General features: G+C 39.4%; 6 protein-coding genes and 1 long non-coding RNA gene across 18 annotated transcripts; 5 read left to right on the top strand and 2 right to left on the bottom strand.

Annotated features, from left to right (window-relative positions):
- The first annotated feature begins 10,124 nt into the window (after positions 1–10,124).
- wdr36 (WD repeat domain 36) lies at positions 10,125–34,834 on the top strand. The gene is made up of 23 exons (XM_035392119.1): positions 10,125–10,551; positions 11,894–11,921; positions 12,549–12,649; positions 14,122–14,239; positions 14,884–15,016; positions 16,051–16,105; positions 17,256–17,388; positions 18,236–18,411; positions 19,180–19,300; positions 19,865–19,930; positions 22,334–22,417; positions 22,601–22,755; positions 22,980–23,094; positions 23,390–23,555; positions 24,155–24,263; positions 24,355–24,434; positions 24,997–25,104; positions 26,554–26,651; positions 28,641–28,783; positions 29,439–29,558; positions 29,804–29,885; positions 30,612–30,799; positions 34,384–34,834. Exons 1-23 carry the CDS (start codon positions 10,396–10,398, stop codon positions 34,531–34,533), a joined length of 2,685 nt encoding a protein of 894 aa, XP_035248010.1. The 5' UTR covers positions 10,125–10,395; the 3' UTR covers positions 34,534–34,834.
- Positions 34,835–37,836: 3,002 nt separating this feature from the next.
- Positions 37,837–100,839, top strand: camk4 (calcium/calmodulin-dependent protein kinase IV). The gene is made up of 11 exons (XM_035391928.1): positions 37,837–38,292; positions 59,001–59,079; positions 70,029–70,091; positions 71,200–71,282; positions 73,250–73,322; positions 81,720–81,810; positions 82,667–82,741; positions 83,700–83,775; positions 96,553–96,679; positions 97,901–98,057; positions 98,712–100,839. The coding sequence occupies exons 1-11, from the start codon at positions 38,177–38,179 to the stop codon at positions 98,870–98,872; spliced, it is 1,101 nt and encodes a 366-aa protein (XP_035247819.1). The 5' UTR covers positions 37,837–38,176; the 3' UTR covers positions 98,873–100,839.
- Positions 100,840–102,866: 2,027 nt separating this feature from the next.
- On the bottom strand, positions 102,867–106,872 carry stard4 (StAR-related lipid transfer (START) domain containing 4). The gene is made up of 6 exons (XM_035389993.1): positions 106,734–106,872; positions 105,536–105,646; positions 104,749–104,798; positions 104,414–104,540; positions 103,993–104,110; positions 102,867–103,299 (listed from the first exon to the last, which is right to left on the bottom strand). The coding sequence occupies exons 2-6, from the start codon at positions 105,638–105,640 to the stop codon at positions 103,076–103,078; spliced, it is 624 nt and encodes a 207-aa protein (XP_035245884.1). The 5' UTR covers positions 105,641–105,646; positions 106,734–106,872; the 3' UTR covers positions 102,867–103,075.
- A 17,385-nt stretch (positions 106,873–124,257) lies between these two features.
- On the top strand, positions 124,258–131,771 carry LOC118213015. The gene is made up of 4 exons (XR_004762335.1): positions 124,258–124,597; positions 125,754–125,819; positions 128,112–128,168; positions 129,549–131,771. It is a non-coding gene; the product is annotated as an uncharacterized LOC118213015 (long non-coding RNA).
- A 12,218-nt stretch (positions 131,772–143,989) lies between these two features.
- On the bottom strand, positions 143,990–218,889 carry epb41l4a (erythrocyte membrane protein band 4.1 like 4A). Of its 4 annotated transcripts, none has more exons than XM_035391893.1 (24): positions 218,287–218,889; positions 217,732–218,048; positions 192,580–192,684; positions 178,449–178,500; positions 175,593–175,668; positions 174,940–175,037; positions 174,331–174,451; positions 167,465–167,552; positions 167,114–167,202; positions 166,774–166,837; positions 163,713–163,804; positions 162,631–162,708; positions 159,686–159,801; positions 157,666–157,756; positions 157,280–157,372; positions 153,807–153,920; positions 151,962–152,009; positions 150,112–150,189; positions 148,859–148,978; positions 146,870–146,917; positions 146,710–146,778; positions 145,929–146,039; positions 145,454–145,535; positions 143,990–144,892 (listed from the first exon to the last, which is right to left on the bottom strand). In XM_035391893.1, the coding sequence occupies exons 2-24, from the start codon at positions 217,828–217,830 to the stop codon at positions 144,788–144,790; spliced, it is 2,037 nt and encodes a 678-aa protein (XP_035247784.1). In that variant the 5' UTR covers positions 217,831–218,048; positions 218,287–218,889; the 3' UTR covers positions 143,990–144,787. The 4 variants fall into 4 exon arrangements, with proteins under 4 accessions (XP_035247784.1, XP_035247782.1, XP_035247783.1 ...); XM_035391891.1 differs by having other exon boundaries at positions 175,593–175,671; positions 218,287–218,887; XM_035391892.1 differs by having other exon boundaries at positions 175,593–175,671; positions 218,474–218,887.
- Positions 218,890–219,043: 154 nt separating this feature from the next.
- On the top strand, positions 219,044–260,814 carry apc (APC regulator of WNT signaling pathway). Of its 8 annotated transcripts, none has more exons than XM_035391885.1 (16): positions 219,044–219,068; positions 233,376–233,528; positions 243,724–243,808; positions 244,481–244,679; positions 246,543–246,651; positions 247,698–247,811; positions 248,618–248,701; positions 249,870–249,977; positions 250,728–250,850; positions 251,171–251,549; positions 251,727–251,822; positions 252,143–252,282; positions 252,373–252,450; positions 252,583–252,699; positions 252,860–253,074; positions 253,316–260,814. In XM_035391885.1, exons 2-16 carry the CDS (start codon positions 233,394–233,396, stop codon positions 259,725–259,727), a joined length of 8,394 nt encoding a protein of 2,797 aa, XP_035247776.1. In that variant the 5' UTR covers positions 219,044–219,068; positions 233,376–233,393; the 3' UTR covers positions 259,728–260,814. The 8 variants fall into 8 exon arrangements, with proteins under 8 accessions (XP_035247776.1, XP_035247778.1, XP_035247773.1 ...); XM_035391887.1 differs by lacking the exon at positions 219,044–219,068 and adding an exon at positions 221,224–222,094 and having other exon boundaries at positions 249,873–249,977; XM_035391882.1 differs by lacking the exon at positions 219,044–219,068 and adding an exon at positions 221,226–222,094.
- A 2,714-nt stretch (positions 260,815–263,528) lies between these two features.
- Positions 263,529–268,576, top strand: LOC118213442 (C3a anaphylatoxin chemotactic receptor). 2 transcript variants are annotated; one of them, XM_035392424.1, is made up of 2 exons: positions 263,529–264,143; positions 264,984–268,576. In XM_035392424.1, the coding sequence occupies exon 2, from the start codon at positions 264,988–264,990 to the stop codon at positions 266,026–266,028; it is 1,041 nt and encodes a 346-aa protein (XP_035248315.1). In that variant the 5' UTR covers positions 263,529–264,143; positions 264,984–264,987; the 3' UTR covers positions 266,029–268,576. The 2 variants fall into 2 exon arrangements, with proteins under 2 accessions (XP_035248315.1, XP_035248313.1); XM_035392422.1 differs by having other exon boundaries at positions 263,544–264,143; positions 264,943–268,576.
- Positions 268,577–275,645: the final 7,069 nt, after the last annotated feature.

The following is a 275,645-nucleotide window of genomic DNA, read 5'->3' as shown; positions in this document are numbered from 1 at the left end:
CCCCCCCCCCCCACACCAGACCAACTGCCCAGAAACCGCAGGACACCTCACACTCCACAGAGCTCCAACGAACAATGCCAACGAACATAGCTAAAATTAGACATTTCCTGTCAGTCGAGGATGCTGAAAAATTGATCCATGCATTTGTTACGTCTAGGTTAGACTACTGTAACGCCCTGCTTTCTGGCTGCCCTAATAACTCGTTAAAGAGTCTCCAGCTTGTGCAGAATGCAGCTGCTCGTATCCTGAGCAGAACTAAGAAGTATGAGCACATTACACCAGTACTAGCGTCGCTTCACTGGCTACCCATTAAGTATAGGATAGACTTCAAGGTTTTGCTCCTGACTTTTAAAGCTCTGCATGGACGTGCACCTGTGTACATATCGAACCTGCTCCTACCTTATAAGCCCACAAGGTCACTCCGATCTCAAGACGCAGGCTACTTGGTAGTCCCAAGAATTTCCAAGAACCTAAAGGGTGGTAGGGCTTTCTCCTACAGGTCCCCACTACTGTGGAACCAGCTTCCATTATTTATAAAGGAGTCAGACACAGTCTCAATATTTAAATCTAGATTAAAAACGCACCTCTATGCTCAAGCTTACAATCAGTTATAGTCTGGAGACAGGGTGCGAGAAGCCTGTAGTCATAGAGCTTTCTAGGTGGCAATCCTTTCCTTACTGTCACCTGTCAATCAGCTGTGACCCGACTTTACATGGGCTGGCTCTTGATAGGCGGGTATGGTTGTCTACCCCTCATGACTGCATGGGCTCTCCATCCCTGTCCTAGTAGATATGCAGCCATATTCTACTCCTGGCGGCGTCCCACAATACATAGCACTGGCACTTACTCACTGTCTGGTATATTGCAAATCCCTTAACTGCTGTTTCCACCCTCTTCCCCATGCTGCCGGCGGGGCTCTTGCCCCAACCCTCGAGAGTGCTTCGAGAGTCGTCTGGTCTCCCCCACCTCTGCGGTCCAGCCCCTCCTTCGTCATTGCCTCCACCCTGCCCACATCTGCCGCCACCTGCTGTTCCCCATCACCGCCACCTGGCCCCACCCATCATCTGAGCCACATCACTTATCATATCTTCTGCATAAACTGGCTGACATGCTGGTCACCAGTCGGCACCCTGAGCCGACCAGAGGAGGATGGGTTTCCCCCTTGAGCCTGGTTCCTTCCAAGGTTTCTCCCCATCTGCCACAGGGAGTTTTTCCTTGCCACTGTTGCCTTAGGCTTGCTCCTGTGGGGGTTTAGGCTAGGGCTGTCTGTAAAGCGTATTGTGACAACTGTTGTAAAATACGCTATATAAATAAAATTTGATTGATTGATTGATTGATCAGGCCAAACCATACATACATCATGCGTTTATAGTATTACTAAAACAGATTCTGCATTGTTGAATACATGGGTATAAATATAATCCAGATTTATTTAATGGACATGCACCTATATGTTTAAGCTCTTTCATAGACACTCGGGTAACACCCATCCCTCCCCTGTGTTTATTGTCTCTCATGCTCTTGAATATCTTAATTCTCTTCTCATGTCTCTGACAGCAGTGCCTTCCATAATGTAATAGTTTTTAAAAAGAGAGTTGAATTTATTTAATCTCGTTGCGTTTTTGTTTTTGGTCTTAAGACACTGTTTATCCACTTGTCTATGTGACTGTTCACTTGAAATTTCTGTAATGCGGCTACTCTTCAGGAAATAGTGCTGACCCACATCATTTATTCATTTGTTTGTTTGTTTGCTTATTTGTTTGTTTTAGATCACATTTTATATTAATATCCAATACTTTTAAAACCACTGTTCACATATTATTAGGAGATTGCTTGAATTTCTGTCCAGGATGAGGCATGCAGTATAACAATGCCATGTTTGTTCAGTTCAGTTCTAACACTGGGAATTTGTTTATGGATCAGTAGAAAGTGGGAGTTCAAACTTGTAAATTCTTTTTAAATATGATTCAGTCGTATGCTTTCCAGGGTGAGTCAGTTTGTGCTTGTTTATTGAAAGATAGTTGTTACACTCTATTCATTCATATATATTATATAGGCCTATATATAGTATCAAGAAGTGTAACCACAATGTCAGATGGCGTAAATGTTAGGGCTAATTAAGTAATTAAGGCCTGAATTTGACATGAAAGTCAGAAAGAGATATGGCCTTCGTTAACAATATAATGACTCAATAGTCAATGACTATTACCGCATCTACACATTAGACGATTTGTATCAATTCTGGAGTGTGGCCAAGGCTATTCCAAGAACGTCGTGGGTTGTCTTTAGCCACGCCTTAATAGCGTGTGGGCGATTGAAAGGTTATCAATGAATGGGTATAAAGCATGTCCACCCGCCGAACTGTTTGCAGGTTTAGTAAAGATGGGCAAGACAAATTTCATAGGTAATAAATTATCATTCATGTCCCTGAGTAGTCAGTATATTGTAAAATTCGTTCTAATTGATTTGGTAACGTTCTCGTCAAATGATGATGCTTTAAAAATGTTGATTTTTTTCAAGGTTATTTATCCTTCTTCCTCTGGATACACCTGGCCATTTGTTCTGACCAGAAATCTTATGTGGAAAAGAGATGGGCACAGTGCCTACAGGGAATCCAAACTAATTCTCATGTCATAAAAACCGAAGTTGCTGTAAGTTTAGTATGCATTCTTTCATCCATTTTAATTATCATTGTTTGTAAAACGCACAACATATATACATACATAATTTTTGGTGACAGCGAATATGGTGAACTTGTAATGACATTGACCTGAACACACAAGTAATTAGATATTGAAAGAATTATTGACCGCTATGTCTTTCCCCTCTCACTTTGACAGCACCTGAAGGGAACATGCGATGACCATGACGAGGTAACTATCACATTTTTATTGCACTTAAATCTCAATTAAGCAATTACATCTGCATAATTCACGTATTTTTATGTCTCCCCTTCTCTCCACGAGCAGAAAATAAAGGCTCGCTGCATTATTGAGTGGGCTTATTGCCCGGAGGAAAAAGAAGGCGGCGATAATGAACTTCGTAAGGTGATGTGCCTATTAAACGATGCGTTCTCACTGGTGAGTCTAATTTTCTGAACACGCGCTTATGCTGTGCTTTGATTTGCTTGTAGGCTACTTTTTCTCATTCTTAGTATTTCTCAATGCTATTCTAATAAAAAAAAATATATCACATACCATTCACATTCATAAAACGATTAGCTATAGGCTTATTAGACGATGTGCCTCTTCAACAAAACATTTAATTTCAAATTAAGTTAACCCGATACGATAATATGAAAAGGGTGGGCCTACATACTGAATTTCAATTTAAAGAAAATATTCTGTCATGTATCAAGACTCTTTTCTCTACAATCCACAAAATGCACAGGACTGTTTGGACAGCCCGAGAAGAATCGAACGACTGAGAAGGACCGTAGATAAAAAGACTAAGGATGCCTTTTTCAAATGCTGGTGTTTCTTTATCTCTAAAAGAATTGTTTTAAAACAAAAAAGGTCTGACCTTCAACGCAACACTGATCTTAACTAAGCAGTTTAGATAATGGATGGATTGGTGGATGGACGTCTGTCTCTTGAAAGTCTTTAAAAGTAATTGTATGAATGCTCCTGCAGTTATGCGAATTTTTCCATTTGAATGTCAGATTATTTGTTATCATGTAGGCTACCAACATCACTTGTGTGTGCGAATTCAATTTAACTGATTTTAACGTGGCGTTTATGTATGCTACCAATTAATGTCTTTAATGCAGTATTTTTGTATGTATGCACTATATTTATGTGTAAATTCAAATCGATGTTTTCACGGAGCCATTGAGTCTTGATCAGGCTACATGATATTATATTTAAAAAGTATGGTCTCTGAAATACTGGAAAATTCAATGTTATTTAAATTTAGGCTATTGAAATTTTTTTATTATTCATATATAATCACATTTCTGTGCATTTTAGATGGTGTCTGTGTATTTATTTATTATTTTCCCCTCTATCAGCAATCAGTGTCTGCGAATCTCATCACCTTTTCATGGTTACGTCAAAGTGCATCGACGTGTGGGAGACATGGTCGTGTTCAGTGGGCAGTAGCCTAACATAGCACATGCAGTGGTTAGAGTATGGCACCAGAGGGAAGCGTTCAAAACTCATGTCGCACACATATTGTACTCTAAATAAAGGTACTCTACCTCAGTTGCTCAAGTAATACTCAGGACGTTACAGATTAAAGTTTTCGTAAATGTGTATGTTTTCATATGTGTGTCTGACTATTTACATTAAAAAATAATTGGTTGATTCTATTCTGTGTTGTTTCTGCATTTCTGTTCACATTTTAAAGACAAATCTGTCCATTTCACTTAATATTTATTTGGGCTCAGAATTTTCTGTTGGAATTCATCGTGGTTTAAAGAGATATTACTTTCAATAGGTCAAAATTATTTCTTTATTTATTGAGTGTTTGACTGGCCCAGACAATTTTATGTACAGTGAATGATATTTTATAAACGTACAGAAGTTATAGGACATGCAGGCTTTGTTGGGTATCAAGGCATTTGGGGGTTCATGGTCTAAAATAGGGGTAGGCAACCCTGGTCCTGGGGTGCCAGAGATGTTCCTAGTTTTTGGTCCATCCAAACTCATAACTATAAAACATAATCATATTAATGATCAGGTTTAATTAACTCTGGTGCCCATGACTGGAGAAACTCACAATCAAATATAAATAAATAAATAAATAAATACACAGTGCAACTATTTAATAAAATTATGGATAGTGGATTGACTGAATATTAAGTATTTACTGTATGACCACAGCTGGGGTGGCATGGTGGTGCAGTGGGTAGCACTGTCACCTCACAGCAAGAGGGTCGTAGGTTGGAATCCTTTCTGTGTGGAGTTTGCATGTTCTCCCCGTGTCTGCGTGGGTTTCCTCAGAGTATTCCAGTTTCAAAATCCAGGCATGCAGGTAGGCTAATTGGAGACTGTAAATTGCCCATAGGTATACGTGTGTGAGTGAATGGTGAGTTAATGGTATGTGTGCCCTGTGATTGGTGGCCTATCCAGGGTGTATTTCTGCCTCTCGCCCAATGCAAGCTGGGATACTCTCCAGCATCCCCCTGCCCAGGATAAGCGGGGATAGATAATGGATGGATGACCTCAGCTGATTCAGTACTTGTCAACAGATTAAGATACTGTAACTAAACTCAAAGTAAACTCTTTTATGTTAGTGTAACACAAGGTGATTTAGTAAATTACACTCCACTTAAAAAAGAATGCAGGCTATTTAAATGTAGAATCACTTTATTTTCAAATGAAAACAGCCTGCACAAGCAAACTTGTAGTCATCCTGCTAGTGGAGAACTGCCTCTTCATCAGTAAGGACAGGGAGAAAGGGGGAGGGCCTTGAAGATAAATATTTAATATCATTTAAGATGTCGATACATAACTAGAACAAATCACCAACAGCAACTAAAATTATCATAATTCAGGGGAAGGTGGTTTTTTTTATAATTTGTGATCATAAAATCTGGATAGTTACAGAATGTGATGCAAAGTATGAATTTAGCAGTTGGTTTTAGTTTAGTTTTATTTTTTTTTCACAATTTAAAAAATACACAAAAATGACAAAGATAACAAATAATATACAGTGCAGGGAGAGGCAGAAAACCCAGTGGGCTTATTTGAAGCCTCCACCTAAATAATGTTAAAATTTCACAATTTTATAAAGAACATACACTTCACATATAGAAAATAATGTAACTACATAAAAGTGATGGCAAACTAATAGTAACAAATATAAATAACAACAACAATAATAATATAAAAGTAAAAGCAGAAAATGTGAGTGTGTGCTGTGTATGAGTATGTGTGTGTGTGTGTGTGTGTGTGTATGCTTGTGTGTGTGTATATGTGTGTGTGTAAGTGCGTATGTATGTGTGCGCGTGTGTGTACTTGTGCGTGCGTGTGTGTTAAATGATCAGTGGTTGTTATATTGACCTAATTTGCAGGTGAGCCACCTCTATTAAGCAACTGGAGAGACAACCATTGGTGACAATTGTGTGTTGCTAGGGAGGGAGGGAGGGAGGGAGGGAGGCAGAGAGAGAGAGAAAGAGAGCAGCACCAGGAGCAGCAGAGCTATGCTGCAGCGCTGAAAGGACCAGCCAGCAACTGTAATGCAGAAAGAAATCCAACACCCGCTCAGCCTCATCTGCACACATTTCATGAGCTGTTCAGGTAACTTAAAAATATAATAATGATAATAACAATAATAATAATAATAATAATAATAATAACAATAATGATGATGATGATGATGATGATGAATGAAGGGAGCGTTATTCCCCTTTTCTATACAGTAATTATTAAAAGTTATTTTAAATACAATTTCTTTATTTGCAAAGCCCATGATCATATGTTAAATGACCATTACAACCACATTACCCCAGCTGCTGTTCTGATTACTTTTCATGCATATGTTAATCTCATTTTAAAAACAACTATAAATTTGTAGAATTTGTAGACATCATCATCCTTCAGGAAACCTGGTGTAGAAATTCAGGTATTTGGCTCAAAATTCAGAAAGGGTTAACTGACACTGCAAAAGACATCTTCCTGTGTACAGTCTACATTCCTCCCAGTGAATCCTCATATTATGATGAGGATATCTCTAGACTTCACAGAAAAATCATCTATTTCCAGGCCCTGGGGAACATGCTGATCTGTAAGATCGGAATGCTCGGGCAGGCTCATTACCTGATTTCATCAACAAAAAAAGGGAACGTTCATATATTTGGTCAAAACTGTCTACAAAATATGACTAACCACCCAAAAACAAGCTCTGATTTACAGGTCAACAAAAACGGTAAGGACCACTTGCAGCTCTGCTGAAGCGTGGATCTGTACATCATCAACGGGGAGGATACGATGGGACTCTCTAGGGTCACCCACTGAACAGGGGTTGCAGCAGAGCCTGGACCTGTTGGAACAATATTGCCTGTCCTTGGCCTTGACAATTAAAGGTCAAGAAAAATGAAAAGCCAGTGCCGAAATATAGCAACTTGTTAGAAACTTACTTTTTAAAAGCACAGAACTGTTTTGAAATTCACGATTGAGATATTAATGGGTGTAATTTATCTCGTATAACAAAACATAAAACTTCCTTAGGCTTATATTAACCACAGACATTATTTTCTGCAGAAAACAAAATCCCTATGGGAAAAGCATTGAATATCTGCAGAGGGAAACCATGCAGAAGAAACTTCTGAGTTGACCTACAAAAAGACATCATCGCTGTTACACTCTATTGCAGGCAGGGATGTCATTTTTTAGACATCCTCATACTGGCAAAGAAATCCCAATAAAAAGGTACAATGACATGCTCGTAAAAGGGGTAATCTGTTTGATTATGTGTCCTTGCTCGAAATCTTATGTAGGTAAAAAATCATGTGAGCTAAAAGTGAGGATAGCTAAGCACTGTACCACAAACAGATATGAAAACCTCACCTACCCAGTGGCACCCCACTTTGTACATGCTAACCACCCTGTCTCTTCCCTTCACCATATTGGCATTGAGAAAGATAATCCATCCAGGAGAGGAGGTGACTTTGAAAATCTACTGTTAAAACGTGAGGCATTTTGAATACATTTTCTTAAGACATTGGCCCCAAAAGGTCTGAACTTGGACTTTGAATTTGACCTTAGTCTTTGTTTATAGATATTGATTCAATTGATTTTCACAATAGTTTAGATGAATAATACCCTTAAGGTTTAATTTTCTCAATACATTTTTCAATATATTTTGTGTTTCTTAATTACTATGAATTACTAAGTGATGTTCAAAATCTAGTTAGATAGCCCTGCATTCAAAAGTAATTTAAAAAGTTTCAAAAAAATTAAAATAAAATAAAACAAGTTGTCAAGTAGTGTTTTTTAATAAGATGATCTTTTCTAATTGAACATGTAAAGACTCTTGTCTGATATAATCTAATTCTGTCCTTTTGTGGTTTACTAAATTGTGGTAGCCTACAGTACCTGCTGTTACTAAGGTGTATGCACAGAATATATACTGCTTCTGAATGAATTCTCATTGAATAGATTCCAGAAATATTGGTAATCTATTTTCCTGTAGTGTAATTTAAGTTAATTGTTTCTGTTCTTTTTCTAAATTCTTTGAGTATATTTAGGTTTGTATGTCTCATGATCTTGATTGTCGGTGGCTCACAGGTGAATTCAATTATAGTAATCTATAAGTATGTGTGAGATAACACTTTGACGACAGTGAGTTAGGCTAGACAAACAGTTAAATCAAGTTTCAAACATAGGCAAATGTTTTTATAAATCAAAATGTAGTTGCTCATCCTTACTCTGAGCTGCAGAGTACAAACTGCACAAACTTAACTGCACGACAGTGAGTTAGGCTAGACGAACAGTTAAATCAAGTTTCAAACATAGGCAAATGTTTTTATAAATCAAAATGTAGTTGCTGCTTCCAGCTCATGTGCAGGAGCTTGTCTTCTCAAAATACAACAAGAAATTTTTGAGCTGCAGAGTACAAACTGCACAAACTTCACCGCCACCCCAACTTGAAGGACACTGAAGTCAATTTCAAACTGAAAAAAATATTTTATAATTCAAAAAATAGTTCTTCATCTTCATTATGAACTGCTGCATGCTATGAACTCCTAATGAAACTAAAGAATGTAAGGCTAGCGTTTTGTTGTTTTTTGTGTGTTAATACTTTTTGTCGCCTTTTTGTTGAAGCCCCACTTTACTTGTATGCTTGATTTGCATAAGCTTGGAAAGCTTCCCTGGGTGTAATACATCTTCAGCTATTATGCTCTTACTCACATTTCTTGTTGTATTTTGAGAAGACAAGCTCCTGCACATGAGCTGGAAGCAGCGTCAGACATATTCAGAATTACAGCATCGATGTATGCACAAGTAACAACATAATTTCATAAAGATTATGAAATCCTATATTGCAAATAACGTACAGTAAAGGACACAACGCAATAGAGTTGCAAAACCTACTGTGGACCTACATACTTTCTAGACTAGTCTGAAATAAAAAGTTGAAAAATATTAATTATAGCGGTTTTGTGATATAGGCTATGGGAAAATGTATTGAAGCATATTAGGCTACAGAAACACTGAGAAAAGTGCTAGAATTTGCATGACAAAGCACAGAATAGAAATGGAATGGAAAGTAGTCAAATAAATACAAAGCGCAATATTTAAAAAAATAAATAAAAATATTTGGTTGTAAGGAATTCAACAAATTTCTCCCTCCCTTTTCCTTAGAGTGTACTTTTACATAGCCGACTCAACTTCATCCTCCTTTTATAAATTCCACAGATAACGCACAGCTTTGGTGGTTTTCTGGGACCGCCCACACACAAATCAGTTACATTTCATGCAGTTGTCATGTAGCTGCCCTATTCAGTTTATTCAAAGTTTCAGTTTCAGAGAAAACCTGAAAATTATGTTGACAACGTTATTTCTGCAGAATTCTAAGCACGTCATTTCTATAATTACAGCGTCCACAATTATTCATCCCCACCCTACAGACTTTAATTCATAAGGTGATTGCAGCGAATGGATTTTGTGTGATTATATGTGCGAAGAAAGTTTTGAAAACATTCGGGGAGAACGCATTATTCAATTGTTGTCGGATATGGTATTTGTATTCGGCACCATCTCCAGTATTTAGAACGTTTGCTCGCTGGCACTTGGTCGCGGGGATGTAGGGCCACTGAGCAAATACTGTAATTCATAAAACTCTTGGTGCTGTTTAGGTATTTGGCATGCCGTCCCGCCAAGGCGTAAATTGGCAAAATGGTATTTCTGCCATAATGTGGCTTAGGATAAATCATCCTTCAATTAGAAATAATGAAAAACGACTGGTGTCTATAACAAACAGGGGCTCATTACCATAGGCTACAACACTTGTTACTACGGTTGGAACAGGGGCATACACAGTGGGTCAGAAACAGGAACTCCTATGGAAACCGAGTTTCCTTAGGAAGAATTACTAAGTAACACGCGCTTACTGCGAAAGCTCAGGATACTAATCAGTCCTCGGTTGCAGACCTAAGATCAGTTTAGCATCTACAATCCTGACCTTGGCCATTGAAAGTACAATTGTAATTCTGATCCAGGATCAGATGCTAAGGCGGGCAAACTCCTACGGCGACAACCAATTGACAGGAAGCAACACGACTCGTGCAGTTGTCTCGCTGAACTGTATTGAGTTGACCAGTTGGCTAGGTAGTTAGCAAAACTAATATCTTCATAAATCGTAACGATTTAACACATTACATTCTTAAAACTATTCGAGCCAGTAGTTAGCTACGTATCTAATTTGCATAGAAAACTACACAGACATACGATGTCTGCTGGTTATAAGAAAGGTAGTGCTATATTTTCTGGATTCAGGGCTCTAGGACTTTATTCAAACCATCTTTCACACGTGGTACGATACCATAAGAAACATCAAGAGTTCTACGTTGTAACGGCAGTGGGGAAATGCTTCCATACATACAATGTAAGTGCGTCACTTTAAAGAAAACATTGCAAAATGTATGCTAAATATATATTTGTTGAGCGTTAGCATGCATTGTTGGTATAGCGAACATGCTAGTCTGACTGATGTCCGTCTGGCAAGCCAGTTGGGTAAATTTGAGTTAGTTAGCTAGAATAGTCTGATTTGAAAATGGCCAATTCGCAAAGTTAGCTAGTAAAGCAGCGATGGACGATGTCAAACTAGCAACCAGTGTAGTCGTATTTTGCTTTTCAGCTAATTTACTTAGCTAACTAGGGTTGTCTATTAACAGTCCTCCTTAGTGTAGGTATAACGTTATGCATTATACCAAGTTAGATTAACTACCTAATTGGCTATCTAACTTGATACGAGATCATGACAGTCAGTCAGTTAATCTAGCTAGTTGTGTTAGCACACTTGCTGAAAAATCGTTGATGCCATTTATCTAATGCGAACTCATTTGTATTCATATATTCAACGTCATAGGATGGCGCCCATGTAGTTTTGCGGGTCTCTCCGTCCAAGTCAAGTCATTCAAATTTATATAGCACTTTTTCTGACCGAGTCAGCATTAACAGACATTGAGATGTACACACAGGTAGAGAAATACCCATGTGTACATATGAGTATAGTAAAAGAAAAAACAGTTTATTGTGGTTTAAAATAAGTAATTTAGAAACATAAAAAGCAATTTATTGTGGTTTAAAATAAGTAATTAAGTAAAAGAGACATAGAGATAAATAATAATAATAATAATAATAATAATAATACAAATAAATTAAAACAAGAATGGAGTTTCCCTACAGTTGTGTTTATATTCATGCACAACTTTATTGACTGTATACCACAACAATATTAGCACGGTGCATAGGCAAAATATCCTTATTTGTTTGATTACAATTGTAGCACCTGGTGCCTTGTGTGAATTTCATGATAACATCCTGGGAGTCATTTTGTGGGTATCTTTTGGCCTCTGCTCATTCTTGTCATTTGGCAGAGCTTTATACAAAATTATGTGCTGGACTGGAAGAATGAAACATTTTAACGTTTTGGAGGCATTGTGGTATTCAGTGGTCACATTTGTAAACTGACTAAGTCATAGGACGTTTGAAAACGGTTGATAACAGGCATGGTGGCTGTATGTTTGAAGGGCTAAAAAATTGACATAAAAATCAGATCATATTTTATCTTCGTCAGAATGTGTGATTAATAATTTTTGTGTTAATGAGTACTGTTTTCTTTCCTGTTTATTTAATTTTGTATGATGGCCTGTTTAATGTCAAAATAAAATGTCCATGGTTGATCTGAAAATGTGATGGCCTACTTTTTCTTTATCGTGTTGCAGGTCAAGAAACTTGGGATTGTGGCTGTCAGTAAGTGGCAATCAATGTTACATTACATTCATTAAACAGGAGCTCTTTTTCAGAGAAACCTACAATTAAGTGAATATAAGTGCATCCATCTGAATTATGTGAGCAGCAGTATCAGATGTGGCCAGTTCCAGAACAGCAGTGTTTTATGCAACATATGAGTACTGAATGGAAGCAACGCCAGCGAAGAACCATAATAGGAAGCATAGATTCATACAGCTACTGTTTATATTTGCTGATGAAGCATTTTCAGTGATTTGTTATGGCTCAAGAAATATAACAAAATGTATCCTTTTTAATTGAACTGAGGGGCCTATGTCAGACGTAGGTGAAACCACAGTGACAAGTGTTTAATTGCACTTGGCCTTTTACTTGCTCTGGTAACCCGTGTAGTTTGTTGTGATTTCACTGACCTATTGTTTTAGCTTGATCTAACCAGTGGATCTATTCACCTTATCTGGTCGTCCTATTGCCAACATTGCACAATTTAATACTTATAGCACCCTACTATATAAAAAGTGTGATTTTGTTATTATTATTATTATTATTTATTTATTTGTTGTGTATTTTTTGACATGCATAGATCAAAATAAATATTTGCTGATGCCAAAAATACTTTTTTGTTTTTAGGCAATGCGCTTCCTGAAGACATTGCTTACTTGGCTGCAGATCGAATGCTGGTCTTTGTTGCACATGGAGCTAGGGTAACTGCATTTGCAAAGAATAAAGAGGTAAATCCAAAGATACTTTTATAAGGATGTGGCACATACACATTTTGTGAACAGTATTTTATTTTATTCAGCAATTATCATAGTCTCCAAATGTACATAATCATGGGTCATAGTTTGCATAAATGTGCGCATGTTTTGATGATAAATGTAACATCACTGCTATTTTATCTTCCAAAATAAAATAATTATTTAAATTCTGAGTTGCATGTAACATTGATTCGGGTACACGCAATCTTATTTGGGCTTTGGTCTTGTCTTGGATATAGCCTACTCATGGCATTAGAAAAACCCAAAGGATCGTGCCTCTTCAAACCCTGTAACAAGTCTGACTTTGATTGCCCTTGTCTTTTCCATCCTGTTCCGTAGCTAACATAACAGATAGCATTACCTTTATATTTGGTATACACTTCTGCATATCCTGGCTGGGTCTGACTTCCTTCCATTAAAATTATAGGCAAAAATGAATAAAAGTTCAGAAAACATGGAGGGATTCAAGTGACACAGGTTTCTGCCTCTGTTAGGAAAGCTGACATGTGATGGCTGTTGGGATCTCTAATTATGAGTGGTTCAGGAATGGATCAACACTTGCCATTATTCATCTTGAACAAAACAAAAAGTATCTGAAATGCTTACAGTTAGCAGCCCCACTGAGTGGAATTGATTATAAAAAAGTAATGTTACTAGAAATTCTACAGAGATCCGTATTGAATTCATTGGAAAATATTTCATGCACCCACCAAATTTTTCATAACACATAAAAATAAATAAATAATTTGGTAAAATTAAATATTTATATGACTTTATTTGGCATAAATGTTTTTGGTTCTTGCTGAACTTTCTGCAGCATGCAAGTAGTTTTTTGCCCTCAGCGATGTTTGGTGAAACTTAATCCATAATGGATGAAGCATAATCCATTGCAACCAGTTACTTCCTCAGTGTCAATTACACATTATATTTTGCTAAACATCCATGTTAAAAGTTAAGTAGTTTCAGAATCCCCATTCATTGCAAATGGAAATAAGGTGCCCAATGTGTACTGCTAGTAAACTTCCCTTTGTAGAACTTCATTTATAAATCATGTTCTGTATGGCTTACATTTTCTATTCATTTGGCTTGCCATTGGGTGAGATTATTTCTGGGTATGTCTGGGTAAAGGAATATAACATCCTTTTGCTTAACTGAACTTTTGTGTTCCCCCTAGTCTTATTTTCAGTGGTCTTGATGCTTGAAGCGCGATGACGAAGATTTGGTTGGAACTGAAACATTTGTGTCATATCAAGTCGTATACATATTTTATATCATTGAGTGTGTACTGTATTTATATTTTGATTCTTTGTTAAGTCAACCCATGAAACAAATAACGTGGAACAATTTTGTTGTCAGTAGTATGAAGGGTTTTTCTTAATAAAGAGTGCTGAGCAAGGCAGCACCTATGAAGTGCAATGTGTAACGTGTCCCTGTTTAATCTTCAGGCTGTGCACACGTACGTTGGTCATGAAGCAGACGTTCATCTGTTGCTGCCATTTGGGGATCATGTGATCTCAGTGGACCGGGACAACACAGTCATCATTTGGGATGTTGACTCTGAAGGTTAGAGAGACTTGTTGCAGTGTTTGATTTGATAACATGCATGAGCCTACACAGGTGTAGTTATTTTCTCACTGCCAATGGTGTTTTGCAATTGCAATTTAAAACTGAAGTAAAAGTTAAAAAAAAACATTGGCTATCATAATAAAATAGCAATGACAGCTAGCTTGACCTACGGTGGTCCCTGTTCAGAACAGTGATAGACATGGAATTGTTTTCCCCCTTGCTGGTTCTGCCTACTTGCCTATGATGTTTTACTGCCTGTCTCTGTGCCAGTACCTGGCTGTAGTCCAAGCCCATCGCACTAGGATGTCCAAGCTTATCACCAGCTCTGTCTGATGGACTATTTAAATCATTGCGTTTTCTCAGAAAGAAAAACAACATATTTTTTCCGAAGAGGAAAACGTTAGCTGATCCAAAATATGATGAATCACTTTGATAATTAAGCTTGGTTGACGTGAATGTGTAATGAAGAATAATCGATCATCGATTCATCGTTAACATCCTTATTTGGTCGGTTAAAATATTGCTGTGCATGTTATTGAACAGTTTGTCCATTCATTTAACTGGGTCACACCTGCTTTTAAATGCTGATAAGCTTCTTCTCACTTCCATCTTAATCAAATTGGAAATATCTTTCTTCACAGAGGAATACCTGCAGATTACATTTGACAAAACAACATTTGAAGTGTCTGCCATAATGCACCCAAGCACCTACCTCAACAAAATCCTCCTGGGTAGCAGCCAAGGAGGGCTTCAGCTGTGGAACATCAAGTCAAAGTAAGATATTCCGTCATTTTGTTTCGTTGTGTGTAATGGCGTGGTTCATGCTCGACAGCTTTTCATTCTGCAAACTTATTAATTTGTTTTTCAACATGACTATAACAAGTTTGGAGCTGTTATTTGTACACACACATACACAGACGCATTGTTTTTTTGGGGGTAATGTTAAAATTCCATGACGTAGCACACAGGCACTTACTTAGCGAAAGCAATAAAGGGTGTGACTTACCTCAGCTGTGGACAGCAAGTGTTAGGAAGTGGAAAGGAAGATCTTGGGTAGGGATAGGTGTCATTTAGATTTTAACGATACTGATGCTAAAACGATATTTTTAAAACTGTACCAGTGCCTAAAAGATGCCTCAATGAACTTCTTTATAATAGAGCCAACAACAACATTGAATGTCCTTTTTGTTACAAAGGCAAATAAATTGATAAATGTAATTGTTTAAATGATGCTTTATACTTATAATTTGTCTTATAATAAGTTTCGCTTTTGGCATTTACCGAGTTTAACATTCGCTAGCTTGCTAACAGTACCTGCCATCACTGACCGAGTTGACAGAGTGAGTGTAACGTTAGCTCATGAAGGCGCGTGGCATCGAAAAGAGACCTAAATGTGTTGTGATTCTGTCCGGTAGGTACTGGTCGTATGGGGACTGGCACCATAGTGGAAATGGGTTTCGGTACCCAACCCTAATCTTGGGTGATGGTAGTGGTTGCCATTTTTAAAACAAAGTTTCCACGCCGCGTTCTGGTATCGTGTATGGGCCATCCCAGTGCCGACTCTCCGACGTCCCCGGAGGGCAATGCGCAGTGGGCTCTAGCTGTAGATAGGATGGTATACAGCTTATGTATTTTGTTAAAAAAGAAAAAAAAGTACAGCACTCGTATATTGTTCTTTACTTTCTGTTACTGATGTGCTTATGCAGTGTTTTAGGCTTTTTAAAGAATTGGACAGTTAAGGAATGTATTTTTTAATGTGATACAATAATTTCCTATGCGGTACTTTATTATTTTTTTTTTATTTTCAGTAAACTCTTATACAGCTTCAGTGGATGGGGATCTGGTGTAACTGCACTGCAACAGGTAAGGAAGGTTACTCTTAAAAAGAAATAAAGGTGACTAAAGCAGTAAAATCTAAACCTTTTCTTTTTACTTCTTTTCTTTGTCTGTGTTTGTACCACACTTGTGTGAAATATGTACTTGGAAATACTTTATCCTTTTAGGTTGTGTTTACACCGCCTGGTAAAAGAGGTATCAGATATGGGTCACGTTTAAAAGTAGAAAAAATAAAATAGGACATCGGCAAAAAATTGGAACGGGGCATCAAGACCTGAGGTGTAAACGTAGCCTTAGAAACCAGTAAAACAGATGCATATTGCAGAAAAATGTCATAAAAGTAAAACAAAAAAAAACTTATATGATATAACTTTTTGGCAGGTAATGTGTTTCTTTGATCCTTATCAAAGAACTGCTGGAGAGATTCTGCTAGCATCTAATGAATGAATGTGTATATTATAGGGGTCTGTTTGACATGTATAAATATGTGGGCTGTGATTTGACAGCTATGGTAGTAAAACCCACAGGATCCAAATTACAGGTGAAGTATTTCATCACCATGAAGTTGAGGTAATTCAGTTTTTGGCATTAGACAAGAATAGGCTCTGTAGGCTACTTCACTCTAAATAAACATTATTCTGTATTGGCATTTGAAAGCACTTTGGTGTGAGCCTGAAGAAAGAGGAAGGGAGTGTCTTGTTTCATAACGAGAATTAATCATATCCAGGTTGTGAAAGCTAAGTAGTGCCTTAGTCTGTAAAGGTCATGTTATTTGAAGTTTCCCACATTCATACTTGAGGTTTGACCACCTTATCCATTATCAGCTCTCTTTTCTATGACATACTTAGGAGTTGTCCATTTGGCAAACTTCCCAATCTTCCCAATCCCAGTCAGTTTACAGAGCAGTATACTTCGTTTATTTAATGATGGCGTCAATCGCTATGTCGCTATGTCCAGAAATGCAGCGACCTTTAGTGTTACGTTGCTGGTGGGAAGGTCAGACAGCTAGCATTACTAGAGTGCAGGGGTGTAAGGATGCATGAGTAGTATAGATTAACATTTTATATGTTTACAATATCTACCTCCTTTATATCTGTTTTATATGTTTACAATATCTACCTCCTTTATATCTGTTTTATATGTTTACAATATCTACCTCCTTTGTGTGGATTTTTAGACCCCAGCTGTGGATGTGGTTGGCGTGGGATTGACATCTGGTCACATCATCATACACAATATCAAGTATGATGAGTCACTGATGAAATTCCAGCAAGACTGGGGGCCCGTCACTGCTATATCTTTCCGAACAGGTGAATCCACATTTCTATGGCTACGTGGGTGTAGGGCTGGGCAATATATCAATATTATATCGATATCGTGATATGAGACTACATATCGTCTGAGATTTTGTATATCGTAATATCGCATAAGTGTTGTCTTTTCCTGGTTTTAAAGGCAGCATTACAGTAAAGTGATGTAATTTTCTGAACTTACCTGACTGTTGTTCTAGCTAGCTGTATTATTTGCCTTTACCCACTTAGTTATTACATAGGCATTACTGATGATTATTTATCAAAAATCTCATTGTGTAATTTTGTGAAAGTACCAATAGTCATCCCCACAATATTATCACAATATCGATATCGAGGTATTTGGTCAAAAATATTATGATATTTGATTTTGTCCATATCGCCCAGCCCTTCGTGGGTTTATGATATTTATCTGAAGAGGCTATATGGAATTTTGTTGTGCAACTAAGTTGTAGCTCCGTCTACCATTGTCTCTAAAGTGAATGTGCAGTCCTGCTGAGAACCATGTTTAATTACAGGTAAAACATGCGGCAATGCATTTTTGAGTATCTAAAAAAAAAAAAAATAATAAGTTAGATAGGTTTCTGTGTGGTGGACATTTGTGGCAGTCTTAAAATTCCTTACCTTGTTCTAACATTGCAGTTTTCACCATTTCTATACCTGTTCTCTGGAACAGGTAAAGGTTGGCCAGTATGTGTTTTTGGCATGTTCAACAATCACAAGTCAGAAGAACTCTGGCGAGGACTCTGTTTCTGCTTTTGGCAGCTGTAGACTATATAGTGGCTGTGGAATCATCACTGTCATAACCAGAACATTGTGTAATGTCTGTGTGTTATTACTCTACAAGACGGACATCCGATTATGGCTGTCGGCAGCCCTCTTGGGCACATTGGACTGTGGGACCTGGAAGACAAGAAGCTGATTGGTCAGATGAGAGATGCCCACAGCACAGCCATTGCTGGTCTGACTTTCTTACACTCCGAGCCTCTCCTCATCACCAATGGGGCTGACAACGCCATTCGGGTTTGTGTCCAACAGCATCTCAAGCTGATGTCGTTCTCCATCTAGATAAGGGTTCCAGCTCATTCTCCTTTTTTGATATGATTATTGTTTATGTCAGTCTGGTGTTTGTCCTGGCAACACCACATTAGAAATGCTTTTATTTTGTAGTAATGAAGCGGTACTTATTGGGCTCTCAGATGTTTAGTTGGAAAAGTGTTTGCTGTTGGTGTTAGAGCCTAATGGAGCCTAATATTAGAGATTAAAGTTAGCCACCCAAGGCAGGGTGGCCCGATATCTCTGTTTACTGCAGAATTACTGGTTCAACAATGGGGCAGGTTTCTGTAGACTGCAAGTTGTCTTCAGTGGGAGTCTTTCATCCCGTCTGTAATGCTGTGTCGACTTCTGTATGGAAAGTGGCTCGTGAGTGAGTGCATTCAACAGCTGTGCAATTTGTGTGGGTACAGCACAGCAGTGACTAGATGAAGAACTCTCAATTACAAATTAGGCATTTGAAAAACATCTTAAAAGATTGATTTAAAAAAAAATCATAAATTATTTATTGATGCAGCAGATGATGTTTTTATCACAGTGTAGCAATAGGATGGGCACAAACTGAACACAGGTGCCGAGAATACACAGGCTTGTAGAGTTAGCCATGGATTTCATCCTTTTGATATGTGAACAGTGTATTCATGAACAACTGTAATGCGGTGCAGCATGGCTTACCTCTAAGAACAGTGTATGATGTAATGATAAGCCTTAAGTCTGTTGTTATCATGGTTGAAACAGGTGTGGATATTCGATGCTCCAGGCGGTGGTGGGCGTTTGCTTCGGTGCCGAATGGGACATAGTGCCCCACCCACAAAAATTCAACACCACGGACAGAACGGACAGCAGATTCTCAGTGCAGGTGGGTGGCTGGAGATTTTTCCACTGTGTCCTAGTGGGAAAGAGTCACATTAAACCCCCCGGTCATCCAAAATGATAAGCCAATTACCTCAAGTTCTAACACTGTCACCTGCTGTATTCAATGTGGTTATTCGGACCATGGACATGTGGCAGTAGAATATAGTGATGTGCTTTATCATTGTTTTTGTCTTTGGAAAGTAGCCTTCAAGCCTGAAAAGTGCTGTTGTATCACCTGCACAAAAATGATAAATAATAAAATGGTGTGCAGCAGGGTTAGGCTAATAAAATGGATTGAAACCGATTATGTGAAAATGGGTTTGAACTTTTAATTGTGATCAATTTGTTATAACAGTATCCTTTGTCATTTGCTTAATGATGCTTGGTGTAACCTTGTCGAGCTGTATGCATAAATCCATAGATTTTTTTTAATCATCACACAAGCACTTTAAAATGAAAGGTGCAGTTGATGGAACAAATCTGACAAAGCAATTCAGTATTTGCCTTATTGCCATTGTCTCTCAACTTGGATGTGGTGTTTGTGCTTCTTTTTTCTACCCTCACATAGGCCAAGATGGAACATTACAGTCTTTCTCCACTGTTCATGAGAGGTTCAATAAGAGCTTGGGACACGGTGAGTTTCTTGTGTAAATCACTGGAGCATTCAAGCTTTCATGCAGAAATAATCTATTTAGGCTGAACTATTTGTGAGTGGCATAAGTGACTATAGGGGACAAGAGCCCATTAAAATGGAATAAAGTCTGCACAACTTAATCTTGGTTGCTGACAGAAGTGCACAGTCATTCATATTAGTGGGATTTAGTCATGCAAACCATGCCAAAAAAAGAAAATCACTGCAGTGAAGTGAGAAAAACTTAATATACGCACGTCCCACTGGCATGGCCAGAATGAGACAGTAAAAAAATATGTAGAATACCCACGCACTAGCAAAGCTCTATGTGGTTTATTCAAGATGCAGCGTTTCGACCAACTGGGTCTCAGGCTTTGGTTGAAATGTTGCTCCCTTGTAGTTTATTCAAGATGCATTTGCTAGTGCGGGTATTCTATGTATTTTTACACTGTAGTACAGTGCCTAGCCCTCCAAATCAGAGGCACTAATACTGTCATTTGTCTGGCTTAAGATTGGAGTGTTTGTTGATTTTTAAAGCAGTATAGAAATTATAGACGAATTACAGAAGTAACGGTAAGCCAAGGTCCACAAATACAATTCTGGAGTTGTATTTTCCAGTTGTTATTGAGTTGGGGCTTGGCTGCATTGTCTGCCACTGCTGGGTCAAACTGGAGAAAGAGTTAAGATGAACCGACCCCAGGAAAGTAAAATCCCAGCGTAGCTGGTGATTTCTGGAAGAGAGTGAAGGATGAGCCTTGGCTTATCTGCAGTGCAGGTTTCCAGGTTTCACACTGAGAGGCCATCTGGCCCAGCTGGGGCTGAACTAGAAGCCATGTATACATCGCTCATTATCATGTCTTGTCTTGCAAAGCCTTATATATCAAAAGAGGTCGAATAGTTGAATAGTTCTGAGATGAAAGTGGTGTAATCACCCATCGTAAAGGCTTTTTGACCGAACAATTTTTTTTCCACTTCTTGAAAATTCTAGCATTCATTTAGTTGTTCAAACAATGGAGTGAAATGCTGTATATTTACAGTTATGCCTCATGATTGACCGCATACAGCAGGTCACTCTTTCTTCTTACTCAGTTTATTGTTTGTGTATGCATTTGTTTAAATACACTGCCTTATTTGAATACTTATCTGCATGAAGCAGTCGGTGGTGTTCCCACCATGAGTGTGGCTCTGTTGTGCACAGCACCTGTTGCCATAACAGAATGTCCACTGACAGCCATATTTCAGGGCAGGAGCCGTGTAACTACAGTGGTTCTCAGCTGGGAATGTGCGCTATGAACGCGAAAGGCAAAAATACACCAATTCAAAAATTCCAAGCAGATTAGAGAAAAGAAATGGGCACTTATCAGTGAAAATTAACAGTGATGGTTACATCACAGCTTCCATGGCTTGGACAGACTTACTGGGTATCTGTCTAGCTAGCTGAGTAAATAGAATCAGAGGCTAACTCATATTCAGAAGGAAAGATCTACAAAGTTATGGGAAATCGAATAATGATTGAGCTCTAACTGAAACAAAATCATGTGTAGATCACATATCACGTGTAAATTACTACAAATGATGACCTCCATCTGTACATTAATGACAAGGTCTTGCTCCACAATGGAAAACGTGAAACTAAATCATCAACCTGTGCGGGAAATGCCAAAGCCATTTTTGAATTCTTATTTTTTTATTACTTTTAGGAAAGATGGTCATGCAATGTTTAATTTGCTTGTTTGAAGATTTTCATTTCAGTAAACGTATCCAAAAGGATGTGTATATTATTTGGTTCCAATTCAATGATTTGTGTTATATGTATTGTGTGCTGCTATGCATGTTAAATTATTGTCTGTTTGTACTTTAAAAAAACTCTGAAATGTGGATTTTTTGGGCCCTGTAAACCCTCCCTGCTGGCTTCATGCCAGTCTTTGATTTTTGGGGAATTGATGCTTCCGAGAATTCTCCGTGACATTAATATGAGGGAAAACTTAGATCCAGTTATGCAAAATGCATAATGCAGCTGGAATTTTGTCCTTCATGTTTTCGTGTTTTGCATCCTGTGCTAAATCTTACCGATAACAATCAACAGAGCTGTATGGCACATCACTGTTATCTCAAGTGTGAATCACATTCATAGGAAATCCCATCGCATTTCTGAGGTTTTATTGCTTTAGAATATTTCCATTCTGTTTGGTTGTTAGTTTTTACATATTACAGTTTCAAGTAAATCCTAATTGGCTGCTGCAACATAATTTAGCCATGTTTATGTTTTGTGAACTGGAAGATGAAATTGTGTTGAAAGAATTTTTATTTATTTTTGAATAGTATTATGAACAGGGAGGCATGGCAAGGTTATATCGACATGGAAGGAAGGTGTTGCTAATGTATGTTGAATATTTTTGTGAACAGGTTCAATAAACAAGAAGAAGTCCAAAAAGAAGGGGTTAAAGTACGATGCATTGAAACTTCCTGCTATTACCACCTTTGCATCAGGTAGGAGTGTGAGTTTATCTGCAGTACTGGTGTCAGAGAAAACACTGATTTGTGAAACATGATATTCATATTGCCAAAAAGCAAAACCTACGATACAAAGTATGTAGAAAGGAGATTGTTTATAAGTTTTTCTCTTGTTTTATGTGTGTGAATAAAAAAATAACCGTACATGATTTCATGTAGAAACTGCCCGTCAGAGTGACTGGGATGGCATCGTTGCCTGTCACCGTGGTTACGTCACTGCCACCTCTTGGAACTATCAGAAGACCTCCATGGGTGCCCACAAGCTGGAGCCAGAACGATTTGGAAAGAACCGTGCACTCAACGTCCACGCAACGGTCAGTGTGCTGGACCAAAGTCTCAGTTTCTGCTTTGTTGGGCAAAATAGGAACTGGTAAAATGTATGAATGGATTTTTAACATACATACAAAAACATGACTGGCATGTCGTGTATGTTACTTCGGCTTTTAAGATACATTCTGCTGTTTATGCTGGGTGTCGGCTGTTTTGAACACTGTTCCATTTCTTATATCAAGTATAATGAGAGCAGTTTTCTCCTCAGGCTGTGGATATCACATCGTGTGGGAATTTCGTGGTGGTTGCGCTCTCATCTGGACACATTGATGTGTACAACATGCAGTCTGGCTTCCACAGAGGTCACTATGGTCAGGACAAAGGTGAGTTCCTTTAAAGCTAGAGGGGCGATGAATACCCTAGTCCAGTAGCTATAATTATTTTCTCTCATTTCTTGCAGTGCTGCTATCTGTTAACGCCTGGTCTTCACTCATACAGATGCTAAATGGGAATAGCCTGCTTAATTGAAGTTTGAATGGCGTGTTGGCTCGTGGCTAGTAAAAACAATGTTACATTAGAGCATGAGTGAACTGAATGGCTGTCCATACAATATGCACCTCTCCCCGCAAACCTAAAGAAGGGTTTGTCCCCATCCCTGACCTTACCCCTGTCTCGCAGCCCACGACGGGCCAGTGCGTGGTGTAGCCGTGGACGGACTCAACCAGCTGACTGTAAGCGTTGGCGCCGACAAGCTGCTGAAGGTGTGGAAGTTTAAATCCAAGGAGCTGGTTCACTCGGCTGTTCTGAGCGCCTCTCCCGCAGCCAGCCTCCTGCATCGGGACAGGTGAGTGAACGTAGGAGTCTGGAAAAAAGCGACTGGGATTGGGGGGCTAAGTCACAGAAAGCCAAAGCTATCTCAACTTTCTTGGACCTCAATTTTTTAAATGTATTTTAAAGTGAAAACAAAAAAAGCAACAGACCCTGCTGTCCTTCATGAGCATCATTGGCCACCAGACCTGGGTCAAATACGTATTTGATTTTGATTCAGATACTTTTCTGTGCTTTATTGAGCTTGCCTGGTGTAATCGTGCCTGCCAATATGACCAGAAGGTGAGGTTTGCTCTTTTTGAGAGTATTTAATTGGTTACAATATCAGATCAGTAAAGCGTAGAAAAGTGTTTGAATCCAGAACAAATACGTATTTGACCCAGGTCTGTTGGCCACCCCTAGTCTGGGATTTATATTCAAGACGTATTTTCCATTTGTAACTTTTCATGTATGCTAACTTATAAAAATTTTATTTGTCATTATTTTGCCTTTAAGGGACTTTGTGATGCCCATGTATATGAAATGTGCTACAATAATAACAATAATAATAACATAAAGCAATGGTATAGCATTGATCTTTCTTATGTAAATGGTAATATGCTGTACTCCTTACAGTGGTATGCTGGCCATCTCTTTGGATGACTTTACGATCAACATCTTGGACATGGAGACGAGGAGGGTTGTTCGAAAGTTTTGTGGTCACCGGGGCCAGATCAATGACATGGTGAGGATTGAGTCAGGCCGGGCTTATCGGTATATATTCATGCAGATTCATAGTCCATTATTATTTCTGGTTTTTCCTCTTTTTTGTAAAGACTTTCAGCCCTGATGGCCGCTGGTTGATAACTGCCGCTATGGACTGCACCATTAGGACTTGGGACCTCCCCACTGGCTGGTAAGAACTAATATGTACTTTCTGTGGAACAAGTTCAACCCCTTAGAGAATCCCCTTTCGGTCAGTGTAGTTGCATGGGGAGGTTTGTCAACAGGAAAAACTGTTTGCTCTCCGGGTCAAAGTCCGAGTCTTTGAAGAGTCATGGGTGTGTGCTGCATTCGAGAGATCCCCTAAACAGAGTTATGCATGTATGAGGCCACAGACCCTATGCAGATAACGCCCTTCTGTCCTCATCACTAGATAGCCGTGCGAGACAAGGAAGTGGCCGAGATGTGATAAGTTCAGAACATGACCTGATAAGAACGCCACAATTATTCCCACATTGACTGCATTCTGACTTTTACCAGAATGATTTTTTTGATTTTTGATGATGACGTTTGTGTAGAGATTAAAACTTCATTTCAGACGTCAAGGGAAGGTCAAGCGTAGTTTGACTATACTAGTTAAATTTGTCATTCTTTAATTTGGAAAAAGACGCTTGGCCTTCGACGGAATCCCCCCCATGCATCTGCTGCGAGACGGCCCTCTCTTTCCCCTCAATCTGCCCTCAATCTCGTTTCAGCCTGGTGGACTGCTTCTTGGTAGATGCTGCAGTCATCAGTGTCACCATGTCTCCCACTGGGGATTTTCTGGCCTCCTCGCATGTAGACAGTCTCGGAATATACTTATGGTAAGAGTCACGCTACCGTCAATATCCAGGATAGCTTATGACACTGTAATGAGTGAGTCTGTGCCCGGGAGCGTCTGTATCCTTAAATGCCATTAAGGGTCCATTCGCTAACGCTCCCTGTTGGACCCCCTCCTTCATTACTGTTGGTTTTCAGGACGCTGTGTGTGCATGTGCACGAGAGAGAGAGAGACAAAGGGAGAGAGAATTTGCTGTGAAATGAGAGGTTCTGTTTGGCCCTTCTGAAATCTGTAATATTGGATGACCTTTGTAGATGGAAAAATGAGAAATGAATCTCTGCACAGTACAGCTGTTGAAATTGGGTTCAGGAAGTCCAGCACTGAATAATTTATAAACTGTGGCCAAGTGAATGCATTGCTGTAAAACAAAATATTGCTTGCACTTTACTAGGCTAGTTAAACTAATAAATAAAGCATATGTGTGTGCATATTTTTCTGAGCCCATTAATTCTTTATTATGTAAAGGCAGATGAATTGGATGGAAAAGTTCATTGAGGCAGATTTGTCTACACTAAGCATAAAGGACATTGTGCAACTCAGTAGGACAGAAGATTTTATTTTTGCACTTTATTTATTGTTTTGTTATTTTTTTTCCCATCATAAGCTTGTGTTTATTGTCTCATGCATGTACAAAGTGCCATAGTTTCTGTTAACAGTTGTCATTGTAGGTTTATTTATGAATTATTTACTGTTACTATTTGCATTTTTGTTTCTATTCTTGTTAATTTGAATTTCTTCACAGATTTCACCACAAAGCCAAGTACAGAAAAGACTTAACAATAAAAATGAATTGGAGGATAGGTCTTCATGGCCATGGAGGTCACAACCTGAAACACAGGCAGCTCTCAAACAGAGATACTGAAGTTCCTGTCTCCTTTTTTGATGGCTTTTGTCTTTGGCTTTCCTGGCAGGATTTTTATTGGGGAAGTGATGACTTCCATATAGCGTACACTCATATAGCGTACACTCTCCACACTCATAAGGCTTTGCACAACTTTATTAGCACGTGCACACTGCCTGCATCAGTCATGCAGTCCTGCATAACCCTCTGAGGGAATAACCCCTATGAGCAGCTTGTGACGTGCTCAGAACACACTGGAAGCACACATGCTAGTGGAAAGTTGTGGCAATGTATCTGGAAAATGTTTATGCAGCCAGTCAGTCCGGTCAGGTCTAGCATACCTGAAATATGGATGCTGGACCTCAGTTAGATGTATATTTGAAATGTGCTGCTTCCTGACAATTTAAAACTAGGCATGTTACGTACTGTAAATCACACGAAAGATGTGTTCTATATATCGGTCACAGTAAAATGGTTGAAGTATTTTAAACATTTCAGCCAGGTTTGATTAAGGCTGAGGATGTTTGGCCACGTCCTGGTGTCTGTTAAGAATGTTCAGTCACTGCGATGCATTTTTCCACTGTGTTGCAGGTCCAACAACACGCTGTGCTCCATGGTGTCTCTCCGGCCCCTGCCATCTGACTACGAGCCCACGGTGGTTACGCTGCCAGGTTCCTGCCCTGTAGAAGGTACCACCAGCCACTGCTGTCATAACTGCTCATGCCAGTGCTTGCCAATCGCATATGCACATGCACTGGCATTCTTAACAGTCTTACTTAACAGTGGCAATACTGCGTGTTAAAAGTGTTTGAGTGTTTGTTGCAATCTCAACACTTTAGTCTCTGGATCACTTAGAAGGCAGGGTGTGGGTGGGTCCAAATGCTTAGGTAAGAATGAATGAATACATTTTTTAATGAATGTTTTATTTCTGTACATTAACATAACTTGTCCTCTTCGTCAGTGCCCACATAACAGCCCATCTATATGTGGTTTAATATACCAGATGTAGTCCACGTGTGCACGTACGGCCAAATTAGTTTTAGTCTTTTGTAGCTAGTTTTGGGTGCAGATATAATACATTCTGCCCCAGAAACATGTTATTTATGTATCAAACAGGACCTTGACACACAGTATGCATGTCATCTACATAAGTCATCACAAGATCCACTTCTCTCCTATGCATTTAAGGGAGGATCACACAAACAACTGGAGGAGATATTATAATGTGGCTGATTATGTATTCTGTTGAATTTACTAAAGGTCACGCAATTATACAAGGGTTGTTTTTTTGCTGAGATCTGGCGTAAATTAAGGCGCAAGCAAGATGGAGACAGGTATAGGCATTGAAGATGCAATGAGAAAACCTTTACAGGAATCACACTATTTTAACTACCCAAGCAAGAAATCATGAAACAGTATAGATTAAGCGGCCACACAATAGTTAAGACTGGGTGTTTGTCACAGAAATATTGGCTGAAGTCACAGAACAGTCATCACAAATTTGTTAAAAATCACAAAAAACTAATAAAAGTGGCAGATAAAAGAGGCCATAGTGTAAAATAAAATTTTTATTTATTAAATTAAACCAATAGATCTCACGCACAGCAGTGGGAAATGATTGAATTAACCGGTGGAACTGTTGCAACAGTAACAAGAGCTTGAAGTTTCAAAAAATCAGTGGGCGTTTAGCTGTAATAAATAAAATATGAGTAAATGCATTGATAGGATGCTGCATTAAATTGCTTTTGTCTATTACAGAAAGAGCATGCTTTTGCCTTTAACAAAACATTTTTAGAAACAGAGCATGCTCAAATTGCATTACTTAAATAATAAAAGTTAGATTTGGTACGTATTAGTAGCCTACATTGCGAGGTCTGAGTCCTTGATGGAGAGCCTTTTGTCACTGACCTCAGCAACTGACTGCAGACTGCGTTATAATTACCATCCAAAACTTCTGAAAAATCATTAAAAGCACCAAAGATGAGGAAAGAGACGGAACTGCCAAAAAAAGAGACAAAAAGCATGGAATCAGTGACAACTGTGTCTTCTGCAGGAAAACGCCTGGCCATAGAATTAATTACTCTTCTGGGAGAAATAAACGATGATGTTTTGTCCTGCACTGACCGTAGTGCTGGATACGCTCTTATGTTGCACCAGAGGATACTTCAATTTCCCCACGTCCAGTAAAGATATTGAATTCGCTGAACAGTTTTTGGAACTGCACATTTTAAGCTCTGCTACTCTGATTGCACAATCAGCTGTGGCCTCACTAAATAAGGTGGTAATTGGCCCATCAGGCCACATTTTACACTGTAAGTTATGTCCTTTTTTTCAAGTTATTTATCACCATCGTTTTCATTTCACAAGAAAGTGTGAAGTTGTGGTTTACCCCAAATATCTACGGCCCATTTTTGTGATGTCTTGTATCAAGCTAATATTCACTGTTTTGGAAGTACATCTGTTTTAAGTTCCAATGCACTAAAGAAAGCGATTCCTGAAATCCAGCCTGTTCCGCTTAGGCTGCTCAATCATCCCCTTCACATCCCCCAAACTGTTGTTCTATGTAGCGATGATATGGAAAAGCTGTGGCTGTTTGTTTCTGTGGAGTATATTAAAAAAGAAGTGCTGCACTGTTGCCATGCGCAGAGATAAGTGAAGACTCTGGTGTTTGTGTGCAGATGATGAAGATGATGAGGAGGACTCGCCCAGCGAAGAGATGATCGAATACGTATCTCCAGAACAGCTTGATGAACGTTTGGTGACACTGTCTCTACTGCCTGACTCCAGATGGAAGAACCTGCTCCACCTGGACATCATCAAGGTGTGTGACTGAGTGAGAATCAGTACAACTGTAATTTTCTAGTATGTCCACCAATTGTAGACAAATAAATAACGGACTCCTTTCAAAATAGTGTAAATGGTGCCATCCTGTGGACATTTGAGATATTGTGCCCTCATCTTACACTAAATGCATGTTCAGGAGGAAACACTTTAGCATGATATGACAATTGCTCATTTCTATCCAGTCCATAATTGCAGTAAATTTTGTGATTTTATTGCAGTTTTCTTTTTTTGAATCAAAGCCATCTGAGCTCAAATCATAGGTGTAGGTTCGGTGTCTGCCATCCTGCCACAAATCGACATGCTGTATCAGACAGCTTTTACATGCCAATTAATTCCAGTATTGTTTAGATTCAGAAAACTGAGGAGCTTGATTTGTCATTTTCGTACACACGGTTTACTTACTAAATTGACGCCGGAATGGAACACTTTCCCTCAGGCACATCTTCAAGTACTTACTGCGATTTACCAATAATTCTCATTTTGAAAAGTCTAAAATATGTTAACATAAAATTCTGTGATTCACTAGTAATATTCCAGCTAAAAACACTGGTTTCATTTCACAGGCACTTTGTACTAAACAAGCATTGTTTCAGTATGTTCCTTTGCAGTGAGCAGTTGTGTTGTTTCCATAGAAACGCAATAAGCCGAAGCAGCCCCCCAAAGTGGCCAAGGCCGCCCCCTTTTTCATCCCCACAGTGGCCGGTCTGGTGCCACAGTTTGCCGTCTCCGAGGGTAACAGTGCGGAAGACCAGGTGAGAACTCTCAGTTTGACTCGGCATCAGTTTGTTTGGTGAGACCAAGGCCCTGCTTGGAACAGTCTGCATGTGGCACTTTGAAGGTCACCAGACATTCAAGAGGTATCATTTTTATCGGACCCCATGATTTCCAGCTCTAACATAATGCAAGATCTACTGTAAATAACGCAGAGTATTTATTGACATACCTAAGGCGCATTTGTGTGGATGAAAAAGTCATTGATTTCTCTTTCACTTTGTAGTCGAAAGTTGTGAATTTTGGAGTGCTGGCACAAAAATCAAGTTTCTATGTCAAGCTTGAGGAGGCGTGTATCAGCAACGACTGTAAGTAACTGGTATTTTACTGCATTTATTTGATGCACCCGATTTACTACATTTATTTGATTATAAAAATGTAAATGTGTTTGTGACACTCAGTCACATAATTGCTGAGGGGGTGTCTTCATTTTGTAGGCAGTGTTAGGAGCTGTTAGGGGACATGTGCAGCTGAAGCACTGCTTCTCTGTGAGGCGATGCGCTCTATGGACCAAAATCAAATTCTGACCTTGTCAGTGCCTACTGGCTGAGAGTCTAGAGTAGCACTGCAGGATTGGCCATAGTGTCCCTGGGAAGAGTGTGCTTTATTCTGCAGGGAATTCTGTGCCTCATTGGGCAACAGCGACCCCTCTGGTTTATCTGGAACGTGCTGTCTTAAGACCTCCAATCCTGCAGAATAGTGGCTGCATGGGTCAGCTGGGGGACCGCGGGGTGAAAACAAGCAGTGGCTGGTTACCAGTGTTTTGGAGTAGCGTGATGTGCTAGCAGGTGTCAGTCATTGTCCATTTCATGCCGAATCAAAATTTGTGATGAAAGAAAAGTGTTAAATCATATCACTTACACATCATTAATGAGGTTTCCATAGGACAGCGTTTTTCTGTTTTACTCCTTCCACCCTGAGGTGCGTGATTTCAGTTTCTGTTCTATTCGAGCTGTTAATTGTGTTCTGCAGAGCTGTTTGCTGAGTATGCATCTCTATTAGACAGCCCCTGATGGTTGCCTTCTTTGTTTCAGACGCAGCCCCCGTGCAGCTGCTGAAGGGGATGGGCCCCTCGGCCATTGACTCAGAGCTGCGGGGCCTGGCTCCTGATGTGGGCGGGGCTGTGGAAGTAATGCAGAGCTTCCTGAGGATGGTGGGCAGCATGCTGGACTCTAAGCGGGACTTTGATCTGGCGCAGGCCTACCTGGCTCTCTTCCTCAAGGTACTGACTTGTGAATTCAGTATGGAAATGTTAGCAAGTGAGGAATTATGCCTTCCAGCTGGAGCTGTCCATAGAGTTTATTAGGGGCCACTTTTGTATTTGTAAATTTTTTTTTTTCCACTGTTATTATTTTTCCACCATTGGAGTCTATGGCAGCCCCTAGAACCTATTGGTGGTTTTTTGTGAAATTTGGCACATAGATAGAGGACAGTCCAAGGTATCACCTCACTATATTTAGGGTGGTCAGTTCATTGGCTCCTCTAGTGCCACTAACAGGCCAGAGTTGGACTTAAACTTTTGGCTGCTACTTTTCAACCATTTGGCCTCGAGCCATCAGTTCGACGCAGCCACCCCTGTCAATTTCTGCCATATTGGATTTTTCGCCATTTTTTAAAATGGAAAACACATTTTAAACAACTCCTCCTAGACTGTTGACCAGATCCCCACACAATTTGGCTGTACCTTAAGAGTTTTACAGCTCATCTGGTAGTGCTCTATAGTGCCACACGTGCGCTTTTCAAATGGCCAAATCTCTTATCCTGTTTTGCTTGCATAGATAAAACATGGCTTGTTTTCTTCCTCTTGGGGAAAAAAAAAACTTTCCCTTGGCAGCATTCTGGTGAATAATCACAAACGGGTAGTGAGGTGTAATTCCTGCACGCTTGTTAGTATCACAGTGAAATTTCAAATATATCTTTGGCTAGGCCCTTGGTGCACAGACAGAACTGGGCAAACTCAGTAGTGCCATCTAGTTGCTAAAACCCAATTAGCCGTATGTCTGGCTCCATCGATCCTGCATCAGTGAAACATGAAAAAAATGAGCATGTCAGAGCCTGGATAGCAAAAGTATGTTGAAGGCGTCATTATACCCAGTGAGTATACGTTTTGGCCGTCATAGTTCTTGGCCCTTTCATTGCTGTTTACTGCTATATTTTATTTTTCTGGCATGTTATGTTCTTTGTACGTCGGTAAACCCTTGATAAAATTCACCACAGTGAATTCACAGAAGTAACCAGGAGGTGGCAGTGGAACAAAAGTGTACTGTTGGCCTTGTAGTTGCCATCAGATTTGTTAGTATTCAGTGCTTTGCGTAAGGATACAGCATAAAGGTTTCAGAGTTAGGCATGTTTTGCACGTTTATGCATCAAAAACGGTTATTACTGGCAGTTTTAGGAAAGCCTTTTCTGTTAGGCATTGGATTCAAATGTCCTGCTGGAACTAAGAATGCAACACAACAAAGAAATAGCTTTTCTTTTAAACTGAATGAGCTCATAAAACTCATTTCAATCTAAGAATGGAAAAATAAATTTTAATTAAGGACCTGTGGGGTTTCTGGAATCCATGCCATCTTTACCATTATCATTGTTTTTATGGAGGCAAATGAAGTGGCTAAATGCGGTCTATGCGGTGAGCACACTCCAGTGCGACTGCAAGGGGAGATTGATGTGGGATGCTATAGTAAGTCAGCAGAAGGTGGGGCCTACTTAATCCTGATGTGGGTAGAAAGCACAGGATATCGGTTATTGCTCAGGTCCTGAAAGATTGTTAATGGCTCTGGTGTGCACATTCGTTTCAATAAAATGGGAAGGCTAAGGTATTCAGCTATGAACAGGTGGGAGGAGTCAATATATGCATAGTAAATGTATGAGGCAGAGAGGCACACGCCAGGGAGAGACCGCTTGATTACACGAGAAAGGAAGAACTGGGCACAGATCCGTCCTTCTGTTGAAGAGCTTGGCTTCACTCGAGAGCCCATCCTACTCCTGCCGCCAGCTCCTCCCCCTGGAATATTCCTGCGCTTCTGTCGTGTCTCCCTGCCCTCGTTGGACCCCTCATCCTTTCAAATACTATGCCGCGGGGCATGTTCTCTCTCCCACGAGCGAAGCGCTGCCTGAATCGCCTCAGTAAAACATCCATGTTTTAGAAATATACCGAATTAAAAAGAAAAAATGTATTCTGTGTGAATCGCTCTGGATAAGAGTGTCTGTTAAATATCAAAATGAAATATGTGGAGCGCTCACGTTCACTTTGCACATACACATTTCCTTCACTGGTTCCCAGGCGGAGCCAGTGCGCGCTTAAGAAGTCCAAAGCTATTCCACATCTGTCTCCAGTTCATCGTGTCCTCAGCGCGAGCCGTCCTTATCCTTTTACGTCATCATGCGGTACCTCCCATTTCTGACCCTGTGCCTTACATTCCAACTGTTAATGAGTATTCAGCTGGAGGCTCATTTGCAGGTTGTGCTGTGGCTCACAGTTCTGACATGCTGCTCTGCTCTAAGGATGTCTGCAGTGCCTGTAATTAATTAATCAGCTGCTGTGTAACCATGAAAGTGGGCAAGGTGTGGCTGACATTATAAATAATGAACTTACGCTGCCAAAATCTCTCCCCGAATTAATTTGAAAATGATACCGTTGCAATTGATTTGCGTCAGTTCATTTCATATTCATTTCCCCCTCCAATCTCAGAATGCTGAGGCAGCACCTGCTTACACTACGAAAAGCTGTGATAGGTCTGATAAAGTTAATGTGGTATAATTACCATTTATTTGCCGGATTAATTAACAGTACTGATTACCAAATAAAACATTCTAAATTAATGCCAACTGAAATATTGTAGTTGATCTTCACACTCTTCACGTAGTCTTTACTTTTTCTCTTGACTTTTTATTTTATGGCCCAACCAGGATTTTTACAGCACATGTCCTAAGGAAAGGATTCAATACATACATTTTGATGGCTTTATTTGTAAAATTGCAGCACTTTTAAAATGTTCACTTAAAATGTTTCAAGAGAACATTTTTATCTGCCATTGTTCAGTATCAATATTTTATTGCACTCAAAATAAAAACAGGCTTGTCATGTTGCATCGTTGCTCTATGTTGGTGAAGTTTAATTCCTACAAATGTTGTGACAGCATGAAGTACACTGACTGAAATAACAATTGTTTTAAGATCAAAGATCTCACAAATAGAATTCATTTGAATATATTTTTAGGTAGTCACTCAGAACCGCATAGCTGTATTCCACACACATCTGGTACAGTAAACATTGTGGAGAAGCATCATACTGAAAGCTAATTAGTTCAGTGTTAGAACCACTGTTGGGGAAAGGAAGGAACTGCTGTGTTTACCAAAGATATGACCATGGGAAAGTCTGTGTATATAAAATAACACTAATTATTACACTGTAGTAAAGCAAAATTTCCTTCAGAGGACCTTTTCTGTTTTTAATGGCCCCAGTAAACAGATTTTAATTTACAAGACCAGTTTTCATGCTGGGGCTGGTCTGTCTGTGCAGTTCAATGTTGAAGCCTCAGGAAAGCTTGCCTTAAAAGCTCTACTTGCGTGCAACCTTAGTTTAATGTCGCCAGAAATAACAGACCAAGCTTTTCTGCCATTCGCTTACAGCCAGCACTGCTTAATAGGCATACAGAAGCTGCACTCTTGTAAAGTGAACATAAGCGATTCAAGGGCTCAAACCCTAGCATGACCGCACCAGACCTTCACCGTCCATATGAAAACATGCTGTCAGCACTATGTGCTTCCTTTGTTCTGAGATGTTGCCTTTTTCTCTCTGTACAGCTGCACCTGCGGATGATCTCACAGGAACCAGAGCTCATGGGAGAGGCGTGGAAAGTGTCTGAGAGGCTGAAGGAGACGTGGACCAACATGCAGACGATGTTCAATCAGAGCTTGTGCTTGCTGGCGTACACAAAAAGTGCATTATTATGATATATTCCTTTTTCATGTGCTGTGTTATTATCACAAAGTATGCTATGATAAGTAGGGCAAGCCACCAAGTTGGATGGTTTTACATGACATTTTTATGTTTGCGCACACACACAGCAAATAATTTGAATAAGGAATGCTTGTGGCCAGGCTGTCATTGATGAACATACTTCATCTCTATGATTGTGGGTTTAAACTTTTCTAGATTATGATTGTTTCTATTGTGTTGTCATCGTTCTCTGTAACGGTTGTCAATGATCTGTGTGGCATTTGTTCATTTTATGAAAAACTTAATCTCAAATGAGTTACATCTCAACTGTTTTTTGTTTGTCACACTGTACACAGCTCGTCCTCCCAATGACATTCGCGGCTTTCTTCTCTGTTGAGCTTCGCAGCAGTTATCAGTTATCGGACTGCAGTTCAAGTTTTGCCTTCAACCCAGACAGCTTGGTTGACAGGATTCTTAAGTAGACATCACCGCGATTGTTCTCATCCCTCTCACTTGTAATGATGGTTTCCGTTTGCTGTCTTTGTGCGCCCGTCTGTCTGTCTTGCTGGCATGAGTGGGTGAGATTTCCGTAACAGTAGGGGGCAAGGAAAATGGACAGAACCAAGTTTGGCAGTTTTCAAACCAGGCTTTACAGCAACATGTCCTCCCAATAGTAGAAATATAACAACAGCAAACACAGGGTGCCGTTTAATTCAGCTTGGTAAAGCCGTGTGTCTGGTCTCCACACTTGATATGTGAAGGTAAACGGCGTAAAATGCACTGCTGGGGAAAGAAACACTCTTCTTGATACGCTATTTTTGATACTTGCTTTTTGAATTGCACCCTTTAAAAGATCAGGTCCTAGACAGGTTCACACAAGGATACGATTCTGTTCCCGCTCTGACACCTCTGTGCCTTACACGTATTCTTCTCAACAAAGAATGCAGTCAAACAACAGTGTTGAAATTTTAAAAAGTATCATTTCTGTGAGTCATAATTTATATCACAGATCTTAATGTGTATTTGAAAAACAGACATATTGTGATGGTAGGTGTACAGCAGACTTCCATTTGTTGACCTTGAGAAGCTTCACGCAGTGCTGAGAAACAGATTATTTAATACTGTTGCATTCATCAGAAGATTCAGAAATGTACAATTTTGAGATAAATTCTTGTTACATTATTGTTGCATATTTGTTGTGACTAATGTCTTGACGGGGCATCGAGATAGAGAGGCAATGGAGTGAAAGGCTAACGTGCCAATATACAGGGGACATGACATGTTGCGGATGTATTTGGCCTAGTTCCCTGGCACAGTGCTGTTTTTTGGCTCCTGGTGGGCTGTGAGCTAACGTCCTCAAGCCCACCTTTGCTCAGACGCTTTTCTGTCGTTGGTAGTATCTTTGAAAAGCTTATCTTGATAAAAATATGAAAAAATAAGGACCTTTACTCACTATTTGGAATACTGTATATGCTATGCAAAACTCACCTTATCCTTTCAATCTAATCTGATCAGATGATGATGGTGTAGTTGTAATTGTGTGTTGTGTGAGTACATGATCATCTCCCACGCTATACCTTGGACCAGAGGAATATCAAACAAACCTGCTCAGAATTGAAGGCAATTTCCATTGTTCCCATCTCTAAAAGTATTCCTCAAAAAACAAAATTTTTATGTCAGCATGTTTAAATGGTCTATACACAGAAGTTCATATTTTAATATCCAGAAGTAAATGGTGAACACTTTTGATATAAAAGGAGGGGATCTTCAGCAGTGGATTGGGTTCCAGGAGGGAAGCCATGTCAGGGCAAACAAAGAGAATGCTTCAGCTGCTAGCTGCTTTCTTGCAGCATCTGCTCTCCCTCCTGAAGACTGTGAGCCACTGCTTGAGAGAGCCATCATTGTGTAATCCCTGAAAGGATTCTCAAGACTGTCTCCCATTTGTTTCTCTGAAAACAGTTCATGGGTGGTGCAGTCTATTTATAATCTTCATACGAGAGACTTGTAAAAGCTGTAAACAAAGCTGTGGAAACAGGCCTGACATTAGAAGGTGCAAATGCTGGTAAATTAATGTGAATATTATTTATGAGGATTATTTTAAGCACCACTGGAAAAATTGTCTTACTATGGGCTCACTTTTTCTTCGCTGTTCAATGTCATATTTTCACTGGGGCCCAGTACAGGAAGGCTTACCGGACAAGTATTGAGCAGATGGGTTCTCTGTTCACATGCAGTGCGGGAATTGCCAGTCATGCAGTGCACAGGTCTGATAGATTCCTGTTCATGAGGGGTATTGTTGAAACCATCTTGATTGAATTTATCAACTTGAAATAGCCAATAAATGTATATTTTTTTGTTCACTCTTTCAAATAACTGTGCCTGAACTGTTCTGCAGAAAGTGGGCATATTAAGTGCCTACTCTGTTTTCTGGTGGGACAATACTGTACCTTGAAGGCAGTATAAATACTGAAACCTTACACTCACACTCCATGTCAACTAGGAATACACAATTTTAAGGGAATAATTTCTCATTTATTTGAGTTGTTGGTTAGAAGGGGGTCACGGGATCTTGAGGGGACTGAATATCCCAAGTCTCGTACATACACCTTGGTGTTCAGCCATATAGTTTACGCAATCCTTAAACTCTCCGAAGATGGCATTGGACAAAGTGTATTATGAATTTATAAGTGGTAAGTTTCCTTTTTTAGCTGGAAAAAAAAGCCTTTCTTCTGCATTACATTTTGCAGTTAAGGAGCACTAGAAAATCAGCTTTAATGTGCCCTGGAAATATAGGCTTTACCGTTTCAGAATGTATTATCCGTTCACTGCGTTCTGGTCACAAGGTCATGATGCATTTCTGTCCGTTGTATGCATAGGCTGTTGAGTCTGCTGCTTATGTAACAAAGGAAATAGAACTGACAACTGGCAAAAGAGAGATCATCTCTGTGGCCAACAGGGTCACTGGCCGTTTAAGGTAGCTTTGTAATGACATTGCAGTCGAACTAGTCTCTATGAAAATAGTCTCTGTCCATTACATCATTTGAATGCCATTTGTGAACGACTCCTAATACAACATATATTCAATATCCACAAAGGGGGTTGGGGGAGACTATATTAAATATTATATGCTATTTTTAAATAGGTAATTAAATTCAAGGTGGCTGGACAAGTATTGCATGCCCGATAATTATTGTATCGTTGCAGGTGATAATTTAAATTAGACTTCATTAATTGCCGCGGTTATCCTTGTTATTGTGGTTACATGGCCGGTAGTAGGACCCAGTAGACGTCATGTTCGAACGCACCCTGGCTGCCCTTCCTCCACACACTGCTAGCTTCTGCTGTTGAGAGTGCTGCAAGTGCAAAGTAGCGGTGCAGACGTTAGATAGACTGACAACCTTTGAAGTCCCCGCTTGTTTTCAGTGCTCCCGTGTTAACTTTAATTCGATTGTACTTTCTGATCCGAATACCATTTTAATGTTACGTGTCTTACTGGTAACGGCTTTTGGTAATTCGACAATCGCTGCACAAGTCATCCTTCACATACGTTTCAGGTAGCAATTTTCTACATCCCCGTGTTTGAGTAAAATAGCGTGAATCGCCGCTGGGAATAGCCTACAGCTCGCGGGCTACTGTTATCCATCTGAAGACTCGGGGATGCTGAAAGTCACCATGCCCTCGCCCAGACCAGGGGCTGCTTCGGAATACTGGATAGACGGCTCAAAAAAGGAGACATTGGCGGACTACTATGAGCTGGAGTCTGAACTGGGACGGTGAGTGCGGCTGTTATGAATTCTATACAACGCTGTCTGTAGGCATGTCCTCCCATGCATTATGAAGAACTCCTCCATTTTAATTATAAACAAACTCGGTTTGATTATTATTTTTTCGTCATGCAGTATCCAAATACATACAGTGTTGCTACTCTATATGCTTGATTCTACTGTAGTTACTGTAGACTATAATGACAATGTAGTCTATATTGAAACAGTTGAAGTGTATTTTTCTCAGTAATGCATAGTAGTCATTTTGGTGTGACTTACATCAGTTATTATTTTTATCTTCTCTCTCTCTCTCTCTCTCTCTCTCTCTCTCTCACTCACTCACTCTCTCTCTCTCAAACACACACACACACACACACTCACACATTCATACACACCATTGTGTGTGACACAATGCTTGCAGGTTGCATGCTACCACAATTTCCTGAGTACAACTGCCTGATGTTATGCGCCTGATGTTACTTGTTATAGTTACAAAAACAGCTTTTCAAACGATAAACTACATTTGAAGGAAGGATGTATATGATTTCATACAGCCCCCCCCCCCCCCCTTATATGTTATTCAGCCTAAATCATTTCCTTTGTTTGAGCTCTGTCTTTCAACCACATCCGTAAATGGTTCAGTCTAAAAGAGATACAGCTTTAAAGACAAAAATGTGTGTGCTTTAATTGTTGTAGGGCCTACTTTTTGCATCTTGGTTTGATTTATGACAACATATGGGCTCTGTATTTAAAACTTTAATATTCTGATGACAATATTGAGGCTGCTGATGCTGGTGATGATTCTCATCACATTCATGTAGACTGTGATATAGATCTCATCACTGGTGCCTCAAAAAGCTTCATGATTTTATATCAGGGACGTCAGTCAACATCATCTGTTTAAATGTCAACATAGTTTGAGTCAGTTCCATATACTGAAGATTGAATAGAATATATGTTTTATAATTGGATATACCTGATGCCATCTCATTTGGCACAGTATGTTTGATGCAATAGTATGATGGTGCTCAGGCAAAAGGGCCATTATTACATGTCATCTAGTATCCTTTTTATTTTTCAGAATGCCTGAATGTAAAACTGAAATAGAAAGTACAAATGTCAGGATGGTATTAGTGAATGTTTCTGTCGTGTACAGGCTTTGTATCCTTGTAATTTCCTACCTTTTTAGCTGTACCTATCTAAAAACAGAGAAGCTGTCTGTGTGATTACATGCTGTTCTGTAACCTTGACAATGGGCCCTGATACCATTCAAGCTGGTTTAAATCTCCACATTCATGCTGTCTGCTGTGCACCTGGCCTCTTTAACTGAGATGTAGACAGAACATTGCAGATATTGCATAGCCATGGAGTTTACAGAGGCAATTGAAACTTTGGTGCATGAAGCAAGAGTAGAATATGCTTTGCCTGCTTGTTTGGCCTTCCTGCTCAATCTCTTTATACTGTTAGAATGAGTGGATGTTAAAGTGTATATACTATACACTTGGAAATGGCAATGCTTTCCTCTAATTCACTGTATATAGCCTATATACAGTGAGCTCCATGACGTTTTGGACAAAGACATATTTTTTATTGACTTGGTTCTGTACTCCACAATTTTAGATTCATAATAAAGCAATTTGAATGTGGTTAAAGTTCAGATTCTCAGCTTTTATGAAAGGATATTTTATACACTAGTATATTAGATAATTTAATATATATCATATTTAGTTTACTTACACCATAGAGGAATTACAGCACTTTTTATATAGTCCCCTTTTTATGTTTGGGACAATGGCATCACAGGTATTTCAGTATCTAGTCTTGATTCTAGACTTTTGATTGCCTTTGGAGTCTGTTATTGGCATTTGTCAACACAAGGACCAGAGTTGTGCCAATGAAAGTCAAGGAAGCCATTATGAGGCTACAAAATGAGAAAAAACATGAGGAAACTTAGGCCAAATCTTAGGCTTACCCAAATCAACTGTTTGGAACATCCTTAAGAAGAAAGAGAGCACTGTTGAGCTTGGTAATTCCAAAGAGTCTGGTAGGCCAAGGAAGACCTCCACAGTTTATGACCGAAGAATTTTCACAACAATGAAGAAAAATGCCCAAACACCTGTCCAACAGACCAAAACACTCTTCAGGAGGCAGTCATGGATGTGTCAGTGACTACTGTCCGCAGAAGACTTCACAAACAGAGCTAAAGGGGCTACACTGCAAGATGCAAACCACGAGTTAGTTACAAATACAGGATGGCCAGGTTACAGTTTGCTAAGATGTACCTAAAATATCCTGCATAATTTTGGCTATTTTTGGTACATCTTAGCACCCCTGTCTTATGTGAAACATGGTGGTGGCTGTGTTATGGATCGGGGTTTGGGCATGTAAGGCAACCGCAAGTACTGCCTCACCTGTCTTTATTAATGATGTCACTGCTGCTGATAGCAGTAGCAGAATGAATTCTGCAGTGCACAGATGCATCTTAACTGCTCATTTTCAAGCAAATGTCTCCACACTCATTGGACAGCACTTCATCCTACAGGAAGACAATGATACCAAACATACTTCTAAAGCATCTAAATCCAGTTGGACATGAGTTTCATTTGCTGAAGAGAAAAGCCCCAGAAATTATCAGGAGCTGAAGATGGCTACTGTGCAGGCCTGGCAGAGCCATACCAGAGAAGATACTCAGCATCTGGTGATGTTGAATATGCGACAAAGTACTAAACATGCCTACTTTCATTTTCATAACATTCATATGTCCCAAGCATTATGGGGGGGTGGGTGGGTGGGGGGGGGGGGGGGGGGTGTGAAAAGTGCTGTAATTTCTACATGGTCAAACCAAAGTGTTTAAAAATAACCTTAAATAAAAGCTGCAAATGTGCACTTTAACCATTCCACTTTAACAATGTGAATTGTTTGATCACAAATCTGAAATTGTGGAGTTCAGAGGCAAATAAAGAAGAAAATGTCGGTGTTACAAACATTATGGAGTTCACTATGTAAAAAGAAGAGTGGTCATGTTTCAGGTGGTGTCATAAGCAAATGCTATTGCTATCTGAAGGTACATTACACATTCATATTTTATTTCAAGGGAGCTTTATGGACAGTCCATCATAGCTTGTTGAATATTTTTCATGGCTTTATTTCCATGAGCAAATTATTGACATCTTTCTTTATCTGTTTCTATGGAGATAGTGAACAGCAGTAGAAAATGGATGATGATATACATTTATAACATAATTCGTTTATGATTCAGTATTTAAAAAAATGTATTTCCTGTTTTGCTGATGCAAATTCAACAAAGCACTATTTCCTGTTGATCATTCTGAAAAGGGGAGAATAAAAGTAAATAGCCTATATACAGTGCCCTCAAGAAGTGCCCTTAAAGATGAGCAAAAAAAGATATACAAAATGAAAAACGCAGGTAATGTGTTTTAGGGTCACCAGTTTCCAAAGCAGTTTTCTCACCTGCATTCCAGTAATCCCTCAGCATGAGGCCAGGAGGGGCTTCTGTGATGCAAGTTTTTGACAATTACCACATAAAACCTCACCAGTCATCGACTGAGTTGGTTGGAACAGACAGGTATGATTTTTGGAAAGATTTGGAAAGATTTTCTTGCCTCTGTCCCTGAACTCCCGCAATGCCATTGAAGTGCTGTTTTCTTGTGATAATAATTTGAAATTGTTGACAGTTCTTGTCTAATCCTGGAATTGAGTCTAGAGGGAGTTTTGTCAAGTGTACGGACCTGGGGGTAAAAAAAAAACCCTAACAGCCTCAAGTAGCCTAATTTGTGTGCTATGTTGTTGAACTAAATACATTTTATTTTGGAGTGCATTTGGGTTGTTACATGTTGTCAGTTTATCTGCATCTTCTCTGCATATTTCAACACATTTGGTTCTTTATTGTATTGACTGTACTCTGTTCGCTTTTTTTTTTTTTTCAAACCTATTGTATGTTTCATGGATTCTGATTTGTCGACTCTCAATCCAGTCAGTTCAATGAGGCTTTTGTCATGTTCTACAATCAGTGTGAGCGGTGGCCCTAAATGTCTGTGGCACAACAACTAACTCCCTGAGCTGTGCTAACACAGCAGTATTTGCTGAGAAATATCAGGGTCCACAAATCCCAAATAGTAGGCTAATAGAGGCAGTGGGAATGGTACAGCACAGCAGAATGCCAACTGCCCCCTCTCGTTTTGCATGGCTCACGTGGGTGTTGAACTTGCGTCAGTATTCAGTTCCTTAGAAGCAGGGAGTAGTGCAGCTTACCGCTTGGAGAATGCTTCAAAAACATTTTTAACAGCTTCCACTGGTTTCACTTTCGCGGAAATGTGCCATGTATCGACATGGCTGTGGCCACAGACATGCTGTCATCTGAGTTTCTAAGACCTGTATACTTACTTGTAATGTGCCTCGAGCAGCCCGTGACACATACTTAAGTCTAGGATGTTTTGCAAAGGGGACTGCCCTGCCGTTGATTACATTCTTATTTAGGAATGTAATCCAGTTTCTTATACTGGAATGGTTTCATTCATGAGTCATCAGTCAAATCCAGAGGTGACATCTGTCCACCATTCAAAGCTCGCTAGGCTCCCTGCTGACAGGTGATTCCCTCTTGCTGTTGGTCTCCAGCTTTTAAAAATTTTTATTGTAAATGTTGATCTACTGTTGTTTTTTGCACATGTAATGATGAATTTCAAACCGTGCAGTGTGTATTGAATCCGTCAGGGTGCAGTGTACCAGGCGGATGCTGATACACTCTCGGTAGCTTAAATAGTTTTTTGTTTGACATTCCTTGCATGTTTACTTTCCTTATTCTCCATGTGAAAGGAAACCTAGGAGGGACGTTTAGGAGAGTCACAATTGACCAATATTTGTATGATTAGTCATGTGATTGCGCTAACCCAGTGCTCATGGAGACCATATGCAATGCAAGTTTAAAACCCTGTGAGCCACATGGTTTAGAAAAAATTGTGACCTTACTATTTACACATGTTGTTTATTGTTTATTTTAATTTATAGTCTCTTTTGTTTATCTTTATCAAGCATGCCGATACCTTTGGAGGGTAATGGTCATAGTTAGATCAAACTTGGCTGACTACATTTCAGTGCCTATGCATAAACATAAGGAGTAATGTAAAGTAGTCATTCTTGTTGTTCAGGAGTATTCTCTGAGCAACGTTTGAGTTTTGTGTCATAAAGAAACGCTGAAGAGGTAGGAAACGATTAGCCCTTGAGGAGTGATTCTTTGGAGATTTACCTTTTCCCATCTAGTTCCTATTCAGTGTATTCATGCAAAAGTGTTGACTGTACATCATTACGCCAGTATTACAAATACTTGGCAGGAAGGGTTGCTGGTGGAAGATCCACAAGTTCAGTTGAGGTTGGGGTTGGGAAAAATAAGATTAAAAATCAGCGATAAAAATATAAAAATGAAAAAGTAAGCACCAAAGGAACCAAGACCACCCAGATACTGTTGACTAATCAAGAAGAGGTAGGCTAATTCACACATGACTGATGATCATCATACAGCCCTTGTAGGAACTGTTGATTCAGTTCCATACTTACTGTAAGAAGGAGACCCACAGCCCACCAGGCAGGCTCCTTATACAGGGTCTCCAGGGTCTCATAATGCTGGTACAGCTGTGTGAATAGAGATTCTGAACCTGTGCTGACCTGGAGTCTACATCATTCCTTCAGTCTGGATTCCTGGACCATTTCCCCTTCAGTTCATTATGCATGCAAAATAGAAAGAGGGAAAAGAAGACCTTGACCATCAACCAAACGGATGACACCCGGTCTAATAATTGTAATGAATTAAAAAATATTAATGTTCAGTAAATTCATATTAATTCCAATCATTGGAATTCAGGTTCTGCGATGCAGAAATTTCTGTTTGCAGTGTCAGCCCATCATATTTAATGGAAGGGGATGCAAAGTTATGTATTTTATTCTTCAATAAATTAAAATGCAGTCGTCATATGGTAATTTCTTGATATTGAAAATTAACCTGCACTTAATGTAAACCTACTTTTGTTAGACCGTGATTTTAAAAGCAGAATAATTCCATGTTACATTGGTTTTAGGTGGCTTTTCTTAAATGCCCTGACTCATCTCATTTATTTTTTCTGTAGGCTGTTGTTGTTTCTTTGTAGCGCACTGAAGGACATATGTCCATTAGCCCACACATGTTGCAACAGTTACAGGCACTCCGAGGGATGCAGGAAGGAAACAAAACAATACAGCTTTCTTATTATTACTTCTTGGTAATATTTGCATTTTGATAGAGTAAAACATGATCACAGATCTCAGATGTCAGGCTTCAGCACAGATCATATGACCTTGTTTGATTAAAGCATGGTGTACCTTGACTGATAGCCTAATTGTTGTACAGCTACCTTGGTGATATGACCAGCATGTCACTATGCTGGAGAATTGAAACAATAGTTATTGTTTATTGTTGAATGGACAAGTACTTGTATTTGTACAGTTCTTTATAGTACACAAGGGTACTGATTTTAAAGCAGCAGCCACATGGAGTGTAGATGGTTTTTAGCACATACCATAATTTCAGGATGTTGTTGTTTGTTTGTGAAGGCCTCTCAAGGCTGAGGTTTGGAATTGTGTGCAGTACAAAGAGACTCAATGTTTACCTCATTGTCAATACTGCATGATGTCTGTTGGGAACATTAATACCATCTTGGAAAATTAGTTATTTTTCTCTCATCTCTGACAGGATATTAAACATAAAACAAGGTCAGGACTCAAATTCTGTCACATTGTTTTCCCTTGGTAATGGAAAATATAAACAAAATACTAGAAAAAAGCAATGTGTGCCAATATATATATAAATAATAAAAGCTACTGTTTCTTAAAATATTAATTGTATGTATGATGTTGGATATGATGCATGTGTTTCATAAGTCTGTGTGTGTAGTTTCATACAATTTCATGCAGTGACTCATCTACTCTTCTATATTGTGTCTTTGAAGCCTTTCTTGCTGAGAGATTATATTGAAAACACAGTATCTGAGATGCAGGTCATAATGCAAATACAATGATAAATACAATGAGATCAATGAGATTAAGGATCCCCCTTTTCTCAAACATTGGACAGGGCATTTTGCTTCAGTAATAATGTGCATTGTAGACTTTGCTGTCACCTTCCTTAGATTGGTTATACTGGATTGAAATAGTGCAGGCATGTAGCCTATTTCATCTATAGGTATTATATACATCGCTCCAGAGCATGCGTTTCTACTGCTCCAGAGCCCAGTGGCAGTGTGCTGTATATTGTATATTGACTCCAATTTATCTATTTCAGCTTTATTTTTTTCTTCTTCTTCAAATAATACGTTGTGCATTTCAGCATTAATTTCTTTATTGAAAAATCAGAAGGACCAATTCATATTTATGTTTAATTCTTTGTCTAGGTATGGCTTGTTTTAGTAATCTGTTTTATTGTGATATAAAATGTTATCTTCTCTTTCACCACACAATAGATTAGAATTCCACCCCTTTTTTACTGTATACAATCCCCTTTAGAATCAGTTCCTTTTCTGGGTTAGGTGATTTCTTTGTGTGCCACAGTGCAATATTCCATAGCCTCCATGAGGCTGTGGCTTATAATCTGTTTATAGAGCAGATGATGGCTGCGCAAGCAAGCAGTTCAGTAATGATATGCTTATTTTCATAATTTTATCAAGCTTAATCACTGACAGACCACATGGGTTCTAGGTCACACCGTACATCAAACAACTCCAGTTTGATGTGAAGGGAGAAATCAAAATCTGCGATGAGAGGTATTGCATAGTATGTGTCACGCATTTGCGTAAGTGATTGGGAATTTATTCAGATGCTCATTGAGCTCCCGTTGGCACCTCTTGTGGCCACAGCATGGGAAAATGACACAAATAAATATACCATTTTACCCTTTGCTATTCGAGCAGACATTGTCTATGAAAACAGTTCTTTCCTATTCTTTGAGGCAATGTTTCAAATTTCAGGCCCAGGGTGTAATTTCAGAACATTGTGTCTTGTGTAAAATCACGATTAGCAGGCAAGGAGTTCCAATGATGTTCTTGTTGTTTTGCCCGTGAAGTTATGCATAGATCTGCCTCCTTAATGCCTTCTTAATGGACTGCTGTTGACTCAGTTGCAACTGAAATTAATTTGAAAATTAATACCAAAAACTGTACGCATGTTACTCATCTCCACGCCTATGTTGTACAGTTGGAAAGTGCAGGACTGAGGATTCTCAAGAATACCTGTCAGTTTTTCTTAACCTGCCATATTAGCATTTTTGTTTTTATTTTTATTTCACTAGCAATAGTAAAAAGTACTGTCATTGCAAGTTTAAAAAACAACACTTTATGGTAAGTACTGCTAGACAGGACAAGGCACTGTACTGTTTGTACTGTGTCTTGTTGAAGTAGTCATTAGTTCTTTAATTGAATCTTGTGACAAGGTTCCCAGAAACTGGAGTCATTAGCATGCCAGATCTTTTACAATTTTGCTTTTTTAAATTAGTGCAGGCATCCGTATAATGTGATTAATGGGAGAGCTGATTCCTTTATCTGCTTAATATTAGGGATGTGCATTTCAAATGATTAGACATGTTAATATTCTGTGGCTGACCTGGCTTGATATTCAAATAGCTGTGTCTTGTTTTCCTTGAACACGGCTTGAACCTCCTGCCGTCTCTGTCTAAATAATGACTTCCTGCTGACAGATCTGTATTTACTTGAACTTTAAAGCAGGAAAGAGATAACATTAATGAAATATTAGCTTATTATGCAGGTTATTATGCTCTCCTACAAAGTTATTTATTACACAGGAAAAAATGATCAATAAGCAATCCTGGTTTGTGTAGCCTAATTGATAATGTGTGCTTGTGGAATATTTGGTTGGTCAATTATTGTGTTACATTTTTTATTAAAACTGTGTAGTTACATTGATATTCTTCACTTAAGTGAAAATATGGAGACAATGCAGAACTACGGGGATAAATAAATGCAAAATTATGCAATAGTGAACATTATTTGGGAGCTGGCTTTATGGATCACTGCCTGTTATGCTAAAATCGCTGTTATTTTCTTTCATAGGGTTTTTCCAACTCTACATTATTAATTTGGTTTATATGCTGTTTTAGTTTGAGGTAGTTCATTGAGGTATGGATTTTATCAAGTGAAGAAAGATGCCAGAACAAATAACCAGGACACAATAAATTTTCTTACATTTATTCACCTTTATTTCTACTTCCCCTCCAACTGTTTATGGATGGCACTATTTGTCAGTGACCAAATTAGCATTTTATCTGAAAACTCAGAGATCACAAACTGATTACTTTTATAAGAATTGTTACTTTACCAAGAATAATGAAACACCAAATAATAAATAAAATATTTCATAATAATTTAAGTATTTATTGAATTAGTGTGCTAAAAATGCAGAAGAGCTGTTTCTCTTTAGTGCTGAGAGACCTGTATTAAAATATTTTATTGACCATATTAATTTTCGTTCATGAACTGGTTATCCTTTGCATATCCTTACACATAAATAATTCCCACACTGATTGTGAAAATAAGACAAAGGGGTTCAGATATTCAACTCTGGGGCTATGCCATATTCCAATATCGAATTAGTCTAAAAGCACATAAAAGCTTTATTCCTTCTCATTTTTCCCTCTTGATTGTCAATAATCCCTACGATGTCAATACTGCCCCATTTACAGTAGCAATAGATTTGTCTGCACGCTGCCAAGATTGTCCTGTGAAGCTAGCAACAGGGACCGGAATGAATCCTTGGCTTGACCATCTAACGTTTGTCTTGATAACGCAGGCAGAATTAAACGGGTGACATTCGGCTGCATTAGGGTGCGCCGTGTCATAAGAAATTACAAGAGCAATAAATCAGGATTGCCACAATCCAAGATCCTCTCTTGCCGTCTGGAATTCCTGACAAGCAGAATGCTGGCAAAGTGTTTACAGGAGGAACCTAGCGTGCGGAAGGTGGTACAGTACAAGATGACTTTGATACATTTTTGTGCTTTACAAAGCAAAGTCCTCACGCCATCCTTATTTCCTATATGTGTCTCTCACCCAGCTCCACTGCAGTTTTTTAGGAAATATATGGGATAGAACTGTGTCGGATTCTGAGTGCTTTCATCTTGGAGGGAAGTACCTATTAATTATTTATGTTTCTCCCCCTTGCATAATAATGTGGTTGAAAATTCACACACTGCAAACGTGGCTGTCATGAATTCCAGTCAAATGATAATACTTTATGCAGAACCGGGCTTCAGTGAAGTATGATGTTAAAACTTCATTACAATTAATACAGTACAGCCCTTTTTGTATATCAGGAAAGCTTTCCCAAAGGAAACATGACTGTGAAGGTAACATCTCAGAATTTTTACAAGTTCATTTTTGCATTTGTATTATTTTCATAGGGGCTCTGCTTCTCAGAATGCGTGTCGCATTTTGTGCAAAAATAACCTTTTGACAGATGGGCAAGTCGAACACGGTAAACTGATCAGAGTATTTCTAAATGGATTGCCTGCAAAGCACATGGAAATTGTCTGTGCTCTGGGTGGAGTGTATTGCTGTAACATGATATACAGTCTGTCATGAACTGACAGGGCTTTCATCTCACTTGTAGTTGGATATGTGGTTTTGATTATCAATTGTTTAAAAAAATAAAATAAAATAAATAAAAACAGATGGAAGTGCGAACACTAAGAAGACAGTATACATTAAGGGCGTATTGTGCAAGTCCAGTGAGATGTTCTCAGATTTTGCTATCTCTACTGAACATTCTTCCAGGGTGGGAGACAGATAATGAAATAATTTCACATTCTGCCAGTGAACTACTGTATAAAATTTGACACTTTCTGTGTGGGTGTGTCTATTTCAATGATTCGGACAGACATTTTTTTTTTTGATTTGGCTGTGTACTCCACAATTTTAGATTTTTAATCAAACCTGCGAATTGTTTGATTACAAATCTAAAATTATGGAGTAGAGAGGCAAATCAAATCTTTGTCCCAAACATTATGGAGCTCACTGTACATTAATGTAAATTTGCTGGCGATCCACCCATTCCCTTTATCACAGAATAAAGATTTGGTTATCTTGAGAACTGTAAAGCAAGCCCAGACATACAGAAAGAGTCTTATATCTTCTAAAGCCATTATACGGTCTTTGACCACAGCTCCCTAACTCTACAGGGGTTGAATGCGCAGGAAATTAGAAATGGTGGTGATTTCCCGATTTGGGCCACAGTTCAATCTCTTGAAAACGGGTCACTTGCAATTTATTATCTTCTCTTGTGATCTACAGAGCTTAGGTTTCAGTAATATTACATGAATCTCCAATCTTAGCCTATCAGCTCCATAGCACATAGTATTTTTGCTCCATTAGATTTCATAACCTTTGTCTGTGAACACATTTATGTATGTTTGTTTACTGAATGAATTGCTATAGAGCATTCTGAAGCAACTGAAAAAGAACAAACAAGATGGCACTCCATTCAGAAGAACTTATGAATTTGGACAGTGCAACATGATCATGCAAATCCCTGAGAAACGTATTATGTATTGCTCTATTCCGACAAAGCAAGTGTTACGGTATGGTTGATCATATACAGGTAGCTGTATTGCGAGCATGTCAAAATTACATTTAGCTTTTTTCCACAACAGTCAAAAATGTAGGGGATAGCGGGGCAAAATCTATCAAAGGGTAAAATGTAACACAGACTTTTTAGGTAGATGCATCGAGCTTGAACAACATATTTCATGTTAAACACACAGAATTACCATCTCTTTGTCTCTAACGAACGGCGGGGGAGTAATAAATATTTCAGGAGGTATTGCCAAAAGGCTGTTTTGGCTATATGCAAGTGAATTTTTTTAGCGCAAGAGTTTTTCAGCTAGTGTACTGTGTGTGTATATCATGGAATCCAAATGTATGTAATTGTAAACAGTCTTTTAGTGAATAACAGGTAGCATAGTTTTGATACAGCATGCTAGCTTGTTGGGATTGCTAGCCAGGCAAAAGTGCAGACACTCCCCCTGTGGGGTTAAACCGAACAAGGCTGATAACCTCTTGTCAGTAGACTATTAATTAACTAGTTGATTGGTTTCGTTCAACTCAGACCGGATCTTCATAAATATATTTAACTCAACTTTAGGCTACGTACATTATTCTCTGATTCCCGTCTAATGTCTGTTCGATCATATGTATCAGTCGATGTCACATATTTGGCACTACCCTACCAGAGAAACCAAGCAACAAGTGGAAGCTGGGGTGGAAGACAGGGTTGTCAGAATAAGTATGATGTGTTTAACTGCTACATGGGTACATTTTATTATGTTGCCACTTATAACTATTGCAGTTTATCGGTATTTGGTTGCAGATGACTGGAATTATAGACAGCCGTGATGTCCTTTTTTTGCATGGAATTCCTGCCTTCAACTAATTGGTACATGTCTGGTTTGTAGTTCCAACTGGACAACATAATGTCAGTCAGAGTAATTGATGAGAGAATTTTACCTGTAGTTTCTAATGGATTTGTGTGCCAGTGACTCGGTTGGGTATTCGTTGTTGAGTGTGCGGGGTTGAGATCGGAGGAGGAGGCTTCTTTGTTTGTAAACAGGACCACAGCAAGGCTAAAAAAATCCTGCATAGTATGCCTTTAAAAGACGGTACTTCTAACCTGTTATGTATTTTTTGGAAACACAATAATCCTTATCAAAAATGTCATAAAAGCAAATGCATTATTTTCAGAAAATGTTTCGCTTACAGACTACAGACTGGGGGACAGTCTCTAGAAGAAGAAAATTCTCAGAAATTGGTGTGTGCATTATCTTTTCAGCTGGCGGTCTGTCGCTGCTGTCACAGTACTTAGCTGGTGAGGGCAGATCACACACACATGCATCTGTGTCCGTCTGTCCATCTGTCTGTATACAGTAGGGCTTGTGGTGCACTCAGGAATGATCAATAAAAATACTCTAAATAATGGAGGGCGTAGGCTACTTCAAAGTGGCATGTGATGTAAAATGAATCAGCACAGCTCTAAAGAGAAAGCTGAGATTGCAAAGGATTCATTAGTTTCTTGGCGGAGCTGTTTTTGTGCGGCATTGTGGAGAGTGATTGTTTTCAGCATTGTGAAAGGAAACAGGCACGGTCCAGAGAAGCACTAGTGGGTTGAAATGTAGCACACTCACCCTTAGTCAGATGCCTTGTGAGAATAATGAGGAATGGAAGGCAGAGTAGCTTCTGGAAAGCTTGATTAAATGCTTACCATTCCAGAGGTGAGGCTCCTGACAAATCAGTACCCTGCTGAATTTGGATCTGCTTTTCGGTGTATTTTATCATTTAGTTTTACTATGGCTTTAAAATGTTAGTAGCGTCTTTTCCAATATTGGCAAACACTTGCTGGCGTGTTTGTAAAGATCTTAATTTTGCTTCCGAGTGGTTGGATCTCACTGTGTACCTGTATGGGTTTGACCTCCATGCTGCCTTTTGAAGCTGGTATTCTTCTCTACTCAACAGGAACATAGATTACATGAGCCAGAGAAAGGGGGTGGGTGGGGGGGGGGGGGGGGGGGGGGGGTAGATGCTTTCACCCAGCCAGTGATTTGAAAAGGTTCAGAGCGTCACGTCCTGACACATGGTGTTTGGGGCACTGCTTCACACCAGCTGAATTCTGTGTGCTCTAATTGAGAGGCCAGTAATGCATCCCGGTCCACAGGACACTGCAGAGAGAGACAGAGCTGAATTCATAATTCAGCCTCCCATTTCCCTTGGAAAAAAAACATCCAGTTCTCATGCTGGATTCTATTATGTAACATCATGAAAATTAAAACCTGTTTTCTGATATTTGTCCACGGACAGGTAAATAAATCATTTCATTTCTAAGAAATGAGTGATTCATAACAATGGATTCATTAATCGATTGAAAAAAATAATACATTTTCAATAATCAAAGACCTGGGATCCATGTCACTTTGGATGCCATTTTCAGCAAGCACATCATAATACATACACAATTTTAATCATGTATTGTGGGCCGGTGCTGCAGGATTTTCCAAAATGTGTTTTGTTTTTTTTTCTCCAGTTAAATTATGTAATAAGCGCAGAACAGAAAACAAGGTTACTTCCCACATGAATCTGAGCAGCTGTCCTGCTCTGCACACTGCTCTCATGCAGTGCTCTGTGCTAATGAATAGGGAAGCAGGCCTCCCTCAGTACTGCAGCACCCAGGCATTCAGAGACAAAGACTGCAGTAATTTTGGACGCTAACGATTAGCTTCCCTACCTTGTCATTTGTAAATGAATTACCACTCGGTTGCTAAGTGCTCCCTGTATGCACATTCCTGCATCCACAGAGGTCTATCACCCTTAATGGATTCAGTCACACTCATTCTGAATTACTGTTCACTTGCAACAGTTTTATCATCAGTTTTATCTTCTTCTTCTTCTTCTTTTTCTTATATGATTATTCTTTTGTAGATTTTTGCTCTTCTGGTAAAACTGCCTATTCAGTTTTAACCAAACTTTGCAAATTAATAGAGTGGTACACCCAACAATGATTGAGAGATTTTGGCCTTTATTGGTCACTTGGTGGCACTATAGCAAACGGTTGAAAATGTAACATTGAGAGGCCTGATCCCTTGGACCTAGAATCAAAAATATTTTCCCTAGATTCTTCTCCTCTCATAGGACAAATTCATCTCTACCACAAAAAAATGTGTTACATGTTCCACCATTTAGAATTTTTGAAATACCCGCTGCCTCCTTCTAGATGCTGTGACCAATTTGCACGAAACTTGGAATATAGCATCGACCTGTGAACTTTTGAAATCCCAGCGTGAACAACAGCTGCTATTCTTAAAAACGTGCCTGCAGTAAGCCTCCTGAGGACAGTCCTGAAGAATTGGCCCAATTAAACCACGAGGTGGCACTACAGATCTCAACGATTAAAAAAAAATTAAAAATTCACTAAAAAATCACAATTTTTATGTAGATATTTGACACTTGTTACTCTAACTAATACACTGACTATGGTTTTGGTTGTTGCCATCTTGAGTTGGCTGCTATTTTGCACCATTTTTCCAGTTTTATTGAAATGTAAGTAGTTCATGTCCAGTGAATGACCTGAAATGGTACACAGGTAAGTGATAAACTGGTTTAAAAAAAGAGTTTAGGTTTAGGTTACCAAAAACTGAAAAATAATGTAAATTTCAGAATGATAAAAAAGGCCTTTTTCAGGGAACAAGTAATGGGTTAACAACTTACAGCTTTTCTGAGGCAATGGAAGTAAATTAAGCCTTGAAAGTTGATGCAAACAATTCCTACAGGTGTCCCGATTACTTACTTACAAACCCTCTAGCTGTATAAAATCAGTGTTGGAACAGACTGTATTACTACACCCTCCGAAGCATTATTTGGACAATATTGCACTGCAGGAAGTAGTATATTGCTATCATAATGACGAGAAAAAGGCAATTAACAAAGGAAGATAGACAGACCATTATAACCATTAAAATAGTAGGTCTTTCCTTTGCAAAGAAATTGCAAATCAAGCCAAGGTGCCAGTGAGTACAGTTTCCTACACCATCGAATGGCACTTGGAAACTTGAGGAAACTCTGACAGGAAAAGGTCCGACAGACCCAAAGCCACAACAGAATCAGAAGATAAGTTTCTGAGAGTCAACAGCTTCCGTGATAGGCGGCTCACAGGACAACAGCTTCAAGCACAACTTAACAGTGGTCGAAGTAAAGACTCAGTTTCAACTGTGAAGAGAAGTCTTCCAGGTGCAGGCTTGACAGGTCTAGTGGCAGTACGAAAGCCATTGCTAAAATGGCAAAATAAGAAAAGGAGGCTTGCCTGGACCATGAAGCACCGGCAGTGGACTACTGAAGACTGGAAGAAGGTCCGATTAATCAAAATTTTAAATCTTCGGTTCATCACGCAGCGTTTTTGTATGCCGTCGAGCAGATGAAAGGATGGTTCCTGAGTGTGTGACACAAACTGTCAAACATGGAGGAGGAAGCGTGAATGCCTGGGGCTTTTTTGCTGGATCCAGAGTTGGCGACTTGCACAGAGTGACTGGCACCCTGAACCAAAAGGGCTACCACAGCATTTTGCAGCACCATGCAATACCCTCTAGTCAATGCCTAGTTGGTCTGGGGTTCAACCTACAGCAAGATAATGACCCAGAACATACCTCCAGGCTATGTCAGAACTACCTTAGAAGAAAAGAACAAGACGGTAGGCTTCAAATAATGGAATAGTCAGCACAGTCTCTGGACTTAAACCCCATCGAGCTGGTTTGGGTTTAACTGGACAGAATGATGAAAGCAAAGCATCCTACAAGTGCAACACATTTGTGGGAACCTCTGCAACAGTGTTGGAGAGGTTCCCACAAATACATAAAATTTCATTCTGAAGGTGAAACAAAAAAGCAAGACGTGTGCACTCCCACATTCCAGCGCTAGTTTATAATCCATTAAAATAGTACAAATAAACAACTTTTTGTTTTTGTCTCCTTAGCCTTTCAAGCTGTTTTTAACTGAATAAATGTTGATAACATTCATATAATTGACATATCACAAATTTGCAAACAAAAAAGGAATTACTTTCAACCAAACTGCATGCGCTCAAAGCTGTCAGAAGACTATTATGGACATCTGCGTGTATATTACCATGCATACTGCTGCATATTCTGTATGGAACAAAAATTGATAAATGAAAAATATGAAAGCCAGTGGGTGTGAAATTGGAATTGTGCAAGTGTGAACATGTCTGTACCAAGCTTGGAGTTGCTATGTCAACTGATACTCTCATGAAACAGTCCTTTGTTTCTGTTTTATTGCAAGCCACTGTCCACAGGTTTTAATTGCTGGTTGTGACACGGTATCCAAGGGACAGTGTTTATTTTTAAAGTGTTATTAAGCTGTTTCCAAGATATGAACAAATGCGACTGTAAATAGCAGAGTTTCAGAGCAACAGCACACTTTTATATTCCAGTATGAATTCACTCATTCATTCATTCATTCATTCATCTATTCGCTCATTTGTTCATTCGTAATGCCAGGCACTCATGTTTATGTAAGCAGTGAAACAGATACAAAGATAAATGCACAGGCTTGATGTCCTTCAGTGCTTAGTCCTTGTCTGTTTATTCATTTCAATGTAATTTATGCACAGTGGAAAGGCTGTTTTTAAAGACGTGTAAGGCATGTTAAGGAACTTTTCCTCTTTACAGTGAATAATATACTTTTTAAGATGCCATTATGACAATGGCACTGCATAATATTAATTTATTGAATGTGTTTATTTAGCAGACTGAATCTCTCCTATTTAGAAATGTGTAAGTGAACACATGGATAGGCTGGCTGTTATAGTAAGTGCATCATGTTCTGGACCAGTCCCAAAGCTCTGCTTAATCCCCTGTGAATCCTATGGAGATGCTGGTATGGACAGCTCTCTTTCATGTGCTGAGGAGCTGAGCTGTGACTTCGGTCTTGATGAGATGGCATCTGTTGTGTGTAGAGCTTAGTACCTGATAGGCTTTGCCTGTTCAGAACAGGGCTTTGACAAAGATACTGTGCAAAATATGAATGTGTGTTTTAACTATACTGTATGTCCAAATGCAAAATGAGCTGGAAGAAAGGCAAAGTGATCAGTCTCTATAGTGATGAACATTCTTTCATTTGAGCGTGGTGATCTCTTGGCTGCCTGTTTGTTCTACTGCCTATTTATGATTTATGCAATATAATCAGGTTCAAATTAAACAAATAAATAAGATTGCATTGGGTAAAGTGAACAAAATGATTCCTTGCAAAACCAATTAATATGTCATTTTATTTACTGTGGGGGTCAACCTGGCACAGTTCCTTGCAATTTTGAGGATGCACACTGAAATAAACAGGATTTACCTTTTGTCTGTTGACCACTCGAGGTGCTCTCAAAACATTTATTTTCTGATATATTTACTGCAAATTGTTGTGCAAACTGAAACATCTCATAATCTCAAATACATCTCAAATATCTTTTTTTTTTTTTACTGTTACTTGTGTCTAAAGTAGGAAACATGGCATGACGAACTATAACTGCTGCAAATCCATTATTCACTTCCTCCTACTTATCAGAAATGGGTGTGAAATTTAACAAATCAGCATTCACACCCTACAAACAGTGTGCATTCTGCTAACGATCCCATAGCATTGTTTCTGCGCTGCCTTCTCATGATCTCATGATTAAATGCAACCATTACGCGTTCTCTCGTACATCACACAGAGAGTCAAGGACTCATTAATACGAATCCTACTGCCCAGCCAACTATTAAATTTTAATGATTTAATGAAATGATGCATTGTACGACTCTGATGATAGGGGAAGCGTCCAGGGGACTCGATGACGGCAAGGTCTCCATGTTTCTAAGAATAGATAGATTCTGCCCGACATTTGCGTATTTCTAAAATATTCTTTCGGAAATCTCTGAATGTGCTTATTCCCATAATAATTCCAGAAAACCTGTGGAAATTCTCATTTTTATAGACCAGCTTGGCTGATTTCAAGCATTCATTTATGCTGTGGTTATCTGTGAAGTGGGTTGAGATCATGACACGCACTCATATAAATCCAATCCATTATTACCATTACAATTACAGGGTTAAACCATATTCTGTATACCTTAAATCAGCCAGTCAAACCTTTTAAGCCTTTAATTGATAATTCATGGGTGCAAATTACTTATTTTAATTAAACAGAAATACACTGAGGATAACTGAATGTTCCTAATTACTTGGTAAATACCATGTTTATACATATAATTACTTTAAAATGAAATGGTCTTCATCAGTGTCTCTGCTTCCAAAAAGGGAACTGTATTTTAGCTTGCTGTGAATTATCTCCAATAAATCTGCACTGTTATTTGATGCATCATTATTTATTAAGGCTTATTACATTTTGTAGAATTTTATATTTTGAAAAATAAATGAATTTGTTTCTTATATGCCCAGTAAATATTGCAGTTGTTTCTAGGACTTATTTTAATGGTGATTGCAAAGCACAATGTTAGTCCAGGTAATAGGCTGTTTGAGGCAGCTGCTATTTTTGCGTTTCCAGCTAGTAGTATCTTGTGTTTTTCTCAGCTGGTGTAACAAATCTTGGACATTATGTTTCATTTCCATACGTATGAGTCACCATGGAGATGGTAGTCCAGTTCCTCTCCATCCATAAATGCACAGAAGGAAATGACAGTAATCATGAATTCAAGGGACTGCGAACATTAGTTTATTCTGCCCGATATCTTTTCACTGTTGGGTTGTAACATTTGCTGTTACAAGGCTGTTACTTTCGCCTGATTGGAAGTGTGAGCTTGCTGCCATGGCATACTGTATGTTGTACAGCTTCTATTGTGCACAGACATTTCCGACATATTTTTAAGGTGTTTGGCTTTTGCATTTTAAATTTTGTATTGTGAGCTGGGTAAAAACAAAATATACTCTTTTTAATATCTTGATATCAGCTATTATAGTATTTTTTAAAAAGTGATTTCCTTCTTGAAAAGTACAAATAAATTAAGCCACTTCTGTTAAGGACTGCCTTAAGGACTATCATTTTTTTTAAAAGGTATGATTTGCGGTATCAAAAAATACCCAATTTTTCTGCAAGATTTTTGGCACCGCTGACCTGCCTATGCACATAAAGCTCCAGCAGTGATTGAGTCTGATGTCACAACTTAGAAGTAACATTACATCTGGCTCAAAAGTGGCATTGCTTCCCTCATTTTTAGTTGCCTAATAATTCCAAATGGGCTCAAGAAGTAACTACTGCAAAAGGCAAATCTTCATTTTGGGCTACATTTCCTCTTGGAAACATTGCACTAATTGAACAGGTTTTGCAGAGTTCAAAAAGCACTTATTCACACTGTGCTAAAATTGAAAGTGTGAGTATCACTTTGGTGTATGTGAAAGAAATGCTTGTTTGAGATGAAGAGCACCCTACAATGAGATGCTCTCGTTTATGTTACTCCATTACATTTCCAGTGTGTGACAATGCAATCGACCAGGATATCTCTTATGTTTGAATATTGCATGTCTTGTAACTTGAGAATTTCCAGTATTAAGAATCCACATTTACAGATAAATGTAAATATTTTATAAACTCAGGAATATTTCCATTCCAGTGTTGCATTCATCATATTGATAATTTCGATCCATTTGTTATTTGTTCAAGATTCCCTGTCCATTGGAATCAACCTCTTTGTAAGTGGTGCTATGCAAATTAAAGATTAATAGGTAGATAGATTGTTTTGTGTTTCTCTATGTTTCATTATTTTTTTTTAATGTGTAAGATTTTCTAAGTCTTTGCGTGTCTTGTCCTGAGGCTTTCCTGCTGTCCTCAGAGACAGAGCGTGAATATAAGAAGGTTTGGTGACAAAAACAGACTGTTCAGCACATCTAGGTTCACCATTTCCGCCCAGCTGAACAGGCCTTACTCCCTATTTAAAAGTGTTCATCCAGCTGTGTCGAAGGCCCCGGGTCTCTGGTAGGAGAGTCTGATAGCTCAGGGAGAGTGGTTGTGCTGTTGTGGCCTTGGTGTAACGTGTGGCGTATGAATGAGCCTCCTTATGTCAATAATTCACTCTGGGTGTTTATATCTCTAAAACCTTCAGTGTTTTTTTTTTCTCTCTCGTGCAGGGGAGCCACGTCCGTGGTCTTCCGATGCCGGCAGAAAGGAACGCAGAAGCCGTATGCAGTTAAATCGCTGAAGAAGACAGTAAGTCATGGCTTTTTTTCCAGAACACTCCGTTCAGCTTTCACTTAATATGAAAGCGTCATCTGCTAATTGAATTCTTTCATTTAAAATTTGAAGTACCTTCCTGCTGGGAATGATTATTGAGCTCAAAGGAAATGTGAGTTACTGTGACTAATGCCTGTGTTCTTGTTTACACGTTGTATGTATTTTCCCTAATATTACAGAATGTGTAAATAAAGTATGTGCATTTTCACAGTAAAATTGAGTAATAAATATATACAGTTTTTGCATATTGGAAATTTTCAGGTCAAATACATTTGAATTTGGGTAAAATATAAATGCTACAGATGTCCATGTTTCATAATTCAAAATTCCTTAGCATTTATGGCATCATATATTTAATCAGTATGCAGACAGTTTTTCTTGTTCCTGAAAATGCTACTACTCCAGCAATTTTCATGTTTATCATGTATGACACCAAATACAAATACTTCAGCAAAATGCAGTTCTTTTGACAAAAGTAATTTAGGAGATGCACTAATCTATGAAGTTTGGCTAGAGTGCAGATAGAACTGCAGGTTGTCATGGACCGAGGACATCTGTACATTCCTGCATTCGAGCAGGAACAGGTGGCATTCTCTGCTGGGGCGTGATGACGTGTCTTTGTCTCTCCTGCGTTTTTCTGTCGCATTCACAGCACTACCTGGTGCCTGAATGTCTGCAAAACTCAGGCACATTGCCTATTGTTATCTTGTTAGAGCCATGCAGTGCACTTCAAGTCATACGCCTGTGATAATAATAACATTTCCTGTGTTAACCAGCATAGTCGTTGAAATAATCTTCCTTACCATCTCAAATGTTAAGCATTGTCTGATATTAATCTTCAGCAGTTTGATGATTGAGAGCATTTGAGTTTAATTCTTACATATAATTTCCGTTGAATCTCTGCTTAAGTGCTGGTTCTCGTTACATTGTGCTCTGGTCTGCAGTCAAATGCATGCAGATCGGTGGCCAATCGGTGATGTGAATTTGAGCATAGTTTCACCCCGGGGAGGGAGGGTTTCAGTGAGCAGAGTCAGGGGATTTTGGTGGCCCTAAACAAGTCTGTGGGCTGCATTCAAGTGGGGGGGGGGGGGGGGTTGTGGTTGTTAAAATCCTTCTTACATTACATTGTTATGGAATGTTCTGTTGCCATTCCATTTAGAACTTATACTGCTAGTTCCGCGGTAGGGGATGAATAACGTAATTACGAAAATAACGTTATTTACCTTAGATGAACATTGGATCGTGTGGCCCCCCCCTAGCAGTTGTGGCCCTAAACAACCGCATAGAGCGTTTATGCCACGGGCTGGCCCTGAGCAGAGTGTTTCAATGCTCATCGCACTTGGTGTACTCCTGTGGCCAGGGGCCTGTGTGCAGTCCGTGCATGCCAGCTCTGAGTTGTACAGTGCTTGGGCGCAGGGGCTGCACAGTTTAGGTTGTGGACTGCACAGGGAAGATGGTTGGCAGCTGGTTACTGAAGTTTTGGAGAGCACGTGTACTAGTCCACAATTTCCAGAATTGGCAGTGGTTGTCAGAGTGCGGACAGGATTGTAGGTGTTTTTTTCCAGACTGGGGGGGGGGGGGGGGGGAGGACAGCACTGAAATAAATGATTAGTTTTGGGGTAACTTGCTTTCTATATCATACATTTTAAAACGTGTATTAATCGATACACACATTTGGATTGCTCTCAGCGGTTTGAGTAATGTGATCGTACAAGCATACATGCTTCGTAACAAAACCTTTATCTGAAATAACATTTCCCTGATTATGTGCGGTGCCCTCAACTGGCAAATATGCATAATTAAATTTTCCCCAAGAATTTGATAAGCTCTGCAATTGTAGTATGTGTAGATAGATTGTGCTGTGCAAGCAAAGTTGGATTTATATTATATACTACATACTACACAAATTTTAATGTTTTAATGTTTTTTACACCTCAACATGACGCTTTTATTATCAATCAGTCATGGCTTTGTTATTTGTAACTTTTTTTCTTCTTAAGCAAAACACTAGTGATTTCACTGGCTTAGTGTCGGTTACCTTATTTAGGTAACAGTGGGAAATATAAATTTATTGGCACATTCCTAGTGAGCCAAGCGTTTAATGATATTTCTAGACTATAATATGGCAACATATTTATTAAAAGATTTCCTGTGTTAATTGGTTTGAACTAAGATGAAATCACACTTGCTGTAACCTTTTCTAAGGTACCATAGCCCTGTGTGGTGTCTCATTCGGGCTAGCCTATATTCTTTGAAGACCATGGAATAAATCTATCACTCATTACTGATGAGGAACTTCCTCCAAGTTCTCTCTCTTTTTGCTTTTTGTTCATCTCTCTATTGTTCTATTTATTTTTTGCATGAAGTGCATGTACTTGTTTGCATATTTATTTTATTTCTGAGAGGTACAGAACAAGGATACATTCTTACATTCTTATTAATTCATTTTTGTGTATTTTCTTAGCAATTTTCTGTGCTGTCTCGAGAGTAATAACAACAATATCAGCATCCTATAACATGCCATGGCTTCTTGGTATTAAAATAGTATTAAAATGGAATTATTTGTGTTTGTTACATTGTTGCTATTTCAACCTTTACATTAAGTGTCTTTACATGGCATTTTTTCTGCCTTTCCCATCGATTCCTAATGGCCTTTTGCTCTAACTGTGTGACATTTGAGGTTAGCTTGGCTTCTGTCACTGGATGCATGGAGGTATAATATCTTTTCAGTGAAATAGGTCGACAAAGTAGACATTTTCCTTTGGTTCCTATTGTAAGATAAGGCAGTGGATTGTCACTAGGTGGTAGTACTCTAAATAAATCAATAGGTGCTGCTCTTTGATTTATGTTTCACTGAGATCACATCTGTAGAGATTTGGGTAAAAAGGATCACCATTCATCACCCACTCATGCAGCTCCAAAGGGTGCTTATTAGTATAAATTGCCTAAGCTTAGTCTAAAGAGAAACAGGATGTAGGCTGTTTTGACCCATTTGCAGCATATGCTATACACTTCATATATAAAGCACTTCATAAGACGTAACAACTTCCTAATATTTTTCTGATATTCGCAGGCCCTGCTGTATGTGTAGCATTTAAACAGCAACTGTATGTAATGTTAATTACTTCACAGGTTACTACTTCATTAGCAGAGCTCGTTAGTCATGTTGACCAACAGTTTAAGGAGTTTTACAGCACATTCATATAGCTGTATATTTTACTGAAGAAATTCAATCCGAGTCCTTTGCTCAAGGGCTCAATGGCAGTGGGATTTGAATGGCATGTTGTGAGTTACAAGCCCAGTTCCTTAATTCAGCAGACTGCTAATGGTACTTTACAGTGTTAATTCTCACACTGCATTTTAACGGAGTAACTGAGGTTCATGGTGCTCAAAGAATCCATCTGGAATGAGCCACAGGAAATGTGTGTGCACAAACATGAACATGATATTAAGTATGGGACATGTTTAACTTGTGCTGATCTGTATGGTTATACTGATGGCTTATAAGATTTTTTAAGGGAGTCTGTTCTGATCACTTACCTAAGACTCCTGTCTCTTCTTGAGGGGTTCATCCTGAGGTGTTTATGAAGGTGACGTCTGTCTCATTCATCCTTGAACCCTCACCACTGGCCTGATTTCATTCAGTGGAGATTTTCAGGACAGAACCAATTTACACTGCACTGATATCAAAATCCCTCTTGAAACACTTCAGAAGGCCGCAAGCTATGTCATTCATGATTTATATTCAAGTTCTTATTTTCATTGGTTCAAGTGATGCATTGCAGTCAAGGAGGGTCTGGGTGTCGAAGAGGGGCTTGTTCTAAACAGACAGCTTATGTTTGAGATGCAGATAAACGGGAGACATATGAATGTCATAGCGTCTCTATTGGCTGGCTTTCCTAGTGCACGAATTACTCGTATGTTGTTTTCTGCCTCCTTGGTGTTATCTAAGTGTGACCCTTGTACAATGTGGAATGCTGATTAATTTCTAGGAATGCATAAACCTCTTACTGTTGTGATCCCATATTAATTGTTCAGAAATATCCTAAAGTTCCTGATTTCCGCAATTTTTCTGTTTTCCACTGCTCATCCTGAAGCCAAAACATCATTCACGTACAGACAATGCAATTTATGAGGCGAGAAAAGAAAGGTGGTGTTGCAAGTCTCAAAGGGTGGAGCAAAGCCTGGAGTTGTATCTGGGGAAGAGTACATTTAGAATGACTTACGCACATTTACATTTTTACAGTATGCATTTATACAGCTGGATGTATGCTGAACCATTATACTATACTTCTACTATACTATATCTCTTATATTTTGCAACATTCATAATTCATAATTCTTTCTGGACCAAGAGGGGAAACAAACTGTTTGGAAGCTGGCAAAGATGGCAGGAAATGAAAATCCTATAAATAATAGAAAAATAATTAGTTTTTAATGTATGTAGCCTATATGCATTGTTCACTTCCTTCCACATGTCCAGTGAATTAATAATGATAAACCATTTATGGAGATAAAATGGCATCTGCTTAATGCTAGAAACTAGTTGGCCTTGAATGATAATGATTCTGTGGGAAGCAAAGGAACCAAGAGTTTAGGCAAACCCCATTCATAGTCCTTAGTTAAAAGAACTGAAAATAAGATTTTTAATCTGTTAATTAGAAATTTAGGATACTGTTGAAAACTCAGTTGTTTGCTTTTGTGCTACATATAAAATAGATCTATAAAAGGGGCAACAGATAGGGTAAATATGAATAGCCAAATTCTTGAAGCCCAAGGATTTAACTTGAATTGGATGGTAAATGGAAAAAGGTGATAAGTGGATGTATTAAGAGGAATTAAAATTGACCTTAACTCATTCATTTTGCAAGAGAAATCACCACAGTTATTAAATAATATATCTGCATGAGGATCTGGCTTGTGGACATCAGATAGATAAATAAAGATTTTTCTTGCATGAAACACCACATGATTAACAGAAAATCCTATTTAAAACAGACTGATTTGCCAACCTTTATCTAACAGCCTGTGGGACAAAAGAGCAAGTAGAATTGGACAAATTTGGGAATTCTTTCCATGGTGACCGTGTACAGAGAATTTAATTTATACATTCTCTGTGTTATGTTATTAGATTTAGACCGACTGTCTATTACTGTAATCTGTATTTCTCTCATCTTAATTAAAATAAAAATCTGAAAACTGTCAACCTTGCCATGTACATTCTTATAGCAGGCTCTTGTTAATTTAATTTAGGCCAGAAATTAAGCCCGTTTTGATTATTTCCCCAAAACATGTAAATGCTGTTGTATTTCTCAGAGCTCTGTTTTTTGTATTTGTGTGAGTAAGAGTATTATTATGGGATAGCAAGCATTGTAGTTAACTCTGTCAGGGGAATAGACAGCACTGCTACCCTATGCATTCTATGATCAGTTAAATACAGTAGCTTCATTTCTGTTTTTACACGTCAGTTGATGTTAAATACGGTGCTGCTCAAGGGTAGACCACCTTGTTGCTTATTGGATTTTAACTCTAAATCTCAAGCCAGGCCTGCAATACAATACATGAGCTGTTTGACTGGAAGTGACGCATTTGTGGCTTGTGAGATCCGTAAAGGGAAATCCGATCCAGGGAAAAAGATTGAACGAACTTTGGAGCAGGATGAAGAAATGATGCCCCGCAGGCAGCAGCCTGGCTTTCCTGTGATTTTTTTTTTTTTTTTTTTTGGTGGGTGACTCACTGCGTTGGGGGGGTGTGTGTGTGCGCTGCTGTGCTCTGAAGACAGCTCCATGCTAGTGAGAGTGGAATCACAATGAATAATGGCTCTAGTGCAGTCATCTAAAGAGCGGGGAAGGTTCTCTTGAGCGAAGCTCATGCACTGCGCTGTGATGTCAAGAGTCAAGTGCTTATGGAAAGCTGGCCTCCTTTTAAGCAGAGAGTGATTTCGGCGTAATGATATCAGGTTTTTTTTCCCTTTTTTTGGGTGGGGGCCGGATAAACTGCACTCGCAGAGCTTTTTCTTCCTTAGCAACCGGCTATGTTGCCACGTGTCCAATTTCCCTTTTTACTTTCTCCCATAGAGAGGCTAAGTGCTTTTGCCACGTGTGACATTATTGGAAAGATCAAAGCTTATATTTCTTTTGATAAGGTTGACATTTGTAGATTTAAAAAATATACACAAATATTATATATTAGACCTTTATTTAACCAGGATGGTCAGTTGAGAACATATTCTCTTTTACAATGACGACCTGCCATTGAGAAAACAACAACAATCAGAACAACAACAACAACAACAAAACAAAAACAATAATAAATTCAAAGACAATATTAGTTACATGAAATGCGCTACAGTTATAGACCCAGTGTTAATGAGACATTCGGTACAGGATAATTTAGCAGATAAAGTGCAGGGTAAGCAGGTAGCATAATGCTCATTATAAAATACATTTGCAAACCTCAGTTAAAATGAACTTTACAGGCTCAGGTATGGAGATGAGTGCATCCAGTTGTAAATGTTCTTGTAATTTATTCCAGTAGCTGTAGAGTACTTGAGCGAGAAGCTGCCTTTGTTTGAGAGAACTTGAGGAGGTATAACTCTGAGGGAGGTGGGGGATCTGAGATTATGCTGGGCGGTTGTTTGATGTAGGAGATCTGTCACATAGGGTGGGGTGAGACCTAGGATGGTTTTGTAAATGAATGTGTACCAGTCTGATAATTGTCTGTCATGAAGGGAGGGCAGACCTGACCTGGCATAAAGTTTGCAATGGTGTGTGTGAAAAGGGGATCCTAGGGCAGAACGGTAGCATAATGAGTTTGGATAGCATGGTTTTATTTGAATGTCTATAAAGGATGTCACCCTAATAAAAAATTGGCAGGATGGTGCTCTGACCTACATTACATTACATTTATTTGGAAGATGCTTTTATCCAATGTGACATTAAGTGCATACCGAAGGTCACTGGAACAACTACAAAACACAGGTTCCAAAAGGTACAATACTCACTATGTAACTGTTATCCATAGCCATGAACAGATTAAGTCCAGTTCACACAGTAAGCATAGGCTAGGTCAAAAAGATATGATAAGTGAAACTAGGAGGCATGACGACAACATCAAGATAATGATACAATGCAGTATACGTGCTGGATGGAGATACAATTGTAACATGAAAGTGCTAGAGGAACAAGATGGAAGGATACAAGTGATAAGAGCGATCCTAGATTGGGAGTGCCCTGCAGATTGGTGATCTTTGTTGGAGGTGATTACGTTGTCATAAAATAGAGAAATGGGTAGATGTGAAGAATTAACTTTATTCTCCACGTGTTTTACTGGGTTCCAGAATTTCTTAGGGCCTGAAATAGAAAGCTGGAACTGTTGGTGGTAATATGTAACTTTGGCCGATCTTATTGCGAGGGCACATTTGTTTCTTATTTTTCTGAAGTTCAACTAGATCCTGATTTTCAATTTTCCAAATCTGTATGAATGCCCAGCCTGTAATGTTGTTTATGGATTTCTACATATTTCCTTGCTAAGAACTTGTTAACATCCCTGCAAGACCAACCTATGAACTCCCCTACTCCCCCCCACCCCCCCATCCTCCCAAAAGTTGAATGCGCTATGCCAGCCTGAGATGGAATCACAATGAGGCAATCAAGGCTATCATAAATGATTTGTAGCAGGCAGCCTTTGGTGAGGGGTTGAGAGAGGCACTTTGATTTATCCCTTCACTGCCTGCTTTATTGAGATCAGTCACCAGTCTCATTTGTGAAATCCAAAGGCAAGGAAATGGCCGGTCTTTCAGAGACAGGTGATTCTCATAACATACACAACCACATTATTTTAGGACACTGACAATAGATGGAATGGCATATTGATTTCTGTAGTAATTAATGGTCTATTGATGCGGTTTGCATATTTTCATGTTTGTAACAAGTATTTTTGTGTGATGTACTCACAGGCCAATAATGTCCTCTTGCAATTGTTTATAAAACCAAAGAGGCTTTTACATTTTTTGCAACTCAATCACTGATTAGATATGTGACAGGTGAATGTCATTCCCTAATTAAATCAAAACTGAATTAGGAATTTATAGAACATAATTGATTTCACACTTGCAATGAGTGGGTGAGCTGGATGCAAAATGAAGATGAAATGAAAAAAATATTGCTAAGAGGAGCCAATATGGCAACAGAACATAGATACCCTAGACAAAGAAAAACAATACCACAGCACAGCAATACATGGGAATACACAGAGCATTCAAGACTTGTAATCTGCATATTTAAAAAATTACTTTCTGCTGACACAGTGTTTATAGAGTTAATATCAGCTGGGAATATGAGGATGCCTGATAGTTTGCGTACTAGTCTAATACACATGCACACACATGCACATACACACACATGCATATGCGCACACACACAATGACATCCTCTGTCAGTAAAGGATATGAAGCTGTTGCAAGTATGTACAATTCACCATAGCCACCTTACAATTCACGGCACAAAATTAAATTTCATGGGGATCAATTATGTGTACGATAGGTCAGACAAGTTAACAACAGTGAATTCAACAATATACATCATTATGTAGAGGCAAAAGTGGATACTGTAGTACGACACACACACACACACACACACACACACACACACACACACACACGTAGTTCCTTGCAAAAACATTCACATATTTGTACACTTTTACCATTTTGTTGCCACCTCAGGTTGCAGTGATGTATATGAAATGATTTTATGTTTACAGCTGGTACAGTCCTCTTTTGTGAAAGATGATTATGATATTTAGCAGATAAACAAGATTGTCAAGGACAATTTGAGTATTTCCAGTTGCACAGGTATTCCACCCTGTTGCTATGGCAACACACATACAGTTCAGGTATAATTTTGGGTACAAAAGATCACAAAATTGTGTTATGGTGTCTGTGTGTTTAACTTGACTGAACAGTTCATGCATCTGTATAAATTTAAAAAATGGAAACAAATCAAGCATGAAGTATTAGATCAGGATAAGGTTACAAGAAACTTTCACTCATTGATTCATAGTTCGAATATGGAAAAGCATATAATTAGAAATGGAATGTGCTCGGATGATATTCCCAGTTCAGTGAGACAATGACTCAGAGCACTAGGCCAGTCAACACTGGAATGATTTAAAAAGAAACTGAATCACCCAATCAAAATTCAGACTTGATTGTAATAGAAACCGTACCGTAAGTCTTCAAATGTGCATTATAACAATAAACAGCATCTCCGAACTTCAAAATCTCTGCATCCCGACCAACCACAGGTCAGCTGGGTGGTTCATCCTGTTAAGACACTGTTCCACAATAAATAATTAATTAAATAAATAAATAAATAAAAGACTCTATTCCACAGTTGGGTATCCAGTTCTGGAATCCAGAATGCGTCTGCGGCCCGGTCTGCTGTTAGTGTCACTACCCGTGCCCACCCCCTTCCCCCCAGGGAAGACTCTGTTGGGATAAACTTACCTTGTGTTATCCCAGCTCCTCTGGAAAAATAAAAAGTTATTGTGAAATTATTCATAGGTGTATTGCGGCAGGCATATGTTTACTAAAGGCATTATGGGTTATAAGGCCCTCAGAAATAAAGATCTGTCATAATATGGGTATGACAGAGTGTTTGTCGTTTCAGCACTTTTAAATAGTTTTTTGCATTCGTTTGCACTTACAGTACACTAGTAGTCTTCTCAAACTTCTGTTTTTACTCATAAACACACATGATTCATAGAAGTTACTCCTGTTCTTTTCCACCAAAGAGATAACATGTAGCCTAGTCGCATGGTAGTGCTTTTCCAAGATTATTCTATAATTTAAATCTGCATTCTTTTCTTGATTTAATAAGAGCTGGGTAATCAACTGGAACTACTTTCTCCGGAGTACTCCAGGCCCAGAGTGGTGACCTGGGACTTAACTCCAGCAAAAGTGAATGTAAACAACAGGTGATCAAACAAAATCAACACTTTCCCACTGAATTTACGGCTTTGCGGTGGGGCGAACGACACCTAGATGGAACCCTCTCGCTCCCGTGGTGAGCCGCGAACCGTGAACGTGGTCGGATTATCAGCAGGCCAGAGCAAACATCGAGCCGTGCGTCAGTGCCCCCGTTTCTTTGTGGGTGTGAGGGAGAGTCTGAACAGGCACAACACGCTACAGGGCCTCTTATCTCACCCACAGCCTATTACCTCTTTGTGCGCTTTCAGCCTCCTGCGTTACGAAACGCAAGAAAAAGTGGAGTGAATTTAGGTTGCATCTGAGAGCCCCCCCACCCCGACAGCTGCTATGCCTCGCTGTTTACCTGAAATAGCACACTCTTGTTTTGTCAGTAATGTGGATACCCTGCCTGCCATGCCACCATTGAAAGAAATACATTTACAAGAAATGCATCAGGATTATTTTGCTGCAAGAATTGAATAGGTCGTTCATAATACACATACCGAGCAGAGTAATTCTTTCAACTCGCTGCCACTTACAAGATGACTGCTCTGACAATTTGTTTTATTAATTTTCTGTGCCTGTTTCAGTAAGGAGGCTGAGGCCTTCACAGATAGTCTGGTCTCTCAATGTTCTGACCAATCCATACACATTGAATTAATGTGTCAGCACTTGAATTATATACTGTTGGATACTCTAATCTTAATCAACCATACACTTTCTATGGGGTATTTTTTCTGTGGGGCTTTTCTGCAACTGCTATTAGTTTTTATCCATTTCAGTTCAGAGACGGAGTTGGAGTACATCATATGTACGTTATGAATAATCTAATTATATAGTATTATTGAATTTGCCATTTGTCAATAGTTTCCAATTCTCAGAGAGTATAATTTAATATACTATTGTATTGTCCAATATGCTGGAATATCTATGACCAGGTTTTTTTCCCTTTTGTCAGGTTGACAAGAAGATTGTGCGAACAGAGATAGGAGTTTTACTTCGACTTTCCCATCCAAACATCGTAAGTACTTCACATACTTATACTTTCACTCTGCTAATTTATATATCTATACCTCCCACTGCAACCATGTACTTCATCAGTATTTCTTGTGACTGTGAGTTTGCATGTATTACTCCTTTCCTGTCAATGTTCCTCAATGGTTGTGATTGATTTCTCATTCAATGTTAGATACTGTAAGTCTATATGGTGGTAGCCACAAAGAGAATGACACATATTTCACAAATTATTCTGTAATTTTAAAGGGAATTCACAGACAACTCTATAGTAGTTAAGCAATGTTGATAAGAGATGCTGTTCAAATGAAATCTTACTGATTAATACGCTTGCTTTAGAGCAGAACCAGACCTCGCTGATGTTTCCACTGGTTGTTTACAGCAGACAGCTGAAGCATTTTATAACAAGGATGGGCCATCTATCCTAATTGAATGGCCTTGATTAATGAGTGGCTTTGTAATCTAAATTGGTAACCTCTTCTCTCTAAAAGCCACCATGAGGCCTGTGCAGCTGGAAGGATGTAAATAAGGAAGGAGAGAACCTCTTTTGCTCTCATTGTGACATTTAAAACTGGATCCCATAGTCCAGAGGGCAGATCCATGCTGTAAATTTCATTATATAGCATAATTAACATGTAAAGTGGTATACAGAAGTTTGGGCACCCTGGTCATAGTGCATATTTTGTTGAATTTCTAAGTAAAATGATGCTAACACAGCCTATGCAGGGAATAAACCTAAACATGACATATTCTAATTTTAATGCACAATTATAAGATATGTTTCTGCAAATTTGAATGTACAATTATATTTACTCTTCCAGCGAATACATTGTAATTTGCTGAAATATTTCATGCCTACGTTTGTACTTGTCTTAACTTTGCCCTTAGTGATTCAACAAAAATTAAATTTGTTCAAGGAGTGCCCAGACATTTTCATCATGCTGAATATACCAAAATGGATTGGAAACTAGTCGGATAATGGAAGGATAATTGTCAAGGATCTGCATTAATTCATTAAGTCTTTTATTTATTCAATCATTCATTCACAAAGTGTTTGGTCAAAAGCCAAGATGAATAACAACAGTGCTGGTCCTCTTCTTTTCTTGCTCTGGCAGATTAAATTGAAAGAGATCTTTGAGACCCCAGCTGAAATCAGTCTGGTTTTGGAGCTGGTCACTGGAGGAGAGTTATTTGACAGGTTAGTCTGCTCTACCCTTTCAGGGGAAAATTCTACCCGAATTTCCATTTCAGTCACCCACCATCCAGAATGCTCCTCCACATCACGGAACTTACGAAACTAGCATTAGACATCTACAGAAGGGTACAGTGACTGACAAAAGCAAGTGAATATTTTAAACACTAATGAATTCTCCTGGGATTGAAGAAGGGAAGAAAGGAATGCTTTTGATGTGCAATATGATGTGAAAAAAGGTGACTGCTTTCTCTGTCTTTAGATTATTTTTAAATGCAAATTTCTGTCAGAAAGTGTGATGTTTTATTTGTAGCAGGTGCTTGTATAATCTAAGTTTCATAACTGCATCCTGTAAATAAAGAAACTGACCGTTCACATCCAGCTGATTATGCAAGCTGTCTACCGCCAGCCAACTTTTCATTGGGAATTGAGAAATACAAAACCCTTGGGAGAGTAATCTGCTTTTACTTGGATTACTCACAAAAGTCTTGTTCTTGATTTTTCTTGTGAAAAGTAGTGGAAAATGTTTTGTAGACTTCTGCTGTTTCTCTCAGTGGAAAGTTTGAATACTGGAACTTGCCCTGATATTAACCGGTTTCCCGGCTTTCCTGAGTTATTGTCCCCATGCAATGCCATCATAGTCCCCTAGGGGTTTGTAAACCCTTGACATGAGTGTTTACTTTTTTCATCTGTTAGTCTCTGTTTATATACAGTGCTTAAGGATTTCTTCATAGAATCCCCTAGTTAATTTTCTGTAGTTAATTCTTGTGGTTGGCTGCAAAAGTGCACTTTTCTCAAGGACACATTTTAGGCAGTTGATTGGCCAACTTAAATATTCATGGATTACAGGATGGTGAATTTCTTGTCCATCGTACAGGCAGCAGGAAATTTAAGGAGATAAAGCTGCTTGTAGTAATTCAGTGTTAGGAAGTTAAAAAATGATTTTGCCGATATATGGATGCACACTTTTAATGAGATGTGGCATTAAAAGTGTTCATCCATATTCATGTATAGTGGCCCTGGGACTCAAAGAACTGTAATAGATTTGCTGAAGAAAATGAATTGTAAATGTGTATTCCAGTCCTGCTGAGATAATCTTAGCTGCATTGCAGTCTGACAGGCCTGTCAGTAGCCCTAACAGTATGTGCAAAGAGGAAAGAGAACTTGAAAGATGTACTGCATACGTGCCTGTGTATAGTGATGCACACTTTCCTTGGTGGCTTCGAGATAGTTTCTTAGATAATTTCTATTGTTGTTGAAATAATGACTGTTGTGTGAACTTAAATTTTGACTGTATTACTGAAAAATGATTAAGATTTAGTGCTATTATAGTAATGAGCGTATAATATTTAACTGTTGGATGAATACATTGATCATTTCAAGATATTTCTGGGCAGAAATATGCGTGATGGTCTACGCTACTTAATAATAAAAAGCAATGACTAAGGACTGAAATTTTGATTGGTTGCCATTACAATACATTGGTTTCTCCTTTTATCCGACTTGGAAGGCAAAGAATATTTTTTGAAAAATGAATGTAAAAAATGCTAAAGATACAAGAATGACCTTATGAGGCACATTTGACTGTGGGAAGGTCAAGGTGATGAATCATTTGCAAAACAGGTTGTTTGAATTTGCAGGTGTGCACATTTCTTTCAGCCCTTCTGCTTCATTATACATGACTGATTCAATTGTGTTTCTTCAAATACAGTATGTTTTCACTTGATTCAATGAGTGGAAGTTCTCAAGTGGAGTAATGTTATGTTACTTATAAAGACCATAGTGTATTCAGAGTGAGGAAATGTTTTATTGGTAATATTACACACAAGACCATTTTTGTAGTGGATGTCTGAGAGGTCAAATTGGACTATTTGAAAAACTTGGAGAACAAAATGGTTGTTATATTTAAACTTGCCAATATTGTGGTCTAAGATTAGGTCCATTTGCCCCCATCTTTTATTGTTGTCATTCAGGATTGTGGAGAAGGGTTATTACAGTGAACGTGATGCTGCAGATGCTGTCAAACAAATACTGGAAGCAGTGGCGGTGAGTCAACATTTCTGTTATTCCTTAAGTACTTTACTGAAAGGTGTTCCTTATTCTATACTTAAGAATTCACTCTTTTTGCTATTATTTCTGTCTTTCTATCTAGTAGCATTCACCTTTTTTGTTTTACTGTATTAACACCCAAGCAATGAGTAACCAGTATTGTGACTTAAGAGGTAATAAGTTACTAGTACAGTGTAATGCATTTCATTAAAGTCAAGACTTATTCTTTATTCTGTTACCAATTGTATTAATTGGAAAAAAAAAAAAACATATAAAGCTGGTCTATACCCTTCTCATTGCTCATGGCATATTCATTTCAGTGCCACTGTATGCACTGCCATGGTAGTCTTGTTCTCAAGTGCCCTCTGCTGAGGCAGATCTGAGGAGGAGCTCAGCTGCCTTCTGTGCACTTGACTCAGCTGGGCTCCCATGCTTCTGATGAACACACACAGACGTGTCATCCTGAAAATACTGTGTTGCCTGAGCAAATATTTCTCCCAAGCTGAACATGTTGTTGATTGAGGTCAAAATAGGGTTAGGTCAAGAAGGTAAAATTTAGGTGCTTGTAGAGATGGATTAGGCACTCTATTTCTTTCTCTTGATAGTACACATGTCAAACTTTTTGTTACAACACTAAGGAGGTTGTATCTTGATATTTATGGTGAAGTGAGTTGTTGATTTACTATACATGCTGTCCTTACAGAATACATTGCAAATAACAGATTTGTAGATGCTTATTAAATATAATTGGTGCTATATTGTTTGTTCAATGATATTTCCTCAAATGAGGTCTTGCATAATGCTAATATTTATTTTTTTATTCTATTTTTTTAAACTTTTGAACAGATAATTGCTGTATCATTGCATTATTAAATAACTAAATATTAGATATTAAGCCATTGTAGTAACAATAATTGTGCATTAGACTGGCACCTAATTATAGCTCATCCAGAATGTATGCATGTTCCTGGAATTATACCACTGGAGGCAAGCAGTTTAATTCTGCACAGAATGGAATAGAAATGGAAATAACGGGTCAGAAAGAGGTGACATTGTAGAACAACCTTTCCTGACATTGATGAAGATTGACAGAGTGAAATCGGGCAAAGGTCAATGGGGACCATTTAGACAGCTTGTCTCAGATAACAGCTTCTTCATTGGAAACCCCAGTGTTAGCCTTAGACATTGATCTTACAGTGACGGAGGGTGTGGGGCAGGAAAGGTGTTGAGCCTTCAGAGTCTAATAGAGGATAATCATTTGAATTAAAATATGTACACATTTCATTACATTTCATCACAAGGCTCCTGATACTTTATTGCTGTATCAGTTTATTGAAATATGAAATGTGTTACTTCATAAACTCTGAAGTCTTGTTTTTCCTTGTCTGCAAACATTGGAATAGTGTGATGGTTTATTTTACTGGCAATGATTGCTGCATCATTTAGTCTGAAATAATCCATGAAAACCTATATATAGTGTCCTATCAAATATTAACAGTGCATTCGTTCGGCCTGGCAATATGAATGACCTTTAAAGAGGTCAATGTGCTGAGAAAAGACTGTTCGCATGAACGGGGTGGGTAATGATGCTGCTCTTTCATGATACTTCACCATTTTTATGATACTTGTACATCATGGTGATATACAGTAAAATAAATTCAAGATTATCAATCGCCAGTGCTCTAATTACATGTACTGTCAAATTATCAAAACCATTCAAATTGTTTGGTGCAGTAAAGGTCTACAGCCAAATGCAAAAGTGTTGGGACAGTGACAATTTTTGTTGTTTTGCTTCTGTAATTCAGCACATTGGGTTTTAAATAAAACAATGGAAATGAGGTTAAATGCATACTTTCAGCTTTAATTTCAGGGTACAGGCATCCATATCAGATGATCTGTGTAGGAATTATAGTCATTAGAAGGAATAAAGAGTAAGAGAAAAAGAAGCAACACTGCAGGTCAGGGGTGTCCAATCTTATACAAAAATAGCCAGGTTGGGTGCAGATTTTCGCTTTAGCCCAGCACCATGACACCTCATTGAACTGATTAACTAATCACAGTCTTCAATCAAGGCCTTGGCTGTTTCAAATGGAATACTTGTGCACTACATACTTCTGTATTTTTAAGAACAAACTTCCAGGTGAACTAAAAAGTCTATACTACTTAGAATGCAAGAATGCAAATCTGTTAATTTGAGATATACTTGTACTATAACATAATGACTTTTCTGACCTTAGTAAGAAATACACCCGGTGCAGGTTAGACTAGCAGCAGCGACTGACATCTGAAGTTACAGCTAGTTAGCTTGTTCGTCTGTCAGTTACCTAGCCAGCAGGCTAGTTAGCTAACTTGTCATAAAAATAACAGTAAATCGCTAGCCAGCTACGATTACATGTTTTACACATTTACATTTTTTTACATGAAAAATTTCAACTAATTACATTAAACTATAAAAATCCAAAATTAAATACATGTACACTTGTACACAAACTCCTTCCATTTTTTGCCCTCCTTTCTTGCGGCTGAGTATATATAAAGTTCCAATTGTTCTTCACTTTCAGCTCGGAATTTGCAATGACTACTGGGAACGGAAAATGTGCTCGGATGCACACTTTGTTTTACCTGGTTGCACACTTGGGTTTGAGACGCCGTTGATCATATTACCATTTACTTCTGTAATTGATATATATTCACCAATTAGTCCACAATTATTCAATTTGAGACACTGGCCTTGATAAATTAAATCAGGTATGTTAGTCTTGTGCTAAAACAAAAACTTGCACCCACACAAGTGCTGTAGGTTTACTTTACTGTCACAGACACTATGAAGAGCTAGTAATATGGTGTGAAGACGATCAGTATGTCATTGTTCTAAAAGTGCTTGGAACGTGCCTCAGGTTGGGAGGTGTTCAGCGACACTCTGGTGAATGCTACTGCTGGATTGTGACATTCACTGTTTGATACTGAGCGCACAGCAAGCGAGGTGGAGTTTGGTTCTGTTTTTCAGCAGAAGCCACCAATATCAGCATACTATATTTAGAGGTAAGAAAGCTATGCAGTTATAGACAAGAGGAGGGGTGGAACAGACTATTAGTGAGATGCTGTGGCCAGGGATTCCTTGCTCAGGGCAACAGGGCTCTGCTATTGTGATTTCACTAACAGACATTTCACTACAATGCCCTCAACAGTCTGTCAGTTTCCCTTCCATTTGCCCTTGCGAATTGGCTACATATTTACAAAATGGAAGGGTGAAGTGGTGACAATTTCTTTTTGACCTATTTTTTTCTTCTATTATCGAGCACTATCTATTATTTATCTTTGATCTTTCTGTGTGGCCTGTCTCGTGTCAGTTGAGAAATGGCACATTCTTTGTTTCCTAGGGTGTGGCATTGTTGATTGGTGTTAACCAGCTAGAAGGGACACAAATAAGAAATTGCAGCTCATGTTCATGGGAAAGGAACAAATGAGCGATTCTGCGTCATCGATCAGCACCTACACCAGCCCCCACCCCACACCCTCTGCCCCCGCCCCCACACCTCAGCCATTTGAAGGGAGGAAACATCTGCTGTCTTCTATTTCTCAACCTCTCCACAGGCTTGGGTCTCAGACATCATAATTCACGCACAGGCTTGCTAATAAAGCTCCTCCAGCTCGTGATCACCACACTGAGATGTCTGCAGCCAAAGAGATGCACTAGGAAGACAGAAGAGGAATTCTTAATCAAGGAATGTGCGCACAGAATACTGCCCTAGATAACATTGCAGACCGTGTTTCCCCAAGAGATGTGTAGGAACCAAAAACCAATGATTTTTAAAAATAAGTTTCTGGAATGTACTGTTCTTTTTGAGCCTCTGCTGCTGTTGAAATAGCCTTGTTGCCGTGTTTTTAAATAGAGAGATCCGGAGGCATGGCAACTCTCACAACTGCAGATTTGGCAGCCGCGGCTGGTACGACACAGGCCATCTGGTTTTTTACTCATCTCTGCAGACCTGCATGGTCACCTAACAGGCTGCCAGTACAATTTGGGCTGTCTTTATTGAGCTTAGTGCTGATATAAGGGAAATCAATACCGCTTTATGGGAATAATCTTCTTTGCTGCAGCCAGTTGTTCTAAACAGCTCTTAAGAAAGCAGTCCACTCCAGGAAGAGCTAGGGAGGCCAAGACCATGCTTTAACTGTACTTTAAATTCCATTCTCAACGTTCAAATGCATTTGGTAGAATGTAATAAAGATGACTTTCATTAGTCCAAGATGTAGTTGTTGTAGCATTCCGTTGTATTATTGTACACATCAGAAACATGATTCAGTGGGCAGTGAATTTGAAAATGACTTTAACTTGCCATTTGGAATCAGGTAGGGACATTGGGGAACAACATTTTAAGAAGTGATGAAGAAATTTGCAGAAAAGATACAATATGCTTTAACCTCTATTTCATTTTGAGTATTACTTTAATGAATTAAGGCTGCACATAAGGCTTCAATAGCATTTCTGCAGAGTATTTTTTCAGTTTGGTTAAGATAGCTAAGAGACACTTGGGGTAGAAACATGGTGCTATAAAAGCCAGCATAATTTCCAGTGATATATGTTGTGGAGCCACATCCATCAGTATAATAAAGCAGTTTGTCATGCAAGAAAGTGTCATCTCTTGGACTCAAGAAAAAGTAGTAAGAAGATTTAATCATGAATCCATTGCACTGCATATGCTGGCTATGCTCTTTTGCAAGCAACCTTGTCTCACAACCCATTTGTATCTATTCAACAAATTTCCAGCACCCTAAAATTTGTACTTATACAATGAATTAGACACCTCACATCACGTGACTTGACAAGGTTCTCTGAATCAATCTGAACCAGAACGAGAATCCTCCTTTTTTTCTTTCCTCAGTGAAGCAATAAAGGTAAGCTAACAACATTGCATTTCCACATACATTTATAGAAAATAATTTCTTATTTTATGATTACATTGTCAAGTCATGTGATGTGAAGAGTCCTTCATTTGTATGATTAGTACACATTTTAGGGTGCTGGAAATAGATACAAATGGGCTGTGAGGCCAGGTTGTCTTTTGAGAAGCCAACCTCCATTTTACAATGCATATACTAAAGATGTTTCCAAAGATTTTTCTTTATCACGGTTATGCAATTCTTTTAATTGAGGTTCAGTGACACATTATTATCCATAAGACATTACTGTCTTTGGATTAATAGAGGCAATATTAGGAAAATTCCAAGAAAGGAGGTATAATTTCCTTTGGAGAACAGAGGGCACTGTTGGTGTCCTCTCTTAGTGTGAAGTGTTTATTAAACACATAAACTAGGTAAGTAAAACTGGGTTATTTTGCAGAAATGAGTCTTTCCCTGTGGTCCTTGGCAGCAGTGAGAAGCTTCAGAGGAGCCTCACAGGAATTGTAGTTCTGTACTCATCTGAGGAGATAGGACACCTTATCTGTGTCAGCTCCTCAGAGTTTCTCAGAACTGGAAGTATTCCCCTCTGACATCACTAAAATATTACAAAGCCATGCAATAATTGTGAAGGGAACATGGTGCCTTTAAAACAGGCTCACATTTTCTTTGTCAAGAAAATACTGAGAAGAATCTACAAGAACCTTGAATTTTAACTACAAAAAACTATTTTTACTACATGCTTGGTTTTTCTACATTAAATGCATAAATAATGAAATCCTTAAAACCAAGGCCTCCCTGTTGGCAGGACTAATAAACTATTAGACATTTATAAGGACGAATCTCTCTTGTACAAAGCTCATTCTCAGTAAAATATCTGCGTGATATTTTACTGAGAATGAAAGATATGCTGTTTTGGATGTGGTACGGTACACAAACCCTGATTAGGCCTGATGGTCGACGTGGTTGGTCCGTAGAGCCGTAATCAGGGACTGTGTAGCATCCCCTTCAGAGTTAAAGATAGCCTCTCCCCTCTCCCTGTCTATACAGTATCTCTTGCTCTGTCCTTTGTGTCTGCACCTGTTTGCACTGCATTCCAGCAGGCGGTCTTTTTCGGAATAAATATGCAGTAATAAATCTGCTCTCCCTGGTTTTCCGAGTAGAGAATGACATCAGGCTTTTGCCACCACAAGCCCTCTGCACTATATAATCTGTGGTGATCGTGCCTGAACTTGCCAAATGATAACTTGAATCTGAAGCAATTGCTCACTCTAGACATTTTTCATTACCATGTGTGATGAGGGAGGCTCCCGTTTTCCAGGGCCATTGTCCAACTTTATTTTTTCTTGGTCTCTGACTAAGGTGCATGGCTCTCTGCTGCAAATACTTTTGTTTTGTTGCCATGGAGGAATACGATGTCTGTACACACATCTGAAATCAGCTGAGCCTGCAGCCAGCTAGAGCTGATGAGGTTTCTATGGCGGAGTATTTACTGGATTAAATATGACCTCATGGGCTATGATTGAATTATGGAAACTCTCTCCACTGTGGTTTTTTAGATTTATGTTGTAAACACATTCAGCAGCAAAGTCATAGTGAGGAATGATGGTTAAGCTTCCTTAAATCACTTGCTGTCAAACAGATGCCATAAATGTGACCTGCTGATTCTCATCTGAAATACACAGAAAAAAATTTTGTCCCAGAGGTTTAGGTCCCTGTGTCCAAAGTCCAAAGGGAAACTGCCCATTTTAATCATTTTTGGATCATGTTACTTTTGGTTATGAGTTATATATGACATGAACATGATTTATTTCAGATATTCAAAAAACCGTGTACATTTCATCCTAACCATCTTAACTCTTTGTAATAGTTTTTTTAATTTTTTTAATTACAGCTTTATCTTTACCATTTTTTTTTTTTTTTTTTTGCTGTTACCGGGCGGCTTTACACTGCTCTTCCGGCACAGTTTTTCATTAGTTACCATTGCGTGACTCTTCCTCCCACATCTGAATGCATCCATCCACTATTGAAACCAAAATGCTACTTCTCCCTGATGATGTCGTCTCTGTCACTGTCACCAGATGCCATGCGCTGGAGGTAGCACCCGGATAATTTAGAACATATAAATTAGTACGGCGGTGTACAGGCATGTCCTCCTAATGGAGGCTGTCCCAGTTTTCCACATCTTTCATATTATTGGCATCCAGCACTAGAGAAATTTCCTTTGTGTGTTTGTCAGTGGATTGGATGACTTGTAAGTTTGTTACAGTTGCTGCACTGTAGTTAGGATAATAAAATTGGTATGTTTGACATAACGCAGATGATTTCATCAAGCAGGAATTATAATTGTGCTTTTCTGTCTGTGTTGTGATCTTGAGAGTAATAATCTGCTGGATTGCTCTCAGTTTTTTTGTTGTTATTGTTGACAGAAACTAAAGTTAGACTGGTGGTTATACATATTTTAACGATATTTTATAAAGATAAGTGTCTTGAGATCTGCATACATATATTCAGTCACTCTAAATGTCTGTAAAGCTGTTGATAAAATTAGCAGTCTTGAGCAGTTATATACACAGGCCAATACACAGGCTATTAAAGTCAATTTTAAAAGACAACTCATACATTCAGGCATTTCCTTAACCTATAGTTTGTTATCTATTAAAAAAGGTAATGACAAATAAGCTGCTCATGGCTGGGTGTGTTCCACCATGCCTCTCGATGACTGTTATGAAACTGTGCAGTTTGAGGTCAGATTTGCCTGGTGTGGAGAGCGTTGGAAATGAGGGCAGAAAGATGTTCAGATCACTGCCCTTTGAGTAGTGAGCATTGCGGAGATCAATGGAAAGTGGAGTGCCATGCCAGTGCACCCTTGATCTGCAGAAAGGGGAAGTGACCGCCTGTTCCGACAGGTAATTAAAGGTTCCTGGAGGTGCCCCGAGCACATATTGGCAAGGCATTAACAGGCCTGCGAAAAGCGGTGTGATCTTTTAATAATTGACAGACCCTTTTTTCATTTCGGAATGGTAATTGGAAAGTCACACCTGGTGCACTGAAGTGCCACGCAGGGGATATTGGTTTTGAGGGATTTCTCACATTGAAATTAAGCTGATACTATAATTAATTGCCCTCAATCTCGTCCACTTTACATAACTTAATTGTCTGGGAGCATTAGAATATGTTTTATTTCATAAGCTTCAACTTCTCGGATTTAGGGGTAAGGAGTCGAATGTACGCAATAAAATGTCTAGTTGATTGAATTTTGTATTCGTGTGAAGTATAAAGTGAAGACCCTCCAGCTAGTGATCCATCCATCTCTTTTCTGTGGAAAAATGTGTAATACCTTGTATTTACCCCCTAAGCACCGATATAAATGATGGCTTAAATTCAGCATTGTGGCATAATTCGTTTGTCTGGCCTGGAGGCCTGACATCATTAAAACACCAAAGGAAGTAGCTGCCCTCCCCCTAAATATTTTCTCTCTCCTACCTGCAGTACCTGCATGAACACGGCGTGGTGCACCGTGACCTGAAGCCTGAGAACCTCCTGTATGCCACTCCCGCACCCGACGCCCCTCTCAAAATCGGTAGGTCACACGCTCCACGGAGGGTGTTAGATAGACAGATACTTTATTGTCCTCCTACAAGGACATCCTTTCCAAGGATGGTTCAGGTGACTTTGCCAACACGTATTCATAGAACGTCAACAAGTGCCCACAAATGACCATCTGATTTACAACAAATGGTATACTGACAAGTGCAGTATGTGAATTAGTTTCATTTACTGTGTATAATGCTTATGGCAAATGGCTCAGAATCTCTATTTAAATATGCCATTTTTGGAACACATGAGCCCATAGAAATGTCCAGAGGGCACTTCAGTAATTTAATGAGTGATCTGGGTCAAAAGCTATGGTTCTAGCCTTTTACTATGCTGTTCAGTGACCCTCTGGGGAGAGAGAAAAATTACATTCCATAATCAGGAGCAGGTGGAATGTCTATGCCACTAATAGCCAGCATTGCTGAGACCAGATAAAATTTCTTAGGAATATGTATGGTCATTGATTAACCTCTTTGAAGACTCCCCCTTAGGGATCATTAATGGCTTCAGGCTTTGGCTGTCATTCACTTGCATCTGTTCTCCCAAATGACTAGCCTGCTGAAAACACTTCCTTTACATTCCATTTTATTAAATTAGTTTCATGTCCACTGGTAAAGATGACATAATGACAAATCGGTCGGTCAATGTTGGGATGCACAAAAGACTGTTGCCACTGTTACATAATGTTTATTATGTATATATAGATATATATTACGTTGCATTCAAGCATGATTACACATTTGAATGAATACATTTGTATTTAAATGAATGTCTATTCAAAAATGTAAATCAAATTTGATTGATAAAAAAGTCTTGTATCATTTTGTATCTTTTCATTTAAGCTGATTTTGGCCTGTCAAAAATTGTGGATGACCAGGTCACAATGAAGACCGTGTGTGGGACTCCAGGGTACTGTGGTGAGTTGACTATTTCCCCTCTTTCTTACGGACTGATGTTTAATTTTCTCTGAACCCAATACCTCTGTGGTGTGGTGGATTAAGTACTTGACATTTTGGTAATCCTTTCTAAATCTGTTTTATATTACTATGATGATGTTGAGTTCATTGTCCAGACTGTTAGGAGGGTGAGTAATGATAATCCACAAGCACTGTGTCAAACAGACATGTTTGCATACTACTTGAACAGCACATGATATTTGGCAAGTCCAAAATGTGGCTATCAGAACAAGGTGGGGTGGGGGGCAGGGCAATCTACATCAACAAAACTGCCTCTATCCCCTATGCAGCAGTATATATATATATATATATATATATATATATATATATATATATAACATTATGATTTGATAATATGATACAGTATGATATGATATGACTGTTTGTACAGTATAGGAGCAGGTGTTTTATTTTTCATATCCTCATTTTTTTTAAATTTTTTTTTTAAAGCCTTCAGTAATATAAATATACTTGAATAATGCCAGTTAGCTGTTTGGCTGGTTGAGAGAATCTTATATCCATAGCAACAACACTGACCTGCGAACTGGTGACATGTTTTATTTATCCCACGTATGGCACTGTAGCGCTTACCAAAGCAGTGTTCGCTGCTATGCATTCACTGAAACTTGATCAAGTAAAAACTGGCTTTTCAACTTTTTTTTGGGTCACTAAAAATATATTTCAGTTATGTTATGGTTCAGTTATGATTGGTTTTATATCCCTTTCTGGATGGCATGAGATCTGTTAGTAAAAGTAACTCTTAAGTTGTCAGAAGCAAGCTGAGCACCATGATATTATCATCAAAAGATTTGCTGTTCTCCCATATGGTAATCTCTCTCTCTCTCTCTCTCCCCCCCCCCTCTCTCTCTCTCTCTCTCTCTCTCTCTCTCTCTCTCTCTCTCTCCTCCTACCTTTGCAGCTCCTGAGATTTTGCGGGGATGTGCTTATGGGCCTGAAGTGGACATGTGGTCTGTGGGAGTCATTACGTACATCTTGTAAGTTACGTCTGTTGCCGAAAAAAAAATTGTGCCTGTGGTCCCTGCGAGATTATATTCATTTGCAGTCCCTTGTCACTAAAACACTGCTGTGTAAACTCCATAGCAGTTAAGGCCTCAAATATATTTTTTAGCATTTGTACTATGGAATTCACAGTCTTGACTTAGTTTTTCCACAATTTTAAATGAGTAATCACATGTTTTCAAAAGTTCCTGTGGCTTCAATTACGTTTTAGGGCTCAACTTAGGGTTAGGGTTAGGAAAACGATAAGTCTGAGGGTCGAGGCAAGTTTACGGCTGTGTTCAGCAGGTTAAAGAAAGGTTGGGATATTGGTTCTTTTTTGATTTTGGACGAGCCAAAAATTTTGTATATACTAGTATAGTACCTATGACCATAACAAGATATGGAATATATACATATTTTTTCAGGGAAAACATTTTTTTTTTTAAGGCCTCAAATATATTTTTTAGCATTTGTACTATGGAATTCACAGTCTTGACTTAGTTTTTCCACAATTTTAAATGAGTAATCACGTGTTTTCAAAAGTTCCTGTGGCTTCAATTACGTTTTAGGGCTCAACTTAGGGTTAGGGTTAGGAAAACGATAAGTCTGAGGGTCGAGGCAAGTTTACGGCTGTGTTCAGCAGGTTAAAGAAAGGTTGGGATATTGGTTCTTTTTTGATTTTGGACGAGCCAAAAATTTTGTATATACTAGTATAGGTACCTATGACCATAACAAGCTATGGAATATATACATATTTTTTCAGGGAAAACATTTTTTTTTAAGGCCTCAAATATATTTTTTAGCATTTGTACTATGGAATTCACAGTCTTGACTTAGTTTTTCCACAATTTTAAATGAGTAATCACATGTTTTCAGAAGTTCCTATGGCTTCAATTACGTTTCAGGGCTCAACTTAGGGTTAGGGTTATGAAAACGATAAGTCTGAGGGTCGAGGCAAGTTTACGGCTGTGTTCAGCAGGTTAAAGAAAGGTTGGGACATTGGTTCTTTTTCGATTTTGGACGAGCCAAAAATTTTGTATATACTAGTATAGGTGTCTATGACCATAACAAGCTATGGAATATATACATATTTTTTCAGGGAAAACATTTTTTTTAAGGCCTCAAATATATTTTTTAGCATTTGTACTATGGAATTCACAGTCTTGACTTAGTTTTTCCACAATTTTAAATGAGTAATCACATGTTTTCAGAAGTTCCTGTGGCTTCAATTACGTTTTAGGGCTCAACTTAGGGTTAGGGTTATGAAAACGATAAGTCTGAGGGTCGAGGCAAGTTCACGGCTGTGTTCAGCAGGTTAAAGAAAGGTTGGGACATTGGTTCTTTTTCGATTTTGGACGAGCCAAAAATTTTGTATATACTAGTATAGGTACCTTTGACCATAACAAGCTATGGAATATATACATATTTTTTCAGGGAAAACATTTTTTTTTAAGGCCTCAAATATATTTTTTAGCATTTGTACTATGGAATTCACAGTCTTGACTTCGTTTTTCCACAATTTTAAATGAGTAATCACATGTTTTCAGAAGTTCCTATGGCTTCAATTACGTTTTAGGGCTCAACTTAGGGTTAGGGTTATGAAAACGATAAGTCTGAGGGTCGAGGCAAGTTCACGGCTGTGTTCAGCAGGTTAAAGAAAGGTTGGGACATTGGTTCTTTTTCGATTTTGGACGAGCCAAAAATTTTGTATATACTAGTATAGGTGTCTATGACCATAACAAGCTATGGAATATATACATATTTTTTCAGGGAAAACATTTTTTTTTAAGGCCTCAAATATATTTTTTAGCATTTGTACTATGGAATTCACAGTCTTGACTTAGTTTTTCCACAATTTTAAATGAGTAATCACATGTTTTCAGAAGTTCCTATGGCTTCAATTACGTTTTAGGGCTCAACTTAGGGTTAGGGTTATGAAAACGATAAGTCTGAGGGTCGAGGCAAGTTTACGGCTGTGTTCAGCAGGTTAAAGAAAGGTTGGGACATTGGTTCTTTTTCGATTTTGGACGAGCCAAAAATTTTGTATATACTAGTATAGGTGTCTATGACCATAACATGCTATGGAATATATACATATTTTTTCAGGGAAAACATTTTTTTTTAAGGCCTCAAATATATTTTTTAGCATTTGTACTATGGAATTCACAGTCTTGACTTAGTTTTTCCACAATTTTAAATGAGTAATCACATGTTTTCAGAAGTTCCTATGGCTTCAATTACGTTTCAGGGATCAACTTAGGGTTAGGGTTATGAAAACGATAAGTCTGAGGGTCGAGGCAAGTTTACGGCTGTGTTCAGCAGGTTAAAGAAAGGTTGGGACATTGGTTCTTTTTCGATTTTGGACGAGCCAAAAATTTTGTATATACTAGTATAGTACCTATGACCATAACAAGCTATGGAATATATACATATTTTTTCAGGGAAAACATTTTTTTTTAAGGCCTCAAATATATTTTTTAGCATTTGTACTATGGAATTCACAGTCTTGACTTAGTTTTTCCACAATTTTAAATGAGTAATCACATGTTTTCAGAAGTTCCTGTGGCTTCAATTACGTTTTAGGGCTCAACTTAGGGTTAGGGTTATGAAAACGATAAGTCTGAGGGTCGAGGCAAGTTCACGGCTGTGTTCAGCAGGTTAAAGAAAGGTTGGGACATTGGTTCTTTTTCGATTTTGGACGAGCCAAAAATTTTGTATATACTAGTATAGGTACCTTTGACCATAACAAGCTATGGAATATATACATATTTTTTCAGGGAAAACATTTTTTTTTAAGGCCTCAAATATATTTTTTAGCATTTGTACTATGGAATTCACAGTCTTGACTTAGTTTTTCCACAATTTTAAATGAGTAATCACATGTTTTCAGAAGTTCCTGTGGCTTCAATTACGTTTTAGGGCTCAACTTAGGGTTAGGGTTATGAAAACGATAAGTCTGAGGGTCGAGGCAAGTTCACGGCTGTGTTCAGCAGGTTAAAGAAAGGTTGGGACATTGGTTCTTTTTCGATTTTGGACGAGCCAAAAATTTTGTATATACTAGTATAGGTGTCTATGACCATAACAAGCTATGGAATATATACATATTTTTTCAGGGAAAACATTTTTTTTTAAGGCCTCAAATATATTTTTTAGCATTTGTACTATGGAATTCACAGTCTTGACTTAGTTTTTCCACAATTTTAAATGAGTAATCACATGTTTTCAGAAGTTCCTATGGCTTCAATTACGTTTTAGGGCTCAACTTAGGGTTAGGGTTATGAAAACGATAAGTCTGAGGGTCGAGGCAAGTTCACGGCTGTGTTCAGCAGGTTAAAGAAAGGTTGGGACATTGGTTCTTTTTCGATTTTGGACGAGCCAAAAATTTTGTATATACTAGTATAGGTGTCTATGACCATAACATGCTATGGAATATATACATATTTTTTCAGGGAAAACATTTTTTTTTAAGGCCTCAAATATATTTTTTAGCATTTGTACTATGGAATTCACAGTCTTGACTTAGTTTTTCCACAATTTTAAATGAGTAATCACATGTTTTCAGAAGTTCCTGTGGCTTCAATTACGTTTTAGGGCTCAACTTAGGGTTAGGGTTATGAAAACGATAAGTCTGAGGGTCGAGGCAAGTTTACGGCTGTGTTCAGCAGGTTAAAGAAAGGTTGGGACATTGGTTCTTTTTCGATTTTGGACGAGCCAAAAATTTTGTATATACTAGTATAGGTACCTATGACCATAACAAGCTATGGAATATATACATATTTTTTCAGGGAAAACATTTTTTTTTAAGGCCTCAAATATATTTTTTAGCATTTGTACTATGGAATTCACAGTCTTGACTTAGTTTTTCCACAATTTTAAATGAGTAATCACATGTTTTCAGAAGTTCCTATGGCTTCAATTACGTTTTAGGGCTCAACTTAGGGTTAGGGTTAGGAAAACGATAAGTCTGAGGGTCGAGGCAAGTTCACGGCTGTGTTCAGCAGGTTAAAGAAAGGTTGGGACATTGGTTCTTTTTCGATTTTGGACTAGCCAAAAATTTTGTATATACTAGTATAGGTACCTTTGACCATAACAAGCTATGGAATATATACATATTTTTTCAGGGAAAACATTTTTTTTTAAGGCCTCAAATATATTTTTTAGCATTTGTACTATGGTATTCACAGTCTTGACTTAGTTTTTCCACAATTTTAAATGAGTAATCACATGTTTTCAGAAGTTCCTGTGGCTTCAATTACGTTTTAGGGCTCAACTTAGGGTTAGGGTTATGAAAACGATAAGTCTGAGGGTCGAGGCAAGTTCACGGCTGTGTTCAGCAGGTTAAAGAAAGGTTGGGACATTGGTTCTTTTTCGATTTTGGACGAGCCAAAAATTTTGTATATACTAGTATAGGTACCTTTGACCATAACAAGCTATGGAATATATACATATTTTTTCAGGGAAAACATTTTTTTTTAAGGCCTCAAATATATTTTTTAGCATTTGTACTATGGAATTCACAGTCTTGACTTAGTTTTTCCACAATTTTAAATGAGTAATCACATGTTTTCAGAAGTTCCTGTGGCTTCAATTACGTTTTAGGGCTCAACTTAGGGTTAGGGTTATGAAAACGATAAGTCTGAGGGTCGAGGCAAGTTCACGGCTGTGTTCAGCAGGTTAAAGAAAGGTTGGGACATTGGTTCTTTTTCGATTTTGGACGAGCCAAAAATTTTGTATATACTAGTATAGGTACCTTTGACCATAACAAGCTATGGAATATATACATATTTTTTCAGGGAAAACATTTTTTTTTAAGGCCTCAAATATATTTTTTAGCATTTGTACTATGGAATTCACAGTCTTGACTTAGTTTTTCCACAATTTTAAATGAGTAATCACATGTTTTCAGAAGTTCCTATGGCTTCAATTACGTTTTAGGGCTCAACTTAGGGTTAGGGTTATGAAAACGATAAGTCTGAGGGTCGAGGCAAGTTTACGGCTGTGTTCAGCAGGTTAAAGAAAGGTTGGGACATTGGTTCTTTTTCGATTTTGGACGAGCCAAAACTTTTGTATATACTAGTATAGGTGTCTATGACCATAACAAGCTATGGAATATATACATATTTTTTCAGGGAAAACATTTTTTTTTAAGGCCTCAAATATATTTTTTAGCATTTGTACTATGGAATTCACAGTCTTGACTTAGTTTTTCCACAATTTTAAATGAGTAATCACATGTTTTCAGAAGTTCCTATGGCTTCAATTACGTTTTAGGGCTCAACTTAGGGTTAGGGTTATGAAAACGATAAGTCTGAGGGTCGAGGCAAGTTCACGGCTGTGTTCAGCAGGTTAAAGAAAGGTTGGGACATTGGTTCTTTTTCGATTTTGGACGAGCCAAAAATTTTGTATATACTAGTATAGGTACCTTTGACCATAACAAGCTATGGAATATATACATATTTTTTCAGGGAAAACATTTTTTTTTAAGGCCTCAAATATATTTTTTAGCATTTGTACTATGGAATTCACAGTCTTGACTTAGTTTTTCCACAATTTTAAATGAGTAATCACATGTTTTCAGAAGTTCCTGTGGCTTCAATTACGTTTTAGGGCTAAACTTAGGGTTAGGGTTATGAAAACGATAAGTCTGAGGGTCGAGGCAAGTTCACGGCTGTGTTCAGCAGGTTAAAGAAAGGTTGGGACATTGGTTCTTTTTCGATTTTGGACGAGCCAAAAATTTTGTATATACTAGTATAGGTACCTTTGACCATAACAAGCTATGGAATATAAACATATTTTTTCAGGGAAAACATTTTTTTTTAAGGCCTCAAATATATTTTTTAGCATTTGTACTATGGAATTCACAGTCTTGACTTAGTTTTTCCACAATTTTAAATGAGTAATCACATGTTTTCAGAAGTTCCTATGGCTTCAATTATGTTTTAGGGCTCAACTTAGGGTTAGGGTTATGAAAACGATAAGTCTGAGGGTCGAGGCAAGTTTACGGCTGTGTTCAGCAGGTTAAAGAAAGGTTGGGACATTGGTTCTTTTTCGATTTTGGACGAGCCAAAAATTTTGTATATACTAGTATAGGTACCTATGACCATAACAAGCTATGGAATATATACATATTTTTTCAGGGAAAACATTTTTTTTTTTAAGGCCTCAAATATATTTTTTAGCATTTGTACTATGGAATTCGCGGTCTTGACTTAGTCTTTCCACAATTTTAAATGAGTAATCACATGTTTTCAGAAGTTCCTATGGCTTCAATTATGTTTTAGGGCTCAACTTAGGGTTAGGGTTATGAAAACGATAAGTCTGAGGGTCGAGGCAAGTTTACGGCTGTGTTCAGCAGGTTAAAGAAAGGTTGGGACATTGGTTCTTTTTCGATTTTGGACGAGCCAAAAATTTTGTATATACTAGTATAGGTGTCTATGACCATAACATGCTATGGAATATATACATATTTTTTCAGGGAAAACATTTTTTTTTAAGGCCTCAAATATATTTTTTAGCATTTGTACTATGGAATTCACAGTCTTGACTTAGTTTTTCCACAATTTTAAATGAGTAATCACATGTTTTCAGAAGTTCCTATGGCTTCAATTACGTTTTAGGGCTCAACTTAGGGTTAGGGTTAGGAAAACGATAAGTCTGAGGGTCGAGGCAAGTTCACGGCTGTGTTCAGCAGGTTAAAGAAAGGTTGGGACATTGGTTCTTTTTCGATTTTGGACGAGCCAAAAATTTTGTATATACTAGTATAGGTACCTTTGACCATAACAAGCTATGGAATATATACATATTTTTTCAGGGAAAACATTTTTTTTTAAGGCCTCAAATATATTTTTTAGCATTTGTACTATGGAATTCACAGTCTTGACTTAGTTTTTCCACAATTTTAAATGAGTAATCACATGTTTTCAGAAGTTCCTGTGGCTTCAATTACGTTTTAGGGCTCAACTTAGGGTTAGGGTTATGAAAACGATAAGTCTGAGGGTCGAGGCAAGTTTACGGCTGTGTTCAGCAGGTTAAAGAAAGGTTGGGACATTGGTTCTTTTTCGATTTTGGACGAGCCAAAAATTTTGTATATACTAGTATAGGTACCTATGACCATAACATGCTATGGAATATATACATATTTTTTCAGGGAAAACATTTTTTTTTAAGGCCTCAAATATATTTTTTAGCATTTGTACTATGGAATTCACAGTCTTGACTTAGTTTTTCCACAATTTTAAATGAGTAATCACATGTTTTCAGAAGTTCCTATGGCTTCAATTATGTTTTAGGGCTCAACTTAGGGTTAGGGTTATGAAAACGATAAGTCTGAGGGTCGAGGCACGTTTACGGCTGTGTTCAGCAGGTTAAAGAAAGGTTGGGACATTGGTTCTTTTTCGATTTTGGACGAGCCAAAAATTTTGTATATACTAGTATAGGTACCTATGACCATAACAAGCTATGGAATATATACATATTTTTTCAGGGAAAACATTTTTTTTTTTAAGGCCTCAAATATATTTTTTAGCATTTGTACTATGGAATTCGCGGTCTTGACTTAGTCTTTCCACAATTTTAAATGAGTAATCACATGTTTTCAGAAGTTCCTATGGCTTCAATTATGTTTTAGGGCTCAACTTAGGGTTAGGGTTATGAAAACGATAAGTCTGAGGGTCGAGGCAAGTTTACGGCTGTGTTCAGCAGGTTAAAGAAAGGTTGGGACATTGGTTCTTTTTCGATTTTGGACGAGCCAAAAATTTTGTATATACTAGTATAGGTACCTATGACCATAACAAGCTATGGAATATATACATATTTTTTCAGGGAAAACATTTTTTTTTTAAGGCCTCAAATATATTTTTTAGCATTTGTACTATGGAATTCGCAGTCTTGACTTAGTCTTTCCACAATTTTAAATGAGTAATCACATGTTTTCAGAAGTTCCTATGGCTTCAATTATGTTTTAGGGCTCAACTTAGGGTTAGGTTTATGAAAACGATAAGTCTGAGGGTCGAGGCAAGTTTACGGCTGTGTTCAGCAGGTTAAAGAAAGGTTAGGACATTGGTTCTTTTTTGATTTTGGACGAGCCAAAACTTTTGTATATACTAGTATAGGTGTCTATGACCATAACAAGCTATGGAATATATACATATTTTTTCAGGGAAAACATTTTTTTTTAAGGCCTCAAATATATTTTTTAGCATTTGTACTATGGAATTCACAGTCTTGACTTAGTTTTTTCACAATTTTAAATGAGTAATCACATGTTTTCAGAAGTTCCTATGGCTTCAATTACGTTTTAGGGCTCAACTTAGGGTTAGGGTTAGGAAAACGATAAGTCTGAGGGTCAGGCAAGTTCACGGCTGTGTTCAGCAGGTTAAAGAAAGGTTGGGACATTGGTTCTTTTTCGATTTTGGACGAGCCAAAAATTTTGTATATACTAGTATAGGTACCTTTGACCATAACAAGCTATGGAATATATACATATTTTTTCAGGGAAAACATTTTTTTTTAAGGCCTCAAATATATTTTTTAGCATTTGTACTATGGTATTCACAGTCTTGACTTAGTTTTTCCACAATTTTAAATGAGTAATCACATGTTTTCAGAAGTTCCTGTGGCTTCAATTACGTTTTAGGGCTCAACTTAGGGTTAGGGTTATGAAAACAATACCTATGGTACCTATGACCATAACAAGCTATGGAATATATACATATTTTTTTAGGGAAAACATTTTTTTTTTTTAACCCTCTGGGCTCGAGAGCTCCGCCGGCGAAGCTCGACAAGATGAAATTAACTTTCTTTTCTATTTGGATGATTAACTTCATGTGCTGTTATCATACACAGACGCAACAAAAACATCGACAGAAACCTTAGAATCGCGACTTTTCAATGCGCCCATTGGCAAAAAATATAAATTGTTTTAAATGTTCCAAATTTGATTAAATAGATCATGTATGCTTCGCTAAACTTTACTCATTACTATGTGAATTTCGCTCAGCAGGAAGTCCGCCCAAATCGCATTCACATGTTAACAACATTATAATTACTCTCCATAGAAGGAGACTAAAGGAGGGGCGATGCGAGATCCATGTGAGAAATGCCAAGTCTGAGAAAGCGGGATAGAGTGTCACAGAGTGTCGCCTAATTCACTTCTTTTGAGGTGAACATTTAATTTAATTTTGGGAAATGGTCCGTCCAGAAGCCGACACTGATGAAGAGCGGTGTCATTTCGAACAGCGAACTGATCCAGCTGAGGATCAACTTCATGCGTAAGTATATTTCTTATGGTCATATTGGTAAATATGTGTACTGTATTGCAACATATCTGTGTGTTTGTAGGAATATCCAGCAATGTGCGCGTTTGTAAATTCCCACACTACGAAAGATTCGAACTATTGCATCTCAAAATTATAGGCTAGGCTCTCTGCGTCTGGTTGTGTTAGAAGTATCAGGTAGACTGTATGTTTTTCGATCATATTCGTAATAAATAGCTCATGCCTGGCGTGTAGTGGCGTGGCTAGGATTCTAAAACTGATGTCCTTGCACAATCGATATTAGCATACTCTAAGTAAGTTCGGGAAATTGCAATAAAATAACCACTTAGCTAAACAGACCTAGCCTAGTTCAGATTGAGGCATTGTTAGTGATGAGTTGCGTGTAGTTTAGTTGGAATATCAGTGTTTATTTAGTTGAGCTAATGTTTTTTTATTGATAGCTTGCATTATTTGTAAATGTGTGCTGTATTACATTCTCTGTGTGTTTGTAGGAATATTCACTAATATGCGCGCTTGTAAATTCCCACACTACGAATGATTCTAACCATTGCTTCACAAAATTATAGGCTACCTCTCTGCGTCTGGTTGTGTTTGTTTGGTTCTTTGTTTGTATATGATGTCACATTTCATAAATTTTGTTTTCATTAGTTAGTGGTTTGTCCCTTTTTTGTAAAGCACATTTAATTTTCACCTGTTGAAGGAAATGTGCAAAATAAATAAAGTTTGATTTGATTTCACATTTCCTGACAATTTTCTTTTTATTATATTTGCAGAGATGTTGATCAGGAAACATGGCCTAGTTCACCACTAGCTAAGAGGCCAGGCAGACGTTGCAAGAGTACACCAGTCTCATCTCATCTTCCATGCAGTTTACTTCAATAAATGTTCTAAAATCAAAAGTTGTCTTTGTTTCTGTCTTCTAAATGGCTCACTGAGTCTTTGTCTTAGTGGTGGGGAGGCATGCGTCCAGCTGTGAATAGCCTACTTAGCTGGCAGGTATTCCTACCCAATGCATATTCATTACAGAAAGGCCATTTGCCCTCCCATTCTCACCTGATGTTGAAAAATAGTAGTCACAACACTAACTTTTAGCAATTTATTTTATATTTCTCATTGGATTTGCTAAAATATTTTGTCATCTTTTGATACCCAAGACCTTGAAGAACACATTTCAGTGACCAAAAGTCTTATTCACAATTGTTTAGTGTGTTTTATTACAACATTCCTGTGCATGTTCAAAACTTCTGTTTACAGTTTGTGTGTTTTTAGAGCAGTTTACAATCCACACATTATTATGACCTACGTACTGCTGCCATATTGTTGTAGCTGAGTTTGTGCTAAAAACAAAGATATGAAACACTTTGGAATCACTGTATATAGAGTTGATGAAATTTACACAAATGTCAGAGCATCGCACAATCACCAGTGTGCCTCATTTTACCCTTAGACCCCAGAGAGTTAATGAAGATTTTCTGAGTGAGACAGCTTGTGGGAGCAGCCTACTTGATTGCTGAGGAGCATGTCCATGTCCCTGCTGTGGCTAAATTTAAGAAGTTCAGTTACTGTTGTTGGTTTCTGGTTAAGGATCAAGGCTGGAAATTTAAATGAGAAATCTCCAATATTGTATTCATTATTCTTCACAAATAAACGGCCGAAGGCAGTAAAAATGTATAAAACACAATTTCCATGATTTTATGTATAGTTAAATAAACATTATGGGTGTGAACCCCACCCCACCCCTGAAATGCATAGCCCAAATGTCTGCAGATGCTTACGGGTCCACAATCATTCTTCACCTCCCCACTCAACAATCTCGATTCGACAGTTTGCAAAATTCGTTGGTTCAGTTCAGAATTTCTAACCACCCCCCGTGCTTTTCTGCTTGATCCTATGCTAATGTGTTTGCATGGATAATCACTGAGAATTTCACTGCCTTCAAAAGCCAACACTATGCAGTAGTGTTGTGCATAGTTGACAGCCAGGTGATTGGTGCACATCTATTAGGGAAAGGTTGTAGATCCTACCTGAGGCATCTCTTACCTGAGTCATGAATAGCTGGGAGCAGTAAAAGACACACACGGTGTGCAAAACACAATATTTGCTCCCTCGAGCAGACATGTTGGCACATGTCACTTGACACAGAGTCATGACGTCCGTGTCGGGGGAAAGCGCGTTGGATTGGGAGTGAGCCACTTCACGGGGAAAGCTGATAGCCAATTACAGCTGACATGTAACACTAGCCAGCACATAAAGGAGGGTAGCGTCCAGGTGTCCTTGGAACTGAGGCTATCTTAGCACTTTCCTGGGGAGCTCCGGCCCTTATTGCTACCTCAGAGTAAGGCAGGAGGTTGTGACAGTGATGAATTGATGTCAACTCTTGTCTGTGTCACTCTGGATGAGAAAGTCTGCCAAATGCCTGTATGTAAATGCAAATGTGGCGTCTGTGTGTACATCATAGCATTTAAATATTTGACATGCAAAGGTTTTCAGTTTATCTTATTTGCTTCTCTTCCTATAGTTTGATGTGTTGTAGAATTTATGAAAGTGCTAATTAACCAGATCAAGCAATTGTACGGGTCAATTATGAAAGCAGTTTCAAAATTTGACCTTTTACTTTGACATAAAGATGTTTTTTGTTTATTTGTAAACAAAGTTTGGTGAGACTTTGCTGGCTGCTGAAACTGCCAATGTGTTTTTGTCAGGAAAAACATTGACACCTACTGTACATTCATCTACAGGTCAGCCTTAGGGATGAACATTGACTGAATCTAGCACAGTGTGTTCAAGCTCCATCTGGAGAGCAGTTCTGTCTAATTGAAATATATTTAATTTCATTATGTGATGTTTGTTTCCAAGTCCGCCCTTTTTTTCCCCACACCAGTGTGGAAGTGCGTCGGATCGGTTTCACGCATGGCAGGATAGAATGTGCTCTCTCCTGGCTCAGAGTGCACACTGGGCACCATGTTGGCTCTGCTCAGATACCCTGCTCATGGCCTTATTGTCTTGCCATATAATCCTCAGATACATGTGTGGGTCTCTGAAGCTCAACGAAGCGTGAACATCCTTGGTACAGCCCCTGCCAAATTCAGCTGCGGATGAAAGTTGCAAGCTTGTTTTCGTGCATTAGCATTAGGCTAACGTGTGCGTGCATGCAGCACGTACGCATAACAGCACAGCATGTGTTCATTTTGTTTAGCTGCACAGCAGTAGAAAATATAAATCGCATTGGTGTGTTTGCTGTATGCATCCAAGTCTGCGGAGTGACCCGCTGGGCGAAGTCTGCAGAATTACAGATGGCCAATCAGTGAAAGTGTACTGCCAAGCCTGACAGGAAATCATAGCCTTCAACTCACTGCTCATGTCAACAGCTCAGGAAGACACCTGCTGTATGACACACATACATACGCAGCAGGGTGGATTGCAGTTTGTGTTACTGTAATAGCCATGTGGGTGATAGGTGTCTCAGTCTTACCGTGTTGTGCGCTCCTGCCCTGACAGATTGTGCGGCTTCGAGCCCTTCTTTGACGACAGGGGAGACCAGTACATGTTCAAGAGGATTCTGAATTGTGACTATGAGTTTGTCTCCCCCTGGTGGGATGATGTATCTCTTAATGCCAAGGATCTGGTGAGTACCTGGTGGATGAGGTTTGGCTTTTAAATTGTAACAAATCTCAATAACAAATTTAATATATATATATTTAATATATATATTTATGTCTATATATTTGATGAGTGAACTGATACCTTGAGTGTTTGCCCTCAGTCAAAGTTGAATGTTATGCTGAGTGGACACAGTATATTATATGCTGATATATTATATCAATTGTGTTAATTAGTCACAGAAATGTAAAACTATAATAAGGAAGCTGTAAGCACTGTTCCTGTAATGAATCCTGGATCAAGTAATAAAGTTCACATTTCCATCCCCTTATAGATTTACATATTGCTGTAGTATTGTAAATTCAAAATGTACAGCTGATGTCAGAGAAGGTTTTGAATCACAGAAGACCAGTCTGTTGTCCCCATATGACATATTTTTATTGAACTATTTAATCTATTTGGGAATTTACCTATGATTTAGCTTTTAAGCTTTGATATGTGAAATCAAAGCCTTTATTTATTCGGGTGTACTGTCCAGACTTTGAGACTTCTGTCGAGTCTATTACTAGTGTACAGTAGCTCAGAGTTACAGCGTTATCGCACATTGAATGATCTGAAGATTTAACTGTAGGGTGGTAATGTCTAGCTTATGTTGCTTTCTTTTGTGTTGTCTGGTAGTGTAATGTTACTACACAGGGCAACCTGCTCTAACCTAGCGACAAGGAATGGTTTACTGAATATTGCTGAGCACAGAATACACGCCACTTCTGGGGGATATAAGCACAATTTAAATCCAGTTTCCTAGACTTTTAATATGCTTTAAACCAGTTTGACGAATTACGTGCAAATACAACTTTTTCATAACCTCGGGCTGCCTCCCAGATCTCTTCCTGATTTTACACAGAATGACTTACAGTATTGCGCAGTTGTTTAATTGCATGTATCACACACTAACACACCCTCACTGAGATTCTAAATACAGTAGCAGCCTGCTATTCTGACACCCACCCTCTGTATGGTTTGTGGCAATAATTGGCCATAGCATCATCCACGGAGGGAGGATTTTTTTCAGCAGGGTCGTACAAGAGATACTTGTCTCAGTCCCAGTTCCCTGAATTTTAAGTTATTTAAGTTCACCCGTACACAGTGTACAGAAAGGCTAATGAGTAAATTCTAAGTATATGATTCAATTTAACACCAGATTATTTTCAATACATTTCTTATGTCTAATACATGTGCCCCTTAGGTGAAGAAGCTGATTGTTCAGGATCCAAAGAAGCGTCTGACAACCCTGCAGGCACTGGAGCACCCCTGGGTGACTGGGAAGGCAGTTAATTTTGCCCATATGGACACCGCCCAGAAGAAGCTCCAGGAGTTCAATGCTCGCCGCAAGCTCAAGGCAGGTCTACTGTCATAAGCTTGGCTGCTTTGTGAATATGAAGCACCAGTGCTCTTAGAGAGATGGCTTGTTTATTTGTTACTCTGTACATTGAAATATTTGCTTTTTGCTGTTGCCGTATGCTACGGTTGTTGCTGTAGCTAGACTGCGGACTTTCAATGAGCTCAATTATGAATCGAGAGGAATAACCAAGAGAAGCCAAGGAGGGTGCTTTTGAATTGCCCTGGGATGCTCGAATGAGTATTACTGAGCAAAACTTAATTTTCATGAACTGCCTCTGATGAGACTGCAACTACTGTGCCGCTGGCTGGCTGCTCTGAAATTGTAGAGTCCTGTGGGGCAGGGGTGAAGGGTCTGCACTTTATTATTAAGTCAGATTTCGTGGAGGAGGGGGTCTTTGATGAACGTGGGCGATTTGTTTCATGGACCGCAAACTGACTGAAACTAGATGCTGGAGTTGGGTGGGAGGGCAAAACTACTATGACCTATGAGTAGAAGAGACAAAGTGGCTGGCTGGTAGTTGCCACCTAACATGAGGAACCGACGTAGCCAGTTAGGCAGCCCATGAAAATGTATTCATTTTGTTTGGTAATGCTAATTCGAGCATCCTGGGGAATTAAAATCTCTTGTAAATATTTTGCATGCTTTTGGCAGGCAGCCGTGAAGGCCGTGGTAGCCTCCACCAGGCTGGGCAGTGCCGGCAGTCACGGCAGCAGTGACAGCAGCAAGAACAGCTGTAGCCACTCTCCCATCCAGGAGGGGGCACCTGAGGGCCGTCCGCAGGAAGACCAGCAGCAGACCCATGAGGAGAACTCCTAGGCCTCTCCTCGGTCCTCCTCCACGCCCAAGGCCAGAAGCCCTTGCACTGGAGGCACCCTCATCCCATGGGACAGCTGAACGGTGGACTCTACCGGTGCAAAAATAACTGCTGTGTCACATTTCTTGGACTGGGAGCAGTGATGGCCTCTCACAGATTTTATTGCATGTGACTGTTTATCAATTATGAAATGCTACCCGCACGAGACTGCGCAACGTGACTCGGCACAGTGTCATTACATGCCAACAAGTATTTGAAAACTGCGTGAAGCTGAAACTTCCCCCTGAAAAAGCCTGTTTCCTAGGCTACAGTGAGGAGCTTCATTGACATAGATGTCTCTTCTTTCAGCTTTTTGTGATGATTGCATTTTAGTAGAGTTTACAGTAGTTTACATTATTTTTTATTTAGCTAATTATGACATCATATCTTCTTATGTACAACAAAACATTCTAGGACAGAAGCTGATTGTTCATTATGAATACCATACCATTTTGCTTTGGTAGAACCAAGATACTTTAAATGTTTACAGAACTTCTTTAGATTTATATGCAAAGTACATTCCATTAGAATAACAGATGGAAGACAATTTCCGAAATGGCCATAAATTGTAACTTTACCAGATCTTGTAAAGAGAATGCCTTATTGTATCTTATTCACTGGTTTATACAATTTATGAGAGACAAGTGTTTCCTATCTTGTTGACTATTAGACTATAAAAGCATGGGGAAAATACATGCTTTGCACAAGTATGAGGAGCCATCCATGTACAATGCAGAATATCATCCAAGTTCATAAAAATATCTGCAAGTTTTGGCATAAAGGACAGTTTACTTTTCTATACCAAAACACCCAGTTTACAATTTAGAAGTACTGGTCCCCAGTTTCTACTGGGGAACAGATAAGTATGTCAACCGAATAATCAGCATTAGTGCCAAATACACTTGCTCTTAAAGACTGTATTGCTTTTTTAAAAATTTGGTTCAATGGAAATGTACCTCCCCTACCCATATGTTAATATAACTATACATAGAGTTTGTTAATGTGTGAAAATATTTAATTAAATATTTAGTTTATTAATATCTATTACTGGCTATTGGGCTGAATCTATCATAACAGGCAGCTTTCGAAAAAGAAATGTATGTTTATAGCATATTTGTAAAAGAAAAAAGAAATTGCTGTTTTTTGACCTGAGCAATGTACTCATCAGCATGTTTGTTTGTTTTTAATTCTAGCATCAGGGAATGTCATGGAACAGGTGTTTTTGGTTCCTTTTTCCCCTCTCAGTTAGTGGCTAGTTAAAGCCAGGGGATAAAAGAAGAGAAGGCAAGATGGCTGTTTTGCATGTGGGAATGTTAAACTGCTGCAGTAGTCTTTCAATAATGCACTATATTTTATGGATGTACATGTATGAGAAAGTCTTTGTTAAACACTGTACAGTGTTGGCGGCCACCTGTAGGCCATATAATATATTATAGGGTCAGTTTTGTATATTTAAAAGGGACATCCTGACACTTTAAACAGGTTTGACATCAGAGAATATAATGTTTAAAAGACAATTATTTTAGATGGCTTATAAAGGAGGATACCCTCAGATTACACACTAGTTGTTGAGCAGAGAAGATTTTACTGGGGTCGTGTAATGCAGATGGATCTAGAGGCTGAGGTTTGGCAAGACCATGCCCACTTTAACCGGACTCGTGAAGAGTTTGTCACAGTGTTTATAGATGGTAAGTACACAAATGTATCACCTCAAAATAGTTAAGGTTAATGTCCTTTTTATTACATAACCTAGTTTAAAATGGCTGGATTTCCCTTTTGTATATCGGTTTGTATATCAGTATGTTTCTGTATTCAAGGGAACATTTGAAAATGCGTGTAAAAACACAAATGGTAATTTGAAATGGTATTTAATAGGATTGGTTTGGTCTGTATTCAATCATTAAAAAATAAACAAGTAAATAAACAAAAAACATTTTTTTTTTTTGGCATGAACTCTAGAAAATAATTCTTATGGTCCTGTGTAGCTGTTGTTTCAAAACTAGAATGGAACTATTTTGGTTAAAATAAGAGCTGAATGCATAAATATGAAGCACAGCTCTACATACTGAAAAAAATAAATTAAACTCAATTATGTTCCTTTGGCAATATACAGGGGGGGGGGCTTATTTTGGTGCATTTAGCAGCCATTAGTAAGTGGTGTAACATGCAGCAGAGTGGATGCACTCCATATCAGGGAGTGGCCTCCAGAGGAACACTACAGACTGACGAAATGACCACTGCAATGATACTGACAGATCCAAACAAAATGCATTTAATAGGAATGTTTCAATACATCAAAACAAAATACATATTTAAAACTGAGGATAACATGAAAAACATTTTTTCCCCTTTTAAATGCATAATATACTGTACAGAACAATCACTCTTAGGATCTTTATAAATGCTACAATTGGACCAATGGGGGGAAAAAGACAATATCTCATAACATAAAATTTGCTTATAGCGCTCTGGATAAGAGCGTCTGCCAAATGCCTGTAATGTAATTTAGAAGAGCATAGGTATATGCACTTTCCTTCATAAACTACACTTGTGTAAAACAACTGCATTTGATATTTTTTAAATGTAAATGGTCAGTATTAAGTAAATAATTGTAAATTCACTGCTTAAAAAAACAATGAATATTGTTCAACAAGTACACACAGATGTGATTTACAGGCTCCTATCACCTTGCTTCAAACAATGAGGATTGTAGTCAAGTCTGAAATGCTGATAAGGCCATACAAATCTAACATGCACTCTTCACAATTAAATTACCCGTCCTTGTAAGGCTATGCCCTATATATCTTGCAATGACAGCTTGGTAAGTGGATAAGCTTATCTGCCAAAGGAATAAACTAGTAGTTGCAGTACCAAGCTTACCGAGCTCATTATCATAAGTGAAATTTGACTGGGATGAAAGAACATAGTGAGCTGCTTCTACACCAGCACTAACTAACTCCAAACTAATATTCTATTCTATACAGTATTACTGGTCAGAGCGCAAATACCATCCCAGAATATGTCTGATTCTGTATTAAAACTAGGAGTTTAATTTTGTGATTATCAGGCAGATGAGGCTTGATTAGCATATTATGCAAATAAGACGAAATCCTCAATAATTCTGAATGAACTACGAATTTCAAACTGGGTGATTTAATAGAATTTTAGGACTAACTCCCGTTCAGTTCTTCTGGCTGTTCCTACTGGATTACATACAGTACTATAGATTTATGGTTACAACATTTATAACTAAGAAATGCACAGAAACAACAAGGCCTACTGTAGGTATGACAATACACATTAATTGTTAATTGACTCTTAACACTTTGGTTACATTCCCTGTGACATTCATGCTGGCTGTATGGGTTTATCACAACATATAATTCTTAAACATTTAAAATGCATTCAATAAATAAAATCTATGGAGGTAAGTTTCAATATTATATATGCAATGATATATATAATACATAATATTACTGTTAACGCTAAAAAACTCAGAAGTCTACACAGTATCCCATAAATTAGCACCATTGATTTATAGTAAATCACTGAATAGTCTATTGCATGCACTGTCTTTCCAATATAACTGTCAGAAACTTTAATATATATCCAGAGAAAATCCAATTGCACACTAGACCTTTCATTCCATTTTTAATTTCTCTGGTATTTGCTAAAATATGAATCCCATGGTATTCCATCAGTTTTTTTTTTTTTATGAAATCAGCACAATGTATATTTGTTATTTATGTTGTTTTGTCACAAAACTATCATGATTTGTAATTTGTCCTTTGAGGAGAACACCTCAAAGGGCAAAAAAATGCATTATATTATATTATATTATATTATTATTATTATTATTATTATTATTATTATTATTATTAATAATAATAATAATAATAATAATAATAATAATAATAATAATCGTAATACTATTAATAACAATAATAATATTAATAATAATAATAATAATAATAATAGATTTGAATGATTTCACATTTAACAGTGCAACAGGATGCATACATCCATAAAGAACAGGACTGATGTCGATTGTAGATAAGAGAAGGAAAGGTAACGGGCTATACCTATTCAAAGCAACCCTGAGTTAAATTGTGCTGGAGCTGTGATGGTAATGGAAGGAGTGGCGGGGGCTCAGCAGAAGGCGTTGATCACTTCAGCGCCCGTCGCAAGTCCACAAAGAAGTTGACCAGGGTGCTGGCCATGGCAGTGTCCACTGCAGACTTGGGGAGCATCCCTCGGAGGTCAGTCTGGATGTAGCCCGTTAGCAGGCTCTGAGCTGGGCTCGCTTCTTCCGGCACGCAGAACCAGCCGCAGGGGTGATTGAAGCCCCTGACGAAGCTCTGGTGCTGTTCCCCATGTTCCACGCTGATGCCTGCCCAGAAACAATCAAAGGAGCGCTAAGTGGCTGAGCACCAACACAGCCGACATCGGCACCACTTCCTACCATGCGGCAGCCTCTGAGAATTAACACACATGCACCCTTTTGAAAGGATTTCAGAATATCATCTGGAAGGCAGGATTTTTTTTTGATGGAGGCTCAACAGTTTGAATTTAACTAACCAGGGTGAGTGACAGATCATTGCTAGTAATTTTTTGGTAAACCTTTATAACTTTTTGGAAACACTATATTCTTTTAAAATCTAGTCCGTGGTGAAATGGCTATTTGCTATAACTGGACCTGTACAAGCATTGTTGAATGTTTTCTATATAGAAGTTGATGGAAGACATTAAGTCCTTTCGTTATGCAAGTGGAGTTCCAAAACACAGCTCTCTTGCCTAAGAACACAAATATCTGTTGTATTAGATTGAATGTTGTGAGCGTTGTTAATCTGGAATTCAAAAACAATTAAGGTAATCTCAAAAATACATGTCAATATTTACCGAAATCAATAAGAAATGATGATATTCAAATAATGAAATGTCATCAAATATGTTATAGTTCACTGCCACCACCCAGCACAAAAGTGCAAGAGGAAACTGCCCTATACAACTTCAATGATTCATATTAAAATGACTGGCTAATGAGCCTGCTAGATGTCTCATGAATATTGGCAGGTACACTAACCACAGGACAGAAGGCCATCTTGGTAGTCTGTAGTGTAAGAAAAGTCGATGAACTCCCTGGGAGCGATGATGTTCCATAGCTGTCCGGCTGTTGTATATCGCATCACACAGCACTCCTTCTGTAGAAAGCAATACGGATTTTACATTCAGTAAATGCTATTCATTTTTATTTTGACAGGCAAAAACGATTCTGATGACATTTACACATGTACTATGCATGTACATGGTTTACTAACAAAACAGCATTCCTAGCATGGATGTATACAATACAATGTTAAAAATGCATTCAGGATGAATGAATACATTTGCACTGTATGCACGGTGTCCAGTAAGTTGAATTTTCATTTACAGAAATGAATTTTAAATAAAATATGCAACAAATAAATAAATATACTTTTGGAAGTAAAATGATGAAAACCTACCTTATCAAATGTTTTTACAATGTCCATTGACGTCATCAAACTATCCCAGTCCAGTCGGAATGGTCCAGGGCGAATATAATCGACTATTCTTTTGGGAGTGTCCTTTACAATACCTTGGGCTTTATACCTATTAACAACCAAAATAAATGCTGAATAAAGTGAATCACAATACTATTGACCTCAAAGTCTTAGTTTGTTGTGTGATCTTTATGAACATTGTATAATATGCACAAAGCTCAGTTAAAAATTTGAAACTGTTTATTTAATAACACAATTTCATAATGTAAAGGTACAGCAGGGAAGCAGTATGAAATAATATTATTGAAGATGCTTACAGAAATCCATTGAATTCCTCTGATGGCTTTCTCCATACTTTTACATCTTTCTGTAAAATGGTGAAAGAATCTATCAAATATGAATGCCATGAATGAAGAGGTATTCATATAGTCTTCAGGTGTATAAAACATTGCGACAAACCATCATAAATATCTCTGACACAATATCATAAATGACTGAACAGATATGGGAGAGCAAAAGACAAAGTGCAAAGAGTGAGTTTTGCTTTATGTAACAAAATGGGATGGTGTTTGTTTTAGAAAAGGAATGCTCTTTCTTTCATACGTATGCAAACCTAGTGAAATGTATCTCCCACTTTATCACTGACAAAGTCAAACAAATGCAGATTAATACATATTTAACATTGTAAAGGTAGGACTATATTAATACAATTAAATATAAATTTGTTGTCTATCTTAAATAATTATTTTTATTATATGACAGCAATGCTTTGGTGTATTTGTTTTGGTGAATAACCTCCATGTCATTCATTCAAAATCAGTGTTTTCATGACCAATCTATTCTCACTCTGCCCAGGACCAAGATATACTAAAACCTGAACTCATGGTAATAATGATTGTCCAAAAAAGCCACATGATTTGGAAAGAACTACCCGCAACAGTTTCTTTCCACAATCCTCTCTGAAAATATATTTATACCTGTTAAATATACATATTATGTTATATTACAAATATATATATATATATATATATATATATATATATATATATATATATATATATGTAATATTCCAAAATTCCACTGAAGGAAACACATTTAACCCACCGAATGCTTCGCCAACCTCCATTCATCATCCTCAATGCTGTGGTAAGATATTAGCGTGTTCTCCAGCTGTGTGGTCAGAACACTGGTATCTGGTAGACTTCCCATTTGGCCCTGGCACAAGAACAGAAACAAACAAACAAAAAAAGCATTAATGTTACAGATGGTATAAGCTCAGATGTGGAAAATGCCATTTTTTATGAAAGAAATGAATAGCAAAAACAAATTAGACTACTACTGAATCACCAGCACATATAGCAACTACCCAGTGGCAGGGGGCTCATTTAAAAAATGGTGCAGAATCTTTCGCTTGTTGGTTCAGGAGGGGGAGGGCTTTCCCTGGCTTGGTCACTCAAAACTTTCAGATGTCACACGGTGTTCCCTCAAACAGTGAATTTCACCTCATTATGAATCACTTAGTGATTATTAGGGGGTTTGGAGCACTGGTCCAATTAAATGACATATAAATAAGATTTCAGAGACACTGATTCAAGCATGTCTTAGGAGCAGTGCAGTGCCAAAGACATATTTGTTTATGCACCTACTACATGCTTCCACATACATAAATATTATGAGTGTATGATAAAAGAAACAGCTTAATTTTGAGATCTCTATTTATATGATATAGGGGGTGAGGGGAGTGTGCATACAGGTATAGCAAACACTACCACTTTGGTGACAGAAATCTGATTTTTAAAAACTTACATTTAAATTACACAGTTCTGCCATGATCTAGCTAGCTACAGTCATGGAGGCTACAAAAGACACAGAAATTTGGTAAATTGATAACGCTAAATAACATTTTCTAATTAGAAACCACGTTGGCACACTTTTTCTTAACAGTCTTAATGTCGACTCCAGCAAGCTACAGTAGGCCATATTACGGTAGCCTATTGCTACATACACAGATAATCAGTTATAGTGAGTATAATAGAATGTATTAATTTCAATGAATGCAAATTCATTTCTATGAATGCGAATATTGAAACATGAATGTGAGTAGCCTATTGCGTACATAGATAGCCTATAGCCTAATTGCTCAAAACAATATTTTTATATACATAAATAAAATAAATCTATTCAGTCTCGATGGTCCCTGTTATTACATCAATCAGATTATCAGACCACTACCTGGTACGGAAAATGAACACAATAACCACCATGCTCTATTCTGTCTAAATCATACATTTGTTTTCCATACCTTTAAATCTCCAAATGTATTCCCTTTTCTTTCAATTAGTTCGGCTCTCAAGTCGACACTGTAACTGCAAGTAGGCGGATACCGCGTGAGCGACGCACGATTGAATTGACTAAACAAAAGACCAATGAGATAAAAAGGTTTTCTCTCTTGGTTACCACCCTGTATTTGGTTTCTCTAGATTTGTATATTAGCTGCAAGTGATTGGTAAATCTATAAGAGAGGGCGTTAAATGTTGGGACGAAAACGTTTTTCATTCGCCAATGCAAACAACGTAGAAGCCCATTGGTTTTAAAACCGTCGGATGTTCGTTTGTTTTGGAAAACGGGGGAAATAGAGAAAATAACAAAGTCAGAGTTAGGTTTGGCACAACCTAGATTTCTCATTGGTATTGTAAACATTAATCGTAATAATAATAACAGTTCAGACGGCGGGCCTATAAATAGCCCTAATAGTATAAAATGGCACATGAATCACGGTTGTGAAGCTCGCTAACGTGAAGTTAGAAGTAACAGATAAGTAAAGAATAACGAAAACGGTAGTGCAAATTACTGTTTAAAGTCCACGATGAAGGCAACAGTGTCATTTCAATAGCCCGCACGAAAGAAACGACTAGCTATCAAGTTATCACTGCGGAAGTTGTTCGAATGTGGATTTTAGCCTTGATTCCTGCGTAATGTTGTACGCGATCTGCGGGCACATCACGACGACACGGCAGTACTTTGAAGAAAAATGTTACATGTGAACGATGCTTTATGTTAAGCTTTGCTTTCTGTGGGAAATGCCATTTTGAAAGCCGTTATTGCATAACGGATAGTCTAATTGTTAGCCATCTGTGCGCTTTGCTTTAAAATGTGTGCTTTAATTATCTTTCTCATTGGTTTTAAAATATGGTTTCACTGCTTTCAAGCGAATCCATCTGTCACTGCAATTTACATAGCCATACGAATTCAGTTTAATCAATTATGAAGACGTTTTCATGCTGTAAGGCGCAGACTATATGTTTTCTGATGAAGAACATTTACCATTGGTAATATGAATTTAGTCAATGTTGATTGTATTTGCAGTAATCGAGTTGGCCTGAATGTAATTCAGCAAGATAGGCTACATTTAAACTGGAAAAGACTTGATAACCCAAGACCACAGCTTTTATTGACAGTTAACTGTTGCATTATTTTGATCACGTGAGCATCAATGGCATCTTGTCTTATCCATACAAGTATGTGTTTCCTTAAAAGGCACCTAGGACAATTGTACAGTATGAAAATATATCTTGATATGGTGTGTCCAATTAAGCACTTTTAATCAAATACTGATCTCTGGGGGAAGTGGGGACAGAAGTCTAATCAAGGGTATGGTGCTGGTATATGTTCAGCATTATATGACATAAATTTAGCAGATCCTCTTATCCAGAGTGATTTACAATAAGAGAACACATGTGCATCTGCATGGCAAATGTAAGTACCTGTACCAGTACCAGACCTGGTTAACAACTTCCCGGACAAACAAGTGAAAGTGCTACATTGAAACACAAATTGTTAGTTAATGTACTCAAATAGCATAGAAAACATAACATTTTCAGTCCATTATCCACCACGCATCACATTACCTTTTCATTGGTTTTGAAATCAGACTTATTCTCAAGGAATCCTCAAATCCAAAGTAGAAAATCATCACTTACTGTATCACTCAGCCTGTTTCTTCTTTAGTCAAGTAATTTTTAATTAAGTTAATGGATGAACTTAAAAGTAAATGAAAGTAGTTAAGTATAATATTTGGTTGCATAGCACAATAACTCCTTCAAGTATGTGACCTGTTTACATAACCAAACATTGAATATCTAATTTTGAAAAACCTTCCCAGACCTTCACTGCTGCTGCTTTCAGTTGATGTTTGTGACCTCAGGGGTTTCTGTCTCCAGTCACAGCTTCAGCAAGTGAAATACATGCTCGATAGGATTCAAATCAGGTGACTGTCTTACCCTCTTTCCACTTTTTCCCCAATGATGAATGCTTTGGATGCAGTGTGTTTGGGGTCATGCTGCAGGATGAAATGCTAGCTGATGAGGTTGCAGGAATTTCGTTGTACGTAGCTACACAAAGTATACCTCCGAATTCATCCTACTGCTGCTATCATCTGTTGTGTCATCAATAAAGATGAGTGAGCCTGTTCCAGAAGCAGCCATACGTGCCAAAACCATGACATTACCTCCTCCACATTTCACAGATGAGGTGGCATGCTTTAGATCATGGGCTGTTCCTTCCGTTCTCAACACTTTCTGCTTTCCTTTGCTTTGGTAAAGGTTTATTTTGGTCATCTGTCCATAAAACTTTGTCCCAGAACTCTGCTGGCTCACCTCTGTGTTTTTTGGCAAATAGCAATCTGAGAGAATGCCAGAGAGGTTTTAAGTGGCCTCAGAACAGCAAATGGCGCATAACTAACTGGCTTGCACTCACTGATGATGAGGAATGTTATGTGTCTAAAGCATGTTTTTTAATGAATATAATATAATGGCTATGAATCTTTACAGTTTCAGATCAACCCGAATAACTAGGAATAACCTTTTCCAACAAGGAAATAGGTGGAGGATTTCCAAAGGAGTTGGAGCCTATCCCACCAGACATTGGGTGAAAGTCAGCAATACACCCTAGACAGGCTACCAATACATTGTAGCGCCCACACACCTTGCACTCATACATTCATGCCCCAAGAGCAATTTAGATGCTCCAGTTAACCTAACCTGCATGTCTTTGGACTGTGAGAGGAAACTGCAGTGCTCACAGGACAGGGGGAGAACATGTAAACTCCACACAGAAAAGCCTTTGAAGTTGGTACCTTCTTGCTGTGAAGCAACAGCACTGCTCACTACACCACAGTGCCACCCCCCATTACAAATTCTTTTTAAAATTTTTTACATATTCCTTAAATAAATCATTCTCAGAAAGTCTGCTGAAACTTATGCAATTATGCTTACTTTTATTTACGAGGATTTTAAGCTATTGGTTGATATTGTCCACAGGGTGGCACTGTTATAATAAGCCACTAGCAGTCATTGTAGGACGTTACTGTAATGCAGTAAATGGTGCCTTTTGCAACTGAAGCACTCAAACAAAAAATGCATGGGACTATCTGTTATCTGTGGTAAGCTATTTGTAGACAAAATAAGACAAAAATGTTTAAAAGCCATTTTAAACAGACCTAAAATTAAAAGCCATTTTAAACAGACCTAAAATGAATGCTGTTTCTAAGAATGATTGTGACACACCATACACCTTTGAATAAATATTAAAATGAATGAACTACAGAACATAATTTAAGAACAAATATGACAAAACATTTTGCTGAGAAGGGAGATATTTGCATGGAAAGCCTCAAATACCTACTCACTGCACCCTTTCATGCTAACCATTACCCTGATTTTGCTTACTTTTCCTTTTTCCACTTTACTGCCATGTTCCAAGTTTCTCTGGCACTGGGGATTCTGCCAGAAAACAATATTACTACCTGACTGTGCTCACTGACCAGTCAGTTCTTATTAATTCAGCCAGATCTATCCAAGCCAGTATTGGCAACATTGCAAATTCTGTACAATCACCCAAACCTTACTATTTTATCCAGTTAATGGGTATATTTTTCCCTACTTTTGTACAGATATCTTTTAAACCAGTGCTTCAGGTTATTCCAGGTGAAGTACTTTGTTTTCATTATGACTGACAGTTGTTCTAAAAAAACTGTCAGTGGAGAGATAGACAAGCACCAACAAGTAGGGCCCCACAACCACCTGTTTCCCAAATGAATAAATGGATGTATGGGGAAATTAGAACCCCGGGCATCTGTGTCTCATCAAAAGACCAAAATTTAAACAACTGCAGAGTGTTGATGATATTCAAAAGTAATCATAGAAAAGGCCAACGGATTTCAACATTGCCTGGTTGCCTGAAATAGTGTAACCAGAGACTATTCGCGGGCTCCCAATAAAAGCAAATAAACTGCTGTTTCCGCCCAACAGAGTTGGTATCAATGCAGGTCTAATTACTATGCGGGCTGTGAACACCTGTTGTCTGCCACCAGCTATGTGATTTCCATACCCTGTCCTCACACACCTCAGAGCACCTGGAGAGGCAAAGAGAGTGGAATGTGAGCTCCAGAAACACTGAGGACTGCAGTCTAAACCTGCACCTGTTTTGGGCTGATTCTACAGAAAAAAACTCAAGTAAATGACACAGCCTTCAGGCAGTTGAGTCTTGCCCATACAAACTGCCTTTTGAATTTTGCCTCTCTTCGGATAGAAAATAAACATATTTTTATATTTTATTTACCAAATTGTCATTTGTAATACTCATGATGACTTCAAAATATATGAGTCAAAATTATTCTTTTAAATATGGCACGGGAACATGCTATGACGAACACCTAATCCCCTTCCCCCCACAAGTCAGTTGGCATCAGAGATAATAAAACAGTCACAAGATATTACCGCAATGGGACAGAGTTGTACATTGACTCACAATGAACGTTAGCATCAGATAGAAATGAGCTTGGTGACATTGTAGCATCAGAACAGCTTCATTGCTACCCAACTTGCGGCAGATATTGAGTTCAGTCAATCAGCTGGCAAGCTGGAGTGGAGTGGCAAGTAGCCTATGACAAGTCATTGTCTGAAAAGGTGTCAAAAAAATAAGTCAATCATCATTGATGCCCTTTTTTCTAACTGGAACACTGTAACTGGTGTGGATTTATTTTTCTTTATTTTCCTGCACAGTTCTTAATACAGAGACACAATTGTTTTCATATCATGGACATTGCAATTTTAGATGAGTGTGACAAAACTGCATTGAAGAAATGCTTTATGAGATTTTGAATTGCAAATCAAACATGCATGACACTGTGCTCAATAAAATTCATTACATTCATGCAAAACAGTTGGGCAAACATTGGGAACCCATGGAATCTTGGCCAGATGAAACCATTCTACCCCTGGCAGGACAAAAACAATTTTATCCTGCCCTTGCAGATGCCCATAATAGTCAGAAAACAACATTGCTCAAGCCTAGACCAGTGAAGCTTAAATTATAGGGCCAAGCTGTTGTTCAAACAGGGCATTTACACAGACCAAGCTATTAGAACCTAGGATGCTGATTTAATATTTACAACTGTGTTTCATAATTCTCTCACTGAAAAATTCAGCAACATCTCATCTCACATCATAGATTTAAAAAAAACTGTATTGAAGAGTAAGGTATGCATTTGTTTTAATTACATTCTTTTCAATCTTTACTGAGAACCAGTGTTGTATGCCAGTACCTTAAATAGTGCCTTATTATGAGACTAAATTTGGTGAGACCAAATGTCTAGGCATCTCAAACATTCAGACTGTCTGGATCAACCTTGAACACTGCCCTTACAAAGTGAAGTATACACAAATGAAACCTCGAGTCATCAGTATTTAAAAAATGTTATGTTTAGTCTCTCACAAAGTCGTATTACAAGGGAATTCCCTATCCCTCCCACATCATAGTTTGCCCACATGACCTTTAAATACTCACTGGGAAAAGACAGCTGAGTTCTACATTGGTGACGTGTGTAATGATTCACAGGCATGTTTTTCTATGCTTCTAGACATTTGTTAGACAACCCACTCATTAGTCACGGTAAGCTCATTGTGCCATAGGGGTTAAGGAGGTACATAAATACAATCTGAGATTCAAAAGTTACTCCTCCAAACTAGAAGACTATATATTCTATCTCTCTGTGCACTAATTCTGACATGTTGAAACATAAGCTGTGTTTTAAATGTTAGGCTCATGGATACTGATGGCCAGATGGAAACCATCTGCGTTGCACGTCTTGAAAGCCGCACATGTTTACAAATGGCCCTCATAGACTCTAAAATGACTCACTCTGAATGACTCATCTAGTTTTGGACATAGGTGGTCCCAGCACTGCTTTGACTCCATGCTGCATGGTCATCGCATTCAGTATTTTATTGGCAAGGCTTAGTATATTAACCAGGATGTTTATGTGTTCTCACACATGTACAGTCAGGGAATATTTCAGCTGAAAGAAGCTGAGAAATACAGCAGCAGCAATGACGTTTTATGAAATTAGAATAATTCAAATGTATAATCTGTATCCAACCCTTGTGGCAGAGTTTGTTCAGTTTATTTATCATTTCTGAATTATCAGTGCAAAACTGACAGCATTTCTGATGTAAAAAACAGACGGAATTAGCCCCCTGCCACCCCATTCTGGCGTGACACATATTTCGATGCACCATTGCCCAAAGAGTGGGGGCTTCAGGTGATCTGCCTCAACCTGTGTCTACCAGTGCTAAGTATGAAATCAACTTTCTTAGCAGCATTTTTACACTTTTTGCAACAATGTCTGTTACTTAATCTAAGTGTAGTAACTACCATTTTCTGTGACAACTGCTACTCCTCTTAACCTTTTGAATGTACTTAAGTGCTTTATTTTTGTAAGACTGACGGGCTGAGAAAAATTATGTTACTTTTTATTTACCTGTGGAGTATGAGAAATCTGTCTATATATGGGACAAAGGGAACCTGAGTAAACACAAAACACATTAAAAAAAATAATTTCATTTATTTAATTTAAAAAAGTTATCAAAGACCCATATCACCCATAATTGCCCCCTTAAACTTAATAACTGGTCACACCACCTTTAGCAGAAATAACTACAACCAAACACTTTCAATAATTTGATATCAGTCTTTTACATTGCCCTGGAGGAATTTTTAGCACACTCTTCTTTACAGAACAGCTTTATTTCAGACAACCTGGTAGGTTTTCGAGCACTAACTGCTCATTTCAAGTGCTGCCACACCATCTCTATTGGGTTCAAGTCAGAACTTTGACTGGGCCGCTCCAAAACTATTCTGTTTCTTTTTAGCTATTCAGTTGTGGACTTTCCTTTGTATTTTGGATCATTGTCTTGCTGCATGACCCAGTTATGCTTCAGCTTCATCTCACGGGTAGATGACTAGCCATTCTCCTTAAGACATTTCTGGTACAGAGCAGCATACATGGTTTGTCGCTGCACCCTTGGAGAAATTTTGTCAGGACAGCCACTCCAGGGAAGATTCACCACTGTTCCAAGTGTTCTCCATTTGGAGGTAATGGCTCTCAGTGTAGTTTGGTAGAGTCCCAGACCCTGAGAAATGTCTTTGTAAGCCTTTCCAGACTGATATATTTAAAGTTTTTACTAATCTCATCTGGAATTTCCTTTGATCGTGGCAAAGTGTGCTTGCAGAAACCTTGTGGTGACCACTTACTCTGATGGTAAGTTTCAATGTGAGTGAGGCTTAGATTCAACAGGGTTGACTGCAATCTAATTAGCAATTAAAATTGGTTAATTGGTTGATTGAGTAAATAAGGGGGCAATTACTTTTTCACATGCATGATATGGGTGTTTAATAACTTTTTTCATCAAAGAAATGTAAAAAATGTTTTGTGTTTCCCTTTGTCTAATGTTTCATATTGTCTAAAGATCTGAAACCATTCAGTGCGACAAATTTGCAATAATAGAGGAAATCAGGAAAGGGACAAATACTTTTTCACAGCACTGTAGTTACACACAAAAAGACTGAAGCTCCTCCCTACTGAAAGAAAAGGAAGCATGTGGCTCCAAACTTGTGAACGACTGCAACATTCCTAATGTTGTTTCACAGCCATCTCTGAGAGTGCTTTCGTCATGGCTTTGCAGTGCCTTTTATCTCTTTTTGAGAGCCAAAGCTGTATCTGTGTTGTCCTTGAAGATGAGCCATACTGTACGATGTCACGATGTAGTTGTATTTATGATCACAACAATATGCTTAGAGTAAGTGCCAATCAAACATAGTGGCTCTCCATTTCAAGTTACATTTCTGAATGAGGACAAGATATACAGTAGAAGTCATTTTTTTATAGCATGCAGAAATTGCTGCCTAATTTCATATTCACAGAATATCTTCATGGTTATTCGGAAACCCTTGACTTCAGCTGTGTTGTGCATTCTAAAAACTCCAGTAGATCAATGTAATTGTATTTTTTGTACAGTACATAGGTCTGAAAAAGAGTCTGGAAAGTACTTTAGCACAAGTTTATATTGTTGCCATGGTTATCTCTCTGACAAACTCCTACCATGTCCTGCCACACTCAGAAAAAGGGGAAATCCCAGCTTTAAATAGGACTTTCAAGCAATTTTCACTTCACTGTCTGACATTTACAGATAAATATGTCAACAATTTATTGATCAATTTCCATATAGCCAACATAGGGGTAAAATATTTCTCTCCCTCCTTGGGGGCTCTGAATTGTTGGTAGGTGAAGCAGGCATTGCTGGATAACAGACTCAATGGGGTGATGGTATGGGGTGGGCGGTGGGAGTTGCTCTAAGCAGCAGATGGCCAGTCTGTTTTGATTTACTGCTTTCCCGCTGCTGAGTCAACCTGTGCCATGGCAAATACATCACCCTTTATGTTTTGAGCTTAGGAGCTTCTAGACAGGGAACCACAAGCCCCCAGACTGTCTCATCCTCTTACTTTATGTCTGCCTCGTAAGACAAATAAAAGTATCCGTTTGCTCTCGTCTTTGATGACTATTCAGTCTGGAGAGGCCTTTTGAGTGAGGCTGATGGTAATCTCCATTGAAAGACATCTTTGAGGATAGCATGTGAATGGAACATTGAATTAGAAAGCAGGCTTAATTGTCATAATAAATTAATTTAAGGCAGGCATAATTTTGATACAGTTTGTAGTTAAAGTGTCTTTGATAAGAAACTGTGCATAATCTGGCATTAATATTTTGTATAGTTTTCCATTACATGGATTAAATAATTTAAAAATTGTGTTTTGTGTTTACTCGGTTTTCCTTTGTGTAATATTATATTGTATCTAAAAACCTGAAACCATTCAGTGTGACAAATATTTAATAATATAAGATGTGTTTACATCAAGATGTAGAATGCTGCAGTATGTCACACATCGCTAAATAGAAATGGCAGCCAATGAGCATTGATTTTCCATTAGACTAAATTCCTGACTAATTGAGTAATTAATTGGTATAGAGAGCTATGGCTCAGATGATGGTCCATTTTAAGCAACAGATTTAAGCAACAGAACACTTTAATGGCTGTACATAAGCAGTATGCACAGTATTATATATCTACTGCTTGTCACTTGCTATTTTGTTAGAATTTTGTATTTAACCATGATACTTAATTACTGGCTGCTATATACCTACATTATTGTTCTTATACTTTCTGCTATAATGTTTGAAATATACCATGCCATATTAATCTCCTAAACATACTTAGATACGGATGGGTAAATTGATATATAAATAAGCCTTGGTGTGCAAATTCTCAATCAATGGAATGAGAATTAACCCTGTGAAATAAGCTATTTTACATATTTGCATAATGCAAAAATCAACAATCTCATATTGTTTATGGATCCCATGTCTGTACAGTATGTCAAAAAAATGACTTAATACAAACAGTGACATGATTTAAAAACCCATGCTTGCCCCAGGAGGACATTAGAATTCACAGCAGAGGAAAGATAGAAGAGAGTGGAAAATTACAGCCTTTGAAGCCACTAGTCCGTCTTCCTTGTCTAGAAAAGTGCCCTCCGGGAAGGATTTGGATATTGGTCCAGGAGAAGGCAGTCTCACAATCTGTGTCGAGCTAAAAGCCAAGGAAAGCATGAGGATCATGCATCACCAAGCATCTCAAAGCAGGCGGCTGAAATATCCTAATAACAATGAACCTACAACAGGGACTTTGGGGATTACAATAACACAGTGTACAAATTCAATGGGATATCTTTACTTGCCTTTTTTCTTCCTTGGCAAGGCATTTCATGTGATTTTTAAAAAACTCAAATAAGACACAATTAGACACACAAGTCCTTCATTTTCACAGCTGCTTTGCTCTTACATAACAACATATAACAGTGCAAGTACATATTATACTCTTGCATGAAATATTGCATTTAGGAGACATGCTCTTATTTTATTACTTCACATTGTCTATATACATAGCCAAAAATATAAAGCTGGTTGTATGTTTCCATATCAATAAACAAATAAGTTAAACTTTATGAAATTTTACTTTTTTTCATGCACGTCAGGCTTTCAAGACAAAGCAGGTAGATAAATCGAAGCCTAGTGAATTATATTAGCTGTTCCTGTCTGCAACCATCGCTTTTCAACAATCAGTTTGATGCATTTTTCTTGAGATCAGTGTGCCTTTAGCTAAAGGACTTCACCACATTCTTTAAAAAGTCTAACAGCCATAGCAAGGTAATCTGTAGCTTCAGAAAGCACCTGTTTAGCCTGCAGTCAAATTATTGAGTTACTGACCATGTTTACTTATTTTTGGAAGTCGGTTTTCTATAGCTCTCAAATAGTATTTAGCTATTTACCTAGCTACCATAACACAGATGGCTGATAAAGTGCATGACCTGACATTTCTTGACTGCAGCGTTAGCTAGTGAATTATGGCTGAGCTAGCTGGTAAGTTTTCTAGCAAGATAAAGTGTGGGTGAATAATTCTGTAAAAATATCGACTGTCTTATTATTTTAACTTGCAAAAACATTAGAAACTATATTAAAAATGTCCTTGTCACGATTCACTTGTTTTCTACCATACAATCCTGTAGTTAGTTAGACTTGAAAGCTTCGGCTGTCGATTCTCAGAGCGTGCCCCGCTGGATCATGCCATTGCATTGTGTTTACTGGTTTACCATGATACTTCAGGCTTAGATACCCACTGCACATGCTCCAGTGCCAAAAAGTCCCATAGTGAAACATGGCAGCCTCCACAAACTGGTTTCATGCACCACTGAGTAGCTCCATAGGAATCCATTGAACCCGGTAAGCAGAAGCTGTCTCCAGTTTTTCAATATCTCAATGACGTCAACTAATCAAAAATACTTACAATTGTTTCAACATATTACATGCAGCATAATGAGTGGAAATGTTAAATTTATGTATAGAAATTAGAGAGTGCGAGTGAAAGCAAGAGAACCAATATCTAGGAAATTGCATGTAGACACAACTCAATGGCAGTTGAATGTGCAGATCAAATAATTTGATTGAGAAAATATAGAGAAGGTGCGGTGTTTGGTAAGAGCGGGTGAAAGTATGTGCACATGCAGGGGATTGCAGAAGCACAAAGGAGAAGCAAATGAAAGCACAGATGAGAACCAGGCAGTCTTCACACTCCTACATAGAGGGTATGAAACTACAGCAGATCATATGGATTTGCTGTGACTTCCAAAAAGGAGAAATGATTACAAGCAAATTAAAACAATAATAAAGAAGGAGGAAGCATATGGAGGAAGTCCTGACCACAAACACACCACCAGCTATGGAAGATGTAGGGTGGGAGAAAAATGATAAACAAGAAGAAGTTGCACAAACGTAAAGGGTATTGGTAAAAACAAAGTACAGACAAAAACCGTGCATAATAATTTACATTTCACATGGACACTGTGACATGATGTACGTTTCTCCTGAGGCCTGGCAGAAAACAAGTATTTTCATTTTTGGACATAATACTAGCGACAAAAACAAGCTGCATTGTAAGTATTTTCTAAAAAAATAATATATATATATGTATGTATATATATATATATATATTTTTTTTTTCTTTCTTTTTGTCCTTTGTAGTGTACATTTTAGTATAGTAGAATATATGGCTGTTGAGATTAAGACCAGGGACTCATGTGACCTACAGGTGATACAAATTAATGGTCATGTTTTAGGAGATTAGGAAAATAAAGTTAGGAATGAAGAGTAGAACCAGCATACTTGTGGCCCATCAATATAGCACTTTGTTAGGCATAATAAAGCATTTCAGCAGAACTGCTTGCTCGTTCAATGTTAATGACATCAAACTGAAAGAGTCTCTGGACTGTTCAAATCAATATATGGAATCTGAAAGAAGATTATTAGGATAGCTGCGATCGGAGAGATATAGAAACAGGGTAACTGAAAAATGGGCCATGAGATTAATGTTCTGACTGGTTCAGGACAACATTCAAATTAAGATATAGAAATTTGTAAGAGGCTAGCGTTTTCTCACATTGGTGAAATATACACAGGGGAGACACAGGGTGGCAATTTGGTCAGGCTTAAACCATTGGCATATACTGTCTACAAAGGACTAAACCTTGCTTTCATTATCAATCATGCATCTTAGGGTAAAATGTTCAAAACATAATTTAAATGTAAAGCAGGTCTTTGCATGCATCAATGTAGTCAAGGCACTGCTATCAATGGTGGTAAGAGGTGGTTTTACAAACAAGCATTTTACCTAACGCCCTTCTTTCCATATGATGTCAAGGCCATTGTGACTGAGACACCAGAATCAGAAATAATGAAGGTCTGTGGCCCGAAGCACCCCAGCGCTACAAAGGAAGGAATGGTTTCCATGGTAACCAACATGTAACTGTGCAGAAACACTTGCATTCAATTAATTGTTTTGAATACATATCACAATTCACAAGGAAGGGTTTACCTAGTTTGCTCTGCAAAGGATTTTCCTGCTGCTTTTTCATAATTTGGAAAATAAATCCATTTTCTCTCTAGACATAGAAACTTTAGGCACTCAAATCACATAATCATCGTCAATGCTATCAGTTTTGATTGACAAAGTGACACACTGGCCACTGATTTTGGGTATTACCTCATAATGATATCTATAAAACTTACTGCATCTGAAGGTCAGGGCAGCAGTGTAGCATAAGGGGTAAGGAACTGGTCTTGTAACCTAAAGGTCACTTGTAACCTGAAGGTCACAGGTTTGATATCCCAGTTAGGAGCAAGGCACTTAACCTGCATTGCTTCAGTATGTATCCAGCTGTATAAATGGATATGCAAAAGTTGTGTAAGTCACTCTGGATAAGAGCGTCTGCTAAATACCTATAATGTAATGTAATGGTCAGGCATTTGGTATTACATTATGTATCAGCATGTTTTATTCCTCTTCTATCTTTTTAATCTTGACTTCAAATATTAGTATTCAACAGTTTTAATGCCAGTGTGCTACATTTCACATAATGAACTACTTTGGGACCAGGATAATTTGGAATCTTTAGCCTTGGCAGGTAGTTATTGGCCTTGGCAATTTTATTTAATGCACAAGCAACATTGTGGGTTTAAGGTGTTGGATTTTTACCAGTTAGAAATCAAATTAAAGTTTTAAAGTGCTCAATACCACAATTACAGTATGCCAGCCAGATTAACAACCCTGCAGGTCCAGTGTAATGTCCAGTGTGGCCTAGTGCTATAATGACCAATTCACACTGCTGTCCCTATTCTGTTATTATATATTTTCTCAAACTACTTCTGAATCTCGTTCCACATCCAATCTATAATTTGTTCATGTGTTCCTTATTATCTGATTTGGTAGTATGATGGGTCACACAGTCGTTACCATGGGAATCCTCAGTCAGATAACCACATTTCCTTCAAAGAAACATCACAATTAAATATGTGGGATGAAACGGTAACTGCCATCAATGCTAAATTGTTGGTCTTGTTTTTTGGCTTGTCTTTAGAGCTGGGTTACTTTAAAACAACCTTTCTTCTGAGGCTCATAATGATAAAGTACAATGTGTGTAACCAGGTTGACACCCTGATTTAACATAACATAACATAAAATAATGACGAGAACAGGCCATTCAGCCTGTTAATCCCCTTTCCGAATTTAAAAGCCTCCATCAAATCACCCCTAAATCTCCTTTTACTAAACTTTAAGAGATTAAGCATCTTAAGTATTTCCTCAAAGCTTTTGTCTGTCATACCAGGAATCAATTTGGTTGCCCTTCTTTGAACCTTTTCCAGAGCCTCTATATCTTTCTTGTAGTACAGTCCCCACACAATACTCCAAGTGTGGATATATATCCCAGCCTTCTGTTGGCCTTTTTTATGGCTACAGCACAGTGCCTTGAACCTGAAAGGCTTTGATCAACCATTACTCCCAAGTTGTTTTCAAATTGAAAACATTCCCATTTTGTTCCTCCCATAAAGTAATCCTGCCTAATGTTTTTATTTCCCACATGTAGAACTTTATATTTCGCTATATTGAATTCCACTTGCCAGGTTTCCACCCACATCTGGATTTTGTTTAAATCTTCTTTGATTACTTTAGTTTTCTACATCCCTGTCAAAGTAATTAATATAAATGATAAAGAGCTGTGGCCCCAGCACCGATCCTTGTAGGACTCCACTTATCACAGTTCCCTGCTAAAATAATATCCCTCCTACTGTTACTCTTTGTGTTCTACCCTGTAGCCAGTTCCGAATGAAATCTCTGAAATACCTCCTATAATTCCTGCTGTCTTCATTTTGCTAACAAGTCTCTCGAGTGGTACCTTACCAAATGTTTTTTTGTAAATCTAAGTATATAATATTTGCAATAGTTAAAACATTGAGATAAGTAAGCCCAATTTATGAAAACCATTGGTTCAAATCACAATCTTATGTAGGTGGGGCTCCATGTGATTCAAGCCAACTCATTACATTACATTATTGGCATTCAGCAGCCGCTGTCATCCAGAGCAACGGACAGTGCAAACACAAGGACAAAGATCAGTAAATAAAGCAGTACAATAATTCCCTAGAAGGTGACAGGCCCAAGAGAGACAGCAAATGCAAAAAGTGCAGACTCAACTGACAACTTGTCAACTACACTATTGAACATTAAACTAAGTAACAAACAAGAATGAAACTACTCCACCAAGCATTAAACTACATTGTACAAACAAGAACGGAGGGTGGAGGTGCAGTCTAAAGAGTTGGGTTCTTCTGATTTTGTTAGATAGCTCATGTCTCTGCTGTTCTGGCCACTGTGGGAAGCTCATTCCACTACTGAGGAACAGTCTGCAGACATGACTGAAAAGCATGAGGCCCAGATTGGGGGAGGAGCCTGACATCCCAAGGTTGCGGAATGGAGGGGTATGGCTTGTGTGATGATGTTCTGAAGGTATGAAGGGGCAGACTCTGTGGTAGTGTAGTCAGCTAACACCAATGTTAAATTTTATGTGAGAGCTAGCCAATGAAGGGGAGTGAATTAGGTGCTGTGTGTTTTATTGCATGTACCCTACCCCCTGTCTTCTCTGCACCTTCTTTCAAGGCCGTATCTAACAGTCTTATGCCTGGCCTTGATTGACTAAGTGATTTAAAAAACATTGTGCACATTTACCATTGTTGGTTTTTGGAAATCAGTGAGTGACTCAGGGATGAGTACTTTATAGGGGAACCAATAAGCTATATGCAGGGAGTCTGTATGTAACAAAAAAGGGGCCCTTTTAGGGCCCTACAATGGAAACATTTTGGAGCAAGTTTGTGTGTGTGTGCGTGCATGCGTGCGTGTGTGTGCATGTAGTAGTAGTAGAAGCAATATTCATAGCGATAGTGCATAAGCAAAAACTAACTGGAGGAGGTGTATATTTTTTGTTGAAGGCATATGCTCTGATACAAACAGATTTAAAAACAAACAAACAAACAAAAAAAAAAGAAAACAAGGGGTTGCTGGGTGACCTTACTACACAAACATTCCGACTCTGCCTTCCACTCACTAGGGTCTCTCAATAAACAGCATGACAGCAGGGAGAAGAAGTGTCCATAGTGCTTGTTTAGAACTTTAAACATGAATTGCTCACCAACTCAATTAGAATGTCTTGTATTTCTGTGTTGAAGTAGGACGCTTAGTCATACTGGGTTAAGATCAGTTAGGTTCCTGTGCTTGGTCTGTTGGCCCTGCTGGTCTAATTAATGGCCTTTTGTCAGCCATTATTACTATACCTGATAGGTTTCCATTTTGAGGAGGAAATGCATTCCCCCATTGTTATTAGTAGTTGTAATCCAGATAAATACCTTAATCAGTAAGATCTGTCAGCATAGTTATTTTCACCTAACAGTATTGTGAACTCTTTTAAGCATATTTATTATAAACGTCATTATCGGTTTTGTATTTCTATGTGTGGGCTAGTTCACCAAGAAACCCAATATAGTTAAAATCATTTTTTTGCAGTGAGTCATGTTGATTGCATCACAGGGAGTCTCCCTCTCTCACACTTTCAATTTTTTGTTTTTTCAAATTCAAATATTTACATAATACCAACATAGCCATTACCCGGCAGGAATACTTTAGGGTGAATGCACGATTAATTGGTGATTTCCTGAGTGTAAACATACCATTTTAGGAATGATCCCAGTTAGAAGCACATAGGCTCAGTGTAGAAGAATGTTTTTACAGGGCCACTGCAGCTAATGAGTCACTTTGCTGTGCTGGCAGTGATATCTGATTTATTTCATCACTGGGTTTCCAAATATGAGCTAGTCCCTGTAATACAGTATACTGTAGTTCTAGCTACATCTCTGAAGGAGAAGGGCAGACAGCAGTGGAGGAGTATTGGGAACAGGCAGAGCATGGGGAGAAATGGGGATTCGCAGGTATGTAAGGGCTATCTTGTTGTGTGGACCTGCTGAGCTAGCATAAGAGTTCTGGAAAACGTTTGGGCTGCAGTTTGTAGCCAGTGAGAAGTAACAATGCTGCATATAAGGAATAGACAGGAAGTGTGCCAGTGCTGCAGTGCTCTCAGAGAAGAAGTGCCGGTGATTGTGAGTCCCATAATCTTCGGTTGGGGTGAGAATCACCACAGTAATGCTGAGTTTGGGGACTAAGGAATTATATTAAATGTGCAGTGCACATGTCTTAGAGAGTTTGGCTTGAGCTGGTGGATATTCAAGTGGGGACACTGGCAAGAAACTCCAATATAGAGAACCATGGGTTACAGTATAAGTATACAAAAAGACGTACAGGCAGACATAACAGAGTGATTATACTGAGTATAGAAAAATAACAGCATTGCAGTAACAACAGGTGATTTCTGTAGGACAGAACATACTAACAATATATTGCAAATCATACGTTAACACGTGTGCTAATTAGATGGCTCAAATTATTTTAGGATAGCTGGTACATATCCTGTACAACAAGATATAAATACACCTCAGTGCTGTTTGGCTTGAAACTGTGATACGCAAGTAAAACTGAAAATGGCTACATTTTCCTAATACATTTTGAAATTTCATCAGCTGTTGATTTGTTTTGTACATTGGATGATTAAAAACCAGTAATAAAACACCCGAACAACGTCAGAATAAAACTAACTAATGTAGATGTAAAATCTGCGCGTTTTTTCAAATGGCCTTTAGCTATAACAAGTACAGTATGTGGATAGTGGCTCAATTTACGGGTCTTGGCATAAGTTCAAAATTCTGCAGTACCCCGAGCTCGAGTTCACTTCTGTTCCTCAAATAACCTTGCTTTAAGACCTATTGACGGACAATCTGAGATAATAAACCAATCAACGCCGAATGCAACGATACATTCTTCTTCCCATTGGACTATGAATAGCACAGCGTTGTCCTATCATAAATACGATCCTGCAAAGAGGGGGCGGGTTTTACCTTAGTGCTTTATCTGATTGGTGCAGGCGGTGCAACCAGACAGTGTGGGACCTTGAGTTGACGATTATTGTCGAGTAAGCAGTCTGGCAGTACTGCAGCCACTGAGGAGGAGGAGAAGGAGGAGAAGAAGAAGAAGAAAAAAAGGGGGGCTTGGCCTTGAGCCAGTAGCAACAACCATCAGAATTAGCTCATTGTTAAGAATATAGCTGGCTGGTTGGCTACAGACGTAGTCAGTCGGTTAAAAGCAGCCTTGGGGTGGGTGCTTCCTCCCAAGGCTGCAGGCTGCCCCTCTTGAATTTGCAGTCATTTTTCTTACAAACCGGCATTGTTCTGTTTTCTGTATCAGTAGCTACGGCATTTTCTAACTTACAGTAAAACCAGAGGTAAGGAGCCGGTGCCTTTGTAAGCAAAGCAACAGAGAAAAGTCAATGCTGCTCTAGTTCGTTGGCTAGCTAGTTAACATTCGCTACAATCAGTTTATCGAATAGCTAGTCCTCGTCGGTGCTTGCTTTTTGGTCTACGTTTTGCTGCACAGAGCATACATTGTTTATTTTTAGCGATATAACTTAGGGATTCAGCTATCCGTCTGTTTTTTCTATGTAGCCACTTAGCTAGCTGCTTTCGGTCTTTGTTTCTTTGTGCAGAAAGACTAGCTGGCTAGATTTGATGGATAGCAAGCTACAATACTTTACAAAGTCACCACAAAGACCAGCTTGCTAGCTAGGTAATTATACGATAGCTTCTGGTCTGGATTCTTTGTTCTACAGAATATGGACATTGTGTACATTTGCGGATGGTGTGAAATTGATTTGCTTTAAACAGTTTTAATCTTTAAATACTTATACTAGTTGCACTGTCGGTTACTATTAGAAAAGAACAGCATGTTAGTAACCAGACTTGCTATAATTTTAAAGACAAGTCAATAAACGCAATGTAGCTTACTAGCTAGTTACATCAGTTACTTGTAAGACAACTAAGTCACATTGTATGTTAAAATATAAAGTAATTCCTTGCACGAGTGCGTGAATGGGTATTATTCATGGATATCTAGGTGCTATATTTGTGTAACTGTGTGATGTCATTAGTATCGAATAGCTCGTTGCTGCATTTGACTGTGTCCTCAGCGAGTTCAGCATGAAGGAGAATTGGCTACATAAAAAAAAAAAAAAAAAATTGGCTACATTCGCTAACGTTAGCCGGACGCTTATTATAACTAATCATAACCAGCGATGTCATCGTTATGTAGAGCCTTTTATTGTATAAATTCATGTTTGCAATACAGGTGCAGTGCTTCCACGGATTGCTGTGTCCTATATTTAGACAGAAAGACAGACGAAGTCATGCATAACATCTTAACTGGCTAGCTCACATGCATTTCATCTTGAAAGTGCTTATTCATTAGTGTATCTACAGATGCGCCTATTTTATTCCAGCATAGAACATCGATTTATAGAAATAATCCGTTTTTTGTTCCATCTGACATCTTATTAGCGGTGGCTTTGATTGATTTAAAAATGCACTGTCCCCTTTGTCTTGCAGGTTTTTGTCCAACTGCTTTGCAATCCTGACGCTGCAGTCCTTGCACTGCTACAGAAGATAATCATGGTAACTCGGTTTTATTTTATTCGTGTTTTTTTCGTTGTGGTTTAAGCATATTGGGTTGTACTGCTTCATACATCTGAATGAAACCTTTTTTTTTCTTTTTTACTGGAACTCATAATGGTTTCGTTTGTACTCCTATTCAAACATAGCCTATATGCATTTAGACGTAGCCATGTTTTCCATGTAGAAAAATGTATTTGTACATAAAGAGTTAATGCTTTTAGATGTAGCTGTTACAGGTTGTGCATGACACATTGATTGGTTCATGCATGGTGCATCCATCCAAACGTTTTTCAGAGGAAAAATACAGAAGTTTGTTTTGTTCTGTTTAATCTGTGACCCTTAATGAAGATTTTTTTTTTTGTTGAGATTATTTGCATTTAGTTTGCTTAAAATTCAGAGATGTTGCATTTTCATAATTTTAACACACTCACCCTCCCCCATTACAACACCAGTAAAACCAGTGATTTGACCAGTAACGTGATTTATGGCTTACTTGCGTCACCTGGCCTGCATGCCCACAGGCTGCTAGGGGGAGAGTGGTTGCACTTGAAAGCGAGGAATGTCTGAGGCTGTTTGGAGCCTGCTCAGTTGCATGTGAACAGCGCTCGCTTCAGGTCTGAGTGTAGGCTATGCTGTATGGATTTTCGCCCAGCCATCTGCTCGTCTTGGGCTGCAAAGTGTCCTGATGAATCAGTCTCTACCCCTTGATTAGAAGCACATTGTGCTTCAAGTGAAGCAGTTTTATCAGGTTAAGACAGGGACAAGTAGATGTCTGACATGTGCTGCAGTGGTTCTTTGTGCCAAAAACTCAAAAAAGCTGTGAAATGTAAACAGTGTGTGGGCGTTTCCAAACGTTTTCCGCAAAGGGCTCAATTGATCCCTCGTGCAGCAAAGGAGCACTTTGCTTCCACTGTGCCAAGAGAGGTCATTTGAGGATGTTCGTTGAGTGTAGTGACCTCAGTCTGGGAGCTAGTGTTCTTTGGATTATAGACTAGTGGCAAATTTCTTATCAGATTTCACAGCATTGCTTATCTTGGAAGTCAAACACCAAACACTGGTTTAACATATAACCCATACCCAGTAATGTGATTTTTTTTATTTAAGAAAAGAACATTAAAAAAAAAAACATTGCCGTGTTTTATTCTGGGTAGAAATACCTTGCACTCTAAAGTATATTGCTGTTCATGCATGTCTCTTGTATTTTGTGGTGTCCTGGCTTGCTATTATCCATAAGTAGCCAGTTACAGTAACAGTGTTTTTAACAAAGCAGTGATTCATATTCAGGAAAATGTAACTGATTCTATTAAGGGAGGTTTGCATTTAGTGCTTTGTGGCCCTAAAAGGTTTTTAGGGTGTAGCTGCAAATAATTGCTACCAGCCAAAGTCTGCAGTGTCCCACCTACCAGCTTTTTGTGTAGTTTCTGCTCAGCCTCAGCTGAATAAACAGGCGCTCGTATCTGAGTGTGCTGAGCTGCTGAAGGCTGTGAGTTCACAGGGTTCAGACGCCCTGAATGGCAGACTTACTGTGGAATGAAGGGGAAAAAAATGGTGACCTCCTTTGACTGGGCTTGGAGCGGCTCCAAACTGCAGTCGCACAAGTGAGAGAGACGGGTTGGCAACAGGTGGTAGGCATAGCGCAGTGACCACATTCATTGACTTAAAAAGAAAAAGAAAATCTAATATCCCACATCAGGAGCCCTCCTATTCATTTCCAGTGTAAGCCTCATGGTGCATTTTGATTGACTGTTATATAAGTCAGTGGAATCTCAAGACTCCCTCCAGTGTAGGCAGAAGGTCTTAAAACCTAAATGTCCCTACAAGGTTTTTTTTTGTTATGTGGGGGAGGGAAAAAAGAGAACTTTGGTTGCAGGTTAGGCAAGATAGTTCAGGCACAAGGCTGTCTGCGGCCCTCAACAGACAGATATTCAACAGTCTTTGTCTGCTAGAATACCAGACCATGTTTTAGTAGGGAAGTCTGAACCTCTTCCTCTAAAAATGAGTTTACAACAATGAATATAAAATTGCCATTTATTAATGGTATTTCTGTGACCGCTGGATATGATTTTGTGTGTTACTAGTTTGAGAATCATTATAACATATTTTGAACAGCTGCTTTGTGGGTGTATGCTTTTGGCAGGTATAGACATGTCTTCTGCTACATTTTTGCAAGAATTAGGTTACTGGAAAAAGGACCTCTATAGCTAGGAAAAATTCATAGGTACATATTCTCTGGAAATTCTGAATTGTGTAATGCTAGGCCTGACATCGTTTTTGTCCTACAATTCCTTACAGATACAAGCTTCAGCTTCTAAGTGAAACCAGCACTCAAACCATGGAGGATTGCCTGAGGTAATGTATGCTCATGATGGGGAGAATTTAATTGCAGGAACTTTAAACCACAACAGATGACTGCATGGATAGTAATGGAAAATCATGGATAGAGCTATTGGTGCACTACCTGACTGATTCTACAGGCCTTCTGGTCTTCTGTTTTTCTCATTTACCTATCATGCTGTAGGACAGTGGTTCTCAAACTCAGTCCTGGGAGAGCCCTGTGTATGCAGGTTTTCATTCCAACCTCAACAGCAATCCAAGAATTGTAACAAGTTGTTAATTTTTCTTAATTATGTGCTTTTCATGATTTAGAGCTGGGGTCCCCAGTCTTATCCAGAAAGGGCCAGTGTGGGTGCACACACCTGATCCTGATTCTACTAATCAAGGTGCTTAGCAATGACTCTATGATTGATTAGTAGAATCAGGTGTGTGCACCCACACTGGCCCTTTCTGGAACCCCAGCTCTAAAACATGAAAAGCACCTAATTAAGAAAAATTTTAACAGCTTGTTACATTTCTGGGATTGCTATTGAGGTTGGAATGAAAACCAGCATACACAGGGGTCCCCCAGGACTGGGTTTGAGAACCACTGCTGTAGGTCACTAACCTTGGCTGTATAAGGCCAGGCATGCACTACAAGACATCACAGCTGATTTGAGGATCCCAGACAGATTTAAGATCAGAGCTTGTGATGTTCCGATCTAGGTTTTTTGTCTCCTGGTCCGATCTGAGTATAGTACATTCAGTGTCGGCTGATATCGATCCGATGCAGATATTTTTTGTTTTTTGTCTTTTTAAAATTGTTTAACTGCTAGCCTACACAAAATAACTTTTTGTAGGCCAACCTGGACATTTCTTCTGCCATAGGTTTCCTCGGCAGATTTCCAATGCTTTTTCCCCATAGGTATTTAGTTTTCTGCCGAAAATAAGGTCCATGGTCAACATAAGCATAAGAGAGTTTCACGTTTTGTTCTGCAAGCTAAACTACACCCATTAATACCTCAACTGTGAATTTCGAAGCCGTTATGTGCTTTTAAAAAGTAAGTTGCTAACAAGTAGCTAAATATATAGTCATGTCCTGTTTTTTTAATGAAATTGTGTGAGTCTTATTCTAACCAGAAAATTCATAAGTTTGCTTCACATTGCCTGCTAGCTTAGTAGCTATTCAGTTTATTTAGCTATTAAGCAAGTTTGCCCTCTTCTCTATCCTGCAGCTATAGACATCTAGCTATGTTAGCTAGCATTTAATGTTAACTTAGTTACTTCGTATGCACCATAATATATATTTACAGCAGTTTACAAAACATGTTTTCAATATATAGGACCAAGGTGTAAATGCAGTATTTAATATTTTATGAGCTTTAATGAACATATTGTGTCCTTTTGTATGTACAGGGCTGTTTGCAGGTTCCCTCCGCTTGCCGGACCAAAGGGGAACACCAACGCAAAATCAACATTCCTTTCAAAAGACGTTGGATGAACAGGCCCGCAACTACACCAACAGATGGGGAAAAATATTAGTAGTATCCTCCTGTATATTTTTTATTTCCCGTATCATGTATCCTACATTCTGATTCTTTAAAAAAAAAAAAAAAAAAAAAAAAAACATTTAGTGTGTGAGTATAGATGAGATCATGACACACATGGGATTTTTTGTCCCCCTCTGTTTATGTAATTAATAACATGTAGGTATATTTGGGACTCTAAGCCTTGATGATGCATTGTTTCTTTTGTTTTTTTTTTTTTTTGTTGTGGAGGGGAGAGGTAAAACTCCAAATGACACAAAAAAAAACTTGAGACAGACTTGAGCAGCATCAGCAATCCTACAATTTGTCTGTTTACAAACTCTACAGGTGAGCCTCGTTTGAGGCTCTAAATACCCTTGCAGCAGCATGTCTTCCACACGTCAACTGTTCGCATTGAAACGGTACCCTGGAACCTTTTCTTTATGTGTACACACTCTTGACAGTATTTTACTGAGGCTGAGAGTCCCCACTTTCCATTTAGTTACTAAACGCTTGGTAGTTTTCATCTCCTTTTGGTTTTGTTTTAGTATTTTTGCTTTTTTAAACTTTTCTAGTATAAATCCATATTTTAGACAATGTATGTTGTGATGTATAGAAGTAGCTGTAGAAATGCATTGTTTCCTTGTGGTAAGTGACTGAGATGCTGCCACGGATTTGAGACACTGATGAATGGTGCTATTTTGGACTTTTATCTGCTCCTTGGTAAGGTAGCTTCGATGGGTTTTTATTTTATATTTTCATGTTCTAAGAAGGTGTTGGTTCTTTGTTGTCTGGTTGTTGTAACTTGGTCTGGATTGACTTGTTTTTCTGTTGTTTTCTGTGCGGCTTTCACATTGGGCGTAAAAAAAAAAAGCAAGTGAAGGGAAAAGTTTTTAAAGGCAGGTGGTTTAAACAAGAAATGGATTACATGTAAGGTTATTACTGAAATAAATGGGGCGTGGGAGCAATCACAAAACTGCAATCGTAATACTAGTTTCCCTTTAATACCAAGATGTGCAATTAAACGGGTGAAATTTAGTTCCCAGCACTAGGCACTTTTTGAAAATGGATTTCTCATACAAGTCTTTCATAGTTGACTGACAGTGTGGAAACTGAGTGAATTCTTTTCCCTTTGATATTGAACACAGTCCCGTTTTTGAAAAATTGTTTGTTAATTGACAATAATTGGTCATAAAGCAAGGAAAAGTGGGAAAGACACCAGCATTTATGAATTTAAAGTAGATTTAAATGTAATGCAAAATGCGGTTTCTTGAAATTTAATAAATTGTGAAAACAAAATATAGCATTTAAAAGCTGAATGAAAGAAGAAAAAATATATATACCATCCAGATGTGTGTATCTTACTTCAGGGTTCTCAAATTGCTGCACCTATTTGTACACCAGCACAATGCTTTATATACCAGAAGTATGACTGATGTACTAAATGTGACACATTTATCTCCACCAAGATGCAGTTTCCAATCAAGGCAAATATGTAGCGTGAAAAACGCATGACAATCCTTTCATTAATGTCTTTTAAGTGATAGGTGGTATCAATGTACAATACTTGAATCATTTTGTATGTAATCTTAGGAGCATCCTTGAGGGGCAAAAGAATAAACCAAAAAGCTTAATTTTGTTACGCTAGTAGTGGTTTAACATCAAAGTAATGTCATCCAGCATTTGCAGTTTTGTCTTTGCTTCCTATTAATTCATATCTATGATTCTAAATAACCAACTTGAAAGCCCACCTTAGTTCCTTTGCTGTCTTCCGTTTTTCCTCGATAGTGGGGACCCTCCCAGCTTGTTCTGATCTTTCCCCTGATTTTTCTAATTTTCAACTGCATGCTTTTTTCCCCCTTTTTTTTTGTAATTTTTTTTTCTCTTTGCAATTGTCTTTGTTAGATTAGGAATGCCGGCTGATTTGTACATTGCCAGTGACTATATTAAACAGGTTCTGCATTAGTTAGTTGAGATATATTGTGTCTGAGGTAAGTTGTTTTTGGTTGATAAATACCAGCTTTTGTAACTGTGATCTTTAAATAATACTATAGATATCCCATGTACTTTTGGCTATTTTAGCAGTAGTTAAATAAATATGCAAGCTCTTAAATTGGTGTCTTGTCTTTTTACGGGGCCAATCACGAAGGTCTGCAGGCACCCTATTGTATTCCTTAGTGTTGTTGTTGTTGTTATTATTCAGATTTTTTTTGCAGTTTGGGTAAAACCACCTGGTAAGTTTTTGCCGAACTTTGCCCTTTGATTAAGGAATACTCCAAATGGCAATTGAGCGATTGTGGCCTCGATAGGGCATTTTGTGGCACTACAGCGAATGTTTGACAAGCCAAACATTAGCCGCGTTTCCACCGCAGGAACTATACCCTGGAACTAGAAACCTTTTGAGGAACTCAGTGCGTTTCCACCGCAGGAACTAGGGTCTAAATTTAGTTCCTGGGGCTTTATTTTACCCCCCAAAAGGTTCCTGCTCGGGGGGTAGTACTTTCCGAAAATACAGGAACCTTTTGGGTGGGGCTTGCAGCGCTGAACATTTCTGATTGGTCGAGTACTCGCAGCATTTGTGTTGTATTTATTTTCCGCCATTACCCGCCATGTTTGAAAATATGCAGCGGCAAACCAATTTATTTTCATAATAACTTCAAATCAAACTTGTATGTTATGCGGCGCAGTAGCCTACTTTTGGTCTTGGAATTATAACGTGTGCTCTTCTGCTCTTTTCTTGCTTTAGTATTCGTTTTATAAAATGATAAGTATTCGTGCTGGGACAGCATATTACGTACTAAAACATTCAAACTGATTAATTCGGTTGCTGAATATTTTCTTCCGGATTTTCTTTGTTAGCCCGTTGTAATTGACTCAAAACGTTTGATACAGATGTGAGGTATGCGGTAATTCTGCGTAATTAACATTGGTGATACAGTACAAGCAAACTGGAAATCACCTTCTGTACTTTTTGTCCGGGTAAAATAACAGGTTAATTCTAGTAATCTTCCCTTTAGCTTTTTCAGACTGCCGTAATTTTACTCAATTTTACTGCCATTTTTCAATTCCACGAAAAGACCAGGAAGACTATGGACTAATTTATGGTGCATGGTTCGCATCTGGAGGGCACACTTCGCTGCTCGGCTAGCAGTAACTTCGAAGGAAAGCAAACGGTGGCTGTACCACTACTAATTTTCATTTTCACGCAAGTCCGAGTTTTCGTTCTATTCTTGTCATTTTGCGATTAGCCTATATGGAATTGACGACGAGAAAATAATCAAACGGCAAATTGTTTACAACGTGTGCATGTTTTCTGCTGTTGTTGCCAGTTATACATATAAATGTGAATGCATTCTGTCGCTTCGGATGTCAAGACATGAAAGCGAATGTTCGCATAAAAACATAATGAATGTGTTTGAGAGGATATATGAAAATCAATAAATACAAAAGTAACCATATATAGTCATTGTTGGTAACCCGTTGTATATAAGTGGAATAAACCCCTCCGGGCTGTCCGGCTTATTAGAAAATAATGTAGGCTACTTCGGTGGTAGTATGGGGTTACAGAAGAAATCATATGACAGATGGACCGACGACAACTTTTTCATATGTCAGTGGGCTAATTTGCCTAATCTTCGCGGTACTTTAGACCCCGGTGGAAACGCAGACAACCATTGGCTGAAGGAACCTTTTAGTTCCTGGTAAAGTAGTTCCTGGGACTGAAAGTTCCGGGTAATTTTGGTGGAAACGCGGCTATTGACAGGCCGTAACTCCTGATGCCTTTGACCTAGAATCAGATTTCCCCCCCTAGATTCCTCTCATAGAACAAAATAGTCATTACCCTGGGAAAGTGTGTGTGTGGTTAGATTTTCTGCCATTTTGAATTTTTTAAAAAGTAAAAAATTTTAATCTCCTCTAGACACTTAAATCTATTTGCACAAAATGTGGAATAGAGCATCTACTCATGAATATCTAAAATCCCAGCAAAAGAAAAGCTGCTATGCTTCAAAATGTGCCTACAGTATGCCAATGAATTTGCATGTGGGCCTGGCTTTTTACAAAAAAGCTAATGGATCCCAAACGGTGTGATGAAAGGTGTGTTTATTGGCAGCTTTACAGTGTCTACAAGCCCAAAGGACTGGCCCGATTCAACAATAAGGTGGTTAGAGCTCAAAGACCCAATATGGAAAAATTTGCTGAAAATCACAATTTTTTATTTAGACATTTGAAACTTGCTAGCGTAAGTACCCACCTCAGTCTGAATTCAAATTACAACAAAAAATGTTAGATTTATTTCCTCTTAAACAACAAATATTCTCTGTTTATGTGCATTCCCCACTTTTTACCAGGACACTCATCTCCACCTTTCCTGTACATAATTGACTTTGTCCCTGCAGTACCGCAAGAATGCCAGAAGGGGAACTGATCTCAAGTCAAGACATCAAAACATAAGATATGTATATAGATATACAGAGAGAATCTATTCAAACATGTAAATTAAGCAGAACAACAATTTCATAATTATTTGTCTTATACATAGTCTTTAAACTGACATAGATGTAACACCTACATCTTAAAATGGTGGCCGTTTTTGGATTTTGTTCATATGCTACTTTTCCCACTTTCAGCTGGTTGATTCAAATGAAACGGGGCACTCTGATAGAGGATACCTTCCAACCACCACTGACATTTGGTGCTAATTGGCCATATGGTGGCACAATAGCAATCTTTTAAAAGTCCTGCTCTGCTTGACATTGGGACCTTAAATGGTTGATAAACACTAAATCACATTTTTGTTGAGTGTTTAAAACGAGTATCCTATCTCCATTTGATACATCACATTAGTGCTATAGTAAAGAAAAACAAAAATCAAATTAAGTTGTGCCACTGCATTTTGTGTAAAAAAATATAGCCATTCACTGCCTCCCAAAGGTGAAAAGTTACCTACTTCGCATCTATAACGTAGAAGTAGGTAAAAACCTAATTCTACATTATCAAGTCTAAGACCCATCTCCACCTCTCATCTTGATTGATGCATAAGTATTATGTATTCAGTCCGTTATAAAACAAATTACCCTGTTCTTTTCAAACCACCTGAGGTCGAATTGTGATGGGCTGTACAGTGTTTTTTCTCTAGCTTAGTTTAGTTCAAAATTCTTTTTAGTCTTTCCTTGTTCCATTCCAGTTCCATTTCCTGTATTATTCTTTAGCCATATATTTGCCATTATAGCAGTTTGTGTAGTAGTTTGTAGCTAGTAGTAAAGTAGTAGCTAGTAGTTAGCTATTTATAGTTGGTCCGTGGCTGTCAGAGCACCAAGTTAAAATTACATAATTAAGAATAAAATTACTTTTGAAATTGAATGTTCAAAGTGAAACCATTTAGCTGGCTACGCTTAGTCTGCTTTTCATGGTCATAGACATAGATAGAAAAAAAAATCATACAACCCAGAACTCATCCAATCTTGCATCTTGTATTGTATTGTTGTATTGTTTTTTTCTGTAGATCATCTGGAGAACTGTAAAAAGATACAGGTGGGCATCCCCAATTTGCTGTTTACTGTAGTCGCTGGCCTCTTAAGCAATTAGCAAAATTGGCTGGTTTAAGCAAGCTATAAATCGAGAAAATGACGTGGGTTTGAAGGAGTGCTGTATGACACCGTTTCTGGAGTGGTACATAGACTGAAAAAGAAAAGTCTTGGGCATTGATGGGGAGTTGAAATTTTACTGAATTCATTGTGATCACACTAATAATTTTAAACATTCTTATCACCAGCATCCATAGGTTAGGTTAATACTTTGTGGGACAACCTTGGAAAGCTAAATTGATGCTGGAAGAAGTGTTAACGCAACATGAGATAACATAACATAATGGCGAGAACACACCATTCAGCCCAACAATAATTGCCATTTTCCTGACTAAATTATTTAAAAAAATACTTTAAAAAAATAATTAACAAAAAAAAAGTATTAGTGGGCTTATCTTCCCTCAAATTAAATGCATCCAGCATGTTGATGGGGACTCTGGTTTTTGGTGTGTTTCAGCACAAGTGATTATGTGATTGATTGGCTAAAAAGTACACGCATCTTGTTGCTAAGGCCTTAATTGGCTGCTAACTAAAACGAAACCACAAACACCTGCCAACACTGCGGACCTCCAAGAATTGACTTTGACACCTGTGCACTAAACCAATCTCCTAACTGCACTCGGAGGTGACTAAAGATTCCATGATACTTCATGGAAAATTTCGGGATACAGGCCCAAATTATTTATGTATTCTCATCTATTCCTGGAGTCTGTCTCACCGCTTTGAGTTTCTGCTGAATGATTACATGAAGCTAATACAAGCCTAACCTCTCACAGCTGGCGTAGAAATTAAGAATTGCACAATGGCATTTCAGATTTTCGGTTGGTTGATTTCCATGTTCACTTTACAGTACATTAAGGGTCATGCTTTGCTCCTCCCTTGCCTTGGGGTATATTTCAGAAACATATTTGCTGTGTCACTCTTGGTCACTGGGGAATAAATTAGGAATTTTTTTATTTTATTTTTTGCTGAGGAAAATAGGACTAAGAAGCGTGGGAATGGATAGTGAATTTGCCTTCACAGAGTATTCCTGCCTGAGTATGCTCTAGGGACTATTATAGTGCTGGGTCATGATTTTGATATAAGGAGAAAAAAAGTGTTTTTGCACTTAATAATGATGAAGAACTGATGTCTCATTGTAGTCAGAAAGTTTAATTCAAGAGTCTATTGTTATGTGGAAGAAAATTAGAAAGGGACAGTGAGAAGAGAATTGCCATTACTGCATGATGGAGATGTTGCTTGGGGTGTGCTATGACTGCAGTAATTGTTACAATGACACAGGCAGAATTAATAACTTGGAAATCAAAGGGAATACTGAAAATAATGTTATCTGGATGAACTCAGCATTTTCTTTTACACAGTTCTAATGGCTGTTTTGATTCACTGGTCTAGAGCACACAGAATTATGTAAATGATGGCTTGCAATTCTTACTGGGTATCTGTTTCTCTCTTAATGGACGGGTCTAATCTTTCTGAGTGTACGGAAAGCAGACTCAGATCTCAGACACGTTTAAATGAAATGTCAGGATTAGGACATGGCTCACAACCAGCCTTCTGTAAGCAGTGAAATAGATGCTCTTGTAATACAAAGATCCCTTTCCTTACATGTCCACCAGAGTGACTAAGCAAGTTTTTTTTTTTTTTTTTTTTTTTTTTTTTTGGGTGCACAGATAGGACTACCAGTTGTTCCACATAGGTAATTAATTGTATTCTAAATTATTATTGAATATTATGTCATTTTAATCCTTAAAATAATCTGTCAAATTTAAAATAACTTACCGGAAGATATTATTTAATACAATATGGTACTATTGCATATATTTTTCTACCCGATACAACTGAACTATGCATAGCTTTATTTTCTATCAGGTCTCGCAATTAGATTTATCACAACATGGCAAAAACAATCTGCTGTATTTATCAATGTTAAATGGTCTCATACGATTATACATCAGGGAAGTATGGTCCACTTCCACTTCTGAAATGTATGTTATGTGTAACGGCAACAACATTTTTCATGAAGACACGTATGATGACAGTTGTTCCAGTTGTTATGGGCAGACTTGCAGGGAGTTAACGGAAGTTATCTTGTTTACATAGGGCCAATTGCTCCGGCTGTAGTGTAAACAGGAAATGTTTGTCAGGGAAGCAGATGTGCTGGAAAGAAAGGTACACTCTATGTGACAAAAACATGAAACTGAGGACTGAGGACTTTCCTCTGCATTGTAATGTAACAATCCACCCCCCCCTTCCTCTCCTTCTCCACAATATATAGGAAAAAAAGGAATAAGGAAAAGCTCTCTGAACATCTCCACGCACATACTTTAGTGGTTGGGGATGATCAGCATAATCTATTAATTATTTATTTTTTAATATCATTATTACTTAGCATGCTACACAACTGAAATCAGGAATTCAATAAAATCAATGTTGGTAGTACAAGTGTGACACACAATTCCAGAACTTCTATATTCTTTTGAAATCATACGGTTACAGCCGTCCTCATTTGCTGAAACTGGATGCTAGATAAATTATTTGCTGGACATTGACCTTGATGGACGTGCTCCACTTGCAGCCCATCAAAAATCTTCAGGCTAAATTCAGAATCTGTGGCTTTATGTTCCTCAGAGTGTCTGGTGGTTTGGATCCTGTTTCACAGTCTCGCTGTAACAGCTGAATGGCTTCTTTTTCTGCGCTGCAAGGCCCTACAGTTAAGTCATACCTCAGCTCATCTATGAACTCATGCTTTACTAACCCCGCCTATGCTGTATCTAAAATTACAGTGCAGTTTGTATTTGGACGCAATTTGTGTTGTTTTGGCTTTGGATTTGAAATTAAACAAAAATGTATTAAAGTACAGACTGTCGACTTTAATTTGAGTGTATTTACATTCATATTGGGTGATCCATGTAGGAATTACTGCCCTTTTTATATATCGTTCCCCTCAAATACCCTCTAATTAAAGCTGACAGTCTGTACTTTAACCTCATATTCATTATTTCATTTCAAATCCAATGTGCTGGAGTACAGAGCCAAAGCAATAAAAATTGGGTTGCTGCCAAAATACTTTCAGACTGCACTGTATATCCTCAAACCTTTTTTCCGCTTTAAGTACTACATTCTCAGTCTCTTTCTCGCACATATAAGGGCATTTAAGTTTGTTATTGGGTTATGTGTGTACGACTATGAAGTAAATTATGGTTTGACAGATACTACTGGTTGTGACCCTAAAGACTAGCTCAGCTCTTTGTCGCCTAATCCTTTTTCTAGGCACTTACGTAAGTTGCTATAAACAAGAGCATCTGCTAAATGTCTAAATGTAAAACTTTAAAATAAATTATATCTGTATAGTATCAGAGCACTGGCTGTAAGGGTTGTTTCATTGGTGTAAAGCACATAGCGGTGTGCATGTACAAAGCTTGGCACTGTTCAGATTTACCATAACGATCAATCCTCCCTTTGGTACTTATTTCAATAACACGGGGTACCAAAATGAGGCCTTGATGCCTATAATGGCTTCTTGTACTAATTGAACTAAATTCCATTCTTCGCCCTCAGTAAAGTCACACAATCATAACTTAATTTCAGTGATCTGTGTCGCAGCATCACTGGGTGGAGTGTGCTCATATAGAACGTGCTCTCAACTATACAACCCTGGGACCACAGAATTCATAATCTTTTCATTCAGTCTGTTAATTCAGCTGGAGATACAGTTGAAGCACATCGGATTAAGTACCAAATTGGGAATTAAACCTGCTCTCTTCTAGTAATGAGCCAAGCTTTTTGACCGGTCCGGTACACTGTATTGTCAAGCTGTGTTAAACAACCACTAATTACTTAGTCTACTGTACTAAAGTACAAATTAGCATCAACAAAACAACATTTTCTAAGAGCTGTACAAGTAACCGAATAGCTTTGGCATGTATCTTCAGATGTGGGCGAAGCAGCCAAGGTTGCCAATCGCACGATGCTCTGATGATACCAATCTCGCGTTAATGCTGACATAAATATATGCTTTACAGTTTACATTCGGATGCATCCAACTGCAGAATGCCAAGCGTTTGGTAATGTGCCCTGTTATTGCTTTCCAATCATGCAAAAATCAATGCCAAATTATGCCATTTGCTTTTGTGTGTGATTTTTTTTTTAATATAAGCATTTCCACCGTGTGAAATAATTGTGAGAATATACATTTGCAAAAATCAGAGTCAGAAAGTTACAACAAACAGAAATTTAGAAAACCCTCCCTTTAATGTTGTCCAAATGCCTGAGTACAGTACTTCATTTTGAATTGGCAGTGCAGATTCTTGGAAGCATTTCATATCCTTCTTAGAAAGAGGTGAGTGAGTACATTTGGCAATGTTAGCTGGTGCTCTGCCACATCACATTAAAATAGCAATGTAGCAATGGTTCCAGGCAGATGTGTGCAGATCACATGGTACAAATAATTTGACAGGGATGACAGAGGAGGCCAGATGCCATGATGCATTGAAGAGCAGGCGATGGGCTAAAAGGTTGAAAATGTCATGAAGAAAGGAGAAACAAATGCAAATTCTGTGCCTCTTTTTAGATTTGCGGACAGAATGAAAACATGGCAGCTATCCAGAATTTAAAAAAAGTTTGTTTCCACTGACCCAAATAAAGGCTGGGCTTCTGATTTTTCCCTCTAGTACGTTAGTTCAATCAAGGCCAAATGAGGTTCAGGGAATTAAATCTGCACAAGGTCTGGAATTAATTCCAAACCTTCACCACTCACTTATCACAAACTAAAAACCTGGAACAGTACCTATGGTGGCATTACACTTCATTCATTTGAACTCAGACTTTCTCCTGAGGGGTTGTTGTGTCCTTACTTGTTAACTTGCTGGCATCCATATCTAATCTAGTGTAAATTCGTATGTGTGTTATATTGTAACTGTAAAATAAGACACTGCTTCAAGAAATGCAAATCAGTCTAAAATGCAAATCAGTCTAAAACAAGAGCTTTGCTGTGAAGTTCTAAATCATGAAAAACGTTGTCTAAAATTATATTATCCCCATAAACATAATCCCCAATTCTTTGTTTTATGGGAAAAAAATGGTCTAGTGTTCAAAAGCACAAAGCCCTCTAGTGGTGGTGTTTATTACGCTTCTGCAGGAGTCATGTCCTGGGGTTAAATGAGGTTGGGCCAGAGAGTTTGAGTTAGTGCCAGAATGGCAGCTAGGAGGATTTTCTATTTGCGAGACTGACAATATCATGACGAGAATCAAACCAGATTTTTTTTTTAAATTGCAATTTATTAGTAATACTTATATTGTCAAGAATATTTTGATGAAAACACAAACATGACAATGGCAATTTAGTGAAAAACTCCTTTATGTAACACAAGTGTCATTCTGATTGAGTGTCCTCATATATATGTTTGCATCAGGTTAGACATTTGTTTGGGATGTCACCTTTTTGGAATTCATAAATCCATTGACTTGCAAGCTTATGTTTCCATTGCATCATACGCGCCACCTCCTTGTCATATGCACTACCATGCTGATTTAGGTGAAACAATTGTCTCCAATGTTCAGTGCACTGTTAAACGAGTTGTCTGTAAATAAAGCTATATTGCTTAGACCTGATTGATTGATTGATTAATTGATTGGCAGGCAAAATCCCACTTTGAAAATGCGGACACCTGGTTCCTGAAACTGAACATCTATTGCAGTGGTTCTCAAACTCGGTCCTGGGGCACCCCTGTGTATGCTGGTTTTCATTCCAACCTCAACAGCAATCCCAGGATTGTAACAAGCTGTTAAATGTTTTCTTAATTAGGTGCTTTTCATGTTTTAGAGCTGGGGTTCCAGAAAGGGCCAGTGTGGGTGCACACACCTAGTTCTGCTAATCAATCACTAGAGTCATTGCTAAGCACCTTGATTAGTAGAATCAGGATCAGGTGTGTGCACCCACACTGGCCCTTTCTGGATAAGACTGGGGACCCCAGCTCTAAAACATGAAAAGCACCTAATTAAGAAAAATTAACAGCTTGTTAAAATTCTTGGATTGCTGTTGAGGTTGGAAAGAAAACCAGCATACACAGGGGTCCCCCAGGACCGAGTTTGAGAACCACTGATCTATTGGTGGAGAAATGAAAGTGGAATAAAAATCAAATGGCAGTGAGCCAAAACCTGCATTCTGAGAAAATATAAATCGTGGAAATACATAAAAGCACATTGTCAAATATCTTATGCTGTTGAATAGGTAAGAAACAGGAAGCCTTTAGATCAGTGGTGTCAAACTCGTTGCCATGGAGGGCCGTGTGTATGCAGGTTTTCATTCCAACCAATTAATGCTGCCTTAATTGAGTCCAATTACTCATTCAGCCATATGCGTTTAACTGCATTGAAGCACAGAATATAAGAAAATTTTTATTTAGACAATGCGGGTCACCATAGACGTCGGGTCACCATTGTGCACAAACCTGCATCCCTAATTCAGCAAATAATTTAACTAATTATATAATCAAGATCTGAGGCTGGAATGAAAACCTGCATACACACGGCCCTCAATGGTAACGAGTTTGACACCACTGCTTTAGATACATTATGGATAGAAAGCAGACTGCGCCAGCAGGTGGAGAGAGCACATGCACCTGGGTTGTGTTAGCTAATCAGCCCAGGTGCTTAAAGGTGTGCTGCTCTCCACAGTTCAGGGTTGAGACCGGGAGCTAACACTGAGAGCGAGTTTCTTTATTTGAGTTTCATTTAATTTCAGTTTTGTTACTTTTAATAAGACTGTGAACAGTGAACCCCCACTGAAAATTTGGAGGAGCTGGTCTGCTGAAAGCAGTCCAGCTACAGAGAGGGAAATTGAAATAGTTGTTGCTCTGTTTTACTTTCTTTTGTCTTTGTTTTTTTAGTTTGTTGTTTTAGTTGATTGTTTTTGCCTGGAACCCGTGAGGGGGAAGGGTGAAGATGGCGTTTATTTTTATTTCATGTTTGTGTGGGTGTGCTCCCTCTCTCCATGTGACAGACAACAGTGTTCTCTGGCACTGCTGGGTTTTTTTTTTTTTCCTTCAAGGTTCACTAGTGGGGCTGCATGGTGGGCAGTGGGTAGTGCTGTTGCCTTGCAGCAAGAAGGTCCCAGGTTTTAATTCTGGCCTGAACCTTTGTGTGAAATTTATGTTCTCCCCATGTCTGTGGGTTTCTTTTCGGTACTCTGGTTTCGTCCTGCAGTCCAAAGACATGCAGGTTAGACCAATTGGAGAGTCTAAGGTGCCCATTGGTGTGAGTGAATGGTGTTCCCTGTGATGGATCGGTGACCTTCCCAGGGTGTATTCCTGCTTCTTGCTCAATGCATGCTGGGATACACTCCAGTGTCCCCGTAAACCTGACCTGGAATAAGCAGGTTAGATAATGAGCATGTTTTGATGGATGGATGGAATTTCACTAGTTTTCAGTGATAACATTATGAATCTGGAAACGTACCTTTGGAAACTTGTAAGAGAAATGTGTATGTGTTCTCACACGACCAGTTTCTCTGTGTGAAGAGTTTACAATGAGAGCCTACCCCACCACTCCGTATCACAAAATATGTACAATGATGCCCTCTACTTTTCACACATGAAACGCCAGATAACATATTGTAAACGAGTAAACCAGTAACCCAGAGGATATAGATTACTAATATACATGCTTATCTTAAGTTTAATTAAATATTTTGAAATAAAATGAACAAAGATCTTTCATTTAATATTTTTTTCCTACAGTAAGCCATAGTAGGCTTGTTTTCAACAGTAAAATCCCTTAAGCTAAATCCTTAAACATATCACACTAATGCCCGAGCATCACAGTCATCAAATGTGTGCTTTCACCCACAATTTGCAAATAAATTTACTGATGTCTTTCCCACATATAAATGCAGATGCTACTTTAGACACTGTTCTTATTGAAACACTAGCCATCCGTGCACCAATAGTGAACCCCCTTTCAAAGTTACTTCAATCTTTTCCTCTGGTCATCTTGATCCAAAATCGAGGTCAACTGGACCTGCTCAAAACTTTTATACATGTCATAGAGCATAATAGGATGTTAATTGCTTAATTGTATCATTCAATACACCTGTATGGAAGCATCTTCATTCGTTTTGTTACTCCACTCATTCAGGTTTTCCCTTTAATTTGTCATCCATCTGTGTGTGTGTGTGTGTATTTATTTATTTATTTGTTTAATAATGATTTTAAAGCACACCTTAAATATTTTGATAGACACACCTGGTTATGTTGACAAAAATCATTTTCTAACAATGAATTTAAAACAAATGTGCTCATGTTTCATAGATGTTATGAACGCAACTTAAAAATATGATTTTGCCCTAGAGTCTTTTGACTGTTTTTCAGGCATCAGAATTGTCTAGGATTTAGTCTAGGATTGCACCTATAGTTTTTGTATTTCATTATGCCATTTTTTGAAGTGTCAGGTGTACTGAAACACTGCAATTATTCCTCTGAACATGCTTCCAAAAATAATTTGTGCCAGCTATTGGCAGGTTTATGAGAGGATATATTTTTTTTCTATTATGGCAGTTTATCATTGATTAGCTCTTTTTAATCCTTCATTGAACCAGGCAAGGTCCTTTCATGTTAAATGGGTCATGTAGAGACCCAGCTTCATCTCTCCAGATACAAGCCCACCATAATTTATTTTACACTTCAGTCTTGAGTAAATTATAATGAATTGTTTGGCTCCATCTTTGCATGTAACAAGAAGTAAAGCTACATGTAGCAGAGGGGGATGCATTTATTCAGGGTGACTGAAACTCTATTTCAACGATGACATTGAGTGATTTGAATGAAACGGCTAAACAAACCGCCATCAATGTGCAATAGTCAGGCTACGGCAGCAAAGGTCCTACAGTAGAAAGAGACGGAACACTCAACCATATTTAACACTCAGGCTATCCTGATGTAAAGCTGCAACATCTGCATGAAACACCATGTTTAATACTGTACGGAACTGAGGTTGAACCACGTGAAGGTCATTGCAACAAAAGCACCCCTTAAGTCCTTTGGCACGCTGCATCTGGGGTATATCCTTTAAGTCCATCATCTGAACATCAACACAGCTACAATCGAACTGCTTGAACTACTGACCGGGCAGCATCACACAACAACAAACTGTTGAGAGAAAGCTGTGAAATGCAAAGAATGACCTCTTTTTTTACGGACTGTGGCAGCCATGCATGCTAGCCATGCTGCACGCTGGATGCAGTGTGGGAAGGTCGGCAGTGTTAGTGAAGTCCTTACGGTCCTGACAACAATGAGATCACCGGAACAGGAGTGAGAATGGAAGCATCCAAATCTACACACATTTTCTACACTATAGAGTCCTCCTGAATTATTCAATGAGCAGCCATGCATTACCTAAAATATACACAGGAAAACTTCAATGACAGTAAAGCACTTGAATGCGGTGGTGCTTCCGGTACAATCCGTGGTCCCTCCAGCTGGGTTTTTGTTCCACTGTTTCTGCCCTGAAGCAACAGCAGACCCTCTCTCTGTCTGGGTGAAAACGGTGGTCACGTCTTGGTTTTGGGAGTGTGAACGCTCTTTACCGCCTTGCTGCTGCCTTTGATCTCCAGGTCTCGGCTTTCTGAGAGGCTATCTTTGGATTCATTCTTTTTCTAAAGAAGAAGAAAAAAGGAGAAATCTCATCAGAAATGGAATGAAAGCGGCATATAATCTGCCCCAGGATAGATATGATCCAATAGTAGAGTGTCTGAGAACACGGGGTTGCTTTCTCTGGTGGCCTGACTACATTCCGTTCCACCAGAACATTCTTTCAGAAAAGAGAAAGGCTGTGCATTGTGTATGTTCACTGCACAGAAAAGGCAGAGGGTTACAGATTGAGATGGAATCACTGTACAGAAAGAGCCAAATCAAATGAGTGACTGAGAGGCGGCTGTCCTACGGATTGCACCTCATGGTCTCTCCAGAGCTGTTCAGACCTGACTGAATTACCAACCAAGATTTATTTTATTTTATTTTACATTTGCAATAGATATGCAATCCTGATGACACAAACGCACTGTCAAACCAAATGGCAGACTGGTTTATTGTCTTAAACTCAGTTTGGAGTTTAATCTACAGTATCCTTAATCCATGATCTGTGCTCCATGCTCCATGCTACACTGCTGGCATTTGCGTGGAGCAGGGGTACACGGGGAGGGGCCCAGAGAACTCACCTGTTGGGCGGGAGGGACACCTGAGCCGTGGGCATCGGCTGCGCGGGTGACGGGCAGGGGGGGCACCAGGTCTGTCCGAGAGCTTGCGGAGGACATCAGAGAAATAACGACAGTGTGGGCCGCACGATTAATGGCTGGATGCAAGGAACAGCAGTTACTGTGCACTCCAGTGCCTCGGCTAAATTACAGGTCCAGATACAATGTAACCTCAGTGCAGTTTGTCCTTAAGTTTATATAGCAAAATGACTGTAATGTTTCGGTTAATGTTTCATTTGAACTTGTTCCATGAATTACCACAACTGCTAATCAAAACATTTTTGTAAGGAATGAAACATTTGCCAACACTTGCGAAACATTTAATTACAATCGGTACCTTACACACAAACACACAATGGACATTCCCAATGAGTGGCATTTGTGAACAGATGCGCTATTTCTGTGTTTAATGTACATCCCTCCTTGCCTTAGGACTTACTTGACCTCTGAGAGCACAGATCTCTCCCCATCTGAACACTGGGACCTCCTGTACTGACGGAAGCTCCTGGGCGAGTGGGAGTGTCGTATTCGGATAGGGTCACCTTGAGTCCTGCAACACAGCCCGCTGTAAGACTGCTCTGTAGACTGGGTGTTAATACTCCTTTACGAAGCAGTACATGGTTCAACCATCCTATTCATAACACCACTGCCAGATAACACATCATCACCTGTGACCGTTTGATAGTATGTTCATGGCTCTGTGATGAAGTAAGCATAGGTCACTCTTTAGCAAATTACTTCATTTACAAGTAGCACAGCCACAGAGGGGATGGTTTTGTAAAAGCATTATAATTAATATTTCATGTAATGCAATGAATACCTTTGAGCTTACTTTGCATTTAAAGATGGAATGACAGATACAATGACCCACTCTAGTTATGGTCATTTTCACCATTGCCATTTTGGACAGATACACATATGAGATCAGGTTTGCAGCATCAAATCCACCTGAATTAAATTAGTTTACACTTAATTCAAGTGCAAGCCTCACATCACATCAAATCAGAGATATAGCAGGATAACCTTTTTCTTTGAACAACTATGAGAGCATTATGTATGCCCCAAAAGGAGTCTACAATTGGTATAATAATATAAAATGTAAATAAATAAAACAATTTGTGTTTTAACATTGGCTGCCTGCAGGGATTAATGTTTTATCTCCCCTAACTCCTGAATGCCTGCTGGTGCTTAATTTAAACTGCCTGGACGATTGCACTCACTCGACTTTCTTATAGGGGATTTCCTTCAGTTGCTCTTCAGTGAGACCTGAGGGATCCACCAGTTCTTTCCTAGAGGAAGAATAAGCCGTCTGTTTACACACTGTTTGTTTCCCACGAAGGATTATATTGCAGTCAGCTGACCAATTGGCACCAAACTCACTGAATGTGTTTCCACAGTTGTTCTTTAGCCTGGACATCTGGACTTCTCCTGAAAGAGATCAATGTGCAAAATGTAAAGGAAGAGAAGTTCTTTATTGTATCACAGTGTCATTTTGTGAGCAATATAAAAGGAAAAGGGGTCATTCATTCAGGGTTTGCTATATATGTACAATGGAATCTCAGGATTTAAACATTAAATGAAATCAAATGAAATACTATCACTGGAACATTTAATGTTTTTGCTGCACTACCCTATCCATCCCACACGAGGGAGACAAATTCAATCATAGCCTCATTTCCTATTTGCAAAGAGACTTGCCGAAGCTGCACCTGCTGTATTGACAACACAGCTGCTGGCCTCTCTCATTGGACACATGAATAAATCTTAACTTCTTGGTGGGAATCCAAGGCCAGATCTCCAGCACTAGGGATGCAGTTTCTTTGCCTTGCTTGTCTCTCCTTTGTTCTTAATAGCTTTGCCTTTTGAGCTTCATACATAGCATTCTCTGACTGGATTTCAGTACAGTTGGAAAACAGATGGACAGGCTAGAGCTCCTGGTTTAATGTTTTTTTGTTTTTGAGATGAGAACAAAGGTGGACTCAGTGTTTTTGATTTGTACTTTATATTGCTTTGCACAGGCAGGGTCACTCCAGGGCCATATGGGGTGTTTCCAATCTGTTTGGTTAATGAGATGTCAACTTGAGGGGCAATTAACTGTATTGATTGCCCCATTGATTGCTGGGTTCTTCCTTTGTTATTGTCTTTTGTGTAATTTGGCAATCTCTACATAGATGAAAAACAGATCATTGGTATGCTTACATTGTTCACAATAGAAAAAAAAGCCATTTTGTTGACCCAGTTAAACTTGATGGTAAAAACCTCTCAAAACATGTTGCAGAATCATGTAAGACCAGCTACATTGAAAGGCTGTCACCACAAATGTATTTAACTGTGCAATAAGCCTATTTTGAAAGGTAATCTATCTCTGCAATGTCAATGAGTGGATTTGCCTTTGTTTTGCAATGTATTGGTCTTTCCATATAAAAACTAATTTATATAACTGAAATGCCTTGTAAGAGGGTGTTACAGTATGTTTTAACACAGGCACTTGGTTTAAACATGTGTAGTTATACACATAATGTAGGGGAATCGTAGGAACATACTTAGTATCTTTGCTAAAATGCTCTCAAATTCAGTTGATAGCTTCAGACATGCCGAATGCATGACCATTATAAGTGAGTGGAAGGCAGAGTTAAGTGAAGTCAACTGTTAGTCTTATAATCCCCTCCCTACTTCCAATTTATCAGATGGTTCAAAGCACTGCCAAGAAAAGCTCTGCTGGAGTGGGAAGAGGCCTACCTCAAAAGCATAGCTAAAATCCACCTTTCTTTTATGGGGCTTTAACTGTCTCAAACTTTTTAAAAAGAAGTGAAATTATGGGCGAATTACAAAAAAAAAGTACAAGAATTTTCTGATTTCAATAGCCATAAGTTGAAAAAATGACAGATTTTAGTTGGTTTCAAAATTTATTTAACCACAGTCTCATTGAGTTGAAAAATCTCTTTTGCAAGGGAGCATCTTACTGGGGAAGCATGACCCTACATGCCTGCCCTTAAGTTTTGTTATCGCCTGCCATTAGTTACTGGTGCGGCAGTAGAATACATATGAGTCTCACATTTTCTTTGTTCTACACACCACTGTTCATTTTTGAAAAATAAACAGGCCACATATATCTTGACCCCTGTCTCTCCCCCACTTCCAGACAGACTGTGCCCATGCAGTGAGTAGAATATCGGATGCACTGGAGTGCATCCAGGTCTGTGGATAACTGGGGCCGAGACAACCACCATCTCTGGGGTTCAAGATTATTAACCGCTACACCAGTGGAAAGAAAAATAACACAGGATCAATATTTGTTTGAAAGGACTGCAGGCATAGGCCTGTGTGGCAAACTGAAAGGATAAGAGGGTCTGGGGACCTAGGGCTTACGATCGGGACCGGTGTCTGGACCGGCGGTAGTTTGGGTCATTCTGCGATCTCTCCTTCTGCCGACGGAGCACAGCTTCCCACTGAGGGGCGGAGTCCACCATCTCGTTCTCCTGCCGAGACCTGGGCGGCACAAACGAGCGCGCACACACACGAGCACACACACACACACACGCACACACACAAATCCTACTGAACTGCCAAATACATAAACAGAACTCCTACTCAGCTCGACAGCAGCACATACCAATGCCATACTTGTGTATACACTCAGCCTACACAACAATAGAACCAATATAACTGTCAGATATACACATATAATTCTCACTGTCTTCAACACAACACACCAGTGCTTTCTATGTGCACACACGCAGGCACACACTTGCATGCTCACAAACACCAATATCACTGTAATTGTTTGGTTTAAAAAACACATTCAGATTTGGGGATAGCAACACAACATTTTACTGATCTACAAGTACACACATACCAGCTATACAGCTACACACTACCTTTACAGCTATATCTGCTCTGAAATCATAGACCAACACTGCTGTCATTGCAGATGTCACCTTTTGAAATAACCACACAATATTTCAATATTAAAACTGCACACCAGTGTATTATACATCCTGCCCCCTTTTCAGCAACATTATGAAATTTATATCAATTATTTATTTGCCAAAAGATGTGGATAATCTAGGAAATTATGAAATGCATTCTATGTGGCCAGGGTCTCTAACAGTATACCATCAGGCCAGAGCTCCCAGAGGAGTCATAGAAATCTCATTTCTTCCAGCCCCCTCTCCTCTAATACACATTAAAGAGAAGGGAGGACGGGGGTGTAATAAAAGAGGGGAATTATCCATATGTGGTGCTATTGGATATTTAATGAAAATGATACTATCCCTAGAGGTACACATATATTGACACACATCAGAGGTCGTCGAGTCGAGTGAGTATTTCTCTGGCATTATCTTTTGCTTTTTCCTTCCATAAGATGGAAGAGTGATATTGAAAGATTTAATTAAAAGAGCAGAACAACTTATGTGAAACACCCTTCAAAAATGTCTCCAGAGAAGTGCAGTATGTGTAAGAATTCAAAATAGGATAGCCACCAGTGTGGAGATGGTCCTGTTTGTGAGATATGTTTTGTCCTCTGGATATGGTTTGTCAGTTCTTGATCTTACATTGTCACACAAGACGATCCCGCCATGAATGCCAGAGGTAAATAATTGAACACTGAAGAAACCTACCTGTTTCTTTTCTTCCGATGATCCCTGCTGGAGTTCTCTGACTCACTGCCACTGCTGGTGTTGCCACGGGAACGTGACCTAGGGAAAAAGCGAAGGTTAAAATTTGACCAGAGAAGCGAGAGATAAAGAAAGCCAGTGAAATGGTGTACGTTAAAGACATTTCCCTATGGCAAAGGCAGCGCTCCCCAAGCTGTCAACTAAGAGATGAAGCGCTGCTCTCTGTAATAAATCCCACAGCCGTGAAGCAGTCCTGACTAATACACTCTGGAAATACATCTCCTTGTATGATGTCTCAGAGTACTTCTGAAGACAAAAATCTTGTGTATGCACATACAATATATAGTTTTGTAAAATCATGAGTACATGCACAGGTTCATGTCCTCTATTTAACAGGATGTAAAGGAAACACTTGAAACGTTCTCATTTTTCACTCAAACACTGGGCATTAGTCAGCTAATACTTGCCCATTCAGGGGTGACATCTTTCTTCCTGCTTCTACAGTGTTGCTAAAAGCAGGCTGTGACCTTTCAGTTACTTTTATTAAATGGGAGAAATGATTCTGAAGCTCAGTGACACATTTCTTTTCACAGTGTATGTGACAGTAGTGAATGACATATAGCTGTGAGCTTACTACATTCAGCACTGAGAATTCAGAGAAGGCCACATATTCCATCAGGAAAAATGTAAATGTTTTAACATGACTGTAAACTGAAGTGTCTGGATTGTAAATGAAGATTTTTAATAGGTTATTTCCCTCACAGGTGCTCAGACAAGCAAACATAGTCATGCCCTGTACACACTTACCCAGCACAAACGTATGTACACACCATCAAACAAACATAGCCACACACTGTACACACTCACCAAACAAACATATACACAAACCCTCAAACAAACATAGCCACACACTGTATACACTCATTCAAACAAACATATGCACACACCTTCAAACAATGATGCACAAAAGCACATAGAAAAATATTATACCCAATAACTTAAATTCAAATAGAATTTCATTAAATCAACGTTACAAAAATATAGGCCTTTTACATACGAAAATAGGGCTGGCTGATATGGCCTAAAATTTCCATCATGATATATTTCAAGTTTTGGTTGATAACAATATATATATCACCATATATATTTTTTTCTCCTAATTTCAACATTCTTTAAAAGGAATACAAGACTGAGGGTTAGTAACTGTTCCCTGGAGTTTATAAGGTTATTATTAATTAATCATTATTGTTTTCATGTAAAAGGGAATCACACCCATGTGTTTTTTATTGGCCTCTCAGTGATGTTGCCTGAAGTAATAGAAGCAAGGGTTAGCAAGCTGTGATGCAATCAGTGTGAACAGTATCTTTGCCAGGGCTCGACACTGAGGATTTTTCGAGAGAGTGTTCCACTTGCCCCAGGTATATTTCCACTATCCCAGCTGCCAAAATAAATGTAACCACTTTTTAAGGTGATCATACAGTCTATTTGCACTAAAAAGTGTCAATATCAATCGACAGTACTGGTTAAAAAACAAATGTAGTCCTTTATTAAATACGAATCTGTCAATCGCTGCCACCAAATCTTAGATGACTTCTTTGCCTTGGAATTCTGAATTTCCTAGCCCTGGGTCAGTGGACACTCCTTATTGTTTTTTTGCACTGATGCTCTAATGTAACCATTAAAATCCATATAGCGGTGTAGATGATACAGCAAAATTCATATTGTGCCACATATTTCTACCAGTGTACCATTTATACCGCCCACCTCTACACCAAATGATTCAATACAGAATTCTATTCCTTTCAAGACAGATGATTTTATAAGCTTATAACTAATTACTATGAGCAGCCTACCTTCTCCGCTGCTGTTTGGCCTCGGGATCATCGTTGTTCTGGCCTTTCCTGAAACACAACGGCAGACAGTTTCAATCTATTCATGCCTGAGTGAGGGGGACTGATTTAGCACTTTTGGGCATGAGTGGCCACATATATTCAAAAGCCTGCCTTCATCCCTCTAAGACTCGGTGCTATCTGACAGGATTTCTCCCTGAAGCCAAGCGCATGAAGCGAGACCACAATCATTACCAGCAAACCACTTCTCTGCCTCCAGCCATTCAAACAACAACAAAAAAAGCTTCAATATGCATTTCTTCCAAGATATTAAGCCTTTAAAGTATATTCATTAGTGCATTTGAGCGGTGGAAATGCTTCTGTAAGACCTTCAAACCATGGCTACATTTGGCCCTTGCATGGTGTGTGCTCTGAATGTTGAATTGATATGTTGTATGAGACTGCTGTGAATGGACCACATACTCAAGACAGTCAAAGCATGCTAAGCACGGTTTGCCTTCTGCAAATAATGGAGTGACAAAATACAAATAGGAGTACCTAATAATGTGGTGACATTACCAGTGTATTATTACTGTGCTGAATATTACTGGCTAACTCGAAGACTACATTTATTTATGCTTATACTGTAAATAGTTTTGACATAGAATATTAAACTGATGCCGTTTTTGTGAGGAAAAAAGACTTTGGATCAAAAAGTATTACAAAAGAAAAAACAAATGATAGAAATGAGGTATAATGTTCTGTGTGTATATTAAGTGCCCAATCATTACTTAATCATAGTCCCTCAGAATATTTGTGCATATTATAGTATCATGAAGTACTACTCTGCATATGCCACCACTAGAGGGAGTGGTGGTCCGATTTCAGTCAGACTGAGCAGTTCCTATTTATCTATCTACCCAACTTAAAAGGAATGATCCTTACTGTTCTTTATGAATTCTCATGGAAATATTGTGTCAACCTACAAGCAATTAATTATTTTGGATTCACTACTTTGCTGGAATGTGGATTGGGGATCTCAAATAAAAGAGTAAAAAGAACTACCGGCTTTTTATTTGGCTATTTTACTATCCTTTTTGCACTTCAAATTTCCCTCTGACATTTATATTTCTTTGCCTCGAGTGCCGTTCTGAATCCAGTTTTCTTACCGCCCCTTGTCATTTATTTTTCAGCATTCTGGGGTTCAAACTTTCGCCATTTGTTTTGGCGCATTTTCCCCTCCACACTCCCTCTTTGAGAGAATATTGATTATATACAAGAACATATAACATCTTTAGCACCAGTTCTAGTTAAATCCTCACTGGCATTTTTCTCTTTTCTCAAGTGACGGACATCATGTCTGCATTTCATTATAGGGCAGCATATTACATACGGATAATGGTGACTCTCAATACGTGTTCTGAGCTTCTGAGCTTCAGAAATTCAAACAAAAATGTAATTTGCTCATATTTCAATATTTGACAATACTATGAGGGTGACAGAATGGATAGAAAATGATGAGCAGGAGTGTTTGGGATAGTGAGAGATGTACAAGGGACACATAGTAGTAGGGCGTGTGGTTGACCAGGCCAGTATTTATGTGTGTGGTTAACCAGGCCTGTATTTACACTCCCTTATCTCCGGGAGGCCGTTTCCCAGGGGTACCTGATAGTGCAGGTAGGCCAGTGTATCATTCTGAAGAAGTGGCAGCAGGAAGATCAGAGCTGTGCGTGTGCGTGTGCCTGTGCGTGCAGGTGCATGTGCGTGTGCGAGTGTGTGTGTGTGTGTGTGTGTGTGTGCGTGTACGCATACACGCGTGTGCGTGTGTGTGTGTGTGCGTGCATGCTCACTCTCTTCAGGCATGAATACCTGCGTCTGGCTAGCTGAGATGGCTCGTTCTCACTTCCTCCTGATGGGGTTCGCCTCCTTGCTGCTGGGAATTTTGGCGACTTGTTTCGCTCATTGGCTGAGTTGTACAGACCACTGAGAGGAAAGCAAAATAATTTGTTAGCTAGCAATAACAGCAATTTTCCATGCATATCAAAAGCTATAATTCAGCAAATGTGTTGCTAACTAGCTATTTCATTAAAATCTAGCTTATAAAAACAAAAACTTTACATCAGATGTATAGTCTTTGGATAGCAAAGGAAGGCAAGAACTGAATATTGGTGAAAATACATTTTAATCTTGGTTAAAAAAAGTAGGCCTAATAAGAATACAAAAATGTTTTGCACATTGCATAAACCAGCAAGGATGAGACACACAGCTTGGACGAGACACACATCAGCATCCTGTCTGGAAGTTGAAACAGGAAGACACTCCTTGATTATAAATATCTACTGATGGTTACTATAGAGCTTGTCTATAAGGGCACCCAAGACTAATAACAAAGCCACAGCATATGCATTGTCCTGAATACGATGTACAACCAATTCACTCTATGAATTAAATATAATTGCAATTCAAAATTAGAGCTTTGATTCTTTCACGCTAAGTCAAAATGTAATCCCTGTCTAATCAATTTTCATCCTCTAACAGGATCAAATAAATTAAATCTACGACTTTGAAAAAGTTCCAGGTTTAGTGAAATGAATGCATTCCAACTGGAAGTCATTTCAGTGGCCACAATACTGGCAGGAAACCACACGCAAGGTGAGCTCCTGCTTTTAAAATGTGTAGAGAGCTGGAATGACCTGCCATTTTCAACAAAGGGGACTGGGTCACAGGCATGTGGCTGAAGGCTATTTGCTAGGATTCCATTAGGGCCCTGATAGTATGTAGCTTTAAAGGATCCAGAAATGACTTAGTTTGCCTTTTTATTGTTTAATCTATAACTTTCCACAGTTAGTGAGAGCAAAATTCTCAGAGCAAGTAAAACATGAAATACTAATCAAATGTGGAAATGGTGATTATGTTTAATAGTAAGGTCCCCTAGTCACAATGCATTTGAAATAATATATAAAATAGTTTTCAGAAATACAAAATAGAGCACCCAGCTACACCTGATAATGTGCTGTGGCAAATGTATAAGAAGTTTTGATTTAAAATAATTAATATTGCTATGAAAAGCGTCAGTGGTCACCTGTTCATCTCTCAGGGTTAATGTTGGACGATTGAGATTTAACATGGAGAAAAACAATCTGTGCTTTGGATAATACAGCATGACACAGTATTGCAGCTTTAATTAATCTTTTAGCTTTCAGTGCTTTAAATGCAATTCTCCAGTTATTTTTTATTAATTTCTCCATATTTGTTGTAAATTTGTAGCACTGATCCAATGCTACATACCCTTCTCACAATTTGCTTCCCCTTCCCCCTCTTCCCCTGTGAGTTCTATGCTACTGCAGCAGGACAAAGTGAGGGACACACACACACACACACACACACACACACACACCCTACAAAGTGATAATGCGTCCCCTTTTAAAGAAGTCTCCAGGTCCCATTACTGGCAGGTTTTTAACGCTCACTCATTCAATTCCACACACAGCGTCTTCAGGCCTGCACAGCCCCACTGCCTCCTACACGTGTCTGTTCAATTTTTAATGCTGAGGTCACTTGTGAAATTTAAATGAGGTGTTGCTCTGAAAAAGCGAAATGCGGCCTGTACACTGTCAGTCACAGCAACGTCCTTTTTTCTCCAACCGTGTTTTTTGAATGAATTATTCTGCGGAAATATGAAATTAATCCGCATTACAGGGCGGTGCAGTGATTCACCACGGACAGGGCTTTTAAACATGTATTAGCTTTTTCCCGAAGATTAATCTAAAAATGTAAATTTCTTATTGATTTTCATTGACTTTCTATCAAAGGCATCAGTGCATTTTGACATGAAAGAGGAATATGAACGGAATGTACAAGGAAAGCTGGATCTTTGTATACAGTTTGAAGGATGGAGAACATTTGGATTGACTACAGGCTCTTCTGAAGTCCAAAAAAAAAAAAACTAAGACCACCAACATCTTACAGTATTTTAAAAATAAAATTGAATCAATGTGGAATTCAATTCTGCAAAAGCATTCACATAGATGACCCTCTTAATGCTCTCTTCACAGTTTTTTTAATTTGCATAATGTAATGTTTCTCCTATGACAGGGTACTTTTGGCATTTTAGGAGTGATTATACAATATCGTATCCTTGCTGAGATTTTCTCTTACTAAATGTTATTTCAGTCAAGAATCTGAATACCTTGATTCTTTGGTTCCCTCAGAGCATAGCATAAAGGTTAAAACATGCTTATAAAATTCACAGACAAACACTCTAAAATCTCTAAAATTCTGTAATTTTCTGAACTTCCACAAATGTATTTATATTATTTTGTATAGCTAATGTTCAGTTAACATTTTGTATTCCTACACAAAATAAATGCTCAAACATCCAATATTTATGGTAGAGGATTTATAAGGGGTATTACTGTAGGTAATTCACACTGATTAGTGTCAATGCTACAATGCTATTATTCAGCAATGACACAAAATGTACTATACCGTGACTGCTTTAATGAACACTAGAACAGAACTTTTCTTAGTTGTGTTAGTCCTACATGTTCTTCCTCATTGTTCTCATTTGATTCCTCAATTTGACTGTCTTGAATTTCTGATAGCCACCCAATCGGAATCCTTTTTATTATTTTTTGGCAAACTTAATTAAAAGTTTATTTCATTACAGTCAGTCATACAGTCACCAATCACATTTAATTAACTTACAATAATTGTAAAGAATCCAGGTGTAAAAATCCATCCAATTATATAACACAGAAATTGCGAGGCTGGTCCCATATTAATGAAATGAGACTGAATCTTCCAATTGTACCATCCATTCATGCTTCTTTAATTATAGTACACTGGCATGTGTGATATTGAAAGAGTACATCTTACAGCCTGAGACTAAACTTAGATGATGTGTGATGGTGTCATTTGTGAGTCTATTGTGCTGCAGAATTGTCAGAGGGTGCTGTAGACCACCCTCTGAGTCTATTGTGCTCTATAGCACCCTCTGACAATTCTGCAGCACAATAGACTCAGGAATGACACCATCACACATCATCTAAGTTTAGTCTCAGGCTGTAAGATGCACTCTTTCAATATCACACATGCCAGTGTACTATAATTAAAGAAACATGAATGGATGGTACAATTGGAAGATTCAGTCTCATTTCATTAAGAGACTGATCGTGCATTGCAGATATGGGTGAAATGTGTGGAAATGAAAACTGTGATAAGGAGTCACTGAAATCTGTTTTAGTCAGTAAAACTAGAGTATACTGACATTATTAAAAGTAGTAACGACTTTGTGTTAGGACCAGAAGAAGACACGCAGAAGGATGAGCTATAAATCAAACCTCTGTGGTGCATTTTCATCCCATGGTGCACTGGGCCTTCCACGCTGTGCCTCCGGACTGCTCTCTGGTTTGGAAACCTTGGAGCCAAGAGGACTGAGACAAACAGATAATTTGACACACAAAATACACAGTGGTAACATTCACTAATCAATGAACTCAGTATGTTTTGAGGTTTGCCCATCTTCAATAGCAAACTGCAATCTACTACTATTCCCAGCTTCAGGAAAGAAAGTAAAGCTTTCATAACCTGCGTGCTCCTGTGTGCTGAACATTATCAATAAACTAGGAATAGAAATCATGCAATACCACTGGAGAAATATTTAAAACTTCAAACAGTCTTCAAACAAACATGCAGCCTGAAGTGAATTTTGTCAGATATCTGATACCTTTTTACGGGCGAGGGCGCAATGATTTTGGTTGTTCCTTCGCTGTCTCTGTTCTCAGGCTTTGTGTTTGATCGATTCATGTTGTTGGTTCCTGATCAAAAGGAAAAGAGTTTGCAGAGGGGGAGTGTGAGATTGGATCCTGCCATTGAGAAAATCAGCAAAAACCCCGCAAGTTACTGTCAGTGTTAGCAGCCGGTGAAATTTGCCCTTCAGTGCCTTTTTTGTGCTAATAATCTCTACACACTGTGCCCTGTAGTAAATCTAACAAAAAAAGCTGAAAAAAATATCAAGCAGAAAAGGTTGGCTATAAGTGTTGATTGACTGTTAGCATCTGTTTCTGAGAAAGTGTGTAGTTTTTGCTTGTTTTCTCCTTCAGACTACTTCAGTCAAAACAAACAATAGACATTTTGCCAACAACAATTTATTTTATAAAAAATTATTTTTTAGTAAGAGCCAATTGGAAACCCCGGCAAAACTTGCAGGTGACAAAAGAAGGATCACTAAGATTTAAAGACATATTGCCACAGCGAAAGAAAGACTGTATCGGTTGTAAAGAAATGGTGCAGGTAAGAATTTACTGAGGTACATGAGCACAGAGCCAGGCTGTGGATTTATGAGCCAAGGTTCCCTGCAGGAGTCTGAGGTCAAGCTGGGGGACAGAACAGTAATTATTGACCTCCGAATAAAACCCCCACACTATTGCCACAGCCATACGGAGGCTCAGAGACAGTGAGGGATCCAAAACTGATTCTGTTATTAGTCAAGCCACCCTCTGGGAAATAAAAGGCATGAAATATTACAGGGTACAGGGAAGCCTCCCACCATTGGGAACAGTCTGCCTTTCTGCAGCTCATTATGGTAAGCACCTCTCGATAATTATTTAAGCAGTTATAATGAAAGGCAGAAATTTCCAGGAACAAAATAAGATAGGATGGCTAGAATGGAGGGGCATGGACAGACACCATATTGACTCTTATTTTTTGAAGCCTGCATATGAAATAACAGAACAGAATCACAATTGTTTTAATTGCTTTTATGCTGTCTCTCCAGCCATGTGTTGGGTTCATTTGAAATATTAAACTACATTTCCCAGCAGGGTAGAGACAGATGCTGTGTAAACAATGTGAATTGTTCAAGTGAAGATAATTGGGATGTTTATTAAGGCTTTCTGTAATTTAGTGTTAAAGGAGCTGGAAAGTGTGAATTCCACACACCTGGGAAGGCTCACACTTGGGTAATTATTGAAAGGACAGCTTTCCCCTCTACTGTGAAACATGAAGCTTGATGAAATGCCATAATTCTGTCATCATTCAAAATGAGCGTAAAAAAACAGCTGTAGCCCAAATCAGTTGTAAGGAACCTTAGCTACAGCCTTAGAATGTAGAAAAATGCTTCCTATACAAAGTAAAATTAAGAGGCAAGATGCTGTATCCAAAATATATAAAAAGAACAGTATTGGTCTGTTTTATTTCAATAACATAAAAAGTAAAGTGCTTTAGTCATACAACACCAAATCCTGTTTAGGGTTTTAAATGGCATATCCAGCATAAGCCCTGGTCTTAGCTACAGTGACCCACAGTCAATGCCCCACAGTCTGGTATCAAGCCATGGAAGCTTGATACCAGAGGAAGGGCTTCGGTTGGCAAGTACATATATAGTACATACACGCTGGTCTGAATGTTGTCAGCCTTTTCTGGCACAATTACTCATATAACTCAGGTGAAAATACTTACTGTGTAATCTGCACTGGATAAGAGCATCTGCTGAATGAATGTAATGCAAGACATTTCTCATCCTCAGATGTAAAATAGCAACTGCTTTTTCCCTCAAATCAGTCACCTGCGGGCTACCTGTGCCAGCTGCACAAGACGCTAAGCTGCTGGGCTACAGAATGAATAGAAGTGGCAGCGGGCTGTATTCACTTCTGTGCCAGCGGCAGGCTAACAGTCGGGTTTGTGTGCTTCAGCGCAAATAAAGACAAACTGTGACGGGGAAGAAATGAGAAGAGATGGCAGCTCACCCGCTGGCTCTGGGACTCTCTTCGGGTACGTCTTGCTGCGAGACCTGAGCACCTGCAGGTTGGGCCGAGGCAGCTGCACGGACGGATCCCTGCCCATCTGCATGGCTGTCTTCCCACTGCGGGGGGAACGGAGACAGGGAGATTAGCCTGGGGCTTTCATTGGCTTCCGTCATTCCAACGCTTCCCCCAGTCACTCACACCCAGGTGCGCTGGCATATGTGTAGCCGCACCGGCATATGGGAGTGTGCGCGACCAGCTCGGTGTACAGGGCAACCAGGGCCCTTGGCTGAAAAAAAAGGAAGAGACGGGAGGATTTAAATATGCACAGAGAAGGAAAGAAGGCCCTTTTAATTTCTCAGCGCGAGCTGGCACGGGGATTCACCCACATTCGCATCGCGTACACACTCCAGCAGGTAAAATAAACAAAGCCCAACGCTGGAGGTAAAACTGCAAGGTTCTTCAGCACAGACCGTCAAGCTGCACTGAACACATATAACTGCTATAGAGCAAGACAATAATGAAATGTGACCAGATATGATGAAAAATGTAAATTATTTCATCATTCGCTCTCCTCTGTGGCTATCTCTTATTTAGGCCTTGAATTAAAAAAAAAAATGAAGTGACACATTTATGATTATTTGTTCTGCTTCAGATGAATGAGCTGTTCATCTGAAGCGGTTCATGCTCAGCATGAAGACTTAGGTTTCTGTCTTTTTTTCATGGTAATTAGAGGGGAAGCAATTAACATGTGGATGAAAAATTAAATGCTGCTTTTGAGAGTGCTTAATCACAACTAAAGGAACAGAGAAACATACACCCTGCTATGGACAGATTATGGCTAAAAAAGCTTACTACTGAGTGTGCTAAATATTATGTACTTTCAGTTTTAAATGTCTGTGTGCAGTAAAAATAATAAATAACGGGTATTCAGAGACTAATCTATGCTCTTTACAATACATCTTTTTTATTGTAATAAATACTGTACAAACTTGATGAGAATGTATATACCATACAACCGTCCTGGATCAAGTATACATATACTGTTCTAGAAATTTGTTTTGTGTGGTGATGGCTAACATGGCAATGTTTCATTTTTCCTATGCTAGTCAAATGGAATGAAGAGCGCCGTTATGAATTCAATCTTGAATTCCTGGAAATCACTTTCAATATAATTTGAAATGTAGCATTTTTATAAAAAATTTGGAACATTGAAATGCTTATCTTCACATTAGTATAATGTTCACAATCAAATGATGATGATCAACCACTCAGAACCTGACTTAAATTCACTACAGCATATAAAGTTCAATATTTGTTGCCTAATCTTTAACATGCAAGCACACAAAGACAATGGGCCAGATTCACAAAAGGATTGCGACTGTTTTTCTGACGCAAAAGCAGTTGCTACAAAATCGCAATGTTGACGTTGGATTTACTGAATGGTCGCAATGGATCAGAATTATTAGGATGTAATTTTCAGGGATTATGTCACTCTGAGACTTTCCTTTTGATGTAAAGTTAAATGTGTTCGTGCATATGTATAACTGGAGTGGATATTATGTAAATTAGGCAATAAGTATTCCATATAATGTGCTACAGCATGCATTAATTGTGACTCCCCTCATTGCATAAGAATTTTTAGAACTGAAAGCAGGCAGCTATTTGTGTGCGCTGATATAGCCTATGCCTGACGCACAGGATGCCAGGGAAGGGCTGCAGGCTGTAGGCACATTCTCAGCAGTCAAATCAGTTTCACTTGTGGGCTGCATCGGCTGGAGTTGAACAAATGCATCCTCTGATGCATACAACTCTGGAGAGGAGATAGGATATAAAATGTGTTTCACACGTTTCTACTAATCACTTCTCACTTATATTCAGATATAATATGAAATTATATTTGGTTTATTGAAAGGACGCTAGACTTCTATTGAAGGCATCAGCTAGCAGTTACTATGATAAAAGAGTTCTGAATTTAAACAATTTAAACAATTGTTCTGCATATGTGTTTAGTAGGGTATATAATGAATTGTGAATTCAATTTTACCATCATACGCTCAGTGGCTTTCTCCCATTGCACGTTCATTCATGTCAATTCCATCCACCCCCACAACCTGCTCATTTTACAGGAATACTACTCTACTTCTATTGTTGTTAATATAACTTCCTTTGTTGGACCACCACCTTTGACTTTTGCCCTTGTAAAGTTTTTTTATTTTTTTATTTCGTACGCCATCTAAAATGATGCCATCTTTTCCCACTCTACAATTCGTGTATTTGATGTCGCAGAAAAATTTTGTCCTCACTATTTGTATTTTAGTCATATGCTGCAATATGGCATTGTGAAGCTGTACCTTGTTGACCATGACCTATATTTCCTGATCTATAAATTTAAGTTTTCTTTTCCTTGTGTTCAATTGTTACTTGTGCCTGATTGCTCCATATCCATTTCATAGCACGCCATATTGTTTCTGAACCTGAACCGTAAAATAACAAAAGAAGGCATTAAAGTTATTTGATTGTGTAAATAGAAGCAGTCTTGATAAATCAGTCGTTAATGTGTCGGTATCTGTGACCACAACAGAGCCGCAATACAGAGAATGTTTTGGCTCTGCGACTATTTCCTTAGTAAATCTGGCCCAACGTGTATTTTGTAAGACAGTCTAAGCACACCACAAACACTAAACTTGGGCTTTTATCATAAATATGCTTGCAATGCATCACTCCCGATAAAATCTCGGCAAAGACAAATACATTTGAGAACATTTTTCTTTAAGTTTCTCCTTCAGTAGTTATTAATCAAGAGGTCATTTAAAATTAAAGTGTGAATTTCAGTTTTGACCAACAAATGACCTGAATTTATTTTCCATTTGTCCTGAAAAGTGAAGCTGTTAGAAAAGTGAATCACTTTGCATGTCTCTATTTGAAGGGAACAGCTGCTTGCTCACCTATAGCGATGCTTTGATCCCAGGGAACCAAATTTTGTCAGTTTTCTTGTCAATGAGTTGGAATCATTTTCTGGCATTCTGAAGAACAAAAAATAATAATAATAAATTGTGCAACAAATGTAATTTTGTCAAATTTATATCTATAGCAACACTGAAATAGGATTTGCATTTTCAGTGTTTAAGGCTCGGAACTATGACATATTTGGTACCAGATTTAAGAATCATCTGAACAGTTGTATAGCAAAATCTAATTATTTTATTACACTTAACATTTTAATTTACTAAGCTTTAAAAACAGTTCAGATGAAGGTCCTTTAAGGATGTGATAATAATAATAATAATAATAATAATAACAATAAAGCTGCTTTCTGTGCCCACTGGATAGGTTAAACAACCTATTTCCCACAGTGTAAAATATGTCCCTCAGTACACCATGCCAAAAGCTTGCATGACATCCCAGAAACCCTGTTCGATCACGTACTTAAAAAATATACTTGAAAAATTTTGTTTCTGGCCCTCAATGAATTCAAGCATTCAGCTTTGGGTAAAGAGAATGTGTCAAATGTAAAATTTCAACGGCAACGAGCCATTAAATAACCACTCTTGCGTAGGTACCAGCAGGTTTTGTTTTGAACGGCATGACCTGATTAAGCCTGCAAAGGTGAAGCTTTTTCCCTCGTTTGCGCATTAGCGACTCGCAGGCAGCTCTTCACCCACCTCGCAACGTGCTCATTACCTCATTAGTTATCACATCGTTACACTCTCCCAGACGCCGGCCACATTTAAAGGCGGGTGGAGCACTCCCACGAGTAACCTGTCAAGCCCTTATCCTCCTCCACAGCACCTAACGGGCAAATCCGCGGTTTCACGCGTGAACGAACGACGGAAAGCCTGGCTCCTGCGGTTTCGCAGTTGGGGGATGCAATAACGCGATCGCCAGCCGGCTGCACGAGTGCGGGCTCCTCAAAGCGACGAGCAGGTCTGATTTCACTGAGCACACCTTCTGCCCGCGCAGGGCCTGGAGTTGGATTCCACACACCCGGGACCGATCAACAGCGGTGCACCGCCGCTCTCTCCCTCACCTGAAGAATGTGTGGTGTTCCACGCAGCACTTCCATAGGTGTTTACAAGCTGTTTTATTGGGCGCGTCGAAGAAGAACGATGTCTCGTTACACTGCAAATGAAAAGAAACAGATGAACCAACCCATCTAAAACTGCTTATACTAACACGTGCAGCATTAACATCGCTGAACATGTTACAGCTCTATTTCTGTAGCAAAAACAATGAAGTTGTCAAGGGGGATTTGCATTAGCCTATAACACCATATGCAATATGTCCTGTTTACAAATTGATTAGGATATTGAATTCATCATTAATACAAGGCAAAGAATGTGTACTGCCTATAGTAGTATACCTGAATACTTATATTGTATGCTAATATTGTCTACCTGCATGATTGGCTGGAAGGAAAATCTACATCCCATGTGTGCCAACCATATGATTAAACTGTATTTCTCCAAACATTACATTTGCATGTATAGATGTCTACTGATCACAAGTAGCTGATGGGGTCTTTCAATCATTGCTCCCAGATAATTTTTTACAACTCAAAAAGCAAGGACTGTTTTTATGTGAAATGATTTGAAAAGCCCTCCATTTTCCTAAACCATTTTAATATATTCCCCCTAAGAGGAGATCAAACCTGCTAAACTATTTCAAGCTTTAATGTGCCTTTTAATGTAGGAAAACCTTTATCAATATTTGAGGGAGACCATATAATGAAATCCACTCACGTTTAAATGAAATTTCCTGCTGCTTCACTGGACATGGTGAGCCACATTTAGGACTCTTTCTGCCCCAGGGTTATAATTAAACATTTAAATTCTCACCCCAATGCCCCCAAAGCTGCATGTTTCATTCATGTTATGGCAGTGTGATGGTTTCACAGAGGCACACCCACAGTGCATCTCTTTGCTTTTGGCTGCATTATCATGTATGTATTATGAAGGTCTCAAGAGTGCCAAGACATTGCAGATTGCAGACAATAGAATTGTGAGGAATTACAGTTCTTGCTGTTGGAATCTAATGCATTCCATTATCCCATTGAGATGAGATGGGAATCAAATAAAACAAAAGGTGATAAGGTGTGGTCCGGGGAAAGAAATATCCAAATGAGAATGACACAGAGGATTACTGCTAGCTAAGGCAATGGTGCTACCCATGTATCTCAGTGTCAATCTCTGTCTCTCCTGCCGTCATACAGAGGGCAGTTTTAGGGCATTTGTATGATTGAAATGGAGGTTTGGGTCAGTTCTTTCAGTACCAAATCTGCAACCATTTTACAGTGGCATAAATGCATCATTCTGTGAATTAAAACAATAACCACAAGACCACAATAAAGGGGAAAACTAGGGACTGCAAGGACATGAACCTTAATTTAAAAAATTTAAATTGTGTGCGGTATAAAAGTAGATGCACTTTCCAATTCTTTCCAACTGGAAAAGAACTGGTGAAAAACAAATAATTAAATTGAGCATGTTAACACTGTTCTCCAGATGTCCCTTAATACATATATCCTAAGGGAGTGTAAGGGTAAGGAGCTGGTCTTGTAACCTAAAGGTCACAAATTAAATTCCCAGGTTTGACATTGTACCCTTGAGCAAGATGCTTAACTTACATTGCTTCAGCTGTATAAAGAGATGTAATGTAAATGTGAAAATTATGTAAGTCGCTCTGAGTAAGAGAATCTGCTAAATGGCTGTAATATACAAAATTATTTTTCAACCAATTAGTGAAAGCACCACATAATAGCCAAAGCAAGAGCATAAAACATCAATTTTGCTTTTCCCATCAGACCAGTACATCCAGAGAACCGCTGTGCCCAGTCAATTGCAAGCAAATGGGAAAGGCAAATGAAAAGACTGCGGACTAGACAAAGAAACTTGATTGCAAATGATTTGATTGAATGCTTGATCACATTTTCCGATTTGAAATGAAACAAACCTAAACTGGAAGCCAGAATATAAATAATCTGTAGTAAACTTGGTGCCAAAAGCCCTTTCCTTCTATTGACGAAATGTAGGTACAGTAAATGAAGTCCAAGCTAGTTTTTCATGCGTTTTTTTCATTACTGACAACATAAACAAAACATTTTTTTAGGGGATGGGTAATATGTTACACAAATATAAACACTGTCCATGCAGTAGTGTGCACAAAAATTCTCAAAAAAAAAAAAAACATCTATTAGTGGATGGATTTATTACATAACAGTTGTCCTTTACTTTTTAAAAGCGAACTCGAGAAGTAAATCTTCAGAAATTCAGCTTAATTTAGGGATCAGAGCCAAAACATAAAATTTAATTACAGGAATTTATCAGATTTAAGCATCGTAAATATTATTTCCCGACTTTAACATCAATAGTAGCTTACTGAGGGCTGTTTTTCAAGTGCCATGCTGTCACAAATAAACAAGGGGATGAAAAATAAATTATCATCAAATATGCAGTTTTCCCCTCAAACACAGCCCGGAGTAAGTGTCTTTTTTCCCACAACGGCAGATTTTATTCATATGAGTGTGCTGAGAAAACTCATGCGTAAGGTCTATGCCCTTAGGTCCATGGAAATAATTAACTCCAAACAAACAAGAGGATAAACGAACAAAATATAAACCCGTTTCATTTGAAATAAGCTTGAATGCTTTCAGTGATTCTGGATTTCTTTGCAGCTCGCGACGTGACTTTCTCTCTCTTTCTCTCTCTCGCTCTCTAAACACACCATTTCATTTCACCAAATTTAGAAAGCCCAATCATAATTCCAGGCCCAGCTCATCGCTGTATCGTCCTCCCTCAATTTCACTAGCAGGCATGACCTCCTAAATTCACACAGCCAGCAGTGGCTGTGTGCACAGGGGGGACTGGGCACAGCTGGCACGGACAGAATACGGGTGCCCAGTCAGCCGGAGAAGCTGTTATTGTGCGGTGAGTTTGGGAATACCCTGCTGCCTGGAAGGATCTCTCCCAAGATGGTGCTACGGCTGAGCGTGTCATACTGAGGCCTCCACGGCACGGACTGCATGCTTCAATGAAAACAAATTATGTTTAAAATAACTATAGCCTACATACACACACCAAAGGATAACTCACATCTTTCCCCATGACTCGAAGCTCAAATTGTGTTTCCTTAAAATGCACTTTTGTGATCCTTGGCCTGAAATGAAAAAAAAATAATGTGCTTTAACGCCTTGAGTGCATTTGAAAATGACTGATCACAAGGTTTGATATGCAGAAACATCAATTGCTGCAATCTGTTTGGAAATGTAAACCTGCTGAACATTGCTATTAAATTTAAATGTGACCCAAATGAAGAAAACAACCCTTTGTTCTACAACTTAAGTTTGATTCGATAAGATTAATTCCCACGACACAGTATCTCTCATTCTTCCATTGACAGCTCCCTGACCTGTTCATGCACAATAATACCCACCAGAAGTACTTCCCCACTTGTGTTTTGTTCTTGTAAACAACAACTCCTACAGGTGTTAATCCTAGAAAATATTCAGACTGCTTCTCACCCTGCAAAATATGAATAAGCCAATTAAGCCATCACACCATACGATCTTTGAAAAAACATGCAATGTACAAAAGGCTGTTATCAGCTTTTAAAATGACCAGAATCAATACAAAGATCATAAAATGGCCACAATTTCCGACAGCATGAACATCCCTGAAGCTTAAATTGAGCTTTCTTTGTAATTGTTGTGCAGCTGTTTAAGTCAAGCCATTCTCCATCTTTCATATTCCAACAGTTGCCTTTTTCTGGGTAAAGTAGACTTACAAATACAGGGTGAAGGTCGACTCCATACATGTCCAGTGTTTTGGCAATTCCTAAATAATTAATTTCAGCCTCGGAGGGAACCTGACCCCTGCAGCAGAAAAGGTTATCTCATTAGTGAATACATCTTTGTATCATTTCAAAAGCTTGAATTTGGTCCCAACCCACGGGCCACACAATAACACACTGCAGGAAACTCAGAAGTTGGGCTTAATTAGTTTTTCAATGATTAACAATGTAAAAAGACAACTTGACAAGCAAAACATCTAAAACATTCAGCCTTTCCTTATATATTTCCATTGAAATGATAAAACATTGATGCAGACTAAGAAGTAACAATACAGCTTAATATGAAAGCTGTCTGAAAAACAATTTTCATACACACACACACACACACACACACTTATTGGTAATAAAATATTGAACATTTCATCACTATTTAATACGGTATGTAAAATTATTAGAATTTTGGCTTCTTGTGTTATAAATTGCTTAAAAACTTGTCTTTAAGTGGCAGGATTAGCTTACATCAGGTATAAATCATGCCAGTTTTATACTGAGAACATTAAATTACTCAGCACAAATTCCACTGTGCAGTATACAGTCGAGTGAATTAAATTTATGGCTGAAAATGGCTTCTTTCACCTATAACTGCTTCTGGTCTCAGTTATCTTCTCTTCCGCAAAGTAGTAAATTACCATAAAAACCGCTGAACAGACCATTTTCCATGAAGTCATTTCATAGATCTAAAATTAATTGAACGTCCTAAATTTATGACACTATAACATTATTTCTCTGTGTTGAGTAGGCTCAAGGCCATTGCATGTAAATAAGAGTCTAATGTTGGTGTGACGGTATAGCCATTGTCCACCTATTGATAAGCAGCATTTAAAAAGCCTAAATGCAGTAAGACACAATGGGCCCACCGCATCACACAATGTTTCCAAGCATGCTGTACTTCTCTGGTCATTCTCTCCCAGCCAGTCTGTCAGAAGCACGCTATTCCTCACACTGATGTGCATTTCTCTACATACTGGGATGCCGTTGCACATAAACACTCTAAATCAAACCATCATACTCCAACCTCCCTTAGTCAACAGCCGTAACTGTGCCATGCATTCCAGGACACAGTGATTTATGACAGAAGAAAGAGAAGGGAGAATTCCTCTCTCCAGAGTTCCCTATTAGAGGAGATATGGTAACATGCATAGATCACATAAAATAAATCAAACGCACCAGCACTACAAAAGAAGAGCCTCACTCTTAGGAGGAGTACCCAGATCAAGCAATCGTAAAGAATGCCAGAGCCTCCTCTAACATCAGCAATTTTAAAAAAAAGGGCATTAAATAATATTCAATTCATTTTGTCTTCAATGCTACAGACGACCTCATTCCACCAGGGGTAGTGTGAATTCCCTCAGCCACGATTCCTTGGGACGCTGCTGCAATGGTATCCCCTGACACAGCAGGTGCCCTTTATAACAGGCTACCGCTGCTTCTCTGAGTTTTATCTCCCTCCTTTAGTGAGTCGTATGGCCTGCGGAGTGTAAACTGGCTCAGTGATAAGTGTACCAGGGGACGGCACGCTCTTCAGCCACAGTACCCCGGGCACGGGGGAGGGTGGCACTGTGGCACTTGACAGCCATTGCTGCTAATTGGTTCCAAATTAAATAGAAAAAAAGAGGAGGAGGTTGTCCTGTTGCATTTGTCGCATTGTAAGGACAGAGCTCTCTTGAAACACATTTCAGCAGAAGACAGATTAGAAGCACGTTCAAGATTGCGTAAGGCTTCATAAATATAGCACAAGGTGAGAGGAAAGTTCCGTGTTGGTGTTAGCAGAGACACAATGTGTGTACTGCTCTACAATAACTGTTTGGACAAGGGAAGGGTCTGACCTGGACAGCAAATGTGGAATATGATTTATCTCCCACATTTCAAGTCTTAAACAAGCTGCATAGTTTCATAATAGTCACGAAACACAAAACAAAATACCTTCACCTTTTCACAACTTAATCATTAACTTATTTGCCTTTAGTAAAGATACGCTTCCAAGTTCTTTGAATTCCATTCAAGAAAATAATGAACAGACCTATGGTCTGAGTCAGTGTGTTGAGCAATTACTGATTAACAGGTGTGTGTTCAAGCACTGAGTGAGGTAATTTCTCCAGAAAACACATGTACTCACACTACATTACTGCTTATACCAATGTGCATTATGGTGAGAGGAAATTATTTGGCTTATTTTGCAGACTGTGAGTCAGGCCTGACTCTTGCCTTTGTGCCGCCTTCGGTGAGAATGCTGGGGGAGCAGTCGCTGGGTGGAACTAGAATGTGAAATGTGATCACAGACTGGGGGGAAATTACCATGGATGAAATGCATTCCTTCATTTGGTCTAAAAACTACAAACCCAAAAACTGAGGACATCCCAGAAATGGCACAAAAAAATTGGGAAAGTCACAGAATGCGTGGCACCTGCGACTTTTGTGACAAACTTTCAGTCTTATTGATCAGTATATTCCAATCACATCATGAAATTCCATCTTTATTATTTGAAATTATTTTTTTATCATCATCATGCTATATTACTGGGAGTTATTTGGCCTGTTTTGTATTATTGGGGGGTTGTAACCCTATCCCCCCCCCCTTAAATTACGCCCTTGCATGGTGGTATGGCTGCTGGCTGGCTGGTATGGCTGCCTAGAGCTGGCCCTGCTGTAAGAATCTCAATACACAATGTTTCCTCATCATGCTTGAGGTTTGGGGAAAAATATATGACCTCTATTGTTCATTTGTTTCTTGGCATCATACATCCATGCCTTGCATGATTAAGATAGCAGTGACTCTACTCCGCCTGGGTGTCGGGTTGACGCGCGACCTTGGAGAAGGTCACACACCTCATTTTCTCCTTACTTGCAGAGAAAAATGTTGCTTTGTGAATTTCCATCCATCCATTTATAGGAGGGGATGAAAATGATCACTGATGCTCTCTTCAGTGCTGTTATAAATATAGAGTAGTGAAAGGAGAGAGTAGTTATTTACGAGTGCTTCCTGAAGCTCGGGGGAGCCATGAGTCCTGCAAATTGATCCCTTTAATCAGGGCTGAAGTCTGGGCCTGATTGGGTGACTAGTGCAGCAAGTAGATGGTGTCAGACGGCAAAGAAAAATGAGGGAGCATATCCTGAATCCGAACCACTGATCTGAGACCAGGAGACTCTGTGGAGGTCTTGGAAGTAAATTACAGAATCTTACCACACATTTCTGCACAAACTCAGACCTCACAGTATTTATTTTTGACATCTATCACTGGATGGCCATTGGGCTTCATTGCCACAGGCTGCCATAACAGTGTATGAGGGACTGGTGAGCCATTATTTCATTAAGCTGAAGTACTGGAGAAGAACTGGAGGGTTGAAGCTTTAGCTCTCTGCCTTTTGTACACATTATGGGAGACCCTGAATCTCAGGTATAGATCTCAATGCTATTGTTTCATGCTCAGTAGCTTCAGCTGAGGGTCGATCAATTCTTATTTTGCAGTTTATTGCCATTCCTTCCTGGAGACTTCATGTCCAAGAGTCATGAAATTTTCCATTTTCAAACACAGCTCAAAACCAAACAACACAGCATAAATAAACAGACTGTGCGTGACCTTAAAATGAGAGGGAACTATTTGTAACTCCCATTCAATGACAATTATTTTCAGTTATTTAAACAATAGTCACATTTGATGTTGTAACAGAAGCAAATGATGAGATGTTTCTACATTATTATAAGGGAAGCGAATTGTATCCATATTCTTTTGAAAACAGCCTCTATGTGACTGTTTGTCATGTTTCATTTTAGTCAGTGCTATTATGTCAACTTCCTTTTTAAAAAATGTAATACACTCATTCATGAATCTGGCCCTCATTGCGCCTTGACTGTGCTACACATTTTTGTGAGCTTGTAATAAGGAATAATGGAATTAAATTTTCTCAACTTTTTTCTTAAACGTTCTTTCTTGGAAGGTATTGATTGAGGTGCCTTTTGAATGGAACTTTGCTGCAATTAATTTAATTAAAAAAATTAGAAAAATAAGTTGATCTGGTGAATACCAAAACTCAGCCAAACTGAACAATGGTGCCACAAACTGGCATGAAGTCACTAACTCATCCTAATTCTCTCAGCACAAGTGCCAATAGTGAGAACTTTATTTGCTGTAAATTTGTCTAGTAAAACCCAGCTTTACTTTTCTTTCTAAAATAAATCTTATTCACACCACGGAATATGCCATTAATGCAATGGCTTCAACATAATTATACTGAAATTTTGTCAATTAACATTGTCAGGTTCACTCTTAAATGATGTTTATTGGTGTTTTACTGTTTCCTGCGCTGGTTTGATTAGACAGAAGTAGGTAGGAATAATAGATACTGTGGAGAATACTGGGAAAGTATTTTGGCTGGTCAGAGGAAGGGGAGTATACAGGCGGAGGAAAATCATCTGTCCAGAGCCACCCTTCCTGAGACTGAGTCAGGCTTTAACAGAAATAACCCTCTGTGTGAGGAGGGGGAAAAAAAATCCAATCTAAAACTCCAACCCCTGTGGTTAAAACATATCACAGAAGCTGCCGTTTAATCCAACTCTCTGGTGGTTTATTTGGCTACGTGGGCACAAGTCAGCTGGCTGATCGCCTTCTCTTTCTGAGTCTGGATTTGATCCAGGTCTACAGGAGAGAGGAACTTCAAAAGACCGCTGAATTAATGTGGCATGTCATATCCAGCAGCCAAAAAAGAAAAGAAAAGAAAAAAAAAATAATAAAAGAAAACATTGCGGAAGAAAACCACGTGAAATAAAAGAGCACCTGCTCTTTAATTCCCAGAGGAGGTGGCCGTGAAAGGAAAGGTCGATCTTTATGAAGTATTAATGCTAAGTCTACGCAAAAGAAAATAAAAACAGTTCCCTCCGGATCTGTCAAAAGCATGGTCTGAAGGAAGCAAGCGACCTTTCTGCGGAAGATAAGGTCGTCCTCTCTCCCTTTTCCTCAGCAGCTGGGGGTCGGCCAAGAGAGATAAAATACAGTTACTCCTAATTCATAATTCATACCGGGAATCAATATTCATGGGGAGTGTATACAATAGAAGCGAGGGTAGAGGCCTTACATATATATTCCTCTCCATAATGGAGAAGCTCAATTGCGGTGGTGCCAGGATTGTTGTGGCACTGGGCCTGTGAGTGTGTGAGGGCACCAGACTCATGCCTGGCAGGGCCTGTATTACTGTCTGAGGGCTGTTTAAATAGTATGATGGTGCGTCTCGCTCCCATATGTAAGGACAAACTGCCAGTGTGTAGTCCAATGTTCAAAAACCAGCCATCTTTACATTGAGATGAAGCAAGATAATGATAATGAATCACTGAGTCCCAAGGTACTTGTTTAAAAAAAGTTTCCCATTTCTCTGTAGAGATGAGTTGGTATGCTAATGAAAGAAAGTGTGTTCAGATGATACACACCACTTTTACTGACACGGAACAGGGATTGTATAACCTTCTGTTGAAGCTATTTTTTCAGGCTGAGACAATAAATGTAATGCAAATAGAATTTAAATAAGGCAGATGAATAGCTGTCTTATATATTTACTCTGAAAAACAACCTCTTAAATCAAATATCTTAAAATCAATGAAGGGCTGCTCCACAATAACACAGTAGAGATAAACGCGCAATTCAAAATCAAAGCACGGAATGTAATTAAGTCAGTTATTGCCTATTTCAACATGCATTTTATTTTCTTTGTTAGCTTAGGATAACATATTCCGAACATCATTTTCTTCGCTCTGCATGATCCTATAAAATATAATCATAGTTCCTGCCTTTGACTGGTACTTTGTGCTTTCCATTTAGGCACCAAATATTGTACATTTGCCTTAGGAATGTGTCCCTCATTAGGCCATTCACTCCCTCAGAGTGGATTGTTGTGAATGGAGAATGAGGCTTCACAGCTTCACCATATCAATGACTAATCGTTGCGTTTTGCTGTTGTGAACAAAAGGTTTTTATTGGTTCAAACATGCCAGTGACTGAATGCTCATTGCTCATAGGGCCATCTCACTCATCACTAGCTCCCATGGTAGTAAGTAGCAGTAGCAATGGCATTCCACTAGAGAGCGACAGTAGTGGCAAGCAGAGCCTGTGCCTGTTCACTGTGTGTTTATTGTAATTAGTGAGCATTATGCTGACACAGAAATGAAGGCCGGTAATAACACAGCAGGTTAATGAGGGTCAAAGGGTCCTGACTGTCTTGGAATTGGGGTCAGTTGCTGTCCAGAAGTGTGCAGCACAAAGCACAAGAGCGCTCATTCATAGTCATCCATTGAGCCTATGCCACAGATCTTATTTTTTTAAATTAATTTATTAAAAAGACGTTTATTTCTTGCACATCCAACCTGGCATGCAGGTAGATGGACTGAGAATGCGTCATCACTATAATGACCTGAGAGGGTCTTTCAACTGCAGTCGGCCAGCAGCTTGTATTACAAGGACATCAGTTGTAGCCAGAGGGTGAAATAGTTAGTAGGATGTATAGCTTCCCTGGGTTTTGGATTCATGTTACTGCTGTAAGCGCTCAGTACAAGCAATGTGTAATCATGCTGTGCTTGTGCTATACTAAAATTGTATATATCACTATTTCTGCTGTTATATTATTTAAAAAAATGTCAAGAACCTTTAATTTGCTCAAAAAAGGTGCACCTTTGTGCACCTTTGTAATGACACTTCAAATAGCAAATTCACTTATTTTAATTATGGATGTTAGGCAGTAAAGCATGGGCTGCTGGGAAACATAATCCATAATCTGCTGTGAGAGGGTTTTGGATTAGCATTTTATCAGCTCCTTACGTTATAGTTTTGTGAATCTGCTCGATGGCCTCCTCCAACTCCTCTTTTTGATCGGGGACGAAGCGGTACTCCGACACGTAGCCTGCCATGTGTTTGTAGGGATCATAATCCCCCAGCTCAGCTGTGAAGGAAGGGACAGAACAGGAAAATAAGGGACATACCTCTAGCAGCAAAAAAAAAAAAAAAAAAAATCTCTGATAGACACTGCTCAAAATAACTCTGAGCATGACATTAAATCAATGTGTTATAAGCCTAGATTTTGATTTTATTGACTGTACAGTATTGGCACTAGTTGGTTCAGCTAGTTGCTGCTGCAGCGATCCTACTTAAGTCCATCCCCACACACACGCACACACATACACACACGCATACACACACACGCACGCACACGCGCACGCACGCACACACACACACACACACCCCCCTCTCTTCCTGCCAGCCCATATGGCAGACAGAGAGTGAATTAGAGGAGGTGGCGTTCCTGCTCAGAGCATAGTGTTTCCTCTTAGCGCAGAGAGAGACAGAGCAGATGCTGCACAGCACAGCTCTAATCTCGAGGGGCAAGGCAGGGCAGGGCAGGGCTGCGCGGGGGCAGCGGCGCTCACTCACACTGGATGGCGAAGGCTGCCAGCTGTGCGCTGACTGCGGAGGAGCAGGGCAAGCGGCCCTGCAGAACATCCTGCTTCACCTGCAGGAAGAACTGGTACCTGACAGCACAGACAGAGGTCAGTGGCACAGTGTCAGTGCCTTTAACAGGACACCATCACACAACACGCAACACCACTTACAACACGGCACAATGCCAGGCATTCACTATACCACATATTCCTTCTAAATTGCTAAACAGCTTGAAAAATATACTGAGCACAATGGTATACAATATAGAGCAATAAAATGTAATTATTTGGTTTTTACTAAACTCTAAACTTTAATTAATATCATCAGTTTGTGGAGACCTTGCCATTTTCAACCAGGTAGCCTACATTTTTTTCTGCTTGCTGTTTCACGTTTTCATTTTTTTTGCTCAGGTAGAGCTCAAAGGCACAATGCATGCTATCAACAACTCAATAACACCAGAAAACTGCTGTGCGCAATATACTTGTAAGCAATCCCTGTATATTAATCTCTCTATGCAGTGTGCTATTTGTGAAATGAAATTCAGAAAAAAAAGATCTGGTTCCATAGCCAGCAGGACCCCTTTCTGACCCAACGGAGACACATAAAACAGTAATATATTTTCCTCATATGAAAGACATGACTACCTTGTTATTTCTTCTTTGAGCTTGCAAGGATCCTCCGTGTAGAACTTCACACCGAAGTAGAGAGTATAAGGAGGTCCTGCTGAGGAACCATACTGAGATTACATTCTAAAGCACTGAAAGCAGTCATGGAGTAAAAAAAAAAACACAGAAATACACCTGCCATCTACCTGAAAGGGAGAACCTCAGATGTATTAGGATGGGTAGGTGAAAATAAAGAAAAATAAAAAAGCATGTTTTAATGATTCATTATGATGACACAAGTATATCCAGAGAGAAAACAGAGATCTCCAAAAACATATGATTAGAAGGCAGTAGATGGAATGTGTATTTATAGATAAATGGTATATAAAAAAGCCTACATGAAATACATTCTAAACAAGTGGTGTGTATTGTAGCCTGTTAAAAGAACCAGAGGTGCCCTTCGATCAAATATTCATATCACCTGCTTTTTTAGAACTGATCTGAAAGCAAATTTCACCTGTGTTATGGGAGCCTCTCACTGACTGCAGAGCTCCAGTGATAAAAGAGAATATTCAACAGTTCAACCTTGAAATATTCACATATCTAAGGGCACTGTATGGCAAAGCACATAAAAAACGGAATCTATTATAATTACATATTGTGGAGGAACCTATGAGCTCCTAAACACATATTTAAAAAAAGCAGACCAAGAATCCTAATCACCTCAGGGCTAGAGGACTCAGAGCTAGAGAAGGCGAGGCAAGTTGAGGAAAATGAGAAATGTCAAGAGCTGTCATTAAAATAGTCATGTCCTGAATAATATTAATCGGGAGCAGATGCTTATATGATCTACATGTAATCAGCTGAGGCGAGAACAGAGAATGCATTCCACTTCTTCCATGGAGGACTGGCGGCCTTCGTAGCTCTTCCCTGATTGAGGCATTGTCAAAGTTGTCACGTAAGCTACATAATTGCTAGAGACTGGGTCATCAGAGACAACATTTGCAGCACAACTGCATGCTTGTAAATGTTTTCTCTTCTCCTTTTCTCAATAACCAACAAAGGGAATGCACTTTTGATTATAGTATGTTGTCTTGGTTTTTGCCAAAGGTAGTGACTGAGACGTCAGTCTCTTTTGTAAATTGAATTATAACCCCAAATAATTGTTTTAAACGGAGACCCTATGTGAGGTTCCTTTTGGAAAATGGCAGCCACATACAGACCACGTGGTCTGCCCATAGAGGCTGACTCTGCTGGACCATGGCACCAGCATGAGAGGGGTTGGCTGAGTTTAGCTGCTCCCGGGTAGACAGCACGGAAGCAGGTTCCAAGATCTCATGGCCACCCACAGCCTAGGACGTTGCAGGAAGTGGGGCACAGCAGCAGCTCAAAAGCCGTGGATGGGGCTGATCCTTCCTGTTGGGAGCCCTGCAGGCTTCTGAGGGTCCACTGTCTCAGGATCCTGGTTTCAAAAGCCTAAACCGGGTGACTTTTGTATTATGTGAAGCCTTGTCTTCTGTTTGCAGTGCATTTGCTGATCTGTTTGTTCTGAATCAACATTGGTTTCTCTTTGCAATGACAAACTGTTGAGGAGCAGGAGCAGTGCTGAAGAATCTTCTCAGCAATGTAAAGTTTGTTGATCCCTCTTCAACTGATGCTGTCACCAATGTGTTCACACAAGGTTATTAAAATGTCAGGTGCCCCTCCTTTGTTCTCAACAGGCATCCAATTGCATGAGCACTGTATGGAGTCCTTTGGTTTTGATCCATTTGTACAGTAATGGGTGATATTAGCAGATTCACAACAAATGAATAGTGTTGTATCTGAATCCCAGATTTACAATGAACATGAGATAATTCTGTACAAAGCCAAAGCTGACTTGAATATAAATTTTAGGACTGCAGGATGGTTAAGGCACCATGCTGTGGTGCATGGATGAGCCTAAAGGCTTTGGATTGCGCCAGTCCTGACTGCGGCCGTTAGCTCATCGCTATCTGTGAAAGCCATGCATGAATCTTTCTCCAATTCTTAGCTGTAGTTTGTGATGTGAAAAGAAGCAGTTGGTGACACCACGTGTTTCGGGTGAGAAACACGGATGCCTACCCTCTCCCGAATCAGGATCACAGCATTAGTGTGGCTGCGGTTGCAGATGACTGGCCATACCACATAGGGGTGAGAATTCGACATGCTTAGCCCCACGTTGGTTGCCAAAGTTATTTTTAAAAAAGAAAAAAAATCCAATTTTCTCAAAGACTGAATGATATTAATTGGATTGTGTAGACTGTCTCAGTTCAACCTTTAGAAGCTGCATAGCAAGAAAAGACTGAGGCAGAATGACAATCAGAATTCATTACATGACAATGATTAAATTAAACACCTCCTGCGAGTTATCTAAAATTGCAATGATGGCACCATGAAACATTTTGCCTGATTGTATTTGGTTTCGAAATGTTGTTACTTGGATATCTGTGTTCACAGATAATTGTCTTTGGGCTGGAAAGGAGGCCAAACATTTCATTCTTCCATGTGAATCAATTACTTAGATCAGTATTAATATGCCTTCTAGATAATGGTAAAACGCAAAAGTGCTGAAAAACCTATAATTTCAGCAATCACAGTATATACAAAAACCTAATTACAGGAAAATTCACATTCCTTGTCTGGACTATTGAGTTTAACTGCCTGCCTGAATGAGCAATAACAGCAAAATCAAGCAGACCCTTTCCTCACTGTTGCACTGACTTCACCCATCAAATGAATCAAAAACATGCATGCAAGTACGCACACACCCACACACGCACTGCTGACACATCACAAACGCTTATTATGCTCATTGCAGAGAAGTGCAGTACTTATTTTCAGTTTGAGGGGCAGAAGTAGTGAGGAAACACTTACTTGTTATCAAATCCTTGTGCTCGGCCAGGGTTTTCGACGGGTCTAGCCAATACTGTAAAGAGGTAGAAAAAGCACAAAAATTACGAAAGTACTAAAGTTTCTACAAAAAACCAAACTGCCACAATTATCCATTGTAGCTTAAAGTTATTTTCTTCCTATTATGATGAACCATACATGGTTAAATAAAGGGACATATGCTACAATGGTTTTAAATCATAACAGAATTATAACATACTAAGCAATTGAGGCACGTGCTCAGTCCTCTAGGCAATAGAGTAAGGCAGCTCTTACTTCATGGCTGTTGACCATGAAGTGCAGGTACTGTAGGTCACACAGATATTCAGCCATACTATTACCAGCAGATTGTGGTAATACACAAACTTAGCTGACAGACCTCCAAAGAGGCTCGTACGAAAAATGTCTGTTAGAGTTATAAAAATATGCGCCATTAAAACATGAAGGTACTGAGCAGGTCACTGAATGTCCTTCAGCTTAAAATGTGCAGCTTCACTGCTGCAGTCACAAGGTTTTCATTGGCATTTCAAGTGAAACCGACATTGTTCACACAGTCCTTCGGCCCACATCTCAGCAGTTCTGAAAGAGTAGCACTTCTATCAAGTACATCACATTCGCACAAGAAACTATGACATGGTTTGAAACAGTATCTAAGCAAGCCCTTGCATATGTGCATGTGCATTGAGCTCCTGCCACTGTGTATCTTGCAAAGTTCAATGTGTTATCATCACAGCTTGTACAATGGACACAGGACACAGTTTTTACAATGCAGAAATAAAACTGTAATATGTAATATGTGATATGAATAAAACTTACTTAAACCTCTTCATGGCTATCCACAGTTTAAACATAGTTCTACATAATATTCACTGGTTGACTAATGGTCTACAAATGACTCAGATGTAAGATGTGTATCAAATTTTGCTGCAGAAAAGACTGGGCCACTTACCCATGTTATAGTATCATATCTTTCCATGATGTAATACAATTAAAGGAACACCAAAATAAAAAAATAACACAAAAGAAACAGAGCACTCTCTGTCTTTCATATCTATGACTTTTTCTGAGCTGCTGGGTGGACAATCTGACCCCAGCCAAACAGGCTGGGCCCCAAAGGTATCATGAGTAACATATTACAGAATTATTATTTGGATTTTGTTTTCCAGAAGCCAGTCTTAATGCACTAACCAAAAATAGATAATCGACTACACTACACTACTACCCTTTCAAAGTATACACACTGGATAAATAAGTGTTATGCAATGCTTTCAGTAGAAACAAAAAATCTATTTGGTGACAAAAAAGTGATTTTAAATACAAAGGCAGACTTTTTAAATCCCCATTGGATTTTAAACACTTTAAAAACTTCTGCCCATCAACCATTTAATTTACATGTGCAAATGAAATAGCCCTTTAGGTACTGTTGTGCTACTGTTGAATATGGTAAAACATTATTATATAAAACATTATGCAGAATGCTGAATCAGCAGCATAAGCCTATTGCATTTTTATTAATCAGTTTTTCTCTTCTGGCAGTGGGTGCAATTAAAAGTTATTTGAAAATCACTAACAAGGGATTTACATATATGTGCGATTTAATCTTATCTAATCTTATATTATTTTATAAAATATTTATTTTACTTTGGTCCTTATGACTTCTGAGTTTTTCACTTCAAAAACTGACAAATTAAACTGCAAGTGTAATGAAATTGAGCTGTGTTAAACTGCAAAAATAAAATGGTGGAATAAGTTGTCATACTAGTGTGGAGCTGAAACCCATTCATTCAGTACCCGTAGAGGCTTACTGTGCTTTAGTGCGCTTTTCCAAGAACCTGACACAATGACACCTGTAACGATATTCTTCTGATTTTTAATAGCACGCTTATTACTTGGGCAATTTCCACCTCTATCAAATCTGCCAAGGTTCAGCTTCTTCTCAAGAAACCTAATCTTGACACTTTCTCTCTTAGTAGCAGTAGACCCATTTCAGATCCAGCATTTATTGGTAATGTTTAACCTGAGATCCCTTAAAAGCAGTTGGTTCCCCTTTTGAGGAATATAATTTCACACTGGTGTAAATCATCATCGCACCAACACTGCCCTGTTACAGCAGCAATTTGCCTGCCAATGAGAGCCGTTTCAAACAAATCCTCTGTGATTCTTGTTGTATTTGGTACCAATAACTTCAGATGACTTTGAATCAAATTATTATAAACCTGGGGGGAACTTTCTGGTAATGTACTGAGTTGGTTTACTTGTCTGTTTGCAGGACAGTTTTTATTGTTTGCGAGACAGTCTAATTTGTTGAATGTGCACTATCTGGTTCCTTCCTCCTTCCTGTGGTTTCCCTCAGGGTTCTATTTTGGGGGCAGTCTTATTTTATATGTATACAGTACAAGAAACAACCTCTGGGAAATATGATTCACAAACATAACATCCAATCTTACTGTTGTAAAGTGAGTAGCCAGCTGTAGTTGTCTGTATAACATGGTGATATCAGAAAGATGTAACACCAGCAACATCAACTAAATTCCAACTTCAAAAATATGACATATTCTTTTGTAAGGCACTTCAATCTGGGTGGCTTACTTATAATAATGTGACTTTAAGCAATGTAAGACCATCTCCACTAAACCATTGCAAATTCAATGTTTTCACATATGAATAGACAAGCAACTTGATTATTGCTCTGAAAATATTTGGATCTCAAAAACCGTAAGGCGTAGAGCTGCCAAATGTTGGTAGATAACTTCCAAATATCACTCTCTACTCAGTCATGAAAACCTGTCCACATTGTCCACACGGTCCATATTGACAATATTGACACACATGGTGACCCTATCACAAGGCATTTAACATTTTGCCCTATATCTTATGAACTGTAAGGCCTTTCATTTCACTCTACAGCTCTCACAGTTTGTGCTGAACACATGGGAAGAGGAAAGAGAAACATAACTCCTGAGTGTTGCATGCAAATGGGACAAAACTTTCACAGATGTATTTGGCTCATGGCCACAAGGGATTTTGACCATAATTTTGTATGCACTATAGCGCTATCTTCAGGGTAAGGCATGTTTTGTGCATATTTGACCATAGCTCTGGCAGTCTTTGGCCTGGATTATAAAAGTGATGTATACACATTTAGTAAAGAGGGCTGAATAAGATTTACACCGTTTTTTTATTTCTGCCATATGTTATTTTTCACAAACAGTGAGTCAGTGAACACAGGATTGTGACCCTTTGGAAAATGCTGCTGAAAAGATATAAAAATAATTTTTGTAATCCAAAGTGGTCGGCCACTTCCAGAATTTGTGGTGAATATGGATAAAAAAGAAGTTATGTGTAGAGTCTAACGGAGTTGTGAATAAGGCGGAAAACTTACATTCCCATGTTTGTCTGAAGTCCACGGAGCATATTTAGTACAAATGGTTGTGCTCTATAATGCCTGGACCAGATGAAGCGTGCATTTTTCATATATTTGACTCTTACTCATCAGCTACTTGGCCTGCCTTCAAAATTCTTCCATTCCAAGATTCATCGGAGTCCAGCGTTTTGTGTCATTCATTACATCCTGTCACGATACATAACTGTGCAGTTGTGCAGCATTTGCCCAATGCTTCTTGGACCCTGTTTGGCACATTCAGCTATTATTATTATTATTATTATTATTATTATTATTATTATATGTAGCAGTTTTGCATGAATTTCCAAAAATAAAATAAATAACTTGTCAAAGGCCAGTACACATCAAACCAGTATATTCTGCCTACAGTAATCTCTGAGCACACAATATTTCAGAATCATTTTCACTTGAAAATATGCAACGGAATGATCTGTCTAGCTGTGTGTCAGCTCCAAGTACTATGCCTGGTGCCCACGTGAAAATGAATCACTTAGAGCTTACTTAGTTTTCATGCATAGAGGGCTTTGAGCTCTCATGTTACTCTGATGTAATATGGAAAATATGAAGTCCATGGTACTTTCTGAATAGGTGCTGTCTACAAGGGAATGAAAAGTGTAAGCAGGTGAGGTCACCTTTTCTGGTGATTTTCATTGGCCATGATGATAAAGGTTGAAAAAGAAAATGAACTTATTTAAAAATGAGAAGCATTGTGCATTTTTGGCACTCTGTAAAAAATTTCAAAGATCAGAAAAAGTACATTGATGTACCTTTTCTTTCCATTTTCTTGTTAATTGATGTGAAGTTGCCTGATGATTTATGGTGTAATTTGTTCCACTTTAAAGGATATTACATTACAAATTTTTCTGAAAATCTTCATGCAAAGTATGGAATGAATCATACGCTTTTAATGTGTCATCACTGTTTTTCCACAAATAAAAATAAAATGGCAAATACATAAAATTATGTGATTATGTGTTTATAAGGTGCAGTCTATTCATTCTTTCAGTTCATTTCTAACCTGTTTATATAACTGGCAACCCATTTAGGTAAACAGCACAGGTAGTGTGTGTTTATCTAGATAAAACCTTTCAAAATGTTTATTTCTTCAAATACAATGCCTGTATCAGATTAATTGTGACATACTGTCCACCTGTTAATTTGATATAAAAACAAACAATAAGTCAACATTTGGGATTCCATTTGTTACTTTTAAACTATTTATACCAATTTAAGACAATATTAATTAACCATGCATTGCTAATCAAAATTGTTGTGTAGAAATTGCAAATGCCTCTAGCATAAATGGGACTAGCATTTCCATAATGTAAACATCTAAATGCATCTCCTGTTTCCTGTATGCAGGGCATTATCTAGTTTCCTGATATCTTCTTGGTAGACCTGGCATAAAAAGCTCTACCCTAGAGGGTAATCATTACTGAAGACAGTTTGACAAGGAGGTTCCTCTCTGTTTCCATTAATGACAAATGCATCCAATGTTGCAATGTTAATGATAAATGCACCCAATAGCCTCTGGAGAATGTTTGACTGGGAGCAAATTCATTCTACAGCTGACGCTTTGCCAGCATCACATTTGCAGCAATTAAAATGACTTGAAGATGGCATCCAAAACATAAACAAGTGTTTCAACAGTCTTTCACTCTGAGAAAAATGCAATTCAATCTGACTGTGAGTTTCTGAGCTAAACTCTCCATGGCTGAAATATTTCCACAGGAGACCCTCCTGCATCATTACTCATGCATGCACAGATATAATCAATGATATACATGGATTTCAGAAATAAAATAAATCTGCAGATGGGAGAATAGCCAACAGTTTGATTCAGTCAGTTGGTATTAAAGGACATCATTGACTTTAAAAAAAATACATATATATTTTCTACCATAACATATAGATCACATATGTGACCAAATATAATAACAACAGTACATCACAGTAGCCTATGGACCTGGCATTACAGTACACATGAAAACAAAAAAATAATTCACATGAAGGGTTCTGGTGAAAGTTCCCAGATGATTTTTTACATTACCTATGACATGTTAAAGGTACTTATACTTAGTAATTGAGCATGTTAAGAATAACAGACAGCACTTTATTTATGCATTGCATCTCCAGAACAACAGCAGATTCAATTTAATTAAGAGGGGATTTTTTTAAGAAGCACAATTAGTAGTTACTAGAACCAGCTCTGACCTTTATTTGTATGGCAACTGGCAATGACATGAAAGATTATATGAATCAACAAGTTCAACCTTTGCTTAGTTCTCAAGTGAATTAATCAAAAGGGCACTGAAATCCTTTTTTTCACATCCATACATTGAAGGGTATTAAAGGCCAAGCTAGACTTGCACTTTCTGCCTCATTGCTGGGTATAAGGTAACTGCAGAAGTTCTAGAAAAGAACAGCCCCATAAAAACAAAGAAACATCTGCAGAATAAAAGGTGTGATGGAGAGAGCCTAAGCCTAATGCAATTATTCAAATGCACACACACACACACACACACACACGCACACACTTTAATATATGTTCCTACATTTAGCTGTTTGTGAAATGAGGAGAGTAACCATATCTGCACTTTGGAGTGAAGTTTTGAGATAATATGAAATACATATTATTAAAAAAAGAAAAAAAGAAAAATCTTAGCACTACATAAGATTATCCACACATAATTTGTACTGTACATGCCTATTTGTTTTCCCATTTCCCAATGTGTTTCCCACATACAGACATGAAGCTGTATGACAAATTTATTTTGTGCATTGTTAGCATATCGGTCAAAAAAATAATATTATTTGATTAAAATTATGCATGACTGAATTAGTCAAATGTAATTGAATTAGCAAATCTCATTTTATCTGCAATAATCACATTACTGCAGCTGCTGTGTTCTCGTGCATACTAATTTATGCAAATACCATGTTGGAGAGTGTTCTACTGTACCTCGCAGGGAGGGCACCTTTCTTAAACTGCCTGCTTTGTAAATTAATTACAACAGTGTTAATAGAATGCAGCAGAAAATCTATTTATTATATTCTCTAAAAAATAAATGTGAACAAGAGGTAGACTATTTTACAGAGAAATTTATTTCAATGGACAGACACATCCATAGTATTGTTGAGAAGGGGGTAGTGATTTCCATAGCGTTAAATCACATAGAAGACATTTGTGGATTTCTTCCTTTAGACTGACCAGTTACACGCAAAGTTAAGCTAAATCCAGAAATCAACCAACTGAAAACGGAGCTTCTGAAAGTGATAAGACTTCTATGATTTCAATTACATTCTTACACAAGTTCAGACACATGACTACCATATTGTTTATTCAATTTCCAGTCAAATCAGCCATAAAGTTTTTTTTTTCTTGTCAGACAATAATGCAGGCAACATACATTTAACAGTTAATTACAATAAAATACCTCCACCGCTACATATATTATCAAATCTATCAGTATTTACCCACTCTTTCTTTTTTGCAACCTACTACTACTTTGTGTTCCTTCCAATCAAAAAAAAGTTACAGCTGTGTTCTCCCAACACAAGCTGTGACCAAAAGTGTCAATGACATTATGCTAGAACTCTTTGCCTTCAAAAAGGGCTCTAACATTCAAACAAACAATATACAAGCACACCCTAGCTGCCTTGTAGATTTCTGCCATGTGCATCTAAAATGGCTAAAGGAGATCTTTTTGATGAGATTAGATATAAAATAATTCAGCAAAGTGAAGGTAAATATGTTCAAAAGCTTATTGCAAGGTACAGGGGAAATGGAACTCCTACAGTAACAACCATTCAAGAACTCCAAAACTATCACCATCACAAATACAGTACTTAAAGATTTTATCTTTGAGAGATAGGAAAAATCAAGCTCCACTCTTGCTTCGAATATAATTCAGTTTCTGTCAATTCTTCCAATGTGAGAAGACAACCCAGTGCCATGAATCTGAAAGGATATATAGTTGTAAAAAAGGCCACTGCTGAGAAAAGTAAATAAACAAAAGAGAAGAAAATGTGTCTAAATGTGAGATTTTCAGAAGTAAGAGAAGGCAGTATAGGCACCACTGAGTCAATGAAAGACTCTTGGAACCATGTCTACAACCATCTGTCAAGCATGGTAGAGGATCAGTACAAGTTTGGGGTTGTATGACAGTATCTTGAGTTGGTGATCTGGTTTTGATTGAAGGCATCATGAATGCTGATAAACACAAACAAATCATAACATATTATGAAATACCCTCTGGACAATGTTTGACTGGGAGCAAATTCTTTCTACAGCCAGATAATATCCCTAAGCACATTGCTAAGAGGATCAAGCTGCTGGTGTTCTCAGAACAATGGACTGGCCAGATCACAACATCACTGAATATGTTTGGGATTACTTGGATCGAGAGAAGCAGAAAATGCAACCAACTTCTGAGACTGAGCTTTGGAGGTACTTACAGGAAGCATGGAAAAATATCTCTGCAGATTCTTTTGAAAAACTGTCTGTTTTCACTGGAAAGTAAAAAAATAAAGGGTGGTCTCTGGCTTTTGCACAGTAATGTATATAGCTAAAATATGCTACTGAATTACAATATATTATAAATATAAGCTATGCAGTATTTGTCTATTGATTGTTTCCTTGTTCAGATGTGACTTGGTGCCTGTATCCTAGATGTGATAATTCAAAACTGATGAATGCCTGTTTTTTTTCAAGAAGTTCTAGAAATCATCCCCTTATAAATTGTAGAAACTGTAGTAGATCTGCAATGTGTTTCACTGCAAAACAACAACAACAACAACAACAACAACAACAACAACAACAACAACAAAAAGCATCAACTTTACCACATTGGAGAGTTATCACTTACTAGAGGAGATGCGTTGTATTTTATTTGTGAATATTTTATGGAGAACTACACTGTTTGACCTTTTCCATGTGTGAAGTATAATGCATCTTCAAGCAGGTAAAAAAAGAAGGTGACGGCTTTTTGCACTGACTTTGTTTTTAATTAGCTCCCCACAAGGCCCTGTTAATTACTGGATCTAGGCCCTGTGAATTCATTATGAAAACAGAGTACTCTGAGGCAGTTTTATATTAAATTATAAGGAACTGGCGTTATTTAATTACATTCTGACTGTCAAAGCATCAGTTTGATGCTGAACAGATAAATGGGAAAAAATAAATGTAATACCTTATCTCTTAAACAATTGGTAGGATCACAGGAACTCTTGACCAACAGCACATTGTATTACCGTGTGGCAAAATACAGAATATGTTCACAGTCACAGCTAATTGACAATTTATCCGGAAATGTGTAAAACCAATGCTGTTAGCATTAATACCAATCTAGAGAATAAGGGGAGTAAACTCCCTCTCTCTCTGAGGCAGCATAGTAAACAGCTAACCAGTAATCATACCGTCACGGGAATTTGCAGAAGGGGTTTATTGGCACTAACAAAATAGCTGACAAGAAATCAAGAAATGATACAAGACAGAAAAGTGATCCAAAACCACTTGGGATAACTGTGTGTGACACAGTGACTGAGAAAAGAGGGTAGCTGTCATTATTTCTTCATGCTAATGACAGGTATGCTTATATAATATATATATATATATATATATACATTAGTGATTGCTGAACTCGCCAAACTGAATTTGCGAAGAAAATGTGTAAGTCTTATTTATTGTCAGTCAAAGCAAAAGACAAATGTTGATTGAGTCCCAGCCTTTATATATTTTACTCTTAAAAGCTTCTGTTTCAATTGACAAAGTATCCTTTTATTACTGTAAAAACATAGTTTGGGATATTATGCAATGCTAATATCCCAAACTATGCTCTAGTTACTTGCTTTAAGGCACACTGAAATGGTGTTTATTGATGTTGCTCTATTACTGTTTTACTGCCTATTGAATCTGAACAGGTGTGTTCAGATTGAGAAGCTTGTAAAAATTCTTCAAAGCAATATCAAGAATCCACTGAGAAAAACAAATAAAGAATTCCCAACAGACTCTTTTCCTCCCACATACATATGTTATTTTGGAGCAACTTCCAATCTATGCTTACAGGGAGCTTGCTCTGTGTGATAAACTGTGCATTTCTGCTGCAAACAACTGTGAAAGCTTAACCTGTTTATGGTTTTATTTATGTCTCCAATCAGAGTTACTGAGCACCCCGGGGACTTGCTAAACATACCATTAAAGCGTGAATGAGGAGTTATCGGTATGCCTCAAGGCAACTGGCATTTTCTTAGGATGTCACTGAATTCACAAATCAAGCAGCAAGACCACGCACCATATACAATTAATTCAGATTACAATGATCTGTATTGGCAGAATGCTCCACTAATTCCTTCACAATTCCCATATAATTCAACAAACATTGGTAACCAATGATAAAATAGTCAGACACATTAAAGATTTTACATTTAAAGCTTTAAATTTGTAGCCTTTATCTCAGTCACTGAAATACCAGAGTTCAAATTTATCAATAGGAGATGGACATTTTATTGCACTTCCAGCTACAAGCTTGTGTGGTTAACCATTCAAGTTAAGTGCAGATCAAGTTTGTAATGATTACATTCATTTGACTTCTTTTGATTCAAAATGTTTCTGAATGTTGTCACATTTGCTAATCAAGCAGAATAAATGCAAACCATCTCAGGACCATTTGAGAGCCTCAGCTATGCTGTCCAACATTCATGGACAGCATACATACTTAAAAGGCTTCCCTTTTAACAGTCTTGTCATTCAGATGCAAATTTCATCCCTATAAAAACTCTCCTGATAGCTGATCTGGTCCACAATATACAAAGGTATATTGACCAGGCAACGCGTCGTATGACGGTACAGGAATTGCTCAGATTTGGTTGTCATATCTAATTCAAAGATGTTCCATAATAAAGAAAATAAAGTTAAATACCATACAACAAACAAGGCTAACAGATAGGTAAACATAAATAGACACTGAACTTTTTGGGGCTGACTCATATAAAAGTAGTTGTGTCCATTAAAAAAAAATTAAAATAAAATAAAAACTCAGCTATGCTAGAATTGCTAATACAATGGGGTCATGTCCTAATGCAGACATGAAGTCAGTAATTTGGACAAATGGAGAGATCTGCAGACCGTGTAAATGGTTAAAAAATCCCTCAGTATCCAAAAAATAATAATAAATAAAATGGTGGATAGTCTATCAAAATGCAAGGAGAATACCAAAAAGCGGAATAAAAAAAACACCTGAAATGAACACAAACCAAGCAATGTTAAAATGAGCAGCTGTTCTGGCATTTGTCTTAACAGTTAATATTCTTTCTTTCAGGATGTACAGCCTGGTCAGCTGGAAATCACCCTCAAGCTCAGGGTCAGAATGTAGGCAGTACTGGAAAACAGTCGTTATATCCCTTTCTCAATAAAACCACGCCCCGAGCGTTTCCATAGTATGCAGCTGAGCACATTAAGTCAGAATGTGTGCGTATGGAACAGAAACCTTTATGCCATTCTGCCTCAAAACCAAATAGCAATCCGTGGGCATGAGTCAATTCAGAATAGACCCTGCAGCGATCTCAGAGGTTCAGGTATGAAAGTCTCCGCACGTAAAGTACGATTTCAGGAAGACGTTTTATATGACCAATGTGACCCAACCACAGCAGTAACTTTAAAATACTTTGTACATTGTCATGTCAACTCAGCACCGTCATGCTCACAATATTACAAAATAATCTTTTTTTGAAGTTAAGTAAAAAATCAATTCTGCTATGCATTTTATTATTTGTAATGATGAAAGGCAAGGCAGATCAGATCAGGTATGAACACTGTAAAACTGATCACATGGTGGAGATGAAGAGTGGCTGATTGGTTCTGAGCACCACATGCTAAGTCACCTGGCAGTTTGTGTCGGCATGGAAACAGCCACGTCATGCCCATCCCCCTTTGGTATGATCCTGTTAATTTAATCTGTTTCAGTTCCCATCAAAGCATCAGAAGATAAATTGTGAACTAGCTTAAAAGGCAAACAAAATAATTTGATACCCAATTTACCTGATTTCAGAATGTGGGGTGAGAGGCTGTGGATTGAGGAGACAGTAATAATGAGCTAAAAGTAAAACTATTCAGTACATAATCCAGCTTCTCTATGTAACTACATTTACAGGAGATCTTGAAGGAGAGTGGTCCTTCAAGCAAATATTATATTATGCTTCTTTATAATGATGGCTTTAGGAGAGCGCTACAGTGTTTTATCCAGTTTTTTCCATAATTAGAAATGCCAGTCATATCCATAGGCCTGTCTCACCACTGCAATGCCCTCCATCTATTTTAAAGAGCACAGACAGGCAAGGGGTCATCTCCAAATTGTATGTTGTCATTTGGCACTTTATGTCACTCAGCAGTCTACCAGCTGAACTGATCAATCATTAGGTGGCAGAGGTATACTTTATAGGTACCTGGCACAGGCAGATTGCAAGCATCATATTGCCCTGAAGAGTCACCCTTAGAGTTGCAAAGAGACAGGGACATGCAATTACACCAGCCACAGTCAGACTCCATACTAGGCCATAACATGTGTCACTACACTGTAAACCAGTACTTTAGCGAGACACACCACTTGATGGCCTGATTATGCACTGTTTTCAAATGTTTTTCTCTGCCGTGGTTGAAAAACAAAAGGAATTCCAGGATGTGGCAATCATGTGCTTGAGATGCGTTCAAACCTGAACATTCCGAGATTGATTCTGACAATGTCAGATTAGTTCAGAGGCAAATCTGGTGATCCATTCTGCTGAAGTCACACCATCATTACCTGATTCCTGCTCTGTAGTCTTGTGATTTAAGAATGTATTCATGCCTTTTCTCAAACAGAGGAAATGTCCGAGTTGCAAGAAGATGATAATGCAACATAATGCTGACTAAAAACGACAATAATAGCTTTTTAATGCACTGGCATGACAGTAAATAAATTTTACTGGTAATTTCTGAGCCATAATTGATTGATAGTTAAAAGCAATTGTTTCACCCTGCATTAAACCAGCTTGCGCTACATGCTTTCACAGCGCTCAATTATCTAATTAAAATGACATCAATCTGGGGATGTAGAATGTACTTCGTGTGCAAGGTCATTTCAGAACCGAACAGTTCATCATTCAGGGAGATTCCAATGCATAATAAATTTAGAAATGATGTTTAAGCGGGCATATGCTAGCTTGTTGAACCAATAAACTTTAATTGACTGTATAAATCAAAACTGATAGCCACATTACAGTATTTCAAACATCAAAAGTATAGCTGCACTTACTGGTGTGTGAGAGAAAGCACATAATTTATAATGCAGACTGTCAGGCGAATATGTTTGTAAATAGAAATTACGGGGAAAAAAAAGAAAAGAAATGAGGGAATGAGCTACATATACACTTTCTCTACACTACACATTACACAGAGAGAAGAAGATGATTTGTAATTCAGTACAAAATCTATCAGATATTCTGTGCGGCAGTGCTTTATCACCATCTGGTTTCAAAACCCATTCTGTTTTACATCAGTTTCGTTTGCAGAACAATTTGTTCAATTTGCTCTCCCATAAATAGCTGTCAGGGTGAACATTATCATTATTGGCATTGTTTTTTTTTGCTTTTTTTAAACAAACAAAATAGTTGTACAATGATCTCAAACAGGCAAACACTGTTATAAAAAGTAAATTTTATTAAACTCACTGTGACATTACATAATATATTAATGTATATTCTGTAAACAAGTCAGTGCTTGAAACATCTACTAATTATCTTGTGAGCACACTGAGTCACCATATTCAAATTGGTAAATGTATTTAATATTATGAGATCTAGTCTAAGAATAGTAAATGTATCTGAATGATATAGTTGGGCCGGAAATGAGTAAATGCTTCCCTATTCAGTATCCAGACCATAAACACATCATTCTTTATCCTGAACTTCGAAAAATACAGAGGATTTGCATTACTTTTTTTCCCTGATTCTCCAGTTTTTAAATTTTTAAAAAAAAATTTACATTATGTTCAGTGACAGCATTACATGTTGAGCAAGGATTGCTTGGCTTTGTTATTTAAGGACAAGCTGCATTATAATTCAACTGAATTATCCCAGACAATGTAACTCTGGTGGATCATTTTCATGATGTAGAAGACATTTCAGATGAAGTTGTATGAAAAACCTATGGCTCAACATCTTTTCTGAAGCTGTACCTTGCCTCCCGCATTGTTCCCATTTTCCGGAGTCAAATTCTATGTGCACTGGCACCCTCTTTAATCTTGCGCTGCTCCAGTTATAAATCATGACTGCAGACTTCATCTAAAGCCACTAAGAGGGTAACTCCTGGAGAGCCCAGAAGCAACTTCAGAAACACTGTGCACTTTTCCAGGCCCGCACTCTACCTAACCCCTGCCTGGCCTTCAGGCGAAGGCAGGTAATCACTCTCCTCCCTTTCGAGGTGGTGTCACACCTTGAGAGTTGAGCAATCCATGCTCTGCAAGCTGCCTGCTCATCTCCTACAAATCTACCAAATTCATCATCATGTCCTCAACCGGGTCAAAAAAGGAACACTCCCTCAAGTGGCCCGTCTGGTCCCTTATAGCGCGAGCAGAGTGACGTCAGCCCAGAGGAATGCTCTGGTGAAAACCCCGCATTTGAATATGAAAGCCGGCGCGGCCCTATGCTTGGTTCACCCTCCCACCCCCTCCAACTCACCGTCTGGTGGCTGCGGTCACAGTAGCGCAGGCCAAAGTAGTCCGTCTCTGCCAGATTCACGTGGCTGAATACGTAGTCCAGGACAACCGACCCCTTAGTTGACTTCTGTGGAGAAGAATGCAAACAGTTGTCTTTGTTTTCTAAGAATGTCATAGTTGTGGGGGCAAACCATGCACTGTCATCAAGGCTGTGAGGGGCCACCACATTTGGATGTGTGCTGCTGGCTGAGCAAAAGCAGGATTTGGCCATACGATTCAAAAGAATACCCTTAAGCAGTCTGAATTTCACCCTTAATCAAGCTATTGACTGCATTCAAATGGGTTGCATCTATATGCTCCATAAGTCTGAAGAGATAAAAGCTATACGCAGCTTATACATGAGCACAAAGAAGAAATTTATTTATAATCTTAATAATTTGTTGATTTTCCCAGTGCATGAAGATGTCAAATGTTAAACTGAAGAAAATACATTGTGCATGCCTGTAAGAATGACTGTAATTCACCAAATGTGGCATCATTACAGTGGACTACAGCAGCAGGTTCTGGTGTATCACTGTGCGCACTGTAGCAAGCTAGTTTCCACAGTAAACTGAAGCTGAAGCTCTTTTCTGCATTACTTCTTCAAAATTAAGTTGTCAAGTTGTCTACCATGTCTCAACACGTGCACTTAATTATCACAAAAGTGTGAGCTAACTACATTTAAAACACATTTACAGTGGTTCTGGGCCTTTATTTGAGAAAATTCACAGAATGACACTCAAAACTCACAGCAAAACTCCATATGGCCGATTTGTATGAGGCAATAAAAATGGCCTCAACAAAAGGCTGCATATTGCCCTGTTTTCACAACTGTGGATTTAGCTCTGCAAAACTACCTGCATGTGCATACATACTTATAAGTGCATATTCCCTGCTGTGCATGGACAACTTTCGTAGCTGATATCTAGTTAGATATTAATAAATCTAACTAGAGCACACATGGAGGGCAAACATTCTCCCATCCTACAGAGAACCCAGGCACAACACCTTGTTATGTGCGCAACAATTGTTGAACATACATCAAAAATAATGTTCAAAATAAATAAGTATTTTTTTTTTGGCGGCAACCAATCAGGAAGAAATGAAGTAGCAGTGAGCTCTTGCAGTGGACAGCAGGGAAAGGAGTGGAGACCTATATGAATAAGGAGACCTGGGAGCTTTAAATGTCTTGAATGTCAGTAATCTCCAGACTGCTGAAGTTAAATCTAGTTTTAACAGCACTGCCCATTTATCATGCAAAGATCCATCAAATGAGCTCACAAGCCCAGAGTTCCAGTATTGAAACATCAGTACTGTCATCTTCACACACGTCCTAAGTTATTTTCTTAGTCAATTACGCAACCCCTGAGTAATATTGGTCTCTGTAATCTCAGGGTTTGTCTGGGCTGTTCACATGTATAGTAAAATACAGAATAACCAGTGTTTTCTTTTGAAAACAGATGTTCCCTAAGAACTGTAAATCAAAAATAAACATGTTTGTGCACAAATTTCAAAGATATTTGTCCAAGGCACAGGCACACATATCCACACAATAACAAACAAAAAAACCCTTTCTTTTCAATGTAGTTGCAAACCTTGTAAAAACAATTTTGCTTCACAGTCCCAATGCCTCAGCTTTTCCAAAGATATAAAACTCCAAGATATATGATCTCCGTTTTAATATTTCATAACAATAGATACCGCTGCAGTGGCAGCATAGTTTCATGCTGCATGACCTGGATGGCCTTCGTTCATACAGATCTAATTCCCAAAGTCTCTGATGTGAATGTTAGGCTTTGAAACAAGGAACACGGTAATGCAGGAACAGTAGGCAAGATAACATTGACACTATTGCCAACAACCACTGTGTCTAAACATGTTTTTATGGTGCAGTAATCCTTACTTACTGGCTCATCTGAGAGGTCAGGAAGGCAAAATGCAGCCTCAAAAACCTACATCAACATTTTATTACCTAGGAGCATCTGTTCCTACCATCTGCTTTGAATTCTCATAATACCTTCTTTTACGCTGTCAGAATGTGGCATCCACTTCATTATGGCAGCATAAAAAAGTAATTAAAATTTATAAGCATTGCTATTTTTTTGTCCAAGAGGAAAGTCAAGAAATGGCAAAAAATACACAAAAATATATCCCTTAAAATTTATTTTTAAGTCACTTTCATTTGCCAAAGAACAGCAAGTCTGATGGCTGTAGATGAACATCAAGGTAGTGAGGAAACAGTAGATTGCACAGCAAAACTACTAGCATTAATCAACATAGTGGTGTTAAATCAACTCTAACAGAGTCCAATAGGGACAATATGTTCTCTATCAGAGATGAATTGTATAATGAATATTGTGCTCCTTTAGATGTCAATGCAGAAAAGCTTAAGTAATACATACCCTACTTATGGAATCTGCACACTTAAACTCCTGTCTTGCTTCTGACAGTAATGGTACCCCAGACTACTGAGAAAATTGTGGAAACATTATACTATTAATCATCTGACAAAACACTATTTAATCTGACAAAATACTTTTTCCCTCTATTTGATTTATTTGCCCATGGTTGAACAAATTGCCGCCCCCACTTTACCCCATCATGGGGAATTACATAAAAACAATTTTAATACCTATTTGGATTTCACCAGTTTCATCATATGATATATCCCCAGTGGGACAGCATAAATAAAGAAAGTGAATCATAAACACTGGAATTATGCAGCTGAGTCACTAACTCAATCATCAGAAGTGACTGGCAGATTTTAAATGCCCAGCCCCACACAGCTGTTCCTCTCTGGAGCCATAATATGTAGAAACCATTTGCACTGTCAACTTCACCAGGGACAATTACACCACACAAGGGCTCAAACTTGAGTATCCATTGGATTACACACAGCCATGCCCGCAGTCAAATCAGGACCAACAGCACGCTGTCAACAGTTCTCATGCACAAAAATCGCTTTGCAGAGACAGAATTTCTAATGCAGTTTGTATCATTCAGCTCATTTGTTGAGGAGGCACAGGACAAAGAGTCTTACTAGCAGTGAGATAGGATTCGGACTCCCGCATGAGCGCAGGAAAATCTTTCTGATTATCGACCCCAAGCAGCAGGTTTCAAGGGCACCGTGTCACAGCCTGAGCTAGACGGACTGAGGAACTGCGCATGTTTAAAGAAAGTGCCACACCAGCACCAAGAGGTCTCAACTGCCAGAGGATATTGATTGCACTAAGAGTGCTCACACGAGAACTGCAGGTGTTTAGACGTGATTATTTTTTGTTGTTGTGTGGTTAAACAGTTTGCATTCATTATTCCGTGTAGCAGAACTGGGGGGAAATGGTCAAAGATAATGCACAATGAATGCTTAACGCAGCAATGTGTGTTCCAAAAGTCTCTTTGTTAGGGGTTAAATATATGACATTCCTTTCCCAGGAAAACAGTTGCTAAATTATACATGCAATAATGACATGCATAAACCTCAATTATTCCTTTTGGTATTATGCATATTCAATCAAAACAGACTCTTTTACATATAATAATACAACATGATTGCCTCCCGAATTTAGCCAACTATGACTCAGAATCTGACTCAGAATCTGCAGTGACGGGAAAGAAATGGCCTCATCATGCCGGGGTATTGTGGATATAATTCACAGCAGGCTTCCTTGGGTTACTGTCGCATCAAGGCCCCTAAGCTATTCATCATGTGCTCGAAGGTTGCCAATAACCAGTTGTCCTTGGTGAGAGGTGTGCCTCCTCACCTTTCAGTTCCAGATCCAGGTCCGCGTGCACGTTGTGGCTTATAGCGAGGAACACAGTCACTGGCTCACAGGAACGGAAAGTGAAACTGTGTATCAGGAATTTTTGACCTTTTCATGGTATATTTCCACCAGGCCCTCATAGCCATAGACCAAGGACAGCAACCCTCAAAGAGGAACGGAACTTTTATTGTCTGTTGGGAATTCCGTATTTGTGAAAGCTTTTTTTTTGTAGCTATGGATCCAAGTAGGATGGCATCTGAATTGCTAAGTGACCAACACCACAGACTAGCAACACTGTGTTTCTTTCTCAGTTCAATACACACTGAGCACCTCAGAGGATCAATGAATGAAGCAAACACCTCTGGTGAATAATTCCCACCCAGATGTATTTGTATTGGGTCCAATGTTGGGTCTTCAGTTGCAGATCTTGCCTACATAACCTTAATTTACAGAACAAATTGGTGCATTTCAATTCCGTCGACAGCGGGAGGATATTCAGGGGCTTTGTATTAAGCGCTGAAACATGGTAGGCTAGTTTTAACCACAAACCAACCATGTCGTGAATCCTATACACTGACAGCTGCTGCGATTTAAACCTCCAGCAGCATGAGCACACAGCACCTTGTTCAACCAATCGCATTTCCAGCATGTATTCAGTTGTCAGACCATAGGATTTTTTCTCCCCTTTTTCCTCAAATTCATTCATTTCTCAGCATTGCAGGATCAACAGAATGTGCTGCACAAGGATATGACATCATGGATGTTCTTGTTATAGAGTGTAATAACTTAATCCAGCATTAAGCTGCCATAACCAGTCATTTAAGAAAAAATAAAAATAAATAAATAAATAATAATAATAATACCATGCCTTGAAATGTTTAAATTCATCAAATGCATATTTTTCATTGTACAAGTGTGAACCAAGTTATTTCTTGTTAAAGAATACGATGGACATCCACACTTAATCACTGCTGATCGTCTAGTGACAGCACATGCCAACAGCCTGACTGTACTAAGGACACTTCCTACCTGTAGCCGCAGTCAAAATAATAATGAATGTATTTCTAAATTTGTGACAGTAACTCATTGCCAAATTCTGATTCATTACAATCAGACTGGACTAATCCTGCTTTCAGTGCAGCCCCGGTAAAATTTGAGAGTCAATTATGCTATAATTGTAGATAAGGCATATGATATCTGAACTACTGTTTGCATGTCTGTGTAAAATTACCCTTCCTTTTATGCTACAACATCCTTGTGGGAAGACACCGAAATTACTTTAGAAATGACGTTGTTTCATTGTTCAGTAGCAAAAAGTATTTTATACATTTGATGTGAAAACCTTTTTGTCACATTTTTGGAATTTAATAAAATATACCCAGTCAGTGGTTGCTACCATTGTGGTAGTGCAGCAGGCATTTAAACTCCAGGAGAAAGGATAAGTCATCGTAATGTTTTATGAATGTCAACGGAGACTTTACAAAGCTGAAAGGGATGCAGTAGTATGGGTTCAATGCATAAAACATATGTCAAAGTGCTTTCTCTTGCATTTATCTATTCAGCTTCACTGAGCTTTTGATTCACATGCCTTACACAATAAAATGCCCTGTGTTAATTCAACAGAGGACATATGAGTCCAATATGGACCATATGTACTCTGTAAGAGTTGATTTAACACAGAACATTTTACTGTGCAGAATTAAGACTGGCCTTACTCTGTAAAATATCATTGAGTCCTTGTATACACATAATTATTCAAAACATTCATATCGTCTAACTAAAATATTAAAAAGTTGAAATAAAAATGGCTTTTAAAAGAAAAATACAACAACAAAAAACAGTGGCAATCATTCTGTAAAAACGAACACACACACTCGTAGCAATGTTGATTAATTCTGTGTATTTTCCTGTGTCAGCCATGGGTTGTAAATCTTGTCAGCAGTAGGAAGTCATTTGTATGCAGTCAGTGACCTACTAGTCTTGCAGGGATTTACAAGTGCTTGATTGATGAAGTTACCACTGTCTGATTCACCATCTTGATTAAATAATGGGATTCATATCCTGTCGATTGGTGGACAGCTATTTTGCTGTTTTGTATCCAGTGGTCTGTACTGCCTGTTATGTAGGAAATCAAGTCATGTAGTGTCACCGAGAAACAATGTAGAACATTGCCTCTGACACCCCCAGCCCCAACCCACATTCAAGAACAACAAGGGGAGATAATAACATAGAAATATTCCTCAATACTGCCCAAATTCCCGAGTCTATGACAGACTAGTCCCCCAAACTGCACCTCATTAATCAGGTCAGGAAAAAGCTGTCTCATCTCTCCTGTGACAGATAATAGAGCCAGGCATAAAATGCAGTATTGTACTATATTATGTTACAGTGCCCCTTGCCATTGAGTTTATACTTCTTTTATTGATGTTCAATAAGTCAAGCCAGATAAGGGCATCTAAATGACTAAACAAATTATGAAAATAAATAAATAAATAAATAAATAAATAAATAAATAAATAAATAAATAAATAAGGCCTTGTTTAGGTAATCCACACATTTTCCCTAAAAACTAAAAACAGAAAATTTGAGACTGAACCTCATACATGTTCTTGCTGATAATCCTGACGTGATTACACTGATGTTTGGAGGTAGTAAAAATTATCACTAAGAGAGAAGCAGTGCCATTAATGTGATGATTTTACAATCAACAGACTGTGGCCTCATTTACCATTTACCAGTTTACCAAATTTGGCCACAAACCTTCCATTACCCTTTCCAATTAAGACACAAGATTTTCAATGTAAAACCATATCTTTTTTCTAAAATTCACAAAAAAATCTAATCCAAAATAAATATTTTGAAATTCAGCCTCACCAATAGGCACATACTATAGCCACACAGACTATTCTTTCTAGACTATTCCATCATTGTTCTGTAGGCACAAAAACTTTCTGTTCCCAGTCTACCTTATGTAAGCATGTTTACTAACTACCTAGTGTTAAAGAAGTCTGCACACCAAACTGACTACAGGCAATGAGAAGGTCAGCTCAGAAAATCCTAGTGCGTTTGTCAGTTGGTTGTGAATGGAGCATAGTCCAGAGCCATCTAGACTGGCTGTCGGCAAAGATCTTTAACCAATCAGTGAGCAGGATTAAGATGGTGATAATCTCTGTTTCCACATGAATGAATACTATGGAAGGAAAGTCAGAAGTCACCATTAATTATACAACTATGAAGGGAAACACGTGGACTCACTGTATTCACTGTGCTATAGATAACAGTGTGTAAGTACAAAAGCTGTATCTATTTTTGGAATCAGTACCCCGGGAGGTCCATCTGATTTAATTGGAAAATATCAATGTGTATTTTCAAGGCACGTACTGTACTTTGGTTCTCTTTTCGTAGACTTTTCCACATTCTCCAATTAATTTGCCTTTGTTTGCCATGTGAATGTATTATATACAGGTTTACAGTTCTGTAGATATTGTAGATATTTCTTATTTTCTTTGAAAAGTGAGGGAAATTTAGTTTATATTTTCTTTGTAATACATTAAATTAATAGTTGCTAATTCATAGGCTACTCATCTTACAGGCTCCTGAAATGCTTTTCTGAAGAGGGACTAATGCAAGGAAAATGTGCGAAGCTTTATAAAATATAAAATCATTTATATTTATCAACAAAAAACAAAAACATTCTTATACTGTATGCACCAACCACCCTTATATGCACCATCCACATCTGTGTCACAAATTGTTGATAGTTTTTCTAAGAAAATAACAAATGTGATAATGGACAGACCCTTCACAAAGCTTTGTACTGTACAAATCTGAGACATCTCTGATGAGATCAAACAATCAAGGTCTAGAAATAACCAGTGTTAGGGTCATGTCTGAGATGGGTTTTACAAATCAAGAAATTTCATATCTAATCTACTGTCATTATTCTACATTATACCTCTTTCCTCCTGCACTCTCACTCAATAAAACTCAAAGGAAGGAAACTGCATTAAAGAGAAAATGATTCTGTCATGTTTCTCAGAGAGAGCTTCTCAGAATGCCTCCTGTTGTTTTTTCATTGCATCACCTGTCAAGACTGATATACCGAAGCTTTAATTAATTATTAATGACCTAGTTCCTGCTGAAAAAGGACACTTAGTACAGAAAATAATGAGATGACATTTTCAGAACATCTCTTTGAAAAGTCCAGCTCAGCTGCTGTCACATCCACGTGGAAACAAAGACTGGAAAGATAGAAATATGCTTCTCCATATTTTACATATATGTATACACACACACACACACATATATATACATATATAAAAATGTATAAACGCACACAATGTGTGCATCAGCAATATTGATCTATATATACACACACACACACACATCATCTTTCATGCCTTTTTGCCTAATAAACCTTGGACTTGTGAGGTAAATCACACATACAGTATGAAACATGGTGTCATACGTGGTAGAAGACACCCAACCTTCAACATCGGTGATGAAAGGAGGAACCTGAACTCTCCTGTGTTTAGGAACATTGCCCTGGGCGTACGGGCTCTGGAGGAGTGACACCCTTTGTGTTATTAGGCCCTCACATTGACAGTAAATCTGCCACAGCAGTGTACCCTCAGGGTGGGAGGAGCTGCAGACTGAAATTATGACTCAGTGACATCAGAAACAGCCAGCTCACCAAAGGGATTGTGGGAGCAGCCAGTGCAGACAGGGGATTGTTTACCAAGAGGTCTCCTCCCAGAAGCAGACCCTGAATTCCTCTCATATCTTTCCTACTGATAAAGAGCTGCTGTGGCAGGAAGGATATTGCTAAAATAACACTGCGTTAGCAAAATATACTGTAAAAAAAAATCTTGATATGTTTTATCGGTAAGGAATAATTATGCCTTTGGCTTCTTGTACACAATAGCCATGCCTGTCCACAGAAATCTTCTAGGTTTTTGAAAACGTGTGAAATAAATATTTACAATGATTTTGTCAGGCACAGCAATGGAAATCCCTTATAAAACCTAATCTCCTCACTTTTAAACTCAGCATTCAAGAGCAAATGAGAGAATATCCACTAACTGCTTACTATTCATGTCTGCACATTTAATCACAGTGTGGTGGTATCACAGATGCTGGTTAGCCAGTATCTAGGACATGTTTGGTCAGTCAACTTAATACTGGATGAAGCCTATTAATATTCTGTAAAATACCCACAATGTGATCAAATATGTTGAGATTAATGGAGTCTAGGGAATGCAATTTTCCCTAGAGCCTCGCAATGACTCTGAAAGACGGATGCCTACCACAAAGTCATCGCTCGCAATCTCGCTACCTGTGAGCTGACAGGAGACAATGTATGGATCTCTATTATGACCAGACCTTTTTAGACCTATTTTAAACTAGGCTGTGACCAATCAAGATATGAGGTGATAAACTGTTGATCATTCGAGAAAAAGTTTTAATCGTTGAATGTGTAAAGAAAGAGGCAGTTTAAAAACATGAGGTCCTATTCATCATTACCTCCATAGAAATACAATTTCAATGTTGCCAGATGTCAAGGGAAAGACAAAGATAAAGTAAGGGAGGCCGCTGACCTTTTGGCTAATGTCTTGCAATAATGGAAACAGATTGGTCTAAGCACTCTCACTGAATTTTACCTTTTTTACTTTGTTTATTGAATGAAGGAAAGAAAATGGGCTTTAAGGAGTCACATTTGGTAATACTGTGGGCAGGTTACAGTGGATTTAAAAAATGAAATCAAGGAATTCTAATGCTCAAAATACAGAACAAGTGTTTCACTTACCTGCATGTGAATTCTCAGGCATTCATGTTTACACATTGATATAAAAGCGTGTAGTTAAACACACATTACTTTTGAAATATTCGACTGGTCTGCAGACCTAGGAAGTCTGTGACAGTGCTTCTATCCAAATTTTGGTTATTGGGGTGGATGAAGCCAGCTTGTGAACATTGTTCACTGGCTGTTTTCGGCTGTGTCCTCTCGTTCAGCATCCTGGTCTGAAAAGAGGAGCTCCTGCCATCTGCTGCACTCTGGCTATGGGACCATGGTAATAGGTGCAGGTGAAAGGGTCAGCTCATGGTAGGGGTTTGGATAAGGGCCCATTGTCCTGTTAAGACAGCACCCATTAAAGCCAGTAGGTGGGTGATGGAGCAGGGAGGTGGCTGCACTAACAGATAGAAGTGCCATCACATTGGAACTTCTATAGCTCCTCTTGAGAAACCACTTGTCCTTTGTCCCTGATGGAAGTGAACATGCTTGGGGGGGCCTCCCGTTGAAATTGCTGCTGTACTGCATGGAGTCCAAGGCATACAGTAGAATTACAGGCTCAGTACATTCAACCAGAAGAAAGGAAGACTGCCTGGCACCATGGGACTGCTGGCTTGGTTAATCCAGAAAGCCACTGTATTACTTTGTCTGTAACCTCAGCTTGGTGTTTGGTGCCAGAATGAACTCTCTGGGTTTGTGGGGTTACTGGCTGTAAACACAAGCTGCTAGGTGCCAGTACTCATTAGTTCACAGGTCCAAATTAATTTATATTTCTAGACTTGTACATTGCAAGAAATTGAAAAGAAACAGCAGGAATATAAGTAAAGGGAAAGGCAAGTAGAGTGATGGCAGTGGGACAGTCATTCACTGGCATTCACTGAAAAAGTATTTTAACAGCAGCCGAAGGACAGTATTGAAATTTATATAAAAACAAACTAGATTTGGGGCTGACATAGCTCAGGAGGTAAGACCGATTGTCTGGCAGTCGGAGGGTAGCCGGTTCAAACCCCGCCCTGGGCATGTCAAAGTGTCCTTGAGCAAGACACCTAACCCCTAACCCCCTAACTGCTCTGGCGAATGAGAGGCATCAATTGTAAAGCGCTTTGGATAAAAGCGCTATATAAATGCAGTCCATTTACCATATACCATTTGTGCTGTAAGCCATACTTTAAACAACCAGTAAACATCCAGTGAAAGGGTGCATAACACGGAAAAAGAGAGGTACAACAGAATCAGGACTGTGAGCTTCCATAAAACGCACTCACCCATAACACAGAGGAAAGACAATGTTGAAAACCTGTTCAACACAAAAGCCTTACCAAACACTACCACAAACAAAACCTTCAGAATGTCCTTGTGCCATCAAATATCAAATATCATATACAGTATGGGCATAGATACAATTCACGGACCTAATGTAAAACTTAACCAAAGAGCCAAGCAGACATTTGAGGAAAGTCATCAGGCTTCATTAAACAATGAGGAATGAAAATAATTATTGACAGGAGAATATTGGCCCTGTCTGGCAATGAGGCTATTTATTGTGCCAAAATCACAATAAATGCTAATCCTTCCCCACCCCCAAGAGACTTTTCACTTTCCACTCCATGATTATCCTGCTTTTTCCTTTTTCCTTTTGTCATAATGGCTTATTTGCGAGCTTGCTACATCTTCAAAAGAGACTTGGTACTGACTGAGCAGGTCCACCAGGGAATGCAAACACGTCTGCCACTGCAGACAGCTCCAAAAGCACCACCAACTGCAATTTAAAATTACACTTTCAACAATAGTAATAATTTATGTCTGGGAGGTCTGTAATAATACATGGAAGAATATTGCTGCTTATTTTAACACAATTTCCCTGCCATTGTCAATTAGATGCACAATGATGGCGTCCCATGTGACTCATTTGGTGTACAGAGCGTCTTCAGTAGAATGAAAAATGCCGAACATTAGAGGTGGTTGTCTGGTCTGCTGAAACATCAGCACCCAAGGGGGTTAAAACAGAAAGAGCACAGTTTCTTTTTGATCAGTTAGCACTTAGCCACAGTAGTGAAAAAAAACCGAGCGTGTAGTAAGCGTGGTGATCATGGTGTAAAGGGGCCCCAATAATCTGTGGTTAATGAGGGCTTTAGCTCCAGAGACTAGTCCGTGACTGCGTGAAATCGCATGGTTTACCTCACGTGCTTAAATTTCCAAGTTTGCTTTTTAATTCACCAGTTCATGTTACAAAACAGCTTTGTGCTGCAAACAGTACTTCAAGCCTGACCTTTTGCTTAGATGGGAGGCATGGGTCAAACAATCACAAGCTCTTATGCTGCTGAGGCCAGTTTTCTTGAGCTGGAGATGGGCGGCCTTTGATTCAAAAGCCCATTATGCAGATGGAATCACCGGATGCACACATAAAAACAGACTGACATTGTGCAGATTTGTAAGAGGAGGACAATGCCTTGCATTAAACAGGACTAAATATTTCATTAATTACATTAATTCAGTGCTGATGGTTGCAGGACTGGGTGCTTGAATGTGTATAGTTTCAGTCAGTGGCAGGAACAAACTGAACCATTAATCTACTCCTCAAAATCACGACACAGCAAACCCAGAATACAGCAAACAGTTTGTCTATTTTTACATAAATATACATTAATTGTAAGATCAGACTAAAAGGAAGTAAAATCTTGCCAAAGATTATGGGAATGATATATACTGCATTACACTGTGAACATGAAAAATATCAGGATAAACATATTTCACATAAATATTTATTTTAATATATTATGATAATCACAGATTAAAAAACAAAAAACAAATACTGTGCACATTCTCCCATACTATTTGGGTTTGTGTGTGTTTTTACAAGAAAACAGATTCTTGTAAATATATTTATTAAGATAAATTATCAATTTATTTGTGTAAGCTTGGCATTAAAGAGTTCGCAAGCACTAAAGTGGTGCAAGACCAATAATACCAATGATGATTTATATTATATTATATTATATTATATTATGTTATATTATATTATATTATATTATATTATATTATATTATCAGGTATTGCATACTTTAGGCATAGAAAAATATTAGAACATGCTTATTACAGTGTTTAAGAACATATACTGTACATTGTAAACATACTGTTCAGTTCACTGTACAATTAACAGTACACTATATATACACTAAAACTGTACACTGATAACATCTGAGAGTACCCCATTAACATGTGTAAAAGAAGACTCCTTAGTATAATTTTCTCAGCATGATTTAAATAAGCACATGCACTTCTAAAGAGTCAACCATTCGTTTTACTGGATCTGTTGGAGACAGGCACGGGCACACACCGCAGAAAATGCTCCAACAAAGATTTGATTGATGAGACGGTACAGGCAGGAGGGTGGGGAACGGACGCCAGTGCAGGAACCTCCCACCACAACACCGCTGTAAGCAGAGCTGAAGAGCCGCTCTACATACCTGCAGCACGACGTACGGCCTCATTACCGCATTAGAGGGAAATTAAGGGTTGAAGTGATAAACCCACGAGCAGCCACGTATGCGCGCTTAAGACACACCCGTTTCACTTAAGGCTGGATGCTTCCAGTCGACACATGAAAACTCACAGCCTTAGATTGCGAAGATGAGGGAAAGATGGATCTGACAGTATGAACTGGTGCTGAAAGAATATAAAGTGTATAAAGAAGAAGAATATAAAAAAGTCCAAATGGGTGTGACGGTCACTTAGTTCAGCATTTTACACAGGCATTTCTCTAGATATCTGGTTATGAGAGACATCAAAGGGTGTCCGTTATAGGACAGGGCTTTGATCTCAAGTAACAGCCACACCCCCCCCCCCCCCCATTTTGGTTTCAAGGGCAATCATAAAAATGTAGACCACTTTTTTTGTCTAAGATGAAAAAAAGGTCGGGTAAGCATATAAATCGCAGTCTTGTGTTGACTTCTGCAGAATGTAGGTTACTAAATAAAAAATGACATCAAAACAACTAGCAGAGAAACTGAACTGAAATATTTTAAACAATAATATTGAGCAAACTGATTCACATTATCATACATAATCTACATTACCATGGTATTAACTCATAGTCTTGCACAATGTATACTGAAGACAATTGTACACATCATATTATATGTGCCAGTGAGGTGTATTGATAAGTAAATGCTCCACATTTTAATTAATGAAACACATTCCTACTGTAAGTAATGGAATGTTTTTTTCAAGATAAGGTTTTGTCAAAATAAGCAGGATTTCCCTTCTTATTGTACATTGTATTTAGAAACATGGAGCTTGTTTTGCTGAAATGGTCTGTGAAGGTGGGGCTTAAAATCCAATTGGACTAATTAAAAGCAACGCGCAGTAATTTCACGATCACCAGAATGGATATCTGTCCACACAACAACTTTTGTCAAGTGGAATAGTAATGAATGCCCAGTCCTGCTTGGTTCTATATAAACTCCTGTCAACAGAAATCAGTTCCACCAAACTCATGCTAAAAGCCCTCTGGAATTGTGTGAGCCCAGACCCCTGGTACTGTAAGTCCTGGGCATGCTCCCAAACAAAACACATCACCCAGTCTGCCTCTGTAGAACAACGGGGGCATTCTGGACACCTTTCCAGACTGCCACTTCACATACAAGGGTGAAGAAGAGTTTGCTTGTCTTTGGTGATGACGTGGTGAGGAAGAGTTGTGTAATAATGAAGAGTGTTTCAGGACCACACACTCCAAGTGATCCATTCTTCCAGATCCCACCTAATTTCAGCCAAACTGACGACTGACATGATATAAAATGTGTATATGAATGTGTATATTGCAAAAAGTCTGGCAGGGTGTATTGGAAAAGCACCTTAAGGCCTGAATTTAGACCATGGATCTGACATGTATTTTGAACATGTCTAGGCAATTCTTGAGGAAATCAAGCATCTGTGTGTTGCAATATCAGTTAACATTGCAAACATTAGTTTATACTTGTCTTGCCAATTATAAATTGCCATCGGTATTAATCCAGTACAATGCTTTACATACCATGGATTGGCACTGTTTACCACACATTGAGCATAAATGGTTTGAAATTAAATACTCTATTCTTTACTTCATAGAGTAGCATGTTAAAGGTGCATTATGTACTGTAAGGCTTCTCCTCTAAGCCTTTCTTATAAAGTAATCAACCTGATGGCACTACCATGGGTAATATCATGGTTCAATCTCAGATAAAGAATCATTTTATATAATTGCATAATTGAGTTATTACAGTTCTTCTAGTGTAATTTTCATGAAACGAAAAACTATTGCATTTGGACCACATCCTGCTAAAGTTCAATAAAACACACAGTACAACTTTCACTGCAATGTCACATCCTTTCACAGCATTGTTTCACAGCAGGATTTATTCTGATAGCACATGCCCTGCAGTTTTTTGAAGCTAGATCATCAAAGGGCAGCATTCCATCTATTCATTCTTTCCACACTTTAAGGTGACCTGCTGGAAAAACATGGTGATTGTGTGCAGGGAAAGTCCACAACAAAGGGGAAATAAATCTAGTCAAGAAAACAGCTGTGGCCTGTCCTGAAAATATCCGTGTTCGCATTAATTATTGGCCAAACGCGAGAGGCTGAACTGAAGGCCAGAAAAAAGAAGCCCTCTAGGGTCAGAGATGTTGTTTTAATGCTGGTTTTCTTTGTTATGGTAGCAACACGTGAGCGATTTTGTGCATCACGCAAAAATCCCACACTGCCCTAGGGCAGACTCAATAGGGCCATTGTCCATAGCACAGAGCACACAGTGTTATGTCTCATTGTATTACAGGCAAACCAGTGACCATGGGCTAAATGCATTTTCTCCCTTTTCAGCTTTTGATTAAGACATGTCCTAGCCAAATAGCTCAGTCGATAAGTTTGTCCAACAATATAAGGCAATAAAATTCACAAGTAAGTGACCCTTTTGTTCAGTTCTCTTCTGAGCCTCTTTCAAGTTGCTGTTGAGAGAGGAGCTAGTGAAGCACAGCTTGCAGGGGATGGCAGCTGGTATGGCCTTGCACGCACTTCAGGGACACACGCAAGGGTCATGCCTGCCATTTTGCCTTTGTCACCCGAATGCACGCTTTCTCAGCCTTACATTTGGCATTTACCTTTTGTCCCTGCCTTTAAAACTAAAATGTTACAAAATAAACCAGATTACATTTAGATTACTGCTTTTCAGTATACGGGCCATGCATTATCTCAAAGGTAATTTAACTTGTGAGAATAGAACGTGGGCAGGCTAAACCGGATTAGAAGCACCCATTGCAGTTGTGGGGAAGGCAATTTATCCCCTTAATGACTATTTACTAAATATTAGTCATTCATTTTTCACAAAACAAAACAAAAAGAAAACCATTCAAAGGGCATTAAGGGATTTTGCTCCTACAAAGCACTGTGTATACGGCTGTAACAAATTACATGGTGCATTGTGCCTCGGGCAAAGCCCAGCCAATTATTAAAATAAATAAACCGGAAAATACATCAGCTCTGTTCAACAAGTCATTTTGACACCTCAATAGTATATATAGGCCCATTTTTCCATAGAGCACCAATTGACAACATTTTCCATTTCACAAAGTCTCTTTTTGATATGGTATGTACTACATGTATAACTATCCTTATGTGTAAAAGTTCTAAATGTATAAAAATCCACAAACACACACGCACACACACCCACACACACACACACACAAGAGACACATCATGGGCACATGGCCTGAATCAAACACTGTGGATAGGACAGCCCTTTCAGGGCATCCCTGCCTCGGGGCCATGCTTTCCTAAATTAAACTCCACGTGACAAGAGAGAAGATTCAGCAAGAAGGTTTCCACCTGAATGCTCTGACGCCTGCTGGTCTATGCTAGCTTCTCAGCTTCCAGCACCTATTCTGGACTAGCTAGTTAGACAGAGATTCACGCATACAACAGGACTGCCAAATTATACACCAGGCATAGGACTGCACTTGGGTGCACATAGGTTATAACGAAGTTAATATGATTTATGCTTCTGACACAATTTTAACGACCTGAAGTAGCACCATATTTTGGCTTTATTTCTTTTACATGGGCACGTGTGTTTTTCAGAAATTATTAAAATTGGGTTCATGACCTGTATAAGACTTGTCAAAAAATATTTATTTTATTTACATACGATAAAAAGATGCAAGTCTGCATCCATTAAATACAATTTAGGTGAAAAAAACTTTTTTGGAGATAAACATATTTTTTAAAGTTCTCTATTTAGAAATGCTTGGGCTTATCTCTTACCCATTAACAAGCTCCAACAAGATATTGGAACCTCCAGAGTGAGATAGAGAAGCTGTCTTTTGTTGTCTCTGTTGTTGCTAGCTAACTCACAGTATCGGTAACACAGTAGCTGAGGTAACTTTCTCAAGTGTTAGAGAACGCTGTGGTGATTGCAGTCCCTCACCTGTATAGACAGCAACATGCAATTGACTGCAGTTCGCTGTTACAGATCACAGAGTGAAAGGGCACGAAGAGCTTCTAAGATTCATAAATAATATAGCTGATGATTCCACAACAGTTTAAATTATGGAAACATCCTGTAACTCTTTTGAAGATTAAAATGATCTAACAAATAATTGTTAAAAGACCTTCCAAGAGATACTTCAATTAACAGAAGCATGTCTGGATTGGTTCTTATTGGTGGCCAAAATATTCTAAACCAATACTTCCTATATATCTGGGCTTATATTTTTTGGAGTTTACTTATATTTTGATTCAACCAATCATGCATCCATAACATTAAAGTCAACTGTATTGCTTATGATTATGTATCCAAGAAAATGTGGCAGGCAAACAAGGAATGAAGAATAATCTTTTTCAGAGGATAACACCAGCGGACAGCCAAAGCAATAAAATCTGGGCACATTATGCTGTTGTTTCATGCTTTCACAGCAGGGAGGATTCATTTATTCACAATGACAGACTGAAGACTCAGAGCAGTGTCTGGGCTGCTTGCTTAACTCAGACTCTGGATGAGAAAGTGACAGAATCATCAATACATGCTGCTGCTGTTCCCCAATGCATTTACTGTGCCTTTCTCCAATTATGAAGTACTGGGTTAGCAAATGCAATGCATTTCACCCCATGAACCTACTATTGTGGTTACATTAGGTCATCTGTTTAGAAATATCATTTCACGAGATTAATCTATTTAATAATGAATGCAGCTGTAGCCAGACACAAGCTCTGTTCATTGTATTTCAGCTTAGAATATGCACTTTATATTTAGTTTAAATGCATACAAATATTTTGAATATGGCATGGAATGGATGTAGGCTGAAGTCAATATTTTCCCATAAGTGGATGTACACCTTCATACAAAAAGCCAGGAAAGAGCACAAGGTCTTACAATAACACTGGACAAAATCAACCCATTTCCTGTAGTTTTGTCATTGTTCCCAACTGACAGCTGACTGGCCATATTTAGAAGGACTCCTTTCCCACCCAAGTAATTTCTAAAATGTGCCAGATGTATGTAGTGTTAGCTGTTAAATGCTTTAGAGCTAGTTGGCTGAATTGGTCTACATGCTGCTGTCTCAATAAATACATACACATTTGGTTCTATTTTTAGGAAACAAGCCTACAGACTATAAAAATAACAGATGGAAGGGTCTAATACATATATACTATTCTTTCTGAGGCTTTCAACATGCTTGGATGGTCATGACACTTTAAACACCCCGTAAAACCCCTTCCACCGTCAAACACACCAAACTGAGTGGTCAAGTCAATAAGGACCAAGCTTTTGAAGCAAAGGGTTATCGTTTCAAATCCCAAAGCATGTTGAAAGGTCATGGTCTAACACAAAATTAGCCATAACCTACCAATTGCTGGTCCAATCCTCATGAAACCTTGTCTATCTATCGTGCTTGTGTTCCATAATTTTTTCTCTGTCTATTTTTGTGATGTGTGCTTGGAATAACTGTTATATCTTGTTGCTTGCAGCTATATTTTTAATGGACATTCTGGATCTTTGCAAAATAAAGATGGGGGATGCAGATGCAATGTTGGACACCCCAGACTGGCCCATCTGCTTCTGTTATCATTAGCTAACTAAAAGCGGATGGGCAACCCGATCCGACTGACGGCCTTTTGTACCGAGAGCAGAGCACTGGGAGATTAATGACAAGAGGGGGCACAGCGACGTACTCAACCCCAGTAACACCAGCCATAGGAACAGAAGGGGAGGCGCACCAGTGTTTGCAGCAAGGGGTCAGAGTGACAGCTGGCACACCAAAAACAGAGGGCGACTTGTTTCCTACCTGGCAAGGGGCACAAGGCTCATGTAAACCCAATGAATACCGACTGCATACTCCCCTCTGCCCTGGCAGATAAAACAATACCAGATACTTCCTTATTCAAGAAAAACAGGAGCATGGATATCTCAAATGTCTGGGTCTCTCCATGTTACACTGTTAAATAGTTACACTGGAATAGTTTTAAGTCAAATCATAATTCAACAGGTTATATGTAGTGCATGTATTAACGTGTCACATAATGTAATCTAGTCATAATTATACTCCATCTAAACACCCACTCAAGATTTATATAGGACTAACTGCACTGACCCCTTGGGGGACAAAATATTTTGTATCCTACAAATTGTGTGCTCTGCGTCATATAGGACATTAGTTTAAATTTACAGATACATTTCTGAATAGCTGAATTTATTTTTAATTCAAAATGTCCAAAATTTAACCACATACAACGGTGTGTTATGTACAAAATCATAATGTTCACTAGAACTACTTTTATACATCTACAATACATTATTATGCATGCACATCATTACGTGGAATAGGATTCAGTGATTTACTGAATTTAATTATACCTTATCAGCCCTATAGCTATAAACAAAGCCTTAAAATCTACCCAAGACCACAGTCCGACTCCTCCTCTACCCCTAACCCCAAACTCAATTATTAACCTTTTATGTATTTTCAAAGTCTATGCAACACTTTATTCTTGCAACAGTAACAACAGCATTGCACTTAATTATGTCCAAAAGTGCAAAACACATTAATGCACAAAGGAAACTACAAAATCCCCTGCTTGCCCAGGTTTATCTCTGGAATACCAATACCTTCATAAAATGTGAAATTTATTCTGGACATCAAAGATTAATATGCAAGGAAAGTGTGTTCTTTGCTTACTTAGCAACTGCTTAACAACCACACTTCCTCAGTGCCCCATCCATTTCCCATTCATTTCCTCAAAGCTGCTGTGTTACACCCTCCCACACTGGGCCAGGCATCCGTCAGCTGCCTGTCTTTCATGTGTCCCTTGGGGTGTCCTAAACAACACAGAGAATGCCAGTTATTCGATTGAGGGGCCAGACCCAGGGGCGGCATGATAAGGGGAATTCACATTGGACAAAGTGCTCCAGTAGGTTCTGTTCTGGTGCCATTATTAATGCTGGATTACCTGTAAATTAGACTGTAATCCAATTTTAAATATCTTTTTTGGTATGAAAGTGAAGGTCCAACAACTGAGGCTGGAGGTGGTTATGGCAGCCTGTTTGGAATTTTAATGAATGAATCATATCAAAAAGCACCTCCACATCTCATTATTAATGTATTAAACTTCACAGTAACTGGAGACAGTGCAAGAAGTGAACATGTGCCTATGTCAAAGGTGGATTTAGATGTGCGAATCATGGTGGGTGCAGAAGATCAAAAACAGAACAGGCATGAACAACAATAAGCAAGCCTGTGGGGATTAGACAGTCAACCCTGTAGTACATGCCTACAGCCTTTTTTATGGAGTTTTCTTTTTATTAACATTTTCTGTCTTAGAGGGCCACCTTACTGTTATAATATTGTAACAGTGAAATTGAACAAGTCATTAGGTAGACTATTTATCTATCTATAAAAAAATCTAAAATAAACATAAAAATCTGGCCAAAGTGATCCTCCTGACTTCAAGCATTCTTTGCATTTAGGAAGCATAAGTGAATTGCGAGTATAATAAACATTTGTATATGTTGATTACCATAAAATTTACATTTTCTTCCTGGAACAATAACACCTCACAATTGACAATAAATGTAGCTTGTAGAGGGCTGTGGATCTGTGGAAGTGTAGCCAGAAAGCACCTCCTGAGCATGTGACAAAATCACTACCATATAGTGTGCTGCATAGTGGAAAAAGGAAATACATAACCAAAAAGTATTTGCTCATAAACTAAACTTTCTAATCATGGTGCAACTAATTTTTTTTAAAATCTTAATACACTAATCAAGCCAAGAGTAACATTATGTTAATTACCATGCCTTTATTATGTGTAGACATTAGACCACAATACACAAAGATTGAATGTGAGGGTAATATATATATATTTTAAAACCTGATCTGATTGGTCAGGCAATCACTGATTGCCGCTACAGCAATAGAACACATCAGTCCTTGGTTCTAAACCATACTTGTAGTAATACAACTGATGAGCAAATAAAGTATGTTGGTAAAATAGCATGACCCAGAAGCAATTTGATTACAGTATAACTGTGTTTTGACAATTAGGAGACTTGTAGTGAATCATTACATCCAAAGTTACATACAGGTCCTAAATTTGAATTCCATCATATGAAATTCTAAACCTAAGGATGCATGCACAAAGACAGTGATGTGCAGGCAAGCTGGTAACTGTCAATTGAGGGAAAGGGAAATCCACACTCAGAAGGACTCCTCGAAGAAAGAAATTTCTTGGCCAAGATGTATATACATGTAAAAATGTATTTTAAGGAGAAATTCAGGTGACCATAATTGATGGTAATGATAGATCCTGGCAAAGTGCTTATAATACAATCAGAAGTGGGAAATTTGTGTGATTATACTTGCTGTTGACAATTGGCCTACATTTAAATAAGACAACAAGCTACATACATGTTTATACTGTGATCACACTACAATCTAAAATTAGTAATTAAAAGAACTTCTGTGCCTTTAGGGTGCCAGATCCTGTATTTTGAGCGAAAGGTGCAGCCTTAAATAGCCTACACCATGGGAACATTTCTTGGTATTCTACCATTCTTCCCCAATGCAGGAGGGCTGGGAGCGAGGCTTAAAGGATTACAGCAGATATATTATTTCTAATTTGTCTCCTTTCTCCTGAGGTGTGCCCACTTCAAGCAGTGCACTGTGTGTGCACGTCCCTCAATCATTGGATACAATGGAAAATACTTTCAAGTGGATTACAGGTGAGGTCAATGGCCATCTTTCTCTCAAACAAAGCTTGCAGCACAATGCGTCTTCCCAAATAATCTTACATTTATTGGAGGAAATAGATGGATCATCCGGTGGGAGGTGATAAGATTCCATTAGCTGGCAGTGAAATTGTTTTATTTTCACATTTGGGAAGATAAAATCTACCCATCCCCTCATCTTTCAGATGACTTCATAATTTTCAGATGGCCTTTCTATGTTAATGCCTTTCCAGAATTAATTTCTATAATATAATTTAATCAGTGATATTTCCCATAGCTGTAATGACTCAGACATACATTCCAAGAACAAATCATTTAATTAAATTATAGAATAATCTTATTTTAGCACAACTGGCCTGGTAGCAAATTTAGAATATTACTCCCCAAACCATACATGTTGTAAGAGCTTAACATTTTTATTTTCCCCTGCACCTCTTCAATCAAATGTAGCTAATGAGTTTCTGAATCTGGATTGCACTCTGCACATTAGATAGACAGAAGCCCAAAGTAGAACAGACATGACGTCCATTTCAACATTACTCCTTGCTTGGCCGTTTCAGTAGCTCTGTATGCACAATCAAAGTGCGCAATAATGTTGCTCATTATTGTTTGCAATAATGAGCAATAAGCACAATATTAACATGGGGATTGCATTATTCACGGCACACATAGTAGACAGTAGTTTATCACCACCACAGTTACTTTTCCTTTTCTGTGGGAAGATGGTGACCATGGGGGCCATGAAGTTGAAGGACTTCAATTAACCAATCAGCAACACTGCAATAAATCCCAGGCTAATGTCAAGGTACCCCAACCTTAGACTTCCTCCTGGTCAGAAAGACCTGGGAACAATAAGCACTATCACGTGTTACTCTGAAAAACAAAATCCCATTGGCTTTTATTACCATAATTATTTGCGTTAATGATCCATCATCCAAAATAGCAAATGAAAAGATTTCTCATTTTGTCAGCAACTGGAGTGCCATACAGAGAATATGCACTTTTCAAATTATTTTAGTTGACCTATGTTTGAGAAATAATCACAAAAGCCATGCAAATTAATCATATAGCACATGTTGGTATTGCACAAATTACATCTTGCTGATATCACTACATAAGTCAGTTACCTTATAAAACACAAACAAAATATATGCATATGTTCACACAGAATAGGTCTATTGATTATTTTGTTAATTTTGTTGGAAACACTTTACGTACCATCATTCAGATTTTAGATAATTTAATAAGCATATGCTCTTCACAATATTAACATTTTTGGGGATGAGTGGAAGGGGGGGGGGGGGTATGTAATATAGCAGGGGTGGCCTACACTGGCCCTGGAAAGCCAAAAAGTATGCCGGTTTTTGCTTTCACTTTAAAATCAGGAACAAATGTAGGCCCAAGACACCAGGTGTGTGATAACTGCACAATCAGCTCCTTTAATTGTTCAGTTAAGTACTGAGTAACAACAAAAACCAATATACCCTGCAGCTCTCCAGGGCCAGGGTGGGCAGCCTTCTGCAATAGAATGCTTACAGGCACATTCTCTGAAGTAAATAGGCCTGGAAGTCATATGTCCACAAGACAGAACAATAATGACCCGAACGAACAGAGCAAGAGGCCATATTTTGGTCATAATAAGCTAAAGAAATCTTTTCATCAACTATCTGTTTGAGTTCAGAAAGACCTGTGAAACTTCAACAGTGATAAGGTCAACTGAAAATTCCATTATAGGGAGGTCTCAGTGAGCCCTTCGGCCAGTAAGGGCCAAACATTCTTTTGGTTTTGCTGACCCTTCGGTCAACCATTACTGCAATGACAAGACTTCACATATCACATATTTTACTTTGCAGAAACATTACCTGGTCTCGTTATGTTACTTAATTCTGTGTACCTGTTGACATAGTCTGTAGTCAAAGAAAGCAATACAGTTCATGAGAACTTCAAGAAACTTCCAAGAGGAAAAACCATTTCACGATTCCATTGTAATGGAAGAATCACTCTGCAGTTATGTTGAAATGATCATATATCAGGAGTCTATCACCAAAGGTGCTGCACACAGTGTAACTGTATGAATTTTTGTATAACTTTTTTTTTTTTTTTGCAGTATCTCTAAAAAATTCAGTTAGACACAGAGTACACAGGACATTTTGCATGTATTTAAAGGTCTACCCCTAAAGGCCACTGCACAAATACAATGGCATTTGGACCCTGGGGGTGCTACAAAAGTCACCTGACATTGCAAACTCTGAATACATACCCAGGTTGAGTCACAAACATTGGTACACAGATCTACACCCTCACAAAGAAAAAAAACCCCAGGGAGCTATGAAGTCTACTATACAATATGTTCTGTCATTTGCCATTTTGTTAAAAATACTTTAAAAATATTCCTCATGAACCTTAAGTTTTATTAAAGCATCTTTCAGCTAGTCTCATGAAAGCTTACAAATGAAAAGTTGCAATGAAAAGATGGCTAAATGAAAAGAGACAATAGAACTTACATGCAACCATATAGATTTATACAAATAAAAAAATAACATGTACGCACTACAGAGCTCCAAGTAAATATTCAATGCTTGGACCCCGTCATTGCTGCTTGCAGTTAGATTAACTCCTTACTCTTACCAATACTGTGCAAAAAATGTGATCAGAAGATTAATCTAGAAGGCATGACATAAACCATCAAGCATTCTTAAAAATATATGAAAAACCTAAATATATAACATAAAAATGGATGCTACATACCAGGATCTGACCACTCGTCATATTTCAATGATGTAATGAAACTCTTAAATTTGATCTGGAACACCTCATTGTTACTTAAGATGTGGCCAAGATTTTTTAAGGTAATGAAACTATTCAGAAACGCCTTGTTATGCCCTGGAGCAATTGCAGTCTGGTGAAATGGGGACCAAGAGCAAATTAACATATGATTCATCATAACTCATAGAAACACACACCATAGTGACACAGCTTCTTAAAATGTGCTCAAAGTGACTGACTGTTGACATATCCATTACTATTGAAGATTCTGTGTGGCAGGTGATCTATTGGTGTTTTTAATAAATTTTAAAAATATGTAATTTACCTTTTTAGTCTTCTCAGTATGAGTCTGCTTTCAGACAAGTGTAACAAGGCACTGATCGTTTGAAGTCAAACAATGAAGGCTACTCCCCTTCAATAGCCACAAGGAATTCCAGTCGCAATGACAACGGCAGCAAAACGATTCCAACGCAATGTGTAATCACATTTCTAGTAGCCTGTGGTTTGCATTTTCATGGACAGTGTTCAGGCGACAGGTGCCGGCGATCGTGTCATTTACTTACCTTTATACCTTGCTGTTGAGTGGTTAGCGTCAGTTTAGTTTCATCCAACAGTAAAACTTCGCAGTAAAATTCTTCTTGAACAGCACAGAAGCAACCCATTGCGTTCTATGGATTTTAGAATTGTCGTAGCAGGTACTAAAGGCTTAAAACTGGGTGAAAGCGCACCCAAAAGCGCGTCTGATAAGATGTTGGTTCCAGTGATCAAAGGGGTTCACGTGCATTCATCGATATTATGGATCATGTAGGCTATAGAAATCCGGGTTCTCGGTTTTTATGAAGGTTACTTCTTGTATTTAACGAGATATTTGGCACGGAATCTGAAAAACAAACCAGAAACAAGGCCATTAAACTAATGCACACTTGAAATTGCCTAACAAATACAGACCTTTTAACAATTGTGCGCTGGTTTTAACCAACATAAAATAAGACAAATTGTAAACATCACTGTTAATGTAAACATCATTGTTAATCATAGTAGGCTATCACAAGCTCTGCCAAAATAAATAAACAAATAAATACATAAATAAATAAACAATTCGCAGTGCTGGTTCTCACCTTATGATCTTTCCCAAATACTCCCAAATCCTTTGTTTTGGGTGTATTCTTTGTCCCTTTATTTTCTCCCCCAATTCATACAAAAACATGTAGCATTGGTGGTATTTTTTTAAAGAAAGACATATCCAGTTTGTTTTTACTATTGAGTAGCCTATACGAACAAAGCCCCTATAATAAATGGAAATACCTTGTATAATAATTTGTCATTTTCCTTTTCGGAGTCAAGACAAAACACGATCTGTAGGCTACACAAACGCAGAAAGGTTGTGGATTATACCGACGAGTTTGCCTCAAGCTGTGGTATTTTCAATAAGCACATGGGGTCTCTGTCTTGCTGTATCCCCGAGGTCTACTTGTATCCGTCAATATCCGTCTTCTTGCAAAAGAAGTAGAGTTCAGGCAAATATGATATTCTTCGTTCTCTCCAAGTCTACCTTCTTTTGCGCGTACAACCCTCTCTCATCCCTGATAATACACTTGCTCCTGTCTGCATGAAGTATGGACGTGTAACCTTACTCTTCAGGATTTCAGGTCTGTTGCTAAGAGGCTGTGTCCGTCTCCCACGGCGATGGTAGTTCTCCCACACTTAACTCCGCCTTTGTGGACTTTCTACCTTAGACAGGGCACGCATCGGTGAGACGATTCTGCCACCTGTCGGAGACGACTGGACGGAAAAATGCACAGCTTTAAATCGCAGACTGGACCGTGTTCGTTGGAATAGGGTTGACCACAATAAACTGGCAGCCGTGATGTGAACATGTACGCTCAGACGTAGGCTGATGGTAAGATTAACAATTCTTCAGACTGTTCGACCATCGCAGCAGGTCTGTAACGTCCATGTTCGTATGACTACTGAACTGAAAAAAAAAAAAAAAAAAACTACGCAAATACTTTATTGCTAAACAGCTATCACAGTTAGCCTACATTAAAATTGAGGGAACGCTAATCAGATATAGACAACGAGTAAATCTATCTGCCACGGATAGCCTACATTATTGTTATTGTCGTCGGCTACTCTGATTTCGGGAGTTGGTGATTTTTAAAGAACGCATGAAAACAGCATTGACTTAAGGTAAATGCACCACTTAGTTATCATTCGTATGCCGTGATAAGATTCTGCAGTCTGTGGTCATTCGTTCATTTATTTATTCATTCATGCGTTTCTTTGTTTGTTTGGGTTTTTGACGTTGTGACTGCGTGAAGTTCAATTCCGTGGAGATACGCTGTCAGTCTACATGTTAGTTTATTAAAGAAATCTAGATCTTTTGTACTTCCAGCGATTGCATAGGCTATATTTCATATTAATTCAGAAAATATTATTTTATTAACTTTGGAAAGAACAAAGTCAGAACAATCACATAACTCCAGAGTTGATATCTTGCAGTCTACTTTGTTTTGTGCCTGGAGAAATCTTTTTTTATCGAGTTGCATTTAAAATGTAGTCTTAGCGCCATCATGTGTTGCCGTTGTGTATCATACTTTTAAAATTGCAGTAAATACTATATATAGGCACCAAAAATTGATCCGTACATTGTTCTGATTATACACTAAATTTAACTGCTACATTAATTACAAATGATATATATACACACACACACACAGCATATTTAGAGAGCCCAGGTACACAGTGCAGTCTCACGGCATGCATGGGTCTTTGAGATGGACCTATTATACCATTAAAATTGTAATGACATCAATATATTGTTTGGTTTTACAAGATAAGTAGGCTACAGTGACCCAATATTTTCTTTTCCCATCATTTTCCCAGGCTGCAACAGGTGGTTTTTGTGCAGTTAGGAACATGAGTGAAAGACATGTAAAACAAAGTCCCAATGCAAGTTTATTGTAAATTGTTTCCATTTATTGCGAAAGATAGCAGTGGCTTTTCCGAAATTTTGAAAATGCACAAGAAAGATCCCTTCACAAATTATATGTTACAATGTAGTATATTCACATTTTTTAAAAATGTATGTGACTTGTGACTGTTACTTGGTTAGCCAGCTAGTCAGTGATGTTGTTTAAAAGGCACTCAAAACTCAGATGGTGAAGATGCCTAACAAGTTACTGTTTTTACGTTGTTTATTTTTTACCATTCAAGACTTGGGAAAGACATAGCACAGGAAATTTAACAAATGCTTACTCAGACCTACACCTGGAATGAAATATCCAGCTAATATCCAGTGTCGCAATTCAGTTTCCATTATAGACAGCAATTTCAGCACTTTACCATAAATAAAGTGTTTTGTATTTTTGTGTAACTCTGAATTGCCACCAATACATTGATACCCTCTGCTATGAGACTGGAGACACCAAACTGTTATGACACCTAGCCCATAGACCTAACTATCATTCATGCATTATATGTAGGGTCACCAGTTTGCTTCCAGTTGCTTTCTTGAATCAACTTCAAACCTCTGAAAACAATAAATTGATAGCCTTTTTGTGAAGGCACATGTCAAATAATTATTTCCTGTAGCATCACCCCAATCATCTACATTCATTACCACTAATTAAGCACAGACAATGGTTGACAGCGATTTTTAAGAGTGATAGTCCCTTGTTAAATTCAGTTGAATTATTTTGGATCACAGACACACGACAGTATTTCGAAGCATTGTATCCAGGATGTTAGTTTTTATTTAAATCAGTAGGAAATACTGATATTGAAAATAAGTGTAAAATAGCATTATTGGATGCAGAGACACATATTTATGCATACGAGTTGGTTGCAATGGACAAATATAATATTAGGAAATATTTCTTAAGCTGTATTTCAGAATTCACCCAATTACATTAAAGTGATATTTTCTTATGCAAATTATTTGTAATTGCCCATCTCAGATTTCTGAAACCTGTAATTGTGCACAGTGGGAAAGCTGTCATTTTGAGTCTACACACCTGTTTGGGATTCTTTTTTTTTTTATTTTTATCCTGGCGGCTTTACATAGTTCTGGATGAGAAAAAATGTCTTATTTTTAGTTGATCAGGGTTGTAATACATTGTTGATTCATCCATGACCACAGATATGCTGCAGTTGTTTTGATCGGTTCTTTATTTTATTTTCTGATATAACTTAGCATGTATTACACTATATCTGTTTAAAAATGCACGCAATTTGGGATAACCCACTTTTCCAGTGCATTCGCCTACAAAGTGCAGCCTACGTTGCCAAATCTATAACACTTGACTTTGCCATGGCTGTTCTGTTTGTAATCGGTTTTCTTGAATAAATAATGTCCACAGAACAATGTTACTGACGGAAAAAAATAGTTACATTGTGTGAGTGTCCATAGTCTATTTTATGGCAACTTCAAATCCACCGACGATTCCTACCGCAGTTAAAAACAATTTCCGGTTGATTTTACGCTTCTCGACCTCTGACCGCAATATGTTGCGCGTGCGCTCTACGAGACCCCGCTGTATCTTATTGTTCTATCATAGCTAGCTAGCTTGCTAACTTTAACCTATTTCATGACTGTCTCGTAGTAACTGTCTGGTACCTATTCAGGTAACTACTCTCTAGTAGGTGGTCGGACGGAGCCTACTCCCCCATTCCAACGGAATGTTTTCCCCCTGATTTGGACTCATTCATCGGATTCTTTTTCTATCGGATCATATGGCGTATTAGTAGAAGGACGAAAGGCTTTTTCGGTAGAAAATCGGTGGATTGACACAAAGGAAAAAGTTTTCCTAACGGAGTTGGGAAAAGTTCTGCAAGCAAGAGATGGTCCTTCTAAGTTTGAGAAAGTTGAAACTATTGTCCCCGGGAGTACGCGCGGTGAACTGCGGAAGAGGGTGAATGTTTCAGGTAAGAACGAGCTAGTATGTTAACGGGTAGCTAATTATTTCTCCCTTACAACCTAGATAACTAGCTAGTTAAGTTTACTGGCTCCATTAGCTGCACTGAAATATAATAGCTACGCTATGGTAGTCTAAGTAATGTGTATTCTTGTTTTTTTAGCTATTGCTACCAAGCTAACGTGCTTGATGGCCAACGGATAGTTGGCAAGCCGTTAATCAGTTGATAACTTACCAAATAGCTAGCTAGCCAACTAGTTAGCGTAGTTACTGGTTTGCTTTACTAATCGCAATGCAATTCCGCTTAATTAGCTAGCCAGAAGCCATCAACCAGTTTGATAAAACAACTTCGACTGCTGCGATGAAGTCCAAAACGGAATTGGCGTGCTATAACTAAGCCCTAGCCTGGTAACGTTTGACCGTCTGTCTATCTGCCTGTATTATTTGCATAGACTGGTTTGCTGCCGCTTTTGTTTGTGTTCATGAGATTAACCTTCAGGGACCAAGGTAAACTACGCGGTCGCTCCCTGCACTTGGAACTGTACTTCCCTCTAGGGTTTTCATCACACTTGTCCCTGGTTACGGTTATACACTTCGTTGTACGTCGCTCTGGATAAGAGCGTCTGCCAAATGCCTGTAATGTAATGTATCGTAGTTGTCCGTAGTCTAGTCGTCTTAGGCCAGGGTTTCTATAACTGCCTAGCTAGGTTCTGATTACGAAGCAAAATAGCGTGCCAATACTAACGCTTACTATTTGCTAACGCAGTCACACAAGGAACAGTGAACAAGGGCGAGAAAACTAATTACTGGGTGACTCAGCGTCTTAATATAGCTACCAAGCGAACTAGTTAGTGTTTTGTTAGCTAATTATCGATAGCTCGCTAACGTTGGCTGACCAGAATGATAGCTAGCACCATATTCATTTTATTAATTTACCTAGCTAGTTAGTTGTAGTAATTAGCTACAAATGTGGAAGTGAATACTATTTGTGTGTTCACTGGCACAGTGTTTTGGGAATAACGTAATGGTAACGTTATTGCGTTTTCCTCCTCCTTGTACCTGTTCGGTCCTTTTTATGGTCATGATCTACAGTTGATGTTACTGATCTGTGAAATAACCTGTTTCCTTGAATCTTGTTAGTGTTTTCTCCGGTTGAGGCTGTATTATGTTACTTGAATAAATATGTAGAGTTGTGTGTTTATTTTTTTCCTGTTTGATTGTGTGTGTGTGTGTGTGAGTGAGAGAGGGGGGTGGGGTGTAATGGCGATGGTTATCGGGATTTATTCGCAAGGGGGAAGTATACAAGTAGGCCTAATGTTGTGATCTAGCATGCCCTTGGGCTGTATGTGTGTGTTGGAACATTCCATCGAAAACATGTGCTCTTTCAGTGACATGGTGTATCCAACACATTGATTTGCCTTCAGGAGTAGGCTCTTTTGCTCTCTGGAAATTGAGTGTTGTAAGCATTCACTGAACCCTCCCATACATCTCATCTGTTTCTATTTGAAATTAAGTGTAGTTGCTACATGGACTGTAGCCTTGACAGTCAATCATAGTCATGCTGACTGTACTCTGAGATTAGTAACGGTAACATGTATTATTTAACCTTGAATGGACCAACTACCAGGACATACAGTGTATTCAAAGTATTTGGACAGTGACATTTTTTTGTTGTTGTTTTGGCTCTGTACAACAGGACATTGAATTGAAAGGAATATGAGGCTAAATTGCTGACTGTCAGCTTTTATACATAGTCGCTGTATTTTGGGTGACCAAACATAATTGGCCAATCAACTGGCTGCTCAGCTTTTTACCTGGCCAGTTGTGTGTTGTTGCATCATTAGATCATGCACAAGAAAGCTTTAAAAAAAAAAAAAGTTGGAGAGTTGATTCTAGCTGTGGCATTTGCATTTGGTGTCTGCGGCTGTTGTTCCTCAACTTGAGGTCCAAAGTGTCAATTCCAGTAAAGCAGGCTATCACGGGGTGGCAAAATCAGGAGAAAAAAAATCGATTAGAGACATAGCCAAAACATTGTGTGGGAGAATGTGGCTGGAGAAGTAAGGGCAGGAAACAGAGTGAAACTGTGCACTCGCTGCCATCTCGTCCAGAGCTGAGGCTGGAAAACTGCTTTACGGTTCTGAGCCCAGAGTCATCCCATGATCGCTGTCACCCTCCCCCTAGTCTCCACCACTATGATGGTTCCATCATACGAGGCCTGTCATTTCCTCTGTTGGATCTGCTGCAGTGGTCCACTGCTTACCTGGCACCCGGGTACTGGATATACACATGCAATTACCAGCGGTCCTTCAGAGACATAACAAAATGAGTACTGTTGTAGCATGCATAGGCACAAATGACACTTCCCTCCGAGAATCAGAAGTCTTTTAATTTCCTAAAAACCACTAACAAGAACGTAGTGATGTCTGGACCTCTCCCCACTTATAAACATGGCTGTGAAAATTCAGCTGCCTTGTATCACTGAATATGTGACAAAAAAAAAACTTGACAAAAAGAACATAACTTTTATTGACAATTTTAATCTGTTCTGGGGTTGCCCTGCTACAAACGTAATGGTCTACAAACAAAAATAGTCACTGTGCAAATAGTTATGGATTTCATCAGGAGCTTCATACTCCGGACAAAAGTCCAGCATGGGTCATCAACACATTGATGTAATGGTGTAATGCATTAAAAAAAAGAATTCTCTGGTAATTTGGAGTGATGTGTGTATTAGCCTAGTATTTCTAATAAACTAACCAAGAAGAATTAAAAAATATACGTCACACAGAGGCAGACAGATTGGAAATGGAACAGTTAGGCTATATTGTCACAGTTGCATGTCTGATAGCCTATATTTTGTATTGGTATATTTTTGGTCCTTCTCAATATGGTTTTCCATCTATATTCTTGATAATTTTGTCATTTTTTAATCCCTTTTATTTCTGTTTCTATAGCAGTCCCCACTGCTGCAGGGATGGTTAATTGGATTATTTTTCTGCGTAATGTGTGGTGTCCAACATGGCATATTCTTCAATGTTTTAAATTCCCTGGTTCATCATTATCTGAATAATCAATAATGCCTTCATCTAAATGGGTGAATGTTTTCTCTTCAAATGTCATAGCTTTGAAAATCCTTAATGAATGTCCTACATGCTTCATTCCTACATTATGACAAGTAAAAATAACTTGACTGACTGTGGAGGCTGTAACTTGCAGCTGTTTCTGAAATGCTGGATCTTTTCATTTTCCCCGTGGCTGCTCGTGTAGGGTGCTTTCACACCCTATCTGTTAAGTGCTTCTATACAAAGTTTAAGGCCTCATAAAATACGTTTTATTTTTTTCTCAAATTCAGTTTAATGCACGTGTGCCCGCACATGATAGTAAGAAAAAAAAGGCCTTCTTTCTAGAGAGCAGTCTGTAGAAAGTATCTCAACATTTAAATTTCTGCGTCCTGTTGCCAGGAACTTAAGCCCTGGATGGCATCCACAAAACATTTTCCCACATAAATTGTGAAATGTGTGAGAAATTGCAGAAAAGGACAACGCTGTAAAGTGTAGTCAGCAAGGATCTCTGCCAACGCCTGCCTCTTCGGCCTTTCAGAAACGGCCTTATTTGCATGAAAAAAGTTTATATTCAGGATATTTTTCCCTCTGATACAGGCAGTCTATTCATGATCTTGCCTTAAAAGGGCATTCTTGAAGTATGGTTTAACAGTGCAAGAAGCCGTTTCGCACACCTTTATTCATTCTTGCCTGGGGTTTAATAGAGAACTTGAAACCGCTTGGACTGAAACATTGAAACACTGTGAGAGCAAATTTCTTCCGGAGGCTGTTGTAGCAGTCTAATTTCATCTTTGGTCTTAAACCGAATGGCTTTAATTAGGCCTATGTTTTAAAACTGGTTCTTTTGAATGAACAGTATCCAGTATTTACTTTATCCTCTTTATAAGTTTGAGTGTGCATGCTCACATCATGCCATCATTGGACCATGTTATTGTATGACAATAACCAGCCCTGTGACACCAATTCTGAAATACGAGAGTAAGGGAAAGGCCAGTGCCAAGAATCGATTGAAGATCCAGTACAGCTGTTTGTGGCTGACAAACATATTTATATAATCATGATGATACTGCACGATCATACAAAACCTGTAAAACAGCCTGAGAGAAAGCATATTGCTGCACTGTAGAACGCTGACATCATTTGGAAATATAGCCTCCACAGCATATCTGCTTACCTTCAATTTTGGTGGAGTTGTATAATAGCGTATTTGTTAAGCAATACCTTGACTGTGATGGTGAATGATGCACGGTGAGGACAACACCATGCTATTGGCTGTATGCCATTGGAAGCAATTGAGCAATCATCTGTAGGGAGAATGCCCCCCTTCAATTTACATTCAGCACCTAGGCCTACATCCTGTTTGCTGCCAAAGATGTGTCAGGAGAACTCTTCCCCTTTCCATGACATGTAGCAACAGCTTAGAGTCCTACTACACCAGCTGCATTTTATTTACTTATTTATTTATGGAGGGTTCAGGGCCTGTAGAAGTCTGAAAGTAACACCCTGTCCACACCCTGTGAATAATTCCATCTTCCCCAAAACTGTCTGACGAGGAACAAAAAGAAACATGTCACTGAACCTGTGTTTCATGAAGTGGGATAGTGCAGAAGTAGGCTTTACAGAGCTGACAAACTACTGAAGTTCAAATTTTAGGCTACGAATGCTGCTTACGTAACTCATCCAGGTAGGTTTGTTCCATCAAACAAAAAACGTTAGCTTGATAGAATGATTTTGTGCATCTTTTCTTCTTGTTGGTTTTGAGTTTTCCAGGTAGTGTTCAAGTCTCGTTAGTCCACTGGCAGGTTCTGTAGAACGATGAGCACACAACCCGGAGAAAGCAGGAGGTTCTTTATCACCATATCTGAATGCAGCTTTGTACATATGCATAATTCTTCTAAGGTTTCTAATTCATACATGATTTATCTGATATACATGAAAAGGTTTTGGTGTCAGATTTGATTGGTCATAAATTGCCCTGCCATTGACAATATATTGGAAATAGCTGAGTAGTTAGCAAGCCTAGCCATCCATATGTAATATTACAGCTTAAATGTACAGTTAAATGCGAGAGCATTGAGACAGTGACTCACTCAGTCTGTTGTTTTGGCTGTGTTCTCCAGCATATTGGATTTGAAAGAAAACAATGGATATAAGGTTAAAATGCGGACAGTCAGCTTTAATTTGAGGATATTTGAATTCATATTGGGTGGTCTGCGTAGGAATCGCAGCCCTATTTATAGCAGGGGACTATGTTGAAGGGAAAAAATAACAAAACATTTTTTTAAATTGTAGGCCTCTCACAATTTTTTGACCTCATGCAGCCCATTAAATTTGTATGGTATTATCAAGGGTTCATTTCTCATTACTTCAAATATATAGCATTGGCATAAAAGTGGATTCCTTGCCCTGATTTGAATATTGAGTGGTGCCGCTGTTGTCGTATAGCCTATCTATTGCTTATGTATTTTAGTGACGTTCACTGGTCCGCTTTGCTGAGACCTGAGATTTCAGGAGGTGCCATTTTCCCTTACTTTCCCCCTGGCAGGGGTACCTGCTTATCTGATAACATCTGCCATTTGGCAGCTGGGACCCAGAGTGTAGGGTTGAAAGATCCCTGAAGTCCTAATCCACCACCTGCTGTGAAACCAAGAACCTCCCCCGAATTCGAATTCCCCCCCCCCCACTCACATGAGGACATTGTATGAAAAACAGTGGTCTTCCTTTTGTCGTGGGGTGTTTGACCTCACAAGGACACTGTCTGCCTTAAATTGGGCAGGCATGAATGATTATTGTTTGCTGGGGGTGCTCCCCAATCCTTTGGGCTCCTTCCTTTGGGATCAGGGAGTCTGGGAAGATGGTGTTAGTCTGTGGGGTCCTTTGTGCACCCGCAGCCTCTGCGATGTGACCGCGGAGCCGTTCCCCCCGCGATCCGCCGGAGCGCCCCTCCCCACCGCTCCCACACAGCGATGTCATTGACTATGGGAAGCAGCTGTGTAATCGGCTGGAAGCAGGCCAGCGCGCATCGACCCACTGCACCATGTAGCAGGGTTGCCCCGGCGTCTGATTGGCCCAGGCCTCGGCCATGTGACCGGGGCGGCTGGGATATGCCTGCGCTCGGACGCAGCGGAGGGGAGATGGAATGGAGGCTGACGCTGGTACCGAAATGGGGTAGGTTCAGAGCCGAAAGGGCCGGGCCGAGGCGGCCCCGCTCCTGAGGGGGTCCAGGAGGTGCAGGGGGGAATTCTGACAGGGGCCCGAGCTGAAATAATGGCGGATGTATGCGAAGCGGCTGCGCTGCACAGCTAAGCCTTTTGTTTTCCTGGGTGGTGAAAGAGGAACAGGAGGGTGTGGGGGGATGTGCCTGTATCTGTGCTCTCTTTATCCGTGCAAAGCCTGGCCTACGCTAAAAGGATGCATTGTGCTTCAGGGTTAGGGAAAGACAGCCGGTCGACCGCAGGAAAGAAACAATTTGTTTTCTGCATGTGACAGTGTGACATCGGAGGCAGTATCCGCGTTCAGGCAGGGAGGGCTCGGCTCGGTTGCGTCGGGGTGCGGGGAGCGCGGAGACAAAGCAGACGGGGGGACGTTACAATGTTTCCTTTTCACCGGGAGGCTGTTGGAAACGCGGGGCGTTTATCTGGCCCTTTGTCCGCGGTAACGTCCTTAATCCCGAGCTAAATTGTGCCGCGGAGCGTCCGTATGCGGGGGCCGCGGGGGCTGAATGCCAGTAAGTGGTCGCCCACTGTGCCTTTGTGGTGTCGGAGGAGCGCGGTCCCCGACGTGCAGCCGACTGCGGGGCTGGGGTCCGGGCTCGCTGCTCCTCCTGCTGCTCCTGCTGCTGCTGCTGCTGCTGCTGCACAGGGAAGCGCTCACAGAGCTGCTCTGCCTGCTTTCACACCTCCATTTGGGAGAGCCTGGGGTTGCTATGGAAAAACGGAATCCTCATACCGAGGCTGCGCTTTATGAGTGGGGTTGCAGCAGAAAAGGTGTGTGTGTGTGTTCAGCATATGTGTGTGCATTCAATCTATTTTTTATTAGATGCACAACACCTGTCTTGTGTTTAATGTGCTTTAAATGTGTGCTGTGCCGGCCAGCTATTTTTGGGGGAGTCTTGATAAATTATTTATTAAGGGGTCCTTTTATTCTTTCTCCTCGGTTGCTCCATTCTCTTTCCCATACCCTTTGTTAGCTGAAATTATAGAAGAAACTTTGCTTTGTGAACGCTTATGCTAGTTCGAAGACGGTCATCTTTGGATTGTTTATTGGGCTTCATGGATATGTGTTCTTACCTTTGGTAAATTAACTAGTATGTAGTTAGTATGTGTAAGGTTGAGGGTTTTTTGTCTGTATTGCAGTAGTAGCGTTTCACCTAATGCAGTGGTAGAGCAGGTTTTTATTTATTTATTTATTTATTTATTTATTTATTTTACAGAATAGCTGACTTGGTGATGCACCTTTATAAATCGCTGTGGAAATTATGTTTAAATAAAATAGATTGTTTTTTGCATTAATTTAAGCTGTGCAGCTGTGGATACAGGGTACAGAATTTGAAGTGTGTAAATGGGTCAGTGTGTTTTCAGGCAAGAAGTGCTCATTTCTCCTGCTGCCATGTTCAGAATCCAATATATAGCCTAATTGACTGGGCTGGCTATCAAAATTGACCTTTGCTGTCACACATGTCCTCAATGATGGACTGAGGCTCATTTGCTTTTTGTATTTTAAAATGATCTGCATTGACATAGCACTCCCAAAATGCACTGCCTAGCCTAATTCACGTATAGTAGCAGCTGCTACAAATCCAACAGTCCTGAAAGACGAAAAGGGAAACATGATTTTTTTGTACATGTGTATTTTTAAAATGCGAAATGATTGCCTTAAGTCTGTTATTCAAAGTCACTTTTGTAGTGGATACCATGGTAGTCTTCTAGTGCATGACTGAGAATTTTCTTTGAATTGTATTGATGTGTGTCATGTCTGTCTCTGTCGTATTTTTGAGAGAAGGTACAATTTTAATTTGAAACCTTATGAAATGGAGTGATGTTCATATGGAACATTGCATCTTTGAGTGAGACGGATGAACAGATTCCTGTTCATCTGCACAAAGATGTTTGTGGAGCTGACCAGTTCATCAAAACAGGACCTCTTAGACCAGGCACACCGAAAACTATCTTTTTGGATGTTGGGCTAGTGCTGGTGTCCTCCACTTCTGTGAGGCCCTCAGGTTGTGGGCGTCTGCTAAGTGATGGTAATGTAATGTAATGTAATGACTTTGCCTTCCTGAGCTGTAAGCAGAATGCATTAAAGGCTGGTGCATTTGGCCTCACTGCCCCTTTCCTCCTTACGGTAACAGCTCTTAATGCTGGCCTGTTGTGGCCAAAGCCAGAAAGGAAATCCAGTCCCCATCAGCACTGATGGGGTAATAAAGGCGTCAGCAGTGATTCTCTTCTGAGTGCTGTTTGTCGAACGCCAAGCACCAGGAGCACTCAGAATTATTTTAGATGGGGATTCACGTTTAAAACCGAGATGCAGTTCGCCATGCCTAATTAACTGTGAGTATACTCTCCACCCCCACCATATGAAACGATGTGCAAAATCAATGCAGCGTAAATGGGACTGAGCTGGAAGCCCAATGGGCAGGTCATAACATGAGGAAAAAGGCCCGTGGCAGGGATCAGCTGGTGATTGGAGGGGGGAGGCGGGTCTCTCACCTATGATGAATTTGGGACACCCATCTGGGCCCACTGCACCCACCCTTCCCTCTGCCCTTCCCTCTCCCCCCTCACCTCAACCCAAGGCTGCTTGTGCAGGAGTGCATTAAAGCGTGTTATTGCCCTCCGTCCCTTCAGTCTAAGTGTGCGCACATCAGATTCAGAACTTGCTGTCAAGGGGACAAATCCAACCTTTATTGATTTTGGGACGATGATAAATGGTGATGTACTGGTCATTGCTAACATTGGGGTGTGATTTTAAAGGGTGCATGAGAATTAAGAAATGTTCTGTTTATGCGCATGGCTTTATAATCCAGATGATTTGCTGATTGTGTTGTGGTCAGTCAGAATGTGTTTTTTTTTAAACATGGCTAAAAGGAAGTAAGGGAGAGAGACCACAGAACAATTAAATGACACCGGCTAATGGCAGTACCTTTAAACCCAGCAAACGGGTTTCTTGAGACTCGCTTCCTGGAAGAATGTGTCACCAAGATGTCTAAGATGTACAAGAAATGGTCATCAGAAGGTATCTGGGTTTTTGACTCATACAGGCTAATATCCCTTTGTAGTGCAACTCTGCTTCCTTGCTCCGTAGTAGGTGCACTTACAAGTCTTACTAGGGAAACTCCAATGAGAGCAACCTGTGCTCCTTAGCCTACCCAGTATTATTTATGCACTGTTAGCCATGACAACTAAAGTGACAATTGTGAATTAGAATTTGTCATTTTTGGTAAGGTGACTGCAAAACCATCCTTAATTTTCCATGAATCTTGTACATTTTCTGGACATTTGACAAGTACTTTTTTTTAGTGCAAAAATCAACACTTTCAACAGAAAGCTCTCTGCTTTCATAATCGCTGCATTGACAAGTCACTCTCATGTAGGGCCCTTCATAGAAACATCCCTGAATGAGTAAATGGCTGCTTTCCCCTTGTTCTGTCCTTTCTGAACATGTACCTGTGTCGGGCTGCTCTTTCTGCTTAGCCATTCTTAGCTGTTTTCATACCCATCTGAGCTCACTGGCAGAGCAGTGCATTGTGGTTCTGTCTCTGAAGTGCTACATTGTACTGATTCTTTTCAGTATTTCTCCTGACTGGCTGAGAGCAAGCATTTCCAGGTCTGCTTTGAAGGCTGCCATACCCCATTGGTGTTTATGTATCTCTGAATGACCGCCACCTATGGCACACACAAGAAAGCTGTTCACTATCGCACAACACGGTGGAAATATGGCAGTGAATCAATTTGACATTTTTATGCAGGCTAAATCATGGATCTCGAATAGAAACATAGCTTAATGTGGGATATTTGCATGTAAATCTGTAATACTTTTAAAAAATGAAATAAGACTTTATCCAAGTACGGAATTTATTATTTTTTTTCAGATATTGCAAAATAATTCTTGTACCACTGATGACCACCCCCGTGATAAATGGCCCCTACGAACGGAAATTTAGGCTATTTCGGGGGGTCCCAACCTTTGCTGAGAGATTGATTGCCAGTCAGGGGGGTGGAGCATGGTAGATTTCAGTGAATGTCAAACAGCGCCGTGTCACGACTCCCATAACTCACTTAAACATCTACTGCATGAAGGAGGGGTTGTTATCATCCAAGTATTTCCGGGAGCCTCCATTTGGTTCGGATGCTACTTGAGCCTTTGCACAGAGCTGCATATAACAGCCTAATCTTAAGGATAATAATCCTTTTGAAGGACTGTCTAGTTAAGAATAGAACTGCCTGGATGCATACTTAACCGGACATAAGTCTGTTTGCTTAATTCTCCTTTTAATCTTTACTTGTGCATGTTTTTGTCAAAAGCTTTGTTGCTTTAAGTGGCGAGCTAGAAGGTAATGGTGCCATGCTGTTGCAAAGGAGGAAATCTGAATTGGCGGAATGTTTCTAATAGCTGTGACGATTCATCTTTTATGAAGTGCAGTGCTTTGACTGAGCTGTCTGCATTACTGATGCATTTATGTATTCAGAATCATGCATAATTTCCTGTGTTGCATAGGTTTGCTGCATGAACTTGCTCATGACACTAGTAATGACATTTTGAGATTGGCCAGTTTGAATAAAATATTTATCTTTTCCACAGCTAAGGCAAACCAGCCATAAATGATTGAAAAAGGCAGTGTGTTGTTTAAGGAAATGCTTTTAGAAATTGGTCCAATCCCTGGAGCCATTTGAAACTCTTATTTTGCTGCGAACCTACTTCTCTTGCAGGGTCTTGTCTTTCAGTGATGTGAGTACTTGCCCAGGTGTGCCCAGGTGTCACTCAGCTGTTCTAGTCTATATAATCAACTGATTTATTCTTCCAGTTAAAACATTGGACTGGACTGCTCTTATATTCTCTGACAGTCATTCTGCAATTTTGCGTTTACAGTAAATACTCATAAAAGCATGCAAAATGAAATCTGCCAGGACATGAGTTTTTGAAGAATTTTTAAAGTCATTATCCCCCACTCGGTACATATTACTCAGTCGGTGGCTTGTCACTAATTTGTCTTAATCTCTGCATTTTCAGGTCACGAGGTAGTCCAAGATGGCTGCAGCTTCTTATGATCAGCTGCTGAAGCAAGTAGAAGCTCTGAAGATGGAGAACTCCAACCTGCGCCAGGAACTAGAAGACAACTCGAACCACTTGACCAAACTTGAGACCGAGGCCTCTAATATGAAGGCAAGCTAAACATATTCTGAATTCTCAATCTTGAGATTTTTCGCATTTAGCTGTTAAAGCTGTAATAACCGACCTTCTCAGTGATCACAATGTTTTGAAAACATTTTGAAAATCTCAACACCTATTGGCCCTGCCCACAGAGAAAGTGACAGAATGCAGAAGGGTATAAACACAGTGTGTGGTGCTGGATTTCTTTCATCGCAGCTCTTTCTATGAATTCCTCAAAGCATGATCGTTCCCCAATATCTTTCAAAAAAAAAATGTAGTTACTGCAGCTTTTAAGAGTTTGATAACTTGGTGGACATGTCATACTTCTCTGAGGCACTTTAAGTTTGAAGGGTGTTCAACTGGCACATCCTGTGATCAACCGCTGTCTTTCGTTGACATCGGCAGGCAGCTGTTGATGGTTCCGCTTTTGAGGAAATGAGGTCAAAACACTAAGAATGTAATGGATAAATCAATGTAGTCAGCATTTTTATCTAAGATGAGGTCATTGACCGTTTTTTTGCTGCACCCAATTCAGAGTTGTATTGGGTGTAGAATCATTTATTTATTTATTTTTTTTTGCATGTGTCTGGCTTCAACAAAATGCATTTAAAAGAATCTTTTATCGTTGCTCAATTGGCAGTCCATGGATGAAAGGTAATGAATAACAGGAATGAAAGATCCGTTTGTTTTACCAAGGACTGAAGTCATCTTGGTTGTTGGTGTTCACAGAGTGTGAACTCCATTGGCTGGAGCCCTGATGTTGACACATTTATTCTGTAACTGCTAGAGGGCTAAGCCATCGTTTGGACTGGCTCAGAATGCACAGAAAAAAAACAGAAGGCCCAGCCTTTTGAAGCCATTATGCTAAGGGTTTTTCTTTTGGCTGGATTTCAGGATGTGTTTACACTCAAGGTTGTTTTTCCATCTACTTCTTTCTTTCTTTCTTTTTTCAAATTTAAATGTACATTCACAGAGCTTGAGTCCATATCCTTTGTTGTACTTTAAAACTAGTGTAAAGGAAGCCAGAACTCTCAGTCTTTAGAGAGCCAGGCATTGTGGGTGCGCACCCCATACTTCTTTACATCATTTTGTGAAAATGTGCATGCAATCCAGTTTATGGGAACTAAAAACTGGTTTGTAGAGGGCAATTCAGTTTTCCCTACATGCAATATGCCATCAATATTGGCTTCATTTAGTTTTCACACTTTTGGATATTAAGAACAAGCACATCGTAGAAGTTTAATTTATGGACCGAGATGCAGTTAACAAAATGGCCACAATAAGCCAATCAGAATCTAACTTTAGTGTGATATGTTGTGTGATCAGTTGACCTCTATGGTGGCTGTCGGTCACATGGAATCCACTGAGCCTGCAGGGTTGTTTACGCTTCTTGCATGCAATTCTGGCTGAAAAGGGCCACTCTGTTACCTGAGTAAATGGTTGCCTTTAGTGTATCCAACACTGAGGCAAAGGCTGTGTTATGGATGTCCCTGGCTTGTGTTTCACTTTCAAAGGCAGAAATTCTTGTGGTCACTTTTTTCTGAGCCACTGGAGATTGAGTGGGTCTGAACGGGCCTTTCCCACCTCCAGCTCTTGGCCAGGGCTGCGGCTATTGTGTGGAACATCTCAAGGTGGCCCAAATCTTTCACTTTGATTTGGCTCTAGAAGAGCGATGCTGTGTTTCACTCGCCAATGTGCCCACAGCTAAGTAGTTCATGGAGCAGAATAACAGAATTTGAGGATTGTGTGTAGCAGGTAAGTGCACCTTTTTTTTAGCAATCCTGAAAATTGAACAGTAAGTCTGTGACGTTGTCATGAAGGAACAGTATGGAACTAGAGGCAGTATTCTAGGGTGAAAATGAATGGGAGTTTGCACTTTGACCTTGTTACAGGCCTGCATCCTGGCAAGCCCCATCTCAGTTTGATTTGAAATTGCCAAATGGCTGGGTGGTCAGTAATTGGACCCAACTTGGCAACCGCCTGCCTGGCGGAAGCATTCAGAATAGCCTAACACTTATACCATCAGGATATTACAACACGGTAATGCATCACAAAACAAGTTTTCTATAAAGTCGTTTAGAAACGTGTTCACGCCAATTTGTCAATTTGTTTTGTTCAGATGTTTGAACAAAGACTGAGACGTAGGCTATCATTTGCTTATACCGGTCTGACAAAGCCTTCTTCTGTTCAGGTACCATTTTCTGTAGCCCTTAACAATACTGAGCTGAAATCGGTGTTGCTAGGGTGAAAGCGTTCAAGAAAATCAGTCCTGTGTGCTGTCTGCTGTTCAGTCAGAGAAAACATGAGCCAGGGGAAAGAGCTGAGCAGAGAGACATGCCACCAAAAACCTCAACCTGTCAGAAAAGCATCACAGACATCCCCCTGCGATTGTCCCCTTGTAGAAAGGACAGCTCAGAGAGAAGAAATCCTTTCTGTCCCTCCTTTCACATACGAGGGATTAAAGTAGGCTCTAATCATTGCAAGGGTACAGGTTTGTGTGCGAAAAGCTTTTGGATAGAGACTTAAAAAAAAAATAAAAAAAAAGATTTAAATATATTCATGAGGTAGTATGTTTTTGTTACATGGCATGCTAATGACAATTAAAGACACATTTATAAAAGAGAGGATTTATTTAAAGCAGAATTGTCTTCTGGGTGACAGTTTTTCTTTCTGCGGAATTGCTGAAGACATGAAGAAATACAGTCTCTTTGGACTGCGAATTGGGAAAGCATTTATTCAGGAGTTATTTATTTATTGATGAGTGACAGGTTGTTTCTACATGAAAAATATCGATTTAGGGTAAAAATTCAATAAAGAGACTTTATCAAAGGGGTTCCGCTCAGTGTGGGGCTTTGTTTGACTCTGTGGACACGGGATGCATGCATAATATGAAGACAACACGAGATGGATATCACAAGACCAATACAGCGGCTGTTTACAGAAACCGATTTGACTATCGAAGTGGCTGAAACGGAAAGAGAGAACGAGTATTGCAAGTTTGAAAGGTGGTTGAGCTGTTGTAGTAAAAGCATATTGAGATGAACCAAGGCACGCTATCCATTTCGTTCCGAGCTGCTGCGTCCTGTTGCGTCAACACTGTTGGAGGATTCTCACATTGCCTGTGACAGTTATGCAAATTGAATGCGCATGTGCAATGTTTTTTTTTGGTCTTTCCTTCCTTCCTTCAGTGTGCTGTTAAATGCACAGTTAAGGCGCATTTTAATGCAAACGGGTTGTGGCATTTTAGATCTTGCTTTGGCTGTAGAAAATGAGCATACAGGCCTTCATTGGGCAGAAAAGCAACAGCAAATAAACTGTCATGCAAAATTCATCGGCTGCCAGAGGCAATGGCTTGCCCTCCCCTCACAGTTCAGCGTGTCCTTTTAAATAGATAGTTTTGGACATTATTTCATGCCCCCCCCCCCCCCCCCCCCCACTGGCTCCTTCCCTCTAGTTACTTAAAGAGGACTTGGCACCATATGCAGCCATTTCGGCCAAACGCCTTCACCCCCGTCCCCCCCGCCCCCTGCGGCCCCGCCTCACCGGGGATGCGGCTGTTTCGCTGCTATTTTTCCGGGATGGGATTTCACATCGGGCTGGCGTATCGCCCGCATGCTAACACGCCGACGCGGAGGAATCGATGACACGCCGCCGTAGCGGCCGCCCTGCCCCGCCCAGGAAGCCGAGCTGACCCCGGGGGGGACGCCGCCGGGGACGCCGCCGGGGCTATTAAAACAGCAGACGCCTCTCGGCGCCTGCCGCGTGCAGTCGAGGGCGGTTCGGGGGGGAGGGGGGGGCGTATCGATCGCAGGTCGTTAGTCACGGTCGGAGAGAGACTGTGGGGGACGCGCCGGAGACGGCGTTTCCACGGCGCGGCGCAGTGCGGTGCACCCGCTCTGCCCTGGAGCACTACCCCCTCCTCCTCCTCCCCTCACGTCTTCGTTTCCTCTCTCAACGGCAGCGCCTCAGTTTTCAGCGTGGCCCACTGCTCGCACACACAGCCGAATAAGATCATGCATAAGTGGCGTGCGAAGGCAGGTTTACACTGATGGAACGATGCATGAAAGCCTTTGTTTCAGACATCAGCCGAAGGACAAAATTAACTGGATAAGGGAAAGCTGCACCTCACCTTTCTTCAAGGTCATTTCAAAGCACCTCAGAAATGGATCGGGGCTTAATTAGTTCTGAGCTGACCTAGTAATTTCAGTAGAATCTAGGTTAGGGCTAGATTCTACTGAAATTACTAGGTTATGGAATTTTTTTTTTTTCCCAGAACAATGCAGCAGAGTTATTCCTTCATTTCTGTTTCCTCTCATTCGTGTACCAAACTAATGAGGGTGGGATAGAGTTTGCTTCCCTCTGCTGATAGTACTGGGGAAATGCAGCTTGGTTTGCCTTCGTCTCTTCAGTGACTATACTGTGAGTGATAGTCTAACCATTCATTATGAAGGACATATTTTTAAAGAAAATGAATGTAGTTGTATTGATACAAGTATAATTGAGTTTTTTTCTGTCGAAATGTAATATATTCAGAAATTGTGTTGATTTTTGAGCTGATGGTGCATTTAAAAAAATCATAAAAAGTATTAAATTGGAAGCAATTGAGCACACGGTGGATATCAGTTCTGTGTAATCACTGTTTGAATCCTCAGTTTAAATTTAAAACACTGAAGGGGTGAATTAAGTAGGCTAAATACCAGGTGCAGTCTGTTTTCTTTGTTCGTTATGCAAAAAGTGTTTTGTTACCCAAGACTGGATGACTAATTAGCTTCATTAACAAAGCTGGGCCATTTCCTGTCCCCTCTCTGATACGGAGCGTCTAAATGGAGCTTTAGCATTCTGGCGGCGTGTGGGCCTAAGAAATGCCCTAGCTGCATGTCACAACCCCATTAAACGGTTCCCAAGGCTGTATCCTGTCGAAACAAACATCTCTTTAAAAAAAAAACACGCGATGACCTGGTCCAGCACAAAGGCTGAAAAGCTCCCTCTATGTCCCGGGAGGATGTGACTTATTATAGAAAGGGTTCCTTCCTGCCATTGTGCCCTGTCAATGGCGCTGAGATCCGGCCGCGGTACATTTCCCTCCCAGGCTGGGGCCGGACCTGCGGAGGAAACCTCGCCGCGGCCCGGCAGCTGCAGGCGGTAGGCTCTCCTGCGCGTTCGTGTCCAGATCGGCTTCCCGAAATACACCTTTCAGTTCACTTGTGTGTTTGTTGACTGTTTTTGACACGAGGGGTGAACTGTCTCAGCTCATTCTTGTGGAACAATCTGTCTGATACTATGCGATGCAGCCCGTTCTCAGTTCTTCTTTTCTTGTTGACACACTTTTAGTCCATTTCCTGACACATTAACAGGTTTTATGACATTGTGCAAAACAAATGCATATTTACCCCCCCCTCCCCCCAGTAGTTTGTCAACACCCCCATTACGAATACAGACGATGTAGTCGCTGAACAACCGTACTTGTGATATTCCAACACAAATGAGCTCCTGCAAATCATCCAAATGCCCGTTCCTTGTTTACAGTGAAACCGGTCTTATGCAGTAAAGCTCTATTTGTTTGCTGTAACTATTGAAGTGTAGCTAATGGTCGTGGTTTGATCCTCACTACATTAAGCCCTTTCAATGCTATGAAACTGGGAGTTACAGGTAGGCCCAGATTGCTTGTTTACCTCATTTTAATTTTGCATTTTGACAGTACCATTATCTAGATGTTAACATTAAAAAATGTGTAGCCTCCCCAGTCTTGTCTGCTTTTATATTGTGCTTGCTCTACAGTGTCAAAAGGCTTATCATAGTTGACCTATAATGTCAATATATTGTTGATTTTACAGATTAATTGGCTCAGTTAATTGTTCAAAGCCAGGAAAAAATCAGAAATGTTTAATTTGCATTAAAACCATGTCACCATTTTCCCCAGTTTATATTATGCATGTGCATGTATACTCAATGAAAAGCACTTTCTTGCTGGGCATCAATATTAACCTGTGGTGCGGAATTTATTTAGCGAATAAAATGAAAATGCAGATTGGCACCAGTGTTCTCTCCTTGAGTGGTCTGGTTGTGCATTTTCAGAAAGTGTGATTCTATCACAAGGACTGTGAAACAGATTGCCTCAGTGGGGGTCATTTGGTGATGTGCCGGGCTATGGCTGAAATGGGATCAAGATTAAGGAATCCTAATTCCTCTTCACAGCCAGGCATCTGCCACAGTCCACCCAGCCGTGAAAGACTCATCGCTGCCACTTAGGGTGATCTCATGCCCAGTTTAACAGGCTATGTTGGCCTCAATCTTTCAACATAGTTGGTTACTGAAGATTTGTAAGAATCCAGAATCCAGCCAAACTAGGAATCTTGATATACGGGAAGTTTTTAAGCCTCCCAAATTGGTGCAACCATACCCTTGTTAACAGTGCAGTGGTCCTTTCTCAAATATAAAGGTTTGCTAGACATTAGGCTAAAAGTTCAGAAGGAGCTTTTTATTACTTCTGTGGCCTCCAGCAAGCTTGTGACGCAGTGGTTGTTTGCTCCTCATTTGATACATTGTGTATGTCATGTGATGTTTTGTGTTTCAAGGGCATTTCGGCCTTCAGTTTAAGTATACAAAAGCAGGACCCAGCGCCCCACCAACCCCCTTCCCTTTTGGGCTCACAAACAACATTAAAAGCCTGGTTCAAGGTCAAAGCTGCAGAGGCCTCTGTGGAGGTCTGATCAGAGGAAATTCAAGCCGATGGAAATGGGATACTCCAGCAATTCGCTGTGGCTGTGACTTTGTCTCTGATGCTTTTTAGGCAGTGCATCGATTTCCATTACCGAGAGTATGAAATGTCATTTTAAGAAGCTTCCGTTCAGCCTCATATCTCACTGGTATCTCACTCGCAAGTGAACTAGGTATACTTATGAGGGCTAATGGCTTAGGCCTATATTTGGGAATCCATCTTATGGCTTGTTATTTTTATGGTATATATATATATCAAAATATTTATGTAGTATATAAAAAAGCAATGTTTATATTTGGAAGACACAATTTCATAGCGCTTTAAAATAAAGGACATCAGAGGAGATGTACCGATGCACGACTGTTACGATGAGAAAATCGATGATACATTGCAGGGAGAAAACTAATTGCATATCGTTATTATCATGAAGTTCAGCACACTTTCCATACAACCTAGAGGCATACTGTGCACACAGAACATAATGAACTATACGAAAAACCTTGCCTATGGGATCAGTCAGACACTGATGCCTAAATATTACACTTAATTTCAGTTTGTTTAATATAACAAAATTATTTAAGTGAACCATCTGCTGTTTTTAAACATACTTTTTGACAAGGCTAACAAGGCTGGGCTCTTTTCAGAAGCACATGACTTAATGGCTCCACTCAGTATAGAAGCAAATGGTAATTTTTTGTAAATGAAAAAGGCTGCCAGTGAAAATTTAGCTTCACTAAAGCTGAAATGTTGTATTTTTAGTGCAGCGGCATGCTCTGTGCTGCTTTTGTCGGTGAGTGAATCATCTTTGTATTCTGCCCAGAATCTTGCCAGATTGCGGGACTCAGCCTCGTGGTCCGTCGCAATAATAAAGCCATTGTGCTCAATAAGTTCCCAGCCCAGATGTCACTTCTGTCTGCGGTGAACACCAGCCCGCTCACTGAACAACAACTCCTGAGAGAAACTCCCACAAACGTCATACGGCTGGTGGGTGCATTTCCTGGTGCCGTTAGGAACAGAATAAAAGGCAACCCACGTATGGCCCCCAATAGGAATACATCTGTCTGGGGCAGGCAGTCATAGGTCATCTCACACATTGCCTGGGCAGGATGCCCAGGGGGGATCTGGGAGCAGAATCGTTTTGGGTTAATGGGGGAGTAGCTGCAGCAATGCCGGGCGGGAGCTGGTTGGGACGACAACTTGTTTCCTGAGTGAGGATCGCGTGTCAGACGCCGTTCCGGCTTCCTGTCGCCGGGGTACAGCGCTCGGGTTCGACGCGGCCGGTCCACAGCTCGCGCCTCAGAGCGGTGTGGTGGACGCCCGGCGGGGATGAGGCTCTCTCTCAGAAACGTGGCCTGCAGCGACCGCCACGCCTTCATCGTGGTAAGTCACACGGCAGGAGCGTCGTGTGTTTGGGTCTTTGACATCACCAGTTCTGGCAGTTGTTGACAGGACACGCCGAGACAAATATGGAGCGTCTTTCTCGGGAGCTGTGGTTTCCATGGTTACAGGACCAGTTGGCTGTTAAAAGTCAGACATTAAAAAGCCTTTGGATTAAAGCCAACTGAAGACTTGGGCGCTCTGACTCCTTTTATGTTGGACAGGTTGAGTAAGAAAAGCAAGGAGACATCTCCTAATGGGGGAGGGGGGGGGATTTCAGACGCTTGAGAGATTAAAGACGCTTGTTTTCTTTTGTGGCTAAAAATGTATGGGAAGTCACAGCCGTATCAAGCAGGGCTGCGAGGATGTTGCAATCCCCGGCAGGCTTGAAGATGTGAGTGATAAACGCTTCGTTTTCTCGCCTCCCTTTTGAAGGGAGGTCATGGTTTGATCTCGCGGACATGTAATATCAACACCTCAGTGTCACCCTCGAGTCATTTGTGCACAAATTGGTGAAGTATTATTGGCATAGTAACAGAAATAGAACAAAGTTCTGGTGCAGGCTTCAAGCGGGTTTTGATGTTTGGAGAAATTAAGAGAGGGCACTCGGGAAGGAGTTATTGAAGTCTGTGAAATATGTAATTTTATTATGGTTTAAGCTCCTAGATTTTGGTCTCTGGGCAGAGAATAATACGGTCCTGCAAGGTGGTTTAATTATTTTGGCATGAATGCTGTTTTTTCCTGTGCATTAATCTCCTGCTTCACACAATAGACCTTCCTTTCCTCACTTAGCCTAATTGCTATAGGGAAAGGAAAGTAAAACATCGTTGTATTTTTAGATCTAAAATTTTTGGACCACATTGTTACAAAATGTCAATGAGCTAATATGATTGTAATCATTTGCATGGTCCTGTAATATTCCTGATCCTAAGACTGATACATGACCAGGTAGGTGTCTTGTGTATGGAATACTGGGCTGAATATATTGCGAATTGTCACGCGATGTATTCAGCCCTCATTCTTGGAGACAACACACCCAGTGTCCCCCAAAATTTCAGATGTAGGCTACTCATTTTAAATCATCATCACAGTTATCTGTTGCACTTGTCGTATGTTCTCTGTAGCACGAGATTGAAGACAAAAGATGGGGGTGCTTTGTCCCCCATTAACATATTTATCTGGGTACAGGAACTGTTTCATACCACCATCAATCAGTGCCAAAAAATAATGTAGACAGGGATTTAAAATGCATTCACAGTGTGATATTCTCCAACATTAATCACTTCCTGGAAACTTTAGTAAATAAACGATCAATTGCCGTAATTGATGACTGCAAGGATATTGAGATGGTTGCCATCAAGCCATATATTTGCCATTTATTGGAGGTTGTTTTTTTTTTGTTTTTTTTGCATTGGAACCTTAATACAAGGATACAATCTGTTCACCACCTAAAATGTTTTTTAAAATTTGCTTTAAAATTGGTACACAGCAGGAATCTAAACTTGATGGTGAAGATACTGAATCTGTTTGTGCAACTTCATGGTTTCATGTGGGATAAAATAACTCAACAGCATGATCAGCGAAACCCACTATCGTCAGAGGTGGCAAAAGATCAACAGAAGATTTAGGAAGCATACATCTGCTGATTTTAGAGATGATTGTGCTTCTGCCAGTTATGGTGTTTGATAGCACATGAAAGAGCGGTCTGTTATTTTATACCACCATTTTTAAGCATGTTGGAAAAGGCAGAAACACTTGTTATTTTGGTTCTAAAGTCTTTCATCTAGTTAACTTCTACAGTGTTGTAGAGTCATTGTTTTGCCTGTAGGACTTGAAGCGGATGGCAGAAACCATCATGAAGAACACAGTTATGTTGCATCTCCATCAAATTGAAACAGGCTTTTTGGCCATTGCCAAGGATGGAGGGCTGAAGTCACCAGAGTACTCCCCACCTCAAGAGTGGCTCAGGGTTTGCGACAAGTGGTGTTGCATGAGAGTGTGCATGAATTCTTGTACACTTGCGTTCATGCGCGGAGCTGCATAAACGCATGCGGCTGTCTGTCCACACGGTGAGGAATAGGCCTACTCATTGTGCTTCATTACCTATTCCAGGAGGTGCTGAAGCAGCTACAAGGAAGCATTGAAGAAGAGTCCATTGAGTCTTCTGGACAAAATGACCTTCTCGAGAGACTGAAAGGTAGGCTGAGCCAGTGCATTCTGGGAACTCACAATCTTTGCTTTCAGAGAGGCATAAACACTGGTATTCGTTTTTCATAGTTGATTATTGCCTGCCCAGACAAGTACATCTGTACCACTGACCCACTACTCCCTCCTTGCATTTAATTTCCTCAACCAATTTAGTGGGGAATGTCTCTTGGTTGCAGTTTTTAAATTGTATGCATTTTGTTTATATTTTTTGCCGGCAGAAATTAAGAAACAATGTAGGATATTCACAAATTATTTTCTTCAAAGGGAACTTATCAAGTAGCCAGATAAATTGACAAATGCATTCTTATTACTGCAGTTAACTGTATATTATAACCTTTGATATCAACTTATACATTAAGTAAATACACATTTAATGTACTGGGCGGTGCATGGTCAGTCCTTGCGTGTCTGCCTGTGTGTTATTCTAAAAAGTATTTGGGACGTTTCTGGAAGCAAATAACTGGGTTACAGGCATTTGTTTTTGCAGCTACTGTGCTCTGCTGCGTGTTTGTTTTCCCGACCTTTCGGGCAGTTGACTGTGAGTGACCTTGATTTGAGCCGTCCTCTCCTTTCCGTCTCCGGGTCCTCGAGCGACGTGTGCCACGTGGCCTTGACGGCGGAATGTCCGAGCAAACGGCGCATCTCCACTGTGTCTCTGCAGAGATGAACCTGGACCCCAGCGGCTTCCCGGCCGTGAAGATGAGGCCCAAAGCGCCCGCGCGCTACGACAGCCGCGAGGGCTCCGCGTCGGGCCGGTCCGGAGACAGCAGCCCCGTCCCCGCGGGCTCCTTCCCCAGGAGAGGGGTGGTGAACGGGGGCCGGGAGAGCACTGGGTACCTGGAGGAGCTGGAGAAAGAGAGGTCCGTTCCCTTTTGACAATTGCAGAGCACAGGTTTCTCATCTGGCCCTGAATGTGACCCTGAGTACTGGATACATGGAGTAGTTTTGATTCTTCATAGCGTTTTTTTTTTTTTTTTTTTTTTTTTGCCTTGGGAGTATATAAAGATTAATGGACCAGGGGAGCTTGGGGCAGCTGACTGAAGCCAGTAAGAGTTTGAAAACTGCAGTGGCCTTTGCAGTAAGCAGAGTTCACAGTTCTGGTGCTGAAAAGGTCAAAGCAGAAAACCATTCATCCTCTATTTATTTGCTGTCCTGAAGGGTAAGGATGACCAATTTATTCTTTAAACCAGGAACTTTCTGAATGCAGAACATTGCATACATTTTCCACACATAGGTTAAATATATGTGCAGATTTGTGAAGCCATTTGCAGATTTGTGAGTCCTTTCTACAGATTTGTGACTTTGGCTACAAAAATACCATAGTTACAGGCCTGTTGTCAGCTGCTGACAAAAAAAAAACAGAACCATGACCATGTTTACTCTGCAATCAATTTTAGTTTCTAAATAAAAATGTAGTGCTGAAATTTTTTTTTCATCAATCTCAGCATTTATAAGTGTGCACTGTGGCATAAAGACCCTTTTAAATGATCTCTGGCCCTAAACTGTGACCGTAAGACTATGAGTCAGACTGAGATTGAGAGAGCGCCCAATCCAGCTCAACTCCTATTGGCTTTGTCCTTATGTGCTGTGAGTCAGCTTTAAGCATTGTCCTCTCTCTCCAGGGGGACTTGGTAATTCGTACTCCCTTGGTTTCCAGGAAAAATGTGCATACTGGTCCATCGCTGTTATCGGCTAAATCAGTCATGCCAGCGTCATCCCCAAACAGGCGGCTCACTGTTCCTGTAAACACTTGGTTCTGTCGGGGTGTGACGTGCGTCGGATGAAATGTTTGGCTCGGTCAGATGACAGGGATGCGCTCTCAGTGTAGCCTCATCTGACCGTTGGTCTGTTCTTAGGTTTTTGTGTGCTTGTTGATCTCTGCCCTTTGCTCATGTGTTTAAGATATTTTCCTACTTTTTGCTCAGAGTTGATCTGGCCCCCTTTTCTGGCACGCGATGATAACACGTCCAGTGCGGCTTAGCTAGATTTCAGATGGATGAAATGAAGTATCGTGGACTTAACTGTCGCGTTTAGCGCTTCTGATTATCTGCAGTGAAGTTCCCCAAAATGGCCCCGGTCCTGCTGCACTGTCATTGTGGTGTGCCGTGTCTGGTATACTCAAAGTAGGCTGGCGATGGGCCACGTGAGCGCCAGATGAAGACGTGGTCTGAACTGCTCTCATTTTTAAAATCTGTCAGTTCTTATTTCACACAGCAGGCTTCACAACGGGGTAAAAAAGGAAAACGTGACATAGCTTTTCGGAATAGAGATTAATTAAAAGATAAAGTGACAAGAACGTTTACTGCTGCCTCATTGCTTTGTCTTCTGCATTGGTCCATTACAGTGCGTTTTGATTGGAAAACCCCTTCAATACTCCTCACAAACCCTTTTTTCCTTGGCATGCTAATAGGAAAGGGCAGCTTAGCTTGTAGATTTCTGGATTAATCGCCCTTAAGACTTTTATACGGCAGTCAAAGGTCGGTCGTGTTTGCAGGCCACATGAATTTGTGGCTCGTGCTGCAGAACAGGCACGTGTTCGGCCTCATTGTTAAATGGAGGTCAAAGTAACCCAGTATTATCTTTTTAGACCTGAATATCCTTCAAATCTGACTTTTAAAAATTGCAGAGCATTGTATAATATAAGGCTTTTATTTTGACAGTCCTGTTTTATATTGCATATATTTTGCTCTTGTTCTTAATCGATGGATGTCTTTGTCCTGTAGGGCTTTGCTATTGGCAGAGCTGGAGAAAGAGGAGAAGGAGAAGGACTGGTATTATGCACAGCTCCAGAACCTCACCAAGAGGATTGACAGCCTTCCCCTGACCGAAAATGTGAGTGTGTGTGCGTGTGTGTGTGTGTGCGCGCATCACAAGTATCTTATCTTGCCTGATTCATCTCTGCAAACATGAACACAGACTGTGGTGTTTGGATCATCTCTGTTCCAAACAGGTCTAGAGCATAATATGTTTACATTTCCAGCACCTTCTTAATTAATCTTAGATTTACTGTTATAGGTCATTAATGTAAGTGGCCCAATAGCTTAGAAAGTGCGAATCGGAGTGAGTTATCTTACAGGACCATTCCACGTTATATTAATGAAAGGTTGAGTGAGCAAGAAGTGAGTAAGAACCAAAGTAAGATTAAAATGGTGCTGCTGTTCAAGCGTTTGTCAGGAAAGGCTATGGCTAAAGGGTTCCACTGCAATGAAAGATGGTACCTCCTCAGATGGTATATCCTGTTTTAAGGGATGTTTAATAATGCATGTTCTGATTGGAGCACTCAGGCCTGTTTGGCAGATGAGTCTCTTCCCCCATTACATATTTGGAGATGAAGCAAAAGATAATGGACTTCGACGTTGAGCTTTTATACATATTGACATAGATGTATATTCATTTTCTGATGAAGGCAAATGGTGCCTTGGAATAATTAGTTTCACAAAATGGCATCATAAATGACCTTTTTTTATGCGTAGGTTTGAAAGTGCTATTTCACATAAAGAACATTGAAATCCTTTCTCTTTGAATGTTTATTCTGTATGCCATTTCTGCATAATGTGCACTGAACAATTTGAAAAGGCCTACTAGCAGGTATCAGACAGACACCCGCTGCCTTAATGTGCTGTAATGGATAATTTGCTAAATTATATAGGTTTTAAAAATGGCCTGTGGAGGGGACAGAACACCGGCGTGGATGGGAAGAGTTGATCACTGATTACTCTCTATAGACTCTCTCTGATCTATAGACTCCAGCAGAAGAGTGGAATGTGAATGATGCGCTAACATTTATGTTTGTGTGGGGTGGGGGATTAGTAGTCTTCAGTGGTCTTTAGCAACTTTAAGGCTTCAAACAGCCACGCTCACGCCGCACTGTGCTGTAGTTTTCCCTGCAGACGGACATGACTCGACGGCAGCTGGAGTACGAGGCTCGGCAGATCAGAGCCGCCATGGAGGAGCAGCTCGGGACCTGCCAGGACATGGAAAAGAGGGCACAGGTCAGTCCGGGGTCATTTTCAGTCCTGCAGTCAGGCCACAGTATGGAATTCAGATGTACTCTGGTATGATGCAACTTCGGGACGAGGAGAAAGCATCCATGTTCTGAATAACAGGTTACTTTGTTAGGTTTTCTGTAGAGCGTTATGGTTAAGTGACATCTCTTAAAATGGCCACTTGATTGAAACATGACAATAAAACGTTAGTTTTAGGAGTGTCCATGATGTGCCAGCACTATTTCTTGTTATGCTTTTCTCTGTTCCGCACTTAAAAGCTACCCGCTGCGTTACCATAAATCCAGGTGTCGGATTAATGTGACCCATGATTAATCTTTGCCACCACTCACAAAAATGGGTGTGTAAGGTAATGATGTGCACAGTCAGACCACACTGGATCTAATTCATGTTCAGTCATGTCTGGTATCTTGTGTGCACTTGCTCTAGGTTTTAGTGGCTAGACAGTTTGAAATCATCACATTTCTAAAAAATAACAGTAAAATTATGCTGGCTTCCCCAAGCGTCAAAAGCCAACCTTCAGTGGCTTCCTGTACACTGTCTCTCCAGATTAAAGTGCACAATGCAAACAAGTGTCCCTAAAGACCAAGCGAGCATTTCAGTCATTTCCTTTGTCATTTTCTGTCATTTAGAACCCCCATTCCCAACAGACATTCATAAAACCATGTTTATTACATTCATGAAACCACATTTAGGTGCAGAATTGAGCGTTCAGCGTTTTTGGCATGCGTTCTCAGTTTAGTTTCATGTAGACTTTCATTATTTAATTTTCTTTGTTGAAATGTTTGTCTCAGGCCAGAGTGGCACGGATTCAGCAGATCGAGAAGGACATGCTCCGGATCAGACAGCATTTGCAGTCCCACCCGGGCGAGTCAGAGGTAGGGCTGTCGAACGATGCTTTGATATTCCAGTGCTTTTCGAATTGTTAAAAACAAAATGACATTTGAGTGTGAAAATTAACATTTGAATATGAAAGAAAATAAATTCAGCGTGTCTGTATTGCAGCTATCTTCCTTTGAACATAGGTTGTGTTAAACCACAAATAAAAAGAAATCTTCCATTTTCATTTCCTCTCTGGTTCTTCGCTGCCATTGGATATAGTGAATACAAAGAGATTGTGGTCTGCATGCTTCGAGGTTTGCATAGAATTTGCACTAAATATGTGCATACACGTTTCTGCTTTTCTCCATACAGAAGTATTTCAGTAGTTCTCAAATTTACCAAACACCACGTACACCAGTCTTTTTATAGCTAGTGTTCTGGGTGTTCTAGCATTTTGGGAGGATAACGCTGATACTATGATTTGCAACCCTCATTTAGTGGCATATGTTGGTTGCGTGTAGACGGGCCTGGCTGGCAAGGGCCTATGCTATTTAACACTCATGCGTAATAAGACCCTGCTGTCCTTTCCTCTGTATGTCAGTAACGTTCACCGCCTCCTAATCTCAGTAGGATTTGCTTCAGTTAAACTGACTTTCTCAGCAGTCCCTGAATCCCTACTTGCTAGTGACACCTGTTAGACTACTTTAATCTGTTGTATTCAGTGAACTAATCTTACAATTCTGCTAAATATTAAGACACATTTTGCCTTTTAAATGGAATTTAGGTTGGTTTGTACACATTTCCTGCTATTGCATAGCCAATCCTTGTATTTGTGCATCCTTGCATAAGTACCAGCTTGAGCTCCTTGCCTTAAAAGATGGAGGCACATCATGTGACTTAATGATTTAGCAAGCACACAGCCTGTGTAGGGGAGAACCTTTTATTCTGTTTCAGCGGATTCGCCCCTTGCAGACAGGAGTAGAGGGAGAAGCGCAGAAAGGATTGTCAGTGTGAGAGAGGGGAGAGACCAGAGAGATTCCACCATTGTGTGTGAAGATAAAGCTCAGTGAACTCTTTAATTTCCCCCTCCCTTTCAGTAAAGCCTCAGGCTGATCTGTAGCTTTATTTAGGTCACGCAGAGAGCCCGATGCTCCTGCTGCTGCAGCCGAGCAGCTCTTCGCTCGACACGCCCGGCAAATCCTTCGTCTCTTTTCCCTCCCTCAGAAGACGTCGCAGAGCAAGCACGAGGCGGCTTCCCTGGACGGCGAGAGGCCGAGCGACGGAGCGCCGGCGTCCAGCAGCACCTGCGCGGCTGCCCCGGGGTGCGGTCAGGTAAGAATCGAGGCGCTCGTGTCTCCTCTACTCACGGAAGAGCTGTGCTGGTCTGCACCGGATCCACGGCCGCAGAGCCTGGCCTGATTCCGCTGTCTGAGACGCTTTCCTGGGCCGCTTGTCTGAACAGGATACTTAAAGAAACGGACGAGGGCCCCATGACCACTGGTGAATGTTAGTAATCCTCTTGGCCGGGTAGCAGTCCCTGCCTTGCTCCCCTCCGCGGATATTGTAAATTCATGTTTGGTTTTATTTGTCACTGGTTAAATCTGCTCTCGCCTTTTGTTCACATAATTAGCTGAGTTGTTTTGTTTGACTTTTTGTTTCGAATGATATAGCATTACTTGAAGTTGCAGTTTCGCCAAAGTTTCATATAGTTGATTAGTATGCATGGTTTCTGACTAGTTTACGGAGTTTGTTACTCCTTGTTTTTGTAACCTAAATTGCATTGTATAATTCATGTGTGTATTTTCATAAACCAAAATACAGAATCCCATAAAATGACTGGGCAAACAAACAAAGTGTATACCGCAGTAGTTGCTGTAATCATCTCAAATGGGAACTGTATGTGTGCCTATTTCAATTACTTAGCTACTGCATTCATCAATTTCTCATTTCAAACAACATATGATGTATCGAATTGTAGACTTTATTAAGCTTGTACGCTTATGGTTCCAAAACACTCAGTATTATTTGGTCAGTATGCATTAAATAATGAATTGCCTGTTTCTTCTTTTATTTGTTTTTCAGGGCTCAAGTTCTCGAATGGACCATGAGACGAGCAGTGATATGAGCTGTGGTAGTAGTTTCTCTGTCCCACGCAGGCTGACTAGTCACCTGGGTACCAAGGTAACCGAAGATTCCAAGCTTCAGGTTGCTACACAACATTTTTCCTAATACTGTACTTGTAAAGGTTTATGGCTGTTGTCATGGAATGGAATAACTTTTTCTATCACTCTCAAAAATGCATGTTTGGAACCTAAATCATGAAACCTATTTCTGCCGCTGTGCTTCATATCTAGTGAGCAGAGGGTTCATAAATAACTACTGGACAGTTTTCACATTAGCCACCACAAAACAACTGAATAGATTTTATTAGTGGTCAAACTTTTTTCTTTTTTTTTTTTAATCACTGTTGATTCTTGACCAATGAGGACAACGTGATGCGAATGTGTCCTGTGTTTTTCCCTCAGGTGGAGATGGTGTATTCACTTTTATCCATGTTGGGCACTCACGACAAGGACGACATGTCCCGCACCCTGCTGGCCATGTCCAGCTCCCAGGACAGCTGCATCGCCATGCGGCAGTCCGGCTGCTTGCCCCTGCTCATACAGCTGCTCCACGGCAACGACAAGGACTCGGTGCTCCTGGGCAACTCGCGGGGCAGCAAGGAGGCCCGGGCCCGGGCCAGCGCCGCCCTCCACAACATCATCCACTCGCAGCCCGACGACAAGCGCGGGCGCAGGGAGATCCGCGTGCTGCACCTCCTGGAGCAGATCCGGGCCTACTGCGAGACCTGCTGGGAGTGGCAGGAAACCCACGAGCGGGGCGTCGACCAAGACAAAAACCCCAGTACGTTGCCCCATCGCTGTGGGACTTGACACCGCACTCCTCTGCTCCGCAATTGATGAATTTACTGCTTAATTGTGGCTTAAATTGTTTCAGTCGATATTAGTAGAATGCTGGCTTGGTAGTCCAAATGGGATTGGGATGAATTGACACATTAAACTGTACTTCTCTTGGCTTCAGTGCCCTCTCCTGTGGAGCACCAGATCTGCCCTGCTGTGTGTGTGCTTATGAAGCTGTCCTTTGATGAGGAACACAGGCATGCCATGAATGAACTAGGTAAGCAATCACAAAGGACTGAACTCTGATTAAGAAGTGTTTGTTGAGATTTGATGATTAAGACTTTAGAATAGCCATTCTCTTAGTCTCTTTGTCTAACCATTATTGGGCTTGATTATCAGATATACTGCGGTTTACGGCATAATGTCATTAGTAAAGCCTCAGTTTCTACAATGCGTATAGTATCAAATTGAATCAGTCGGGAACCAGGACAGTGCTAATTATATTGAAACAGATGTTGCCTTCGTCCAAATATGAGTATAAATGCATTAGTATATCTATATTACTCCCTAATGTAATTCTTATGTGCTCCATCTTAGGTGGTCTGCAGGCAATAGGGGAACTGCTGCAGGTTGACTGTGAGATATACGGACTCACTAGTGACCACTACAGTGTAACGCTGAGGCGGTATGCTGGAATGGCGCTCACAAACTTGACCTTCGGGGATGTGGCCAATAAGGTGGGTGGTTTACCAGGACAAATGTTCCCAGAGTAGTTATGTGTGTATATGTTAATATGAATTCAAACTCTGTCTCTCTTAAACACCCAGGCAACGTTGTGTTCAATGAAAGGCTGCATGAGGGCAATGGTGGCTCAGCTGAAATCGGAGAGTGAGGATTTACAACAGGTAGTGTTCCTATGTTTTGGAAGCATAAGCAGAATATTCGTTAAAAAAAAATAAAAAGAAGATTCTTATATATGGTTATTAAGTGATTGAGCTGCACAGGTCTCATTTTCCACTGGTATCTAATTTATTCAGGTAATTGCCAGTGTTCTGAGGAACTTGTCCTGGCGCGCTGATGTCAACAGTAAGAAGACGCTACGTGAGGTGGGGAGTGTGAAGGCACTCATGGAATGTGCTCTGGATGTCAAGAAGGTGAGACCCAACAGGCCATTTCACACATTTTATACAATTTGTCGATTCACTTTCTTCTGACTATGACTTGACTCTGAGTTTAATTTTCAGACACATAAACACAGAATTATGATGAACAAATATTGAATGATTGAATGATTCCATTTTTCCCGCTTCACAGGAATCTACCTTAAAGAGTGTTCTTAGTGCCCTGTGGAACTTGTCAGCACACTGCACTGAAAACAAAGCTGATATATGTGCAGTAGAGGGAGCTTTGGCATTCTTGGTCAGCACTCTAACATACCGAAGTCAAACTAACACCCTGGCTATTATTGAAAGTGGAGGAGGCATCTTGCGAAATGTTTCCAGTCTCATTGCAACAAATGAAGATCACAGGCATGTATTTATTTAATTACTGAATCACCGCCTTCAGGATTTTAACTGTAACAGTGCCATTTAGGGGCATTATTGAACCCTAACAATATCAATGTTAAACTGAATACAAATTCTGATGAGTGAACTTCTTAAAGTATAAATGCCAGGAATGGTAGATGTAAATGGCTTTTTTTCATTCTTTGCATTAAGAGATTGTTTCTCAGATCATTATAGTGACCATACCATTCCCTTATTTCTCCAGGCAAATATTAAGAGAGAACAATTGTCTCCAGACTCTCCTTCAGCATCTGAAGTCTCACAGCTTGACTATCGTCAGCAATGCATGTGGAACTCTCTGGAACCTTTCAGCTCGGAATACAAAGGACCAGGAAAGCTTGTGGGAAATGGGAGCCATTAGCATGTTGAAGAATCTCATTCACTCAAAGCACAAAATGATAGCAATGGGCAGTGCAGCAGCTTTAAGGAACCTCATGGCTAACAGGCCTGCTAAGTACAAGGATGCTAACATCATGTCCCCAGGGTCCAGCTTGCCATCTCTCCATGTCAGAAAACAAAAAGCTTTAATTGAGGAACTAGATGCACAGCATCTTTCAGAGACATTTGATAACATTGACAACTTGAGCCCAAAAGCTCATCATCGGAGCAAGCCAAGACACAAACAGAACATGTACAGTGAGTATGTTCTAGAGCCTAGTCGTCACAATGACGACGGTGTCTGTAGGGCAGAGAGCTTTAATTCCAAGAACTTGACGGTCCTCTCTCCTTACATGAACACTCCAGTGCTCTCCAGCTCATCCAGAGAAAGTTTCAGGGCTGAGAAAGACCAGAGTCTTGACAGAGAAAGGAGAGGTGGCGTAGCTGGGGGGTTCCACCCCTCAGATGACCCTTCCAAGAGAATGGGGATGCCAATATCAACTGCAGCCCAGATTGCCAAGGTAATGGAAGAAGTGCAAAGCATGCACATAGGCCAAGATGACAGAAGTGGTGGGACTACGCAACAAGGCAAGCATTGTGTGGAGGATGAAATGAGTGGCATTAGACGTACTTCTGTTATTCACACTCATTCAAATGCGTTCAACTTCAGCAAGCCAGAGCACCCTAGCAGAAAGTGTCCAATGCCAAAAATGGAATACAGGGCATCAAATGACAGTCTGAACAGTGTTAACAGCAGTGATGGCTATGGCAAAAGAGGTCAGATGAAACCCTCAATTGACTCCTACTCTGAAGATGAAGGGAAATGTTGCATTTACCGAAAATATCCTGCTGATCTGGCCCACAAGATACACAGTGCCAATCATATGGAAGATGATGATGGCGATCTGGACACGCCAATAAATTACAGCTTGAAGTACTCGGATGAACAGCTGAATTCTGGTCGGCAGAGTCCCAGTCAGAATGAAAGGTGGGCACGACCTAAACATCTTGAGGATGACATCAAAAGGTCAGATCAGAAACCCGCACAATCTCATAGCCCTGGTTATCCAAGGTACACAGAAAACAATAGTGATGCTGAGGAAAAACGCAAGAAATACCAGCCTAGGTTTGTACAGCCTGAGCATTCTGGAGGGTTCAGGTCAAGGAGTTCCAATAGCTCAGAGCAAAGTCGAGGCAGTTCTAGTCATGGAACTAATAAAAATGCTAACCAGGCTACGTGCCCTGTTGAGGATTATAGTGATGAAAAGCCAGCTAATTACAGTGAGACATATTCAGAAGAAGAGCAACTTGATGAGGACCAGTTAACAAATTACAGCATGAAATACAGTGATGAACACCATGTCGAACAGCCAATTGACTACAGTTTGAAATATTCTGAAACCCCTGCAAAAAAGGCCATCTTCCGCCATTCAAAGTCACCTTCTTCTAAAAGTTCAGCAAAAGATCATCTAACCCAGGTTGGCACAACAACCTCCATAGCATCACTAAAAAATTCCAATAGACAAAAGCAGCTTCAACCATCTTCTACTCAGACACGGTCTGGACCAGTTCGGGTACTCCAGAAGACTTCGTCATGTAAGGCTCCTTCCATTAATCAAGAAACACTACAGACATACTGTGTGGAAGATACACCAATTTGCTTCTCTCGAGGTAGTTCCTTATCTTCTTTGTCATCTGAAGATGAAATTGAAGGTCATAATCAATCCATAAACACTGTAAATAACTACCCAACTCTACCGATTGCTGATAAAGAGTCTGGCACTGTTGCAGACCAGCGTACAACTGAGAGCCAGACAACTACTCAGTATATCCGAATGAAGCCACAGAGAAATCAGGGTTCTATTTCAGATGGTTCGAGACACAAAGCTGTGGAATTTTCATCTGGTGCTAAATCTCCATCCAAAAGTGGTGCACAGACTCCTAAAAGTCCTCCAGAACATTATGTTCAAGAGACGCCTCTCATGTTCAGCAGGTGTACTTCAGTGAGCTCCCTTGACAGTTTTGAGAGTCATTCTATTGCAAGTTCAGTACAGAGTGAACCTTTTAGTGGTATGGTCAGTGGAATCATTAGTCCAAGTGATCTTCCTGACAGCCCTGGGCAAACGATGCCTCCAAGCAGAAGTAAAACTCCACCACCTCCACATCAATCCCAAATGAAACAGAAATTGAAAGTTCTGCCTCACATCGAAAAGAGGAGTTTGGCTCCAAGACATGCAGAAGTGAATTCTGCTGTTCAGAAGGTCCAAGTACTTCCAGAAAATGATACACTTTTGCATTTTGCCACAGAGAGTACCCCTGATGGATTCTCTTGTGCTTCAAGCTTGAGTGCACTGAGCCTGGATGAACCCTTCATTCCAAAAGATATCGAGCTTCAAGTTATGCCACCTGTTCAAGAAGATGGGAATGAGGGTGAGCCTGAGAAAGATGACACTACAGAAACCAAGAGTCAAGACTTGTCTAAGTTATCCAGTGATCCAGAAAAAGACATACTAGATGATTCTGATGATGATGATAATGAAATACTGGAAGCTTGCATAAACTCAGCTATGCCAACAAAGTCCTCTAGAAAACCAAAAAAGCAGTCTCCTTCATCCATTTCAAGAATACCTCCGCCAGTAGCCCGTAAACCCAGTCAGCTTCCTGTATATAAATTACCTCCTTCACAAAATCGAGGGCAGCCACAGAAACATGTTAGCTTTACCCATGGGGAAGACATGCCAAGAATTTATTGTGTTGAGGGAACCCCCATTAATTTTTCAACTGCAACTTCTCTCAGTGATCTTACTATTGATTCTCCTCCTAATGAGTTAGCAAATATTGATAACTTGGCTCCAGGTGCAGAAACCTTTATTCAAAGGAGAGACACCTTTCCAGAGGGAAAAAGCACACAAGGCAAGGATTTTGGAAAAAGTCCCACTGCTAGAATGTCTGCATTGGATGAGAAAAATGAAGGAGATGATATTCTTGCAGAGTGCATCAGTTCTGCTATGCCAAAAGGCAAAACGCATAAGCCCTTTAGAGTGACAAAGATGACTGATCAAGTGCAGCACCCACCTACATCTTCAGGTAGTCTAGTCCAACAAGAAATTGAAAAGAAGAAGCCCACATCCCCTGTAAAGCCGATGCCACAAAGTAGTGAATATAAAGCAAGAATGATTAAGCGGCCTGAGCCTACAAGTAGTTTTCCCTCTGGGGCATCATACCCTGATAAAATCAATGATGCCAAAAAACAGGATCGAAATGTCATCTCCCGAGAAGTGTCAGATAAGCCTCAAAATATCAATGAGAGAGTGCGCCCTGGTTTTACGTTTGATTCACCTCACCATTACACACCAATAGAGGGCACTCCCTATTGCTTTTCCCGTAATGATTCCTTGAGCTCATTAGACTTTGAAGATGATGATCTTGATTTCTCAAAAGAAAAGGCTGAACTCCAAAAAGAAAAGTATCAAGGGAAAACTCAAACAAAAAGTACCTGTAGGCAGCCTCTTAGAAACACTGGTGCCAACAATTCACATACGTTTCAAACAGCTCCTTCAAAACCTCTTCAGAAACAAGGATGTTTTCCACAGTCATCCAAAGAAAATGCAGGATCTGTCTCCGATGAGAAGCAGAACTTTTCCATTGAAGACACACCAGTGTGCTTTTCTAGAAATTCATCTCTTAGTTCATTGAGTGACATTGACCAAGAAAATAACAACAAAGATGTCCATCAGAAAGAAAATGCAACTCCGATGGAAGCACCTAAACCACAAGCGTCTGGTTATGCCCCAAAAGCCTTTCATGTTGAAGATACTCCTGTCTGTTTTTCAAGAAATAGTTCACTTAGTTCTCTCAGCATTGATTCTGAGGACGATCTTCTGCAAGAATGCATTACCTCTGCTATGCCAAAAAAGAAGAGAGAGACACTTAGAAATAAAGGAGATGACTGTGGAATGGATGATGATGATAAAAGTATGGGTGGCATTTTAGCAGAAGAGCCTGATCTAATACAGGATCTCACTGACACGCATAGTCCTATTTCAGAGCAAGCTCTTTCACCAGATTCTGAATCTTTTGATTGGAAGGCTATTCAAGAAGGTGCCAATTCTATAGTGAGCAGTTTGCACCAAGCAGCTGCTAGCTTTTCAAGGCAAGGCTCTTCAGATTCTGATTCAATCTTGTCTTTAAAGTCTGGTATTTCAATCGGATCTCCTTTTCATCTTGCTGAGGATCAAGAAGAAAAAGTATCTTCCAACAAAGGCCCCAGAATATTGAAACCAGGGGAAAAGAGCACTTCGGAATCAAAAAAGAATGAGGATGAAGCTAAACGCCTCAAAGGGGGTAAGAAAGTTTATAAAAGTCTTATAACAGGAAAGCCACGGACAAACCTTGACTGTGTTTCTTCTCAGCAGAGGCACGCTCAGGCTCCCATAATCTCCCGTGGAAGGACAGTGACTCATGTTCCAGGCGTCAGAAGCAGTTCACCCAGCACTAGTCCAGTTCCCAAGAAGACACCACCTAGAGGAGCTGCCTCAAAAACTGTGCAAGGGCAGAACTCTGGCAGTTCACCTCGTAACACGAAAATAACTGTTAAATCAGACCCTAGCCTAACCAGCAGACAGCCAAGCTCTCAAGGAGGATCAAGCAAAGCCTCTTCTAGATCTGGCTCAAGAGACTCCACGCCTTCTAGACCAGCTCAACAACCTTTAACCAGACCTATGCAATCCCCTGGTCGTACCTCCGTTTCACCTGGAAGAAGTGGTATCAGTCCATCTAATAAGTTATCTCAGTTACCCCGAACATCTTCACCAAGCACATCTTCAACTAAGTCATCAGGTTCAGGGAGAATGGCATATACAAATACCGGGAGACACTTAGGACAGCAAAATCCAACTAAGCACAGTGGTTTGCCAAGAAGTACCAGTGGGATCCCGAGGGGTGATTCTGCTTCTAAAGGTCTCAACCTGTCTGGAGCCACAAGCTCTTCTAAAAAGGCAGAATTATCGAGGATGTCTTCCACAAAGTCTAGTGGCAGTGAGTCTGACAGATCAGAGAAACCTGCCTTAGTTCGTCAGTCAACGTTCATTAAAGAAGCCCCGAGTCCAACACTAAAGCGAAAATTGGAAGAGTCTGCTTCATTGGAATCCTTGTCTCCTTCATCAAGGCCCGTATCTCCCAACCAATCCCAGTCCGAGACACCAGTCTCAAGTCCGTCTTTACCAGATATGTCGTTAACTTTGCCTTACCAAGATAGCTGCTGGAGGAAGTCCCCTCAAAGTCAAAATTCTTCTGAAAATGGGGATGGGAGGACCCAAAGAAGACATGACATTGCACGGTCCCATTCTGAGAGCCCATCCAGACTTCCAGTTAACAGGTCTGGGACTTGGAAACGTGAGAATAGTAAGCTTTCATCCTCCCTGCCAAGAGTTGGCACCTGGAAAAGAACAGGGAGCTCCTCCTCCATCCTTTCCGCTTCATCAGAGTCAAGTGAAAAAGCAAGAAGTGAAGATGAGAGGCAAACATTGAGTCCCCCTGAAATACCTGTGCATAGTAAGGATGGACACCACCCTTTAAAAGGAACATGGAGGAAAATGAGGGATAATGAAATAGCTCATGAATCCCAAGATTCATCCTGTGAAGCAGATTCGAAACCAATGCTCCATCAAGTGATCCCGACAGTGTCCAAGACTGAGGATGTGTGGGTGAGAATTGAGGACTGTCCCATCAACAACCCCCGTTCTGGAAAATCTCCAACAAGCAACACACCCCCAGTCATTGACTCAGTCATTGACAAAGTACCTGCTGCAGATCTGGAAGTGAAAGAATCCATACATAAACAATCCAAAGTGAATGAGAATTGTTTGACAACTGCTTGCACCCTTGTTTCAGAAAATAATTTGAATTTGCTCAGAAGTGAGGCGCTTGATAACAAAGGAGTTGATGTTAAGCCTGCATTGAATAGTCAGAATGCAACTTCAGAGACTCATGAAATCCCAGTTGTTGAACGCACTCCTTTTAGCTCCTCGAATTCCAGCAAGCATAGTTCCCCCAGTGGTGCTGTTGCTGCAAGGGTGACTCCTTTCAATTATAACCCAAGCCCTAGAAAGAGTAGTGCAGACAGCATTACAGCTCGGCCTTCTCAGATCCCGACACCTGCAACCAGCAGCTCAAAGAAAAGAGACTCCAAAGGAGAAAGCGCTGAACCCAGTGGATCATATATTGTGACTTCTGTTTGAAGGCTTATTGGGAACATGCAAATCCAGATGCCTTTGTTGATGATCCCATATTCACTTTTTTAAATCACAATGTACAACTTCTGTTTTAAAGGAAGATCAAGGACATAATCACTGGGTTGTTACATATAGGCTACCTTGTTGCAACTACTTAGCTGACTGTTGGAGAAGAGACCGCATGTAAATATATATTTTTATTTTATATTTTTTTTTTTAGTATTACTGTTCAAGCCTTATTTAAGGCACGGTATCTTTGCTGGTATAAATGTGGCTGGCACACTTGGTTATCAGGAGGAGATCTGTTTGAAGGTGATTGTAAGCGTATTTGTACTGTATAGACTTTGACTATGTATGTATTTAATTTAAATCCCTCTTGTGATCCTGTGTCTTGCTTGACTTGACAAAGATAATCACCTAAATTACAAATTTGGGATACAAGAACACTTAATTTACTTAACTACTAATACATTTGAGTTTTTTAAAATTATAAATCTGCATTAGAGTAAAACCATTTTTATTGCTGCAAAACATTTTAAACCTTCCCTTTAATTTCTTGCATGAACCAATTTTGATGGTTTCTTGAAGTAACAATGATAATTTTTGTGGTCACATGATGTGTATAGGTAGGTGTAGTATAATGGTTTACACGATGTGCTCAAAGTAAGGAATTGAGTGTAACCTCTGAAACCGTTGGATGGAGTTGTTTTACTATGGAAATAGATTTTATCAGAATGTAGACTGATTGTTTGCTAAACTGTTAACTTGTATATTCTGTTAATTGGGCTGTGATTGCTGCTCTTTTGATGGAACATCGGTCTCAAATGGACTAAATGAACATTCAAGAAATTACTGTAGGCTTTGGTGTTGGTCTGAATTTAGAAAAAAAAAACTAATGTTCCTTTTTCCTTTTAATCACTCATTGTTGTAGCACATGATCGGAGTCTTGTACTGCCAAAAAAGGAAAGAATACAGTATGTCAATAAGTAAATTAATCTTTTTTCATGCAATAAAGTGAATGGATGGATATTTAGGAAATGTTACAAACTCAAATTGTAAAGTGGCATAATAAAGACACTAAGACTGTGCAATACTATGGCTTTTAAAATTTTATTATTGTTTAGTACAAGCGCAAACTGCCAAATTTCATTGCTAAATAATTTCTTGTATCATAGCATCATAACTCATGCCCCTTCCCCACCCTTTTAGAGCTTTTCCTCAGTTGTGTGTGACACACTCAATAAATCCCATGGAAGTCATTTTTAAGTAAACATATAAACAAGTTATTCTGTGCTCTAATATTGGTTGGGGCTAGGGCTCTACACAAGTCACCCTGCTGGTCATCCTTATATAATTTATTGCTATTGCATTCCAGCTTACACCATTTTTAATACAATAAGGATGAAGGCCAATGTATCATGATTGCAACTCTGTACATGTTTGTTGCAAATATAAAGGAAAACAAAATGTCCTATAACATATGTCTTGCCCGCAACAATGCAAGAGTTTGTAATGGAACTTGTAATGGTGGGGGGAAAAATGATTCACTGGTTATTTACCAAGCATATATTGTTTTCATTGCAATATAAAGTGCTTTATGCATCCAAGACAAACACACACACTTTATGAAATTTGCTTTCTACAAACTCAACCCGGAGCATGTTATTCCTCTATTTTCATCTCTCCCCCGACTTTCCTAAATAACCTAATTTGTCATAATTTGCGATAAATGCAATTTATTCACTGAAAGAAGTATAGGCTATTTGTGTTTTAGTCATATATAGTGGAAAGATAAAATGTACAATTTTTTTGTTTTTGAGTGAAGTTGGTCTTCAAAGTCAAGCATTAGGACACTAGGACAACATTTGTTGACTGCTTTTTAGTCTGTACAAAAATGTGTGTGTACCTGTTAATCAATGGGAAGGGCGTGGATTAAGTGCAGATTCCTGGTTTTTGCAGGTAGCAGTTTTAATTCAGTTGTAAATACTGTGTTGAGAACTCATGAGATGTGTTGGTATGTTGTTAATCTTGGCAGCGAGAACAGAATAAATGAATTTAAGCCATCTAGACCAGTGGTTCTCAACTTGGGCCAGAAAGGGCCGGTGTGGGTGCAGGCTTTTGTTCCAACCAAGCAGTTACACACCTGATTCTACTAATCAAGGTCCTTCGTAAAGACTCCAAAGGTTGATTAGTAGAATCAGGTGTGCAACTGCTTGGTTTGAACAAAAGCCTGCACCTACACCGGCCGTTTCTGGCCCGAGTTGAGAACCACTGATCTAGACCTTATGACTCGCACAGACTGGACAGAAGTGGACAGAAAACAGCCTTCGCATTACAGGGGCACACCTACCCGAGCATGTGAGTGGAGCAGAGCGCGAGCTGAATGACGAGTGGAGCGGAGCAAGCTTTCAAAAGGATGGAGCGTCTCTTCTTTCACTCTGCTTTCGCTCCAATATCACTCACTCGCAAGCTTTGCGCATGAGGGTTAGGGTTAGGGTTAGGGTTAGGCTTGCCCATTTTCACAACTCCTATCCCGTAGCAACTAAGCAGTTGGCAAGCAATTTGCTCAACAGTTTCAATATTTTCGCATGGAGGCTGAATAGTTGCACTGTAGACATATATTCAAAAGAGGGAAAAGAAGCGAGAGACTGATGATATGGTTCCGTTCTCATATCTAGTTCATAATTTTCGTTTCTAGTTCATAATTCCTCCTGCATTGAATTAATTGAATATAGGCAGCCTCAAATGTTACCTAAATTTGTATTCCTCAAAGTCTGTTCAAAGACTCTTCATTGTAATTAGTTCTATGATTCACTATGTCAATGCTACCTATCATTTCACGGACACATCGGTTGTTAGATATTGTTTACACAATAAAAACTAAAGTGATTAATGCACTTGTTTTCCATCACTTAACAGGTGTTTCCCTATAATAGACCATTTTCTGTAAAATAAAAAATAGCCTACACCCATTTAATAACAGAGATGATAAACTGGCTCTGTTCCGTAAAAACCGTGTCTATATGAATACTGCGTATAGTTTAGACAACTTGTGTTTTCTTTTTGTTTTATTCTCAAATTTAAACAAGCATTGTATTAATAAAAATATTTGTGTTTACTCTCCTATTACACCGATTTAACTTTCAAATCACATGCAGCCTATTCGGGAGCTTTGACTTGTTTATTAAAGAAATGTCACGGTTGTAATTTTTTCTATTACACTACTTCAGAGTCAATATAGGAAATATTTTTGTGATTAGGTTAAATGATACTTAAAAAAATTTGTAAAACAAACGGAGCTGATTTTGAGCGATACCTTCCTGTGAGCCGCGATGATTTTGGGGCGGAGTGGGGGAGAAGGACATGGAGCGGGAGAGCAGAGCGCAAATGCACTCTCAAGCAAAGAGCAACATTTGCTCCAACTTCGCTCCGCTCACTGCTCTGACACCTACCAGTATCTTGTATGCCTAGTGTTTCAAATGGCGGTCTCAAACATTGTCTTGAATCAATGACAATGCTTCTTCTAGTTTGATAATGCTGCATTTAGTTTATACTAAATACTAGGACGAAAGGTAATCAGTTCCTTCTTCTAGAAGTTAGGATTTCCCCAATTTCTCTAGGGACAGTCCATATTAATTCAGCTGAAAACCGGGATGGCTCTGTACTCCACAATTTTAGATTTGTAATCAAACAATTCATATGTGGTTAAAGTGCAGATTCTCAGATTTTATTTAAGGGTATTTTTATACACATAGTCCCCACCCCCCGTTTCGGGCACCACAAGTGAATTGCTTGATTGCAAACATGAAATAATGGACTACAGTGCCAAATCAAAAAAAAAAGTCTTTGCCCCAAACATGAAGCTCACTGTAAGACCAATCAGCAGGAAAGGTTCTTAACGGCAAGCGGGAGTTATTACTCGGTTTCAGTTTGTGTGAAGGTTTTCACTGCACCAATCCTTTTTGGTAATACTTTAAAGTTATTACCTCAATTCCATTTAAAGATTTTAGATTTTCAACTGCTGAGCAGAAGTTAAGTGTAATTGGACACACCCTGACTACGCTGTAAATGCTCTTTCCTTGAGGGAGAGAAAGAGCGATGCAAGTCTTTCCAAAAAACAAAAACAATTTAAAGGCACTGTAGACAAAGCACTTAAGCAAAGCATTCATTTTTCTTTTTGCCATGTGATTCGTTATTACCTATTACACTATGTTATGCATATATTTGGATAGTTTCATTGGCAGGTTTATGTGGCCGCTATATAAATGTGCTGCCATTTGTTTACTCATTGTGCAATATGCGTTTCCTTTTGCAGGCTGCTTCCTGCTGGTTTGAGTTTTCGGTGCAGTTCTTTTCTTTTCACTTCTCTGTGGAGTACCTCCCTGAACACGCACCCAAGCTGAAAGAGTAAAGGACAACAAAGTAAGTTTAAGTTTGATTTGAATTTTAACAATTCATTGAATTCAGGGATTCATACAAGAATACGATTTTATACAACACCTGACTAATATTCAGTGCGTGTGGAGTAACACAAATTAGATTTCCTGACTGACCCATGAAACTGTACACATTGCATTTCAAGAAATTGTTTGACTTGTAGTTTTGCTTATTATTCTTTATGATTACTACTAATAATTTGTTTTGTGGTCATTTTATGTTGTATTTTTGTTCTTTCATACCACACTGTTCATACTTAGAAGTCAGATATCAAATGCTCTTAAAAGATAGCCCCAATAATAATTAATTATATTTATTTTGTAGAAACAAAGATGCGTATGTGTTAAGTGAAAACTGATTAACTGTCTTACACGTGCAAACAATTTTGTTAATGTGGTTTGTATGATCGGCACAACGATGTATTAGGTTGCATTAATTTGTCTTCATTCTCCACTTACAATGACAGTGATAACACTTCTAACAGTAAAATGTGAGAAACACTTAGTTTCTCCTTGAACCACTAAAAGGTGCAGTATGTAAATGTGTTGCAAGAACAGTTTTGTTCATATGTGGTTAAATTTCCTTCACATCCCAACAGATATTAATCAATGAAAGGGTCTCAGAAAAAAATCCAGTCTCTCTGACTTCCCCAGACTCTGAAATCAGCCACTCCAAAGTTCAACATGCACCTGAATAAAATAAGTTGATGGAAAGAAATGAAATGGCATATTTCACTTTCAGATGTTGTATTAATTTGAATACTTCTTCTATTTGCCTGGGTCAGGTGTCAGCTGCATTCTCAGGACATCTAATTTCTCTCTACAGAGTTATGGCTGAAGAATCAAGCACGCTTTTTTATGATAATTACTATTCGGATTACAATAATTATTCCGCCATTTTTAACCTAAGTGATTTTTACCAGGATACCATCCACCCCATGGATATTGTATCAATTGTACTCTACAGCCTGACATGTATCTTGGGTCTCCCTGGCAATGCCTTTGTCATATGGATAGCAGGGTTCAAGATGAAGAGGACAGTCAACACTGTCTGGTTCTTGAATTTAGCAAGTGCTGATTTCCTCTGCTGTTTGTCCATACCTTTTTCCATTGTGGAAATAGCTTTGGACTACCACTGGCCCTATGGCAACTTAATGTGCAAAGTAATTCCCACGGTCATCATCCTCAACATGTTCGCCAGTGTCTTCATACTGACCCTGATCAGCCTGGACCGGTTTGCTCTGGTCATCAAGCCCATTTGGTCTCAGAATCACCGCCGTCTCTCTCTGGCCTATCTGCTGAGCGGAACTACATGGTTTGTGGCCCTTCTCCTCAGCATTCCCACCATGATCTACAGAGAGTCTCATTTCACTGACATTACCAACATCACCCGGTGTGCGTACAACAGTGACATGACACAATCCGTTGCCAAAAAGATCTATGTTAGTAGGTTTGTGTTTGGGTTTGTGATTCCTCTCTTCATCATTGTTGCATGCTATTTGCTTATCGGTAGGAAAGTAAGCCGAAGTTCATTCGGCCGGTCCCAGAAGGCCTTGAAGCTCATTCTTGGGGTCATTGTAGCATTCTTTGTGTGCTGGCTCCCATACCATGTTGTTGGTCTGATACTAGAATATACAGAGGACAATGCTGTGATGAAGTCCCTTGATCCACTATCAATCGCCCTGGCATACATCAACAGCTGTCTGAACCCCATCCTGTATGTGTTCATGGGCCAGGACTTCAAAGAGAAGGTCCGGCTTTCTCTTAGACGTGTCTTGGAGAATGTTTTCGATGAGGATGTGTCTCGGTCTACGGCCCACTCCAGAGAGCAGCCATCACGGGCCACAAATTCATCTGAAGCACAGCTCTGAAATCCCAGGAATAGAAGATCGCAACAAAAAAAGTCACAAAGAACCTGGCAGTCTTATGCCATCACCACCACTATCCTTGCTTAAATGGTACTGATAAGTCAACCATAAATATGGGCAATGGGGTACTTATACAGAATCTTTGCTACTTTGTCAACCATAGTTTACCTTTAATATAGTTTACATTGGGTTGAAAAATAATTAAATAAAATGTAAAGTATATTCAAATACTTTAGCATGATATTGTTGACTATAAGATTGAAAATTTTTTAAGTGTAAGTTTTTCATAATTGCTTTGAACTGTGCTCTCAAAGGTCTCAAAGCAAATTACAATCACTTAAAAAAACATGATGATCAAAGGGGAGTAGCCCATGATATTTCCCGTAAAAGCTTAAATTGCCGTCATTACAAGAATAAAAATGAATGTCATTCTTCATGACTCATGGCACTGATTGTGATAAACTGGGTTAAGCTATCCAAATGAAAAGTAGCATTATGCAGTTAAGAACACCAAGGTGTTTTTTCACTAGTGCCGTCAGCAGTGATTCCATGATAATCCTGACCTTGGATAATTTTATCATGTGAATATTACATAAACATCTTTCAAATATCTTTTAATTGTAGAGGAGACGCTTTTTCTATTGGGCATCATAGCTCACGAGGTAAGAGCGGTTGTCTGTCAGTCAGAGGGTTGCCGGTTTGATCCCCCGCCCTGGGCGTGTCGTAGTGTCCCTGAGCAAGACACCTAACCCCTAATTGCTCCCAATGAGCTGATTGGTACCTTGCATGGAAGCTTTTCACCATTGGTGTGTGAATGGGTGAATGACAGGCATCAATTGTAAAGCGCTATATAAATGCAGTCCATTTACCATTGTAACCCCCACTATTATAAGCAGCACTATACTAATTAACCAGTGCTAAGGTAGAACTAATTGGAGCTAATTTCATGAAATATTCACTGCAGACCAGATAATGTACAGCGTTCAGACTGCTTGTTTATTTATGTCCAGTGCATGTCCAGTTTTTCTTGCAAGTCTTAATCAGGAAATGATTGCGGTAAAAATGTCATGACTTCCTCAAATTCTATGAGTCAGTCAGCAAAAAAGCCTTAGGCAGTGTCATCACTTCAACGCATGCTGAAACCATATGAGCAGAATAATTCTATACATGGAAGGAGCCATCAGCAGTCCTATCCCTTTGTTAAAAATATAATTTCCTATACTGCTTCAGCACATACAACCTGCTTGGAGGTTCTGCTGCACATGTTTTACTTTATCCAAGTGTCTTTGCTTATAATGAATATGTATGCAAAGGAATAATAACTAATATCTATTTGAACATACTCATGGTACACTTTTCAATCCTATCATATCAATATCATGATTTTTTACAATGTTTGTTTTTTATAAACTATTGCTATTGCAAATTAACTGTCAATCTGTTGACCTGCATTAGTTTATATCAGTTCTGCATAGTTCTGTTGTCAAAGAGCATTAAATATGTCAGAGAATTTAATATTTATTCCAACTTTTAAGCATAGTATTATTCAGTCACTTTGCCAACTCTCTCCTGCCTGTTCTTAGCTAACAGCCAAACTCCAAATGTACAGCCAGATGTACTGTCCACTGTGACTGCTAATGTTAATCAAAATTGTAAACATAATTTCCGATTTCCATTGGCTCTTTTAAAAAACCATAGTCTGTTTTTCATAACTCTCAGGTATTGACATGTGTAAAGTGTATGTTAGTACAAATTACAAAGAGATAGCAATTGGTATTGCAATTTATATTTTCAAAAAACATTTTGATCTGGTTTACCAGACATCAATTTAGCCTAGATCTAAAATAAATAAAAATGGATGATGAAGATCTCCATTGAAAAAAGTCTAGTCATAGTCCAGGACTAAGCTTAATCCGTGTCTGGAAGACCTGCCCTTTATTCTTAATACCCAGTTGCTAATGATTTCCCCTACACTGATCAGTGGCCAGTTTACATGTGAGTGCAATTCAAGTAATGTGACCCTGCAAAGTTCACATAGTCCCAAAGAAAACTTGTAGATAAACATTTACTTAAAAACATCACTTTCTTGTCTATTGCTCTATTTTGAGTTTTTTGTTATTTCAACTTGATTGTTGTTTCTGTGTTCATTTTTTCCATCATATTTTTTTCAAGTTTCCATTTTAAGAATAAGCCAGGAATACCCCAAATTGTGCAATTTACTTCTGTATTCATGGATTTTTTATTTAGCACTTGCTCGTAATCATATTGGGTAGAGAGGAAGGAAGTGCAGAACATTTTGTACTTGGAGCCCTTAAGTTACAAAACTGTGGACATAATCAAGACAAAACTAAATACAAATATTAAGGTTAATAAAATTTAAAAAGAACCTTTCTTGTCCTCAGTCTCTAATTTATTTTTAAAATCTGGTTTCCAAACTGTGGTTCCCCGTGCCCTCTCAGTGATGACTAATTGTAAATGCTAAGTTTGTCAGCCCATAAAATCTCATGCTGATTTAACATTCAACAAATAAAATGACCCTTTTCTGTTGTGACTCAAAGTCAAAGAATTCTTTTTACATGACTCAGTTTCATTCTAACTACCTTATCACTCTGACCTAATCATTTTAATAATCACTGTTATCCCAGTTGTACCATGTATTAAAATCATGCAATTTCCTTCAGGAAACCTTCATGCTTCATCTGAGCTGCAGGGCTGGGAGTCTAGTACATTTAAGGACATTAATTTCACACTTTCTTTACTTCTTGGGGGTTTTGTTGTCACTTTACTTGACCACTTGATGGTGCTAAAGTACTGCAAACATTTATGTCCTCAGAGGAGAAAAGGAATACTTTCAGATGGCTTGCTCCACAAAGGAAGGAGGAAAACAGCTTCAATGGTTTGGTCTTATGTTCTACCTGAGAAATAAGAAATAAATAGAACATCATAATATGCTTGTGATGATGTACAAATATTATATTCCCTATCCAATGGACTGTAAACTGCGATGATGTTTGAGTCTCAAAAAGACTAAATTGAAAATGTGTAGGAGTTCTTTGTATTAACAAACACCTCTCAACTCTCTACAACTCTTTACAAGATGAATCTCTGTGGCTGGAACCAGTCTATTATTTATTTTCTATTTTTGTTCTAAATTGAAACACAACAGATGTAGTATATCATTTTTCTAGAAGTATATTAAATCTTTTTTAGCATTTGTATACCATTTTTATTGATAGGCCTTTACCGGAGGAAATATGCACTGGTGTATGCTGTTTTAAAAACCTGACAACAAATCTGACATCGTAAAAGACAACTTTCATTTATTACAGGAAATGGAAAAATTGTTTATTTTAGTAAATTAATTTTGCTTTATTCTGATATGCTGAAAGAAAGCATTAATTTAGGATTATTAAAAGTCCTGTAATGCTTTGTGAAGAGTTGGGTGTGGAGAGGTCAGAGGATAATTTCAAAATTCCAAAATGTGGAGAATCCATTACAAATGAGACCTTCTTCCACCTTGACTGAGAGTGTAGTAACAGGTCTCATTTGGAATGGTTTCTCCACATTTTCATTGTGATTGCTACATGTCGGCGGCTGTGGAGCTGAGGGTTCATCATTCAGAAACATGCTTTCATATCTGAATTAATTATGATGGATTATTAATAATTAATATACAGCCATCTCTGTGACGGTTCGGGTGCTGGGACCCAGGCGCAGAGTGGGAAAAAAAAACACGAAACTCAAAAAGGGGAAAATTAACAAAGACTTTACTAACGGGTAAACAAACAGGGAACAAACAAGGCCACAATGGGCAAAACCACAAACTCAAAAAATAACTAAACAAAGCAGAAAACAAGAGGGACTCACAAATACAGGCAGGGCAGAACACGGTCAGGGCAGAACGCAGGCAGGCAGAGCACAAGGGTAATACAAACAAACAGGTAGGTCAAACAAATACAAATCAGAAACAAAACACAAACAGGTAAAAAAAACACAGGCAGGTACAAAGGGTCTGAAACAGAGATTGGAAACAAACACAAGCAGGCAGGTACATGTAAGTCGGGTAACAAACACAAGCAGGCAGGTACATGTAAGTCGGGTAACAAACACAAGGAACCAGCACCCGAGTCAAGGGAACAGAGAACTTAAATAGACAGGGGTAACAAGACACAGGTGAACTCAAAAAGCAATCAAACCAAAAGGAGGGGATAAGACACAGGTGGGAACAATGATGGGATAACGAGACAATGAAACAATCATACAATTAACAGGGGGGGAGCAGGACACAAAACAGAAGTGCCGCCATCTGGCGGCCCAACAAGGGAAACACAGACAGGAAAACAGGACCATGACAGTACCCCCCCCCCAAGGGACGGCTCCTGACGTCCCAGGAGGCCGACCCGGGGAGGGAGTCAACAGAGGATGGGGGCTAGAGACAGGACAAGACAAGAACAGGGACAGAACACGGGAACAGGACTCTGACAGGAACAGGGACTGGACACAGAGCAGGAACAGGACTGGGGCAGGAACAAGACTGGACAGGACAAGACTCAGGGCTGGGCTGGACAGGACAGGAACAAGACAAGAACAAGACTCGGGGCTGGAGGGGAACTCGGGGCTGGACGGGAACTCGGGGCAGAAACAGGACTGGACAGGAACAGGACGGGACTCGGGACTGGAACGGGACGCAGGACTCGGGACTGGACTCGGACGGGGGAACAGGACTCGGGACTGGACTCGGACGGGGGAACAGGACTCGGGACTGGGCAGGACCCGGGCAACACAGGGAGACTCAGGGCGGGCAGGACCCGGGCGACACGGGGAGACTCAGGGCGGGCAGGACCCGGGCGACACGGGGAGACTCAGGGCTGGGCAGGACTCGGGCGACACGGGGAGACTCAGGGCTGGGCAGGACTCGAGGAAACTCAGGGCCCGCACATAGGGCGACACGGGGAAATTCAGGGCCCGCACATCGGGCGACACGGGGGAAACTCAGGGCCCGCACATCGGGCGACACGGGGGAAACTCAGGGCCCGCACATCGGGCGACACGGGGGAGACTCAGGGCCCGCACATCGGGCGACACGGGGGAGACTCGACCACTGGGGGGAGCGACGAGACCGGGGGAGGGACGACCACTGGGGGCAGGACAGACTCCGGGGAAGAGGCGACCACTGGGGGAAGCGACGACACCGGGGGAGGGGCGATCACTGGGGGAAGCGACGACACCAGGGGAGAGACGATCACTGGGGGAAGGGCGAACACTAGGGGAAGCGAGAACACTAGGGGAAGCACGAACGCCAGGGGAAGCACGAACGCCAGGGGGCAAGGTGTGGACACTAGGGGGAGCGAGAACACTAGGGAAAGAACGGACACTGGGGGGCGTGAGAACACTAGGGGAAGCACAAACGCCAGGGGGAGCACGAACGCCAGGGGGAGCACGAACGCCAGGGGGAGCACGAACGCCAGGGGAAGCACAAACTCCAGGGGAAGCACGAACGCCAGGGGGCAAGGTGTGGACACTAGGGGGAGCGAGAACACTAGGGAAAGAACGGACACTGGGGGGCGTGAGAACACTAGGGGGAGCACGAACGCCAGGGGGAGCACGAACGCCAGGGGGCAAGGTGTGGACACTAGGGAGAGCAAGAACACTAGGGGAAGAACGGACACTGGGGGGCGCGAGAACACTAGGGGGAGCACGAACGCTAGGGGGAGAACGAACGCCAGGGGGAGCACGAACGCCAGGGGGAGCACGAACGCTAGGGGGCAAGGCAGGCGGCTTAGCCTGCGGGGCGGCCAGAGCAGTCTGCGGCGGCCCCTGCGGGACAACAGATGGGACCGTTGTCCTCTCCGGGGCTCTGGACGGCTCTGGAGGCCTCTCCGGAGCTCTGGACGGCTCCGGAGGCCCCCCCGGGACTCGAGGCGGCTGCGGAGGCTCCCCTGGGGCTTGAGGCGGCTCCGGAGGCCCCCCCGGGGCTCGAGGCACAAGTAGAGCCCGAAACTTGGGTGTAGCAGGCGGCCTCCGCGGAAGGGTCAGAGCAGGCGAGGCCTCCGGGGCTGGAGGCGGCTCTGGGGGCCTCTCCGGGGCTGGAGGCGGCTCTGGGGGCCTCTCCGGGGCTGGAGGCGGCTCTGGGGGCGTCTCCGGGGCCCGAGGCGGCTCTGGGGGCCTCTCCGGGGCTCGAGGCGGCTCTGGGGGCCTCTCCGGGGCTCGAGGCGGCTCTGGGGACCTCTCCGGGGCTCGAGGCGGATCTGGGAGCCTCTCCGGGGCTCGAGGCGGATCTGGGAGCCTCTCCGGGGCTCCAGGTGGCTCTGGGGGCCTCTCCGGGACTTGAGGCAGAGCAGGCCGTGAAGGCCGCTCCGGGACTTGAGGCAGAGCAGGCCGTGAAGGCCGCTCCGGGACTTGAGGCAGAGCAGGCCGTGAAGGCCGCTCCGGGACTTGAGGCAGAGCAGGCCGTGAAGGCCGCTCCGGGACTTGAGGCAGAGCAGGCCGTGAAGGCCGCTCCGGGACTTGAGGCAGAGCAGGCCGTGAAGGCCGCTCCGGGACTTGAGGCAGAGCAGGCCGTGAAGGCCGCTCCGGGACTTGAGGCAGAGCAGGTCGTGAAGGCCGCTCCGGGACTTGAGGCAGGGCAGGCCGTGAAGGCCGCTCCGGGACTTGAGGCAGAGCAGGCCGTGAAGGCCGCGCCGGGACTTGAGGCAGAGCAGGCCGTGAAGGCCGCGCCGGGACTTGAGGCAGAGCAGGCCGTGATGGCCGCTCCGGGACTTGAGGCAGAGCAGGCCGAGGGCCCTGCCATCTGGGCTGGGCAGGGGACAGGAACACAGACCACAGCTGTAGGGAACCCGGCTGGGCAGCCGGACGGGACCGGCGGGACCCCCGCAGGCCGGACCCTGGGAAGATCGCAAGCCGAGACCCCTCAAAAGGGTCAGGATCCGCCGGCTGATCAGCTGGAGGTCTGGCCGACCGGGAGGCAGCCCGACCACGGCGCCTCCGCGACCACCCGCCCCGGGCACTGGGAGGTTCAAGCTCCCACCACCCCGATGGCATGTTAATTCTCAAAAAAAAAAAAAAAAAAAAAAAACAAACCTCTGCTGGGTCCCAAACTGGCTGGTTCCTTCTGTGACGGTTCGGGTGCTGGGACCCAGGCGCAGAGTGGGAAAAAAAAACACGAAACTCAAAAAGGGGAAAATTAACAAAGACTTTACTAACGGGTAAACAAACAGGGAACAAACAAGGCCACAATGGGCAAAACCACAAACTCAAAAAATAACTAAACAAAGCAGAAAACAAGAGGGACTCACAAATACAGGCAGGGCAGAACACGGTCAGGGCAGAACGCAGGCAGGCAGAGCACAAGGGTAATACAAACAAACAGGTAGGTCAAACAAATACAAATCAGAAACAAAACACAAACAGGTAAAAAAAACACAGGCAGGTACAAAGGGTCTGAAACAGAGATTGGAAACAAACACAAGCAGGCAGGTACATGTAAGTCGGGTAACAAACACAAGCAGGCAGGTACATGTAAGTCGGGTAACAAACACAAGGAACCAGCACCCGAGTCAAGGGAACAGAGAACTTAAATAGACAGGGGTAACAAGACACAGGTGAACTCAAAAAGCAATCAAACCAAAAGGAGGGGATAAGACACAGGTGGGAACAATGATGGGATAACGAGACAATGAAACAATCATACAATTAACAGGGGGGGAGCAGGACACAAAACAGAAGTGCCGCCATCTGGCGGCCCAACAAGGGAAACACAGACAGGAAAACAGGACCATGACAATCTCCTTGCCTGATGAACATCTATGCTGAGTAGTTGTTCTGAGGGCTAGTGTAAACTCTCTGCCTTAGAGCTCAGCTGGCAGCCATGGTGAATGGTCATATTTTAGTCCTCTTTCAGTTCTAGGAATAAGCTAAGAACCCTGAATTGCGCAATTTGCTTCTGTAATCATGGACTTTCTCATAATTATATTAGATGGATAGGAAGGAATTACAGTTGCCAGACTATACCAGCCATGATGACTGTACTCTGTAATGCCATGCTGAGTTCCTTCAGCAATGCTGATATTTTATCCCAACTTCTCGTCTTGATTTCTCCTTGCACGATTCATTGCTTTCAGAATGAAGCAGACATACCTCATTGCACACTTCAGTACTGTGCATATTGAATTCAGTCCTCTACTGCACTTATGTTCTCCTGTGAATTGTTCTCTCATCCACCCCCCCCCCACCCAACCCCTTCTTTCTTTCTCATTCCTTCAGATTGAATAAACAGATTAATAAACATTACAAACAATTGAAAAAAATGTGATGAGCGCAATGTGTGCTGCACAGTCTCAATGCATTTAATGTAAAAACACTTTAAAGGAAGACTGGCTTTTAGTATTCCCTGACCTCACTTGTGTTGCCTTTTGTATTCACGACTTGCTGAGAAAAGCGGGTCTTTGATGACATTAGTTTCCTGCCAGGAATAGAGTTAAGGCATTGTGTTCCCCTGTTACAGCGCAATACTCAAAATGAAAAGCTGGGGACACAACATCATTTACACACAGTGTGTGAGGGGTGCTTTTGTCTCCTGACATCAGCTGTCATCTCAAGCCCCATGAGCTTTGTCCTGGCACACTGTGTGAGCTTTGACAGAACAGTGAACACATTGTGGTACTGCTGCAGTCGCTCAGTAAATCTTAGCGTACCAGACCGTGCCCAGCCAGGAGCACGGAAACCATATCCTCTCTTTGTTTTGGCACCTCCCAGTTGTGCCAAAATGCTGTGCATTACATCATCTTCAGAAATCCTGTGGAAGTACTGCTTATCTGCCATTAGCAGCGCTGTAGGTGTCTGCAGGCCTGAAGTATGAGGACTAAATGTACATGTGGCCAATAAAATCCATATTCTGGCTTCCTACTGTGCTTTGTGGAGGACAAATTATTAAACTATTAGGCCTGGATCCCTCGTAAAATGAATTTATAATAAAGAAAGCTATACAAATTAAATCACTATTAAATCACTATATTACGCTTATTTAGCTAAAATCAATAACATGTGCTAATGCAGCAAATATCAACCTGTCAATTCTCTGCTTGACAGCTTGTGTGAAACTTTTTGCTCCTCTTGAAGCTATGCTACGGGTTTTCATGATGCCAACATCAAAGCATGAACGCTTGATTCAGTCAAGGGAAATTGGTCCATTTTCTCAAGGGAAGGGAAATGCCATAAGTGGGGCTGTTGTGGAGGAAGAGGAATAGAGCCTTGAGAATAGAGGTCAATCCAGCTGAAATTACTGACACCATCTACTGTCAGGCTGTCTAGTTTCACCTTCATCCCCAAATAGACCCAACTTCCTGAAATAGGAAATAATCAACATTCCCCAGTCTTAAAATGCTACCACTCCATCTTGGATGAAAGACCTGAAGAAATGTATGTCTATGCATTTATGTAAAGACATGGGGCGGCTCTACTATAATGGTCCAGGAACTGGACTTATAGTGCTAAATTGTGGGTTTAATTCTTAGCTGGGGTGCTGCTGTGAAATCTTTGAGCAAGGTACTTAACTTGAATTGCTTCAGTAACTTATATCAATGGATTGAATGTTTTTCTTTAATGAGATTTAACGTAAGTTA

The sequence above is a fragment of the Anguilla anguilla genome, chromosome 14 (genome assembly GCF_013347855.1).
Source record: "Anguilla anguilla isolate fAngAng1 chromosome 14, fAngAng1.pri, whole genome shotgun sequence".
NCBI classification, from domain to species: domain Eukaryota; kingdom Metazoa; phylum Chordata; class Actinopteri; order Anguilliformes; family Anguillidae; genus Anguilla; species Anguilla anguilla.
The sequence above is the reverse complement of the archived record's forward strand: the minus strand, read 5'-3'. Positions and strand labels throughout refer to the sequence as shown.

What these genes read in the sequence shown, in the direction of transcription:
- camk4 (XM_035391928.1), top strand. Translation starts at nt 38,177, where the DNA reads ATGCTGAAAGTCACCATGCCCTCGCCCAGACCAGGGGCTGCTTCGGAA. An exon ending in AAATACTGGAAGCAGTGGCG is followed by an intron (nt 73,323 to 81,719) that starts GTGAGTCAACAT and finishes TCCTACCTGCAG; the next exon opens with TACCTGCATGAACACGGCGT. An exon ending in TCGCCGCAAGCTCAAGGCAG is followed by an intron (nt 98,058 to 98,711) that starts GTCTACTGTCAT and finishes TTTGGCAGGCAG; the next exon opens with CCGTGAAGGCCGTGGTAGCC.
- stard4 (XM_035389993.1), bottom strand. Translation starts at nt 105,640, where the DNA reads ATGGGAAGTCTACCAGATACCAGTGTTCTGACCACACAGCTGGAGAAC. An exon ending in GAGGAATTCAATGGATTTCT is followed by an intron (nt 104,541 to 104,748) that starts GTAAGCATCTTC and finishes GGTTGTTAATAG; the next exon opens with GTATAAAGCCCAAGGTATTG. An exon ending in TTGTAAAAACATTTGATAAG is followed by an intron (nt 104,111 to 104,413) that starts GTAGGTTTTCAT and finishes TGCTTTCTACAG; the next exon opens with AAGGAGTGCTGTGTGATGCG.
- apc (XM_035391885.1), top strand. Translation starts at nt 233,394, where the DNA reads ATGGCTGCAGCTTCTTATGATCAGCTGCTGAAGCAAGTAGAAGCTCTG. An exon ending in GCATGCCATGAATGAACTAG is followed by an intron (nt 251,823 to 252,142) that starts GTAAGCAATCAC and finishes GCTCCATCTTAG; the next exon opens with GTGGTCTGCAGGCAATAGGG. An exon ending in GTGCTCTGGATGTCAAGAAG is followed by an intron (nt 252,700 to 252,859) that starts GTGAGACCCAAC and finishes CCCGCTTCACAG; the next exon opens with GAATCTACCTTAAAGAGTGT.
- wdr36 (XM_035392119.1), top strand. Translation starts at nt 10,396, where the DNA reads ATGTCTGCTGGTTATAAGAAAGGTAGTGCTATATTTTCTGGATTCAGG. An exon ending in AATGCTTCCATACATACAAT is followed by an intron (nt 10,552 to 11,893) that starts GTAAGTGCGTCA and finishes ATCGTGTTGCAG; the next exon opens with GTCAAGAAACTTGGGATTGT. An exon ending in CACTCAACGTCCACGCAACG is followed by an intron (nt 22,756 to 22,979) that starts GTCAGTGTGCTG and finishes TTTTCTCCTCAG; the next exon opens with GCTGTGGATATCACATCGTG.
- LOC118213442 (XM_035392424.1), top strand. Translation starts at nt 264,988, where the DNA reads ATGGCTGAAGAATCAAGCACGCTTTTTTATGATAATTACTATTCGGAT.
- epb41l4a (XM_035391891.1), bottom strand. Translation starts at nt 217,830, where the DNA reads ATGGGTTGCTTCTGTGCTGTTCAAGAAGAATTTTACTGCGAAGTTTTA. An exon ending in GGATCAAAGCATCGCTATAG is followed by an intron (nt 159,802 to 162,630) that starts GTGAGCAAGCAG and finishes TTCCCCCCGCAG; the next exon opens with TGGGAAGACAGCCATGCAGA. An exon ending in TCTCAGCTAGCCAGACGCAG is followed by an intron (nt 152,010 to 153,806) that starts GTATTCATGCCT and finishes GTTGTGTTTCAG; the next exon opens with GAAAGGCCAGAACAACGATG.